The sequence below is a fragment of the Spea bombifrons genome, chromosome 13, assembly GCF_027358695.1.
Source record: "Spea bombifrons isolate aSpeBom1 chromosome 13, aSpeBom1.2.pri, whole genome shotgun sequence".
Lineage (NCBI taxonomy): Eukaryota > Metazoa > Chordata > Amphibia > Anura > Pelobatidae > Spea > Spea bombifrons.
In genome coordinates, this window is record NC_071099.1 from 1,359,616 (window position 1) to 1,615,000 (window position 255,385).

Sequence of the window (255,385 nt, forward strand, 5' to 3'; positions counted from 1 at the left end):
ATTCTATATACTGTATATACATACTTACATATACATAAGCACACACGTGTGTATATATGTGCTGCACGTTTTCAATACATAAAATACCCCGTTACACCTTCCTGCCCCTCCGCTAATGCCCATAGTCCAGAGCCACTAGAGGAGGGGGCAGGACCGAGCTCTCCATGGTGACCCAGTACCCAATAACCGCGCTGGAAGCTGTTTACGGGGGTGTGGCGTTTCCATGGTGTCCAGGGAAGCCTTTCAGAACCTCTGGTACTTAATGCCTGGCAGGAGAAGCAGGGGGCAGATAAAGAGAGGAGCTGGCAGGGCAATAACTCATCTTGGGCTCATTACAACCCCTGCTGCTGGTTCCAGAAGCTTCCTGGTCATCTTGCTGCGTCCTCATTCACCATTATCCAGGTAAAAAGGGGGTGATCTCAGAGACTCTGTGCCTACAGTATCTTGCCTGTCCCTGGCTTACCCTGGGGGGTATAATCCCCACCAGCAGCCCTGGCATGGTATCTGCACATTGATTATGCTGCATAACTCTGGGGCAGAGACTTGGTGTTGCAGGTTGGTCTTTAATCTTCTGCAGTCACGTGGTATTTAAATGTATTGCGCTGTAGGCACCGGTTCTGGGGGTGCAGCTTATTGTGCTTTCTGCCAATGGATCTCAAAAGACTGTGGCTGGTTTACAAATGGCTTAACGGGTCACCCAGGGCTTGGCACAGAACTCCAAGGATGGAGGGGTGTATGGGGGAGACATTGTGTGATGCATTTTAAACAGGACTGTCTTCAATAGCTATTTGATTTGCTCCCCTCCAGCAGCCCCCTGGTCCTTTCTTGGCATGCTTTTCAAAATATACCAGGCTTCCTTAAGTTTTTCAGATAAGTTTTGCTCCCCTTTCATGAAATATCTTCTGATTTCTTTAGCAGATGTGTGTCTGATTTGGGGGATCAGTCTGAAAGGTGATTGTATTCCACATATGGTGATAAAATGTCATTTGAAGCAAAATCCAGATCTTTCATGTATTTATATGAATGATTAATGGCTGTGGAGTATTCTTGTGTCTTGCGCTATGTATTGTTTAAAGGTTATATGCGATGAAATGAAATGTTTGGTCAATGATATTGATTATAGTAGATAAACTTGGCTTTTTAGGCTTAAGAGTGGTTCGGGGGACGTTTCTGGGGAGAAAAGTCACAATCAGGGGACTCTCCCTAGCATTTTGTGTTGATGAAAGTTCATTTAATAGTATTCCATAGAGTGTGTTTAGCTAATAAAATCACATCAATGATCAAACACAGAGTTTGATGTATTAAAGCAACTACAGAAAGTCTGCACCTTTGACCCCCAAATTTAATTATTTTCAGGACTTGGAAATAATTCCTTCATCTTATTTACTCTTGGCTTAGTATGGGTCTGTGGGAGGGAGCCCATCCAGCCAACCTTGACTTTACGCTTGTGAGCTACACTATGTAAAAGCAATAACTTTTTCTGGCCATCACAGATTGACTAGCTCTTGGAATGCCACCACCTACACTTAAACCTCCGCCTATCCATTCCGGTTTGGTTAAATCTACGGTATATTGGATATGTAAATATGGCTTATGATTTAAAGGAGGGGTATTTCAACCCCTCTTATATTTAATACAAATCATTTGATATTTAAAGCGGTATGTCCTACTTTTTATGCAATTCTGTCTTTCATAGTGAGCTCATCAAAGGTTGGTATGTGATTTGGGGGTTGTTGATTATAAAGTATACGTTTCTAGTATTAGTTGTGGTGGATAAAGATGTATCAATGGCTCAAAAAACATTCCGGTTATTTTTCAGAAGCAGTCTTGGGACCGCTGAGGCCTTCTGAATGTTTGACTTGCCTGCAGCAGCCCCGTCAGAAATGGCAGATAACTGGCACACCTTCCAGAATGAGGGGGACAGTGAACAGGACTCCAGTTCCGTCAACCTTGATGACAGCCTTACAAGCCTTCAATGGCTACAAGAGTTCTCCATCATCAATGCCAATGTTGGGAAGACAGCATCATCAGCTGGAGAACATCAGGGGCACAGGCACATGCCAGGCTCAGGCGCTCCTTGTTCTCCACTAGCTGCTGATCCTGCATGCCTGGGAATGCCTCACACCCCAGGAAAACCCACTTCCTCATCTACCTCAAGAGCGGCACACATGGGCCTCCAGCCCATGGAGGAGATTGACTACAAGACCAACCCTCATGTGAAGCCCCCCTACTCCTACGCAACTCTCATATGCATGGCCATGCAGGCAAGCAAGAAGACCAAGATCACACTGTCTGCCATCTACAAGTGGATAACAGACAATTTCTGCTACTTCCGGCATGCGGACCCCACTTGGCAGGTACTGATGTTGTTGATGTGGAGGGAGATGGGGCAAAGTCTTTTGGGGAAACTTAAAAAGGAAAGTTCTATGTGCCGTTTTCCTATAAATACTGCAATTTAGTCAACTTTAAAAAAGCAAGTTGCTGCCTTTTATATGACAGTTATCTGAACATCCATCATAGCACAGAAAACAGCCATCTTTAATGCACCATCTCTGTGTGCCTGTGAATCCACCAAAAAGTATTCCTACCTCGCTGTGTCCCAACCTCCTAAAATATCACTAAACACGACAGTAGCATTAAGCAATAAGGCACACAGTGGGTATGTCTCTACATTTCCTTCCGTCCCCTGTGTATAATTACTCTGTGATGCTGTGATTGTTGCGTTACTATATTGTACATCCTACATCCCACAGCACCAACAATTACTTTAACTCTTCCACCACTGTGCTATATCGGTGGTTATAACAGCCCTTCAAAAGTATTAAATGTGTCTTTTTCTCAGAGGGGAGCTACCATGCAATGGTTATGGTGTATTTTCTGAGGGCAGGGGTAGGTCGCTCTAGGGTCCTAAGCAAGGTCAGTAACTAGACTGCCATATATCAGGTTGTTTTTAGGCTGTGGGAGTCAGGTCCTTCTCCACCCCTTATCCTGTAGACTCTGTGTGGCCCTGACACCCCATTGTCTCCCAGTAATGGATGGGTAGTGGGAGGGTCCAGGCCATACTGGTTTATAGGGGAAATCTTGTACAGTCATGCTGTCGGGGGGGGGGGTGGATTCCTGGAAGGGGGATACTAGAAGCCCTCCCAGCTAGTTTAAAATGATAGCTTCTCCTTCTCTCCTTTGTGAGGTGTCACTGTTTCAGCCCAAAGACTAATTAATGAAACGCATGCCTATCTCTGTGTTTACCTATTATTTATCTGAAAAGAGCCTCTTTCAAATACAATTAAAACATTGCATGGGTCACACAGAGTCTACAGGATGCAAATATTAGTGTTCTATGTACCCCAAATTAAATATTTGAGTTAGAGAAGCATTGCATATGTTTAGAAGAGTCAGTTTAGGGGATCTATCTATCTATCTATCTATCTATCTATCTATCTATCTATCTATCTATCTATCTATCACAACTTAAAAGTATTTCAGCAAAGGACCAGGGTTTTCCAGCTATCGACCTTCCTGGAGGTACAGGATTAAATTCACCTCAAGACTCTTGATGGAGTTTAATTAAATGTCAGCCGTGGGGGGTGCCCCCACTACACATAGGATGGAAGCTGCTGAGGCAGGAATGATAAATATGTTTAACGGGCCAAGCAATAAGCTTTCTGAGTACCACAGCAGAAAGGGATGAATAGAGTGAAAGGTGATGTGTGTGGGTAGGGGGCTTTTAGCTAGAGCTTGCCCCCCCCTTCTTGTTAAATTTCATTAAACAGTAAAAAAGCGAATCGGGAATATCCGGGATCCCTGGGGATGAGGGAAAAAAATGTAGAGAATAGTAGAAGAAATACATTTTTAAAAGCCTCTGAGCAATTTACATAGAATTCCAGAACAATGTGTCGTTGGTCCTACTAGCTGCGGTGAAAACTTTTTAACGCAGAACGTATTGTTTCCTTTTCATTACCCTTAAGGTCTCCTCCTACCCCACTAAATGCAAACATTTCCCCATTATTCTCCTCCTCAATTCTGAAAGCCTAGTTGCCCTGTAAAGTCATCTGCCTTCTCTTCCAGCTGAGAAGATGTATGTGAGACTTACAGATACTGAACTGGATAATGGGTGCTTTAAAGATGGCCGAGTTTCATGGTTTTTGTTCATACTTTGAATAGAGGAGAGGATTGAGCCTACACTTAAGTTAGGAATACAGATCCTCTGGATGTTCTTCGATGTTCTATAATAACTCACTTATGTTGTTGTCACGTTTCTCTAGACACCTGTCCAGCCTTCTTAATGCTAGATTACACTGCTTCACAATATTATATTCTTGTTCTTTCCTTCAATTGGTTGACAATCCATATTAATTAGCCCTTCCTATGTTATATAAAAAAACACCTGAGCAAACTGATCCCTAGTTCTGTGTTGAAGCATAATATGTAACAAATTTGACAAATCTGTCCTATGTTTTTGTTCATGTTTATAATCATGCTCATCTTTTTCGTGTGTTTTCTTCTCGTCTTAGAATTCCATCAGGCACAATCTCTCCCTGAATAAGTGCTTCATTAAAGTTCCTCGTGAGAAGGACGAGCCAGGCAAGGGTGGTTTCTGGAAGATTGACCCACAGTATGCTGACCGGCTTATGAATGGTGCCATTAAGAAGCGTCGGCTGCCACCTGTGCAGATTCACCCAGCATTTGCAGGTGCCCAGGCAGCAGCCTCCGCTGAATGCAATGGGTCATCCCCGTGGATGGTAAGTGTCAACCCAGAGTCCCACCAGTTGCTGAAGGAGTTTGAAGAAGCTACAAACGAGCACAGCTGGAACTTACTGGGTGAGCAAATCTGGAACACTTCAGTAGATGCAAAAGGTCACAAGCGCAAGCAGCCGTTACCCAAACGTATGTTCAAGGTTCCACGTCTATCCAGTTCGCCCATGCTTGATGAGCAAGCCCAAGAAGAGCAAGCAGAACTGGGACCCCTAAAAGGTGACTTTGACTGGGAGGTCATCTTTGACTCTACTCTTAACAATGGCAACTTCTCTGCTTTCGAAGACCTAGAAGCCACCCCTCCCTTAAGTCCAGTGACCCGCTCTGTTGACCTAACTGTCCATGGCAAGCACATAGACTGCCCCCAGCAATGGTTCCCCATGGGGCAGGACCAAGCAGTGGTACAGAACAACATGGATTTTGATGAAACCTTCCTGGCAACTTCCTTCCTCCAGCACCCATGGGATGAGGGCAGGAATGATTACCTCACTAACTCTGCCAATCTGGAACACCTGTTTGATCTCAACGAAGCCTTTCCTCCAGAGCTGAACGACTGGTCTGCCATAGGATCTTATTTATAGTGGGGCCCATCAACATCTCAAAGACACTGGCAAACGTTATAGACATTTATATTGATAAACATTATAAATATGTAAATTAGAAGAATTTATAAATATACTTTTAATGAACTTTAACTAATTCGCAGAGCAGGTGGCCCCAATTCCGGTGTTTACAAAACTTGGGAACAAGACTGTCTCCTCCCAAGAGAAAAAGCCTGAAGGTTATGGGCCCAAACAACATCATGGACTCTGGGTGTAAGAACATCAACAAATACTGTTCTCTACACAAAAGAAGAGTACTTATGAAAACAAAATGTAAAAAAAAAAAGAAGAAGAAAAACTTTTGTACTTATTTTTCTAGAAATCACAGAAGAACTGCGGTTTTATCTTCAATCCCTGCAACTCTCTTCCAGTTTCTACACTGGCTTTTTAATTAAAGTCTTATTTGGAGGGACAGAATAATAGAACGTGAAATCAGAAACTAATCTGATTTATGAGCTGTTCTGGAATATGTGCAATGTGTCCCTCCTATACCACGCTATCTCGTCTCATACGTGCTGACCAAACATCCTATACTTACTTGACTAATGTTTAGTTTGTCAGAGAGACTGTCCCGGTAGTGAAGGAGTCGATCAAAAAACTCCTGTCTCTGATCGGTGGGAATATTTTTGCTTTTTTGAAATGACATTACTTTGGAGAAGAGGGGTAGATATACAATAATATTTTATTATAGCTAAATACTAAAAGTCACTTATTCTCTTTACATTTTATTTTGAAAGGGGGACTTACGCATTTATATATTTTCTTTACATTTAGAAACATAGAATTGGTCAGCCAATAGGAACCACTCAGCTACTCTAGTATTCACTAGTTTACTGCTAGCAGTTGTAAAATCCCATTTGGTTCTTGGCCTTGTTTTTTATGTTTAGTGGAGCCTTATCCCTATCTCATGCACGCTTAAATTGCCTCAATGTATTAGCCTCTACCACTTCTGCTGGAAGGCCATTCCACATATACACCACATAAACAAATACAGTTGACATTGCTTCTGTACCCTGTTTTTCCCACGTTTCTGTGTCCTTCCGGTCTGTGTGTCCAGGTTTTGCCGGATGTTTAATGGAGGCAGGACAAGAGATGTAAAAGGTATTAGTTGCAAAATCCTATATAATGTAAAGGATATGTGGTTTCTGTGAGACTTGTGATTTTTGGTTTCTTTATTCCATGTTAATCTGTACAATAGCTCTTTCTTGGCACTATAGAGCTAAACGGGCAACTGCTCCTCGATTTTTACCTTTGAGAAGGCAGTAAGTGTGTGTGCGTCTGAGTTTATGCGTTTGAATAGACGTGGAAGTAGCAAAACAATGACGATTTTATTACTTTTCTCTGCCTGGTTGAATGGCTAAAACATTCTTATGCAATTTCAAGCTGGGGTGGGAAATGGGCTTAAAGAGGGGGCTGTCCTGGAATAAATTTAAACAACAAAACGTTTGTGAGGATTTAGACGGTGCATTGAGCTTCTCTTGTGAAGGAAAAATAAATAAATCAAACTTTTTTTTGAAATGACGTGGAAATTGTGGTGTCTTTTATTATATCATATTCTGTGTTGTACTTTAATTCCGATGACCAGCAAGCAGAACACACAGGTGGCAGCTGATCTACAAGCAACCAATTCTCACATATCCTTACAAAGATTCTATCACATAAACTCACTATCACATTGTTCCGATAACGGCCCTTCAGAAAGCCATCAGTTAATTCCAGTGCCCTTATATTGCATTCTATACGTGAATTATTGGATCTAAAGTTCCAAATGATACCACTGATCAGAAGGTGTGCCGTCTGCTAACAACATCTTCAACTGAAGGTGCATCTCCACTTGAAACATTAATACTCCAACATCTGATTTATTTAGTTTACACATAAAAACAAAGGAACGTTAAGATTAATTAACATGGAACAATGTATTCTCCTCTCTTTATTCAAGCTGTTTTCGGCTCATATTTTAGAAAATCTTAATTACATTATTTCTGTGTGCCTCGACAAAAAAAAAATAGATAGATGGATATGATGAGAGTTTGGCTCCTGCTGATTCCACATTCACAGAGAAGCTTTACTTTTTAATACGTCCCCCGAGCTGGGCTTCATTGTGAGCTCAGTTCTGAAGCTGAACTTTGGGAGGGTGCCACACTCAACAGGAGCGAAAACCAGTAAACAAAACCTCAATTATGGCAATGAATGAAAACCAAATGGTGTGTACGGAAATCTCCTACCAACACAACAGTCTAGGTGCACAAACAAGCCAAGCGGAGCTTCTTCTGTATAAATCTTTTTGGCAAAGCTAACCAACGCGTCCAAAGCGGTGGCTTTCCACCTGCAGCAGAGGTATGCGGGAAGGCTGCCCATTCCGCTTATACACGTCATTACGCTGGCACTGTGCCCATAATGCACCTTTATGCACCCCCTCCAAGCAAAGTAACTAAGGGGGCAATAAATGCCCTTTAACCCTTAAGTCTTTTACTTTAATTCTACCATTCTCTCTGCTACCCTCTTCCTTAGATTTCTGTCCCTTCTCTTGCTCTCTGAAGTCTAGCTATTGTCTTTTCCACCATGTCCTGTTTATGGGGGATTTCCCAACAACAACCATCAATCACCCTTATAGTCTGTCGGGACATATAGATAAAGACACCAACGCTTATTTCCTTGAACATATTTCACCTCTGTGCTCCATAGAATCTATACGTATACATGGCTGTACTGAAATAAATGTGAATGATAAATAGGTAATATCTGTAGACAAACACATACGTAGCATATCCATTTCACAACATATACATGTTGGGGGGGGGGGGGGCATCATTACTATCTTTTATTTATATAGCTCCAACATTTTACGGAGCACTTCTTACAATGAAGATACATTTAAAGAATTGTATAGAAAAGTATATAAAATGGTTAATTTCACATCTAGCTCTATTGACTTGAAAGGATTTTAAAGTTAAATGAGGGTGGCTTTAAGTGGGGTGAGGGGTAGTTCATTGAGGCGGTTGCCAGAGAAATGTGGGAAATCAGGTTAAAACCAAAGTTTAAATCCCATAGCAAAGGGAATGTTACGGCTCTCTGTGTGACCTTGTGAGGCAGGGAACCAGAGGGGGGGGGATTTGGGGGTCAAGGGGTAAAGAGGACTGTGTGACTTTGATGGTGATAAAGTAAGGTCAGCGGCCATCAGAAAATAGATGAGGTGTCATAAAAATAAAATAGGGAAAAGAAGAAAAAAACAAAAAACAAGGAAACTCATTGGTTGGCATAAAAACACAATAGCAAAGTGATGAAAAAAATAAATATTACATGAATAATAATAAATAGTGAAGTAAAAAATGTTATAAGTATTTTGATCTCCTGGCTACTTTCTGGGTAATGGTGTCCTTCTTCCATAACAGGGGAAGCGGACGTCCCCAGCAGTGATAATTCAACTTAAGTAGGTCTTTTGAAATATCAATTCATACCGGGAAAAATATGTTTAAGTAAACAGTATTGGACTTGCTAATACATGTTTTGACAATTCGCCTTTTCAAAGTAAAAGAATAACAATATGTAGCTCCGTGATGCTTTTTTTTATTTACAGATGAAAGATACACTAGGATAGTGATAACCAGGAATAAATATAGTAGGATCATAAAATATTCTACCTTGCAGGTTCTAGTGACCTAATACTTAGGCGTTAAAACATTACTAGAATACAGTCCAAGGCATGAAGGCTGATGGTATGAAAACAGGTGAAGCATCTGACAAAGGTTATATTTTACAGAAATATGGCTTTAGTGTTTGGAGGCTGGTTGTGTAAGGAACAAGCACTAGTTTGTTGCAGAGAAGGACGTCACAGAATGGTAGAGGGATTATAGGGACCTGTAGCGTGTTGGGTGACCCAGCTAAATTGGCCTGTCCCCAGAGATGCAGATACTGTCTCATTTTTGGATATGGTCAAGGACCCGATGACTGAGGTTGGAGGCAGGATCTGGGTCTGACCTGTGCTAGTCCCTTCCCTTATCGAGTTGGACACATTGAGATCCATACTGGGCTTCCCAGTCTTAAGAAACAGTAACAAAAACTTGCTTAGCACTCGAGGCTAAGGACCCTACTGACAATATAAGTATGGCACCTGCAGATAAAAATGGTGGGAGAGTCCTCCTTTTAATTCCTCAAACTTCCCCATCCATGTGGCTTATACAAATCTCATAGCCCATATGGCTATTTCGTTAGCACATGCGGATGTGTCAGGGAGACTGAGACATCAATTCATTAAGCTACTGAGTTGATCCTGAGCAGGTTATTGTCGGCAAACTGCTGATTTTCATAGTGGATATTCAACACAGCAGGAGTTCTCCCATTGAACTTGGCAGGATCTCTAGTGAAGTCAGGGATAAAGCTCTGAAGAAGTACTGTTTGATGGCACTACGGAGCTTAGCTTTAAACCTGAGCTCCGGCACGGCTTTGAATTTTGAACTATTGATATTCAACTAGACAACCATTCAACGTGTTTGGCTCATTAGGGAGTGAAAAGATTGAAAGCAGATCTACAAAACGGCACTGTTGGAATGAATACAGCCATACAGTGGCACAGGCAAGCATACCCCCCATGAACATTATATGATGGCTGGGGCATGAGCTCCAGGACGCAGGCCTCTTCGTTGTGTATGTCCATGTGGACTTGAGCAGATATAGATTGTCTACTAGTGAGTCAACAACTGGGCATGCGCAGTAATAGAGGGAACCATCTATAATCCTGGAAGATTTGGGAAATTCAGAACATGGACACTTGTGGACTGTATGCTAGAGAGGACATGGTCAACCTACTAGGAACACTGGAGACCTGGAGGTCCACATATAGGCCAAAGACCTACACACCCAGGCTTGGTTACAATGAGTTATAGGGAGGCTATTTGTATGGAATTATGTGTTATTAAGAGCTGGTTCTATATGAACCAGCAGTATGTGTTTTGTAGAGTGCATTCTATGATGTAATAAGAAGCATTGTATAGAGGGGCCGTCTATATCAAGTGTGTTTGCCTGAAAAAGCAGACAGAGATACATTAACATTTATGAAGTCACAGGGACACCAGGGCTGTTTCCCCAGTGCAATAAAATCTTCTGCCACCTTTACTGCTGGACAGTCTGAGAAATTTCCCTGACATGAGGCAATAGATAAAAGCCAGGAGGGTAAATGATTAACAGCGTTCCAGTACGCCAATAAATGTGCCTTGGATCACGTCCACACCCCCCCACCGTCCAGTCTAATGTGTTTACACTGCATTATATTTGAGATCTGTGCAAAAAAGCCACAGACCTGCAGAGATTAATCCCTTCATTGCCAAAGGGATTCGGCAAAACAAAAGCAAATGGGTTAAAGCTTCATGCTAATTTGCTGCATGTGCCAGGATAGATTAATGTAATGTAATGGGACTGCACCTTCAGAGAATGGAAAGGGAGGGTGGGTGATTCCAAAAGTTTCTCTGTCCCTGCTTCTAGACCAGAGGAGGTATTTAAGGGGGAGAGACGCAGACAATGAAAGCTTCTCTTACACTTGTTAAAGTTGCAGCTTGCTGGAAATGAGAAGCTATTCAGACAGAACTTTGTGTACCAAGCGGGGGGGGGGGGACGGGCGATGGAAAAAAGGAGAAAGGGAGTTAAATGGCAGTGGGGGGGCAGAGGAGGCGAAAGTGAAAGGGAGAGAAAGAGAAGTAGAGAGAGAGGGAAAGTGGGACGGGGAGAGACATAGTAGGGGACAGATGAATAAAAAGAAGATGGGGGTGTTACATGACATCAAATCATGAAAAACATAATATATGATAAATGGAAAAGAAGAAAGGCTTACAAAAACAGAGAAAGACAAAAGAAGACAGTGGTGGCGAATTACATGTTAGAAACACATGTTATACTCAGACACCCTCACACAACCCAGTAATTTGGCGAGAAGGCACTTTGGGGCTACTGTTCCACACCCTCCATGGGCCCAGGGCTGAGTTACAACAGTGATCATCTATTAGTATGTGGTTTTACTGCAGAACATTCCCTGCACCGCTGCCGGCTTTAGCTTTATGAGGGTGTCCTGGCAGTAAATGGTCACTAAAGCCTAGCATTCCGTTACAGTCGTCTGACAGCCGTGCTGTCCTGGGTATGAAGGGTTAAAGCCGTGCAGTGCTGCTCCCTGGTCACACAAGCCGGCCCAGCTCTGCTTGCCTGAACATGCCTGTCGGTGAGGATATGCGGTGAGGCTCTGAAGATCTGGACCACAAGCTATTGTTCTGCAGCAAACACCCCAAATTAGCACCCTGGCTATGAGATTTGGGGGGTGGGTCACGTGTAGATCTCTCAGCCTGTTACAGTAACATCATTCACGATTACGTGTTCTTAAGTGACCTTCTTATGGAGTAGGCTGCGCTGCTTTACTGGGGTAACCCAACTCCAGAGTGTTTCTATATATTCTATATAATACCACGTCCTCCTGCCTCACAGGGGGTCGTCTGATTTCTAGTCGCAATACTTTTTCAGATTTCATGACATAAACGCTTCACGGAGTTACTGACTGATCCTGTATACAGTTGATTCAATAACCTGACCTCAGAACGCCTCGTTACCCCTGTAGTGTGTTACTGCAGTACACTTTTTGTAGGCCTTACTGCCCTCTCTTCTTTTAGTGATCGAAATCCTTAATAGATCTGTAATCACCAAAACACCCAGCATGTAAGCATTATCACCTCAATAACACTGGTCACCTATATGTTTGACCCAGAGCCCTATATGCTATATCCCTTACTGCCCCTATAATACATCAACCTACACCTTGGACACCTTGTTGCCGCTGGGATCTCTTACTGCAGAACCCTGTCTCCTGGATGTCTTAGTAGCCAAGAGTAATGTGGAGTAATGCTAACCGGCGCCATTTTTGAAGGGCCCCAGATTACTGACCCTCTGCACTGGCAGATCTCCCCAATCCTTCAGTGCCTCATCACTGGAATCCAGTCCCTACTCGGATCTCCCACCGGTGCATAGACGGGGGGGGGGTGCCTGCCTCACACAGGAATTGCCCCTGTATCTCTGGCCTTGCTTGCCTCAGCTCACAGCACACAATGCCATGCTTTTCACTTGCTAATTACGTTAAATATTTTAAATCAACAAGCAGAATAAACAGTTTGGCTAATCTTTCCCTGTTTGGGAATGCTAATCCACTGCTTTGTCTGTCATTGCCCTCTGTGCACAGATTCCCTCTTGCTCTCCCTCTCAAACAAGAATTTCCCTCCCTCTCCCTCTCTTTCCCTCTCTCCCTTTTCAATCCATTTATCCAACTCTGTCTCTCCTTGAGCTCATCCACAGACTTTTTCTTTCCAGAAAACTGACCGGGGCTGTCTGGATACAGTATATCAAAGGGCTTCGGATTCAGTAATTATAGATGTGAACAACCTAATCAGTAATTTCACCGGCCACACAACTGGCAAAATGCTAAACAAGTAGCCCAAACTGCTACACTACGGCCAGGAGCGGCTACTGTAACTAAACGTACTATTATATGCAATAATATGTGTGAATAAAGTTCATTTTTTAATTTGTACCACATATGAAAACAGAATAACTCGTCGGGTGGTTTTGTCGTCATTATAGCTAAAACCTAAATGAAACAGTAATTAAACAAATAAAATATAAATCTTTCAATTAATTAATATATATATATGTAAAAAGTATGTGAGAAATGATTACACACTATGCACCTTTATCTTTATTTTCCCATTGTGCAACCTATTTCAAAAATGCAACAAAATTATTTTAAAAAATGCAATTAATAATAATGATTTTTTATTATGTAATATAGTTCAATACTTAATTATAATTTAAATGATAGAAAACACAGAATTTTCTGACGGTGGATAAGGCTGTGGGCCCCATCTACCCACTCCTTTGCACGCTACCTCGAACCTTTCTTGGTTCTTAGCATTGTCTTATGTTCAGGGTGGTCCCATGGCTAACCCATGGCTTCTGGCACAGACTATAAAGTGCCAGATATACAGAAATATAAAATAACGATTTTTTCATATTCATTTTTTAAATGTTTCCTCTTCAGGATACAGATACAAAATTTCTATTTGAATTCCTTTGCTCTATGAGCATTTGCACCTCCCACTGGAAGACTAATCCCTATATCTACTACCCTGTAAAACAATGACTTTTTATCTTTGACTCATCTATGCATCCATGAAATATTTCTAACTTAATATAACTTTTTGAATATATTAATAATGTAACAAAACTTGTAACAACATGAAACACAACAGGGTTAAGTTACAGAAACACAGAGGCAGGAATAACACTTTTTTAAGTTTCAAAGGAGACATCAACCTATAGGTTGAACATATTAATTACAATTACTAATTTGTTTCCTTTTTCACAGGTTACATGTGATAATCCAGCGTATTCCAATATTCTACCTGAAAAGCTAGTTTTTTTTTCTTCCAATAGAGCTTCTGTCCTTCAAGCCGCTTACCTGTTATATCACCTTCTTACACCTTTTACTTTTTGCAGCCACTTTAATTGGTGCATCTTTGATCTAATCCCTTAATAGCACCTGGGAACATGTAGTCTCCTTTGAATCTCTATGTGGACCATACCATCTAGATTGTAAGCTCTTTTGAGCTGTTTCTGTAAGTCAAAGTGTTATGTTATATACTACTTGTATATGATGGCGCTATATTAAACAATAAATAATGATGACATCGGATATGAACAAGCACCAGTGATACAGTCAGAGCCACCGTGACCATGTTAGGCTCTGATTCGATTCCCAAAATCAGTACAGTAGTATTAAACGTGGTCCCCTGATGGAGTCCAGAACATTAAACTGCCCACATAGTCCGGGTACATAAGACGGTCTAACAGGTCTTCATGCCAAAGGTGTCATGGAAGTAGGGGACAACTTCTTCCAATGTCCTCTCTCTCTTACAAACATATGTTCTTCTCCACACAAATATACAAATGTTCCCCCAGGCCCCATGGCCTTATTTTTTGGGTTTCAAACACCTATGGAAATGGCAAAGTAAATGAACACGATTACTAAGCAATGCACTGATCCACGATGCTCAGTTAGTCAAAGCAATGGCTGCAGGTTCCTTTTCCAGGAAAAGCCATCGGCACTAAATATTACAAATTCCTAAATGTGGTGCACCAAGCCAACAGCCTACAAAAACGAGGATGCTTTCTGTCTCGTTTTGGGCACTATCTACTTTAGTGCAGAATCAACAATGTAATTATACTGAAAATGTTACATATATATAATTATCTGCTACCGAATGCCAGTGTAAATTGGCTTTATACCTGTAGGACTAGTTTGGGCAGTAGATATGTACCTTTAGGACAGGTTAGGTCAGGGAGCAGGAAAGTTCAGAGATGGTTGGCCCGAGGCCTGGACGAGATGCTCTTGTGTGGCTGTCCATTCCCAGCCCTTGGGGCAGAGAAGTGCGGTCAGACATGCAGCCTGGCACATCGCACACACAACGGCCATCGCTGTAATAGCTCGTATGTAAAGGGAACCCGGTCGGTCATGGCTACACCGAACACTAAGTGTACTGCATGATGTTTTATAGTAATATAACCCAGGACCCTCTGCACAGGTTACCAACTGCCCCGAATCTTTAAGGGTATGCTTTGACTCAATACTTCACGCCGGCTTTATACAGTGATTTCAGAGTCTTGGCCCATGCAGGCAGTCTTTTGGGACAGACGCATGATTACAAAGTTTGATTACTAAACTATAGTCTTTAATGTATTTGTAGTAAGATTAAACAAATCAGCTCATCAGCTTTACTATACATTATAAAGAGACAACTTATTCTACATAATGGGAGATGGCTTGGATTTCTTGCATTTTGCAGGGTCATCTCAGCCCTTCATGAAGAAGAAGTACGGTGGGATAGTCCATTCACGGTCCATTCCTTACAGACCTACGAATTACTGAAAAACCCTTAACCGTTACAGTATATGCAGAGGACTGCAGCTCCGTGTAGCACAACTAGGCGAGCTGATGCTCAAACCCAACGCCTGAGGAAGCAGAAACCTGAAGGCAACCAAAAAACACATTTTCCAGAGGAAAAGCACGCGAGGAGGTGCGCAGGTCTGGCTCGGTGAGCCAAGCCTAGCGTGGTCCTGCGCGGCTCACCCACCTCTACCATCTAGGCCTGCTTTAATAACTTGTAGCTCCCAATTTTATTGAGCCCCTCGGCGCCTGAGCCTGTCCTGATGATGAGCAGTCAGATATTACACTATATTAGATAGAAAGGCAGAACTATCTGAGGCTTTTCCAGTAGGTCACATCACATTGACTACAAAAAAGGTGACAAGGAAAGAGGGATCAGGAAACGTCGGGTACAATCTCAGTCCAGTCTGACAGGTCGCTGTGAGCTGCGTGCGCCGTGACATGACAATCCAACCTATTAATTACAGCCTTGCCGGGAGACGAGGGAGGTAAACACATATAAACAACCTTCGTAGCATCACAGGCCCTCTGTTATTTGGTGACATATTTTACTCTCTCAGCTGTGTCTGACCTGAAAGGAGCACAATGGGGACGGCAGGCCCGGACCTGCCTGTTACAGCCTGCGCGAAGGGGGGCTGGACGCTGGCCCGGGGAGGCGGCTCTGTGGCCCTTCAGGAATGCCGACTGGCAAGAGGCTAATGAAACGGGTGAGGGAGGGGGGTATCTGATCCTGCGTCATTACAAAGTACAGACAAGTGACATGCAGTGTGACTGTGCAAGCAAGTGGAAACTCCAATTGTGCTATCAGTAGACCAAGATTAACTCTATGTGGGGGACAGAATTTCGTCGTCATTGTCAACTGATTTATATAGCGCCATCATAGTCCGCGCTGCTGTACAATGGGATAGAATACTGTATATACCCTGCATTACTTTATAAAACTGGATTACTCTTTGTAAGGGATTGAAGTTGCCGGTAGGGATAAATATAAAATAGGGTTAGGTACCGGGCCTGACATATGAGGAGCCTGGCCCCTGGATTGACTCCCATTGTTAATATTATTACTATTACTCAATGATCAAATAATTAGCGACAGTAAAATTATAGACGCGTTTGACACACAGATGAAAGGGGTTTGATCCGGAAACTATAAGACTTGGTCCAATCCTTTACTGCTGGCCAATTCCAGAGCGAGTTTCATCCTGGGATCCATATCACACCTTAGACAGGCCAAGCACTTTCAATCAAGGTTATAGACGTTTTCCAGCCTGGTATATTTCTGATTGGTGGCAATTAGCCATAGTAAAAGGACCATCCAGGTGTACTAGTTGAGCGTTATTTAGTGAACCTGGGCCCGGTTTCATTGTATTTTGCAGTGATTTCGTGTATGTAATGTGAGTGATGAGGAGGCATGCCTGGGCAGCGGGACGCAGGACAAATACACATACACACGCGTGGTTACGCCTGCGACTATCCCTTGGCCCAGATCCACGGCAAACACTGCGGTGAGTGTAAGCTTGTACAGAGGTGTGGGGTGCTTGCCGGACGTCTTATCGCCTGCGTATTAACCTGCTCCCTGCCGATGCAGTTACAAGTTAACAATGTGCAACGCCGCTACATTTATAAAGGCAGTCCTCCTCAAATCAAGTGAGGCTGAAAAATGTACCTTAAATCTGTGTCTATAAGCTGTCTCGCGTTTGAGATGCAGTCCCTCCATGTGATTTTGGTTTCTCTGCACCATTTACCCCTAGTGTCCGTATCTCTTCATTGCCAGGAGACAGGGAGTAAGAGGCGCTATATACAGGCATACGACTGCTATGTATTACGATCCGTGACATCTATGGTACCGGAACCCTGAAAGGGGCAAAACCGCGTGTGGACAGCTACCATTATCCATGTTCTGTAGGCGCAGCGCCTATTTTTACATCTTTCTCTTTACTGGGCAGCTTTTTAAAGCAGGAATTTGTGTCATATAGTGAAATACCGCGTCATATGGCTGTAAACAACCAGCTGGCAAAATCTGCCATGTTTATTAAACGTCCGTGGACAATAAAATCAAAAGGGGCAACAGAACAAAAAGGCTGAACCGCTTGACCCGTTTCGCACATACTGTGCTTGGTTTGAAACTATATGGGATTGTAGCCTCTCCATTTGTATCTTTTTTCTATTGGAGGAACACAAGAACTCATTTGAGTTGTTTAACAGCAAGGGCCAAAATTCTACCTTCTCTCTTTCTTCACTTCCCATTCCCTGACCCGTCAGCCAAACATGTTTGTTTCCTTGCGTCTTATTACCCTTCGTTGAAAAGTCCAATTAAAGAACGTCATACTTATATCACATAGTCAAAAGGGGACACTGAAGCCGCATCAGCAGTATTATTATTATTATCTTTTATTTATATAGCGCCAACAATTTATGCAGCGCTTCATACAATACATATATTCAAGGGGTACGACAAGACGAGAATTGACAGACTGAGACAAACCGATACATTAGGTGAAGAGAGCTTACAATCTTACGGGTATGCTCCGTATATTTACAGTATACTCAGTATGTGAATATATATATAATATTTGTTCCTCTTTCTCTATCCCGCAACCCCAAAATATTGTTTTTTGCCCCCCCCTTCCCTGTACTGTCTCCTTTTTCACTTTATCTTTTATCCTTTGCCACTTGTCCTATTTATCCTACCTCACCTACTGCTAACAGATCCGTACTACCTTCTTTTCCACCACGTTGGCTGCACAACGACGGCTCTTTTAATCCTTGCTAACAATAAACAACATATTATTGTGTATTTGGATGCCAGTTCCTGGAACTTGTAGCGTTGTGCAAACCAAAGCAAACACACAGTGTTGTGACTGTGGGCAGGTTGTAGCATCCTATGGGTTAACGGCTGAAATGGCAAACATTAACCAATGGAATTTCTGAGCTGGGAAAGGTCAGAAGAATAATGATATGGAAGACTAGAGCCCGGGGAGAGAAGATATGTCTGAGGCCAGAAATATCCATAAACTTCCCTATTAAATTAGAGGCACAGTGCCTTCAAAAAAGCTCCATTGCATTGTGAACAATGAGACTGCACCTGGGGGGCTACAAAGATGGCAGAGATGGGATGATGGACAAAGTTCCAGTGGAGCAACTAAGCAAATGAAGCACCATTTGCACTTGAATGGGGTATAACTTTGTGACCTGGCATCCAAACAGCCAACAGCTTCTAGCAGCTTCGGCAAACAGAAAAACGTCTTGACATCAAAGCAAGTTTTACAAGCAGTCGGCGGCTAAACGTTAGCTTCTCCCATTTTCATGCTCAGTGTCCGTTCGGCCTACATTCGCCCATAAAGTCTCTAAATGTTTTTTTATTGTGAGGATGTGTTAGTGGAGGCATCATCCATTGTCCACGTTCAAGAAGGGCTTCTAAAGTGGCCATTTAAAGCTGGCTGTCTATGAATTTCCCAAGCCTGAAGACAATGTCGGAAGCCATATTTAAAATGTATACCTTAATTAATCTAAAGCAGATCCTACGTCGTATGGTTCAGTAGACTAAATGAACCTATGCAATGGTGTTTTCAATATATGTATATGCCTTGGAGCAGCCACATAAGCTTCACCATAATAAGCTTCTCCTCTGGTTGGACCAATAAATTAATAGACATAGAGTTTGATGGCAAATAAGAACCATTCGGCCCATCTAGTCTGCCCAAAAATGATTTAAGCTATCCCTATACCAGCGTAATACATATACTGTAGTTCCAAGCTTTAGTTTTTGAGCTGTCAGTGGCCATAAGCAACAGTAGGTCTTCAATGCAGCGGGGCCCTGTCATATGGGCGAAAACGGTGGTCTCATTATACCCTCAGACAAGCTGACAGCTTCTAGATTTCACTAGCCATGGGTATAGTTTTTCGCAGGGGATGCTAATCTGTATCTTGCCCCTAGGTGCTCAATCATTTGCATCATAAATATAAAGAATATACAAATATAGTTAAATAAAGTTTGCAGGGGGGATTCATCAGTTTCTGCTATCTTCTAGCCTATAAGATTGTTTGAGCAAGATCGACCTTACCTTCTTACTTCCGAATAGGATAGCGCTATATAAACCAATAAATAATAATTTACAGGGAAATAAATGCTCTCTTTATTACCAGGAACAATAAGGCAGCAAAGATATAAATGCATTTCATGTCGTTCATAAGCATCTCCAGCTGAAGGGGAAATCTGGTCACCCCAACCTACCACATTGTAAATAAAAATGCCCATTTAAATATGAACTTGTATGTAGTTTCTCTCGGCAGAGATCAAGTTAATCGGAGTGTGACCAGCGAAGCGTTAGGTCATTAGCAGCGTGAAGAGAAACTCACATAATCTCGGTAATATTTACACACATTGGGCAGATCTGCAATTCTAACCATGTAAATGGCCGTCCAAACACCTTTCTGAGACAATCCAATCAACATGTCGGATCAGAGCTTTACACCCCAGAAGCTGCAAAAGAGATGCGCTAAAGGCCTGTCAGAAAGCCTTTGTGCGGCGCTAATCGTGTGATGTTCACCTGCGGTGTGTGATGAAGTAATACCTTCACAGCCAGACGCTTCTTTTGTTGTGAGCTACTGTCTGTGATAATGTGCCCCCCCCCACAATGCGCTCCCTGTACAAACCTCCTGCACCACAGGGGTCTTCCATCAATGACCCCTGGGGTTCATTGCCACTCATTATTACCCTCTTAGTAACAGTCTAGCTATAGTGATAATCTGTTATAGCGTTTAGTGCCACCCTATAGACATTTTATCAAAGTTACAGAGGAACATGGAATCTGACGGCACATAAGAACCCTTCGGCCCCATCTAGCCTGCCCGTTTCTCCTGCTGTAAAGACTCAAACCTTAATCAGTCCTTGGCCTCGTCTTAAAATCAAGATACCTTTACGTCTATCCCATGTTTTCACCTCTATTACTCCAGAGGGGAGTCTGTTCCATTTATCTACCACCCTCTATGTAAATATTTTATGGGTTTCTAAGGGTTAAGGTCAGCCCCAAAATCTAAATGCCAAATTTCAAATGTTAAAATATTGTCTTGAATCTCACCCATTTAAGGTGCTTTTATAAGAGTAAACCCCGCATTTCTGCTATTTCATTCATTTAACTGTGGGTGATGGTATTTCCTGACAAGGAAGTGAAGGATGCCATAGTTTCCTTTCTGTAAATATTTAAACAGACACTGTTTGTTTTTGACCATCTCATCTTTTGTTTGTATAGGTCCACGCGAAACCAGGACTGCTTTGGAAAAACATCTAAGGGCCCAGAAACACCTAGTAAACCCCCCAGGAGCATCACTATGGTGCACCTCTACCTTTAGCTTGTCACCTCTCTGTCCATCCATGGTAAGAAAAGGACATCTAGAACCCATGAAGGTTGTGAACACGCTAGCCATCAAAAAAAGGAACCCTACCAAATTGTAAGGGCGCCACAGGTTAAACCATTCCAACGGAGCCATTTATACCCTGGGGCCTTTCGTGAAAGTCAGTTGCAATCTGCCTCGTATTGTTTGGTCAGTGTGGAGATCTTTGTAAACTGCATATTCAGCTTGTCTCACAAGCTCCCTGTGGTTCGTGGCCACTTTACTTGCCCCTTGATGTCATTTACCTCACACATTCCTGTAGACAAAGCCGCTTCCTTCTGACCTGACAGCTCTTTCTTAGAGTCTATAATTATAGAAACATATTGACTGACAGATAACAGATAGGTGCCTCTAATCCTACTGTACTCCACTCCATGTCATAAACATTTTACTATATGACATATAGCATGAGCAGTCCTAGAAGACACTGCTGTATATTACAGCGGATCTGCCATCAGAAGCCATCATGCCAAACGTTCATCGTTTTAGTGAAGAGTAGTTAATCCCAACCTTCTTCCCGAGGAACGAATTGCACTATAAGCTTGTATCAAATATATTTCCCTAGTGAAACATGCTATAGATGATATAGCACAAACTGATAAAATGATGAAAGATAGCCAAATAGAAAAATAAAACCTGGTGGATCTCCTGTGGATTTATTTAGAGTTGATCCACATGTCATAGTTAAACCTGCCTTTGTTGAACCAGAACAAATTATTTTTATATCAATTCAGGATCCCCCTTTTTCAAAAATGTTCTGCACTGTGTAATAAAGGCACGTGGGGATTATGTGTAACACATCGATCTATGTATGACTCTAATTAGTGCCTGGACGTCACGGTTTTCCCGTAAGCAGCGTATTTATTTTGTCAGTAGGGTACCGGGCATACAGTGCTAATTTTTTTACTTAAAGCAGGGGGGCAGGAAATGTGCATAAAGTTTGGCTCGGGGGTTCCTTAGTTTCTGTTTTCCCGGCGCTAGCTATAGCTGCGTGTCGCCTTTTCTAGGTGGACACTAAGGAGCGGAACCTGAGCTGATGTCAGATGAGCCAGCGCTGCAAATAAAGACCCATTTTCCAGCAATATGCGGCCTGCGGAAGGATGTCTGATGTCATTTACAAAAATTACACAATTACGTGTGATGCAAAAGGCTCACATGAACTATTTTGCCAAACAGCAGAGGATCATGGGTACTGACACAGAAATAAATGATAGCGTTACAAATTTTTCCGACCAAATATTACATATATTCCTAACAACCATATGACAATAAGGATATAAACATATGATGGGAGCCCCCTTTTGTACTGGTTTAAATGGGCAGGTGTGTGTCTGCTTCTTACTGTCTTTCCAATGTTGCTTGATGTCACCCTGAATATCTCCTTGTGTTTCTCTGTATAAATACCACTTTCACGTTCTTGAGGCTGGGAATCCCAGTATGGACTTGAGCTCAATGAGTGACCCAGGATATAAAGATGATGGTAGAGCTCACCCTTTAAAGAACATTGGTGGACCAGTAAGGAGCAGCCATATAAGCTTTCTAGTCCCTTGCGAGTCTACATCTTATCCAACAAATGTCTTCCACTGAAAGTTATTAAAAATATTTTTATATAGTTTTTAATGTTTTATACAGGAGAACAAAAAAACGTGACTTGTTATTCTCTGTTATTTTAATAGTGACTTCATCTCAGACTTCTACAGACCCAACGATCAACTGTCCTTAAAACATTTTTGTTAAACAATAGTTTCCTACCTAGTATAATAACTGTATGCAGTAAAAAGGGCTTTTGAAGTTCCCCTCCGGGGGAACAGACACCACCGGTTGAGCGACTTGTAATGGTTGTCGGGTAAATTGATGGGGTCATCTACCTGCGGAGAGGAAGGGAATGGCAGTTAAACGGTGGCTTTAATAACCTGGGCATAAACCTGCTGAATCAACCTAATCTAATCGTGAAAACTATTGATATAAAATACACAACAGCTACCGTTTACGTGAAATAGCTATTTGAATGCAATTTTATTCTTATGGAGATTAATGTTCCCAAACGAATCCAGAAGAACCCGTATTATGCCACGTTTTAAGTAGGTCCACCTGTATTTAGTCACTTTTGTTCCACTGAGGACATCCTATGTGGCCTTGAAGTGTGTCTGCACGGGATAATGAGGATTTAATGTGAAGGTGCCAAGAGAAAATTGACCCAGTGGCCTTTTACGAGGGAATAACTAGGATTTCAGTAGGTGCAGAAAGTTACCGTTCAAACACTGGGAAGGTGAAAGAGCCCACGCTGGGAGGTTACACTAACCCACATTAACAGGTAATGGATTTCTAACTGGAGTTTCATGTCACAGCAAGGTGTGAATCCCAAACCGGCAGAGAAAGCCTTGCCTGACACCTAATAGCTCAGCCCGGGGGCAAACAGACCCAAGGGCCAATATCCACCGCGTTACACACACGGGCGATGCACGTAACTCACACAGGATATTGCGAGGTTTATGCACGGCTATGAAATGTGACAACGAGAGAGAGATTTAACTCCAACACGGCCGCTCCTCCAAATCATACCGTATACGAACCATGACAAGATAGACTGCCGGGTACCATGGATGCAGAACAGCGCAGGGCACATCCGATATACTTTTATAAAGTCTGCGGGACCTCTGTGGTGTTCTGGTAGCAAACCTTCTCTAGTACCACCTCGCCTGCGCAGGGTTAGCTGATTAAAAGAAGTAAAAGCCTGATGAAGCATTCCCAGAGCTGGGCTGACTTGGTTGAGTCTGACACAATTAGCCTAGTCTTCTCGGCAGCTCCTCTGGCAGATTATCCCCACCGTCCTATTTTTTTAATTCCTGCTATAAATATTTGTAAGATCACAGTAATAATCGAGCGGTCTAATGTAGTAAGCTCGGGCTTCAGAGGTAAATATTTAGACGTCCCAGCATATGTCAACCCCTGAGCAAGGAGCCCCCACATGCATTAAACAATGAGTTCCTGGACAGCCTGGGATACTTCTATCACATCATTCATTTGTTGCAGGTACAGATTCTGATAAAGCTACAGGCAAAATATCATCAATGTCGCTTGTGTTCTGTTTTACTTATTAGACTTATGATGAGAAGCTGCTAGAGAATTGTCTGCTTGGGGGCTTCAGTGAACCGCAGTGCAGGTCATGGCATGGATTGCTATGTCAGTCTCAGTACACTGGCTGGAGAAAAATAGACGGCTCATTCATTCGCACTCGGGGTGACAACCGCTCCAAAAATACAAGCATTTATTCTGCTATATATGGTACAAAGTGACACACATACGCCACTAGTGTTTACACAAACATGAAATGTATCTGATAACGCTGGTAACACCATGACACAGGCCTTTTCTTCAACAAAGACCGTGTAATAACCCTCGTACTTCTTGCTTTACGGCACACGACTTATCACACACTTTATCAGAGCACCCGAGTCCTCTTTAAGGTCCACGCATTTCCATACATTGCCCCAGCAACGGTTATGTTACAGATGCTCAATAAGCATTTCAGGCTAGAGGCTGCAGTAAATCGAAGCCTCGCCGCTGTTCTCTCATAACAATGAAGCCCCTGAAAATCCCCTATTAATGTATGTAATACAATCTATGTGACAACACACACCACGACCAATACACGCAAAAATTACACACGCGAACACGGAGTGCCACCAATTGATTTTATTTGTAAAGGCTAAGATTAAGCATCTATTAAGTGGCTTGGTGTTCCTGCCTGATGGTATGAAGACAAACAAGACGCCACATTCTATTATTGGGGAGGAATTTTCTGTGTATTCATTCTCTTTACATTAAAGCATACTGACACTGCCAACACTATACATTCACAGCCTTATGTTCAGAGGGACGGCTGAAAAGGGGGCAAGGAAGCAGCTCTGCTCCCAACGTTACGTCCTTTACATTAATGGCAGTTACACCTCGCCGCCATCATTCCTGAGCGCATTTCATGAACTTTCTATGCAGTCCCGTTTGGTAAGCATGAATTAGGCAGGACTGGATAACATGCAGTGAGCATACTGTTAGCAATACGTTTGGGACCCTACATTACCAACCATTAGCTTGTGCTCCCCAGCCCTCTGTTACCCATAAAGCTCCATTATCATTATTGTCGGCATTACTGTATTTTCAAGGTGCACATTTTACAGTTTATTGCAAATATTGGCCCAAAAATGGTTTACAAACCATGACTGTTACTATAACTCCCTGTATATGGGTTTTATCTACACTACTAATACGTAATAACAAAATAAGTTTCTGTATCTTACGTACAGCTACGTCACATGGTACAGTCACATGACACCTAAAGGGTGATATGGGCTAAGAGTTGATAAAAAAAAATACACTTTTGTGCCTCATTACAATAAAATGTACTATTTCATTTAGATTTTTTTAACTGACGATAATTTGTAAATTACTGTATTTTCAGCAACATGGGACTCACTTTTTGGGGAGGAACTGTACTTAAAAGCATTTCTAATACCTTTTGTCAGGGCAATAATTTTAACATAACGAAGGTAACAGCACCTCCTGGTGGCCACGTAAGTGAAACACAAAGTAACACTAAAAACAGCAAATGCACGGAAGGAAACATCAGTATCCCCCTATATGTTTGTACAAGAACCCCCTCCCTCAGCTGTAGCATTGGGTTCCCTACCCTATACACATGCGCAGCTCATTTATTTCGATAAAGGTGCTTTCTGGCCGGTCACTGGGTGCTTCAAGTTATCAAAATTAGCTAAAAACACGGAAAGCGGAGGAGGCAATGCGCTGCAGATTCTTCATCACTGGGCTTCCAATATATATATAAATTAAATGTATTTATCTATGATTTTCCTCTATTTTTGGGGGTGGGTGCTTTATACTGTGATCACCAAGCAGGGTTCCATTGCTGATCGTAATTTGTGTGATCAGCCTGCAGGGGGAGCCATCAGAGACAGGAATTACTCAGTTATACATCCCGCATACTGCAGGGCAGCCCTTTGCAGGTGCTGGTCAGGAAGATGTCAAATGCCTGGGTCTAGGCCTGGGCCATTATGTGAACTTAGACCCTAGGCAGCTGCCAACTGTGCCTAACCGGTAATCAGGCACTGACTGAACTGTACAACACGTGCTATGTATCACGCGTATAATACAATGGTGGAGAGAACATCAGATAAAGGGGCACATTGTAAGTTTTAGTAAATGCGCAGCTTTTGCATTGGTCTTTTAGTTCACCGATCCCCATCTTCATTCAGGGTGTTTCGCTTAAGATCCACAGAGATGACCTCGTTACTAAGACCAAGTATTCACGTTCTCCTAACGCATTTCACATAATGCTTGGGTTAAGGGCACAGAAAAATGCTTGCCCGGCTGCCAGGACATCCAGCGGGGTATCTTGTTACATAGTGGCACTCTATGTATCTCTTGTCTACCCAGTTCGCTGGCACTCTCAGCAGAAACCTCAACAATAACAACTCAGGTGGCACATTCTGTGGCTGGAATATACGTCCAATTGTCTGGACTGTCATGGCTATTTCAGGACAGCTAGTAACTATGCAAACTGCATCCATGTAGTGGTGAAGAAGCTCTTCAGTTTGCAGGGCCCAGTCAGGCTAAGGGAACTCAGGGGGTGACACAAACATTTGACTCCGTGAACACCAATCCTTTTTTTTGGTTTTAACAACTTTTAGAAACGCACTATTACGAGTATTTACTTATATTGCAATACCGCCTACCCGACGTACCTAACGTTCACAGCGACACACCGTGTTTTATCACGCACCACCCCTTGGGAGGATTGTCTGGTGACCGTCACAGCCCACAGCGTTCTGTTTACCACCTCCAACATGGCGGCCAATGCAGACGCTAGGAAAGAACGCTCACAGGAAGCAGGGGGCGGGTCTCTGGGCGGAAGTGGGGCATATTGACATCTGATTTTTGGATTTGCCAGGAAGGGCGAGGAATAGATAGCCTCATTTCTTTCAAAAACAATTTTTAAGAACAATTCCGAGGATGATCCCAAATGAAGAGAGCGGGAGCAGAAAAAGGGCCATAGAGGAAAAGCTCAAACAGGTTATGTTATTTTAAATGTTGCTATTTACATACAAACACCCACAAGGATCACTGTGCATTTTTATTGTACCTTTATTTATTTTTTTTGCAGATTTTATGATTCACATATCTACAAAAACTATAGCCATACTATATTCATACACATACTTAATACCTTAATCAGAATGTACCAACCCATACGTCATCAATGACAATCCATTGGTCCTGGTGATGGGGATCACTATTTCCAAAGGTGTCAAAACAGGCAGTCCTGCGGGATCACTCTCTTTGGCTGCCTCCTGTAGTGCCCTTGGGGGGTCTTTTCTATTCATCTCACATTGGTGGGGTTGCAGATCGCTCCCAAGTTCTAAGAATTTATTGATAATGCCCCACTATGCTTTTATTTTTATATAAAGACAGAAAGATCAACCATACGAATAAGAAAAGTTAGTGTGAAAAATTTCACAATTACATCATTCTTATTTAAAAGAATAGTGTTAATAATAATAATAATAAGTGTTACCAGCTAAAAACAGTAGAAGATGAGGATCAGTAATTTTTGCTTAACAATGACATACCTTTTGGAGAGTTCTTGATTAAATTATTATTTTTATTTATTACGCTGCGTACAATTTAAATGGGACAGTTAACACGTAGATAACACATATACATTAATACATACAGATACATCAGGAGTTGAGAACCCTGCCTGTGAGCTGTCACATAGACTTATGGTGCTTTAATACAAAGTTTCTGTCAGGAATGGTGGGCTAATGAGGGCCCCCGCTCGTGAGCTTACAATCTAAGCGAGTAATATGGGTAATTTAGATAGATAGATATTTGGTGCATATACAGGAAAATTATGCATAATAATACTAAATATGAATTAGTAAACTTTCTTGCAGATCTGGCAAAGTCCAAATTAGGTTGAGTACATTTTTTGATTATCTGCAGGTGGTGGCTTGGGATATTTCAGGAAATCTTAAGATCTGTACATGTTCCAGTATGTAACGTATTGGTTGGGATCTTTAAAAATAGCATCTTGGTATCCCCTGGTACTTGGGAGTGGGGAGCTGTGGTCCGCCTGCCTGGCATTGTACTGGCCCAGGCCTGCTGCTAGGTGGGCAGGTGTGCTTCGTCACTTCCGGCAGGTTGAGGGTGACCTAGGGGAGCTGATGTTGGGGGGCCTCCACTGGACAGAGCCACCTGGCTTGCGGGAGCTGTAGAGGGTGATTTGAGTGTTGGAGGGGCCAGTTCATAGCTGACAACCATTGTTTCTCACTAGTAGAAGTTGCTACCCCGGGACGGCTGCCTCTGTGATTTCCCTTGTTACAGCCGAGATGGTGTTTTGAGTCTTTGGTAGAGGATGTGTTGAACCGATTCTGCAGGCACTATGTAGAGAATCTGGACAGCTCTCACCTGAAGCTGGGTATCTGGGGTGGTGCTGAAGCATTAAAGGACCTGGAGATTAAGGAAGACATGCTTAATGTGCCATTTAAAGTGAAAGCAGGGCATTTTGGAAAGCTAGTTCTTAAAATTCCTTGGAGGGATCTGTATACCCAGCCAGTGAAGTCTGTTCTTAATAACTTTTATTTACTCACCATCTGGGAGCCAAACAGAGACAACTCAACTCAAGTGCATCAAAGAGGCCAAGCAAAAGGACAGCTGATCAGAACAAGAGAAACAGGACTCGTTTTGTAGAACGATTAGTAACTCAGGTGATCTAGAACCTTCAGGTGACTCTTCCCAGCATTCACATTTGTCATGAAGATAATATCACAAATCGTGAAAACCCTGTGTTAGTTGGCGTATCACTTCACCGTTCAGACCTCTGATAAAAAATTGGAGTCCATGCTTGCGTTATTGGGTCATACAGGTTTTTACAAGCTTGAACAACTTGATAACTTGCTTGCTTGCTGGAATGTGAAACCAGAAATCTATTATTATAGAAGTTCCAATCCCGCTTTGGATATGCTGAAACATGGGGTTGCTGCTCATGACATCCTTCCATAGGGCTACAGTTTTGTATTCAGGCCAATTTTTAGAGGCACAAAACTATGCGTAAGACAGACTTGGATGCGAAGCAATTTAGAATTTTGCAAATAATTCTCAAAAGGCAAGAAATGCATTTGTAGAAACCACTGCGAACGCTGCTGGAAAAGCTTCTTCACAGGCCTGTATGAACTAGCCTAACACAACTACCTTAAGGGGACCTACCAAGACATTTTGGACAATGCTATGTTTCCGACTTTGTGGGAACAGTTTGGAGAAGGACCTTTTCTATACCAGCCCCGGCGCACAAAGCAAGGTCCATAAATACATGGTTGGATGAGTTTGGGTTGGATGAGTTTGGGGTGGAAGAACTTGACCGGCCACACAGAGCCCTGACCTCACTCCCATCAAACACTTTTGGGATGAACTGAGACGGAGATTACGAGCCGGGCCTTCTCATTCAACATCAGTGCCTGACCTCACAAACTCTCTACTGGATGAATGGGAAAAAATTTCCACAGAAACAACACAAAATCTTGTGGAAGGTATTATAGCTGCAAAGGAGGAACCAGATACTTATTAATGTGTCTGTATTCAGAATGTGATGCCATAAAAGTCCCTGTTGGTGTAATGGTCTGGTGTCCCAATACTTTTGTCCATATAGTGTAGGCTTCTTGGCATCTGCAGCTGTTTGAGAAAACACAATCTACCGAAACACTAGGCTCTCCCCGGTTCTCTTATTTAACTGTAATATTTCCCTTGTCGCAGGAAGAAGAAACTCTGACCTTCATCAAAGAGAGCCTGGATAAGAGTGATCAACTGACAAACAATATGGTAAGTGTCTAAGTAACATGGGTGGTCTCCAGGAGTACTTTAGCTGAATAGAAATCAAATTCAAAACATGTTAAACATAAATTGATAATGTGTACATTGTTACAGCATTCTGCCTATAGCTGCTAAAAATATGTTGCTATTTCATTTTAAAATCCAGCTATATTCACGTAGCTGTGCATATAAGATCAAGGGGGTTGTTTGTTTTGTTGTTGGTAGGCTCACAAAGTGAAATATTGTCCTCTAGTAGAACGTATGGCGAGACCCACCTTTCTTAGCGCATTGTATCTTTGGTTGCAGGTTTCCATACTGTCTTCTTTTGAGAGTAGACTAATGAAGCTGGAGAACTCCATCATCCCGGTGCACAAGCAGACAGAGACGTTGCAGCGTCTGCAGGAGAACGTGGAACGTACCCTTTCTTGTCTGGACCATGTCATCAGCTATTACCACGTGGCCACAGAGACCGAGAGAGTCATCAGAGAAGGGTAATAAGTGAAAATAGAACACTAATGTGTAGAGATTTTGCATTGTCAATGAGAATAGGGCTCTACACAGTTATATCATCTATTTAAATAAGGGCCTGTCTTTTTTTTTTTTAGTTTGTATATTAAGGGGTCAACAAACTAGCCTTTTTTGACACAAGGACACAAGAAACTTACCAGACCACCCTGCTAATAAAGGAGGTTAAATAATCACCAAAATTGCAACATTGATACTACGCGGTGCTAGTAACAGTTCAATTGTTAAAGCACTTTTCCTGAATCCTATGTTTCACATAGTACGCTAAATAAATCTATATCATGTTTAATTAAAATCCACATTTGGGCAAACCCCAATTTCTTGTATTCTATGCAAATCAACCTTTTGCATATCTGCCATTTCTTTTGAAGGTGTATTTACATAAAAATGGCACAAGCGTTAAAGAGGCTTTTTTAAGTTTCTGTGGCAACAACCCATCAGCGTGTACTTTTGCATCACAATTAAGTGTTTGAAAAGATGCAAAAATGTATATTATTCATTATTTCCCGGGAAAGGTTGGACAGTACTAGCAATCATGCTTCTTCAATTTAGGTTTTAAAATTGAGCAATGTATAGCGCCTTTAACTTCCTGTTCTCAGGATCTGCATGCTTATTTCTACCTTGTTGTTAAGTTGCTGGTTGTCGTTGATTGGCTGAAGCAGCAGCAGGGGCGTGTTAATGGACGAGTGATGGTGAGAGAGCAAACAAGGTGTAAGTGTGATGTGGTAGAGGGAAATGTAAAAGAGAGTGAGTATGTTTATATTTGTATAAGTATATGGTGTTAGAGTGTGTTAGTGTGCGGTGTTGGAATGGGTGTGTGAGTGTATGGTGTTAGCAAAGTGTAGCGATTATCATTCATTTGCAGAGAACCCAAAAGTCCATAAGTATGGATTTTCTATGGACATCTTGTAATGATCTATAGGGTGAAATTCAGATTAAGTTTTGGTTGTGAGCAGAGTTACCGGGAATTTGATATTCAATGTGAAAGGCTTTCAATATGTGAAGTTGTTTTTGAAGAATATTTGTTTATGTAAAATAAATTCTTAAGGATATCTGTTTATGTAAATGATATTGGTTACATTACTCTACACATACAATAATCACACTATTATCGCATCATGTTGTGCGTCACGGAGTGTCTCTCTCGGTGCCTGTTAAGAAAAGGTCAAAATGGTTCTTGGCAGGGGCTGCTGCCCCTATAGGCATTCTGCATCCCTTCAACCTCTCATTAGATACGAGCATGGGTTAGCAGGGGCATTTAGACCGAGATACACAGTTTGCATAAATATAACTGTGCGTTATTCCTTCCTTGCCCCACATTGGTAATGAGATACATTACATTGCATACGATGATGAATTTGTCTGAAATGCTAATAAGCTTCACTTTCTTTTCTATTATAAATATTTATGAACGGATAATGAGCTCGCTGAACCTCTACACAATGATACTAAATGGGTGATGATATAATATGGATACACATACCTAGTGTGTGCCCACTAATAAGGAACACATTGAGCGGTACCTACTGACAGCTCTGACATCTCTACTGTATTGCAACCTTTATGTGTGATTATTTTTTGTCTTTATTCCAATAGCAAATACAATGGATTTTATTTTATTTTTTTAAGTATAATTTTTTTTTTATTATTTAAATATGTAACAAAAAATATGTGAAAAAATTCTGAAGAATCAGTTTTTATTTTAATAGGGATTGTACTAGAACCATTTGGTTGCCACCCCCGAGGAGCCGCTGCAATAGAATCTTTGTGACAAACCATAAATAAGGTTGACCTTGGATGAAACAATGTATTATGTAAAGGCATTTTGTTATTACCTTTCTGGGGATACAAATGCACAGTCCAAAAAATACTAAGCATTTCTGATCGCCCCCTCTTTACTTACCCGCTTATATTAACTTTCTCCTGTGCTCCTTTACCATGCCGTTCTCTGAAAAGCCTGTCGATGACCGGTGAAGGGATGAAGCTCTGTCCGATCCTCCCTTAACAGTGAAGATCAAAGTGTTCAGTTTTGTTATTTATGTTATACATTTTCTATCTTGAAGTTCCCCCGTATCCTCACCCCGGCCTTACAAAGTGACTGAAATAATCAACAACGTAGCAGGAGGGATGATGTAATAAACATTTTGTCATGGAATACACATACGGTGAATTATTTGGTTTTCTTCGATTCATTAAATAGTGTTTTCTGTGTCTTGCAGGCCCTCTGGACGGCTGGAAGAATACCTGAATTGCATCGCTAAAATCCAGAAGGCTGTGGAGTATTTCCAAGATAACAATCCTGATAGCCCTGAACTGAACAGAGTGGTATGTGTCGCGGTACATCTTTCAAACCCCCCATTTAATATTTCCATATGCGAGTTAGGCCATTGGCTCTTGTCCACCCAAGTTCCAGTGGTGTCGGAAACTTTGCTCTCCAAGTTTGTTTGGTTAATGTGATTAGATGGGGAGAGAAATATCAACCACGTATACAATTTTATATACTTTGTTTCAAGCCACAACAGAATAATATATTGAACAATATATATATGAAAATATCATGGAAGCAACATATAGCTCCAGAAATGTCTGCTGTATGGTCATTAGTAATTTTTTTTGGAAGGGTGGTCCGGTTTGAGGTCTTTGCATACCTTGTGTTTGCAGAAATCGTTGTTTGAGAGGGGAAAGGAGTTGTTGGATGCGGAGTTCCGCAGCCTCCTGCAGAGACACAGTAAAGCCGTGCCGCCGATCCTTATCTTGGATTTGATTAGTGCCGAAGAGGAGATGGAGGGTCAGGAGGAACCGGTTCTGGAGCATTTGCCGGAGGGCAGTCTGCAGGATGTCATTCGTATCTCCCAGTGGCTAGTGGAATACGGGAGGAACCAAGGTACTGTGTTCCCAGCAGCCATTATTTTCATGTCTCCCAGCACTTCCATCTTTCACCTATCCTCCCCTACCTCCTTTTAGTCTCTCTTTGGAGTCCATGACCTTCTCCACCACCAGACCTCTATTTCTATCCACTTCAATAGCTTTACTTGTCCAATCCATTTCCAGATCATGAATCTTCTAACGGTGATGGTTTACGCATCTGTTATCTCCAGTCTTTTTCCCCTGTCCCTTCTTTTACCCACCTGTGTCGATCCTTTTTTTGTTTTACCCCCTCTAGATTTCATGAATGTGTACTACCAGATCCGCTCCAGCCAGCTGGATCGCTCAATCAAAGGTCTGAAGGAACACTTCCGAAAAAACAGTTCCACAAGTGTCCCTTACTCCCCTGCTGTGCAGAACAAGCGGAAAGACACGCCGACCAAGAAACCAGCCAAGAGACCAGGTCAGATCATATTAGACAATGCTGGGGAGGGGGGGCCTACATCAGCCGATCACAACACTTCATATACTGCAGTCGCTTATGTTCTAATAGCCCCCAAGACATTGGCTTCAGGCCGCCCCTATCTTAAAACCTGAAAACAGTGAGCTGATCCAGGTCCCTTGAGATAAGTGGCACTTCATTAGTTCAGGAACATCCTTTGACTCAGATTCTCAAAACAGAGAATAGTGATTAAGGTGACGAAAACATGTCTTATGTCAAATATATCAACTAGCTGTCCCTTCAATGACAATTACAGTGTCAGTAAAACACAACAACTTGGAATCTTCCCTAATGTTTTTGTACTTTTAACCTAGAAAGTCATATATCTAATTCCTAAAACATTGCGATGCTCAGTTCTAATACCTAGCTGACGCCCTTCCCATGGAGGCTTAAGGTAGAATTGGAGAAGAACGAATTCTTCTTCTTCTTCTTCTTTGTGAGAGATTGACAGAATTGTTTCCTCTTTTCCCATGGTTTATTTACAGTCTTCATACCAGGTAATGAATTGATTCCTTGCTGTGTGCAAAGCCAGCGTTAACTTAGAGCGAGCGTCCCACAATGTTTGTGCTGCCTCATTTAACACAGCAGAGCCTAGCATAAGCCAAGCTTCTTTGCTTTAATAATGTCCGTGCATTCTCTTACTCCATACCCTTTTTAAAATTCTCTGATACCACCAGGGTTATTTTATCTTCCACCTTCTTGTCTCTCCTGTGCGCCCTGCTCTCTCTTTTTAATACGTGTTCACATGATAATCCTTGTTTTGCCATCTGCAGCCGACTCAGAGATCATGCCTCTCCGTGTGTCCAAGGCTAGTGGATGGGAAGAAGCTTTTCTGATGTTCTGCCTTTAAATCTGCCGGCCAGGGCGTCTTCTGCCATTCTAAATGTCTACGTGGCATTCTTATCCATTCCCAGCATGCTGGTAACCCGCATAAAGATGTCCATTTAAGCTCCCCGTGCCGCAGCCATGTCTTGTAACCCAATGAATATTGTCCGTGAAGCTACTTTTTGTGGCTTTTTGTGATTTAGAGCTAATGCGAACGAGCTGTGGGTTCTCATAGGTCTAAAAGCTCATGAAATAATTCAAAGTTCCTTTCTGCGGATCCCAGCATGCTTGGGTCATTGCGGTGGTTGGGTCAACCCAGAGTTTTGCCCCCTTTTTTTCTGTTATAATGCTGGCGGTGCTTTTTCGGTGTCCGTGGGTCTTCCTGCACACTCTTCAAGTTCTTGTTTCCCCTCCTCTTCTCTTCTCTGCTTTTCCTCTTGGTGACAGGCACTATCCGCAAGGCTCAAAACCTCCTCAAACAATACTCTCAGCACGGGCTTGATGGGAAAAAGGGAGGCTCCGGTCTCGGAGTCCTGGAAGGTAATTGCCTATCTTTCACTCGGGTGATTTGGTGTTCAAAATAATCGTTGGCTTCTAAACCTCAGCCCGAGCACCTCGGATGGTGGTCTGGAATGGTTTAACACTGAATCATGCGGTGTAACGGTCAATGGCAGGCTACATCCTTCTATGAAATTAGAACACATCTGATTGCATACGCTTTAGCTCAGAAAACACTGAGAGAAGGGAAAGTGATGCAGGAATCCCAGGGCTGGTGGCCCAATGTGTAGAGAAGAACAATGGCTGGAGAGAGAGAGATATTCAGGTTACTGGATGATGATAAAGATTAGTGGAAATTTATCTACTAATGATAAAACTGAAAGAAAAACCTTAGTCTGAAACATTCTTTAAACGATTGGAAATGAAGGATGTGGCCTGTTGAATAGGGGAATCACATTGACTATAACTTGTTGACGGGGCATCTCCTGCCTGCGCTCTTAGCTGTGGCCCATTCCCACCCCTTTTGGACACTGGACGGACACTCTGAGTGATATTGGCCGCTTTGTGATGTGCCAGATAACACTCTCCGTGCCTCCTCTTCCGTAACGAGCAGGTTATGAACAAGAATCACGTGGCCGATACCACGGAGAGACCGTGGGAGAAAAACATGGGTCATCCATCGGTAAGTACTTGTTCTCTTGGGACGTAAGGTCTTCAGACAGTCATACAAAGTCTTTATCTAATGTATATTCTTTGTTGTCTTGCCGAGGGTTACAGAATATTAACTTCCCAAAGCTGTTTCATGATGGTCATCTCAACAGCAGCTTTGTTTGAACGCCCTTCTGCAGTGTATTCTTTGACCTTCTGTACTTTTACCTAGGAAAAGAAGACGTATTGGACCTCGAAACGGACACCTACATTTACTGTATCAGCGCCTTTGTGCGCCTTGCACAAAGCGAGTATCAGCTGCTTATGGATATTATTCCCGAGCATCATCAGAAGAAGACCTTTGATTCTCTCATCCAGGTGTGCCACCGTTTTGAAATGTGTTTCCAGGAATCCGTGGTTGATCAAATAAAACTTGTGAGCGAGTGAAGTTCTATACCTTCAATGTTGTGTTTTGTTTTTCTCCTCATCATTTTCAGGAGACCTTGGATAATCTCATTCTGGAGGGAGAGAACATTGTGATGGCAGCCAAGAAAGCCAACGCTAGGCACGATTTTACTTCTGTCCTTAGCATCTTCCCGATATTAAGACATCTCAAGCTCACCAAGCCTGAGTTTGACAAGGTGCTACAGGTAAGTGCTTTCGTGGGAAGGCGTTATTTCCATTTAGACACATGCTTGCTTACTTTCTCTTCTTACTTCCCAGGGTACAGCTGCAAGCACCAAAAACAAGCTGCCAAACCTCATCACTTCTATAGAGACAACGGGAGCCAAAGCACTGGAAGATTTTGCCGACAGTATTAAGGTAATGCCGCCATCTGTCCTGCTCTAACACCGCTGGAGTACATTGGACAATACGTTAACATCATTCATTCGCAATAATTTTTTTTTATTTGATCAACTGTTATACTATTTTACAGAATGACCCTGATAAGGAAAACAACATGTCCAAAGATGGAACGGTACACGAGCTCACCAGCAATGTGAGTACCACATACAGAGACACGTGTGTCCCCCTGTGCACATAGCATTCATTTGATGTAAACGTGTGAGGATCACGCTTGGTGGTACGCTGATGGCTGAGTCTGTAAGTGAATACATCCCTGCGTGTTATCTTCTTGCACAGGCCATATTGTTCCTGCAGCAGCTGCTTGAATTTCAAGAGACGGCGGGCGCCATGCTTGCTTCACAAGGTAATCTTTTCCCTCCTTCCCTACACTCACTACCCCCCATCTATTGAGGGCTCTCATTCATCGTGGAAAATGTACATTTTTGCACCTGTCTTTTTCTTTCTCATTTCAGACTTACTTACATCTTCATCTGTTACCCACTCCCTTCTTCCCACTGTTATTTTTTTAACCTCATCACTCATTTCTTGCAGATGATTTTACTTTTTGTTATTTTTATGTTATATTGTGTTGGGTACTAATAATTTGGAGATCAGATTTATTAATGTTATGAATAAGCACCCCCATGTCCCTTTTGCCTCTCAGTTTAGTCACTTTACTGCCCTTTTCCGGTTTCTGCTTTAGTTTACACTTTGCCTTGGTGTTTTACCCAGCCTCTTTCAAAATACCCCAGGTATAAACCAAAGACCCATCCTGCCATGCTGATTTTTTTGAATCCGTGCTGCTAGGGCAGATCCAAGAAGAGATTGAAGCGGCAGGCTTTTATTAATGATAATGTGTACAAATTGTGTTTTTCTGATATAATTCAACACAAATGTCACTGAATCCTTTAGGGACACTCAAAACATAAAGCTTTAAGCCCTTACCTCGTTACATTTCATGATTCAATATATTCACCGTATTCAATGGTTCTTCTATGTACGTAAAGTACATTCTTCCGTCTTAAATAGCGGGACGGCCTTGATCTATATCACTCATGCATGTTATGTCTCTTGTTCCCATTTCTATTTTCTCTTCTCTCTGACTTGACAAGAACAAAACTTTTCAGCCGCTTAGAACAAGATCCGATCCTTTCAAATCCTTGCAATTTCCTGATATGGATTATTCTAATTAATTAGGTTTCTGTAGAGCTGCTGACAATGTCCTCCTCAATGTTCTATTCAGGGTCCAGGTTTAATAATATGACCGATAATTAGCGAGCCCTGTGTTTACCATTTTCTGCATGCCCCTTATAATCCTCCCCTCTTGTTTTACTTTTGCCCCCCCCTCACTATACCCCTTTGCCCTCTGTTCCTTCTGCCCGTGTCCCACCTTCGTCCTCATGTTATCTGATTTCTGCTTAAACCTGTAATTTTCTGCTTTTATAACTTTTTGTCTTCTTTTCGGTGCACTAAACTGATTTCTATCCCCCCCTTCTTGTTCTTCTGGACCCCTACTGCTTCTCTTTCCTCTCTTCTTCCTCTATTCCTAATAGTTCTTGGGGACACTTACAATATTCCTATCGATCTTAGAGGTAAGCAGTGTATCATTCCAAAGGGTCCCGTGCGCACCGATTTCCCATTTAAATGTTTATTTCACTACAAGGTAGCTTGTGATTGTGCCCCCTACCTCTGTAACTGTTATACTATTTATGTTTGTGTGTTGGACGCGTGGACAATTTTACTTTACACATGCGATCATATCAGACAGAAACATGATTCACGCAAAGTGATTACAAATTTAATAGAAATAGGACTTGGTTCTCAATTTGGAGATTTACAAGTGAAGAACACGAAGACATTTAAATAGTTAAATGACCAAAGTTTGGGACAGATGACCTCATGGTCTGGTTGCAGGCTTGGTGGGGGGGGGTTAATTATAGAAGCCACGAAATATATGGAATTTAATATAAAAGCAGGATCCAGAAAAGCCTAGGAAGTGCAAATAAACTAAAGCTTATAGCTGTTTGTTATATTCATGTTCTACCATAGGGGGCAGTGTAATCCCATTTCTGATTTTGTGTTTAAAGTGCTTATATAAGGGTTATTAACGGAGTATCCTATCTGCGTTAACGATGGAAATAAGCAAACAAAGTTGTATATTTTAAGCAACCCTAATTTGTTTATATCTGGAGAGAAAAACAGAGTTATTGATCTGAATCGCACGTGCTTATTTTCGATGGATACTGATGAGAACCTGTTAGGCTGATCTATTTATGTACGCGTGCGGATGTCTTTTTACTTTTTTTTATTATTATTTATATGTCTGTTTTCTGCCCCAATCTTTTTGCTAATCATTAAACGTTATGTTATATATTATGTTTATATATTGAGATGGAAGCTCATGTGAATGAGATTTCCATGATAACATCCTTTTAACGCCGGTGTCTGCTTTCTTTCAGAGACTAGCTCTGCCGCAAGCAGTTACAGCTCAGAGTTCAGTCGCCGTTTGCTGAGCTCTTATATCTGTGAGTATAAATGCCCTGCCCTAACAGGACATTAGAACATTAGTTTTTTATTTTCTAATTTGTTTTTATTTTACTCCATATTATCGTTCTCCACCTTGTTTTCCTTTTATTTCGGTCTTGGTATCCCTTAATAGTGATCACTATCCAAGCTCCATTCTCCTCCCTACATTTGACCATCTCATCTTGCTTGTTCCCCTCTGTTTGTCTTCACCAGGCAAAGTTCTCGGGAACCTGCAACTAAAGCTACTGTCCAAGTCCAAGATGTATGAAGACCTGGCCCTTGGAGCCATTTTCCTTCACAATAACTACAATTATATTTTGAAGTCTCTTGAGAAGTAGGTGGACACATAGATTTCAAATAAATTAAGGAGGGGAACTAGAAATAAAGTTGAAAAATAGGTTGCTCTGTCATGGTTAACAATTGTCCTACTGCCATGGGTATGAGATCCTGGCTAGAATCTTGGAGGTAGACACAGCCCTTGGTGGATGGCTTTAGGTTTCTTCTGTTTTGCAGAATGCGTGTGTTTAAATTTCTTACCTTTTTTGAAAATGAAAGCTTAAAAGGCTTATAATACCGACAGAGTGTGAGGATCCATGTAATAAGTGGGATTAGTTGCCTTATCTTCTTGGTAAATATTCACAATTATGAGCATGGATTCTAGTGGCAGGTCTCTATCTGCTGCATGCTGCTTTCTTTACAAGCTTGGTTTGATCGGCCAGCTAAAATGATCACTTACGAGCTTACTCTTTGTGCCTGTCTTTTTCCTCAGGTCTGAGCTTATGCAGTTGGTTGCTGTGACTCAGAAAAATCCAGACAGCCTGTATCGTGACCACATCGAGCAGCAAATTCAGATCTACCAACGCAGGTAGACGTAGTAAATCCAATTTCAAAATCATCCCGTATTCATATACAAGTGTTTGTGTTGTCCAGATCAGCTACTGATGTCATCATTTGTACAGTAACTTAGCAACAATTCAGTGTTCAGAATTTCTTTTATTGTTTTGTTATGGAAAGGTAAAGGGGACGGAAATATATTTCTCCTTGGGCATACAGTATTGTAATTTTTGTTTTTCTCTTCTTTTGTTTGGTGTTTTTAAAAATGTATGGTTTGATGGGATAAATGAATTGTCTATGATTAAAGCTGTCCCAAATAGGTTATGGGCAAATGATGACCAAATGTCAAAATTCAAAGACAAAAGTGCACCACTCAAATGTGGTGTTTTAGCACCAAACAAGCCGACAAACCTATTCGTGGGTGATATCTCTGTACTCAGGAGATGTCGTTGAATGTATGGATCATGATGATTGGTTTTGTTTGGCAGCAACATACACCAGAAGCTGTAAATTCATACTCAAAACAAAAAAATACTACCACAAACTTTGACAATGGCAGGTAAAATAAAAAAAGAGTTTCAAATACTAGCATTTGAAATACCTTGTGGTGTCTAGTTTTCAAACATATGGTTTGATGGGGATAAATTGAACTGACTGGCTTCAAAGATGTCCCGAATAGGACACAAAAGGAGCGTGACTAGATTTGGAAAAAAAATAGTTTTCAAAGAGCAGTATGGTACTAGTGCTAATACATATATCATGTGTTGTTGTTCATCTGAGGTTGTATTTACCTAATTGTTAGACCAGCTAAGGAACAGATGATTGTTATGTCCTGAAATGTAAAACCACAAAATTCAAGGAAGGTATACTTTCTTTTTCACAAGACTGGATGTAAATTCCATAAATCCTTTTGCTATGCTGTATTTTGTAGACTATCTTCATCTAGTTATTTATAGAATCCTTTTTATGAAAAAAGTATCTCCTGTTTGTCTCTCTATAGCTGGATCAAGGTAACAGATTATGTATCTGACAAGAACATGCCTGTTTTCCAAGGAGCAAAGGTGACAAATATTTCCGTATGCGGCATAGTCTCAAATCTACATTGAGCACTTAAGTGTATTTATAAAATATATCTCTTTGCAGCTGAAGGACAAGGAACGGCAGATGATAAAAGAGCGTTTTAAGGTGAGAGGGAGGGAGGGATAGTTTGTGCTTATCATTTGGTTTGTGATCATTTAATGCAGATGCATCGACTACTGCTCAGTTATGAACTTCTCTATAGAGAAATTAGAAGGTACAAATACCAAAGTATAAAAAAGTATAATGCTCTACAGTGTATGCATGACATTTATTATTGTTTTATATAGAGCCATCATATTCCATAGCGCTGTACAATGGGTAGACAGGACATAACAAGTAGTATATAATGCTATATCAAGTGTAATATGGGATATCTGAGTATATGTGGATTTTCTGTATGAATAATAAGTTGATAAATAAAAACATTTAAAAAAAAAATAGTATATACCATAACAATTTGACTAACAGGAACAGGTGAGGATATCTTTCCAGGGAGTACAATTCCCATAATGCTTAACTAGCTATACACTGTACACAGCTTTTTTTCTGCGGGCTGGGATTCATGGGAGTTGTCGTTTTTCCAACTGATGCAGGAACGGTGGAACTGCATCAAAATAACATGTTTACATAACAAAGGAGGTGAAGAAATGTCTCCTTCCCACTGAGCGTGTAATTGGGAGTCTGTGTTCCTGTGCATCCAATTAAAGATAGTGACACGGTTCCTAACGTGATCACAGTAATAATCCGCTGTCTGGTGTCGTATAAATTAACATTGGGATTTTGTGTTACGTGCTGGTTACACTTTCGTATCTTTCTACTCTAGTAATATGAATGTTTTTAAGCCCTTTTGACTTGTAGAATTTTGTGATAATGAAGGCGTTCTCTCTGTACTCTCTGTTGAATTGATCCGCCTGGTTAGAAGCAAATAAATCTGTTGGATGTAAGTGAAAATGTGTCTTTATGTCATCACCAATGTGATGTCACTGGCATCTGACAGGGCTCTTTATTTTTTTTCTTCCAAAATATTTTATTGAGTTCATACGCAACCAAAATAAAATATTCTTATAAAGGATGCTTTGTTCGTAGTGGTTGCATAAAGCTCAATAACAGTACCAGAATCCAACAACAAATACAAAAAATGGGGGGGGGGGAATGTTGAAAACAATCAACGCAGGTTGCCCACTCCCTCCAGGTTTATGGAGTGGGACTTCAGTTTAGTGGAGCAAAACTAATTTATGAGCTGTGAGAATTTGATTGTCTTACAGTATTTTCTAAGGAGATGTTGGTCAAGCCAACTGAGCTCGGCTGTAGACCCAACAGAAGCCTTTGGGTTAAAATGAGCTCAAGAAACATGCTCTCCTCTCTGCTGGAACAGGGCTCTAGCGACTAGTGTTCAGTCTCTTCTGAATGCTCCACGTTATGATGCCTTCAAAAATAATAATAGATGTAGCATTGCATAAGCTTTCAGGACCTCAGAGGTTTCTTCTTCAAGTAGGATGCGATCCAATTGAAGAAGGGGCCTCTGAGGTCCTGAAGGACTATGGGACTACGTTGTTTTTCTTGGGCTATATGGGAATAAACAAAGAAGAGAAGGATAATTAGTATGTAATGTTAAATATAACCACGTTTGTTTCCCATGTGGCCGCAGGGATTTAATGATGGTCTGGAGGAAATCTGTAAGGTCCAAAAGTCCTGGGCGATACCGGACAAACGACAGCGAGAGAGAATACGTCACGCTCAGAAGAATATTGTACAAGATGCTTACGGAGCATTCTTACACAAGTGAGAATCCCAAGACTGTCTATTTGTCACTGTTTCTTTTCTCCTATCTTTTTCTTCCGTCTCGTAACACATTATGCTGCCCTGATTCCTGCTCTTTCTTCCTGTCTCGTTTTCGGAGCGGAGCCCAGGCCTTTGTCACTGATGACTTATACCCAGTCATCCCTGACCTTTTGTGTTACGGTTTATTACAGTGGATCCGTCCACTGTACAACACTCATCTCACCTTCTTCACCTTCCTGCGTCATGTGGTGCCAGAGGTCTTGGTGTCCCTTCTGGGCTGAGCCAATTTCTCCCAAAAATACCATAGAGAGGTCTACTAGAATAGCATAACGTCTAACGGAGCCTGGATGCTTATCTCTATGGTTTTTCTATCACCGACAGCAAGGGAAGCATGACCTCTGGCTCTACATGCCGCAAGTTAACCTCTGAAGTTATAGTAGAAAATGAACATAAAGTCATAACTATTTATTTATGCAGAAAATGTATATCTCTTACTACCGTAGACTTATATTGTTGTGCCCTTTCCCGTCTTGCAGGTATGGCACTGGTGTTAATTTCACAAAAAATCCAGATAAGTACATAAAATATTCAGTGGAACAGGTCGGTGACATGATCGAGAGGCTGTTTGATACATCTGCTTGAAGACCTGCTTTCCTTGTGACACCTGTATATATTTTATATAAATGATCATGTATATACATTAAGCGCATGACCCATTAAACGTTAGTCTCCTTTACCTCTCCTGGCCCATGTGTTCTGATTCTATAGGCACCTAAGCAGCCAATCACAGGCAGGAAAGCTCTTCTAGTGAAATGAATGTGAGCACTTGGGGGGCGCGTGGGGGAGGGGCGTTGATTCAGCTGCGGGATCGAGGGCGCCACTGGGGCCTCAATCAAAATTATCCTAAACACAGTCATGAATAAAGAATGGTACCAACACATCCTTCAAGAGCAACTTCTCCCAACCATACAAGAACAGTGCCTTTTCCAGCATGATGGAGCACCTTGCCGTAAGGCAAAATCGATAACTAAGTAGCTCAGGGAACAAAACATCGAAACTTTGGGTCCATGGTGAAATGTTTGAGGATCATAGTCTGGCAGCCTGCAGTGGATGAAGAATTCCCTTTTTCCAAACCTCTGTAAATTTGATCGTAGATCTTTCAAGTATAGATGCTGAGTTTCTCCTTACTGATGACCCTCCATATTCTGGTGGAATCAGGGGTATGGAGGATTTTCAACATTTAGAAATGTAAAACCTGGCTGCGGTCGAAACCTGGGTTACTAACTGAGAAGGTTAGGTATGGCGGCCCTAACCCTTTTATTAAATGGGTTCACAAAGTTTAAATTGAATAAATATTCAATTTCAAAGCTGTGTGTGAGGATGCACATGCGTGTGTGAGCATGAGTGTGTGTGTGACTATGCATGTGTGTGAGCATGCATGTGTATGGAGATGGAGTGTGTGTTAGTAAATATGAGTAAGTGTGTGTGTAATTTGTGTGTTTGAATATGTTGTATGTTGGGGGAGGGGGGCAAAGAAGGCACAGGCCAGCTGTTTAAGTTAGGGGACCTGGGGCAATTTTTCACACCAGCGGTAACCTTAAAGTTGACTTTCCTGAGGCAAAAAAGGGCTTTTTTAACAAAATATTTACAAAAAAACAAACTAAAAAACCCCACAAGGTATTATTTTATATTAAAGTAAAATTTTATATATGACAATACAACATCAGACTTAAGTTTTGTTTACTAGCAGAGTGTCTATTCCAAAGCCGAAGGTGGCCGTTCCTTATTAGTCACTGCTTGCTCTTTGCTGCTCCTTTAAATCTGGTGTTATTTCTCACAGTGAGACGTTGAACCACCTTAATTTTAGACCTGGGAACTCAATATTTCCAGCAGATTATTAACACATCTCGAGAGGCGAGCCGTGTGATGTTTGCCGCAGAACAGCAGTTTGCTCAGCCGATCTGTTAATAAGAAACCTCTTTGCGCTTTCGGTAACCTGGTGAGCATTTATTGGCCTGGTTCTACGGTTGTGCGGTTGTTATGGAGACGGTCTTTTTTCTTTTCTCTTTTTTTTTTTTTTTTTTAAACGGGACGTTCTTACAGAGGAGAGTAAAATAAAAGGTTTTAATAGGACAGCTGGACTATGGACAATAAAGCGGTAAACAGGACGTATGGCATGGGCACACCTTCAGCCTCATACAGGGCGCTCGACTGCGTCTAATTATCATAGACAACTCTACCTCATTAGACTCATGAGGTTTGTTATATTAATGATTAGGCAGTTACTCCTAGCATTATTCTAAGGAGTAGAGGCATATTGCAGTGGGACATCTATTGGCTAACTCCTATGATAACATGGCACTGACGGTGGGAATGCAGGGCAGTATTTTATGTTGTTGTTGGACAGTGGCATATATAGGAACGGTAAATTCATCCCTGAAGTAACTTGTGTGGGTACACTAAATTGAAGAGGAGAAAATTACAGCTAAACATGCAAAAGTGTTAAAACAGCCATGGTCACAAAGGATACAAATAAAAACAGACTGGTCCTTAAGGGGTTGATTGGGAAAGAAGTATATAGGAGAACAATTTTGGATTCAAGACCCCTTTCGTAATTTCTTCGCGTGGGCTTTCACGTAAGTACATTTGTTAGTGAGAATGTGATAAGAGGTACCGAGGGCCTGAGACCGCTCAGATATGTTTCTTTATAGTAAATATGGAAGAATGCCGGCAATTTTTCTTGGTCCCGTTATAACATATATAATTAAGTGTTCTGTTTTTTTTTTTTAATTAAAAGACTCATATAGGTTATAAATGAATCTTTCGGCCTTTCATTCCTTGTGATGCGCGTCGTTCCTTTCGATTCATGCTTTCCGAAACATCCTCAAACCGTAGGCAGCTGTAAGAAGACACTGTCATTCAGTCTCAGGCCCGGCATGCATCTAATGCATCTTATAATTAATGTATCAGCCTTCGCCGTATCCACTGCGACTCTAGGCTATTTTTATCAACTTATACATCTTCATTGGCTGTAGTTCAGGCCGAGAACATGGCCTATTGTTAATCATATGCCTATTTCTGAAATGCGCTTCCACTCTGTACTTGGCCGCCTGGATGTACGTCAAAGTATATATCATGTGTCAAAGCACAGCTGCCCTCCGTGATTTTGACGCGCCCCGTCATGTCCCTGAGCTCGTTCTGCACGCATCGTGCTGTCTTCTTTATTTTGCCGTATGTCCTTTCAGCCAGACGTATGTTGCTCCCAATAATAATGGCTCGTTATATTAATGTCTGCAATTTCCCTTATTGATTGGATCACTTTGCAGATTGTGCTGCGCTTCTGTTTTGTCATCATACCTGGGAACTTTCTAAATGAGCTGACCCTGAGGCTCTTGAAATATTAACCCTTGCATACTACACTTTCTCTGTAGTGACTCACCGAATGTGTTACCCAAATGGCTCTTGTACCGATCCTCATGGGGATCTCGACCTGTAGTTATTTAAAGATACACTTAGTTGAGTCAACGTTCAAGCAGGTACATCAAGCATAACATACTGGTGGCAAAAGTCTTGATATAATCACAGCCGTGCAGAATAAGGAGTCAGCTTCAGACTGTGTGACCCTGTGAACCTGCCCCTTCACCCCGAGACCCTGATGTTAGGGGCCAAAACCCTGAGACTCAAGAGTCAAACCATGAGAGTTCCAGGTATGCTAGACATTAATTGTATAAAAAACAAATGACTCCCTTGGCGCCTGCAAACTTCAGCAGTGCCGCGCATGCTTGGTTATCAAGGCTGCCCTTAACATAATAGCTCCCCAGGCAAGAAGCCCCTTGGTTGCCCCACAGGGACACATCATGTCTTTTTGATCCGGGTAGAATGCCAATGTAAGATGAGGGAGGTATGAGCTACTAAGTTTAAAAAAAGGCAATATTCTGAGTAGCCAACGATTTTGGGGCTGTATAAAACATATAAATGGTTATAGTAGCATTACATTTTATTACAGATAAGAGCAGTAGCTTACCTAAAGGGGGGCAGTCCGCCCCGGGTGCCACTCATCAGGGGGGTGCAGCAACGGCTGTCTAACGTGGGGCCGCAGCTTTCCGCCGTGGCGCCTGTACGCTGTGTGAAAAAACTCTTTTCCCGCCCAGGTTTCTGCTCCTCCTGGGCGGGGAAAGAGTTTCCTCATACAGTGCGCAGTGGACTTGCTTATACCGCGTAGGAGGATTCATGGCGTTCTTTTACATTGCACACATGACAGCCCACGTTTTAAGCTCCCCTCTCTTTTTCGACTAGCTGGCGATGGTGGGACTCATGGTGAGTCCACAGGGTCGGTTTAGGTACCAGGTGAGTCAGGCAGCTGCCTGCGGAACCTACATTGACGTTCTAAATGTATGATTAAAGATTATTTGGTCGAAGGGCAGGTCCCAGCTGGCCAACTCCAGAACGGATGCTGGTTTTGCAAACCTAATTCCCCCATCTTCTTTGTGTCTCTTTTTTATTACCGGTTAATTCTTCATGTAAATAATGAATACTCCTTGCAATTAATCTAAATACCCATTATTCACAAGAGAGAATATGCCTGTTCTATGTACGATTCTCTGAATGTGTATCCATATCACGTGGAAACACATTTTCTTCGAACATGAATCACGCCGAACATATTTATGCATCTAATCTCCCTTGGTGCAAATTGTTCCCCTTTGCAGATGAAATTGAAAATGCATTAAAGGTTTATTTCAGAGTTTTATATTGAATGTACCGAGGTATGTTAATTAACTGAAAGATCCACAGCTCTGAATGAGGTCTTAATCCTTGTTTGAGGATTTCCATTAGCGATCACCCCTCTCCACCTCTCACGTAATTATTCCCAAAAATGTGTTTGTAAGACGGCTGCGTACAGGAACTGTATGAGTTTAAGCTATATAGTTAGCTTTGTGTTGATGGGGATTGCTTTATCCCTGAACTCTGTTTTCAGTTTTATTAGGTACGGTACTCATTTCCTCCATGACCAAGGGCAGTTATATCACATAGGCAAGCTACCCTATTCCTGCGCTTACAGAGGAGGGTTGTTGACTTTTGGGCCTTGGGCTAGCCCAGTTAAGTGGCCTTCAAACATATTTTGTATGAGAGAAACCTGAGCCTTATTTTGTTACCCCAGAAATTCTTTGTAACAGCAATTTAAGTCCTGATGAGACTCAGTGATGGGGAATCTGTGACTATAGGCAGGGGAGGGCTGGCAATATTCGGCCACAGGCAAATGCCTGCCAAGAGGTCTAGTAATAGAGCAGAAAAGATAAACACACATACAAGAAACTAGATAACGGATCCAGTCAGTAAGTAAAGCCATCCTAAGGCCATTGTTAGCCTAGGCCCCTTGTGGCTGTATGTGGAATTGCAAGTAAAGCACATTGTGTATTCCCTGTGGCCCCTCTTCTGTGCCAGCCCTCCAGTCAATTAAGAGTATACTGGTTGTATTTCCATTACTATAATATTTCTTTAGAGAAAAAAATATTTTCTGTATATTGTTTCAAATGTTGCTATATGTTACTGCAGGCTAACATTAACCTGCCATTGAATGAGCTTGATTAATTGTTTCTGTAACTCACAATTGTCATGTAATGCACTAATGTTACATCCGGCTTACTCACTGTACAGTCAGGGGCGTAACTAGAAACCATGGGGCCCTTGTGCGAAAATTGCTCCGGGGCACCCCAACTTCAACAGCTTGTTTGTGCCATCATTGCCCCCAAACATTTTGTCTGTGCCATCTTTGACCTTTGGCCACCCTTCCAACATAAAACAAATGTAATCACACTTATACAAATTACAAACACTCATACTCACACATTCTATCTCATCCCGTTTACACATACATGCTCACAAACACCTACACATCCATGCTCACACACACAAAATTACACATGCATGATCACACACATCCATGCTCATATACATACATATATGTATGTATGTATGTATGTATGGATATGAGCATGGATGTGACATTGATGTGTGTGAGCATGCATGTGTACTTGTGTGTATATATACACCTAGACCGCTGGGACCCCCGTAGTTACACAAGTGTGTACGGTGCTGCAGAATATAATGGTTCTATATAAATAGATACATAATATTGTAGAATATTTTTAGGTGAAACCCTCTGCAGAGCTACTTGGTCTCCCCCCATATGGTGATGTGGCATGGCAGCCTGAGGGGCATGTAGGACACACTAGAACAAACGTAGAAATAAATTCTGAAGAAGCAAAGTGGGACGAAGACCACATTCTGCCCCCTCCTGTGAGATCATGCTGGTTTTATTCATATAAACAGCTCCGAGAGTCTTTGACAGTCTGGTCCATATAAAATATTACACTGTGTGAGTTGCTTAAGGTTCACGGAGACATGTTCTGTTCTGAAGTTCAGCTCTCCTATATCCATTATTCATCTCTTGGATTTCACTTGTCCAAACAACCCTTTTAATGGGATTAACATAGACAAGAGAGAATTATATTTTGAAAACCACTGATAAAACCAAATGCAATCAATCAAGCCTCACCTCTTGTCATAGTTACATTAAAATGTTATTAGGTGTGAAAGAACATATAGGTTCTTTTGGAATTGTGACCATTAAACATCTAGCTATCTCTGTGAGGTATATGAAGGGCTGTATAAACAAAGATTAGTTGAATCCTCTACATTCGTGATCTCGAGGCGCTTGATGGCCAAGATCCAGGATTCCTTTAATTGAATAGTAATCAAAGCATAATGCATCTGGCAACGTTCTAATTAATATCAAGAAACTGAAAACAAACCTTTTTTAAATGTCTCAATGACTGGCGATCATGAAAATTGATCCAAGATCCACTACAGCACGGGACTCTAACATTGGTTGCCCTATTTTCTATGGGTGTGCAAGCAGGTGGTCATCAGTGCAGGTAAGACCTTGCGTTCACAACATAGAAACCAAACCGGACACCCCTGAGAACCGAAAAAATGTAGGGAAATTAGGCATTTTAGCAAGTTTCGATCTAACTCCCCCTTCTTCCTGGAAAATGCGGGTAAAAGTGAAAAAAGAAGCCAGTAGTAATGATGGGGGTAGCAGAGAAGAAGGCTGTGGATTTCGACCCGAGATTGGCATTGGGCAATGCCAAAGATAAACACGCGGATAACCATAACCTAATTTGTTTTTTGTAATGAATTGACGCTTAAAATATTAACCTGTTATTGGCTAATGGTGATAGCAAAATGATTCTTGTAAACGAAACTCAGGAGGTATTGATAGTCTGGATTGCAATCTGTTCGCAAGCAGAAACTGAGAAAAGTGCCTGTTGGGACGCTCATATTTCATTAAATCAATGCAGAGTCAGCTCCAACCCGGTGGCCCTGAGAATCGGCCACTTTGAGATCCTACGTTTGGGCTAAAATCCGTAAGAGTCAGATGTGTTCATTACTGAGACGTGGCAATCAGTGATTCAAGGGCTTGGGTCCGGGCAGTTGGACAGCCAGCTGATGGCTTAATTCAAGCACCAAAAATACAAGGTAAAAAAAAGTGTAATTTGCAAAATGATAGCGGCCTTGGCACTTCGCTCCCAAAGTCTGTCTTCTCCTCAGGAACGAGAGTCATTGAGGTTGTTGTGACCCAAGCATTTTGTACCATGAATTCATATTCTAAGCACACCGCCTCGCGCATACATATCTCATCTTACTCATCAATGCATCAATTTGCAAGATTGTTCCTAATGGCATGAAATTGACATGAGGCTTCTCAGTACTGAGGAGTAAGTAGAGGCTGATGATTGTAAAAGCTAATAGTGTGTATGTGTAAAATAAAGCGAAGGCTGAAAAATATATATTTACATTTTTTTTACCCAATTTTCTTCCTCCACCACAAGTGTAGCACCCCACTACCCCAATTCAAAACGCCATTTTACCATTTTCTCCAATGAAAAAACGGAAAAAAACCCCCATCTCATCGCAACTTGCTGTTTAATGAAAAAGACGTGATGTGGTGGCGTAAAAGTGGCCAAAAAAAATAACGTAAACAATTCTCTGTTGGTCCTACCAATCTACCGAAAATAAAAAGAATAACAAAATAAATAAAAGAACAATGAGGTCTCATATAACACGTGTCAGCGTTTATGCTACACGTGAGAAGGGTCTTAGTATTAAGAAGTATCATTATGGGAGATAATATTTACATGCTGACCCCCTTTGAGACGCAAATATCCAACCATCTAGCGCACTAGCTCTAAACTTTTATAATGTTCTGGATCCTTTATTTTGAGGCTTTCATCCCCCCCATATTTATTTAACACCAGTCTTCCGATGTACACAGCTTTCAGAGGAATCAGTGCTTTGGCAAACGCGCATCTCATTCTCGTTGAACTGGTTTTACCAGATATGGGCTTAGAAACCGCTTTATGGGGGGCGAAGGAAGTGGAGAGTAGAGGAGTGAAAATAAATCTAATACACAGAGAAAGAGGGGAGAAGAGCTAGACGTCATCGAGAAAACTAGTGATGAAAGGCAGGTGTGAGGGGCTTAGGGAGTGAAGGAATGAAGTTAAGATTGCAGTATCTATCTATCTATCTATCTATCTATCTATCATCTATCTATCTATCTATCTATCTATCTATCTATCTCTCTATCTATCTATCTATCTATCTATCTATCTATCTATCTATCTATCTATCTATCTCTATTGTCTATCTATATATCTATCCATCCATCCATCCATCCATCTATCTCTATTATCTATCTATCTATCTATCTATCTATCTATCTATCTATCTATCTATCTATCTATCTATCTATCTATCTATCTATCTATCTATCTATCTATCTATCTATCTATCCCACTTGAATGGACTCCGAACCCCAGGCTGCACCAAATCTGTCACATGTATTATTGAACCTTCCATTTTTAGAGAATAAAAAAATTAAAAATATTCACCACGTGGCAGCTTGAAGAATGGAATCTTTTGTGTGTCGATTCAAAGTAAGGCTGATGAAAGACGAGTGCACTTATGGGCTCCCGGAATGAACCTTTGCTGAACCATGGGGGCTGAGAAGACGGTACATTTTTGCTCATAGCAGTAAAGTGTGGAGAAGGTCAGAGAGCTGGCGATGACAAGTCATAGCCGCTGGGTCAGTTCTGGTATCAGGGCTTACGTCCCAAATCTCAAATTGGGTAGACTCATGATGTCATTGTACAGCAATAGAGAATATGACGGCCCTATATAAAACAATAAATCATAATTATTCCAATAATAATAATGGTAACTGTGTCCACTGAACAGCCCATCTCCTCCTGATGGAGGACAATTCTGGCACTATGACTGCTCCCGATACGTAGATAGGTGCAAGGCTGTGCCCATATTTAATTAATTTGGGTGGAGAATGCATGCCCATGTGATGAAATAATGTCAGGTAAGCCATCGAAAGGCTATCAGTGAGGAAAGTGGCAGCTGAGGATGTTTGGCCCCTGGCCAACTGGCCCTTTGTGGTAAAGACGGCCTTGCATAGGTCTTTTACCTTAATTCTCTATAAACAGACAGCCATTTTTTTTACACATATGTGTAAACTAAAAGGGAGGAGAGAGCGGTGGGGAGTACACAAAGTTTTTTAATGTGCTCATTTATTTTACACTAAAGTTTTCTATCCTGTGATCAGCTCACAAGACCAGGGCCCTCTACTTCAGCATCATTATGTCTTAACGTGTTTTAATGTAACAGTCGTTAGCTGATGTTCTATAAAATGTAACATAATGACTATGGGCAGCTGGAAACCATGGGAGTTATGGTGGCCGGAGAGGTACCTGCCGGCCTTTCCTGAAGAGACAGCCAGGTATTTGGTAACAGCAGAGGGGGAACTGACACAACGAGAGCGCCGAGCACTTGGCACACAGCGAGAGGACTGCAGCGCTTGGCACCCGGACGATAACGTGTGCCGGAGATGGACACAGGAGATTTGGCTAATTGAAAGCACTTGTGGCTGAAGCATACGTGTGGCTCCCCCCGAGACACCCAGAGGCGGCAGAGCTTAGGGGCCCTTCAAGTAAATAGATATGAAACATGATGCGTGTGCTGTGACATGTGTTTACAGTAGATCCCCTGCGTGTTCCATCCTTTACATGATTTATATGCCATCTGCCGCTGGCAGTATAGATTGAAGAAGACGAGAGTTAAAACAAAATGAAAAAAGGATATTTTGAGCATAGTACGAGTGACACATTCATTGCAGGTAATAATATCAAGGCTACAGGGAATAGATGTAGGAATGAGTGAAAACTGCAGGAACACGGAAAGGGGAAAAAAGAAGTAAACAAAGATAAAATAAGAAACATGAGCTTTCATAAAATGAGTCGTAATGTTCTATGTTACTAACCTACAGGGGCTGGCTGTTTCTTTATGGAAAGCGTTGTGTGCTATAGAGTGGGGGGTAAACTGATATAGAATGGGGGGCACTTGGCTGTACTTGCTCTGAGGCTAAAAGGTGCCCCCCGTTTTGATCTAAAACATGCTGCGCCCATCCATTTGGTATAGGATTGGTACCTACGGGTGCTGCCTAGCTATGGGATGTCTGGAAATGGCAGCAGGGGCAATAGCTCTCTTAGCTATTCTGATTTCAAAATTATATTAGTTCACGGTTACTCTTTTTGGTGTATTTTAGTTACAAGGGTGTTTTACATAAGAAGAACGTTATGCAACATTTACACAAAGGCTGGATCATTTCCATGCTCCTTCGATGGATTTGTTATTCGGTTTATTTTAGCAAAATGCCTGTTAGTTTGCACTAGTGACATTGTGCATGGTGCATGTTCTGTATGTTCATGTTACTATTGATGATTGAATGAGTCTCATTCATCCACCTCAATAATAGGTTAATCAGCGCTGATCTAAACACTGTGCGGCTTTTCCTTTGGAGCAGCAGTAGCATCGCTATTAATGGTCACGGCACACAGAGAGTCCTGCGGAGTGTCAGCTGGATCCTCGGGCATAGGAGAAGGGACATTGATGGCAGGTTTATAAGGGGATTGTATTAAACAGCGCCCAATTCAATAAATACAGGGTTTATGGTCATAGGGATTTGCTCAGATTTGTGTGCAACAACCCCCAGGCAGCGCATATAAAATAAAGTGGGTGGCCATGCTGACAAGCAGCTTTCCCTGCACCCAGATCCAAATAAAAACACATATGATGTCAACGAGCAGACAGATTTATTGCTTTCCTAGTCTTACTAGGTACATCCTGTAACTTCATCACCCCTACAACAGACCACCTTGACATTTACAAAGCGGTTGAATGAATCCATTGCAACAACATGTTTGTTAACCTCTACTGCTCCGTAGAAGCAGACTTCTCATGATATCCCTCAAGTGTCTTTAGGAGAAACCGTCCCCCTTTTTGGTCCCAAAATCCACTGGGTCCATTATTCTGCCCTGATGTCTTTCCATTCTAGGAGCTTCAAATGTCTGCTGGTTTCAAGTGCATCACGGTGTTCTACAGCCTTAAAATTCACAAAAATTTAAACAGACCCTTTGCATTTTAATCCCTTTTATTTATTTTTTTTTACCTGTTAACATATTCATGGAGAACAAAGTCAAAAAAGATATTTCTTTGGGCCAACATAAAATAAACATGTAGTCACAAAGACTATCAGGACCTTAGAGATCTCTTCTTCATATGGAATCCATCAAGAGTTTTTAACACAAATGATGTTCTAGAGTACCGGTATACATTATGTATATTTATAAATTTATATTTGAAACCTGAAACATATATGATCCTACAAACATTTGTGGACGATTACGGATTATAGAAGGTGTGAATGTAAAGTAGGTGAGATTGCCTCATGTCCCTAATACTAGCTCTGGTACACCAAGTTAAAATAGCCTTTGTATATATATATATATATATATATATATATATATGATAGAAGAAAAGAACCAGTTATCTTTCTCTTTTGAATTACTTTTGACTTATTAAGGATATACTTATGCATTGATGCAGCTTTATGTTCATGTAAAAAGCTCATTGGGGACAATTTTGTATGGGTTTACCACACGGATCAGTGCAGGCATTATTTATTGCTGTGCTTCTTCTATCTCAATTTATGACTCCTCCCCCAGCTGCCTGTACTGAAAGCAGGCAGCATACTGGGGTATGCTTCCTGCACATGCTCAGTAGAACTCTAATTCAAGTCAATGGGTGTGGCAGCTGCCAATCACATCTACGCTATCTCAACACTGATGTTTTGCTAGTAAATATATCATTTGATGTGGCTTCAATGGCTTCAATAAGAGTGCTACTGAGCATGTGCAACACAGTTACATACTAAATCTTTTTTTGGGGGGGGGGCGACTTAAAAGCAGGGTTTCATTTTCTAACTACAATAACTAAAAGATGTAAAAGACAAAAGTAAAATACATTGTTCATGTACAATGGACTGCAACATGCATTCGACAATATTAAATTAGGGACTAGATTATCTGTCTTAGAAATGTTTAGAAGGAGGTGGCAAAACCAGCATAGACAATCAATTTCCCGTCCTGAAGTTAATCTTCTGATTACTTTATCAATGCTGTTTCAACAACAATTACAAATTATGACAAAGATAAGATGGCTGCTCCCATGGTAAGCATATATTTGGTTTTTATAAATCTATGTTGCTGATTGTGATCTATATATATATCATTATAAAGTCAAACTGTCCCAAATAAAACGCAAAAGAAATACAAAACGCAAGCTCATTTCAATGAAACATTTTATTGATTGTAAAGGCTTCATTGGCAACAGGCTCATAAATTCGTATTTAAAAAATATGCAAGTCAATGTAAAAGTTTTTTTTGTATCTGTAAGGGGTTTGCACATGTGTAAGGGTCACATAGGCCAGGCTAGTTTGCCGTCATGTCCACATCTATCTAAACCCTGTTCAATTTGTCCTGGATCCTATTCTTGCTACGTGCTGCCTAATGCTCTTTTCAAAGAGCGTGTGAGAAGATGCCCAACAGGCCTGGACCGCCATTCTGCCACATTTGGCAAATGTCTTGTCGGCCACCGGCCTACAGTGCCCCACGGTCACCGGACTGGCCGTTAAATACCTCCGGCTGCACACTGCGTGAACATAATAACGTAAGGTGAGAACTGTTGTATCCATCCACTTATGTCATTTTACGGCCAACGGCCTTAAAGTGCCAGGCCTGTCTTATTATCTCCAGTCTGACCCCGACATCCAATATAAAACAAAAATCAATGTTAATTTCAAAGAAAGGACTTGGGGTTTTGGGTTTTTCCTTCTTAAATGGCAGTAGTATTTAACCTTACATTTTCTAATATTTATTTGTAATCTTTACCAGTAACTTTATTATTTTCTGTGTATCATAGAGAGCTATCTGTGTGTCTAGATAAATGAAAAAGTGTGGCAGTTTATGGATGTATAGACCGGCTTATTATTTGCGTTACCTTTCCTACTTGTCTCCCCCTCTAACTTCTTTTTTCAGAGTAATAGTATATGTCGCTCCTTTTTTACAACAATGTATTGGGGTTTTCCCCAATTCTTTACTATTGTACTATTCTTTAACAATGTTCCAGTCATGGAAAACAGCAGTTTTTGTTAGTGTGTGTATATGCATGTATGTGTGTTAGATTAATTGGTGCTTTTACAGAAAAAAAACCCATCAATATATTAATGCAGTGATAGCGATTCAGTGACTGGTTACATGAACATGGATGAAAAGACCTGCTTTATTTTGGTAACTAGTGAAAGGATATATTGTGCGAGGCTATGTTGATCCTGATACTGTTCCTTTTAATATTCATCATACAAGTGTCACCATGTCAAGGCTTTCTGCATATGTAGATATAGTGATTGCTGGTGTTCCATTTCTAAATATTTAGAAATCTAAACCAAGGCATTGTCCGTACCAGAGCCTATGTCTCAAAACAACGTATTAGGAATGTTTGATTATTACAGCCTTGTAATTCTGCATACCTATCACTACTATGTGACATTGAACGTGATAAAAGACTGGGCTGCTTTATCCCCAATTCTCTCGGTCTCCTTCCAAGGACTGACAGGGTCATGGCAGCAAGCAGAACAATGCACGTGACCTTCACTGAGCTGGGTCACCTCTGTGCATGCTCCCTCCAGCGTGCTGACCCCAGCATGGGCAGCAGGAACCATGTGAACCTTGTTAGCCGGCCTTTGTCGAAATAGTAGACAGCGGAATATTTTGCGGAAACCCTTACGAAAGTGCTTGGAGACCAAAGCGTACACTACAGGATTGACGCAGGAGTTAGCATAGGATACCAGGTGGGAGAGAATGCGTAGGGCGTAAGTGAAGTTGTTGAGGGGGAAGTACCCAAACCAGACACAAAGTATGACTAAGTGGTGGGGCAGCCAGCACAAGCAGAACAAGACAGCCACAATGATGATCATACGGGTCACCCTCCTCTTGGCCCTCTTTGACTCTGACATGTCATCAATGGGGTTGACAGAAGTCCACAGGTAGCGGATTGTACGAGCGTAGGTAAGACCAAGGATAAGCACAGGGATGACGTAGCTGAAGATGAAGGTGCAAAGGTCCATGGTCTTACGACGGGAAATCTGCCATACTGGATGACAAACTGTTAGGTTAGCCAGCTGAAACTCCTGGTAGTAGCTGAGATAAGGGCCTGAAAATATCAACGATAAGGTCCAAATTAGCGTGATGGCCATTAATGCATTCTTTGGTGTTCGAAGCTCCCTGGAGCGAAGGGGGTAACGTATAGCCAGATACCTGAAAGAACATTTTACTGTTAAAGGTACAGTAAAGAATACATACAATTCTGAGCATGTTGTTCTCACTTAAAACTACTAGGATATCTAGTCTAGGGCATCTTAAAGCTTTGGGTTCAAACCCAAATGTGCCTGTCTATTTTGCTAGCACATAGATTGGTCAAAAGATAAAATTGGGCTTGCTTATGCGGGTTTGAGCTCAATGGCTGGCTCAGTCCAGTATGTCTAAGGAGAGGAGCATGAGCTGGAGCCAAGCCAGCTAAAATACCCCCTCCTGTCTAGCTTGGTATGGCTTGTCTGGGAGGAGAAGCACAAGCTGGAACAAAGCTGACTCAATTGCCCCCTCCTCCTTGCAAGCATCTAAGTGGATACTAGAAGACAATCTGTGAATATGGAGAAAAAGTCCAGCTTATTTCATGTCCAGTTTAAACAAGCTGTGCCAATTCCCTGGCATAACGATGGCTCGTGGCACACCATGGTACATTGTCCACTCCTAAAACACGGTGTATTTTGAAAAGCTTTTCTTGTAACTCTTGTATATATCAATATGGAAATCTAAATGTCTACTTTGCTTCTAAACAGATTGCTACATATCTAAACAGAACTAATGATGAATACGGAGTAACCATGCCCTTGGTTGCCATGGTGATTGCTCCATTTTAACCAATACGCACCAGAATTGCTTTTTACACATAATCCCAATGTTTCTTGTGAAAATACGGTAATTCACTAACAATTTGACTCCTTTTTCAGATAATAAATAATTAATTTAATACATTTAATAAATTTGTTAGAGAAAACCCAAGCAATAATCTTTTCAATGGGGACATTTTTTTTATTTTTTTTTTTAACTATTATTATGTTTTGATTTATAAATCGCCCTCATATTGGGTTGCAGTATATTCTCTGCGTTAAAAAGTAATTCTTCTGAAACTCATTTACCAAATGCAGATCTCATGTGGGAATAATTAAAGGTAATTAGAATTAGAAATAATTAAGTAGCAAAAATTTACAGGACAAAACTAACAGCTAAACCATATGTTCTTGCCAGTGTAACACAAAATCAAATCGTTAACCCTTTCAGAAGCAAAGAGATAAAATCTCCCTGTGGCATTGATAGTGTTAAGATGAGAAAACATACACATGTCATACTGCCATGTCTACCTAGATTTCTTTTCCAGTTTTCATTAAAATCCTACTAGTTTTAACATACTAAGCACATTAGATTTTCCCTCCATAAATAAACATAAAAAACATTATCATCAACCTGTCCAGTAAAACAGGTGAAATTATCTACCATTAAAGAAGTGACAATAACATTTGCGGTTATTTGATAACCTGCTCACTTTAATATTCTTAACCCTAATAAAATTATAAAATATGCCAAATATGATCTGGAAAGTACTTAAATATACAACAAATTCTGTCAAGACACTGAATTGACCCAAAACTATTAAAACTATTTTGTAAATTCAGTGGAATCCAGATATCTTGGATTTACAAGCAGAGGATTATTTGGGGGGATATGACTAAAAAAGGTAAAAACTCTTTATATGCAAAATATCACCATCTCGTTATGCTCTTTTCCTATAGTTCCAATCTTTTGGTAGTAAATTTAAGCAAATTGAAAATATTTTTTAGTATTTTTGAGACAACTGGTCTCATTTTTATATTATATTTTACACAACACAGTTGCAAATATGGTAAGTGTGCAAATTACACACTGTAAAAATAATTATATGCTTAAAATACCATTATGATCTCAGGGTTGTCTGTCCTGGGTGGCAGATTTGTTAAGATATATAAGTTGCAACATATGTACTTCTTACCTGTCCAAGGACACTGTGGTCAAGGTGAAGCTGGAGGCATACATAGTCAGGTATATGAAGAAATGCACAGCTTTGCACATAAAGGGGCCAAAGACCCAGCTGTCCAGGGTATAAATGGTGGCTTGGAAAGGCACACAAAAAATGATAAAGCACAGATCTGCAACTCCAAGATTAAGGATGAATAGGTTGGTGGTGTTATTAATCTTGCCATTTCTTAATAGTACAGCCAATACCAAGCTGTTGCCCACTGTCCCCACGAGAAAAATAAGGGAGTAGAGTACTGGGATAAGTATAGACTCAGGATGGTAGCTGTCTGAAGATGACATCTGGATGGAGATATTCATCTTCAGCCCTTGCCCTGTATCCACTCTTCAGTAAATTCTCACAGTGAAGCCTACTTTTACAGTAAGCAGCGTATTAGGATCTCATGTCTATTCTACCGAGCGTGAAGGAGAGCAATGATTTTCCTGGATTCCTAAAAAAATCGTACCATTCGCAGATGCCTTCCCCTTGACCAAGTCAACCTGCTACCCCAACAAGAAAATAATTCTTCTCAAAAGTTGATTGTTTCCCATCAGTAACAGATGAACAGCTCTTCCAGCTTAATCTTCTGCCAGGATAACAATATTCATGCAATAGATCTTGTTTGAAACCCAAATAACAGGTGCTACAAAGATGTCCAGGTGTTTTAAAACCCCGCTTGGAGTGAAATACAAGAATGGTCTACAATGTTCTCTCAACTCTTTGAGCAGGACAAGTTGGCTACAACCAAGTCTCTTCTGTGGTCAGAAAGGTCCTCCTGATCTCTCCTCGGTCTCCTCTTGATAATATCTTTTCTTTAGCGGGTCTCCAGGATGAATCTGTAAATACTGATATATTTGAAGTCATATCATGCTGAGTTTTAGTTTCAGTGCATCATCTACGTCTGAGTAGTCTTCTTGCACATGTCCTCTCCTTGTTAATGTCTGGCTGAAGCCTTTCACCACTACTGTAGTTTTACAAGGATACTCCAACTTACACACTCGCGGGATAATAAATGCAATTATTGCATTGATAGGATGAGAAACTTCCCCCTTCTCCGTGGAGCCTGGGTGATCTGTGTTACTAATACTTCTCTGAATAAATAGATCAGAAGCATCCCGTTTCCAGGGAGATAAAAGGTACAAAAAAATAGTGATGGTGTCCATAGTAACTAAACCCCCCTGATCTATTCATTGGGCAGACGTCAGATGCTTGGATGTCAGGGCTGAGGGACTGCTAAATTTAAAAATAAAAAAACTTAGTGAAGGGAAGAGCAGGAGACAGCCGGTAATGGTCTAAATTAGTGTTGGAAATAAGTTTTTAATGTTAATACCTTAGGAAAGCCTGGGAGTGGGTGCTAGACAATCAAGAAATATAATAGAATTTATGGATGTTCTTTGCGATAAAAAGACTGGAAGTTCTTTAGTAGTAGCAATACCAAATTAACCCTTTTTTGGTAGAAAGGCAAAAAAAATAATTACACTGCTGCCTTAATAATAAGAATGAACCCAATATTTTCATTGATATTTTTAAATGTTGTAGATATTGGCGCAGACACCACTGCTAACGTCAAAAGTCTTATACTGTATAACTGACTTTTTCATCAGATAAAGCTTTTGCCAAAGCAGAGACCAATATACCAATATAAACCACTACAAACTGTATAGGCTACTTCTACTATACTGTACAGATGTGATGTCACACATTACACGACAGAATCATGACATCATGTCATGCTTTGCTTGTGTGACACAGGCCCTGCCCATTATTCGACAAAATGGAGATACTGGTTCGGACAGCCACCCAGCAAGAATGTCCAAAGAGATCATGGCTGTTGGTAACTATTTCCTCCACCCCATTTTCCTAATATACTGCTCCTCTTTTCTTATAGCGCAGAGAGTCACAGTGATATACAGCAATAAAACGTACTCTAATGGGTATTTAAACCACGGCAACTTATTGTATATATTACCCTGTGTTAGTGAAATACTTTTGGTGAACTTGCTGACATTAACCGCTATGAGTAGGCCATGAACCCACCTAAAAATTCTAGATAATGACACATACCTAAAAAAAAATATATCCTTTTTTGGCCATTAAAATCATAATTTGTATATGTCCACGGTTTTCCAAATCTCACAAATCTCAGTTTTTTTATGTGTAGGTCAAACCATCTCAGATCACTTAATGCACTGATTCGTATAAATACAGAGAGGTTTATTTATCTAACGCTGGCAGAATGAGCTCATCTTGTCAGACTAAAAGATCAGTTTTTTTAATAACATCTAAGCGTTTTAACCCTTACATCCTTTCTATATATGGAAGCAAACCGTATACAACCATTTTTAGTCTGTATTGTTTACAGAAGGGGTTAAACATCTATTTATTGGATTGGGAAAAGTGGAGAAAGGTGGCAGCTGAGAGGGCATGGGGCATCATAGCTATTGTGTGTAGTATCATTTATGTAAAATGACAAATCCATTTCTAATATGATTCAGGTTCCATAATGAAACCCCCCGAGGCACAAAATGAAAATTAATTAAATAAGCCCGCCTGCCTTTTGTTATTAAGCTTTTCGATATGCCTTTGTAAGCTGCTTCTCATCATAGCTCCCAATCACTGATTTAGCTGTTTGTGGGTTATTGTTTTCTTTTTTAACCCCTTAAGGACAATGGGCGGCCCCTAAACCCATTGAAAACAATGCATTTTGAGCCCGTACATGTACAGGCTTTGTCATTAAGGGGTTAAAGTGGGGTTCAAATGCTTACGCATTAGTCAGTATGGCTACTTGTAATTGACATTACATATTTACATACAAATACATACAATACAGTGGAACAGCAATAAGGGCACAGCTGCACCCCTTGTGATCCTTATCCATGGTGGTCCACTGTGGACCCTTCACAAGCATTAATCACTTTCCTCCAGGGACCCTGCAATGATATCATAATCCTGTAGGTATTGAGGGTCCACACACTGGACTACCAACCAAGGACTGATGGCCCAAGAAAGCCCTACACTCCTCCAGTTGTACGTGCATTTAGTGGGGGAACAAGCTTTGGTGGAGGCCAACACTTTTTCTAGGCACAAGCCCCATTGCCAGTTGACAGTCAGATTGATAAAAGTCCATCGCCAAGATTATTAGGTTCATTCTAAATGATCAGAACAAGCTTTAATTTGGTTCTAAAAGTATGAGCTAAAGGGGTTTCTGGCAAATGGGGCAGAAATTATTACCACACAGAGTAAAGGGGCTAATAAACATGGCCCAGTTGCTTTATGGGCCATGTTTATTAGCCCCTTTACTCTGTGTGGTAATAATGATGGCCCCGGTCCACATGGACCTATAACCGCTAAGACTCCAGGTTGTAGAATATTTTCAGTCATGTTATAAATAGACACCTCTAAAATGATTTTGTAAGGTATCCAGAAGAAATCTTAAGCCTTTAGGGTACAAGAGGGTGGCACTAGGCATTGTCTTTTATCTGTTCTCTTATGTACGAGTGAACGTACAGGACTTAGTGTCTATATACCTGGCAGATGTCTTAATGGATGTGATATGACTTTGTAGGCTGGTTAAGCAGGGCACTTGTGGGCTGTGTTAAAACATTATGTTTCTGTCCTTTCTCTGCCAGCGTATAATCTCCCATGCAGAAAAACAAGTCTGTTATTTTACCCCGAATGACCTCTTTTTAGTCCACCTTTCCACCAAATATTCATGAATCCTTCATTAAGTATGAATTTGGAGTGGAGGAAGGCAGATTTTACCTACAAATACATTAATGTCCATACCTATATATCTATCTATGTGTTTCTATCCATATTACATATTTAGGGTATAGATGTGCAGCAATACACTATATATACATTGAGACATTTTAAGCAGGTTTTTTAATTAAAATAAAAAACATGTTTTTCTCAGAAAAAAACTGCATTAATTGCATTTTGTCTCGCTCTAATTAATAAAAGCATAATTTAACACTGTAGTATACATTTCAGCAAAGGACTTGTACCATGGGTGTGGAGTGGCGACTGTACTCCTTAACATGGGGGGCACTAGGGGAAGGAGTTGGTTTTGTGTTATATAGACCTTGAATAATTAACTTAAAAGGCATTGAGGTGGAGGCCTGAGCCCTTAGTTGAAGCTGGAACTTGATGGTGACTCTACTCTTTTGCCTCATTTCAGGCATAAGGAGAAACCACAGGGCCCTAGTGCGAAAATTGCCCCCGGGAACCCCAAGCAGTGCCATCTTTGTCCCTAAACAGCTTGGGAGTACCACATTTGCTCCTAAACAGCTTACCAACCCCCAAACAGCTATACTGTGCCATCTTTGTCCCCAAACAGCTGGTCTGTGCCATCATTGCCCCCAACAGCTTGTCTGTGTTATCATTGGACAAAAAACAAATTGCCTGTGCCATCATTGTCCCCAAACAGCTTGTATGTGTCTTGTTTGCTCCTTCCCTCCTCCAACATACACTCTGGCACACATTTACAAATTTAGACATGCTAACACACCTACACATACACCTATACTTACTAACACACATGTATGCACTCATTCGAACACACACTCCCTCTCATACAACTTATATATATATACATTCATGCTCACACACATCAACATGCTAACACACAAACAATTACACATCTATGCTAACACACACTCCATCTCACATCACATACACATACATGCTCACACACACTCACACATAGACATTTAACACACACTTATACATTCACATTCATGATCACATACACTTGTACATACACATTCATGCTCACATACATACAGACATACATACCCCCTACAGAACAGAACAGAGCTTTCAGAACAATGTTGTGCCATAGGGTAAATGACGTGCACAAATCAAACTCTACAGCCTTTCAAATCAGGATTACTAAAGTAATCCAAAGCATGGACATCAACCTCATATTTCACTTTGTCGGTGATTGTTACAAATGTCCTCCTAGAACGATATTTCCATTAAAATGCAAATTTCAGGTCAAGTTTTCTACTTGTCACATCCTTAGAGAATTGATATGTAGCACCATACTCAGGAAATGTATATGCCTGGATGATTCAAGTAGAAGGAAAGAAGTCTGTGGACTTTGGAGCACTGAACAAATTACAAAAAAGCTAAATATTGAGAATATATACTGCAAAGAAAGTCAGGAAGAATTCATGGTCTACATAGTTACATAGTTACATAGTTACTTGCCTTCTTTTGTATCAACAGCAACAACTTAACAGATATAGGAAAGGCTGAACTTGATGGACGCATGTCTTTTTTCAGCCTATGTAACTATGTAACTAATAATAGTGATGTCATTGGTGATGATGAGACCATGAGACAATAATTTTAGCTGTCAGGGACAATTTTCCCTGAATTGTCCCTGACATCCAAGTCATGTGCCCCGCCAGAAGGGCTTCCAAGTCGTGTGCCACGCCAGAAAGGCTTTCAAGTCATGTGCCCAGCCAGAAGGGCTTTCAAGTCATGTGCCCCGCCAGAAGGGCTTCCAAGTCATGTGCCCCGCCAGAAGGGCTTCCAAGTCGTGTGCCCCGCCAGAAGGGCTTCCAAGTCATGTGCCACGCCAGAAAGGCTTCCAAGTCATGTGCCCCGCCAGAAGGGCTTCCAAGTCGCGTGCCCCGCCAGAAGGGCTTCCAAGTTGTGTGCCCCGCCAGAAGGGCTTCCTACCGTCCGCCCTGCCGGTGGACTTCCAAGCCACGTGTCCTGCCTGAGGGCTTCCAAGCCACGTGCCAGTCCTTGCTACAGTTCCCTGTCCTTGCTTCGGCTTCCCTGTCTCGCTACCATCCAGTCCTGCTTTTCCATCTGTTGTGTGCCTTTATGTACCTACCTACCAAGATGCATCAAGGGGTACAGACAGACTCTCTAGTATCCCCTGCAACTAGGCTCCTACCAGACCTGCTTACCCGAGTCCTGACACAGTGGGACCCTGGGCAAACTTCTACCAAAGGACTCCCCCCTTAAGGTTTTGTCAACATAGATCTCACTTCTCTTTTCTTCTGGGGTAAGCTTGTTTCTAGAGGTCTGGGCCAAGGGAGAAGAAGAAGTCCCTATCTCCCTGCTCCTCTCGAGATCACCTTCAACCAGACTCAGTCACCCGATCTGACACCTGCTCCTACCAAGACAATTTTTTAAAGAGATATGTTTGCACATGGCTACATCTGCCAAAGTTTGAGAAATTAGTGAAATGAAACTTCTCCAGGAACAATTTGTTGCTTGGCAGTCAAATCTCAAAAAATCTGCCAAAGACCATATTGTGAAACAACTGATTATCTTGCCGGTGTGGAGTGTGGATCATGGTATGGCATGGGGTAGACTAGTGACCAGGTCCAGGTGGAAATTATGCATTCTGACCGCTTAGTGTATAGGTTACACAAGGCTTTAGGGGTCAACCTTCCTGTACAGAAATGGAATTGATTGTTTTCATAATGTTATTATTCCCTTTATACATTATATTATTTCTCTTAAAACATGTAGTGCTGGCATAAAATATACAATAAAATTTAAGCTTTAGAGCTGCAAGAAATTCACTTCTTTCTTCGAAAAGTGAAATATACCAAAAAGAAAACCCAAAACATCAGCCAAGAATGAAGACAGGCGGCATAGGATGCTAATTAGGTTATAGATAAAAGCCAAAAACAGGTGGAGATCTAACATGGTCAGTATAGTACAGCACTGTGCAAATGTTTTAGGCAGGTGTGATGGAGTACTGTAAAGAAGAATGCTTTCAAAAAAGACATGTTAAGAGTTTACTGTATTTCTATCATTTAACAAAATGCAAAGTGAGTGAACAAAAGAATAATCTAAAGCAAATCAATATTTGGTGCGGCCACCAATTCTTTTAGGTACTTGCACAAACTCAGGCATTTTGTAGGCATATAGTTAGGTGTATGATTAAACAATTATACCAAACAGGTGCTAATGATCATTGATTTAATATGTAGGTTGAAACACAATTATTAGCTAAAACAGAAATAGCTGTGTAGGAGGATTAAAACTTGTTGAGGAACAGCCAAACTCACTAACAAAGTGAGGCTGCTGAAGTTTAATGTCAAACAGCATGGCAAGACTGAGAACAGCAACAAGACACAAGGTAGTTATACTTCATCAGCAAGGTCTCTCTCAGGTAGAAATTTAAATGCAGTCAGGGGTTTCCAGATGTTCTGTCCAAGCTCTTTTGAAGAAGCACAAAGAAATGGGCAATGTTGAGGACCGTAGACACAGTGGTCGGCCAAGGAAACAGTGTAGCAGATAAAAGACACATCATGCTTATTCCCCTTCCCAATCGGAAGATGTCCAGAAGATGGACCCTGGTACATCCATCTACTGTCCGGGGAAGTTGTGTCAGACATGGTCTTCATGGAAGACTTGCGTCCAAAAAGCCATACATTCGATGTGGAAACAAGGCCAAGCAACTCAACTATTCACAAAAACACAGGGACTGGGGTGCAGAAAAATGGCAGCAGGTGCTCTGGACCAATGAGTCAAATTTTTAAATATTTGGCTGGATAGTGGTACAAGGTTTCTTTAAAGTTTGGGGCTACATTCCTGCAAATGGAATTGGGGATTTGGTCAGAATTAATGGTCTCCTCAATAATGAGAAGTACAGGCAGATACATATCCATCATGCAATACCATCAGGGAGGCATCAGAATGGCCCCATTTTTGCAGCATGACACCAAACATATAGCTAAAGCCATTAAGAACTATCTTCCGCTTAATAAAGAACAAGGAGTCCTGGAAGTGATGGTACGGCCACCACAGAGCCCTGATCTCAACATCATCAAGTCCATCATAGGATTACATGATTTGATTTAGATTTATCTTCCGTTCATATTAACAAGTCTAGTTTTAAATGCATTCTAACTTTACATTTTTTCACACCTCCCTAAAACCTTTGCACATTAATGTATACAGGGAATGATTAGCGACGTTTGCATGAAAAAAATTAAGTGAGAATAAGATTGGTTCTCAAGGGCTTTCCGAAGAGTTTTAATGCAATGCTTGATTTAAGAAGTTGCAAGGTGGGTCCCTTGTATGATGGCTTTTAATGTAAAGTTTATTAAATAAGGTACTTGCTTATTTTAAATAATGAATATATTATAGTATAAACATTTTCCCACCTCATAAAGATGTTGTACCACTGTCTCCTCATACCGATTCAAAATAGTTTAGAAAGGGCCCTGATGTCATTACATTACGTGACCTGATGTGTACTTGTGTGTGTGTGAGAGCATGGATGTGTAAGTAGGGTGAGATGTGAGAGTGTGTGTTAGTGAGTATGAGTGTGTGTAATTTGTGTAAGTGTGTTTACATATGTTATATGTTGGAAGCGGGGGCAAGGGTCAATGATGGCCGCGGAACAACTGTTGAAGTTGGGGGGCCCTGGGGCAATTTTCACACCAGGGCCCCATGGTTTCTAGTTACACAGTGTGTATCTTTTAATGTCTCTAGTCTGTAAATTGTTGAAGAATGTTACAGTTTGTTCAGTAAATTGGAGCCAACATCTTGTCAGGAGTTAAAGTCAAAAAGGTGACATTCATTTGCAATCTACCGACTTCTTCATTTGGCTAAAATAAAAAAAAAAGCAGAAGGAATAGTTTCATCTTCATGAAATGCATTCTTCTTCTTCTTTTTTTTTAAGAAAATTGCCTAGGCAAAGCATCAGCTTTTACATCCCTGGATGTAAGATGAAAAGAGATAACAATAGCAAATCAAGAGACAAATAATGATCATTGAGCTTGAAGAAGATGATAAAGTATTTCAAACGATGGTAATTCAACATAGAAATAGATAATGTCGCCTCTTTTCAGATACCATTTTCCTGCTAGATGCTCTCAATTACCCACATCATAATTAAATATAGTTAAAGAAAAGTTTTTTTAAAGGGTGTATTCACCAACCCTGGAGTAGCTTAGAATGTGCAGGAGAGTGAGATTCTCCTGCAAGAAGGATTGTGTGACACAGTTACATAGTTATTGAGGTTGAAATAGACTTCCAAGACCATCAAGTTCACCTTTTCAAGTGCATATATCTGTTAATCCAGGAAAAGGCAAAAAAAATCCTAAACAGGGTTTTATCCTAAGAAATTGGTAAAGAAAAAGGTGGCGCACATACGAAGTATGAGTCTCACAAAGCAGACAAAAGTATGCCATTTCAAGAACTAGATGGACTTCATAGCAAGGTATATGTTTTTGGCACGACGATTCACCAGTGAGGAAAAGTAACTTTAATATGTTTCATATAGTATTAAGTAGACTTGTGCATTCGTATTTGGGCAAACATGAAAACGAATACCGAACCTAGCGGCGGCAAAACGTAGACGAAGACACACAACACGAAGAATCTTCGTGTTCGTCTTCGTCTACTAATCTCCCTGGTCCCTTCCCTATCTAGCCTACCTTATGTACGCAGCATCGCTAGGGTTGACAGAAGAGGAAATACGTAGGTTCACCGTCAGGGGTTAAAGGGCCGTGCAAGCAACCAATAGGCTCACTCGCACGGCCCTTTAACTCCTTACAGTGCAGGTCTCCCTGCTCCAACAGTTAAAAGTCCGTACCAATGACCAATGAAGTCGCTTGTACCCACCTTTAACTGTTGGAGCAGGGAGACCAGTGGTCTCTGCAGGCCAAGTTGCTGCACCAGGATTTTAAAAGTCTGTACAAGCGACTCTATTGGTCGCCAGCAGGGGGCTCATTTGCCATCAACCAGTGAAGTACATTGGGGGTCCTGACACTTCCCACTTCCTGCCCATTTCCTCTTTAAGTTGGGGTGTTTATTTCTGGCAATGTCAGCAGGAACGCCCACTGATGTCAGCAGGAACACCCACCGACATCAGCGGAAGATTCTATCTTATACTATCGGCCAAGCGATGATGTTCTGTTCAGTGCACATGGATGCTGAGGAGTTCAGATTCTGTCTATTCTGTGTATTTTCTTTATTTCCACAAAAAGGCCCACGATCCTCAGCACCAGGCCCATATTGCTCGTAATCCGGGCCTGAGAGGATGTGAAATCTTTTTAGTGAGTTTCTAGAAAGGGCTCAGTTTTTTGTGCTTCGTTTTTGTTCTATGTTTTCTTAGAAGACAATAGCAGGTGTCCTGTGATGGTGGGGAAAAAAACAGCGGGCATTCGATGCACATGACTGCAATATAAACAAACTAGATAGGCCTCCCACAGTGGATGTGATTTATAAAGGTGTTGCTGATTCAAACAATGGGGGGGAGGAAAATATTTTTTAGTGACAGCACAGAATGGTTTGGGGACAAAATCTTCTAGTCGCAAAACAAAAAAAACATTGGTGAATATTTTCTCCAGATTTTCCATGACATTTTCAACTACCACATTAAAAGTAATAGTATTGCATCCTCTACATGTGCGTTTTAAGATTGGTAATTAATTACACTTATCATTTTTTGTGTTTTATGTACTTTCAGTATCTTTATAAACCCACTGATGTAACAAGTGGGTGACACAGACCCAAGTGCTACCACCTCCTCCAGCGGAGTGTGCCAACTATGTGCCAAAGAGTGTGCCAACTATGTGCCAACAAGTGTGGGAACTATGCTTTATTACACAGCCGCAGAAATGGCAACATTTCTCAATAAATGGGACATTTGACAGCTAGGGCATTAACAGGCTTTATTTTGGATGGGGTTACCACCTTCGGTTCTTGGCCATATTTTGTGCTTTACCTCCTGCTAATTATATACAGAAGTTTCTGGAAGTGACCCACATCATACAGACATGTTGACCCTCTTGCCAGGCTTCTTCGGGCTCTGTGTTGATTAGAAGAGAATACTATTATTTGCTGAAAAAACTGTTTAGAAAGACCTACTTCCTGAGGACAGAAGTACAACAAAAATGTAAAAACAAATGAATAAAAAGTGGGGGGAAAAAAGTCTAAAAAATTTCTCCAATGCAATTTGTACAACTCAAATTTCAAAAAATCCTTCAGTACCAATCACCGCTACCCCCCGTATAGTGTAAGGGGTAGTTTTTGCCTTTTGGTATTTGGGAGCAGAGCACCAGGTATAAATGTTTTCTTCTTCTCTCCTTCATCTAGCGTGCGTTACAGGAGTGCAATAATGTACCCAGCAGGATATTCTGGTATGCGTATAATATATATAAATCAAAACGTATAATTTATGCAGAATCCCTCCATGTGAAAAAGCACACATACCGAGTACATCCTCTCCCCATGTTAAAAGCAGCATCCCACACAGTCCTTTGATTATTAGATGCATAAAAAGCAGTACCCTAAAAAAATTAAAAAAGAAATGAATCATGCTGCATTGTCTGCAAATGAAGCTGAGCTGAAAGCTGCTCAAAAATAGGCACAAAAGAAGTAAATTATTCCTGCTTTGGTCATAAGTAAAATCATCGCATGATAAATAATGCCATAGCTATTATATTTGTTTATGTGTTTCAGAGTGTTATATAATGTTCCCTACATTAATATTGGCACGCTTGGTAGAGGATGGATATAAAAAAAAAATTACAACCGTAATATAGGTTTAGCCAAAAAAAAGTTACATTTTTCCGCCATATATAATCTCTCCAGATCCTTCAAATTTCAAGGCCGACACCGGTGGACTCTCCTCTTCAGCTCACCCCCATGTTTTCTATGGCGTTCAGGTCATGGGATTGCTTTTATGGTCAGTACCCCATTTTTGAGTTGATTTTGATGTATGTTTTGGATCATTGTTTTGAAATTCACGTGTGAACTCAGCATTGAAAGTATAGATCAAATAAACAGAATCAGACATACAAATCCTGTTTTTGAAGGTATACCATAATAATGTATGGAAACATAGCATAGCAGGTATAGATCAACAGGAAAGCACATGGAAACAGCAGTGCGGGCATTGATCAACTGAATAAGACATACAAACCCTGCATTTGCAGGTATACATAAATACATAAATAATGTATGGAAACATAGCATAGCAGATATAGCAGAATAACACAAAAACCCAGCTTAGCATGTAGAAATCAACTGCAATTCACAAAAAACCTCAGCATTAAAGGTATAGATAAAAAAAAATCACAGCTTGCACAACCCAAAAGCAAGCCCTGGCATCCACATTGCCCACATAGAACCTGACTATCACCCAAATTACACACATAGGACTTGCCATCTTTGTCCCCCAAACTGCCCAGAATGAGTCAACTTTGTCCCCAAACAGCCCAGTGTGAGCCATCTTTGTCCAATAAACACCCTGCCTGTGCCATCTTCGTCCCCAAGGCTCAAACACCCTGCTTGTGCCATCTTTGCCTTTCCACAATCAATTATAGATATATGATATACACAAACACTTATACAATCACTCACTAATTCACACTTTCATTCACACAAATTTATTCTTGCACTCATTCACACAAATCATTTACACATATTCATTAACACATTCTCACAAATCAGTCAAGCAATTCATCCACACATTAATTACCGTATTCGCTCGATTATAAGACAAGGTTTTTTCCAGAGCAAATGCTCTGAAAAATACCCCTCGTCTTATAATCGGGGTCATCTTATAATCATGACTATGAGACAAAGATCCAGATCCCCCCGCAGCGCAGCGGGGGTTGTCTGCGTCCATCGCAAGCCTGGGGCAGATGTGCATAACTGTTGGGGGGGGCAGGTTGGAAAATAAAAGGAAATAAAAACAAAATATTTTTCTCCATCATAGCTTTTATTTAAAAAAAAAATAGTTTACATAGTTTACATGAATTAACATTTACTGGTAAAACTTTTTTCCTAAAGGATCATCTTATATTCAGGCTTTTTGTTTTTTTTCCCTAAATTAATATTCAGATTTTGGGGGGTCATCTTATATGGGGGGCATGGAGGGGGCAGAGCATGATGTAGGGGAGTCATGCCCCCCTCTGCCAATGCCACTGGACACGATAGACACACATCCTCTTCCAGGTTCCTTCATATCATTTCCAGTTGGGTGGAACTTCTTAATTATTGTCCTGATGGTGGAAATTAGCATTTTCAATGCTTTAGCTATTTTCTTATAGTCACTTTTCATTTTGTGAAGCTCAACAATCTTTTGCCGCACATCGCAGCTAGATTCCTTGGTCTTATCCACTGTGCTGAATAACTGAGGGAACTTGGCCTATGTGTCACCTGATATTCATACCCCTGTGAAACAGGAAGTCATGAATGAACAATTTCCTGTTATAGTTACCCAGGGGTACTAAAAATGTAAACTATCACTGGGAATATACTTCAAATATACTTTTCTCATATGAATTTGTAGGGGTGCCGATAACTGCGCCACACATATATCTCACACTTTTTTTTTGATAAATCTGTGTTGAGTTTGCAATTGTTAGACAAATTTTCACAGCGTTCTTTGCTCATATTTACAAAGGCTGCCAAAATGAGTGGAGGGCACTGTATGTATATATATATGTATATATTAAACCCATCTTATATATATATGTAACAAAGGAATTTCCCTTAATTAGAATCCGCATAATTATCTCCCCCAACTTATTCTGCCCCATTACTGGGTTACTGATTGCTTTTGTTTGGTTTGGGCAGTCTTTGTTTATCCTACAGCCCTATGGGAAATTATGTATAAATCTCTCTGCAGTGTTACTTTACTGTGCATTAATGCCGAGCGAACTCCACCAGAACTCCCAATCATCATAAGATCTCGCTGAATTAATACAACTCCCGGTACTTTCAAGATGGAGAGCAGAGATAAGGCACTTGTAGCCAAGTGGCAATTAAATAAATATTTATGCAAATATAATATTCCACTTGACATTTATCCGTTCCAGACACATAATATATGCGCTCACATGCCGGCACTTTACATTTAACGGCACGGCCACATCTTAATTAGAAACGGACTCAATATTAAACCCCCGATGGAGATCTAGAATGGCAATTAGTTGCGGACTTGCGGTCCTCCAGTCCCCAGCCACGCCTCCCCGATATCCCAGCATGCGCCGCGCCGGCCGCTCTCTGCTGATTGCGGCTTGTTGTCGTTGGAGCCCAGAGTCCTTTGCTTTGGAAAGATGGCGGCGGAACGGCAGCAGGAAACCGGCCTGGACGAGAATAAGGAGAATGAACGGCCTGTACCGGGAGAGAGCTCGGCAGCAATGGGGGACAGCTTGGGGCTGGAGAGTATCCTGGTGATAGTGGAGTAACGGCTTAACATGCCTGGGTTCGCGGAGTCAGGGCGGGCTGTAGAGCTGACGTGTCAGTCAGGGTAATCATGGAGAGTGTGGGAATGAGATGGGGATTCGTGGAACGGGTCAGGGAACGGCTGCCTCATAAGGGCTGGAGCTCAGGCCTATAATGCATGTTTAATACGGAGGGAGCTGAGTTTAATACGGGGGTGGTCAGGCTTAGCGATCATGAGATGAATGGGGATCCGTCACATAAATGGTTAAAGATGTGGAGCAGAGTTTCAGAAGCTCTGGAACATGTCTCTATTGGGGGGCCTTGAGGAGACGGACCCCAAAGTCTCTGTATTAACCCTAAACTGGGGCCTGTTGGTACCTGGAGGGATATGCTGTAAGTATGAGTTATTGGAGCCCAGCTGGTTTAAGCATTTTAGGAGCAGGTCCTGTTAAGGGTTCCCTCGTACCACATATCTAAAATATAAGGAGAAAAAATATAAAAACAAAAAATATCTAGATATAAGAACAAAAATAGTGGCTGGCCATGAAGTTGTAAATGTAATTGCCCTGGTTGTCTTGGTCCTGGGGTAGATGAGAGAACTCCCTTGCTGCTACTTCTGCTTCCCTTCAGAGGTCGGTAGCATTTAGTAGCCATGGCTACCGTTAGTTCTAGTTAACCCAAACCTTCTGGCATATGGCGGAGAACATCTGGTACTAGCGTGACAACTTTAGGAGTAAAACTTTGGGAGCTTCCTGGTGGGGTCCAGAACATCTGGGCTGCTTGATCGTCATTTGGTTGTCTCACCTCTAGTGTAGTGTCTGCAGTTTTTTGCATTTAGATTAGGTTTCCTTTTTCTGGCTTTGATGTACCCTCAAATCCCCCCCCCCCCAAAAAAACATTCTTGTTCTTAGAATTTCTTCTACACAGTAGGTGCCCTTGAACAACGACCCAATTAATGTTTGGTAACAGAGGGACACATCCATCCTTTCTATAACACCCTGTAGAGTAGTTATTTTTAATACTGCTGGCTGAGTTAGGGATTTAAATGTACCTGCTGCTGCAAAAACTGCATGTCTTACATGTACGTCATAAAGCTTATCCTGGCACACCTTTTGAGAACGTACCTGTACATCTGTAGGGTAAGGGGTTAATGAGTCCTGATATATTTTGTCCACATGGCTGGTGGCCCAACTCTCAGTCCTGTTGCAGTGCAGTGTATTCTTGGTGAATTCTGTCACAAAGTATTATTTGATCAGACCGCGGTTTATTTTTCCAATTTCCTTAACTCGCTGTAAAGTCCTCCAGATCATTAAGGAGTCACAGCAACAACACGGGATGCGTCATGGAGACTTCCAGAGATATAGGTGAGGTATAACTATAGATCTGCAAAGCACTTTTTACAGGGGCGGTCATTTTTCTCGAGGGTTGGTGACGTTAACGGCTTAATTCAGTCCCCAGGTTTTTTTTAGCATAAGATGAAGTCTTCACTTAAAACATTTGCTCATTTAAGTCCAGATGAAACGCCATTGCTGGTATATATATCGCTAATCGTGCCTCCTGAATACATTGTATCCCATCCCATACCATCAGACACAGCGAAGGGAAGGAGCTAAACAGCCGTACGCGATATTTCTTATAGAAAGAATTTGAAGAGCAAAAGAAGGTCCTGGGTGCTTCGTGTTATTTTTATTTTTTGGTGTTTGTTAATCCTAATTTTGTTTTGTGACCCTAAATATTTTGTAGATTTGTTAGCAGGAACCTAGTATCCCCTTCTTTACGGCTGCGTTTCCCTTGTATAAATGAGACTGATATTGATTAAGAACAAAATAAATGCTGTATTTGGGTGCATTTTTTGCACGGTTGGTCGCATAATTTTTCCATTTATAGTATGAAAAAAGACCCTTTAAAATATCTTTTCCATGTGAAATTTGCTCCTGCTTTAGATGAGTTAGAGGTCGTATTGAGGCTTTTAGGGCTGATTTTAAATGCCGATTCTGTATTTTTTGTATGTGTAGGAAACATATTTCTTGGGTTACATTAAGACTCATTTGTGATGCATATCTCGTTTTATATTTTCAGGGGCTACTGTTCCCGCCGACTGAGACGTCTTCGGAAAACACTGAATTTTAAGATGGGAAATCGGCATAAATTTACAGGAAAGAAAATTACAATAGAGATGCTGTCTGACAACAGGTGAGTGGTTCTTCAGAAGGAAATGAATACTGTAGGGTATTTAAAGCATGCAGCGGATAAATGTAAACTTATACTGGATATATTGGGCATATGATTGCTAATTACTTGCTAATGTAACGTTCACAACTTCTGCATCTTGTTGTGGCTTCTAGGTATCTGCTGTTGGTCTTGATGGATGCTGAGAGGGCTTGGAGTTACGCCATGCAACTTAAAATGGAGGCTAACACGGAACCTCGCAAACGGTTTCACCTGCTCTCCCGCCTGCGGAAAGCTGTCAAGCATGCCGAGGACCTTGAGCGGCTGTGTGATAGCGATCGGGTGGATGCCAAGACTAAGCTGGAAGCTCAGGTGATGAGGTTATTTGGGTAAAAGCTGTTGAAGAATGGCAGTCATGCTATCAATCACCTATTTGTGACTTTGTCACGCTATGCAGAAGAAGCAAATTGATGTGATCACTCCTTTAACGTTTCCTTTTAATAAACATAAATTAAGCAAAATGTTTAATGTATCATTTATTAGACGAATGTATTATAGGCTGGTTTATGTGAATCACGCCTGTTTTCTTTATTGTATAGGCATACATGGCTTACCTCAACGGGATGCTGCACTTTGAACAGCAGCATTGGGAAGAGGCCATGAAAGCTTTCAACAAGTGCAAGTAAGTGTTGACATATATTGTTGATGGTGCAAGGACCTATTTATTCCTTATTCCCATAACCTCTTCCTTAATAAGTAATGCTGAATGTTGCCCTTCACTCAGGGGTATTCCTAAACCCACATAAGTCAGTCACATTAAATACACTGTGCTTCCATACTCATCTTAGGACCATTTATGAGAAGCTAGCAAGTGCCTTCACAGAGGAACAGGCCGTGCTCTACAACCAAAGAGTGGAAGAAATTTCTCCCAACATCCGTTACTGCGCTTACAACATTGGTAAGTATGTCAAAAACCCCTGCCAAAGCTTTATTTTTCTACATGTATTCTGTGTTTTAGGGGGAAAGTGTTTCACAGACACTGCATGCAAGTTGGAGTATCCGGCTGCAAAAACTTCACTAAGGTTTTAGCTGCATGGTAACTTTCTCGTTTTTAAACTATTTTTCCTGTTTTTTCCCGTCTTCAGGTGACAAGACAGCAATGAATGAGTTAATGCAAATGCGACTTCGCACTGGAGGTACAGAAGGGCTGCTGGCAGAGAAGCTGGAGGTAAATGGTGTCCCCACTTACCACGTTATCACAATCACTCTTTCTGTCTATAGCTGGGAGGGGGGGGATAACATTTAATACTGCAAACTAAACGGTATTTGGTTTTTAAGCAATTATGCTGATTAATGAGGCAGTGTTTATTATACCCCAAAATCGTATGTACTCATTTTTAGATTATTATAAAAAAAAAAAGTTTAATTCCTAAGTGGAAAAGTGACCTTTGTTGTCCTCGGGACTAAAGCCCTCCAATGCCACAGAATTCCAATGCGGGGACATTTTCACTTTAGTTTTCCTCCACCTATCTCTGTAGTATCACCCCTTGGGTACCTGCACCCCTAATCTTATATTCTATCTGTATCCTCAGGCTCTCATATCTCAGACCAGAGCAAAACAAGCAGCCACCATGAGTGAGGTGGAATGGCGAGGGCGTACTGTACCCATCAAAATTGACAAGGTGCGAATTTTCCTGCTGGGGCTACCGGACACTGAAGCTGCTATTGCTCAGGTAGGTAACTAAATGTAAGAAGCAGCTTGTTTAGCACACTTTCCTATGCTGCCACTTAGAGCAAGGGCACCTGCTGATCCCCTGGGGTATGGTTTGGTATGGTACCCCCCGCAGCTGCCTTTAATACCCATGACCAGCAACACTGTATCACTTAAACATTATAATATTTCCTTTTCATATATTTTTCCATTCTCAAATATTTACCTCCAGAACACATAATATGAAAAAAAACACTATCCAAAGGAGATTTTTACCCTCTCTAATATGACAAACCTCCAGTAAGCTGTGAGACTTTTCTTTTTTTTTTAAACTGCACTCTTATACAACATTAAATACCGTATTGGCTCGGATATAGGCCGCCCCCATATATAGGCCGCACCCTAAAAGTTTGGTGCTTTTTTAAAGAAAAAGTTTTTCTTTAAAAAAGCACCAAAAAACATGCTGCCACTCTGTCCCCCCCCCCCAGATATGCTGCCACTCTGTCCTCTCCCCCCCCGAGATATGCTGCCACTCTGTCCTCTCCCCCCCGAGATATGCTGCCACTCTGCCCCCCCCGAGATATGCTGCCACTCTGTCCTCTCCCCCCCGAGATATGCTGCCACTCTGCCCCCCCCGAGATATGCTGCCACTCTGTCCCCCCCCCGCGATATGCTGCCACTCTGTCCTCCCCCCCAACTTACCAGAGTAGACTCCCGGGTGTCTTACGGGGCTGGAGGGGGACATCTATGCACATCGTGTATACAACTCCCGGTGCCGGCACTCAGCGGAAGTACCGGCACCGGAAGTTGTATACGCGTATTGCGTAGGTGTCTTCCGCCGGCCCTGCAAGACACCCGGGAGTCTGCCCTGGTAAGTCGGGGGGGTTAAAATGAATTTTGCGGACGTTCACCGGCAACGGCGCATCGCCGCTGCCGGTGAACGTCCGTGCGATGCGCTTAAGACAACCTCCCGCGCCGGTACTCCCCCCGTGGGAAGTGCTGGCAGGGGAGGCTGTCTGAGTGTATCAGATAGTAGGATACAGGTCCCCTGCACCGCTGCGGGGGATCTGTATCCTAACCCCGCTGCCTGCCCGGCGCCCGGGACTCCATGTCCCGGGCATCGGGCGCTAGACCCCGAATATAGGCCGCACCCCCACTTTAAAGACTTAAAGTGGGGGGAAAAAAGTGCGGCCTATATTCGGGCCAATACGGTATTATACTTATGGTTTTTATTGTACAAATGGTTGTCTTCAAAACTAGAAGCTAACATGCATGTAAATGATGAGTGACCCTGGGATTGACAGAACCATACCTTTTGTTTCATGCTTCTAGTATCCATATTAGCAATTTCATAAACCATCCATTCCCATTATTCTAGATGTGACTTATTTCGTGAGCAAAAACTAAGCTTCCAGTCTTCACAAGGGTGTTGTTGGTGTTCCAATCGTGCTAAACTCTGTTAGTTTTTCTGTCTATTAGGCTGAAGATGAGGAGACCAAAGAACGGCTGTTTGAATCCTCGTTGAGTGAGTGCAGAGATGCCATCCAGGGTGTACGAGAGGAGCTAAAATCAGAACAGGTACCGCAAACATAACGATTATTTTTTCTTTAAAACCCCCCCACACTAAAATCTTGCAAAAATTATGTATTTTAACATACTGAGCATGTTTTTTCTGTGTGTGTATTTTCTCTTTTCAACCATTGTATTTATATGCAATTTTTGCCTTATCCAAGTAGCCAATAAGCTAAGTGTTGGACCCCAGGTTGGTATATTTGTAAATTAGTTTTTCTTTCTTTCCAGAGGCAGAGGGAAGCATCCATTGATGGAGAGGCAGGAAAAGTGTCCAACTTACAATACCTACATAGGTGTGTATGCTGCAGAGTCAAATCTGCTCAGACTTTTCTAGAACTGTCGTAGTTTCACCTGTGCTGCAGAATATGATGTATATAAAAAATACATTAGTTGTACAGATCAGAATCAGAGTATTTGCTGTTTATTCAGCATATATTAACATAACATAGCTGATTGTCATCATGCCCATTGTTGCATGTTTAATTTTTGCATGTTGCAACCTAAGAAGTGCTTCCCAGCCATATGGGGAATCTATGAACACACATAATAAAATGGATTACTTGATCAAGTGTATATATGCCCCATGATTCAGGGGTACTCTATAGGCGGTGGTGAGCAACATGTACAAATGAAGATGTGGTCAGGATTTTAATATTTGCGTTCAGGCAGTCCCTTTGTGTCTGCAATGTGGATAACTAATGTTCTGTATTCTTTCAGTTATCTGTCATACATCAAGCTGTCCACAGCAATCCGTCGCAATGAGAGCATGGCCAGCGCTCTTCAGAAGGCTTTGCTCAAGCAGCCACAAGCCGAGGAAGATGGCAAAAGGAATCCAAGGCCGCAGGATCTGATCCGACTGTATGATATCATCCTCCAGGTGCGAGAGACGTGTACTTCCCTATCTCTGTCTCAAAGGACAAAATAAACTCTCTAACTGCTCTAATTACATCAGCTGGATACGAAATATAAATACAGGATCTTTACTTTGCTGTTATTTTCCCCAGAGATTTATCTCATCATTAATAGTAAATAAAAATACAAACATAATGCAGCTCTGTTGCTTTTATAATCGTTTCACAACTACAGGCTCAACTGTTATATCCTTCCTTTTTACGCTTGAATCTTTCTTGTCTTTTGTATAATAGAATCTGGCAGAACTCACCCAGCTTCCTGGCCTAGAGGAAGATCAGAGTTTCCAGAAAGAGATCGAACTGAAGACGTTTGTGTACAAAGCATACAGGTAAGTCTGCAACCTTTCTCCGTTTGGGACGCCTGTCCAATGAGAGAATAACCAAGTCTGCTCAACGTTGTTTCTTGTTTGCAGGTGTTTCTTCATTGCCCAATCCTATGTCCTGGTAAAGAAGTGGAGCGAGGCGCTGGTCCTCTATGATCGGGTGCTGAAGTATGCAAAGGAAATTCAAACTAAAGCAGGAGCTGCTAAAAAGAGCCTAATGGTAATTTATTGCTACTTAATCTTTGTTGTGCCTCCCGTTTCTACCTCCGCAATCCTGTTCCTTTAGGTTAATATTTGGATTTTTATTACCACATTACTTTCTCTTACAGCTAACATTAATTTTGTATTAAATTGAGAAACTTTCTCCTGCTATGGCAACAATCATGGCATCTGATAAGTGCTTTCTGTCTTTATCCCACGTCATGGTAAAATTCGGCCCACAGAAAATGTGAACGGGGCTACATTGAGGTTACTTATTTTGGAGTATATATGTTAAACATAGATCTGTTAAAGTGTTTTTATATGCAGATGAGACAGCATCTTTAAAGAGTTTCTTGATATCACCACGGTCTCGGACTTTTGTGAGACCTGGCAAGCGAAGAAGACAGTTCTTCATTGGGTTTTGCCAGCGGTTAAAACTATGTATTTAAAATTTATAAGTAGGAACGTATCCTGTTTAAAAGATGCCCCTGTTAAGTTTCTTGCCATCCATTTCAGGAGTTGCCTGATGTGCAGGAACTGATAAAGCAGGTGAATTCTGAAAAGTACTCTCTGCAGGCAGCGGCCATCCTGGGTAAGTATAGATGGTGGATCCATCCACAGAAAGCATACTGTGCTGGGATATTACTTTACGCTTTGCAAACTTATTTTCATGTTTGTTTTATGGCTATTGTGCATTTGTTTTCCACTCTTCTTACCTTCTGTTCACCTGCTTCAATTTTGTTATCCTCTTGGGCTTTCTAAAGAACACTCCATGCTTGTTAATTGTCTTTCTCACATTTTTAGATTCCACTGATGTGCCGGAGGACATATCTCCTTCCCAGGTTAAAGATGGCAAGGTAAGGCATCTAAAAAAAAACTACCAAGAGTATTGTCCAATTTTTAGTTTGTCTTATTATGTTTTTAAATAAAATATTCGAGCCACCTTCCATTATAATGAAGCATAGTGCGTCTGTAAGACATCCTTCTCGGGCAGCGCGCATCGCAGGCACTAGCATCTTCATGTGCAGATGCCTTATGCTCCGGTCACCAGGTAGCCATTCATGATCAGAGGAGAAGTGTTTTTAAGTGGAAATGCGTGTTAGCGTAAACACATACAACTTTATCTGTGGTTCGGACTTTTTGTTGTTTTTACTTAAAACACATTATTTAAATGGTAGGGAGCTTGGGGTAGGTGATAGGGGTAGTCTGATTATATTAAGATAGTATGACAAGTTTCTTGTCATGTAATTCTGATTTCTCTTACCTCTTCACACAGCCGCTGTCAGACCGCCTGGATACTTTCTCTGTGGACCCCACTCTGGTCACCAAACATGCCAACCTGGTACGCTTCCCTCCCGACTTCCAGCCCATTCCCTGCAAACCTCTCTTCTTCGATCTGGCCCTTAACCACGTCGCCCTGCCATCCCTCGAGGACAAGTTAGAGCAGAAGGCCAAGAGCGGCTTGACTGGATACATCAAAGGCATCTTTGGCTTCCGCAGTTAACAAGCTCAATGAACATGGAGAAACGGGGAGTAATCCATTTTATGTTCCTCAGCGGCTCACACCCTCCACTCATTTTCCTTCAAGGGATGGGGGCGATTATCCAGGCTCTAGATATGAATCTCTTTTTTTATTTATAGTAACATTGCAATCCCTTTTTGGATACCAAGAATATGGCATGTTTGTTCAAAATGTGTACATGAAAAGTCTGGACTGCACAGAAAACATCAGTGCATGTTCTCAGCAGAAATTAAGTTTTATTTAATCTCCATAATGGGGAAAAAACCATATGTGGAGTATTTTACCCAATAGCTTTTTTTTTTTGCCCTTTGTATTGATTGCTGATCATTAATTTATGTAATGCTGGAATTAATTCTTGCAGTAGTTACATTCCCACCAGTCAATCTAAATGCCATGCTACATACTGTGATATTATTTTGTGGGAAAAGTATTTTTTTAAACTAAAAATGAGGGTCAATAAAATGGCTTACTTCCAGCATATGTGTGCATTTTCAGCATGTCCTCCCTATTTAGTGTTCATGGTACAAACTATATATTGATATACCTTTTTTCTTTTAACTGTTTTAAATCCAGGTTTAGATCATACAAGAGGGATGTATAGTAGACATATTGCAAAATGTCCCAATAAACACTAATGACATTCAGGCATTAGTGTCTTTTGTATGGACATGTCCCTATGCCTGTTTAGAGACCCATGATGCTCAGTAAATTATTTCTCTCATGGCATGATGGGAGTTGTAGTTAGCAGCAGCTGGGCTTGGGGTGTTGGGTATGCTTGTTGGTGCTTAGTAAAAAATGTAGGTTTCGGTCCCATACAGTGAATAGTCTTACTCTGTGTTACTTTAGCTAAGATGTTGTTCTATTGCATTTATGAGGACCCAGTTCTGTTGCCCTACTACCACAGGTTGAACAGGGGGAATGTTGTCGTGTTTGTAGTAGGGACTTTAGATTACAGCTATTTATATTGCGCCAGCAAATTCTTTAGTTCTGTTACAATAGAGCACATTGAAGATGTTGAACCCCATGACGACAATTGATGTGCCAGGCACGTCGTGGAAATTCATCCCCTTAACGACCACTGACATGCCTGGTACGTCATGATTATAAACAAGCGTAGAAAGCAACCTTTTCTTAAAAAAAATTTTTTAAATAGTAAAATTTTATACATTTTGAAAATAAGACCCCATGTCACCATGCTATCATAAGGAGAACCATCCAGTTTAAGATATGTCCAAAAAATGATCCTAAAATTGACGCTGTATCTTACCAAAATCTTGACATGTAAAGAGTTTAAATAACATCATATATGGTTTGATTTGTTAATCGGTTAATTAGCCGATCTCAAAGATGTTCCTGACGGCGTGGGCACAAACTGACCAGATGTCAAAAAAAAATGTGCACCTCCCAAATGTGTTTTTTTTTATCCTCAAAAACCTAACAAAGCCATGCATGGGTGGTATCACTCTACCTAGGGGATGTTGCTGAACACACTTTGAGGTGTTGTTTGGATGTGGTATATACCAGGAGCTACAATGTGTATGGGGGGGGGGTGCAAAAAAATGTACTACCACAAAGTTTGACAATAGTAGAATTAGTGGATGGAAAGAGTTAAAATACTAGCATTTGAAAAACCCTGGGGCATCTAGTTTTTAAACATATAAGGTTTGAGGGTAAAATGAACTGACCGGCTTTAAAGGTGTCCGGAATAGGATATGGGGGCAGTATGACCAGATTTGAAAAAAATGGTTATGAAATACCAAAATGCTACTTGTACTTATTGCTCTATAACTTGCAAAAAAAAACAAAAACACAACATTTGGGTACTTCTAAAGGGTTTTTCAAATAAAAGTCAGAAAAGGGCTTTTTTTTAAAAAAAAATTTCCACAGTTTTATTTTATATAGTAAATTAGAAAGGATCAAAATAATGGTATCTAAAGAGAGCCCTTCTTGTCCTGGGGGAAAAAAAGCGTGGGTACTGTAAAAGAGGAAAATTACAGCTAAACACAAACTGCAGAACTGTTAAAACAGCCATTTGTCACGAACACATGAAAGAAATACAACTTAGCAGTTAAATATATAGAACACTTCCTACGGCAACAGCCTATCAGTGTGTGTTTTTCTCACATGACAAGTGTTCCCTGAAAAATTATGAACGCGACATGATGAATTCATTCTAGAACGTGTCGTGGGTATTTGGTAATGCTATAAATGATCTTTGTAATCATGATGTGTCTGATGCTGTATTTGGTTGTAAAAGTGTTACATTTCGTGTAGAACGTGAAACTGCCTTTATATGTAAGGGATTTACGTCATGGAAGCGGAAATCTAAAGCTTGTCCAGCAATGTCATACCCTAAAGTTATATGCCTTCTCCTAACAAAGACGTGGCTGTACCAAACAAAAACAACTTATACGTGACATGGTTGTGCCTTTTTAACCCTTGATTGTGCTGAATTTGTCATCTACAATATTGTCCGTAATATTTTCCTCATTTTCCCCAATACAGTAATTACAGTTCTAATGCTCAGTTTATAATCCAAATGTAGTGTATTTTTAATGTACATAATATAGCCTTACGTGCATTTATAATAGTTTATGGAATTGTTTTGGATGTTGAACAGTACCAGGAATCTTGTTTCTTATAATGTGTTGAGCTACAGAAGTGAAACATTTTGTTACAGTAGGTGGAACTGCATCTTTAGATGTCACCCCATGCAGTAAACTGTTGGCTCTGCCAAGTGGTATGAAGTAGCTGCAGGCAAACTAGTCAAATATAAGAGATACCCCTCTTGTTTCTTGAGTGAACTTATCAGTTTGTCTCGCTGACGCCTATAAAAGAAATCCGGTCGCTTTTAAGTTCATTCTCTCCTCCGCTGGTTGCTGTTAGATGGTTGAGAGCCTTTTGTGTCAATGGAGGAGAAGGGAGAGAACATCAGGGCAGGAATCAACTTGGCTGTGCTAATTCTGCCACCTATTCCCATAGTCTTCGTTTAAAAAGTATTTCTAATTGGGAAACAAAGTGCACACCGTAGGCAGTCTTAATAAATACACTGAATTATGCTTGAATGTGGGGTGAGTACCCTTTTGTAAAGCGTCACTGAAATCCTGCCCTGCTGGGGGACGGTCAACAGATTTATGATGCAAGCATACGATAAACGTGATGTGTGTGGGTGTTTTGAGAGGGTTAACACGCATTGTTGTGTGTCCACCCCACCTTGGAGCGCCACCCGCAATGAGTAACAAGTAGTATCCCAACCTGCTCTGTTAGGTTTTTTCTTTGCAGAACCTGTCTGTCACACCCAGCGCTTCGGCATCTCGCCCATGGGGGGGGCCCCGGTTACTCTGTGTTGCTGGCTCCTCTGGCATTCAAGGGTCAAGGGGCCACTCCTGCACTTTAAATGGTTTAACTATTTAATGCGAGAGCAGGGCTAAAAGCAAGACTGTAACCAAAGATGAGAAGCCTTTACCACACTCCTCCTTTTCTCTTTCATTCAGTTTTTTTTTGAGCATTTAATGCTTTGGACTCGCTGTGCATTTTATTGGGTTTTAGTTGGATTTATAGCCACATTTTAATTTGGCAGACGCAGCCTCACCATTTTGCTGTTTCTACAGGTTATAAAGCACTTTGTGGCAGATTTCTCCTATTTCCAACAATGCACGGACCAAATATCAGGTCTGTTGATAGGGCGGCACAGAATCGTTCTATACGATGTGGTGCACATTATCTTTCAATCATGTATACAAAATGAACAGCCTCGTCCCAGGAGGCATTATTGCATCTGTAAGTATAAAGGCAGAAGTTCTGTGTGCCAATTAGTGGTGCAATCATCATCACAGAAATAGATGAGACACCTGGAGCTGGAACTTCTCCCGAAGGCTATTTTTTGTAGGTTTAATAAATGCGTTAAGTATCTACGGTTTATTTTAATTTCCTTTGTTGAGGACGGCGCCGTTGACACTGGAATGTCTTTTTCACGGTGTTGTTTTATGTGTTTAGTTTAAGTTGAGTCTTCAAGAACACTTGGATTCTAACAATTTTAAATTGCTTACATAGACCTACAGCACCTCTCGATCTATACATTCTTCAGCACGGGGTATAAATCAGAAATGTGTCTTCACAACTATAACAAAATGATAGCACAACTATCTGGGTCCCTTTAAAACATAAGAATTCACAGCCGACTGTATACAAAGGAGTTGTTGAGACAGGAGAATAACTTGGTGCGCCTAAATAAACACCAGCTACTCCAAAAAAAACTCAATTGCTTTCTTCTATGCCTTTATTATTTTTATCTGAAAGGCCCATCCCACATTGCACAAGACTCAAACACTTTAAGAGATTAACTATAAGCGCTGTATTAAAAAATGGTTGCATTGTTGTCATATCATAGAGGAGCCAGTAAATTCTACACACAAAGGCAGCATGGAATCTTCCCAATTGCAAAGAACTGGCAGAGCGACTACTATGATTTTTTTATAGTGGGGACGTCCTCTGTTGGGCCAGGTTATGACTCCTCTTGATAGATTCCCATATGAAATGTCCTTCAAACTATTGAGATGCTAAAACATTTATCTAAGGCACCTTGTGTTTGAACATGAGATTTTATGAAAACTTTTAAAGACTTCCAATTGGTCATTCCAATCACCGAAACAGACCGTGTTGAAGGACTATGGAAAGAATCTAGCCATGGCAGGAAAGCCATAGGACCATCTTCCCTGTTATTGTGGACTGAATTGAACACATAAAACTGATTTCCAGTGTCTAAAGTCTTTGGGGTTTATTTACTAAAGAGGGAGTTGTAAGGAGAGTTTGCAGGAGAGCTTCATATTTTTACACACTCTCACATTTGCACACACTAACACCCATATGCTAACACAAACACACTCGTGCTAACAAAAACACTTACACACTATTGTTTACAAGTACTCCCTCTCACACACACAAGTACACACACATTCATGCTCACACTTAAATAAACTTTTACCTGTACAGAATATATCTGCCCCTGTGGCTGCTGGCTGCTGGCTGGAGAACCTGACATAGTAACTCTGTGCTTTGCCTTCTCTTTACAAGAGGTGAGACAAGCACCTTCCACTCTTAAGGACTACAAAATGTGACTACAATACACGTTTTTGGTGGCTGATCACATCACAGGACAGGAAGTGAGAAGCTACCTCTGCCATTACTGATCATGCTTCAGTAATGGACATTGTCTGTGTCTGCAGGAAAGGGGTCCTATGGACCAAATGACCCCCAGATAACTCAGCACAACTTGGCTGGCTGACGTATGGCTAATGCATGTGGTGCTAAGTACACCATGCTGGGGCCTATGTCATGGTGTTCATACAGCCATCAAGATCTCAACAGTTGTGCACAGATTTTACAATATTTTATCCCTAAAATAAATTGTCATAATATTGAATGAAGGCAGTAGCCCAATAATCTCCACGCCTCTGTGTCCATGTACTAATTTTAATATAGTTTAACGGCCGTCTTAGCATTTAACGTCATGAATATGTAGTGTTGAGTGAAACCATGGAGCCTGCCAGGGGTGTAGCCTTTGGGTGTATGTACATTCCTGCTGAATGAACCTGCACTGAGTCACTTGGATTGTTTCCCTGCTTGTCACCTAGTGTGTGAATGCTCTTTGTGTGAATGAATGTGTACAGCATGTCGGCATGCTTCTTTACAGGTATGTGTAAACCAGACTGACAGGGGGGTGTAACAAGAGCCTCCAATTCTTTCCCAAGTGGCAATGGAAACTGGGCTACTGGTCAGTGTGGGCAACAACTCCCTTGTGCTTTCCTTGGTTGAACATTTTGCCTTTTCTTGTGCAACTTGTTTTGCTGTCAGTGTAATTAAGGGCTGGGCTAGGGATTAAAATTGGCCCTGGCACCTTAGGGCCAGCAGCCAATGCATGCTCCTGCCTACTGGATACGCGCGGCCACACTCGTGGTTTGTGGTCATGTGACTCCAGCTGGTGGCAGCACTCTGAAAAACCAGATCTACCAAATGCGTGGCGATGAATGCCAGTGAGCAGCTCCGTCAGGCACCGGTCCACTAGGCGTTTGCCCACTTTGCCCAATGACCAGTCCAGGTCTGGAGTAATTATTTTGAAGACATTTGGGCTATTTTACTTCAGAGAAGACAAGATGCGTCAAAACACACCTAACAATATTTCAAATGATTCTAGGTGTAGTTAGACTTAAGGCTAAGGGTGCAAACTTTTGCCAAGACATTTTATTTCATGTTGCGACCTATTGATATAACAATAATTAAGGTTGAAAAAAAAGTTCAACGCAGCTTTTGATCCAGTAGAAGGCAAAAAAAAATACATTGAAGTGATTTCCAATCATGCATCAAAAAGGGAAAAAAACTATTTAAAACTATTTATATTCCTGTATATTTTTTGTTGATAAAATAAAACTGTAGGTTGTGAATTCCCCATATTTATTGCTTGTACTGTTAAGCTATTTATGTAATTATAGACTATATTTATAATATTACCGTGTATTATTTATACAGCCTAACTTCTAAATGCTATTTGTAGGCATTATTGTCACTTTTGGGGTTCCGGAAAACTAACCAAATATTCTGAGCTCCTAAAAAGCTGAACATTGTGAGAGGAAAGAAAGGCAAAGAGAGACCTTAAAGATGGAGGTAATGGCAAAATACTGCGCACCCTCTTTATATATATATATATATATATATATATATATATATATATATATATATATATATGAAAAAAGGGCCAACGTTTTCGCCACAGACGGCCTTCTTCAGGGCAAAATTAACATCTGCTGTCCTCCTAATGTGCACCGACAGACTACCTTTGATTTCCCCCTGAAAGAGGGACACTTGGGAGGTATGATTCCATGTAGAGGAATCCACCGCTGTACTGTGCGGTAGGTAAATCATTAACAAAAACCAATCCTTTCAAACAAATCACATTAAAGCTCTACATACAGACAGGTAGAACTTCCTCTCTACCAACAAATACCAGTGACTCTCTTCCTGTCGCCAGCCTTTACTTTCCATTCCCTCCCCTCTACTGATTTCCAACCTCACCTCTCTCCTACCTGAGAATCCACACCCTTCTCCCTCCCCGCTACAGTGGTCTGGAGGCATACCAGCCATTCCTCCTAAAGTCTGCATTACCTGCGTGCTTTGTTTGTGGGCTTGTATGAGGGAGGCGGAGAGAGAGAGAGAAATGTTCAGGAACTGACCTGCAACCACTGGCTCAGGTAACAGCAGAGATGGTAATAACATGACATCAGTATGGGGGTTGGATCCCCAAATTACTCACAGAATGCACCCGGTGTTGCTAGTAAGGCAAACTTTTTCCTGCTGGACAATGATAAATCATTAGGAAGTCCATGTAACGTTCCCATCTGCATTGTTAATACTTTCATACCTGCCAACTTTCCCTAATACCAGTCCCTACTTATTATCTACTATGTGCTCTAACAATTCTTGATCTGGGGTATCAACATCCTATGTCGGGGCAATCTAAAAAAGGCAGTTGTTGCTGAACTTCAAAATGTCGTTGCCCAGCCTCTGTTGCCCTTAGCATTCTAAATTCAGTTTTTCTTGATATCCTATTGTATACCTACTAAGTTTAAAGGCAGTTTTAAGGTGTATTTGCGCGATGAGGCTATTCTGCCTCAAAGCGACATTAACATTTCGAGCAAAAACACATTTTACTAGGAAAACAGCAGATTCTTGTGTACACGGCGCTGTAAACTGTATACACAGTAATATAAATAATATTAATAGTACAAAGCACAACGTATTGTACAGAGAGCTGCTCGGGACATTAACTGACATAATGACATTTTATTTAAAGAAAGAATTAAATGTAAAATTCTGTAACCTTTGATCTGTTAAGAGTTACCCCCAGATCAGTTTGGCAAGTTACTCACTTGTCCAGCACCTGTACGAGCTACAGGATCTAGTACCTCATAGAACCTCAAAATGGACCTTCACTAGAGCTCGCAAGGTTCCTTCAGTGGGAATAACCAGGCGGCCCTGGCACTTTAAGGCCAGCAGCCACTTAATGATGTAAGCTTGTGGGTAAGAGAGGCTGCGGCCAGGCATAGCCAGCCAGTGGCTGCACACTACAGCGCAGCGTGCCAGATGGCCAGTCCGAGCCTGCAAGATACTACACAGGAGATACGCTTTAAGTGGCAAATAAGATCTGGCTCTTTTCCCACATCCAACACTTTACCAATATTATATGCTACACGCAAACGTGATGGCCTTAACATCTTCAAAACAGTGGTGTATTTATGGCGGTCATTGGCCTAGACCTGGCCCAGGGCAGCTGCCCCATGTGTCCCCTCTAAGCCATGAGTTCTTTAATCATTGCTGTTGAATATTTACAATGTTTTCTTACCTATGACCTCTATTTGAAATGCTGATCATGTTAAATAATCATATTGATAATTTATAAAGTATTGAACTAATGGAACAGAAGAAGCTCGGCTCCCTGGATGAGAAAACATAAGGAATTAGGGTGGCCAAGAAGAGGGCATTTTAGGATAACCAACATGGAAGAACACACAGTATCTGTCAGCACGGGTATACCAATAATATACCGTATGTGATATCGCATCAGTTGGGCTATAATTCCACCAGTTGACAGAGAGTTATAAGAGTTGTATTTGGACCACAGGTGGAGAGCTACTTGTTGGCTGCACCATCTCATCTGTTACTGCTGAATGCGTTGATCTCTTCTTGGATGAATGCATTGAGGGAAGTCTGAAATAATCTCGAGCGGTTTGGACATGCTTTAATGTACAGGTGTACGAAGCAAACAATCCTCCTATTATAAGCAGTGCAGCATGTTTCTCCCTTCGGGGGTTTATTCATATTCAAGCAGACAGTTCTGGCAAGCTTTATCCTGAGCGAATAATCATCTGATTCCCCTGAATTTTAGAGCACAATTAATTTACACTCCCATAGGTAGTTAATTATGAAGACTGTTTACATTTGTACAATTTGGGGGTGGGGCGGGTAAAGTCTCTTTCCGTGCATCCATGTCTCCTCCTAGTTTAGCTAGTTTTAACATCTGCAACCACCCTCTCTCTTCATTTAGGCGTAGCCAGGTGTGGCTGCTATGTGTCATGTCAATAAGAGAATGCCAATGAAAAATGATTCTGAATTTCCCAAATAATGGACCAGTCATTTACATTTTTACTTCACTTATTCCGGAAGGCAAATGGCTGAACTCTCAGCAGCTCTCAACTTATCTGATGATGTGAAAGAGCCCATCGAGTTTCTTGCCCAAGAAAACCAGTCCTAGACGATTAAGCAACCTTCTTATATAGTACTTAATAAAGTTACCCCATGGCAGAACACATGCTCTGTATCGCAAATATTGCCAGCAGAGGTTATACGTCAGTAATGGGCAACCAGTGCCCAAGGTCGGGTGCCACCAGCTTTTAGTTAATTCTATTTTGCATGGTTTGGCCAGAATGGTCATCAAGTGACCTCAAACAACTGTAGGTCCAAGTTACGGCTGTCCTGGCTGATCAGTATCCAAACGCAGATGGGTATCAGAGATCCACTGGTGTAACGGCGATTTACCACGCGAGCATCATGCGCTCATAGATGGACTCTATATTTCCTGAAATGTAATATATATTTTAACAGCGGTTTCAACGATTACATACTAGTTAAAAAAAAAAGAGTCAAAGAGGGACACAACCCTACTGTCCAAGTGAACCTCAAATCTCACCGTGTATACTAAATGCAGCTACAACGTTATTGCAGTGGATCTATGCCATGGGAATGGAATCTACTTAACCAAAATGGGTTTATTATTAACTGTCTGAATTGGCTGTTTATTTTCAGGTGTTTCCTAAAACCCAGGCAACCTTGGCCCGTGTCTGCATTAAGTAATAATTGACACAAACATTACTACAGGCCCCATAGGCAGTGGAATGTATATATATATATATATATATATATATATATATATATATATATATACATAAATGTATGCCATATGTAGCTACTTAGAGGAGTGCAGGGAATGCCAGGAGGTATAAATATATATATATATATATATGCATAGCTACACCATATCTAACTTCTTGGAGGAGTGCGAGGAATGTCAGGAGGCAGTATTTGTACTTTTTACCTTAACTTTCAGAAAACCAGCCAAAAAAATGCTCTTAAATTGCATTCTTGGGACAGTCTCTCTGGGTGGGGTCACAAAGTTAGTGTCTCTCCCTCTCTCGATCGAATCTAACTGGTTTTACAGGTTGCTTACACCTCTCTTCCCTTCATTCAGGTCTCATCGCCCAGGCTAGATCTCCTAGGAGGAGTAAGACGCCTCCTGCACCGATCTGTCCTACGACACTCCTGCTCTCCAGCTGGTGACTGTCATCTGTTCAGGTGCAGCGAACGTCAGGACCGAGCTTGGAATCTAAGCGAAGGGGATAGTAAAGTGGCAACGCATCACCATGTTTAAGGGACAGAGCAAATCTCCTACGAAGTCTCCTACAAAGTCTCCTGCGAAATACAGCAAGTGAGTGAAAGCCGCAGCGGGGGGCTGAGGCTTGGGTGGTGGTCTTTGCCTGTTTAAGCTAAAGTTGGAGCAAACCCTTGTAAAAATGTTTCTGCTACTTTATTACATTTTACCCTAAAAGCCTTAGTTTTACCTTGGTAACTCCAACCTTCCTTTTTAAAGTCTCTGACTTTTATGCTGTTCCTTCAGTCTCCGATCTATTTAGATATTTTTAATAAATGGCATAAAATATAATACTAGTTTCTATCGGATGCATTTTAAATCAATTTGTAATTAATTACAATGCCTCTAATCTATGAGTCCGGTAAGGTTATAAGGAATGTACTTATCTTTGCCTGGAAAAGACTTCACTCCTTAAATACCTCTGTATTGTATGTGACGTGTAATTTAATAATGATATGAAGAGTCAACGAATTTGAAATATTTTGCTGTCACAATTGCTGTCGATTGTCAAAATATGACACATCTGTGGTGTAATCATGTAACCAGTATTGTGTTTAGCACACATGGTCCTGGGCTCTGCTGGAGAAACCCAACAGACTCTAGAAGCAAAAGTCAAGTGTTTAGGTCCCACAAGTCCGTCCTACAGATCTTGATGGACACATGACAGCAGTCCGCTTCTTCCAATTCAGCCCCAAACAACCTAATTTGTTTTGGATTGCTTTATTTTGTTGCCCATAAGAATTTGCTTGTGGCAGCCAATCAGCACAAGCTCAGCCATGGGACCCCAAAGATGATAGTCCCGGGCAGCTGCCTTCTTCACTTTATAGTGATATAGTATAGTAGTGATATAGTATAGTAGGTTGAAAAAAGACTTCAGTCCATCAAGTGCAACCTTTCACACAAAACCCACTTCTAAAGTTGTAAAGTTGACCCAAAAGAAGGCATGAGAAAGACATTAAAATGTTTGACGCTTAGTGCAGGTTCTATAGGCAGGGAAAGGATTGAGGATATTTAGGATAATATTGGGGTGTTGTCTGTGATAAACTGAAAAGTTGACACCAGAGAGAACCTGATCAGCAAGCAGACAGCAGACAATAAATCAAAGTCAGTTTGTCCCACCCAAGCTGCCCTTTTCCACCACCTGTAAAACCTTGGACTATATTTGATCTCCACCTTCTTATGTATTATGAAGGATACATCTTACATACAGAGAACGAAGCTTTAAATTCCACTATTAGCTTTTAACGTCTCGGTTGGGGAGCTATTCCACGAATCCTCTCCTCTTCTGTTAGACATTCTTGCATTTTGCTATTAATTTGACTCAGCAAGTCATGCCCCATTTGCCAGCATTGGGCGTTCGGTGCTTGCTGGAACTCTAAGGTGTTTTAAATGGATTGACTTTGCAGTTACATACATAGTACATAGTTACATAGTACATAAGGTTAAAAAAAAGACCTAAGTCCATCAAGTTCAACCCTTCTACCTAACCTTCCTACTCTTGATCCAAAAGAAGGCAATAAAACCCTAATTATGCTACTTCGAATTCTGCCCTCAGGGGGGAAATTTCCTTCTTGACTCCAAAAGGCAATCAGATTTCTCCTTGGATCAAGAATCTCCAAATATTCTATTTATAGCCCTGTATGTCATGTCTTTCTAAAAAAAAAAAAAAAACCCAGACCCCTTTTGAAGGCATCTAATGTATTGGACAACACCACCACCCTTGGCAGTGAATTCCATACCTTTACAGTCCTTACTGTAAAGAATCCCTTCCTTTGTCGTCTATGAAACCTGCGCTCTTCCAGGCTCAAGGGTTGACCTCTTGTTCTTTGTACATTTCTGTTAATGAACAGGTCACTGAAGAGCTCTTTATATTGGCCCTGCATATATTTATCTAATGTTATCCTATCCCCTCTAAGACGCTGTATCTTCCAATCCCCTTATTAATTTTGTAGCCCTCCTTTGCACATTTTCTAGTTCCATAATGCCCTTTTTAAGGACAGGTGCCCACGACTGCCTCCACACTGTCTCCACACTGTCTCCACACTGTCTCCACTTAGGGCATTGGGAGGTTAATTAAGTTCTCCAAAAGCCATTCTCTTCTGAAAAGCTTTATGCGTTGTCTCTGTTCAAGTTTTATTGATAAAAGGGTGAGTTTTGGTTCTGAATGCAATAAAGTATTTTATAAGGGTGTGTTTCTGCAACAGAGAATTCACTCAGATGTAATGTCGCAATACAGAGGGTGATATAAATGGTCAGGCCAGAAGACGTTTGGGTCAATACCAGTATGTCTTAACGTGACAATCTTATTATTAAACTGTATATTGTAAATGTTAAAGGTCTTGTTATTTAGCGGGTTGGCCATTCACTGAGCCTCCACGGGTTCTTCGGGGTTGTTTTCTCAGTCCTTTATCTACCCGAAACATATCTATGCGTTCATTCTAATCTGTGTACATCTTATTGTGCACCTGACTCAAAATCTATTGTTTTTTTTCATTTTTAAATATTATTCATGGTAAATGTTGGATTATACATCTTAGACTTGTATCAAACAAAAGCCCTATCTATCTGTTCTTGAGTTGTATAATTTATGGGTACATGAAAAAAGAAAAAGGGCAAAAAGGGAACGCCTAAACAAAACCTACTTGTGTGTAGAGGAGGGGAGGTGTAGATTTCGGTTCCAGATAGGGACTGTTGCCTCTAAAACATGACAGTTGTGAGGTATGCATAGACAGTGATATTTTTGTTACCTAATCTCTGAGGTTAGAAAGAATGAGTGTGTTTTTGGAATCTGTCAAAGGCAATGGCATCAATGCTATGCAGCGAATGACAAGGTGTGGCCCCTGCATTCTGGAATGATGGTCATTTTCTTTATCACTAAACAGGGTGATTTGTGTGACTTTATCGTCCCGACCCTTTCTGTTATCACACCCTCGGAACTGTGTGATTCATCGAGCCGGCTCCAATAATTTGAGCTCCATCAGATTTCAGCCCTTACTCATTGAGTACCTAGAACTACTACACCGGCCCCACTCCAGTCTTGCCTCGAGTGAATATCCTCTTTTTTGGATATGTCGGTACTGGTCAGTTTCAGATACATTAGTCAGTATAACGATATTTTGTGTATTTGCCTCCATGAACTTACCTCCTGCTTAAACATGCATTTCCCCCATTGGCATCTTGCCCTCCCCGGTAACAAACACATCCACATACATACACTATCACACTCGCACATACTTTCACACTAACACACACACACTAGCACACACTCCCTCTAACACACACACAGATTCACCTCCCTCACTCCTTTACCCTCTTACGCATTTACGTTGCCCGTGGTCTTCTTTCTAGATGGTCACACACATTGCCAGTAGCCTGGCTTTAACCGCAGAGTCACCTAGCATCCCAGTACGTGACCCTGCCATATTTCTGCATCCGCAACTGGTTGGACTGGCCCTTTTTGAAGAATTTTGGATGGGCCTGGGGGGTCAATAGCTCCTTTTCCCTTTAAGGCCCACCTGCCCCTGCTTAGACAAAATTAGGTTTCACAACACGTCGGGGAAACATATTTTCTTTCACTTATTTTAAAAATGTGTGTAAAAATACCTCATGGCCAATGTATCATTATTACGCCACTTGATGTGTACTTAGTCTGTGTAGACAATATTATAAAAGAACATGCAAATGTTAATTTTACTATAATTGTTTTAGGGAAAGGCTTTTCCTGTTGTTTATATACACACTGCGATACACTCATACCCTCCCCAAATATTGTGAGCTTCTAGACAGAGGAGACCTCAGGGAAGGAGACAGAGATAAAGAGATGTGGGACCCAAGAGAGACTGGGCCTCCTAGAAAAGGACACTTGGGAGTTGTGGAACCATCAGTACTGACGGTCGAAGGAAGTAGGCCCAAAACGGCCATCTGGCACGCTGGTCAAGTTTGTTGGATGTCCACCTGCTGTGACCTCACACAGAAAGAACCCTATATCTTGTCTGATTCAGCTTTATCGCCTTGCATTGGTCTGAAAAAACCTGATTGGTGATAATGGAATAATTAAAAATCTCCCAGAAATAAGATAGGATTACGTGCTGAAGCGAAGCCTTGAATTGACCTTGCAGACTTTTCTCAATGTCTTGGCTCTATTTGCCTGTATTATAAGATAGATATTATCCAGTTATGCTGTTTTTTTTAATAGATAGGGACTATTTCACGTTACGGAGGCTGCAATATGTGTCAGAACTAGCCTGTCAAATAAATGAAAGCATTCTAAAGTACTTTGATGTCAACATTCTACTTTTTAACACAAATAGGAGTCACCTGCTTGTAACGCTGCAGCTGCAGCACTCTCCAAGAATACCCTCTAAGCGTTCCACGATTCAGCTACTTCTTTCAGCCAATCAGCATCGAGGAAACTGCACCTTCCGAAATCGACGGGAGGAAGAAATGCGCGTGCGCAGGGAAATCTCACACAAGCCTTCTGTGTTGGCTGGAGGCACCTCGTGTGTGCGAGGCCAAAACGCATGTCTTGTAAGGGAGAGGAGGGAAAACAGACAAAATATATAGACAGGACTCTGATTAATCCCGCCATGCAAAAACAAAAAATACTACTCAGTAACACTCAGCTATCACATGATTTTAAGCAAGTGTCGGGATGCCCCCAGGGGGAAATTGCCATTAGAGAACTGCCTTCTCCTACAGTTTAGGGCCTCTAGCTCTAGAGGCCTGCTGTTTCTGTTGCATAATCCGCCACTGGATGGATAGGGATACACAAACATACATACATACATGCATACTCTACATACATGCATACGCTACATACATACATACTTGCTGTACATACATATGCTACATACATACATACTCTACATGCATGCTTTACATACATACATACTGTACATACATACATACTCTACAAAAATACATACACTACATACATAAATACTGTACATACATACATACTCTACATACTGTACATACATAAATAGTCCAGATATTAGCGGATATCCCTCATTCTACCTCGCAGGTACATCTGGAACACCTGGCTGAGAAGAGACGCCGTGACGTGTCAGTTTTAAGTTTGATGTTGATTTTAATAAAGACTGCTGAGCTTTACCGTATTCCTTTTGTGCGATTCGATATGCAAAACTTTGCTTATTTCTCCCAATCGAGGGATCTCTCTCATCATCAAGGTGCTGATTGTTGTTGATTGGTTCAGGAAGCACAAGCTATAGGGCGTTTTAACTCGTTTAGGCAGCACTGGACATCTTAACCTCTAGTATTTCTAGGAAACATCATCATTTTGGTTTCTTGATCAGATGGCTAATATAATGTTTTTGTTTGGGTTGTAGGTCTGCTTTAAGTACTTCTAGCCAAGATATATATATATATATAATGGATATGTGTATTATCACTTACAATACAGTTTCCAGATTTGAACTATTTTCTTATCACCATAGTAACCAAAAGACTGTCCAGTCACCAGGAGGTTGCTATACTGGTTGCTATAGAGATAACATTGCTTTTCAAACTTTGCACCATAATCACTTTTAAGGCATAACTACCATATAAGACATATAAGACAAATAAGACATAGACTTCCAGGGACCTACTTCCAAAACAATTATTGATACAATAAACGTGTTATCGGTTGGCACAGTGAGAATCGGTTTAATATGAACCAATGAACGCTTCTCTGGCTCCTCTATCCCAACCCGACCCATGCCATGCCAGCCGCCTAATTCTCCATTCCCCTATTCGGGGGATGGAGAACTCTCCAAATATGAGAGCTGTATGCCACTTCCATACTGTCGTCTGCTCGCATACTAGTGAAGGTGACCTTCACATTTTTTCCCTCATTATTTTGCACCCATAAGGTGAAGCTTTTATGTCTATATAGTTATAACCCAGTAACATATCTGTGGCTAGCTTTAGCATATTGAGATATTTTATATTATAAAATAGTTCCATAATTCTATAGAAAGATGGTCTCTCCAGGTTAGTGGAACGTGACTTTGTTCTCACCAGCCGTTGATGGCATCCAGACGCTGCCAGTGGATTCACAATTTTAGTATATTGTGCACATATATATAAATATATATATATATATACATATAAATATATATATATATTTATATATACATACATGTATCTGATCCCTGAACCCCTCTACATGGATTACACATGTATGTGTACAGTTTAATTCTCATGCCATCACTATATTAACCAAACTTTTGTAATTTCTGACCCTTTTTTCCCTTTTTTTCACAGGGCGACTGCAAATGAACTGTCCCTGCTGATTTCGCGTATGCAGAAAAATGCTGACCAGGTTGAGAAGAATATAATTGAAACCCATCAGAAGCTGAAGCAGGTTGGTACCTCAACTAGACGTAATACTACTCAACATCACCGCGTTATTCCAGTGGTCATACCCCATTTCAGTTGACTTTCAATAGATTACATTTAACTAAATGGTTTAAGCCATGCCACATGATTTTCCCATTATTAAAATTATATATTATATTCCTGTGTTGCCTCATATTTCTGGATATTACTACAGCTAACGTATCGAGCTGTTAAGCATCCTCAGCAATCGCCTTGATGGGTATGGCTTGGCTGTGGACCTACCTGCTGGTGACTTTGAAGTGACTGTGATCTCTTATGTTACGAATTGCTCCCCTGACCTATTATTATTTTCGGTGGCAGGATGTAGGAAATTATGCCTTGAACAAAACCTTTCAGCACCAGAAGGAAAACGCGCAGAACCTGAAGGAGTCCGAGCTGCTGCTGAAGGACCTGTTTCTGGATGTGGACAAAGCAAAGAAATACGGACATCCTCAGGCTATCGAGATAGAGCAAGAGTGAGTCTGAAAGTAAAATCCACAAGCTAGTACATAGACTACTATCGAGCAAAGCAATGGGCTAGTGAGATGGACCAAGATGCTAATCAGGAAAGGTTGGGGTGTTGGTACCAACATGGTGGACGTTCACAACTCATAGCCGGGGTTCTAAAGGAGTAGGGAATGTGGGTTTTAACCTCTCTGTCTTTCTGCACAGCATCCGCCAACTGCATGAACGCCTCAGCCAAGAGTGTACAGAATATAGGGATGTGTACGAGAAAATGAACCTCACCCCTCCAGGACCCAAAGTCAACTGGCCTCAAATCCTGGACAGCAAAAAGGTAAATGCATTTTAATGGCTGAGACAATATCCAGGGCTACCAGACCCATGTAGTGAAAGAGCAATAATACCCTAGCAGCAGAAAAGTCTCAAAAGTTATCAGGACTTCTCTCTCTTTGATGTGGAAGATTTTTTTTCTGGAATACGAGGCAGGTAACACAAGTCTCTTCAGGTTTTGATCAACTAAAACCCCATAAGAAATCCATGCGGGATGGCTTTATTGCTAGCAAACTTCTCAAGGCATTCTACTAAAGCTGTGATCTCATTAGGACACCTCATTATTGAAGTTGTTTATTTTTATGTTATTTTTTATGTTTTTCTGTACCATAGAAGAATGGACAATTCTTAGACCAGGAATTGTTCTTCTAATGGATAGCTAAGCATATATATTTGTTGATATTTGTAATGAACCTCTCTGATCAGAAGGTGGTGGCTAGAAATCAAATATGCCATAATGTCATCATAATATTTTCCGTAGATTGTGTGTAATGAAGTCTGCCAAGGGAAAGGATTCCCTAAATAACTAGCTGAACCACTGAGTAACAGAGCCCCCAAAGATTTATTATTGTATTGCTGTAAGATTATACGTAAGGTTGGATAGGTAGTGGGGTCCGGTAAGCAGGAAAACACACGGCAAATGCAGAAATAGGAGCAGATCTACTAAGTGGAGCGTAGGTCAGTACACGAGCCGAGTTCAGGGTAACAGAGAGAAAGCAAAGTGTGTATAATAATAGCCAGGTTGGGACCCTGACAATTGCTCTCAAGATCTTCATTTAATGGCCTTTATAAAAAAAAGTGCAGAAAAAGTGACAGGCAGGTCAATAGCAGCAAGAAAGATTGATTCTACTACTTTAACATCAAACCGCTTTCCATTTCTCCCCAGAAAGAAATAAAGGACGGTGTGTATGGACCCAGCTTGCGAGATGTGGAGCATCAAATCGCTGCACATAATATTTTACAGCGTGAGATAGATGAATACGGTACAGAAATCCGCAACCTACCCGAGGTAACTAGATTCTTGGTTCCTGTTCATTCCCCTTTTAATACGCAATAATAATGTGTTTGCTTTGCAGCAGCTGCCTGGGGTTGTGCACTGCTGGAAAGTCTATAATCGACTAGTATTCTTAGAACCTTCTCTGTGGACGATTTCCTCAATATGCTGCTGAGCAATATATATATATAGCATGCTTTACATTTTGCTGCAAGAGATGATACTTATCTAAAAAGTAGGGAAAAAAATGGCCTTTTGAAAACATTATGATGGCAACCTCAAGCTGTAAAATAATTCATTCTTACCGAGAGATCACTAGAAGTTCTAATGGTAGATAACTTAGTCCTCTTATTCCTGTAGAGCTAACATCTCTAAGTACAGATTCCTGACTTATCCTAATCAACATATGGCTTCGTCACCATTAACCCCAATAATGTCTATACTTGTAGGACGGTGAGAGAGATGATCACGGTATCAGAATAGTACCTATTTAATGTTATGAAGATATCATTAGATAGTTTGTCCGTCTTGATGTTATGAGCCAGATTTTTGACCGGTGTTAATTAACAATTCCTTAAAAGAATGTAAATGTTTTTTCTTTGATCTAATACGCCATCATTTCCTCTCGTTTTTACATTCCCTGTTAACATAGGAGAATGCAAGTATTAAGAACCAGTATCGAGAACTGCAGGTGAGTTTAACACAAAGTGCTTGTAAGTCTATTGTGTTCTAGCCAAGGAATATTGGCTTTTTATGATAACATCTTATTTGCCTTTTCCATGGGTATAGGAAGACTCCACATGGAGGGGCCGGCATCTGGGCAGCCTCTATAATCACTTGAATGGCTGCACAAAAGAACTGGCCTACCTGAGCGACGAGCAGAACAAGATCCTGAAGCAGGATTGGAGTGACCAGATACCAGACGTGGTTGGGACCCGCAGGCAATATGAGGTAGGTAGCCTGAAGACACCCTGGCCGCTCTCAGTTATAATACGTCTAGCTTATTCTGATACATACTGAATCTACTGATGCACTATGGTTTATGGGCAGCTTCCCTGATACAATGCTGTCCTGTAGACCTTCTCAGTATAGTACCTACTACATAAAGTAGGCAGACCTCTCAAAGAAAGTTAAGGTGGACACTCAGCAAGCCCCATCATAAACTACACAACGGAGAATTTCTCTAACTTGAGTGTGTATTTAATGATTTGTGTGTAGTTGAGTGCATGTATTTTATGGGTCTATTTGGATGTTTGCATTGAATGAGATGTGGAGAGCAGCTGGCTTCCTTCCTTGGAACCAAGTACTGTTTTCATTCTATTTTATGATAAAAGAAAAGTTCTTTGTAATGATTATTTTCTGGTGGGCAGCTCTACTGGGGTAGTTACTACCAAGGCTGTCTATGTGGACCTTTTGGAGGCCCTATAATAACCCTGTGTTCTTTTTCAGCGTTTTAAGTCAGAAGACCTGTTGCCCCAGGAGGAGAAAGTGAATGATCTTCTAGATGACGGGGATAGATTGGTGGAACTAAAGCACCCAGCCTCCAACAGCATCCAGGTGAGGGCATTATGCCAGTTCACACTGTAAATGTAGCAGGTGATCGTGCCGGGCATCACAGCTCACAAATCTGCACCCCAAATAAACAATAAACCATCCAGCTTTCTGAGTCTGCTTTATGTGACCATATGGTATCCTCTACTAAGACCATGTGCTACTAATACCAACGCCGCTGCAATAACATGTCTTTGTTCGAAGATCTAATATATTTAATTAAACGCCTGTTACTCTCACTGTGACTGGCTTACATGGGCTACATGTTGCACGTTGTTCTTGTTAATAGCATTAATTAAATGGGTGATTTACATTTGCTAATAATATTGATTACTTGATGCTGCATATGACACGTGATAACATATCCTTGCTTGTTTTATAGGCTCACAATGATGCTCTAAAAGGAGAATGGCAGAATTTCTTAAACCTTTGCATCTGTCAGGAAACTCATCTAAAAAATGCAGAAGATTACAAAAAGGTAAAAACAAAAAAAAGGAATGTAAAAGAGACGTAGTGCTTGTACATGCTCAACAGCAAATGTGTTCCATACAGAGGTGCTGAGCATTGACCTAAACATATAACGAGTCTTTGTGTTAGTTAGTGCCTCAAATTTAGGTAACTTTGCACTTTTTATTAGCCCTATAAAAATACACAACATTTTAAGCCAAGACGTGGAGAGGAATGTTTGTTTAACAACTGTGTGTAGTGTTTGCATTGTAAATCAGTCTTTTATATGGTTGTCCAACCCTATGAAAAGAAATCATCTAGGGTAATTCTTCTTTACTGCCTGGGTAATAATCCAGGTGAGACGTAGCAGATGCGGTATACAAAAAGTCTAGAAGGTAGACACAACTATGACTTTTCTGTCCTCGTAACAGTTTCAGGAAGGTGCAGATTCTGTTTCCCAAACCTTCAAAAACTTCAACCAGAACCTCGACAGCAAATACAGCCAGACGAAATCCGTGAGTCCTGGGGCTCTCTCTGAGCTCCAGCTGCAGCTGGAGAAAGATGAGAAGCAGCTCATACAGGCCGAGAAGAACTTGGCGGATCTCACACAGAGGAGTTCGGATATTGTGCCTATCAAACAGCGGAGGATGAAGGCCAGAGAACCCGTAACTGTAGATACAATCTGCGACTGGGACTCAGGAGACGTAAGACCATTTTGTTGTGAGATAAGAAGCTAGGTTTATCTTCAGAGGCATCTGTTGAGGCATAGTTTGTCTAACCTGTATTGTTAACCAACCAACAATCCGTCCACACAGGTTCAGCTCAATAAGGGAGAGACCTACACGCTAAAGGACAACAGCAAGAGAGAGAGTTGGGTCGTGCAAAACTCAAAAGGAGAGGCTAAGGGTGCCCCAGCCACCTGTTTTGTGATCCCTCCTCCAGACTTGGAGTCTATTGAACGGGTGAAGAGGTGAGCTTAAGGATGGGTTCGTTTTCTTATTTAACTCATTTTATTTTGTGAAAATTAATTTCCTCACTTTTTCACCCATGTGAATTGGCTTTTTTCATGTTCAGGTTGGAGGGAGAGCTGAGTGATCTTAAGAAGAAAAAGGTATCGGTGCAAAATGCCCTGAAGTCCAGCAGCAGGGAATCCACCAAACCCATCCAGCTGGGTAAGTTGGGTAACCCTACTCTCTACATATTAACATCGGTCTTCATCGTAGGCAAGAGTAATAACAGCATAAATGAAATGAAATAAAGGATGAACAAAGGTGTACTTTAAAGTAAACCCTACTAGGATGTCTCTGAAACAACTGCTGAGCAGCTCTTTAGAACTGGAGATTCCATGCTTCTGAGAGAACACTTTACCCCACGTGCTCTTTGGTTGACACAGCATAGCATCATTTACAACACCAGCTGTGGGGTGTATTAAACACCGAATCATGTGCTTGATCCCAGCCGCTTTAATTTTAAAATGTTTCCTAACCTTTGGACAGCTCCAGTCGGCACTCCTCCTGTACCACCAGCCAGAACCTCCAGCGTACCCAGTGAGGACCCCAAGGGTGCACAGATTCTTAATAAACTGGACAAGATCTATGCAGACCTGCAAGACACCGAAAAAGAGGTGCTAGCAAGGGTGCGCTCTCCTGTCAGCCGGTCCTCACCTAGCCAGGACCTGACCGGGAGACTGAAGGAGCAAGAGGTGAGTAAACTAGATAAATAAGTGAGATTAGAAGAGGGAGCCAACAGCAGGCAAGGAAGGGTGTGGGCTAGGATAAACAATTGTGCAATAAAGTGGGAATAAAAGTGAAGAAATGTTAGGGTTACAGGTGCCGTTCTACTTATTCTGCTGCATTATCAAATGCAACATAAGATACATCATTCCTACTAGCATTGCTTAGGCAAGAAATAATGATTCACGTAAATCATTTATCATTTTTTGCCAGGTATAGATTGGTCATGTGACACAAAAGCAGGCACTGATAGGCCATGTTGCCATAGAAACTTCATTCTTAAAGGGTTCTCTGTTGATTTATATGAATAATCCTTCTGGGGGGGCAGATCTACTAAGGTTTATATAAATAGAAATATAGAGAGTGCAATTTTGCTTTGTTGAAGTGGACCTTTAAAGTGAAGCTAACGTTCAAATTGCTAGACTACATGTATGACCAACTTTGAAAAACAAAACTGTATCATTTAGCTGTTGATAGGTTTAAGGGCGTCCAAACCGGCTAAAGATAAGAAAATAAAGAGGTAGATGTGACACCACATCTTGGCCAAATCAATATAATATGGACAACTCAAATGATAATATAGTTGCAGAACTTGATTTTGTTTTTCAATTACACATAAAGACCTAGTTATTATTAATAATTCTCAGGGAACTGCTCGGCACCTGGATGGCATCGCGTCTGAGAAGGATGCTGCTCAAAGGGAATGTGAAAGCTTCCTGGCCAAGATGCCATCTGGACCCGTAGCCTCTCAACTGCCCAGCTCTCTTACCAAGACCAACAACAAATACAATGAAGTCAAGGCTCTGACATCACTCTATGGAGAAGAGTATGTAGCTTTTAAAGCCAAAAGGCCTGTGCAACTTGTTCTACAGTAACTACAGCCAGTATTTTGGTGATTGAGGGTGATGAATGATATGTACAAAAAAGCTTACAAGATACAATATGAGCCCCAACAGGCCAATAGACCTTGAACTCTTTAAAGAGGCTACAAACTCCCTTCTTTCAGAGATTGAGCATTGAGGATAGCAGGGGCCCACAACTTCAACAGCCTCTTTCATACTGGATCCTTACCAAGGCTCTCCCCACTTTTCTACTCTAGATTATAAGATAACTTGAGCAGGGCTCTCCTTTAGTTTCCACATTGTTATGGGATGCACAACTTGCTATCTCCTGTTTACTCATTGTACATCGATGTAGAATATGATAGCTTGTTATAAATTAATAAATAATATCAATAATGGGCAAATTCCCCCCAGTGACTGTCTAATAATGATTTCTTCCCCCCAGAGCTAAAGCATCACTAAACTTGGAAAATCAAATCAAGAAAACAGATGATATGATCAGTGGATTTGAGGGATGGTTGGCAAAGGATGGACTCGTTCCATACACCCCCAATGCCTTGCAGGAAAGAGTCAGTGAGATCCAGGTAAGACGTAGGAGTATGGTCATACGGCACAAAATAAATATGATGAAAGTAATTGGGTATTAGTAGTGTCCTGTGATTAACTATGAGTGCGATAAAGAAACCGAGCCAGCAGGTCATGTATTGCCTAACTCCTCTGAGCTTTGTTTCTGTTCCACATGTCTTGGTTTCACACCATTTATCCCTTCATCTCTTGTCTAGAAAATGAGGAAAGAACTTGTGGACAAACAGGACAATCTCCTGAAACTTAACAGGAGTTTGAAGGATACAGAGTTGGCGTGCAACGCCTTACAGAGCAATACCCAGGAACACAGCCCTGACCTTCCACGCCAGCGGGTCCAAGTTCAACGGCAAAATGACAGATACCACGCCATAGCTGACCAGCTGGATCAGAGGTGAGAAAACGCAGACGCGTCCAAAAAAATGAGGAGAGTTTCGGTGTTAGCTACCGAAACTCCATACTGAAACAAACGAACTATAAAACTACAAAAGTTCTTGCGAATATATAATATAAAGTAAATGATCAATACATATTTATACCTGCAATTCCAATTTTATATATATAATAAATATGCTATAAATATTAGATTGATAAAGCTTAGCAAATAAATACATCAAAGTAACCACTTAGAAACTACACAGACTGGGGCACTTAGATACAAAGCTGACAATTTCATTGTAGGTGTTATGTGATGTATTATGGGAACCATATTGTGCTAGTCTATATGGGGCTTTGTATCAATGTGATTTATGGATTTATTTCCTGGCAGAGAGAAGATGCTGAGAGATGCTAATTTGCCATACCAGCAATTTAAATCCACCAGTGAAGGTCTGGACCTCTGGCTAAACAACCTTCCACGGAATCAGGTGACCTCATCAGATGGACCCAGCCAGGTCAACTACAAGCTGCAATCCCAGAAGGTGAGGGAAAGGGAGATTTAATGACACTCTGGGCAACATCTTTTAAGGCAATTGCCAAATGGACGAAGGCTGATGGTTTTAATGGGGAATTTACAATTAATGTACGCGCATCACAGCTAGGTCGTTGGATCATATAAAAACAGAGCTTGATTTTCCCATGTGATAGTTGACTAAAGCAAAACGTTATTTGTGTTAAGGGCAGTGAAGACTTCAATGAATTCATTTCAAAGTGCAGTTGAGTTATTGTAATGCTGTCAAACGGACAAAAAAATACAATACAATACAACCTGCTCACCATGATATTCTCCCTTTACTGGTCCCGGACTGTTTTGAACCCATAGCGTTCCCATGAGACTTCTCCATAAACATACCTATTCCAAAATATTAAATACATAATACATTGGAGGCCTGGTCCTCAAAAGCCCAGGACTTCTAAAGGGAGAATTTTAGGGTAAGTGGGTAAATTGTATCCTTTTGACATTATGAACATTTTTTTGACAGAGCTCTCTGTATTTGTAGGGCCAGCACCCTAGACATCTAAGAGCACACATAGTATATGGAAACCAAAAACATAAAAATATATATATTTAGTGCATAGCCTTCAATGCAAGCGGGCTCTTAACTGATCTGGTCGAGTTGTTTCCTAACAGAGACTGGTGGATGAGATCCAAAGGAAGGAGCCAGAAAAAAACAACATGGTGAAGCTGTCACATGACCTTGTGAATACACTTGGGGTAGGTGCATTTATCAGCTTCTGTTCTTATCAGTCAAACCCCAGTAAAAAAAATATAACTAGACGCATCTTAGATTTCACTTCAGCTCAAGAACTGTGATCTACATAGAAAGTTGACCCTGCTGGTGATGCATGCCAGTGGTTATGTTCCCGTAAAGGTTTTGGCCAACTACAGTAGGCAGCGTGACCAATTTAAACTTTCACAGGAATGGTGTCCTTTACCACAGGCAGTTAATGACACATCTGGTGTGAACTAGGAATCTTTTGGGAATGTAGAAAATCTGTTGCTGACCTCCCTTGACTCCTAGTGATGCTTGGTACACACCAGCAGCTTGTTAAGAAACATCAAGAGATTATTTGTTTCTCCTGCTAGATATGGATTAATGACTTTAATTATTTTAATAGGAGTATGAGGCAGTTGCTGATCGTTACCGCTCTACTTTGGAAACCTCAATTGGTGCTACTGATCCTAAAATGCCACGGGTCTCCACATTACAAGAGGGCATTGAAAATAAGGTGAGGTCAATCACAAAAAGAACATGGTGGCTGAGGTTAAATGTATCATTAATGCATGCTGAGACTGCATCTTTACTTCACTAAATTATATGTACCCCCATTATCTGGTTTCTTTCAACAGGAAAAAGATCTGGTCAAGCGTTACACTGAGGCAGCGGTGGAGAGTAAGCAACAACTCAGCCAGATGGACTTTGCAAAGAGGGTACTAGACAAGGTAATATCTTTGAGTCCTGTGACTCAACTATCTATTTGGCCACTAACCATATATTTTACTAAGTTCTTGTGCATAACTGGTATTATGTTACTAATATGACTAAAGATCCTGTGGTGCCATACAAGTGGATTTTTCATTGGCATGATAGTGTCCCTTACAAAAAACTGTTCCTCTTTAACTTAGTTCGGTTTTAAGTTAAAATATAAGAACCGTGCAGTAACGACTTAGAATTGAGACTGTCGTACTTTTGTATCTATACCAACCAATGCATGTATATTTCGTTTTCAGTCAGATACTCAAGATGGCGTCCAACTAGCAGTGCAGAATAACTTGCGTTCAGAAAATGTACGGAGATCCATTCAAGAGGCGGAATCTCTCTCCAGGAATCTGGAAGATGAAAAAAGAAAGGTTGCTGAGGTACAGCAGGCACTGGAAGAGAACAGAAAGAGACTGCTCTTGCTGAAGACACAAAGACCCGTAGAACGGCTGGAGGAAAAAGAGGTGGTACAGTATTACAGAGAGCCCCGCTTGGAAAGTGAGCTGGCAACATTGAGAAGCCAAGTAGAGAATGCACATAAAGAAAGAGAGAAAACACAGTCAGAGATAGAAGTGGTGAGCAAGAAGTTGGTTACCTTGGAGAGCCAACGAAAAACCATCAAACCACAATTACTTACCAAAGAAGTCACAGAGATAGAGAGAGATCCCAATTTAGAATCGCAAGCCCAATCCCTAAGGAAAGAGATTAAGGAGTTGAAGGAGGAGAACAACTCCATTTCTGTAGAGCTAGAGTATCTGAGAAAAGAAGTGTTGGCTCTGGAGCAGAAGCAGCCAAACATTAAAGAAAAGGTTGTGCTGAAAGAAGTGGTGAAACTGGAGAGAGACCCAGACATGGTAAAAGCCACCAGAGCATTGCAAATGCAGATTGACGATGACACCTTCAGGAGAAAATCCCTTAAGGACAACATTTTGAAGCTGAGAAGCAAGACAGAGGACCTGGAAAAAATGATTGCAACAGTGGAACCCAAGGTCATTGTGAAGGAGGTAAAGAAAGTGGAGCAAGACCCAGAAATATTAAAGGAAGCTGCCAGGCTCAGAACACTAATAGAAGAAGAGAGGAATAAGACTTTGACGGTGACTCGTGAGTTGACAGAACTACAGTCAAAGTATGTGGTAGTAGAGAAGCAGAAACCCAAGATAGAAATCAAAGAACGAGTTAATGAAATATTTGTTGTGGAGCCGGAAACTGAGAAAGAGATTTCTCGTTTGAAGAGTTCGCTGAAGGAGATCAGTTCTCAAAGTTCTACTCAGGTAAAGCAGTTGGATACAATCCACAATGAACTGAGTGTTTTACGATCACAGAGACCTGTGGTAGAGTATAAAGAAATAGTCCAGGAGGTAGTGAAGTTGGAAAAGACACCGGAGGTAATGAAGGAAATTGAGAGGCTGAGAGGACAAGTCAAGGATCTGGAGTCAACCAGCAGTAGGTACTTGGAACAGAAGTCAAAACTATCTAAGGAAAGAGATGAATGGAAAATGGAGAGGTCAAAAGTAGAGACAAAAACAGTCAACAAGGAGGTGGTCAAGTATGAAAATGACCCTGTGTTGTTGAAAGAAGCAGAGCGTTTACGCCAGGAAGTACGTGAAGAGTCTCAAAAGAGGAGGGCAGTGGAAGATACAGTTTATGATTTGCAAAACAAATATATGTTGTTGGAAAGGAGGAAGCCAGAGGAAAGGGTGGTGGTGCAAGAAGTCGTCAACCTGCAGAAAGATCCCAAAATAGCAGAGGATCACTACAGACTCAGCAGAACCTTGGATGAAGAAGTCAGTAATAGACGTCGCCTTGAGCGTGATGTCCAGCAGTTACGCAATCTGGTGGAGGAAAATGAAAAACTACTGAACTTCCAAGAGGAAAGAGATAAAAAGCTGGCTGCAGAAAAGGAATTGCGCCAGATCACACTGAGGATCAAGGAAATTGAGGAAAGCCCTCCACCTGTACAGGAGAAGATTGTGATGGAGGAAGTGGTGAAAGTCGAAAAGGATCCCATGTTAGAGAAATCAGCCAACACACTGCGCATTGACCTTGATAAAGAAAGGAGCAACATTCTGAACATCGAAAGAGAATGTAAAAATCTTCAGGTAAAGGTAGATATTTTACAGAGAGAAAAATCAATAGAAAAAACAATCTACAAGGAGGTCATCCGTGTAGAGAAAGACAAGGTGCTGCAGAATGAGAGAGCCAGGCTGAGAGAACTTTATAATAAAGAGCGTAATGCAAGGCATAACAAGGAGGATGAGACCAGAAGACTGAAGGAGAGACTTGAGAGGGTGGATGCAACAAAGAGGACATGGTCAAAGGAAGAAGCAGAGCTTCAAAAAGCCAGAGCAAAAGCCCAAAAAGAGAAGTCAGAAATTGAAAGTAAGCTACTAGAACTTAAAAGACAGCAGCAGCAAAAAAGTGTGTTCCTAAGCAAGGAGTCAGAACTGCTCACACAGAAAGCAGAAAATGAACGTCAGAAGAAAATGCAGATGGGCCACGAGCTGTCCCTGTTGGAATCCAAAATTCTAAAAGAAAAGGACAGCATCTATGAGAAGGAAAGAACCATAAGAGAGCTACAGTCTCGTGTCAATCGTGAAGAACGCAATCAAGAAACACAGATGAGAGAAACCAATGTCTCCACGAAAATATCAATCCTAGACCCAGATACAGGCAAGGAAATGTCACCCTATGAAGCCTACAGGAGAGGCATTATAGACAGGGACCAATATATCCAGCTGCAAGAGCTAGAGTGTGACTGGGAAGAGATATCCACCATGGGGTCAAGTGGTGAAATCTCTGTCCTTTTGGATAAGAAGAGTGGTAAGCAGTATTCAATTGAAGACGCTTTGAGGACAAGAAAAATTACCAAAGAAGAACTGCAGATGTACAGGGATGGCAGACTACCAATTTCAGAGTTTGCCCTTCTGGTGGCTGGAGAAAATAAGCCACATTCAATGTCCATTGGTTCCATAATTGGTAATAGGTCCCCAGTGGTTTCCCCAACCAGCCACACGCAGACCCGCACATTCTTCACTCAAAGTGCCCCACCCAAGGTCTTCCACGATGACAGCTTTCCAATTTCTGGAGTCTATGACACAACTGTAGACAGCAAATGCACCATCAGAAGTGCTTTGGCAAGAAAAATGATAGATCCTGTAACAGGACAGAAACTGCTAGAGGCACAGGCTGCCACTGGTGGTATTATCGACATATTAAGCAAAGACCGCTTCTCAGTTCATAAAGCGATAGACCGTGGGATGATTGATGGAAGCAACACATCAAGCCTCCTCCAAGCTCAGAAAGCTTTCACAGGTATTGAGGACCCAGTAACTAAGAAGCGTCTGTCTGTGGGAGAGGCTGTGCAGAAAGGTCTAATGTCAATGGAAACAGCCTTGCCATATTTAGTAGTCCAACACCTTACAGGAGGTCTTATCGATACCAAGAAGACGGGGAGAATTCCGCTGTCCGAGGCTGTACAGCAAGGAATGGTAAGCAAAGACATCGCTGCTCAGATCCAGGATGAGACAAACTATGAGAAAAATCTAGTAGACCCAATCACTAAAGAAAAAGTGAATTACAAGGAGGCCATGGCTCGGTGTCGGCGAGACCCAGGAAGCGGACTCCTGTTATTCCAAGCAGCTTCAGAGGCCTACCAACCTACTCTCTATCGTCCTGTGAATACCATCCCATCCTTAACATCCTACAAATACTAAGGGCGGAGATCACTTCTTTTATTGTATGAATTTAATATAATGTAATGTTTACTGAGCTGTGTTCTAATATCCTACTTTATCATACTATTATGGATTCTTTATAATGAATCTACTGTATCTTTGGTGTCCACTGTTCTGTCAATAAACTAGTTTTCTTACTGTATTTAACAGTCAATTAACTGGAAACTTGTCTTGAGCTTTTTCATATGTTCCAAAGATGGTCTTTAATGTTCATCTCTTCATCAAATATACATTTTTTGTAGATTTCATATAAAAGAGCACTAGAGATCATTTCTTCTGCCACCCTGCTTGAATCCCACAGAATGACAAGCAGAAGGTCCAGGGTATGATTAAGGAAACTCTTAGTGGTCAACTTCTTTTAATGTTTCTAAAACAAAATTGCAGATCTACCAACTGGTTTTTATACACACCAATCCACCAGTACAATAATCTTTCGGATGCCTCAGATTCAATGACCAAAGCCATTACAATACCTTTTTACACTTGAATTATTATTTTGGTATCTGAAGGTTGCATCTCTTACAACGTAAAACCTTTATTATATGCCTCATAAACATGCTGACTCACTAAGAGGTGTCAAAAACTTATATACACTATTCTTTCTAGGACCATTTCCTCAATATCGATCTTCTGTTCTTTAATCAGAATATTAGAAAGTACATATGATACAACACAAGTATAACTCAGATATGTACATATATTTACATTATGAAGGCATGACATCATATATACAACATGAAACTCCAGCGAAGTGGTTTTTGGATAACAGATCGATGCTTATAAGCCGATATCAGCTGCTGACTCTCTGCCTTGGATGTATCTTCTCTGTTCTTCCACTGCTTGCTGTAGCAGGGAAAGGTCTGCACCCTCAACGCAGATCATAAGTCGGGGACATAGCACTGGTGCCGAATCTAGAAACGGAAAAAGTGTTACTGCAGGTGAAACCAGCACCTTATTTATGGATTCTAAAGAATTCCAGGAAACTCACCACCCTCCAGCTCACCCAGCACTAGGTAGTAAGACCCTAACTGGGCAGAGAATGGTTCCACAAAGCTTGTGCGCACCTGGAGCTGGTGCTGGACACACGCATGTTGTGCCGTGATTGTTGCCTCTGACCGAGCCAGATCATAAGCACTAAGTCTGGTTAAAGAGAAGAAATTTGGAGGGAAAAAAAACACAAAGCTGTGTTGAGATAACAATTGTGTGGCAAAAAAAGTATAACTTTTCTCTTCAGGGCATGAAATATCAATTAACACAAAATAATCTTTAAAAATACAATTACACAATGTAAGGGCCAGACATATCTGAGGAGCAAGACGGCCTTAGCCCACAACATAACATCTACCAACTATCCCCATGTGGAAACAACAATAAAACCCATACTATCTATAACCGTGTGCCTGATCCCCAATTTCCGCTATACATTTCTCTCGCCTCACTTGTTCGAATGACATAATGAAAAGTGACATATGAAACTATATAATGAGTGTTACACATTTTGGGTGTAAAACAAAACATATACACCGGGAAGAACATCTACAACTTTGCATTGAAGACACTTAAATGAAGTGCCAGCATTTTAGTAGCCAGGGATCCTGGAGCATGGCCATGTGCTTGTGGAACAATAATTAGGATCACGAATAACCAGGCAGAATCTGCCCAGCCTTATGAAAACGGTGCGTGAATAACATCCTATGGCACCCTGCATAAACCTACATAAAGACACGCCACATCAGGGGTATCACTAGAAATCACAGGGAACCCCAACTTCACAAGCAACATGTCCCACTGTGCCACATGTAAACCCAGTGCGTCTGTGCCACCTTTGCACTCAAACAGCTTGCCTGTGCCATCTATTCCCCCAAGCATGTCTGTGCCATCGCTGTCCCCTAAACAGCTTGCCTGTGCCACCTCTGCCCCAAACAGCCTACCTGTGCCACATTTCCCCCCTATCCCTACCCTGTTTACCTCTCCTTTTTCTCCTATTTCACTGCAGTTTTGCCTTACCTCTCTCCTACCTATTTTATAGACTTTCTCCTTATCTCATCTCTCCCTGTCCCACTCTTTTTTCTTCTCATCTTTCATTATCTAATACCTTTCTCTTCATCTTTTCTCTATCAATCTTCTTTCTCTTTATCTCTCCTTTTTATCCGATCTCTCCTCCTCCTTACATCTAAAGCTTCTCCCTATCTCTCCCCTTATTCTTTATTTACCTCCTTTCCCATTCCTCCTTTCTGATTATCTCCCCATTTTCTTACTACCTCTCCTCTTTCTCACTATCTATCTCTTACCTTTCTGAACTCCTGTGGTGGGAAAACTTTGTCTGTTCATACAGACCTGTCTCAGAGCTTTATCGCGTTGCATGTGGCTTCAGTTATGAGCGCCAAGGTATGAGCTCAGTTTTCAATTTGGGGTGTGAGATCTTTTCACATAACCTCGATTCCAAAATTAAACCAGATATTTCTATACTCAGATAATAATCAGTTATTGCGATCAGTGCATGTTTTTGCTGTACGGAAAGATCGATCAGCATTGAGACACCAACCTGCCAAACGTCCGCACCGTAGCTCCTATTGGCACCTTTCCTGAACCGATCTCCCACAGGAAGTGATATTGCGCAGCCGACGGAAGCATGCCTCGTGCGTCTGCAAAAGTATAATATATATATATAATTTTTAAATAAATTCGACCAACATAGTAAACCTCTCTGCAACTCTGTGCTGAGGAATTGGGTCTGGTTTCTTCTCTTGTAATCCTATAAAACCATTCTAAAGAAATAAAACATTTCATTAAACATATACACTATATACACACTATATGGGACACAGCATACCAAGACATTTTGGACAATGCTAGTCTTATATTCAGGCTCTGTTTCTAAATGAATATTCAAATTTGGGGGGTCGTCTTATAATAGAGTAAATACAGTATTCAGAATGTAATAAAAGTGGCTGTTGGTGTGACGGTCAGGTGTCCCAATACTTTTGTCCATATAGTGTATATGTGCACCACTGATCAACGTGTGACACGGGCAGCAGCAACACAGCTCACGCGCAGCCACTATTGCGACATTTTCACGCAGGTCCTCTAAGAATAAAGGGCATCGGTTTCTATCGTCGCTCGAGGCTGTGCAGGTTCCTTACCGTGTCAAACACACGTTAAGATCTCACATATATTCTAGGAATTACATGTGAATCTTTAGCTTCAGCTCAAACCCTGGGTAGGCTGTAACACTGTCACGACTGCGTTAAACAATCCATCACATGCAATTTAATCCATAGGATGGCCGTCCGGTCCTTTTACATTTTCATCAGTTTTGCTAAGAAAGACATCTCGCGATCTGATAACGATTGGTGAATTCCAATCATTTACCCACCACGGCCACTGAATAACGAGCCTCACCTCACACGCTCCAATTCGCAAGCCGCTCAATAATAGCACAAGGCATGCTGGGAGTTGTAGTACTGCGCTGTGACAGTAGGGAGGGCGGAATTGGTCACGTGATCAGAGGACGGAGGCTTGTACCGGTCATGTGACCAACAGGAGGCTGCGCTCTGCAGTTACTTGTCAAGGCGAAGGTCGGAGTTCGGCACTTGTACTTGTCAGAGCTGAGCCATGAATCCGGATCTGAGCAGGGAGCGGGCTACGGCCTCGTTCAACCCGGAGACTATCACCCATATCCTGGATGGAAGTCCCGAGAGGACCCGGAGGAGGAGAGAGATCGGTGAGTACCGGGGGGTGGGGGTTGTATAGTAATCAGGCTCGTGGGTATTAAAGAGACAGGGAAAGTGTGGTGGATGGGCCAGGATGTCTCTCCCTTCATATATACATTTACCTTTACATATACATTTATACATTATCCGTGTTCTGTATATAAAGATATATAAAGATATAAAGGGCTGTCTGTCCCATCGCTGCGGGGAGATCATTGCCCTGGATGTTAATCTCCAGATCTGTCTTTCCGTCCGTCTGTCCATCCATCTTATATGTGAGGAGGTTGCTAGGTAACGCCATTAGTGATGCTACTTTATGTTACTCGTCTGCTGCTGTACAGAACGCCTGGTGAATGATGACCCCAGTTTCCAACACGAGGACCCCAACTTCCTGTCTCGCAGCGAGCGCTACGAGGTGGCCATTAAGAAGAGCGCCGTGATGGTGCAGAAGATGCGGGAACACGGGATATCTGACCCGGAAGAAATCTACTGGTTCAAGAGGTACGCGGAAACCATGCGCAGTATTCAGTAAAATAAAAGGAAATCGTTCTTACCCATGTAAGTCTCGGACCTTGATCGGTCCTCGCTCTCGTCTCAGATTCATGATAGCCGGATTTATGTCTATCCCTCACTGTATTAGCCTCTACCACTTCTGCTGGGAGACTGTTCCATTTATCTACCACCGTCTCAGTAAAGTAAAACTTCCTAACATTACATCTGAGCCTCTGACCCTCTAGTTTTAGGTTATGGCCCCTTGTTTCTCCTCTGAATTAACCCCCTCCTGTACTTTGTTAAATGTATTTAAAGAGAGATTTAGTGATAGTATCAAACTACCGAGACGCAAGAAAACAGAGGAAATTTACCATGAAAATGTGTTTTTTATGAATGAACTGTAATAACCCCATTCCCTGCGTTACGCTTTGAGCCATACTTCAAGGACAGTATTTATCTCTCCTCCATGGCTTCATCTACCTGCACCCGGTTCTTCTATCTCTAGAAGATAAGCGTAGCGAGGCCGGCCACATCGTAGCATTTAATGTCACTACGTGAAGTCGGCACTAACCGTATATATAACATATGTTACATATAGCATGGCCAGCTCTCTTCCCCTGTATGTATAACATGCTGCGGATATAACGATGATGTCATTGTGCCGAGGGAACCAAGCAGCAGAAGTGATGTTTAGAAATCATCCCGCGTAGTCTAACATAAATAATGTGTATGGAATCCCTATAGTATATAAAACCTAATATATTTATTTTTTATTATACACATAAAACAAGAAAAACAGTTATCCACCAATAGATGTTTATTTGATATATATATATATACTGGTGTATGTATATGTGTGTGTATATTTTTTTTATATATATATATACACGGATAATTGTTTTTCTTTTTTTTATGGGTAAAATTTCGCAAATGCAGCATTAATATTCCATAGTTGACAGACCTCCATTAACGATATAAGGACTGATGGTGTTTAAGTAGAGGTTTCTCGCTGAAAACGTCCCGAAGCCGCGTTCTGCCCTCAGTCCAATCTGTGATGGAGATAAAGGAACATAAAATGATTTTATCGAGTGGTAACCCTGAGCCTGAAGTGCTCTTTGCTCCGGTTCTGGGTTAAGCGTCATTACATGCGCGACCTTTAGTGCCTAGTTCTGGACTTGAGCATCAAAGCATTCTGTTTATAGACTGAGATACCTATAGAGTTGTTGCCTATAAACTCTTTTGATCCCTATATAGTGCATTGGAGACTACGTCACCGGGACAGACGTCCTAACAGACTCACGGACGTATTCACTAAAGAGATGAGCTTTTCCACTAGCTGGTACGACTGTGCAGTATGTGGACTCCTCTTAGAAGAAGGTCTGAGCTGGCCCTATATAACGCATAGGTAACATAGGATATTAATGAAAGCCCTCCTTACTGATTTAGCTATGCATTGTCCAGGGCCAGCTCCGCTCTTTGAGTAGTTCTAGTGAATAGCGCTCCAGACTGAATCCAATAAAGGAAATATTAAAGTGGGCTTTAAATCTATACGTTAAGGTGACATTTCCCTTTTGGGGTTCCACGTAAGTCTCTCTTTACCGATGAATTGTGTTTCTTGGACGAAGCTGAACGCAAAGCCCCAGTTATTTTGCTCTCTCTGCCCAATATCGCATTACGCAATCTTTTGTGCACACGTTCCTTTCGCGTACTGATCCTTCGCTACGACTCGCCTGCACTCCTACCTTTGATCCGAACGCTCACAGAGTGCATTGTGGGAGATGCTATTACTGGTTATTCCTCCCCTCCCTTCTGTTATGTCACGTAGCTGTACCGTGTAGAATGTGCATACTAACAGCGACCTGTGTACACCCTCACCCCGAGCGCTCTGTCACCTAGATACCTTGGACTTTATCTTGTATCAGGAGTCCATCAGACTGTTTATGGCCATTTTAAAAGCCTGTATTTTTTTTTCACTTGTTATGCTATTAATTTTAGGGCGTGATGGTGATTTATGAGTTAATCGCTGAGCCGTACCTGCCTCTGGGGTATAATTAAAACTTTCAAGGATCTGTGCGCGATTCTGCTGTTACCCGATTCACTTTGGATTTTATCGTTCATGTCGTTTAAAGTAAAATTCTGCATTACACATATTATCTATTTATTATTATTAATAATAATAATAATTTTAAGAGCATCAAATCTTTGGCTTAGTCTGGTTATGGGGCATTTCTAATAAACAGAAATGTAGTAATTCCAAAAAGTCACATGGCCAACTGGACCCTGATTTTACTTTTTCTGCAAATTATAAATAAATTGCAAAGATTAAAGAGGCCGCTCAAGGAGGCCAAGTGGAACATGGACAATAATACGTTCAAAGAAATAATCATTTCGGTACGAGTTGAAAAGTGGATGAGTCTCCATAACAACCAATCAAATAGTCCTGCTGATTGGGCCAATCCAGTGGTTGCTATGGTGATAAGAGCACTTTTAAAACTAGGGATCAGGAACAGAGTAATTTTAGTTTGGAACACAAAGCGACCGGAGGGGTTTGATTCTTATTGGTTGTTAGTGATGTCAAAGAACTTCCCAGCCAATAGGATCGTCCTGGCGTCCTGTTTAAGAGCGAATCGGACAACACTTGAAAAATATTTATTTTAAGGACACTTCTGTTAACCTGCCTCTGCTGCTTTGAACATGTTTCAATAGCATGCCTCCAAATAGCATTCATTCTGGTTCATTCATTCACATAAAGGTTTGTGTTTAGCAAAGACTTTGAAAGGGAAGTAAATATTTATTTTTGTCTTCAGGTTAACCGTGTCTGGGAGAATCATAAATAGGAGTTCTTTTCCAGTTGTGAAAGGAAATGAGTGCGGTGGTAGAGTAGTGGAACGGCCTTCCATCAGAAGTGGTAGAGGCTAACACGGCGAGGGAATTTAAACGTGCATGGGATAGGCTTAAAGCGATCCTGAATCTACGACGAGACCAAGGACTGATTAAAGTCTCTCTATCGGGAAGAATGGGCAGACTAGACGGACTGGACGGGTCTGATCTGCTGACGCATGCTTTGTTTCTGTGTTTCCTAGCAAATTTAATGTAAAAGAAATTGTTGCTGATGCTGTCTGCCTCTTTTTTGCATCATTCATTATTCATCCATCATTCATCAGCATTTGTCCTGCTCTGTCTTTCTGTCCTTTTACCGGTCTTGCGGCCCCTGACTCCCTTTGTGTGTCTCTTTATAGAAACTGCCTTGGCTCTCAGACGGATCCCCTTGGCTTACACTACAGCATGTTCACAGACATGCTCAATAAACAGTGCAGTGACTCTCAGCGCCAGAAGTGGCTGCCACTTGCCAGGAATCTTCAAGCCATTGGCACATATGCCCAGACTGAAATGGGGCATGGTTAGTCTGAGTACGGGGAAGGCGGCAGTGTCAGGGAGACCTGCAGGGATAAATAGGACCCTTAGTACAGAGAGCGTACAAGCTGATCAGACCTCCATCTACACTCGCTTGACCCCAAAATGTGGTATTGCCCCCAAGTCTATACCCTATCACTAAGTATATCCTGATATAACATTTCTAACTACTCGCTAAGTTCTTGTGGCTCAAATTGTACCAAAGTTTGTAGCCATGCCTTAGGACCCACATTTGTGCACAAAATATGCTGTTGAACCCCCAAACCTCTTGTCCTCCTTTCTCTGTTTTCATGCCCACACTGTCTGCTATTTTTGCATGCTTTGGATGTTCGCTCCCTTTTTCTCTCCTTCTCTATATGTATTTTTTGCATAGAATATCCAGCTATATAGAAATTACGTTTTGCTTCTACCGGGATGAAGCCGATAGGGACTTCGGTAGAGAAGCTTGTATGGAGTATTCACTTATTCTATTATCATTCTGATTATAAAAGTGACGGCCGCCTTTCCTTTGCCGTGCAGATCCGCGTTGCACGGCTTCGAACGGCTACCTTTTTAGAACGTCGGCGTCGGGTCACTCTATATATGCGTGTGTAATCAAGCTATTTTTTTCACCACGTGGAATCACGCACACTCACTGTGTTTTATCTTTTGTCTCCTGTCTCTTCTGTTTGTGTGATCACTTTCTTTATCCTACACACACCATTTACTTCTTTAATAAAATTTCCGCCCTCTACCCACCCGCTTCTATTCTTTTAATATAATCATTGCCCCCTCTCTACCATTTTTCTTCTTCCACCCCCTAATTCCTCTGCAGCTTTGTGCATCGGGGCCGCCCCGAGCCCTTAGACTTGCACCTGGGCATGTTCTTGCCCACACTCCTGGGTCAGGCTACCCCCGAGCAGCAAGAACGCTTCTTCATGCCTGCCTGGAACTTGGAGATCATTGGGACATACGCACAGACTGAGATGGGACATGGTAACTGAAATATATTTGGCATGAGGGGATTCACCTTACATTGTCCTGCAGAACTCAGGCCTGAAGGATTTACTTTGTAATGTCCTTCAAAGTAGAACAAGGGATCTGTTGAGAATTAACATTGTATTGTTCTTCATAAATCCGTCTTGGGGGTTGGTCTTTATTGTTCTCCAGATCTAGTTTTCACTGTTAAGTCCTTTTCACATGTAATGTTCACTGTGGATCTCTGCAGGTCTCTCCTGTCTAAATAACATACACTGCCATAATTCACAGGGTGGTTGTGGAAGGAGGAGGGTTGTTCTATTTTTAGTGGTTTTTTCTGATACCATCTTCTTTTGTTTTATGCCAGGAACCCACTTGCGAGGTCTGGAGACAACTGCCACCTATGACCCTTCCACCCAGGAATTCATCCTCAACAGCCCCACAGTATCTTCCATCAAGTGGTGGCCTGGAGGCTGTAAGACAATTGGGGGGGTTGCAGATCTTGATTAAGAGTTCTGTGTACATTTTAAAGTTTGCATTGGTGTCTGGAAGTGATCTTTTTGGTCTTCACAAGGGACTGGATCACTAGTGTTAGCTTAGTAGGTGAAACACATCTTCCAGTAGAGTTGAGGACCATCTCACTTGATACACCGCTACGGTTTGCCTTGTGTTTTACCAGCTCGTTATGTTACAGCCTACATCTGTGATCTCTTACCTTCAAAAAAAAGTTGGAGTGTTAAACGAATTGCAGTCTGTACACAGAGATCAAATGTTCCCAATAAAGCTGTGGAACAAATGTGCACCAAAAAACCTTGCTATAGAAGCACGTCTGTAGAGAGGTGTTCATGAAAGATTTAAGCCATTGTCGTGGGTTTGGTTTTTTAAAGACCTTCAGGGGTTGCTTGGCAGTATTTGGTTATCTGTTACCTTATATCTTATTATAAGATACCCCCTTCTCTTTACTGTGTCCTCTTATCCATCATTTGTTGTCTTTCGCAGTGGGTAAGACATCAAATCATGCAGTGGTGCTGGCACAGCTCTACACCCAGGGGGAGTGCAAGGGCCTTCAAGCCTTTATAGTACCGATACGTCATATGGGCACCCATGAGCCTCTGCCAGGTAAGAGTTCATTCTTAGAATTATTCTGTTGGTATAGACATGTGCGTGGCGAGCAAAATCGATTTGGAGGAAGTTTTTGCTGCGTTCATTTTCAGGCACCGAATTTCGTTTCCTGTCCTTTTGTTTCCGACAAAACTCTAAGGTCTTTTTTTATTTGAAATTACATTTGGGGGGGTTCCTCAAAGGGGGCACCTTCTTTCATTAAAGAAATTAGGACGTTGAAGAGGTGCCGCAGCAGTAGTAATAGAGCACTGGGCCTGGTCAGGCAGACGCTGCCACATCATAGGCACATGGGGCAGGACTGGATTTCCGTTGGAGCAGGACTGGATTTCCCCCCCATATTTTATATTATAATGCCTGGTTTTGTCACCAATATTTATCAATGAAGACTAATAGATGATAAAAAATGTACCGGTCCACAAATTACAGGTTTGGCTGCTGGCATAAATGGCCGACTGTCTTCATCAACAGAGGAACAGAGGAAAAATATCTGCTGCAGCCCCTGTAATACCCTACAGCAGTCACTACAGCTTCTCCAATCCACCCCACGACAGTACATTTTCTGCACTAAAATAAACTATTCATTAACTTGCAGTATAGTATATGAGTAATGAGCATCAATCGCAGCGTCTTTTTTTGGCTACTTCCATTTTTTGGCTACTTCTACCTATCAGTTATTAATATGTACCCTCCCACACACAGCCCCTCCAACTTTACCTCATCAAGGAGCAACAGCTTGTAATGGCGCCAAAATGCCTTGTAATGGCAGTTACACGTGGCAACAAATCTAACAAATCAAATCACCCTCGTTTTTGTTGGTTGGTAGGAACGCACAAAACGTGCAATTTTTGTTAAAAAATAAAGTTTGTATGAAATGAATACTCGCTTTCCTTGTAGATAGTAATAGCAATGGCGTGTCACATATGAATAACTGGTGATCTAATTTACTTTACGTCACTCGTACGTTCACGTGGCTGCAGGTGTGGTGGTTGGAGACATTGGACCCAAGTTTGGTTTTGATGAGACAGACAACGGGTTCCTAAAGTTTGACAAAGTCCGGATCCCCCGGGAGAACATGCTGATGAAATATGCCCAGGTGAGGAGCAGAAAGTTATCTTCCAGAAGTTAACTCAACCGTTCTGTGACTTCTAAACAAGGTTCTAGACCATATAAACATAAAACGTCTTTTGTTTCGTTGGGGTGTTTATAGGATTGAAATTATTTTGGGGTTAATACATAAGAATGACAATATTCTGGTTAATGCTGCACAGGTGGAGCCAGATGGGACCTACGTGAAGCCAGTGAGTGACAAACTGACATACGGAACCATGGTATTTATACGCTCTATGATCGTCGGCGACTCTGCGAGGAGCCTCTCTCGCGCCTGCACCATTGCCGTCCGATACAGTGCCGTGAGGCATCAGTCTGAGATCAGAGCTGGGTGAGTGTCGGGGACCACAAGTGTAGTAAGTCTCGTCATAGGAAAATGCGATACTCTGATGGACCCCCCTTATGCATTTGCCCCCCTTTCTGCCCCCCAGCTCCTTAATGTTTTTAAAGCGACTTTTACTCTTTTAGAGAGCCGGAGCCCCAAATTCTGGACTTCCAGACCCAACAGTACAAACTATTCCCGCTACTAGCAACTGCATATGCGTTCCAATTTGTGGGGTCGTACATGAGCCAGACTTACCACAGGATCACCGGCGACATCCAGCAGGGCAACCTCAACGAACTGCCTGAGGTGAGGGCGCTGCTTTATCGATATATAACCCTTCGTCCAGAGGCATTCAATGGAACCGGAGGCCGCTCTCTGAAACGTGGCCGTTTGTGTCCCTTGGGAGCAGTCGGTCCCTCGTGGCCCTTTTCTCTTCTGTTTCCTATGAGCTTTGTGCAGGGCTTGGATTGATGCTTGGTGCAGGGCTTGAGTGATTGGTTTTCTGCCATCAGGGATAAGGGGTGCAGCCTGAGACCCCATATTGTTATGCCACTTCTCCAGTTGGTCAGCATAGTTGTTGGATGTTTCTGATTAGAAGTATTCATTTTGTTAGCTTTGGCGATAAAACGATTACTGTGACTCTCTACCTTCCTTCTATCGCTAACTTTTATTCCATCTCAGCTCCACGCGCTGTCTGCTGGCCTGAAAGCCTTTACAACATGGGCGGCCAATACCGGCATCGAGGAGTGCCGGATGGCATGCGGGGGCCACGGATACTCGCGCTGCAGTGGTATACCGGACATCTACGTGACATTCACCCCAGCCTGTACCTACGAAGGGGAGAACACCGTAATGATGCTTCAGACAGCCAGGTGAGGAAAGTGAGGATAGTTTGGTGAGGAAAGAAAGTAGGATTATTATTTAATACTTTCCGTGTCCGTACATTACTGTACAAGTAATTATATTATGTCAAAAAAATATCAGCATCCAAAATTTAAATATAGTTTATTGCAGGAAGTTTCAATATAGGGTTAAAAAGTGATGGCTGGACCTACTTAGAGCAAAACCAAGTTGGGGTATAAGTTCTACTGAACATAAATGGTCAGTTTTGATGAGGTGGTCCACCCACACTGGCATAGCAGATATATAGATCGGTTCTAGTGCTACTTGGCACTGGATACAGGAATTCATCTGTCCAACATTTATGAACCCAAAAGTAACAATAGAGCCCAGACCTTGCGTGCGCTGGCACCGTACTCTTCGGATCTACGCAGCAGCCTCCTCCTTTCTAGTAAAGCATGTCTCTGCTCCAATCTGCCGCATGTATTGAGACTTCTTTGTCGCGCAGGTTTCTAGTGAAGAGCTACACAGCTGCTGTTTCTGGGGAAAGGCTCAGTGGAATGGTCTCCTACCTGAACAACGTGTCTTCACAGCGCCTGCAGCCTCAGCCGCTCTCAGGCCGATCCGTAGTAACGGATATCAACGACTTGGACAGTCTGGTGGAGGCTTACAAGCAGCGGGCAGCATGGTGAGCAGTCTGCTTGGATTATCTGTGTTTGTTATTTTCTTTCAAAGTATATTCTTTATTTTCTAATGAATTCTCCACGACGCTCATCGTATATTTTGGGGGGGATTTTGCTCCCAATGATTTTCACAACTTGATACCCGGTTTCTTTGTGTCTCTCCATGCTCCAGGTCAGTGGCATCAGCATCCAGGAGTTTCGCTGCCGACATGAAGCGTGGAAAGCGCAAAGAAGATGCCTGGAACAAGAACTCTGTGGATTTGGTGCGGGCATCAGAGGTAAGATCAGCGTTAGACTGTGCCCGGGAGCTCCTGCCACAAAGATAAAAAACATTATGGACTTATTCCCAAACCTTCCACGAACACATAAGTACTTATTTATTAAATCGTTTTTCTCTCTCGCTTTCTTGCCCAGGCCCACTGTCATTACGTGGTGGTGAGACTCTTTACGTCCAAGCTTTCTGAGATCCTGGATGTGGCCGCCCATCGAATCCTGAGCTCTCTCTGCCTCCTCTACGCTCTGCATGGAATCAGTAGGAACGCAGGAGACTTCCTTCAGGTCTGTTTACAGGGAAATTATTTCTCGTAGATCATATATCGCTATAATTCCATGTGGAGCAGATCTAAAGTAGCCTTTAATCCTGCTTTCCTACTTTATATTATTAAATATGGAAAATACTGGTGTACTTTGGTGTAGGGGTAATATATATGACTAAAACCGTAAGGGGAAGCCATCTGGCAAGTGTAACTTTCATGAAGAAAATGAAGGTGGCTCGATATTTATTATTTTTATTGTTTTATATAGCGCCATCATATTCCATAGCGCTGTACAATAGCTAGACAGGACATAACAAGTAGTATATAACTTAACAATTTGACTTACAGAAACCGGTGAGGAGGGCCCTTCTCACTTGCAATGTTAAAAAGATTTGTAGTATGTTGGGGGGTTTTTTTGGGGGTCTGATGTCTCCTATCTTCCCCGTCAGGTTGGCCTTCTGAGTGCCTCGCAGATTGAACAAGTCCAGCAGAGGATTAAAGACCTGCTGGCCGTGATCCGTCCGAACGCAGTGGCTCTGGTGGATGCTTTTGATTACACAGACAGTCAGTTGGGCTCTGTCTTGGGGAGATACGATGGGAATGTCTATGACAACATGTTTGAGTGGGCCAAGAAGTCCCCCCTCAACAAGACCCAGGTGAGTCGATAGAACCGCTACCATACGATGAAACTTTCAAGATTATTAGGTCTCTGAGTTTTCTACCTAGTCTGCTGGAAGGCTAACCAACTTATCCACCATCCTCTCAATGGAGTAATACTTTCTTACATTACATCTTAGCCTGTGGCTTGCTATGCCTGACATCCCGTTTATTATAGCCTTAAATGACACATTTTTTGCTATTTTGGCACTATATTCCACAATAACCCCGTTGTTTGTCTCTCTTATTCAAAAGGTGCATGAATCATTCCACAAGTATCTGAAACCTCTCCAGTCGAAGCTGTGATCGATTCCAGCAAGCCACTGAACTAAACCAGCCTCATCGTTTTGTACAAATGATGTTCTGAAATGAAAGCTCTTAGCAATGAAATAGAATCCTTCAACTAATTACTGCAAAATTCCGTCAACAGACTCAGGCATTCTGTAAGATTCATCAATAGACTCTTAACGCTTTCTAATGCACTTCAAGCCTGGTACCAAATAATGAAATGTGTTCTTTTTGAACTCCGATATATCTAAAAAGCCATTTCTCCATTATCCTCTTGTCTGCTTTTCAGCCAGACCCTTTATCACGGTTCTCCGCCATGAAGAATGAGCAGATTAGCCACCTTGTGGGGCTTTTTATGTACTGTATGGAAGGGTTAATTTATCTTGCACAGTAAAAACCATCCAGAAGCTTTTTAAAAAGAAGAATTTTAAAATATTAGCCAGCACTTTTAAAGACAAACCCCTTTAATACTTTGATGGCCCTCAAAATGTTGCCCTCGTTGAACATGGATGTGCCTGATGTTCAGATCCACCCTGATTAATGAAAAAAAAATCTATTTTTGTTAAGATGCCTCGGTCTAGTAGTTCTGATATTTCTGTACTCTTCTTTAACCCCTTCATGACAGCCCGCACATGTACGGGCTAACAGTGCATTGTTTTTAAAGGGTTTAAGGACAACCCATTGTCCTTTTAGAGGTTAAAGCACTAAAAAAAGATGAGTGTAGGGTTAATGTGATATAATAAATAATCCTAGCATCACCGACTGGGAATACAAGGTGATAATTAGAGTTGAATTTGTTTAGTAATCTTGTAATGATGTGTGTATATCTCTCAATACACCTGAATGATTTCTTATTCTGTCTCCAGCTTTTTTATTTGTTGAATACAAGAACAATGCTTGGCCAGTATGGAAAAAAATGATGATATAATAAATTGGGGATTATGTATTAAAAGTGTGATATTTAAAAGGTAACACCATAGCAACCACTGTACTGGTCAAATCGGCAGAAGGTTTTCATTGGTTGCTATGGTGATAAGAGCCCTTTTCCAAAGTATAAGGACGAACGCATAAAACGCACAAGGTTCCTCGTAATTTAGCTCACGGGTACCAGGGCTGGACTGGTGATGATAAGGTGGTCCTGGCACTTTAAGGTCAGTGGCCGCCCGGGGATGTGTGTGTGTGCGACCGGCAGCAGGACATGCCGTTGTTTTTGGGTCATGTAGCGTGCGGCTGGGCCTATTCTGCAGTCGGCCACACGCTGCAGCACCTGCTCTGGTCAGCAGATCGGGTGAGTAAGTGTGCCAGTGGCCCACCGAACATTTGCCCAGTATGACAGATGGCCAGTCCAGGCCTGACAGGTTCCATGGGAGAACACAAACATTCTTCATGTTATCATGGACTTAGTCCATATTCATCTAGTATATCAGATACTGAGACTTGGGCGCTGGTGGAAAGTTATTTTTCGACAACCTTTTTCCATCTTCTCTTCAGATTAAATTGGTTCAACATTTTAGCTTTCAGAAATCCCATTCGGCCGTCCAGGTTGCCATGGTAACAAGGAATAAACGCGTGGAATAAGAATAGGGAGATTTCCGGTCCTGTGCGGGACATGATAACCCTTAACTGACCTTTTTGTGTTTTTCTACTGGTGTCCACTCCAGAATTGGTTATTGTCCAACAAAATAGCACTTTTGCATGGAACTTTTTAATAGAAACCATTACTAGCCCGCCACGTCTTAATTGCCGAAGGCAACAAGAACGTATTTAGAGCTGCGAGTTCCTGACTCTGGAAAGTATTCCTCCATTACCGATAACAAATGAATACGAGCTGTACCAAAGACAAACGTAATCATACCTCAACGAGGCCAGATCAATTCTCATCGCTGCTAACTGCGGCTTCCTCGCTTCTGACCATAGGTCTGTCTTCATCAATGTCTTAAGTTGCTGAAAGTTTCAACTCCATGTTTTAACTATGCATTATGCGGGGCCAACTCCCTTCACCTGCAGACTCTTGGGGAAGCCACATCGTGGTTTGTTTCTATTTGAGGAATATCCCATAGAGGTTAGAGATTTTCACTAGCCCACTTTAAAACATTTAAAATATTTAGTAGCCTCGCTGATATATTTGTGTCTATATTAATGGCTGTACTATCGGCGAGAGTAAATGTGAAAGATCTTGAGTTCTTCACGGACAGCATTAGATGAAATCCCGAGATACGAGGAGGAAGAAGCACATTGCTCTCCATGGATGACATGTCTTCTGCGTAGAGTCCCAGTCCATGGAGGGCACCACTGATAAAGCCAGGTGCGAAGGATGCTCTGTGGTCTGCTAGGAACCACCTGATCACGTGTAGGGGACCAAGTCCCACTACGTGCCCTGACGCATATGAGACAATATATTCAATGGAATACGTGGACCTCTTGAACAAACCAAGAAAAACAAAGAAATGCCACAGAAGATCGATAAAGGAGCCAACAGGAGTGTATATTCTGCTTAAAGCCCGGTGGCTATCTGTGTAACTACAGGAAAAACACACAAGGGCACTTCAGGCAGCAGTTCCAATTCTTCAAATCAGAGAATTGCAGCTAACGGAGCCGGTCTCGCATTTTCATTCCCTGCTGCCGCCCGTCACATCTCAGGTTCTGGCGAGCGAGGAATGGTCAGAGAGAAGTCCATCTGTGTGACAATGTGATGGGAATCCGTTCAATGTGGCTGCAGATCTGACGGATGTTCTCATAGTGTATTTTCTTCAGTAATGGGGTACGTGGGGATTACATGGAATCTGTTTTAGAACTCTAATGAATATATTAAACAGCCCCGAATCTAAACATATGTCATCATTCAGGGTGGGATGCTGGGGGCCGGAAACCATCAAAAAATAGCTCCTATATATAGAAACATAGAAAGTGATGGCAGATAAGAACCACTTCTACTGGAAGGCTATTCCAGGCATCCACTACCCTTTCAGTAAAGTAATATTTGTCAGGCGGTATATATATATATATATATATATATATATATATATATATATATATATATATATATATATATATATATATTAAGGTCCTTTAACTGTTCCTGGTTTTATTCCTAATCCATGCACCAGGTTAGTAGCCCTTCTCTGAACTTTCTAATATAACTATAATTAAGGCAGTTTGTTTCCGAAGTTTTCCGTAGAAGCCCGAGCCAGTATTATCGCTCTCATGAGATATCTGACTGCATGTTCTTATTCCTCCCCGTATCTAGATATCTGCAGTGCCTGCTGCCTCCTGGCAGTACAGAGCGCTGAGTGCCGCTCAGTGTTAGAATGCGGCAGCAATAAAGTTGCACTCATTGTAACCCATACACCGCAGCCTGTATACTTCCCGAGCGTGTGTGGGCGCTTGGAACTCTGGGTAAACGCGTAGGTCCTTGACGTCACGGAGCAGCGACAGCCAACATGGCGGCGCCCTTGGTGAGAGCTGCGAGGAGACCGGTAACGGGGCGCTTCCTGAGTACCACCGGTAAAAATTAAGGGGAGATGCTATAAAATAAATGAGTGTATAGACGTGAAATAACACGTAAGGAAACCATTAGCCTGGATGTAATGGGCAGGAGGGTGACCAAGGAGGAAGTATGGGGGCTGGTTATTAATACCCCTCTCAGTCATGTCATGTGGGGCATTATGAATAGTGTTACATGAGACTGCTGTGAAAAAACGGGGGGGAGCATCACGAGAAATACGAGAGATAGCAAATCCTGCACATAATGAAGGAAATGGCATATAAAGGGTTACATTAAGTATTTGGATAGAAGATATTAGAGCATAAAATGCAGCTTCATTAATGTCATATTCCGGTGTCCCAGACAGCCCCGGGACGCACGCCAAGTATTCTGTAAGTGCTTTAATATGCATTCATTTAGCCTTTAAAGTGTGTGTAGTTTTGCTTGAAGCAGGGACCGATTTTATTGGGAGCGCCTCACTGATTGGCTGCTTGAAGCAGCCAATCAGCATCAGGACGGCTCTCCCAATTTAATAAGTGGGATCACTTTCTCCCCGACGCTGGAGCGGACTGGCGGTGAGTATAATCACGTGTCAGGAGAGGCGGTCGGCTGAACGCATGTCCTTCGCTGCATTTGGTTGAGGGATGGAGATTCTGCCGATTCTTTAATTGACATCATAAAAAATTATCATGTCAGTTTAAATTGCTGCAGTGCCCCTTTAATTAATTGGGACGTTGAGGTTTATTTACGATTGATGAATCGGGGTGTTTGGTACAAGCTGATCATTTTCTCTTCATTCTCAGCTGCGCTATGGAGACGAGCGGCACCCCTGGGCCCTCTCCCAAACCAGCAGTTTGAAGGTCAGGATGTGGAGTCCTTGGAGAAATATAGAAGCTTTACTCGATATTACAAGGCTGCTGAGGCGGAGAGCAAGAAGCCATGCTGGTGGAAGACGTACAGAAAATACCAGCAGGGAGTATCAGGTAGAATTGGTGGTAGTGGAGGGGTGTGTGTGTATATATGTATGTAAAGACAACTGAAGACTAAAAGTGTCCTGAAAATGAAGTGTGTTTAAGGTGCCGCTTCTACGTTTATAATTCTGCATTTTACATGGCCTTTTGACTTTATTAGACATACTGATTTTTTTTAATTCAACCGCATCCCATCAGAGATGGAATCAGATCAGCTTCGCATTTATTTTATTGGGTTGTCTTCACATTACATTATATTTATTTATAAAGCACCGGCCGATTCCGCAGCGCTTCACAAAGAAGCCGCATTTGAGGAACTGGTGCGTGTTTGGTTTGCACTTAACCAAAATATTAATTTGTTGTTTCCAGATGAAGTTGAAGAGGTCGTGGACATTGGATTCCCCGTCTCCACACCTTCTCTTGCTAAAAGGGCAATGGCCAGAAAACAAGAGCTGAAGGCGAACCGGAAGAATCCAGAGATGGAGAGAGCGGCACGCCACCGCACATGTATGTAGCTTCAAAATTGAATTTGACAGCAGATACAAACCATTCAGTTCCCAGTCTTATCCTAGTTTCAGGCTAGCCATATGGCTATACCATGCATATTTAAATTCCCTCGCTCTACCACTTCTGCTGGGAGGATGCACCGCTTATCTACCACCCCTCAGTAAAGAAAAAAGAGAAAAATCTCCCTCTTGCTAAATCACTAGGCCAGAATAATGGTCCGAAATACATGTTAGAAACATAACTTATGTGTGAGGTACGGAGCCATTCTCAACATCTATATGACTGTCCCTACGCATGAAGGCATTTCTCACATATTAAGTTAGCGATTGTTGCTATTTTGTTTTCCACGTCTCAGCTACGTAATATCTTCAAAACAAAATATTGACAATTACCATGAAAAACAACAAGCACAAGTTATGGGTATTTTTGATATGTTAATAGCTATGGAGGTGCAAGTTCCCTGGAAACGCTGTATGTGGCGTGTGTTTAGACTTCTTCCGGTATTATTCTCATTCTACAGTCTTTGTAGTGTTGCTGCTCTGGGATGTATTTTGTTAATAAAAAGAAACGGGCTGAGAGGCGAAACTATGGATTATTATTTTTACATACATCACCGATTCATTGTGTGGACTGTTTGGCATCGTATTTGTTTTTGTTCAGCAAAATGTCATATTGTGGTCTGGCCCAGGGCCGGCCCTATAATGGGGCAGACTGGGGCAATTGCCGCCCCAAGCACTTTTTTTTTGTTTTTTGAAGCGGAGGAGAGAGAGAGAGAGGGGCACCGAGTGGTTTTCGCTTACCCGCTCGGCGCCCCTCTCTCTCCTCTGCGGTGAGTCTCCCTGTTCGGTCCCGGTGCCGGCTTGTAATGCAGAGCGCCGGAAGTGACGTCAATTTCCGGCGCTCAGCATTACAAGCCGGCACCGTGGCAGAGCAGGGAGACTCGCCGCAGGACTGTTTAAAGGTAAGTACCGGGGGGGGGGTTATGGCGTTGGCGTTTTAAACTTCGCCCCCCCCCGGCGTCGGCGGGGGGGGGCGGCGTTTTAAACTTCGCCCCAGGCGGCGTTAAGTCTTCGGCCGGCCCTGGTCTGGCCTAACACAGATTGGTGTATAAATATGGCATGATTATCCACTATGTTAATCAGAACAATGTTAAAGTATTCCTAGGATATGTAACCCATCTATTTAATGGTAAAGCCAGAGCCACAGGATTTATTTTCCTACCGAGGTTAGTGTCACGTAAGTAAACAGAATGGTAAACTTAATAATGTAGACATTTCTGGTCTTTACAGTTTAATTTTGAATTCCTGTTTTATAGCATTGACATGGTAGCTGGTTAAACCATAAGGCTCAGCGTGCACGATGGCTCACATTGTTGGCTTATGCACTTGGCTTTGATAAGTGATTGAAATGATGAACTTCCGAGCAGTTTTTACTTTTACTTAGTTAAGTCCCCAGTCCTCAGTCCTCAGTATATGACAATACTTTGCTCTTATTTTCCTATAGTGCATATTCCGCTGGATGACGTCCGAGCAGAGTGGGAAAGGACCAGCGGCCCCTTTCATGTGCAGAGAGTGGCTAATCACTACGGAGTGTACAAAGACCTTTTTGGAGAAGCAACCTTTGTTCCTTGCGTCAAAATTAAGATCCATTACAACACGGGAGAAGAGTTGGCGATGCCCGTTTACCATGGAAATGTGGTGACTCCTTCAGAGGTTGGTATCGGCCCGTTTGGTGCAGCTAATTACAAAACCAGCCCCTTTCCAAAGTATCAAATATAATGGGATTGTTTGCTAACCTTTCTCCTCGCTCCACCATTTTTTTGGTAAATCAAAAGTTATATTTTTGGGTTTCTTTATGTAATCTAGCCAGATTCAGTTCCCATTTAATATGTTCAGTGTGGCAATCTGTTTTGTCCATGACTATAAAAGTAATGTTGAATCTAAATCCCTGCTTCGCTTTCAGGCTGCTGAACGCCCCGAGGTGACATTTGATGCTGAAGAAGGCTCACTGTGGACACTTCTGCTCACCAACCCAGGTCAGTTCAGGCCTGTCTTTGTAGTGGGATAAGTCCTTAGGGTAATAATGCTGTAGGTCAGTCCCTAATTGTGTGCATGGGTTGTATGAACGGTTACACGACTATGTTACTGTTTGTCCCTTGCATTTCATTCTGTGTGTAAAGTGAGCTTGTGTTGCTATTGTGTTCTGCAGATGGCCACCTGAGGGATGCAGACTCTGAATATGTCCATTGGCTGATGTGAGTGTTCTTTATCACCTCAAGAGAATACATTAACCATGTTTAACCTTTTTATTTTTCCGTGTTTATGTGCTCACTTGTCTTTTTTTGCATTTTTCTACTTTGCAGTGGAAATATTCCTGGGAACAATGTCCTTTCTGGAGATGAAATCTGCCATTACTTCCCCCCATTCCCATCTAAGGGCACTGGCTTCCACAGACACATCTTCATTCTCTTTAAGCAGGAGGGGCACATCGATTACAAAGAGGAACAGAGACCAAACCCATGGTAAGCTTTTTTTTTTTTTTCTTTCTTTCCTTCTTTCACACTCTCTCTCTCCCTCTCCCTCTCTCTTATTCTTTCTCTCTTCATTGTTCATGGACAGAATTACAAATAGAGGTGGTCTTACTATATTTAGTCTGCTAAGATTTCTATATTTCTTCCACAGTCACAGCCTAAAGCTAAGAAGTTTTAAGACATTAGATTTCTACAGGAAGTACGAGGACAAGCTGACTCCAGCTGGCCTGGCCTTCTTCCAGTGTAAATGGGAGGAAAGTGTTACCCAGGTTTACCACAATATGCTGAGTAAGTTTTTAAAGTGTAATAAGTGCCATAACAAAATACAGTTTCAATGTTTAATATTGTGCAGCACAAAACCTCTTACTTTTGACAAATAATTTTCTCATTATTGCTATTGTTTTATGTTGCACCATCATATTTCATAGCGCTGTACAATGGCTAGACAGGACTCAAGTAGTATATAACATAACATTCTGACTTACAGAAACAGCTGAGGAGGGTCCCGCTCAAATGAGCTTACAATCTATTATCACAAAATTGTTATCTTTCACAAACAAATGGCAATTTTACTTGCATAGTTAATTTTGTCTGCTCTCCTTTAATGTCTTTTTATAGTAACAGTGTATATGTATTATATATTCTTACAACACTTGTCATAACTCAAAATGTTTAAAGTATATATGAGTATGAGTTCTGCGGTGTTTGGAAGACGATTTGAGTGCTCGCTAGTTCTTTGCATCTCAGTAAACCGTTCTATTTTATGCAATGTATTTTTGTGTGAAGCCATTTACCTTTTATTCACTTTGCTTTCCTCTTCCAGACATGAGGGAACCGATTTTTGAATTTCAGCGTCCTCCTGTTTATCACCCTCCACAAGTCAAGTATCCTCACGGGAAACCCATCCGGTACCTGGACCGATACCGAGACTCAGATGAGATGACATATGGGATTTACTGAGACGGGACCTCCAAGGCGGGCAGCCATTACTGTGCCTTGGATCTGTCTTGCTTACGTTTCTGACGATGTTTTTGTATAGATAAATTTGTTCCCCAAGACCATCAAAATATGTTGCATTTCTCATTCCATTTGCCGTGAAGCATGTGTTGAACATTTCCGTTCTCCTGGTATACCGACACATGCAGCGATACTATCGCACAGAGCTTTTCATTCAAAGTATGTTAAACCGCAGTAGTATCCCGTTTTTTGCTGTGAAATTGGGGAAATCAAAATTAACTCTGGAGATGATGTCACAATCTAAAGAATATCTACTGATCGTTCCGGCGGACTTCTGGGTTGGCGGCTTAGTATTGGTTTTGTACTTTTATTTACAATTAAAAAGTATCTTGTATAGTTACTTCAGATACATAGAACTTTGTGTTTTACTTCTAAAGTAAGTAATAATGGTACTTATGGTAGGAACAGCAGCCATGATCTCCACAAATCTGATACCACAACGGTTAACATTTGTTTTGGATCCCCTGTTGGAATAAAATGTGGTAATTACAAAGTCCTGTGCTGTTAGTGTGTTTTGAGGGTTGAGAGTCTTGGTTCTAGCACCTTGACTTCAATATACAGGATGAAGATCCAACTCCAGTGAGACTTCTCGTGGAAGAAGATCTTAGCTGTCCTATATAATGCATATTTAAATCCAATCAGATTCATGTCTCACCTGTTCAATAATGCATTAGGCAGGGCCACCGCTGCAGGGGGGCCCTTAACCAGTTACCAGTATTACCCCAGTGCCCCACCTGATATTGATCCACCCTTTTATGGGGTGGGGGGGCAGAATGTGAGGGAGTACCACATAAATTTAAAGGAACCTCTCGACTGTCATTCATTAAAGTGCATATGATGACCTGCTATAATCGATGGAATCATGAATTCAGAAAATCCTGAAAGAGAATGTCCAGCCATCAGTTTGTGACCTAAACCTCAATCACAATTGGGTTATGCAGCAGGACCATGACCCGAAGCACATGAGTATGTCCGATGGCTCCAAAGAAGCAAGAAAAGGTTTTGGAGCGGCCAAGTCAAGGTCCTGACTTAAAACCCAATGAAATGCTGGAGTACGCAGTTCATCCTAGAAAACCCTCTAATGTAGCTGAGAAGAGTCGGCCAAAATCCCTCCAGTGACGTTAAAGACTCAATGCCGGCTATCGCAACAGTTTGATTGCAGCCGCTGCCGCCAATCAGTTATTACATTTAATCAGCAATTTTTCGCATCGGTGATATAGGTTTTGATTAACTCTCTACCTTAAATAAATGATCATTTAAAAGCAGCGTTTTGTGTTTATTCACGTGGTCTTATTACATTAGTTGGTAATCTGAAACACTTGAATGTGACAAATAAGCAAAAATAGAAGAAATCGGGAAGGACCAAATACGTCACAGAATTGTGTGTAACTTGTAACCGGCCAATTTACACTATGGACCCCTAGTCCTAGCCGACACAGCCCTAGAGGTATCTATTTCAAGAGGCTGGCATATACTGTAATGGGATGATGTGCAGCACAAGGAAGAGATCCTCCTCCGTCCAGAGGGACAGCTGTGGGCCGCTGTTCTAGATCATTCCTGAACATTATGTCAATTTAATACATTTTTGCCAAATACTTATCTTGTAATGCTTGATATACTGCAGGGGTTACTGAAACCTTCCTAGGTATGTTAAAGACCTTAAATAAAACCGTGGTGGCAGCGAGAGTTTTAGGGCAACGCGCTTCTCCTGTTCACTGCAGGGGGAGAGATCTTTCTGAGGGGTACATGGTGTTAACCCTTTAGCACACAAAGTCCTGTCACCAGCCTAAAGAGTCTGCATGGGTCCCTCTAAAATATACCTGTCCATACCATTCCAACTGCTAATGTATTGAATGAGGGTGATGGGAGTTGTACTTGTTGTAATGGTTGTTTGGCACGCAAGCACTCCTATTAAGCTCATCCAGACGGTAGCAGTCAGCGTTCAGATTGTTTGCAGCTATGCAGCACAGTCCTACTAAACGGAGCAACCTCCCATCAGAGGTGGTAGAGGGAATTTAAACATGCACGGGTCAGGCATATGGGTCCCGAATCTTAAGACGAGACCAACGACTGATTAAGGTCTTTACAGCGTGAAAAACAGGCAGACTGGACGTGCTGAATGGGTCTGATCTGCCGGCAGCTTCTATGTTTCTATTTTTACTAAAACAAATCCGGATCGTTTCCTGGTGTTTGTGTTTTTTTCTTTACCCAGCACCAGCCCTTTACTGAGTTTCCTTTCCTCCCTTTGGCCCTCCCTTTGGCTCAGACTCTCGGCTATACTTCCTCCTTCTCTTTCACATGGCCCTCCCCAGGCCCATCCTCTCCTCTACTAGAGTCCTTCCCTCTCATCTGTCAGTCCCTGGGACTTTAGTTTCGATTCATCGCCGCGATGTCTTCCTTAGCAGCTTCTCATGTATGAGACTCAGCCTTCATTACTTCCCTATTGCCTTTTCCTAGCAGCGGAGGAACAAATGGATTCTCCATCCCGTCCAGGGTTCCTGACAGTGACCTCAAACCACTAGATACTCCTTGAGTCTCGGCTGGATCCTGGACAGGCGCCCCTGTAACCCGCTCCTAGCTACCTCTGATTGTTCCTTCAGCCTTCCATCTCTACCTCAAAATGTCAGAATCCGAAATCATTCCAGAATCTATCCGGGACAAGCTAAATTGTAGCATCTGCCTGGAGATATTCCGTGTTCCACTGACGCTCCCGTGTGGGCATAACTTCTGCCAACCTTGCATCCATGGGCACTGGGATCGTGAAGCAGCATCAATGGTGGCCATTACCTGCCCCGTGTGTCGGGAACCTTTCAAGGAGCGTCCAGAGCCCATGAAGAACGTCACCATCAACGCGCTGGTGGACCAGTTGAAAGACGAAGAAAAGAAAAGACAGAAAGGATCTCCCATGAGATTGGAAACCAAAGCCGGAGTGTTGGAGGCCACCTGTCCTCGGCATCACAGAGTCTTAAACCTCTTCTGCTGCACTGAGAAGAAATGCGTCTGCGTTGAATGCTCCGTGACAGGGTGTCGGGGACACCAACTAGAACTTACCGAGAACGAAAGGAGGAGAGAAGAAGTAAGATGTACCCGTGTGTATCATAAAATATCACCTACTGCTAAGGGAACTGTTGCATTCATAGCTTTTATAAAAAAAAACTAACTTTTGTTGTTCAATAATTAGAATTGTTTTGGAAATATCTGGTTTCAAAATGAAATATTTGGCTATATTCTGTAACAAAGGCTTGCAAAATCCTGTTGCTGAATTGCCGGTCGGCCCGGGTAAATGCCCAATGGACTGGTGCCCGATGGTGCCTCTTACACACCTTCAGTGCCGCTGTGACCCCGTGTGGCCGCTGGCCGGGCCCAGTCAGGTGCCACACGTGTGCCAATTTATTGGCTACTGAGCCTTGGACGGTTGTTTTTGAAGGTCCATATTGTTTTATGATGTTCGTCTTTTTATGTCACAGTACAGTGCTACAGAATATGACGGCGCTATATCAATCAATACCTAATATAACGGGCTGTCTTTTTTGTGTCACGTGTTAACCCCTTAAGGACAATGAGCGGTCCCTAAAGCCATTGAAAACAATGCATTTTGACATTTTGTCATTAAGGGGTTAAGGATACTCCCCGATGTCACCTGTATTCAAGCAGGCATTTCGGTTGTGAGATACCATTGAGAACAGCACCAGTTGGGATACCTAGATATTTCCTGCCCTGATATTGGTGTAAAAAGAGACTTTTGGGGCAAATTCTTAGCCCTCCATACCTGTAGGACCTCCACTTTGTTTCGCAGGGAGTATAATAAGAGTCGCGTGGCTATTGAGTGAATTTTCTTTTGCCCTTCACAGGCGAGACTGTCTGCCGTTCTGCATAATAATAGCTGTAACAGGGAACAGACCGGAGCCGAGATAATGAAGCTGGATCATCTCATACAGAACATAAAGGTACAGAACGTGACGACGTTACTCGCTGTCACTGCCGAGATGACGCATTTGGCCCATCTAGCCCATTTTTAATGCTGTAGAAACTCCGACCTTAATCATTCCTTGATGTTTAAATTCCCTCGCTGTATTAGCCTCCGCCACTTCTGTTGGGAGGCTGTTCCGTTTATCTACCACCCTCTCGGTAAAGTAAGACTTTCTTACGTTAAGCTGGTGGGCTGAAAATGCAAACTCCCACTTTGGTGAATAGACCCCTCTGAGTTGGCCTGAGAGCTAACAGTTCTTTGTGGAGCGCTTTGGGTATTAAGTATATTCCTGGCTAAATTTAACGTGATCACTGGTCACTGATTAGCGGACGTTCTTCGTTGTCATTTTTTAACGTTTTGTTTTTATGCTTTTAAAGGAGCTTTCATGTTAGCAAAGCAAACTTTGCTGCTCATTCATATACCTGTTAGCCGCTTCTCGACCTCAGTAATTGTTATTGTCATTTTAAATTGTCTTATATATTTTCACTGGCCCCTATTGTAACAGCGCTACAGAATCTGCTGGCGCTATATAAATAAATGTCATGTCACCTGCACACCTGTGTACAAGTATTGGAAGCGCTCGTTCATGCTTTTATTTTGCATTCGCCCCTAGCGGCTAAGTTCAGGATTGAACATGGTTGCTACAGAATATCAATATGTCTTCTAAACGATGGTGGAAGGTTACGCGGCGGGCCTGGACTGGCCATCTGCGGTGGCCGCAGATCAGATGCTCCAGGATGCGGCCGGTGGCTAGAAATCCCTGGCCGCAATCCACGTGAGCGCCTACGTCATTTGCTTAAACAGACGGCCATCTTTGCTGGGATCTTAGAAAATAGGCATTTTTCGGTCTTTTTTTTAATTCTCCGGCCTTCTTGCTCTTCCGCAGGAATCTTGTAATAAAAGGGTGTCGGGCATCTCGAATCAGTTTGAGCGGCTGGCTACCGCGCTGGATGAATGTCGCACCTTGGCTATAGAGTCCATCAGGAAAGAGGAAAGGGCAGCTGTCGAGCAGGCGGTGAGAAACCGGGATCATTTACAGAGGCATATGGAAGCGCTTCACAAGCAGAAGAAGGAGGCAGAGGAGCTGCTCCTAAGCACTGATGACATCACATTTCTGCAGGTCGGTGATGCTATAACAATAGAGAGAGCGTTACATGCAAAGACAAACCCCTATAGCGGCATGTAAGGATGACTTCTCTGGAGGACATGGCAATTCTCTGGTTACCAGGGGCCACTGACTGTGTGTTAAGTAGGGACAAGGCTTTTATGGATGATAACTGTTTGGCTCGGATCTATACCGGCCGTATCAATACAGAATTTTGGGGACAAATGTAAACTTTAGGGACAAACTTTTTTTTTCTAGGAGCCAGAAAGAATGTGTCCGTAGCGATCAATAGAACTTGCTTCTTGGCTTCTGGGTTCTTTCTTCCCTGTTTCTGTTTATGTTGAGGACCTCTTCGGTTCTTCCTTTGGACACACAGTCTGGTTCTGTGATAGAGATAACGCTGTGGTTCACGTCTCAACATATCTGTGTTCCAGGGCCTTCCTCTTCTCGTCCCTCCTGGTTCCATCCCATTGTTGGCCAGTGTCCCTTCGTGTGGCACATCGCAAGTGGATGCCGTGACCACAATCCTACCTGAGGTGTTCCGGCTACTGAAGACAGAACTGCCTAATGCCCTCTACCCAGCGATGCCAGAGGCTACCGATGAAGGTCAGTTTCCATAATGTGCAACACTTACTGGAATCATTACTGGTGATAATATTCAGAGGCTGTTACATTCTGTTATTCTGTGCTTTAGACCCCAAAGGTTCACCCTCTCCTGAAAGACCACGGGCAAAGCAGCGAGGACATGCACTTATCATGAGTGAGCACAGGAAACGTCTTCATAAAGGTAAGGCTTTTGCCGCTTGGACCTAGAGCTATGTAACTCCTCAAAACATGTCTTCTTTTATAAATCTGGAATGTATTATATTCATCATAACATACATAAGCTCATGACATCTATTTGAGCATAGAAGAACCCAACAGGTAGATCTTTAGTTGAGACTGAACCACAACCTCCAAGATTTCATGTCTCATACACATGGAAACCATACTTCAGCATGAGCCAGAAAGCTAACGGCAAAACATTCTCTAGGTGGATCTGCCTTATAGGACCACGAGTGAAGAGTGATGAACCACAGTCGTGAAGACCACAAACAAGGCTGAGAAGAATTGACGATTAGTAATAGAAGTCGCTGTGTATTAATGATACTGGTACTGCCCCAAACAGACGCTTCCATCAGGAATTTCAGCATTTCCTCTCTCTTGCAGATTATCGTAACCTGAGTTTTGATGCGAAGAGCTCCAACAAATACATCCAGCTTTCACGGCAGAATTATAAAGCTTCTCATAAAGCCTGTCTCACCGGGAAGCCTGTCTCCGATCTGACGGAAAGATTCCAGAACTGGCAGGTGATGTGTACTGAGGGATTCTCTGAAGGACACCATTACTGGGAGGTGGAGATCTCGGACTTCTTTGTGCAGTTGGGTGTAACGTACAGCCACCTGGCGCGTTCCAAAGGAGAAGAGCATAAAATTGGGCGCAACCCCTTCTCCTGGTGCCTACAGGTACAAAGGGCCAACCACTCAGCCTGGCACAACAACCAAGAGCAACGACTTCAGCCACCAAACTACCTCACAATTGGGATTAGCTTGGACTGCACAGCCGGCAAACTTTCGTTCTACGGGGTCAAAGATGGCCGTCTTGATCTCATCCATTCTTTCACCTGTATCTTTACGGATACTCTGTACCCAATCTTCTGGATTGGCGAGGGAGCGAGTGTTTTATTGCGCCAGACCCAAGATAATTCCGACGTGGTACAAAGAGTGTTGGATATGAGTATATCACCTGGTCAAGTTTAATGTGAAAGGGCAAAGGCATTTGATCATATAGTCGCATCCCCAGTAGATTACAGAGAAGCTGTCACATAATTCCACATTTTTACATTACGGTGCATTTTTTTATATTAAAATGTAAACATTAACCCACGTAAAGACATAACGAGGTAGAAGGAGAAGACAGTTCTTTTGGGCTTATGAGATATTATGTTGCATTTTACATTTCAAGACAATAAATAATGTAATAATGTCTACAAATAGGAAAAAGCAATAGAAATGTATTAGAAACCCACTTTATGCATGTATCTTTAGAACAACCATCTTATCCGTACTTAAAAGTTATTCCTCCCCTTTCTAAGAGGTTAATTTCCATTGGTAAAAGCTGATCGGTCAGATAAAATTGTAGGGGCAGTTTAAGGCGAGGGGGTGACTTCAGGACCCGAAGAATATTAAATAATATGGAAAATATTTTTTATTAGTAGTAAAAATATTACACAATATCATAAAATATGAGCTCTTTGGGCAAAAATAGTAGATGCCGAAACCTAAAGGTATATTGTCCCATTCCAGATGGGGTCTCTTCCTCATCCTCGCTTACCGACGTTCTCTCCAGCTTTATCTCTTCTTGTTTTCAGAACCAATTAAGATCAAATAAATGCCTATTAAAATAAATAATGCTATAAACGGTTTTTATTGAATGTCTATGTATTGTTGATGAATTCTTTTTGTATGTGAGTTTACTAAACAAATATATATATATAAATATATCTAAAAGACACAACCTATATGACTTTCCTAAAATCTGCATAAGTGGCACTTTCTCTTTAATAAAAATAGCAACTGAATCGGATTAGCAAAGGTTAAAGATGGCACAGACAAGTTGTTTGGGGCAGTGATGGCACAGAGTAGCTGTTTAAATTGGGGGGTCCCGTGGTTTCTAGTTACGCCCCTGTGTCCATTTTAAAGAGGGCCCCTTGGGAGCTACGACATGGGGTTAAATTACATAATATACCAAATCCACACGTGACCTCTGCCCTTCTTGTTATTGATCATTTATCAGCCAATCGTTAAGCCTGTAGCTTCATTACGTCACTGCACCTGCAGTCCTGTTAGATGCGTACCCATGTGGGCGTGTCCAAACTGGTTCCCTGTGACAGTCCTGCCAGGCGCCCGGATTGGCTGTTGCTAGGCTGCGTGGGCGTGGTTACTTGTCACCGCAACATGGCGCTGAACAGGAACCATACGGATGGCGGAGGTGTCGTAATTAATAACAGCGAAAGGTGAGCGATTGGCCGGCAATACATAGAAATAAACCCCGTAGCGCGTTATTACAATCACCGCTTTACCATGACGGGCGGTGGACTGTCCGCGCTTATACCAGCTAACGCTGCATTCAAGGCGGGTGTGTGGGTGTGTTTATCCCTAGTAGGGACACGCCTACCTGTCAACAAATGTCCCTTTAAAATGTAATACGTGAGAGTAACAGCTGCAGGCAACGGAGATTTCCACCAATTACAGTGTTACTCACAATAATGGGCATATCAGCGGTCATAGATTGCGAGCTGTAAGGTCCAGAGCCAACAACACCTTTTGACACTGTGATATGTCACCTAATTGTGCAACAGCAAGAATCTGTTAGTGTTATGCAGGGACATACTGCTGGCCCCTACATTGCAGATCCTATGGGGCCCTTGAAGCATTATTGTTGCTCAGATGGATCAGCCTACCAGCAGAGGTGGTGGAGGTTAATTCAAACATGCATAGGACAAGACCAAAAAACTGATTAAGGTCCAGGGATCAGTAAAAATGTGGCTTATCTGCCGTCATATTCTATGTGGCGCCTGTTATTTATTGATCGATGTGTATAGCGCCGTCATCTGCTGCTGGAGGATCTGTAATCATTAATTACTATGCCTGTGTAATCTTATTAATGACTCAGATCCACAATAGGAAGGAAGGAGAGGCAGGCCCCTCGGCACCTTCCATGGGGGGGCCCTAAAGTAAAAATAATAATGCTACAAAAATAGCTCTTGTCTGTACTGGCGGTTCGGTGCTCGGCGCCCCCACACTTGCTGAAAAATCAGAGAATGAATACTTTCTCGTGTGGCTCCTAGGGACTGACATGCCTCAGGGTGGGGCAAGATCCATATGTCACACGACTCAGTCTTGTTGGTTCCTATTATAAAATGACATCATAGCTCCTTAACCTGGTGTAGGAATGCAAGGCTGTCACAAAGGATAAAATGAGAGATCTGCTAAGGGTTCACATAGAGTGCATTTAAGGTGCTTAGTCAGGGCCGGCCGAAGACTTAATGCCGCCTGGGGGGGGACGCGGGGGGGGCGGCATTTTAAACTTCGCTGACGCCATTATTCCCCCCCCCCCGGTACTTACCTTTAAAGAGTCCTGCCGGCGAGTCTCCCTGCTCTGCCACGGTGCCGGTTTGTAATGCTGAGCGCACTCTCTCTCTCTCCTCCGCTTCAAAACAAACAACCAAAAAAAACGCTTGGGGCGGCAAAGTGCCGCCCCTTCTAAAGTGCCGCCTGGGGCAATTGCCCCAGTCGGCTCCATTGTAGGGCCGGCCCTGTGCTTAGTGGAACCCTTCCTGATGTCATACTCACCGCGGTCAGCTACACATTGATGATGACATCACTTATGACCCCTGCTCTCCAAAACAGACACGTCCTTCCAAGGCGATTTACACGTTGGAATGTTTTGTAATCACATTGGAAGTGTTCCCGGTTCATTGTCACTCATGTCCGTCTTTTTTCTTCCAGCGTCCTAATGTCTTATGATCATGTGGAGTTATCGTTCAGCGACATGGAGGACACACCAGATGCTTTCAGAGGGACCAAGAAGGGCCAAGTCATCCTCACCCCATATAGAGTAAGCAAACACGCATGTGTTGTGTGTTAAAGGACATCTACACCAGCCGAGCAAGGTCTGTGACATCTTCAAAGCTGTCCCTTGACTGCCCCTGATGTAGACATACAGAACAGGGATGTCCAACCTGCAGCCCTCCAGCTCCTGCAGGACTACATCTCCCATACTCCTCTGCCAGCCCCTTAGCTGAAATAGCATTATGGGAGATGTAGTCCTGCAGCAGCTGGAGGGCTGCAGGTTGGACATCCCTGGTATAGATCATTAGCTCTCCCTGAAAGGGAAGATCCTTGATGATCGGTCACTGATCAGAGAGCTGGACTCCTCGCCCTCCTCGTTCCTGTCTTAAAGAACAAAGAGCTTTTCTGACCAGACGCCATTAAAGCATGTAGTGCCAGGCCGGGCCAGATCTCATCTTACTCTCGGGTTTGGTCTCTGGACCAGCGTTTAAGTGACATATCGATAAAATGTGGGCCTATGATGTGCATTATCAGAGTAACAGTTCTGGGGTGACAACTAAAGTAAACACGGCAAGATGCTCCTATTGTTCAGGAGGACTTCTTCTGGGTACCTTTAAAGTTGGACATCAGCCAACCCCCCCCCCACTGCCCCAATATTTAAAAATAGCTTTCTGCAGCTGCTCCCCAATAAAATGATTGGTGGTGAAGCAGCCGGGGTGATTTCCCAGAGTTGTGTTTGGTCATCAGCAGTACTTTTTGTTTGATCCACAGGTGATTTTTGTGTCCAAAGGGAGAGATGCTCTGCAGTCCTTCATGATGCCTTTCTATCTGATGAAGGGCGTTGAAATCAAGCAGCCTGTTTTCGGAGCAAACTTTATCAAGGGTGCCATCAAGGCAGAGGCTGGAGGTAAGTGGCGTGTGAAGCTAGAGCAAGTTGTTGTCCATCATCAGTTGGGGCAAACAGGAAGGAAGGGGTGAGAGGGGCAGCAGGAACGGGGTGTTAAAAATGTATCTCTTGTGACTGCGGCCGTATATTGACCTGCTAAAATGGAAATTACTGTATGACATCACCCATGTCCCGACCTGTACATTCGATGAGATGCTCTATGGCTGTCACCGTGGAGGGCTATCTCATTCAGTAGCCCTTGTGTGCTGAGTAGACACTGCTTGCTCATCATTGTCGGTAAGCAATGTGCACGTAACACAAGCAGAGCTGCAGAGCCGTTTCCAGCGGTTCAGAGAATGATGTCCATTCACCTGTTAGATGACCCCCTGCGTGCTCTAAGCCATTTATATATATATAATAATCTGGAACCGCACACACGTGTTTACGGGAAGCCATCGTAGCCTTAATATGCTGAGCTTACGGCGGATCCTGTTCTGGCTCTGGAGTCTGCTGTAGCAGCATTTTCTTTCTCCATCCAGCTGACATTTATCATGCAGTTTTTATGCCAAGAAACCACTTAAAAAGGGGGTCGTCAGCATCCCTGATCCTTCATTTTACATTTCACTTTATTTATTCCGCTTGTCTAACGGCTTCTGCTACCAAATGAACTTAGAACCTTAAATCGCCCGAGCCCTTTGGGGATTAGCGTATAATAATACTCTACGTAATCACTATAAACCCTGAAAGTGATGTTTATTCACCTTCTATCCTATTCTTCCTCAACCTAATAATAGATTGTAAGCTCCTACGAACAGGGCCACCTTCTCCTCTGTATCACTATGCCTTTAAAGCTATGGAATCTATAAATAAACAGACTTCCCAAAACCAGTAAGCTTTACCCGCAAGAAGAGTTGGGTTGGCCCTGTATAATGCATAGTTAATGCATAGACCTATTGGACCACCGTGCCACAGCAGCTCACCCTTTTGTTGCCCTTAATGCATCTCAGCGTTTATGAATTTAAACCTCCTTCTTCTGCCCCTCTATGTTTCTGAAGGTGACGGCACGTTAACCTGGTGCCCGTATGTTCTTCTTCTATAGGTGGCTGGGAAGGATCCGGGACATTTAAACTCTGCTTTCCTTCTGGAGGCGCAATAGAATTCGGCCAGCACATGTTACACGTAGCCTCCCAAGGTGAGTATTGGTTTGGAGGATATTTGGTTAAAAAAAAAAAAAACAACTAAAAAAGGGACTATTTTAACTCAGAAGACCTGAGATACAAAGCTCTCCCCGTTCGCCTCGTATAGAAAGGCTGCTGTCAAATTTAACAAAATTGGAGCTTGCAAATTGTGCTTTTTTAGTCTGCAAACATCAGACGGGGCGCATTTATTGTACTGAGCTAGAAAATGCTCTATTTGGTCCCGTGAAGATTTTCTCTATCGCTTCATATTAATGTATCTCTATTATTCTGCTGCTTAGCATCAAGAGGAGGACCTCCTAGTTCTGGGTATCCGTATATGCCCAACGGCGGCTATACTTTCCCACCTCCTGCAGCAAATGGCATCTACCCCCCTCCTCCTGCTGGGTATCCGTACCCCCCACCTCCAACTGGTACGTAGCGGGGGTTCTTTCATCATATGGGTGTTTTGAAGGCATTCTAATGCAATAGGTGCAGTTGATGACCTAATTTAGTTCTGGTGATATCATCATAAAGGGGCATATGCCGCATTAACCAGAGATATATATATACAGTGTCAATTCATACAAGCCTCGTTAGGTTCCCTGTCTCTCTGATGTCATCGCTTCTGTTATTTACCCCTGCAGAGTTTTATCCAGGACCTTCAGGTCAGGATGGTTCTCTGACTTATATGCATCCTCCACCTCCTCCTTACCCAGGACCCATGGAGTCTCCCTTAGCCTCTGCTCCTGACCTCCACTCCACTTCTGCAGGTGAGTATCGGCCGACTGAGTTATCGCTCTGATCTTAGATGAGTATCGCCTGTTTTAGAGAACCTGACATCTCAGTTTTATCAGCTCTCGATGTTTGAGTCGTTGAAGACGCATGTTCTGGCAGTTGGTAAGATGAGTAGGTTGGACCAGGGATGGATTCATGTCTGGCAAAGGTCACAATAGAATCCCCATTATCGGTTCAGTGACCTATATTACTACTACTACAAGGACTTCTATTTTTAATAACCGGATCCTTTATACCAGATAGAAAGATCAGTTATTTTAGAGCTGTTTAAAATGTTACATTTTACCCTTTCCTAGATCCTAAATCATCTTTTATGGACCTTTCCAGTCTCTTTTGGAAGAATTCTGTGTTTAGAGAGGTGCATCTTCCACAGAAGTTTGTAACCTGCCTCTAAGTTCTCTAATCATGTCACGTGTTAAAGTAGCAGCTCTAAATAACAAAGGTTTTAAAGGCATCCCGAGTCATTAAAGCTCTTTCCTCTTCTGTCTGTCTCCTTTGTAGCCGAAGCTAAAGCTGCAGAGGCCGCCGCCAGTGCCTACAACAGCCAGGCCAACCCTCCGCATGTCTACATGTCTACCGTAAGTGATCGGCGGAAACATTCTTCTCATCTGTCGGGAACTTGTATTCCCCCCCCAGTGTCAGCTTTCTTCTCTCTCTTTTTTTTTTAAGGATTTCCCCCCACCCCCTCCCTACTATCCACCAGAAGACAAGAAAAAACAGTAAAAAGGTTACATTTTGGAGACCACTGAGGAGGCTCCTGTTGATACCTTGCTGCTTGCAGGCTAGAACCCCAACACATGGAGGATCAGGACACCAAAAGAAGGCTATGTGTTCGTTTTGACCTTGGTTGCTGCCTTTGTTGTTAACCATTCTGATTCGCTTGCCACCCCATCTGGCGGAATAAAACATGTTAGACGTGTCTCTTTGACGTGGTCATGATCTTGTAGCTAGATCTCCATTAACGTGACATGTCTGCCAGCATCTTCTAGTGGCCATACAGCTCTAATCCTACCCCCCTCCAATGATGCCATGGACTGTACTGTATTGTGGTATAGAAAGCATGCAATTATTCCAATCTCCACGTGTTTTCATTGCTAAATATATAGGAGAATAATTTAAAATATAATTTATTTTCAGGGAGTTTATCTAGTTTTAGGAATGCAATCTGCATATCACATTAAAATATAAATTAAATATTAGATTTATTTTGTCTTTTATTGAGATTCGGATAGAGAATGATTGACGTGTGCATGTTTTGTATTTAGGCTGGACGCGGGTAATATGGATATGCCCACCCTGATCGCAAAGAGCTAATATTATCTACTTTATCCCAAATCTTAACCTTTTTGACCCAGAGTATCAATCTTACTTTTTTAACCAATTTGAAATAAAAATGACATTTTATCCAAGGAAATAGGGTTTTAGTAAATCCTTTTGCTGCCTTGATTCTATGAATAGTAGGTGTTGGAATAAATGGTCTTGTTTTGGGGACATTTAACAGTAATGGATGCATAATGTGACTTTGTTCTCTTTTTTTAATATTTCATTAGAGTTAATCTTTCCCAAATCCTATATTTTACAATGTAGTGCCTTAAATCATCCTACACAATGATTAGAACCCCACCTTATGCATAAACCATGAGAACGGCAGTCATAATTCCTGTTCTTGACTTATTTCTCTCCTTTAAGGTATTTCTTTGCTTATGTGAAGTTGCTGATTGTTACTGATTGGTTGAGACAGCCTTTATCAATCTGGGGAAGGAGAAGGGAGATAACTTGATACTTTTTAACGTAAACACTATTTTTAGGTCGTTTTCATATATGAATCCAGTATTACTTAAAGCTCTGATGATGACAGTCCCCCTTTAACGATCTTTTCCCCAAAATCTCTCAAAATGGTTATTTATCTCCCATTTTGCCTTGCGATAATGTATTCTATTAATTAAAAGAATATGTTTAAAAAAAAAAAAAGAAAAAAAAGAATATATTTAATATCTTTATTTAAATGCTGAGGTTTAGTGAATGACCTCATTCATGATGTGACTTATAACTGTAGCACATAGTGCAAGTCAAGCTCTGTATGGGTCTGGTGCATGTTTCCATTGTTTTTACCAGCCATCCACAGTAGTTAAAACTTGCTTTTTTTTGTTTGTATATGCAACGAGGTAACTTTGACTCAAAAGTCGTTGGTTCTCAATGTATTTTAGTTGATTACCATTTACTACCGGACATGTTGCAAAAAAATCTTAATCATATATATATATATATACTGTATATTTTTCTTTTTTTTTCTTTGCTTGTTTGACGTAAAACAAGCAATCGCTTGCACATATGTGCAAACACAAGCATTAGGTTCACAATTTGCTCTCCCACGGCTTTCTCCTATAGCTGTAGGGTTCGGGCTCTTCCTCCATCGTGTTAACCAACCATCAGGGTAGAAAGGACACTAGGACAGAGTGCGCGGAGATGGAGGACACTGTCAGGTCAATCATAAGGAACAGCCCTGCGGAAAGGACCCTTTAGTGTGATGGTCTTGGGTCACTTTGGTTACAACGCGGACACGTCGAACATGTTTTTATTGGTTAACAATTGAAGCACCAAAGTATTGAGATAAATCCAGTTCCCTTACCCACAACTCCCATATGGTAAATCTTAGCTTATTGATACAGTGCATGTAAAATAGAGAGCGATTGAAATTTGTAGCAGTGCTTAGTAAACATGGCCCTATTTGTGTTTCTGCGTGTTAAAGAGCAAAGTCCGTTTAAAGTTATGAGCTGCGGTAGAAACGTGCTGTGCTGGACATTACTATCAGGTACGATCTTCCTCTTATTTCTTGTCTGCCGGGGGATCGTGGATTCGGCAGAAGTCTCTGAAACGATCTGGGGAAGAGTTGGTGGGATATGATGGCCGGGGCACGTGATTAGGATTCCAATCCAGTTCAGGTAGAGACGGTTATCAGATCTAAGACTGCTTTTTAAGATAGCATAGTTGGTATTTTTGGCAAGAAACCGGCATCAATTGGTGTTTCTTATAGATCCATATTTTTCACCGATGACCCCCTTGATGTCGATTTGGGGTCCATGTACTGAACCGACATCCAGCATTGGAGCGAGAGGTATGTTAAAAAGTTTGGTTCTGCTCATATAAAAACATTAATTCTTTAGTACGTTCACTGAATAAATCTTAGCAGATCTGTCATTTTTTCCCCCTAAATAAAAACAGCACATTAAGTTTTTCAGTCACTATGGCAACGACTGATCAGTGTCTGCTTTTTTGTCACATGATGTGTTTCCAGCAAAAAAACACATGAATTAAGCTTTTTTTTTTTTATATGATGAAAGAATTGTTTCAGCGATTAGGCATTTGCTGTACTAAAAATTATTTTTTTTGAAATGGTCCATTTAATTACAAGTTTCTGAGAATTTGGAACAGCACCTCTGCCGGCAGAACCGTTCGGTCTATCTAGTCTGCCTGTTTTTTTCCATTTTAAGATTTTTAATCAGTCCTCGGTCTCGTCTTATATTCAGGATAGCTTTATGTCTATCCTACGCATTCCCAAAATTTCTTTTACTGTATTAGCCTCTGTCACCTATGATGGGAGGCTGTTCCATTTATCTACCACTCTCATTTGAAACAAACTTCTCATTTGAAATAAACTTCCCTCCGGTACTTTGCTAAATCCTTTTAATTATTTAAATGTTTCTATCACATCCCCTATCTCTTCTTTCCTCCAAACCGTACATATTGAGATCCAATTTCCCTATGGTTAAGACTTCTATCTACAGTTACTATTTAACCCCGAACCCTCCGGAATACGTTAGAAAGTGGCTGCGTCACCAAAACGACTTTTAACCAACGGAGTATGGCTGCCCTTACACATCGCATGGCTGCCTTCACAGACACTATAACATGTTTCCTAGTGTGTACGTTTTCCTTGTTTTGCACCCAAGTGGATCCAAATCCTCTAAACATTTGCCCCCCCTGCAGCTCCAGTCCCTTGCCCGAGATGTGTTCGGCCTACAGCCAGCTCCAGAGATCACGATAACCCCCAGTAGGGTGACCAGTTCCGCCATGTTTTCCAGGATGTGGAATGTATGTGGGATGTATAGACTTATGGAAAGGAACCAATTAGTTACGCCTTCCCCAGTATGTAAAAATTCTGTGTGTCCTGGAAAACATGGCTGATGTGGTCAACCTAACCCCCAATAACAAAACCCCCAACTCGCTCGTTTGGTGCCCCCGTTACTTTCAAAAGGAGCGCTTTCCTGTACTGTGATTGGCTGAAACTGGTGAGAATTAGAATTTTTAATGCTTGTGGTGTGGTAATTTGGGTTAAATGGAACAACCTCCTAGCAAAAGTGTCAGAGGCGAATAGAGTGAATACAGGGTATTTAAACCGTTTCATCTGTCATTGAATTGTTTCCATGTTTTAAATATTTATAACAAAATACTTCCATCGAACTTTTTTTGGATCAGAGGACACGGATCCAAAGAAACCCTGTTTTGTGTTTTACTTCATTGAGAGCTACTTTATTTCACGACTTATCTTCGTACTAAGCCCTGAGGTTACTCCACTACACCCCTGGCAGCCATGTAGTCCCACAAAGGTCTCCCACAAAGTGTCTGCAGGACAGCAGAACGGGGTAGCGGGTCCACACAATGACCTAAATTAACTCCGGACTCAGTTTATCGTTGCTCTTTGGGTGATGTTACACTCCTGTATCGTTCCTGCATTGCTTTGATCGTTTAATCTGTTCTTGACCCGGCTTGACCTGACTCTGTCTCCAGCTTTGCGATTTGGCTTCGCAAAAGAGATATTTTGGTTCTGACCCGGCTACGTTGATCGGTTGGGGAACCCTGGCATATATATATATATATATATATATATATATATATATATATATATATATATATATATATATATATATATAGTGTTAATAGTTAAAAAGCACACAGAAATCTTTTAATTATATGGTACACACAAAATGTAATGACACTAACTATGGTACATTCCATTAATGACGTTCAAAGTAAAGAACCCCAAGTTATTTTGTAATTGTTTGCGTTTAAAGTTTAGACTAATAGTAGCCAAAGACTTTAGTGCGTCTAGAACAAGATGTTTGGTATTTAAGATAAAAAAGTACAGGCATGAGATGAATAGATAATTTTATCTACTCCCTGTCAGTCCCCGTCTTGTGCTTAATTTAAGATAAACACCGGCTTAAAACAGCGCTAAAAAGTTTGGAAACATTCATCGAGCAGCCAGTTTGAGATCTGTTTTCTGAATTCCAGAATCATATCTACTGGAACGCGTATAGGTAGTACAGTTGATTTTTTTCCCCTTTTGCCATAAAAACAACTGTATTCATCTTATCAGTCTCTTTTATATGGCCTTCAAATATCAGTTGTCTAACAAATACCTCCCCACTGCCCGATTTTTGCAGGGCAGTCCCTATCTTGAACACAGTCCTGCTTTTGTTGTGGGGATCATGGGCTGGTTGAGAAGATCCTCTCCATCAACAGAAGTTTGACTCCATGGGCCAGTCTGTGCAGCCCGGGCACTTTCATCTGGTGCTCGCCCAATGCTGACATAATGTGCCTCTGGGCATTTCTAGTCGGGGGCCATACCCTACAGCACCCGGTCGGCTAAACCTACCGGGGCGACAACTTGCACAGGACAAGAGGGGCAGCTGCCCAAGGAGCCCCTTGCTGTCAATGCCCTGCATCTTTGTGCTCTTCTCTACTTACTTGTGCTTCCCAAGGTTCCCCTCCTGACCTCCAGTGCGATCTCACCGTGGGCACGGCCTCTGCCCCAGTTCTACCTACCAGGGCACAATTTGCATGGGCAAGAGGGGCAGCTGCCCCAGGCGCCCACAATTGGCAATGCCCCTGTGCCTCTTTTTGCCCCTCTCTGCTTCCTTGTGCTTCCCACCGCCAATGTCGAGGCCTCCTACATGACATCATTTGCATCTTACCTTGTTTACCCAATGTACAGCACTGCGTATGATGGCGCTACACATAACAATAAAGAATAATGATTAACTCGGATGATACTAACTCTGAAATGATATTAATACTAACCCAAAATGATGGGCGATGAACCTCTGCTTGAAGGAGCTGTACATTTGGGGACGAGCCTCCCTCATGCACCCTCTGTCAATCATGCTTTCACTTCCTTAAAGTGATAAATTTGTGGTTTCCTCTCTGAAACTGTAAAAGGACCTGAGATAATACACAGTGTTGACTTAGAAGACTCTGGTGCAGTGAGCAGTCCGTGCTGTGCAATAAGGGAGCAGTCCGTGCCATGACTCCTGTGCCTGGGAAGCCGTGAGTAGTTTTGCTCTGAGAACCGGTACTATGTAACGTAGGTACATGGGGCATCTCCCCAGCAGAAGCGGTTACGGTTCATACAGTGAGGGGATTTAAACATGCATGGGATAGGTGTAAAGATATTCTGAATGTAAGCTGAGACCAAGGACTGAGTAAGGTTTGAGTCTCTACCTCACTGAACATGGGCAGACGAGATGGGTCTGATCTGCCATGAAATTACTTAGGGTTATTCGGGGAGCTGTTGGTGCTGTTGGCACTGTTGGCGCTGTTGGCACTTTGGCGTTGTTGGTGGTATAAGATTCATCTTGTGTGTAAGCATCCTGTGTGATCAATCTGTTTTCAGCGACAGCGTGTGTACTCGGTGAGTATGGGATATGAGTGAGGATCTGCCAGTGTCTGTGCCGCTGAATTCTGCTCCATAAGTGAGGGACTCTGAGCATCATGGACCTCAACGACAAAGTGGGTGACCGGCCCCCGCCTGGAGATACAGAACAAGAGGTATAATATTTTCTCTTTACACTTACATGTTATATCATCTCACTCCCCGCTGCAACCACTTCTGCCCTCCTACACCCCCCTGCTGCAGATACCAGGGGTGGAAAGGGTTGCCCCAGTTCATCTACCTGTTTACCCCTTTAACTGGGTGGCAGATCTGCAATTTGGAGGTGGCAGTTATGTGACAGCAGCGTATATAAATTAAAGCTATACGTTGTGTGTTGTGGTACTACCTGGAAATCTGAAATGCTGTTTCTCTCCTACTCTCTCTAATCATCCTCTCTGTTCTTCCTCTTTCTCTCCCGCTCCGTTACTTCACTCCAGTCTGTAACTCTTCCTCCTCTTTCTTAAATGTCCTCTTTCTAGCTGCTTTCTTCTTCACTCCAGCCACATCTCTCATTTCATCACCATATTTCTCTTTTTGTGATCTTTATTCGCTAAACTGCGAGTTTATGGCCGCCTTGCAATGTTGTCAAGTATTTGATGTCCGTGAGTCATGCTCTGCCATCTCACCCCATCTCTTGTTGATCGTCTCTGCCTACTAATTTTCTCTTTCATCCTTGACTGCACTCTCTCTTATCTCTGATCTCAGCGCTCTCTCTCTTTCTCACAGATCTCAGATCTTATCATCCCATCTTCTTCTAATACCTCTTCTTTCTCTACAGATGGAGTCATTAGGCCCACATCGTATCACCCGTCGAGAGGTAGGAATGACAAAAGCTTTCTATTGCCATTTGACAGAAAACTAGTGAAACTTCAATGTAGGATAAGGAATATTTTACGTATGAATTAAATCATTCCATTTAAGAAAGGTTTCTCTCGCTGCAGTGAAATACTGGCTGAGCACACCTTGGTTGGTCTCCCAACATCTATTCAATTTCCCAGGTTATGGAAACTTTATGAGAGATTGATGGGTCATCATAGAAAAATACGTAGTCACATAAGCTGGGGACCTCAGAGGTCTTTTCTTCCATCTAAAGATGGTTCTCTTATGATATTCTACTTGTCTTCTGCATTGGCCCAATAAAAGGACTCAACTTGAACTAACGGCTATACCTCTTCTTGGACCAATATAGTAATATCCATCTTCCTTGTCAGTGTTATGTATAAAAGCTCAATAACCCAGCTGCGTTAAATTCTGCCAACTGCCCCAATCTGGTTGGCACAGTCCCATCACAGGCACCTAAGTCCTACTGGTCAGCTATAGGGTTCCTTTTACTGCAGTCTAGTGGCTGACTATGCACTGAGAGGGCAAATGGGCCAGACGGAGGTGAGTCCAAGGGTGAGCTGTGGGGTCATGGCATTATGTTATCTCTCCCAGCTTATTTTACTGTTAGAAATGACCCTATGATCCCTTTGTTTTTCAGGCGAGATATGGAAAGAGAGGAACTGGAAGAACCCCTCAGTCCAAAACCATTAAACAGACCACTTCCGAACCCAAACCTGTCTCCCCATCTGTACAGGTAAGGCAAATCCAGATGCAGGAGACGTGAAAACAAACCGTAGCTTTTATTATTCATTATTCTTTGGTTTGTATTATTCCCTCAGCATAATCTACTGTATGGAGAAGCTCTGTATACTGTCCTACATAGAATGGGATGTGCGGAACCAGAGTATATATTCGACACTGGCCAATTATATGACTATTTACAGAAGGTAAGAGAACCCGATCATTTTTATAACAGTTTTACAGAAATTCTGGTATATAAGGCCTTTCTGTAGTCCCTTTTACTAAGTTCTACAGATGGTTAGACTCCATTGTTGGAATTCTGAGGGCCAAATAGGTTCAAGGTTTAGCTGGGCGAGAGGATGTGGGCTGGAGCCCTAAGCAGATCTGGTCCAACGGTAAGGGTGCAGCAGGCACCACCTAGTTTAGTGGTTTACATGGACCGATCATATGACGCTGACAATATATAGCCACAAATTCAAAATACTTATGAAGACACCATTAGGTACAGATTACTAATATTTAAGGACAATCATTTTGCTTTTTTCTAGGCTTTCAGCATGGAACCTGAAGAACATGAAGCCATTCTACAGCATATTGAAGGACTGCCGGTAATAACCACTAATTTAAGCCAGACGAGGTTAGATAACTAATGTCATATGTATGATGTGAAAGACATCTGATATATTGCCTGTGCCACATGCTACACAAGGAGGCAGCAGGAGATTAAAGAGATTTATGCATGGCTGAGAAAGCGGTGTAGGAAAGAGAGATTTGGGTTTTTAGATAACTGGGCAGACCTAAAGTCCCAGGGGCTTAACTAGAAAACACTCGAAAACAAATTACACACACTTACTCACACTCACTAACACACAATTCTACCTCATCCCACTTACACATCCATGCTTACACACAATTACACATCCTTGCCCACACAAGTACACATCCCCGTCACACACACAACTATACATCCATGCTCACACAACACACACAAGTACACACCCATGCTCTCACACACAAGTAAACATCCACACACACAAGTGCACATTCATGCTCACACACACAAGTACACATGCAAGCTCACACACACACAATTACACATCCATGCTAACATACATAAACACATATATATACATCCCACCTCCCTCCTATGACCCTGATACGTTCCTGTCACCCCTTTCCGGTGCGGTCCAGTGCAAGGAGACACAAACAAAGGGTCGCTGCTCACACTTCTGCTCAGCCCAATTTTGTATCTCCTTATGACTACGACAAACCCTGTGGACAGCTAGCCCTGGCTTCCTGACTGAGTCTTCTCTAAATAACGAACAAGTGGGGCAGATCTCTAGTGCACCCACCCTGGGAAGTGCCAAGATATGAATGCAAGTGCAGAAATTCCAAAGGGTGAGGGATTTCCTTCCCTCTCTTAATACACACTTATGATGAGTCTGGCTTAGATTTGGGACGCCATGCTCAACCCTTACTACTTAGCGGTATCATCGCCTCTAGTTCCTAGATCAGGCCAGGAAAATATATGTAATCTTTACCAACCAGCAGATAAACCCTCGCCAGCGAGGGGAAATATACTCTCACTCATTTGCTTTATTTTCCTATTCATCACAAGTGAGTGGGCTAGTGGAAATTTCCAGACCTGCCAATGGGTTATATTTGTCTCAAAGTATGCATATAATAAATCACCAGAGTGAACAAAAATATAAAAAAAAATTATGTTAATGTACATTTTAAATATAAAGAAGATAAGAGTTGATGTTTACTTAAAACAAACTTTTATTTTCGATATACCCAGTACAGAAAAAAAAAAACGATGGCTTTAGTATATGTCATTGTATCCACAAAGGATAGGATGGGAACCGTTGTTACAAGGCATGTCCTGTGTAATTGGGGTTTTCAGAAATCAAAACTGTTATTTGGAATTTTTCATAAATTGCACCCATTTAGTGTATGTAAATAAAAATACTTCAAAAACGCATGTACCCACTAACCTTAAACTAAACCCACTCCAGAATAATAATGGAAAAAAAAAACAAACACTGCCTTAAAGTACATTTGTTCTGACCACAGAATATTAGTATGATCAGATCTATTAATATACTGTGATCGGAACTCAGGACAGAATTGGACAGATTATGACCCTCATATCATTAAGTCTATTATCATGCGTTTCCTGGCTTGTGATCAGGGCAAGACAGGGAAAAAGGGAGATTGAACATGCGATCAGTATGATTAAAATAGATCTCCGTGATCTTTTGACTATTGCTTCCCTGCACAGCGACACACATGTAACTGTGCTGCTTCTTCATTGCATGATGTTCTGTGACATCACGGTGGAATGGATGTGACCCGGACATTGCGTAGTCTTTGGCAATCATTAAATATTTGGAGCGATTAATGCTGTGTGAAAAAAATAAGGACAATAAGAAAAAGAAACTTCTATTCCTTTGAAACCTTATTTACAGAGTAAGGAATGCAACACAAACACACAAACGTAGCCAGTTACACAAACGCTATCGATGGCTGTATATAAAAACATCATCAAAGGTGCATTTTAAGACCATGTTGTCCCGAAACCACAGAATGGCAGTTTCTGTTTGATATAAAATAACACATTATTTCGATTTGCTGTACAGGATATGCATTTTCAGTGCTTTTGATACTTCTATAATCCACCCCATTGCTGCAAGCCTCACTTCCTCTACTGTAACCACGGCCCTCCTCTATGAAAACAGAGCGTCTATGTCAATAATTCCTTGTGAAACCGACGATTACTGGTGTTGTAACCCATGTCCTGGGCCAGGCGTCTCAGGAGGCCTCACGTTAGGTTGTGGATATCTGGAAGGAATTGGGTTGAAAGGGGACATCTGGGTGACCAGATGTCCCCTTTTCAGGTGGCTGTTCTCTGGATAAGCATTCGGTCCCCATACCAAATGTCCCTCTTTTGAAGGCACAGTCCCTCTTTGGGACCCAAATCCAATCTGTCTCTCTTTGCCCTCCTAATGTTTCTGTCTTTAAGGAGCTCACAATGTCTGCTGGGTATGAGGGTATAACAGTCTTCTAGAGCCCCAAAGGTCTTCTAAGTGCCTTACTCTGTGACAAAAACGGCCATTAACAGGTTAAAGACACACAGTCTTCATGAAGCTCTTTACAAACTCAGCATTTTATGTTTTCTTTACAGCCACCAATCTTCTGTGTAAAAGTCACCGTCAAAGAAGCCAAAGGCATTCTGGGAAAGGATGTTAGTGGTAGGTAACTTTATTACCCCCAAGGAAATAAATAAAGGGAGTTAACAAGCGCTATATTCTAGTGAAAATATATAAAAAAAGCACTTCTGTGAATTTTTAAGTGCCGCAGATTCACAAGAGGCAGAAAAAGTGACCCCGCACACAAATGTGTACTTAATTTATGCATCTTCCAAAAAAAACCTTAAACCCTCCAGAAAAAAATATAAGTGTGCAATCATTTTTCGGGAACTTTATTGTCTTTTCCAAGCTTTTCAATAACAATTTAACCGGGGGGGGTAGTTTGTGACCTGCAATATTTTCTTGTTGCTCCTCTCTTTGCTCAGGTTTCAGCGACCCCTATTGTATGCTGGGGATTGAGAATCGTGCCAACCATCGGTCCAGGGACAACAGTCCTAGCCATGAAAAGAAGCAAAGGCAGAAAGCAGTCGTGCGCAACTTGATTCCAGAAGATCAAACACACAAGACCCAGGTCAAAGTCCAGACCTTAAGCCCTGTGTGGAATGAGACTTTCATACTGTACGTACCACCACCCTCCACCACTACGTTGGTCAACTGGCCTTTCGACCCTAAATGCGGTGTTTGACCTGGGAGATTTGTTAATTTGTATTTTTTTTAAAAGGTACTCTAATTTTGTTTGTTTTTTAGTTTATATTACCATTGTTTGTCTTTCAGGGAAATTGAGAACCTAGAAAAAGCATGGTTTCATATGGATATGTGGTGAGTGGGATTGTGATTCAAGTGGTTTAATGAAACATAATTACTGCCTTGATGTTGTCTGTTGTCTTCAGTTGTCCATGTCTATTTCTTTGAAACAAGGCTGTCTTTGGAAATTCTGGTGCCCAGAAAGCCTGAGCCCCCATGCCCCTTCCATTAGCCTGTTTACTTTGCATTTTGTTAAATAAATTAGATTTTATTCAATTAAACCTCACCCTTCGCTGTGGCTACCCCTTCCATTTGTATCTGATGTCTTTCTCTTTGTATTTTTTTTTAATGCTCTATACAATACCAATAACAAACCAAGTACGGGCTTTTCTGTGCACGCTAAAATCATTTCTCTTTCCCAAGGGATTCGGATGATGTAGAATCAGTCAGAGCTAAGCTGGGGGAGATCACAGACCTGCACGGGCTGAGGAGGTGAGGATCCCACAATGAGTATGGCAAAGTCTTCATCTCAAAGGCCTCCTCTCTGTATAACCCTCTCTAACCTATATTGATGATGATGACAGGACCAAACCTTTAAAAGAAAATGCCCACATATATTTTTTTTTAAAAGTTTGTTTTGTAGCATCTCAACTTCTTACATTTAATCAATTCTATAAATAATATAACAGATTTTAAAATGGAAATCAAGGAATGGTACCTGTGTAACTCCATCCTAATATGATGACACCTCCAGCTTTTTTTTAGTCTAAACTACCGAATACTCCCTCTCTTTCTTTTTCTAAGAAATGGATCACTACCAATTTTCCACTGCATGTTTCCTTGCTTTCCATGGCTACTTTTTTTTACTTTTTTCAGGATATTTAAGGATGCCCGGAAGGACAAAGGGCAAGATGACTTTTTGGGCAATGTAGTTCTACGACTGGGGGTAAGCATGTGTTGGCCAAGGGATCCTTGGTGGTAGGAAAGGGAATGAATGGGGAGATCTCGTATATGATACATGACTGGTTTTCTTTTGATGATGTTCTAACGATTACATTCTGTCTAGAACCTGAGGTGTAAGGAGGATTGTTGGTACAATCTGGAACCTCGGACAGAGACCTACCCAGAGAGAGGGCAGTGTCACCTGCAATTCCTTCTCACGCACAAGAAGGTCAGATAGATTTCAAGTATAAGTGATTTGATTGTTTACTAAACGTAAGTGCACCTGAGTTTGCAGTCAAGACAATTTTGCGTAATGGCACAGAATGTCCAACTCACATATTCAGGAATGCCGAGACAAGTGCACACTTAATAGCAACTCATAATGTGCTGCAGTCAACTTCAAAATTCAAGTCTATCCTCGGTTATGTGGAAGACCAATGTTTGCTTACCCGGTAGCGAGGCATTTTTTGGTTAATACAGTTTGGGGATGGAACTAGTATAAAGTTACTTTGACATAAAACAAGACCAAGAACCAAGAATAGGTAGGCTTGACCCAATGACAGCTGTCATATTTAGTATTTTTGTGTTTATATAGAGACTTGTGGAGCAACTATGTGTGCTGACCTATGCTGTTTTTCCTCTAGAGAGGGACAATGCTGAGTAAAACACCAAGTTACATTGTTCACCGTCAATTGCTCCAGCAGTTTATACGTCATGAGATCAAATGCCACCAGGTACGTAGCATGAAAACCTCTGTGACCGAGTGTTCCTTGCAAATGACAGAATTACATGGGCATGGTTAGGAGGCCCTACATCGCTCACACTGGAGACATCAGCTGGCGTAACCACACATGGAATCTCCGTCTCTCCGTGGAGATACTTTGTAATATACAGTATATGACCGGATTGCCTCTTTGTCAAGACGGTCAAGAGAATGAGCAGGGGCTCCTCGAGTAGGTTAATTGTCCTACAAACACCATAATACAGGCCATGGAGTAGGAAGCCATATCCCTGATTTTTTTGGAGGCTCTATTTTTTCTGTTACCTGTTAGACTCATTTTAAGGGGGTGTTCCACATATAAGAGCAATAATTGCACTTTCTAGTATGTTTTGCTTACAAACCAGAACATTTTATTATTTCCTCTGATGTTTTAATCACATAAAAACAACACACAAACATGTAAGAAACTTTTTCCTGTTTTTGTGTCACACGATATCACAGGATATGAACAAGGCAAGCTTTTACATAATTTAAAGGAAAGGGTTTGGGCATTTAACAGTATTGGGGCAGCATTTGTCAAATTGAGCAGAGCAGGTAGAACAGCACCTTAGATGCCATGTTACCCTATGACATTTTTTATATACCCAGAATAGAAATATATTTTAGATGTTTCTGCCAAGGCACGACAAGTCCATCTGAAGGCACTTCTTTCCCCTTAGGCCGCTGGCACCATGTGGGATGGGGAGATCAGTCCTCATGGCTGTACTATCTTGTACCTGCACGCTACTCAGAAGGACCTATCTGAATTCCACCAGGGCCTTGCGTGAGTGTTGGGTAGCCGGAGACTGTTTGCTGTTCCCAGTCTTCATTCATCTCCTATTTATCTTTGGCCTGTGATACACTGTGATACAATATATTGCATTGTGGTTGATCAAGGAAAATGTATACGTTCAATTACTCCATTTAAACACATTTATAGCATTTGTGTTCTATGAATGGCCGTGTTGTACTGACTACATATTAATTCCATCGATACCCTTATGTTTGTTGTCCATCAGTAAGACACCATTAATATTTCAAGCGATGGGAGTGAAGAGTGAGAGTGCGTGATCACCGTATTGTGATATTGTGTATGATCAGATTATTTCTTTTTTGTTTCTTTTTGGCTGCTTTGGCCCCTGTTCTTCTCTAACCTCCTCCGTTATGCCCCCTTGTCACCCTTTTCCTTGCGTTCCCTCAGGCAGTGGCTGGCATATAGTAAGCTGTACCAGAGCCTGGAGTTCAGCAGCAGCTGCTTGCTTCATCACATTACGAGTATTGAGTACCTCTGGGTTCAAGGACGGCTGCAGGAGGAGCAGGTACTACCTCTGTGCAGGACGTGAATTACATATGAATTACATAAATATTATTATATCTGTAGAAAATACAGTCAATTAATATTTTTTGTTGACCCACGTAATTCACTTTCCCTTTAATATCTGCCCTTTTTAATTAGGTTTCATATAGTATTTCAGCCATTTGATGGAATTTTTTCTCCTGCGTTATGATGTCATGGTAAAAATAAACAACATTTGTAAATATTTTAATGCCTGTAGATTAATGTAGAAAAACGACCTACTTACTACATGTGTACTGGGCCTGCTTCATGTCATTGTATCTTGTGTCCACTACAGAAAACTGAGCTGGCAGAGTCTTTTGAGTCCCTCCTTCAATATGGCGTGTCCGTACTACGGAAATATCGCATTATGTTCCCTCTGTCAGCCTCACGGTCTGTAGAACATTTACAGGGTCTACTACGGTGAGTGACCACTCCAGCAGCGCCTATTGCCGTCTTGGGTTCTTGACATAATCAATAGTGGTTGCTCACTATTTGTTTTGATGCTAGAAAACTAAATGATGCCATCCATAATAATTCCCGAAGGTCCATGTGCCTAAAACATCAATTTGCCCATTTGCAAGATATTTGAATTGGAAGAAGGAAGCCATGGGATATTTTTTAACTCTGGGGTTCTAGCTAAAGCATCATGAATTGGTCCATTTGGCTTAACCAAGCCACATGTAGGCTATGTAAACCCATGATGTGTTAATCTTATAGACATTATGCATGTACCTTAGGAGGACTTCCATGACAACTGCTCAACGTTCATACCTTTGCCTCAGGGTTGTTCTTAAATATATAGATAAAACCCAGTGTCTCTGTGGTCTACTGTCCAACCATTTTCCACTTTACACTTCTTGTCCATACAGGGTACTAATTCAAATGTGTAAGACCAAGGCTTTCCGAGAGATGTGTTCTTTGGCGCCAAGTCTACAGGAAAGAGTATCTGATGCTATCAAGGTAACCTGGTAAACGCTACACCCTTGCCAATGGACTACTCCTCAGATCACTATATTATATCCATTATCCCCGTACAGGCTGGAACCCATGAATGGTTTGATATGAAGCGTCAGCATCTTCAGCCAATGATTCAGGTTGGTGTGAAAGAAAGAAGCAATAGCTCATCATAATAAAGATACTTCTTCTACACTGTAAACCGATCGCTATGAGGGAAGAAATGTTTGCCTTTTATCCCATTTCCATTTAATTTAATAAGCCGTATTCATTTTCTCAGTCACTGCTTCTGTTTTTCTCTGCAGAGCCAGGAGGACAACCTTAAGTCTTTGCTGAGTCTGGTAACCGATATCATCAGCGATCTGCAGAGCTGCCACAAGACCTGGAACAAGTGTTTCCTAAAGTAAGATCTATGCAGTGAGGTATTTACGGCCTATAAAAGAATGAGGAGCAACATAAAAATTAGAAAATACACTTTCATTAAAACGATATCAATTAGTGCTCGGCTTCTGAGTCTCCAGGGGAGAAGATACTGCTAGATAGGGTGCACGACCTTATTTTTTTTGTTGGAAAACCACATTTTTAGTGGAGGCATTTCTTTCAGCATTGGGGGTTTGTTGTAAAGCAGTATATAGGTCATTCTTTCTGTTAACCTCTTGGCACTGGTCTACTGTATTCTCAGCACCGTTAAACTGGATATCTTCAGCCTTACGTTCCTGGAACTGGAGGAATTGGTAAGTAGGTGTAAATAAATGTAACCTTTTGCGGAGCTCTATAGTTTAGCTGGTGTTGTTATACTTCACAGATGTCTGCACCCGTCTCTACCTGTCTGTATTTGCCATTTCTCACTCTTATTTTGTTCAGGTTTCCCAGCATTTGCTCAGCCAGCTCCCTTCACCAAACCATAGTTCTCAACCACCACTCTCTGAGCTCCTGTACCAGCTCTACATCACCTTACGAGAGCTCCATAAGCTTCACATCTACCTACCCAAGAGGTAAACATGGACCATCACATGGGTTGATGTCACCTATACTAAGTTACTTTATTCAATGATATTGTGTATTATTACAGAAGACAATATCCCTTGTGTTGAGATTATGACTGCTCTCATAGTTAAAGACATTTTTTCTTACAGGGATGTCCCACTTCCATTGTCTGGATTCCATCGCTGGTTTGTAAACTCATTACCCAACTGGCTGCTGAAAGCTTACACCACTGCTCAAGAGAGGGTGCAAAGAGCTGTACAAATTGACCAGGTGAGTGGGACCTGGGAGGGGATACTCTATGTTTCATAGCTATGCGTGGTTGTTCAGAAATGATTTTGAGAGAATTAAATACAGCCTTATGGTATGTTAGAGCTTCAAGCTTAGTGGCAATGTCATAGCCTGAAAGAATCTGCGATGATGCCATGAAGGTGCTCTTCCAGATATGATTACCAACACTCCTAACTTCCAAAGTCACGTAGACAATATATTTTCAAGCATGGCCCACAACATATTAGGTTGTTTAAGGTTAATACATACAGTAACATGGGCATCTATGAGTCTGTCCTCCATGATACTGTTGCACTGTGATGGAAATTGAGTGGAACTGAGAGTCTGTCTATTCCATTTGGCTCTCAAATGACCCAAGCACAACGTCCTCACTAGCATATCACTATGTGAATGTTTGTGTTTCCACAGCTAGTACCATTGTCAGAATTACAGAAACATAGTGCTTCCACTGTGGATCTCTCCACATGCTTCACACAGATCGGCCGCACGTGGCAGCAGCTCGACTGGCCGGATCCTGAAGAGGCTTTCATGATTATGGTAAAATTCACAGAGGTGAGGAGGAAAAAAAAAAGTAAACAATCTATTAAAGATTGTTAATGCTACATAAGTGTTTGTAGAAGTAGTCTATGAATTTTCTGTTGAAGGGGTGCCACATCATTGGTGAGTCTGAAATAAGTTTTCATGTCTTTAGGCAACCCTTGTACCCTGGCTGATTACCTTCTATGGTTCCTCATGGGGTCTTGTTTAAGGATGGCTTACACATTCATCCTCACATTCATGGATCACCTATTTTTTTGTATCCTCTCTCTCTCTCTCCAGGACATGTGCCGCATTGCCCTCTCTTACTGCACGATGATTAAAAAAAGAGCAGAAGAGATATCAGAAAGAGGAGATGCTGGGCAAGCTGCAAACAAGGTGACCATTTTCCACTTGATTGTCTTGGTGGTTTATATTATCTGTGGTTAGGAAAGTAACCTGATCGTTCCCATTCGTGCCCTCAGCTGTGCCTGGTTGTGAATAACATTGAACAGCTGCACTTAGTGGTGCAGTCCTTGCCTGTGAACTTGGACTGGGAAGGCCTGCAGCGTAAAACACGTGAAGTTATCAGCACAGACCAATTCAAGCACACGCTGTATGGCCAGCTGGAGATCGCTGTACGCTCCCTGGACCACGAGATCAGAAGTGTTGTGCAGGCACTTGCTCAGAAAGTAAGGGTCTCCTCCTTGTTCCTCTCAACATTTCCTCCATCACTTTCTCTTCCCCACTCTTATTTACTGTTCTGTCTGTGATGTCTGACTGTACTTCCCATCACCCTCACTTTTTCATCATTCTGCTCCCTTCCGTCTAATCATTCCTCCTACTGCTGTATTTCTCCTTCTCACTCCCACATTTTCTGTCTATTTATCACATAGTTGGTAGCTGGAATTGCCAAACACCTTCACTCTCTTGCTGCTGCCAGTGACTCCAAAGATCTCAGTGATGTAAGTATGTTTAAATGCCCCTCATACCACCTCTGTTACCCCAGTTTATTCCTGCACCCCAAAAGCTACCATGCCTTTTCCTTGCCTGCTTGTTGCCCTCATTGATAATGTGTTATCTCCCATGCCAGCTCTGGCTTCTGCTCTACTAACCTGATGGCCACGTGCCCTCCTTCTGTCCATTACAGTGCGTTATACCCCTGATGAGATTCCTGGAGTCGGAATTGCAGTACATGAATCAGAACTTAGTGCACGAAAACTTCAACTGGTAAGGTATTCACTTTGCATTGTATTCTCATTTCCCATACACAATGAATTCTTTGCTGTTTCTATTCTATCATCCCATAAAACTATTAACCACATATCACAATTTCTTCATTTCACACAAATTTGGCAAATTCATTCATATTTCTACACTCTTTACTCACACACACAGACACTCACTCTTTACTCTTTGCCCCTTCTCACCTCCCATGTATTTTTCCTTCCCAGTCTCCTATCCCTGCTTTGGTCACACATTCTGACTGTGATCTCGAGTCTCTCCAGACATATCAGTTCCTCCCCACGATATTACAAGAGGCTGCATGTGGCACTTAAGGTGAGCTTCTCCGTTACAAGACGCAGAGGAGTCTCTGGGGTCTGTTCACAAAGATGTGAGTTGTGTTGAGTTCATGCTTGTTTGGAACAGCTCAAGTGAGATGGCTGTAAATCAGCAACTCTCGACAGAGTTGATTCTATTGCCAACCTGCGCCATTTAAAATATACTTCATAGCAATTGAACGAAACTCTATAACAACTTGAACAAGCTCGATAAGAGACTCTGTCTATCTCCAACCTGACAGCAGTTACTTTTGTAACCCAACTGAGACTCAGTTTGCTTTTCTTTTTTGATTTCACTATACTTGCGATTATCATGTAATTTTTCATGATATTGACACACATGAATATTTAACCACTGATGTCATATAACTGTATGCTTTATGGCATATTTAAAAACAACATGTCTGACAATAAAGGACGTAGTCATACTGAGTGTCTTGTTCTTCCAGAACCTGGAGTTATGTTTCCATGCAGAAGGCTGTGGCTTGCAGACAGAAGACCTTCATACGCCCATTTTCACTGTAAGTGTGGAGACAAAGCTAAAAGCATACAACCAAACAAATTGGGATATAACAGAAAAATTCAAACAACATAACCAAATTAACATACATGAGAAAATCATATTTTATTGGAGGTCATGCTAGGGTGAGATGTCATAACCTTAAACTAGGTTGTAAGAGTGCAAAGTGCGTCTTTGAGAGCTCTTCATCACTAGCTGTCCTAACTTCCTAACATAAATGGAATTTGGAGCAATGTTAGAAAGCTAATGGAGATAATTATCACTTGTATTAGGGTTGGGATCCCCAAAATATTTGCACTCATGGCCCCTAAAAACCCAGAGCTCCCCCTAGGCTTTGGTTGTTCTGATAACGGGCATCTCTCATTGTCATCTTGTGATAGACTGAATACAGGCAGTATGGAGAATTAATGATATTGAATGTTTTTCGTGTTCCCGGCAGAACCTGGAGAAAGAACTGGAGCTTTGTTCTTCCTCCACTCAAAAAGTCATTGAGTGTTATTACCAACAAAGGATCCAGGAGCAGGTAACCTGCCAATTAACAGAAAGTGTGTGGAATAGTAACATAAAAATAGAAAGTGTGTGGATCACCGACGTAACTAGTAAATCCAGCGCATGGACAGGATTTCCTCCCAGAAGGACACACCAATTCTAAAGACTTATCAGCCTTTGGAAATTGTCCGTCCACCTGCCAGGAGTCTCAGCCATCACAAGTAACTCATGTTCAAGACACCGAGACGCTGCTCGGGCGGTGGACAGACTTTCTAACAGGCTGATTGCATCACTAGACGTCCAGGAACAACCAAAAACATGAAAATGTGACTAGTATTAGGAATGGAGGATAGACACAGGGTTCCATCTTATTTGTGTTAATATTTGTGGCATTTAAAGTGCTTGTGAGTAGATGTTATCCTGTCTTAGTATTACTTGGTCAGCAAATTTGTGTTATTCTTGTGTATATATTGTTTCGCAGATAATCTTCATGGATATCAACAGTCTGTAGAATTTATACTTAAGACGGTCTACAGGAAACATGATCCACATAACTCTACGGACGAGTTATGATAGTAAATAAAGCCATGATGACGCAATAAACTATATTTTTTAATAACTGTACTCGTAGCTGGAAACCACGTCTGAGAAGTATGGAGCGGTGACAGTGAAAGCCAGCTACCTCCCGTCAGACCAGAAACTGCGCGTTGAGATCCTCAATGCTGTGAATCTCCTTCCTCGGAATTCAAACGGTAAGATGACCGCACGGGCATGGAATAAAGTTCAGACCTAAGTAAAAAAAAATGATTTACCTATTGTTGGATAATTAACATGTAACTGCCTTATTATGACTGTGCCAACTGACATGGCAATACTGAAGACGTACAGAGATAGGATAGGAGAAAGGATTCAATTGTGACAGACGGTAGGAGTTATAAATCTCTGGAGCTGTTTATACACTCAGCCTGTATCTCTCTAACTTACTTAATGTACCTCTTTGTTTCCAAAAGTAGCCCATCATGAAACAGATGAGATTTACTGTCTAATTATCATCTTTCTGGAACTATCCTCTATGTACATTAAATCCTTGACAAGCGTGGATGAAATTGCCTTTGTTATCGGTTGTACAAACTTACGCCTGTATTTCTATAGTTATTATTAACTATAATCCACGCACAGACTTCCAGCTCTCGGTAAAGTGCAAATCCAACAATGCTCAGCTGTTCACGTGCTCAGCTGTGCCATCATAGGATTTGGAGATCGTCAACGGCTGGAGAGCTGCACTTAGCTAATCTTTACTGCTTTTCCGCACAGGGGGCAGTGACCCGTTCGTGCAGCTGAGCCTGGAACCCAAGCACGTTTTCCCGGCTGTGGAGCAACGTTCTACCCAAATACAGAAGAACGAGCAGAACCCATTGTATGATGAAACGTTTGACTTGTGAGTTCCATTCATATTCCTATGTGTTATGAAGCGAGGCTGAGTTTAGATTGTGTGATAAAGGCTGAGTAAATAAATCAGTTTTTGAAAATAAATATTTATATATATACGTTTAAGTTTATTGTTTTTTAATATGCATATATCCATCTTAGGAATTGTTTTATCGGATCATGTACTTTTAGAGTTATGTAATAACATAAATCGAAAATACGCATATATATATATATATATATATATATATGGTTTAAATTGGTTTAATGCAATACAACAATGGTCCAATAAGAAGTATTGTGCCATATTTTGGAAGGCTTATTATGGCACCAATTAGCTAAATGTGAGGCATTCGATCTTCGCATTAGAACTGTGTCCCCGTGCTGCTCACTTTAATTACGTCCCTTCCCCTGATCTGCTGTAATATGTGATATGGAAAGCATTTTATATGTAAACTCACTTGTTGTCCTCAGTCTGGTGACCTCTGGACAATGTGAGGAGCCTGGAGCTTGCCTTCTACTCGCCGTCTTCGATTATGACACCTTCCTGTCAAATAGTTTGGAGGGAGAAGCATTCCTGGCTCTGGCAGATCTTCCTGGATTACAGAGAACAGAACTGGAAGGCAGCGACGTCATGGTCAACATACCCCAGCGGCGGCTGCCCCTTACTCATCCAAAACCTGGCGGTAGGTCTAAATCCTGGAAGTATACTGGGTAGTAGTCATAAAGGTAGAAACATGGTACGTCATGAACTTTAAACTCTACAAGACTAAAAGCCAGAAGCCTAATAGTTTTTTGCTTCACAAATATCTATTATTTACAGATTAAACGACAAAAGAAAGATGCGCCGTTGCTGCTTACTTTATTTTATTTATGGCTATATGTCCCATATCATATTAAATTTGTGTAACTGGACTAGCTTTGGTTGAGAAGGTCTGTAAGGTTTGTCACATAACAAAAGCAGAAGGAATATACATTTTTGGTAACCTTCCAATATGTATGTATGAATCTGAACAAGTTTGGGTCAGCATAGGAGTTCTGCAAATATATGGGGCCTTTGAGCAGTTTCGGACACTAAATTTCTTCTAGGGTGAGACAATGAAGGGTGAGCTTCATCATTCAAGCTGTTGGCTTCACGTTCAGCCACCAGAAGGTGCCAGACGTTCCTTTCCCCAGTTATAAAGCATTGCTTACCAATCACATGCTAGATGTGCCAGCTTCTGCCACATGTCTCAGCTTCCCTGAGATAAATCTTTAGTCTAAATATATAAAAAATTACACTGACAAAAGCACACGTTATTGGTAGTTTTAATCAATACATTTTAAAAGGTGCGACAACAAAAGCTGGTATATATTTGTTTCACAGTGCGGGATATAGACAACATGATTAACACTCATAGGGTTCTGTAAAAAACTTAAAAAGCTAGTTTGAGAAGTAAAATAGTAACAATATGTTTCATCTTCATACAAATATTAGTCCCACGTAACAGGACTACTATCACATGTATCTACCCACATTCTAGATACTGTTTTGTCACACATCTCAATACTTTGCAGCAGATAGAATCCTTGATCTTCTGGAGTCTCGTCGATCCGACAAGGAAGCTGCCATGTTTGTCAAGTTACGTAAGCAGAGGGTCAGGCAGTGTATGAAATGTGAGAAATGACCCAGAGACGGCGCCATAGATGAAATATACTGAGAAATATCCTGAGATGTGATATTCCTGCACAGCTTCAGGAAGAGCGGTTACCTTTGTGCTAGGACCGGGACATACAGCAACGGCTTTGCCATGTTTTTGGTCTACGCTGCCTGCAGTTGTGTAAATTACCAAACAATTGTTGGATCTCATGTTTTATAATAGATGTTATATAATACATGTATGCAATAAATAAATTCAGCCCTTCATTGACAGGTTTGTTCAACTGATGGTACGCAAGCCATATATTACCTTGAGGGCTTTTTAGGCAGCCCCACCACTTATTTTGCAACATATAAATGTTTAAGCTCTTATGGCACTTGGTATTTAACATGTGGTAGTTTGACATATATTAATGCCATAATCTAATTTATAAAAAAGTTTCATTTCTCATTCATGTGTAAACTTTAGCATCTCATCAAATTTAGATTAGGAAATCTGAACCTATAGTATGACCCTGGAATCATTAGGACAGGACACAGGCACCTAAAAAACAGTTAGAGAGGCTACTGTCATATGGCACTTAAATGTTATTAACAACTTAATATGTTTAAGATGAGATCAACATTGAAGTAGAGGTCAGAAGTTTGCCGAAAGCTGTCTGTGAAAATGTTTGCTCCGGTTGAAGTGTTGGGTTGTCTGTCCATCTCCAATGGACACAATGGAGTTCCAGCTGATGAAGAAGATAGGGTAAACTGGCTGGATAAAAGATGCACGGAAACGGTGCAGCAGAGGCATTTCATCGGACACTTCATGAAAGGACAAACTCCCCGCATCCCAGTCCAAGAAAATCCCAAGCCTCTCCTGCTGGCCTATAGCAACCAGGACTTTCTGACCATCATGCCAAGCACAGCATCGGGTGCTACTCCACTCAAGGCACCAGGAATGAGAGTTGCGACCAGCCAGGCAATGGCTCTGGTGACCTTTACGGGAGATGCCACGATAGGAGACACCCAAACTCACACGGTTGCCAGACAGATGGACCTCCCAGTAATGTCGACCTTGGCCTAAAGCTTCCCGGCCCATCACTTGGGTGTAGTGATCGAAGCGTCCAGGGTGTTCTGGATAGGCTTGAGGCTGCAGCTTGCACAGAACTCTACGGTCTCCCTGCATCAGGTACAGATTATGATGAGCAGTATCTGGGTCCAAGCTAATGTTCCGTAAATCTGGAAGTATAAGCATGTATCGCCAGTCAGTGCAAAAGACATGCGGGTACAAGAGAAGGTTTAACATAAATGGAAAAAAGAGAAACAAAGTATATCAAATAACATTCTTACACTGAAGAAATTCGACCCGTACCCTTGGCATAAGCGGAGACAAAGGGTTCCCACTGAGTTCTGAAGACATAGGTAGACAGCCGGTCCGTGTACGCCATACTGAGGAATAAAGTTGCTGATGTCAGGAGAAAATGTTATTTTTTCATGCCCACACTTTACTTGCTTTACCTGGAATCTGTTCTACATTTCTCCATACATAATGTCCATAACAGAAAAGTAATGACTTCTCCCTAACATCCCATACAACCCATTTTCTTTAGATCACACTGGCCTGTCCTTTCCATTTGAAACCAAATCCATACTCACTTCAAGCTTTTCCCTTCACTATAGTCCCTTCACCTACATGCCATCTCACCTGCAGTTCTGTCCACAGTACAGACATGTACCGAGGTGCACCACTAACCCTACCGATTATTACCTCTAGTAGAGCATCTAGTGATGACTCGGGAAACCTCATACTAATATCGCTTCATGATTATTGCCTTAGTAGCCCTCCTCTATCATTTTCCCCGACCAATCTTACCTTTTTGCACCATTCTTCCCATGTGGTCTGCACAAAGGTCCAGCAAACTCTCTTTAAATTTGGAGACAGCCGCTGAAAGCCCAGACCAAACTGGCTCCACCTCATCCGACACATGCAGCTCCTAAAACAAGATCCAAGACTTTTTATGCTGTTTTGCAACCAGTAGATAGCTTGAGTTTGTTCACCAGTATTTCCTGCATTAATGGTCATCCTCTCCAATGATGTCGGTGTGTTGTGTCTTTGTTCCCATTATACCTCACTCAAAATATCCATAATTGTACCTTTTTATGACCCTGGGTGGACTCCTAAAATGTCTAAAGGGTAAAATCCAGCCGTAATTTGTCAGGGTGTGAAAACACAACTGTGTTAAAAATTATACCCACCAAGGGTGTGAATAGTTCTCGTTCCCCATCTGGTACTACCTGGGCAGACTGAATTGCATCCATGATTTGTCCTTCTTCCAGTCCATAACTTTGTGCTCTTTCCCCGCTGTCTGACTGCTCCATCAACTGCAGGAGCCGAAAACCAGAGGCCTGCAGAATCCGTACCATGTCCGAGAATAATTGTGTCACTGCTCCGCGTTCTCTGAGCAAGGAGACCTGCGGGTGCAGCGATGTCACAAATAGAACATATAATGTTCACATAACCAAATACCATGAATAAAAACCAAATCGGCTTATATAGGCTATTCTGTTCCCAGAACGTATGATAGTTACATTGGTAAACAATATATACATGTATGTGTGTACACAGCGAACATGACTTGTCTGTCTCTTATGTACACGCGTCTATATAATTGATCTATGTAATGGAATACAATAGACACACATGCATATATGTTTGTTGCGCAATACTTGCTGATCATGTTCATCTGTTTTGCAATAACATGTTCCATTTTAATATAAAACTTTTACAAGTGATGTAAGACAGACAAAGCGAGTTTGTTAGCAGTTGCTCGACAGGGAGCAAACAATGTACCGGTTACAGTACCGGTTACTGGTTACTCACACTGGGATTGGCGCAGTCAGGCGCTCCAGGGCTGGCCGATGGGGTGACCCTTCTGTTATCTGTTGTGGGTTCTTCCTCAAGTTTCTGATGGCCACACGCCGTGTGTGGTCCGGCTTGACGGATTTTGGCAGTGACCTTCTCACTGTGTCTCTGCATATTGGAGAAATGATCTACCATCTGGGACAGTATGCTGTTCTTGCAGAGTCGTGGCTGGGAATCTGAACTGAAGGTGCTGCGGCATTGAGGGCAGGAGATAGATGCGTCCTGCAGCGACCAGCATTGGGTGATGCAGCTCATGCAGAAAGTGTGCCCGCAGGGGATGGTGACAGGTTCGTGGAATACGTCCAGGCACACAGGGCAGCGCAGGTACTCGGAGCACAAGAGAGCGGCAGTGGCCATGTCTTTCTGTGCTAGGATACAAACACTGACTAGGAAGTTCCAGAACAATGGCAGGATATAACACCCCTCATCCTGCATGCACCATACTAATCATCATCTTCCAGCCTCCTACAAAACAACCAGAGGCTGGAATCTGGACAGAGAATAAGAACTATGTGGTTACGTCAAGAACTACTAATCACCTGCTTAGAACAGTTTCTAATAAATATACTTAAAAACTCACACTTAGCACCTTGGCTGACTGGCAAAGCACTGGCAGAACCTGTCCCGTACAATCCCTACCAGTGGGTGGTTTTTAAAGTGGGGACTTGTAAGATGCGACCGGGGATGTTGTACTTCTTTAACATAGGGGCCCTGAAGAAACATGGGATAGGCCTTTTTAACGTGGACAGTACCTTAAGGGGTTAACAGGATGGGCTGTGGCGGGCTTGAGACCACAGCCCTAAACTGATACGCTCTCCAGTCGCAGTCCAGTTGACTGATTCTCCATATATAAAATAGAGGACCTAGAGTTTGTACACAATTTAACCCATTCTTATATATGCCTACCCTGTGATATGTCCCATACATTGACCTACATTGGCCGTGTATGCAATCTACATATATGGACAACCACTCATTTTGCATAAAAAGAGGTTGTGAGCTTTTAAGAATTTTACTATTTTATTGGGAATTCATGGAGAATAATGTGGGATTAGGTTTTTGTGTGGTCTTTTTCTACTATTACATCATGAGATGGGATGCATGTTTTTTCTAAATGATGTATCTATGAATCGCTAAATGTGAAAAAATATATGTTTCCCTAAATGAAGTGTACGCTGTCTATAGGATTGTGATCTAAGGATAACTAGATGACCCAGCCTTCCATGGGGGAAAATGTATCTGACCCTCATCACTGTATTTTTTTAGCCCTGTTCTGTATGGGACTGTAGACCATCTAGCAGTCTGTCATGCCCATGACTCAAATGGGCCACAGCTTGGTTTGATGCAGGGGATGGGCAAACTGTGCGTAAAAGGACACTAGTGTCTGTGGCAAGGTTCGTGAAGGTTCATGGAACATCATTAAATTCTCCACCGCAGACCACAGTAAATGCCCACCATGAGCAATGTTGGTGCCTACGCCTGGTTTCATGCAGAACACAGATGCCAGGGGACAAGGTGTGTCCAACAATGTGAACATACACAGACTATCTGTCTCTGCCAATTTACATTGCAACATGCTTCAGATTTTTATGAAATAATAAGTCCATCAGGGCCTTGGAATCTGATAAAACTACCGTATTACTCTGCTCACACGGAAAATGTCCTATTTCAGGCTTAAGACCATGGATGGTCTCAATGTTCTTGATTTACAGTCCCTTTGGTTGGGTCACCAACGTTACCTCTTAGACAACCCACTTCTTAAATATACTGTAGGTAGGACCCACAATATTTCTCTAGCAATTTTTGGCCTTGAGACATCAAAACTTGGACAGAATGTAGGGAAATATGGTAAATGAAGGGTGGACTGTGGAGGAAAGTCTGGATCTGGGGTAGTATGAGTAACATGACCAGCCTTATGTGTAAAGAACATTAATGTTTCCTTTAAATACCTATCAAATATGACAGGTGTTGAAGATTCCATTCTGTTGGTTGTTATGTTGACAAGTCCACCTTTCAAAGTTTGCGTCACAGTCCCTTATAAACCTCCAAGGCGATTATTAGCGGCATACAAGATCAGACTCCTGCCAATTCAAATCACATTGTTTACTACATAGATTTCCTCTGGCACAATAACACTAAAGTGAATTATGTACATAAATCAAATTTATGCAAAAGCCTTTAACAAGACGGAGGCAATTACTTTGAAATGAGTCCCCTGGAAAAAATAATTCAAGAAATAAAACCCATTCTGTACAATCTGCTTCCTTCACCCCCCCCCCTTTCCCTTTGTCTTTGTTTTGTACTCTTGGTTATGTTCTGTATTGTTGCTTTTCTTTCTAGTGCCCTATTATTAAAGCGACAGCTGATTCCATTCGTTTTCTGTCTTGACAGAGAATTTGGGTGAGTTTATAGATACTGGTGTGTATGTTACTCTCTACATTTAATATATTAAATATAAAATCCGTAGTTTCCTACGTTATTTTGATAACATGGGTGAAAAACACAAATATCCCCACCAAAGCATACATCCTAATACTTCTAATGTCCAAAGACCGGGAGTAGGGGTTTGCTGAAGGGTGGAAGTTGGAGATGTACTAAGAATGTTTAGGTGACATCATGTACTACAGAGAACTATTAATGGAACTGAGTCATCTAAAAGTAGACCAAAACATTTTGTTTTCACGAACAAAGCCAAACAACATTTCCTGCACTCTAAACTTAATTTAGAAGTTCTTCGGCAAGAAAGACCAAGTTAGCCCTGGACAAGGCATGATTAATACAATGAGACAGTATATCTATATGATCTAACAACATCTCACCAGCAACCCAGAGATTATACTGATGATGGTCGGTTCTAGTATTACTTTCTGGTATTAGAGTACTGTTTCATCATTTCACCTGGTGGCTTTCCGGTACTCCTCCTGGTGTAATCTATAGCTGCCCTGTAGCTGCACTGTACCGGAATATGTATTCAGTAACCTGAATACTTAGAAGCCGAACAGGATTTTAAATTAAGCCCAAGGGATGGTAACACCTAGTCCTTTGTTTCAGCGATGTTTAGGTGTGATAGATTACAACATCTTTTAAAATGCAGGAACCGCATGAGCACTGCCATTCCATCTTCTCAGTCTCCTGAATAAACACGCTAACATGGCTAAGTTAAAGAAAGTTTGCTCTCTTAACCTATAGGTCTTCCTAAATATAACGCATAAATACTACAGACAGAGATCATGTGCAAGCATTAGTCCCTGTGAGTAGAAATGCCCATTATTTCCTAATAATCTGGGGGACTCCTAGTCCGTACATGTCTGTGAAGTAAACATGGCTGCTTACTGGTTAGAAAATTGTTCAATTTGCGCCATTGGTTCCGATATTGTTTGGCGTTTCCCGCCATGTGAGGTGCGGTCAGGAATTTGGAACATTCCAGTGCTTGGATAAGGGTGACTTGGATTCCTGTTACAGTTTGACCCCCCCGGCTGTCTGTGACCCGGTTACCTGTCTGGATTTGGACTGCTTGCTGGTTAAGGTAATAGTTTTCTTTATGTGATTCATAATTGCTATTGTTTGGCATTTTATGCCATGTGAGGGATGGATCTGTTGGGTGCGTTCAGGAAATTGGCATCTGGCTGTGCTTAGATTACTTCTACAGTCTGACCGCAAGCTGTGCCGGCAACCTTGATCCCTGTTGGATTTTGTCTGCCTGCGTTTATGCCTACCTATCCTACCCTCCTAAATTTGCCTCTAAAGACACTTACATGGCGGGGCAATGGCCTGGGGTTGTTTTGTGTAGTTGTGAACTGGACCAATGTGAGAAGAAGAGAGATCTGAATCAGGGACACAATGCTACAAGGCCACACAAGGGCACTTTGTTTCAGCAGTGTGGTTGGAGGTATATCTGGTGGGGTATATCTTTAGGGAGACATATTATATGTTTTATGATAGCAAAACCTTTAGAGGCTAAATGGAGACTCTGCCAGTTTTAATGAAGAAGACCCAACGTCCTTCCTGCGTCCTTAGGCATGTACCTTATTAACAGAAGCATAATGGTCTCTACCTTCTTCCTTGTCAAAGCAATCCTACTGGAAACAGGGGTGACGAATCAATCCAAAAGTAACATGGTTTCTCTGTTGGTACCATTCCCAATTGGAGATGTCCTCAAATTGCTATAACACCCAACAAAGAAGGACACAGCCATTCCTCTCAAGTGAACCACTGTGTTTTCGCAACTTCCTGGCAATATATTCCCTGGCTGATTTTAATTCAAATATTTAAGTATTTCAACACCATAGTGACATTGAGAAAGAGATAGCTGTACAATGAGTTATATTGTTAAGCAATTTAAATATCACATTCAAATGGTTTCATCTGCCTGATCCAGATACCAGTTTTAATAGACCAGCTGCAACTCTCATATGGTTATTTAAATTTTCTTACAGCGCTACTAAGAAGGTCACTGTTTCATGGTTGAACATGACTAAAAATCCAGTCCAAAATTTGAGATTCTCAGGAACGTAAACAGCAGAGCTGGGACTTAAATGCTACAAGTGGTGGGTTGCATGGTAGGACTTTCCTGCAGAGGGGCTTCAAACACTGAGCCATCTACATCTACTGCTGGGCCTGGAGACATAACTGGCCAGCAGTAAACGTCTTCTAGAAGCTCAAGGAGTAGAACATTGATCACACTGCTCAGCCACACTCCACCATCCCTCTGAGCTGAAGTTCTCTACACAGGTTAGATGTGGTTCATCTGGAGAGCACCTCTCCCTGCCATTCTGGGCTAAATCTCAGATACAACCTTTATAAATGGACCACGTTGATGCTCTACAGAATATAGTAAACAGTTATGGCAAATCAATGTGTGCCCATGAAAGAACCGACAACTTCTGACAAACAATTAGGTTTGTCAGAACAATCTACTCGTGCACAGTTGTTTTTCGCCCTGTGGAGCTTTCTGTAATTTAATGACGTTGACCACAGCTTGGTCAGCTGATCACAGTGTCGTTATTATGTCACGATGCAAGTACTAATGATGCTACATTGAGTAGGTTCTTTTGGGGTTTATTTTTGTTGCGACTCTTTACCTAGGACCACTACTTTCTTAGTTGGCCTTGAGACCTCACATAGTCCATGACCCTCAACTAGTCCATGACTGCACAACTAGTGTGTCACTGTCACTGAAGGCAGGACAGTTTATTAGGATAAAGTATGAGTAACTACGTGTTGGGAAAGGTGCATTGGTCAATATTGTCAACCTATTGGCCAATAGTTACATGTGGTAGAAGAAACAATAACCACTTGCCACACCTTCTCATTTGATGAGACCACATGCATGTCACTGTGCCAAATGGCTGGATAGTATTTAAGTAGGAAACGGAGACATTTCTACGCTCCAACAATTCTTCGATACACAAAGTCAAGTCAGAAACAGCTCAGTGCAGAAACATGAAGACAGCGTACTGTACGGCCTTCCTGTTGATGTTCTCGCTATGTGTGGAGATGGGGAGAGCACAGACCACAGGTAAATGACAACTCGATAAAAAGAAATCAGGAGACAAAACAAGAAAGAGAGGCAAGCAAGGTGAAATAGTTCATAAATATTCCTAGCTGGTTAGAAGCTCACACTGCGGGGTAATATGGATGCTGTGTGTATTGGGAAAGGGGTCCACTGTTAGATACACAGGTCCTTGGTTCTCTTGTTGGGAAATTAAATGCAAAATTTAAGTGGAAGGTAGTCACAACTATTTGGTTTGGGATATAGACACAGGTTTAGGATGAGAGCCCATGATTACAGATTGTATAGTTGACTGTTAGGAGCTCACCATCCTTTTGTATAGGGGATATAGTGGCAGGTTATGTAGGGGGGAAAGCAAGTCCACTATGTGTTGCATCAAAAAATTCCTTGTGCTTTTGTGAATAGAGGATACCAAGCTCATTTTTGGAGCACTAGATACCTGAGGGATTTAAAAGAAGAACTAGAATAACTGGAATTCCGTAGTGTTAGCAAACGCTTGGGTATTACACAACTGCTCTTTGTGTTGGAAACAAGGAAGTTGGCGCTGTGGTTTATCTATGTTAATAGTATTCACGATATGTGTGGACACATATTTGTTTTAAATTGATGTGATGTAACACATCATGAATTTGTGTCAGACCTCAATACACCAAAGGGGTCTGAAAGTAGCTGTTTGTACTCTGGCATCCTGAGCTTTTTTGCATCTGCATGGACATTTCCTTCCTGATCCACAGAAGATCCGACTGCCTGATAAAGCATTGCTGACTCCATACAGCATAATGGTGTTGTTACAAGTTCCACCATCTCCTTCTGATCTCCCAACAGAGATACTTAAGAGAAAGGAGAGAACTGGACATGACAATGATGTCATTAGGTTGATGTATTTTTGTATGCATTCATTTGAAATGGAGAAAGTGCGCACGTCATTTTCTGCACAGCTCGCTTGTGGTGGGTAATTGGACAATGTAAAGGAGAAAAGGGAGTAAAAAGACAAGGAGAAAATGGAAGGGGTGAGAGAATCCTAGACAGGAAGGAGACCACATTTTAGACCAAATAAAGGCTGTTCTAAACAAAACCTTTTTTTTAATGTGCAGTGAAGCCGGGTGTTTGTCCTCCGGAACGATATGTAGAAAGTACCATCGCTGACACCGATAAATGGTGTGACACAGACAGCGAGTGTCCTGATGATAAGAAGTGCTGCCCACACAGCAAAGGAACTGTCTGCAAGACCCCTGCTGCAGGTAACCTTCCTTTAACCCACCAATGTCCACCTGTACTAGATTGTCACAACTTCTATACCTTCTATATCTATGCTATAGAACTCAGTTATTCCCTAAATCTGTACTGTTGTTAATCTGGTGGTCCATGAGACAAATGTCACCATCAGTGTTCTTTATACTTTATACGCCACCTCTTGCTTCTCTTCCAAGGAGATCTTCACTCCATGGTCCCCATAGGCCAGTAAGTGGAAACCCAGTCTTTGAACGCAACATACACTTAAATAACAGCACAACTTTTCTATTATTGGCTACCCATAGTCAAAGGCTTTTTGCTAAGTAAAGGCATGGATTCATTACCAACCCCTAGATAGCCCCCCCCCATATTCTTCACAAATATTTCCAAGCATGTTTACTCTTCATATTGTTGTACAGAGAGACCCGGAACTTGTCCACCCCAACTAAGACATGAGAGACGTTGTAATGACAACTGTACGTCTGACAGTGAGTGCGCTCCTGGACTGAAATGCTGTCTTATGGGATGTGGACTTACATGCGTGCCACCACCAGGAGGTAAGTGCATATGTTTCAGATGATTTGTTGCTTGTATACACATCATTGTGACTTTTGGAGGCAGGCAGTGGTCTGGGCCAGGCCTACAAAACTACCCAAGAATAATCGTTGCTACAAATCAACTACCTTGGATTAAACTACTTAGTACTGTTCATTCTCCACACTGTATAGGGGCAAACATTCTGAAGGTGTGATGATTTTTGTTCTACCTACTATAAAAGTTTTTACTTCATCCTTAATCTTTTATGTTCAGGAGTCAGTATAGAGTTAAATACCTATCCCAGAAAGACAGACTCTGAGCTAGCCATATGGATGTTAAACAAGATTACAAAGGCATCTGAAATGCTGATACGGTTTTAAATTGTGGATTTTATGTTTTCTTTACTGTAATGCTCCCTTTTTGTTGATTATCCAGAAGACCTTTGTTGCAGTTAATAATTATTGTTATAACATATATATATATGTCAAATATTATGACTAATCACATCTGTGTGTTCATAAATTTAAATGTACATGTCATGACAAGGTGACGTGTAAAAATATCTATACAGGTTGTCTTTGCTTTGTAAGATTTTCAGTTTGTATCAAGGGGATCTGGACACATATTTATAGCCTGCCTGGAGGTTTACTTCGATCTTATTTGACAATTGAAAATACCGTGTATTGTGGAACAATACAAAGTAATATCTTTGACAGACTGTTCCCCTTTCTCGCATAGTAGAGTCTATATTATTAACCAATATTTATACATGTGAAGAAGCATTGTTTACTGAAAATATAACTGACTTATGTCTTCTATCAGTTCCAAAAACAATTGATATAATTAGTGCTTGCCGGGGTTACTGATGCTCTGTGCATCATTTACATTTCATATTTACTGCAGTGGGCGTTATAATATTCTTATAATGTACAGAAGATGGTACAAGATTCTCTATTGGTTGTGTTGTGTATTACAGTCCCTGATGGCTTTTGTCCAGCTGCTATGCCCGGTATCCCCATCTGTATTGTTCCCTGTGAGAACTGTCCAGCGGGTCAGAAATGCTGTCCACGAGAATGCCGAGACATGTGTGTCCCCACCGTGCCGGGTGAGTGACAGCTTTAATATGATTAGTATGAAGAATATGAACAATAATGCAGGCTGGATGTGAAATGTGTAGTAAACACAGCCATACGTGTGTATCGGCAGTTGTAATAGAGGAATTTTATACTACTGTCTACCTCTTTTTTTTTTTTCTAAAGAAAAACCCAGAACCTGTCCTGCACCACCTTCCGTGTGCATCCGTGAAAGTCATGACATATGTGATGGAGATAAGACGTGTCCTGGTGAACAGAAGTGTTGTCAATATAAATGTGGGCAGGCATGTGTGCCACCAGTTTAAGGTACGTCATCATGTATATAGGCTTCCTTAAAATCAGCCAAAGATTTCTTCAAAAAAAACCTCTGTTTCAAATATTGTGGTCCAATATGACAGTAGAATCACAGCCTGCTTTCCCTCTCATCCATGCCAGATTATTTTTGCCTCGTTACATTGCAACCCTTCTTGTATTTACATGTCTTCGCCATCCATTATATCTACTAGCCCTAGCTCCATTTTACCACTTCCCTTCCTTTAGACCAGGGGTGTCCAACCTGCGGCCCTCTTGCTGCTGCAGGACTACATCTCCCATAATGCTCAGGACCTTGAAGAGGAGTATGGGAGATTTAGTCCTGCAGCAGCTGGAGGGCCGCAGGTTGGACACCCCTGATTTAAACTCTTCTTGCTTTTTTTTTTTAATAATTGTTAATTTTAATTAATAATAGTTATTAATATAATGATGGGAAGGGTTCAGTCAACATTAGGTTACCTAAAATACAAAATGTGAATGTGGTTACTGGACACAATGCCAATATTATCCAATAATTGTAACAACACTAACTGTTTGTGTTACTCCGTGACCATCAGTTGTCTTCTTTTTCCACCCACAGGTGCGTTATTTTCATCCAGTATGGACACAAAGAAAACATCATAGTCACAATCGTCTGAGTAATAGTGAGCAGTTTATTTGGGAGCAAATGTTCCGGAATGAAATATATATGATTATGCTTTATAGCCTTCAGCAAATGATAATAAATTGAACACAGAAGCATGCTTTATTTTGTCATTGAGTTAATAATCTCCGTGTCATACCACTTCACACATTCTACTTATTAGCATATTGAATATTAGAATATTCAAATAATTATTGGATTTATTATTCTTTGGCGTTTGGACATCCTTTTTGCCAGCATCCTATTAATTCATGTTGAGTGCTAGTTTTTTTTATTGTTCCTTTAATAACATACAAATTCATGGAGCCACAAAGTGGGAGTTCTATCTGACCAGGTAGAAGCTGCTGTGATACCTGGTAAGCAGGCAACGGGCAGGCGATCCAAGCAAACAATTATGTTCTCTTACTGAAACTGGAGGGAAGTAATGGATGAGCATAATGATTTTTTAATTACTACTCTGTTTAGCCTTTTCACTCATTTGTAGCTGAGGTAGGTTTAAAATAAAGTCATTGAATGCCAAGTCCCCATCAATCATTTAAGAGAGGGATGACGTGACATGTCTGGTCCTTAGACTCATGACTAGAGCCTTAATTTTGTACGGCATAGCAAGTAACCGTAACATCCTTCTAGATAGTACTGACAGTGTGGCTGGTAGGATGACCACTTTAGCTATGTATACAATTTAAATGTTGCATATAAAAGTGCCCCAGCAGTAAGGGGCTAATTAAACCCTTGTTTGAGTTTATACACCTCACATCCCATCAGGCTTCAGCCTTTGCTGTGTTGTATGTTGCTGCGGTGTTTTGTATCTGGATTGACTTTGCTCTTGCTCCAGTTTTTCATGCTCCCCTTCCTTGGCTGTCCCTCCTGGGTCACCGAGCTGCTCTGTTTCATACGTGCTGGTCACCACATGTGAAGTGTGTACGTATATTATCAATTTATAGGTTGGGAACAGGACCCCCCTACAATCCCAATTCACCGGGAGGCAGAAATAACATACCCAACAACTGTCCCATTTTCCACTAGACAGTGCCTGCTCCCTGCTGCTCTCCACACCACCAACAAAGATGTCACTTTTTGATTCCTGAAATGTTGGGGAGTATGTAAAAATGTACAATTTAACCATATTCAACAACCAAATGCAAATATGCATGTAGTTTGGGGATGATGGCCTCAAAGTACAATAGCCCCAAGGAATGGTCCAAAATTTCTTAAACAAGACCAGTGCAGAGGTTGAAGTGCAGTGACTATAAATAAAGGTTCTGGGTAAGAGTGTGAGGTATGATAGAGTGAAGGATGATAAATTTAGGTGTAAGGCGAAGTTACAAGCGACGTAGCGTGAAGTGTGATAGCGTTAGTATGTTTTAGTGTGTGTATTAGAGTGAGAGTGTAAAAGTGAAAATTAGTGTGAAAGTGTGTGCACTAGTGTGTCAGAGGATGTGGGGCAAGTGGACAGGCTTCACTTGTCTCCTGGGCCAGAAGGTGCTAGCCCTCACCTGGTGGTAAATTTGTTTAGAGTTCCATGGCTGTGGTGGAAAGCGTGTCTGGTGGAGCACAATAGCAGGGACAACCTCATTAACCCCTTAAGGACAATGGGAGGTCCCTAAACCCATTGAAAACAATGCATTTTGAGCCCGTACATGTACGGGCTTTGTCGTTAAGGGGTTAAGGATTAATGCAAGGGTCATGGATGTTTATCTAGGTTTGTGGTGGAGATAAGACAAGATTTCACATGCTACCAAACTATAATTATGATAATAGCTGAGAGGGTGCCAACCACACAGGCGTGTCCATGAATAATACATCTAAATATTGTGTGAATGCTGGATTTCACCAAGAACAAATGGAAAAACTCCAAACCACCATGCCATTCCATACAGCAAAAAACAGACGGATGGGAAAAGAACCTCCTCTTCTCCCAGGTAAGGAAGGGATTAAAAAAAAGGAAGAAGGAAGCGCTAAACCAGGATTATAATCCCCTTTAACAAATTTTGACAAGTATTTGAGACTTTAACAAGTACCGTATTAGTAGCTCCCCAAACAGGAAAAAAGGTCAGATAAGACAGGCTGGCACAGGATGGCACTCATGCTCCGTCCCCTATGTAATTTTAAACATTGTGATTTATGATGCATATCCATCTGCAATGACAAATTCATATAAGTGACAAATAACAAATTCATATATGCTGGACAATGGGGCGAGTTCAAACAGGGGGATTCTATCTAGAAATGGCTTAAGCGTTTTCAGGTAGAAAGTAGCAGTTTGGAGCAGCCCTGGAAGACTCCATATATATCACCGAGATATGTTTTAAGACGCAAACCCGACTTGGTCTTTGGTCTCATCTCACGTTTAGGAAAGCCTGGTGATGTCTAGGCCATGTAGGGTTAACGTCTGTTACTGTATTCATCTCTACCATTTCTGCTGTAAAAAGGTCCAGCACCCTGTTTGTGAAGAAATAGTTTCTCACATCTAAGTCTCTAACCAATACAGAACAGTGCAGTTTATGTACAAAAGGGTATTTCAGTTCCAGCCCATATCAAGGGGATCTGGACACATTTTTATGGCTAGTTTAGCTTAGCTGCACCTAGTTGATTAATTACTTTGAGCTCAGTTGCCTGTCCATAGGTTTGCATTGGACAAGCAGTCATTTTAAAATGAAGACAGCATTTGCTATGTGGAAATTCTGTGTTGCGTTCACTAAACATGTACACGAGATTTGGTGGTTGTATTTTAGCATTCATTCATGCATTCTTTTATTTTCATTAGTCTGTAATCTGTAAATTTGTGAAGAATATACAACAATTAAACCCCAGCCCTCTTCACTAAAGAATAGAATTAGCACAAGTGCTATTAATTTATCGGTACATCTGTTACAAACAACAAGCTCCTGACACACCTCTCCATTTGGTGTGACACTCCTTGAGGTGCCAGATCTCCTTGAACGTCCCCGTGTACCAATCCTGGATATTATTTAGCTAGGTGGAGATCACATTCTGTCCTCCCAACCTTGCTTGGATAAATAGAGTCCTGTCGCAAGTCAGAAGCAGATCCGAGTATCAACATGAAGACAACAAACTGCATGGCCTTCCTACTGCTGTTCTCCCTGTGTGCGGAGATACAGGCTCAAGGTAAATGACCACTGGATAAAACATATATCAGGACATTTAAAACATGAAAGAAAGAGCAAGTCAGGCGAAATAACACACAAATATTCCTAGTTGAGCAGAAGATCAAACAGAGGGTTAAATAAGACTACTATGATGAACCATGAATTGAATATTGTGTATGACGAAAAGGCAATATGATTCTAGCAGCAGAAATAAGGCTTTTTGGTTGCCTTGATGAGGAACTAGGGACAGATGCACTGGAAAGCAAGGTCACTTAGTTTGAGGTACAGAAACCATTTGGCATTTTTCCAATCTTCTTTTTTTTTGGGTGGAAACAGCGTTACATCGTCAAAGATTCAAGCCAGCTATTCTAGTAGAACAACTTTCTGTGTTAACGCTTTATTACTCACAAATACTGCTGTCCGAGTTGTAACTAGCAGCTCGCCTGGGGCTCAAACCTCGGATCTAGTTTAGGACTTGTAGAAAAATAAGTATTCAGGCTTCACACTCCAGGAATAAATATAAAGTGCTTATTGCGTAATCAAGTAACAAAATTGCTTTAAATACGGTCCGTAAAGATTGTTTAAATATCACACACTGAAATGGCTAATGGGATAAAGGGCATTATTCTATTGGACTTTGTACAGTAAAATTTAAGAAATAAGTGAAAAAGGGCAAGGTGACCTCGTTTTTTTTCCCAGCTGGGTTATTTTGATCTTGGACACATTCTATTTTTCGATGCATTTGCTCTGACAATCAGTTGTGGGAAAACAATGCTATCAAGGACTTTACACGAAGTACCTGCAGCTGCAAGAAGACCAACATATGTCCGGTGTGGGGTATGGAACGATAGATCAAATATGACAGAGAGTAGGTGAGAAGGGAAAAGAAACTGAAAAAAAGGACATCATCTGGATAAATGAGAACTCAATGTAAGGAGTCAGGTGATATTTTGTCTTAAAAGATTCATGTACAAATAGAGAGAAATGTAGCAAGGGGTTTGGGGAACGTCCATGTGAGAAAAGAAGATCGACAGAGCTACAGAAGGAATAAGTGAATTTCAGAATGTCAGCTATACAGAGAATAGAGAGGAAGGGTAGAAATAGTGAACAGAGACTGTCCTTAACATTATGATCTCTTTTTCTAAATGTGCAGGGAAGCCAGGTGTTTGTCCTCATCCAGGATATGTAGCAAGTTCCCTGGCTGATTATGATAAATGGTGTGACACAGACAGCGACTGTCTTGGTAATAAGAAGTGCTGCCCATACAGCAAAGGACGTGTTTGCAAGACCCCTGCTGCAGGTAACCATAATTAACTCGCCAGTATCTCATGTAACTGATTCTGCTATTCATATACTCATGCAGTTTCTACAGTTCTTTAGGTATTCCTTACTCTTCTGATTTAAGTGGTCAACCATGAGCCGAACATCATGTCCCTCTGTCATTGTCGTACTTACTAAGATCTAGCCCATAAACCTTTATAAAAAGTTTAAAAGGTCTGATACCAACAAAGACAGCCAAGATACTCAAGATACTCAAAAAATCAATTTATTACCAACCTTACCCCACCTCTAAAAATCCATTCTTCACAAACATTTCCCACGTATGCCAAAATGCAGCAAGTGTAATCTTGATATTGTTATCCAGACAGACCCGGAATTTGTCCAAGAATGTGGAGAACTGAACAATGTAATGACTACTGTACCGCTGACAGTGAGTGCGCTCCCGGAATGAAATGCTGTTTTATGGGATGTGGTTTAACGTGTGTGCCACCACAAGGAGGTAAGTGTGTGTACACCCTAACCACGCAATGTAGTCAAATAGTCAAGAACCATGGATCTCATTAAGCAAGGTAGCTAGCAAGACCAGAAAGAGGTGTTTGACCACATTGAGAAGGACACATGCATAAAGGTGGATTCTGCAGACTGCATTTCAAGGCTTACCACTCAACATTGTAAAGGGGTGTCCCTGGTTTCAATGGAGGTGATTAATACATGGTTTGTGATTTAATGACTTGTCTATAAGCAAATCCTCAAACATGGAAACTAGACATTCACTGCTCAAAAATATGTCGCAATTATGTTCTCATAGCGCCACCTTTTAGAATCTCCTCCACTTGTGTTCTTTTCTGTCTCCCTCCTGCTGACCGGATAACAGACTTTGTCATTTTTAGTACATTTTGGGTGAGCTGAGGTGTAATGAAACATTTCTATTACAGTCGCTGACGGCTTTTGTCCAGCTGCTAAGCCCAATATCCCCATTTGTTTTGTTCCCTGCAAGAACTGCCCCGCGGGCCAGAAATGCTGCCCGCGGAATTGCCGAGACGAGTGTGTACCTGCCCTGCCCGGTAAGCAAAAGGATAAAATGTAGTATATGGGAATAATATCTTTGTTTAAATGTAGCTATATGTGGGGATATCAACAGGGTTTATGGAGGAATATATAATATACTAAAGTCTACCTCTCTTTTTGAAAAGAAAAACCTAAATCATGTCCTCCACCCAATATTGTATGCATCCGTGGAAGTCACCGAGTGTGTGACAATGATAAGTCCTGTTCGGGTGACGAGAAATGTTGTTCGTATAACTGTGGAAGGGCATGTTTGCCATCAATTTAAGGTATGTTCTTATAAATATAAAATGTGCAAAAACATTATAAACCATACAATAACTTTTTGGATACCAAACTTCATACTTTGTAGGTTACATATCTCACAACTTCTGTTGGAAATATTGCAGAGGAATACAACATGGGCCCGCCTTCCCTCTAATCGTCACGTTCTACCCAGCCTGTGGAGCTGCATATCTCAATCTTGCTATAGTTTCTCTGTTTTGCTTCAATCCGTTCCTGGATTTCCGTATGCTCTGCTCTGATCTGCCATTCCTTGCTTCTAGTTCTGCTCTTTGCTTCAGCTCTGTTTCCTTTATAAGTTGTGCCCCACCCAGGTGTTCTGTTTGTCTCAGTCTGCAGTCTGCAGGTATGTATCTCTGATATGTGTTTGGATTTCATGTTTGGTTTGTTTAGTACCTCTGTATGTTGGGTTTAGCGTTAGGACCCACCGTCATTGGAGTACTTTGGTGTAGTGGTGGGCTAAGCATACTATGGCCATAAGATGTGACGGAATCTCCGATAGTTATTGAATAGTCCTAGGCTAGTTCCTGTATTTATGTGTGTCAGTCTGTGATGTAACCTGTGGGGTATCCTCACCCGTCCTGTCCTGTCGTGTATCCCCGGTAGAGCGGTATCCTGTCCTGTTCATGTATGCTCTTGAGTATTCCTTTTCTTGTTCCATGTAGTGCCCTGTATCATGTATATCTTGTCTGTTATGATTTTTGCCTGGTCTCCCTATCCCTTGCTCGCTATGTTTCAGCTATTACTATGCTTAGCTTCCACACTCCCAGCCTGCAGCGTCCCACACGAGTCTAGTGTCCCACCTCTAACCCAATTCCTCCTTATCTGGTCTATACCAGTTTCTTCTTTCACCCATCTATACCTCAGTCACATCAATGTCTTCCACCAGCTCTTCCTCTATGCCTCCTCATTACCTCCAGCTTTCACATTTACCAATTTTTCTTCAGCATTTCCCTCTCCTACACGCCTTTGTATTTGTCTCCCTTCTCTCGTGTGTTTTAGAAGCTCAAAACATTTAGTGAAGAAGAGTGGGCTACAGTGTCCTACATCAGTATAGTAATGTCTTGTAAAACACCGTCACCACCACCTTAAAACAAAAGTGCCCTTCTTTGCCCATTTGAAATGTTGGACGTTATGGAATGTGAATAGAAAAATGAATATATAAATAAAAAGTTATTGCTGATGATGGGAGGGTTTTAGCTAACATCGGGTGACCTTCTCACTCTCTAGTACACCGGTTCTAGACTATTTTTATTACTTATGGAAATTAGTTCAACACACTGACTGTTTGTGTGATGCTCAGTAACTACCAGTTTATTCTCGTTTCACCCACAGATGCGGTCACATAGTCCAGTATGACTACAATCATAACCATTGCGGTCACAGTTGCCCGAGTCCTACTGGGCAAGCTATTTGGGAGCTGGGAAGAATCGTGTTGGAATTAAACATATATGATTACGCTTTGCAGTCTTTAGAAGAACATATTCAGAAATGATAATAAAATCTACATAAAACACATAATTTATGTTTTATTGGTTTATTTGTCTCCATGTCATATGACATCAATGTTGCAAATGACCAAAGGCTAGGAGGCGGGGCTTAACTGAGATTTGTTAAGTCATTCTATGACCTATGAATATTGTTTTTTCATAGTTTAACATATAAACACATTTTCTGCTATTTATTCATTATCCATTTTAGGGCTGTAGAATCAGCAAACATTCTGAGCTCCTAATAAAGAGGAGTATCAGAGAAGGAAAGAGGGACACTTGGGATGTACATGTAGTCCACATCATGGGAACAACATTTAGTTAATATTGTGAACGGCTACTTGACATTGTTATATCTTTGTGTCATAATTGATGGCCCTGGTATGTAGAATGCGTTTTTGTAGCATCTTTTTTTTTTTTTATGGATCATATATACAGAGAGCAGTTGTTTATGTTGTAAATGACTATTGCAGCTGGAATATGGAATACAGACAGGGCTGGCCTTAGGGGTGTTAAATAAAGGTTTTTTAACTTTATTTAACATCCTCTGTGTTAAAGTTAAAACAAAAAATCCCCATAACTCCCATCGCTTCTGTGCTCCAATGACACGTTGTGTCCGCTAATTGGAAAATTAGGGGATCTGTTGATACCAAGCCAAGGTCAGGTAGACCAAGAAAGATTTCAGCCACAACTGCCAGAAGAATTGTTCGGTATACAAAGAAAAACCCACAGGTAACGCCAGGAGAAATACAGGCTGCTTTGGAAGAAGACCGTGTGGTTGTTTCAAGGAGCACAATCCGACGATACAAAATTGAGCTGCGTGGTCGAGTTCTCAGAAAGAAGCCTTTACTACACCAATGCCACAATAAAAACCTGGTTACAATGTGCCGGACGACACCTTGACACAGCTCACATGAGTGATGAGAGCAGAGCTTTATCACAACCATAAGCACTATGTATGGAGAGGGACCAAGAAGGCCTCTAGCGCAAAGAATACCATTCCCACTGTGAAGCATGGTGGTGGCTCAATGATGTTTTGTTGCGTGAGCTCTAAAGGCTCAGGGAATCCTGGAAAAATTGATGGCAAGACGAATGCTGCTTATTATCCGAAAATACTAGCAGACAATTCTTCCACATGGGAAGCTCTTGGACTTTCCAGCATGGCAATGGCCTTAAGTACAGGGCTAAGTTCAATCTACAGACAAAGTAAAGGTTCTGGAGTGAGCACCACAGTTTCCTGTACCTTAATATCATCGAGCCACTCTGGGGAGATCTCAAACATGTGGTTCATGCCAAATGGGCAGCTGTACCAGAATTTGGGGCAGGGGCGTACCTAGAGTATTTGGCACCCCCCCACACACACACTTTAAAACTGCATAGCTTCTATTATTAGGCAAACATTGAGGGGTATACAACATAACTGTTATTGAGCTGCAACTAACGATTATTTTCATAATCTATCTAAAATAAATGTAATTTTTTAATTTATTTAAAATAATTTAATAAACAAACAGGATGTTAAAAACAAACAGCAGAATAAAAAACTTTGAGAAAAATGCATTTCTTTTCTTTTTTTCCCAAACTGCCCCCCCCCAGGTATGCACATTTGAGTCCAGGCTTGCCACATACTCCCACAAATGCCACTCTGCCCACTCCACATATGCCTTATACCCCCTGATATGACTTATACCCCCACATATGCTGCAGGGGATCTGGATCTTAGTGTTATTATCACTAAAAAAAAAAACCTCATATTATAATCGATAAAATCGTTGGCAACAATTTTCATCGATTATTATCGATTTTATCAATTAGTTGTTGCAGCCATAAACTGTTATAATTATATACTAAAGCAGACATTGACGGGGGTACGGCATAACACCTATCACTATACACTGAGGCAGACATTGACGGTGGTACAGCATAACTGCTATCATTATATACTGAGGCAAATATTGACAGTGGTACACCATAACTGCTATCATTATATACTGAGGCAAGCATTGTTTCAGGCTGTGGAGTTCCCCCCTTACTGTAATCCATTCCTGGATTTCCATATGCTCTGTTCTGTGCTTCTGATTCCTTGATTCCAGTTCTGCTCTTTGCTTCAGCTCTGTTTCCTTTATAAGGTGTGCCCCACCCATGTGCTCTGTTTGTCTCAGTAAGCAGTCTAAGGGTATGTCCTTCTTGGTCTTGTGTGTAGATTCAGTTTATTAATCAGTAAGCAGGTCTTAGCGTTAGGACCCACCGAATATTGAAGTACTTTGGCGTAGTCTTGGGCTAAGCATTCTATGGCCATATGATGTGATGGAATCTCCAATTGTTATCACATAGTCCTAGGCTAGTTCCTGTTTTCATGTTTGTCTGTTGAACCTTTGCCCTCTTTTCCCTGAATCATCTGAGGATTTTGGTTCCTCTCTCCTCTCCCCATGTCCCAGTTAAGATGTCCTATCCTTGCTTAAAGGCGAAGCATTTCCCAGCTTCTCACTCCATCCCTTGTGTTCCTTGTTCCCGCTCCTTTGTGGCTATACTCCCAGCCCGCAACATCCTGCACATGATTCTAGTGCTATGTCTCATGCCTGCTCCAGGGTGCCTGAAGAAAATCTCTAAGTTTTGCTTTGTTCTGGAAAACATCCGCTGTTATGTCAGGGCCCTGGTATGTGGCCGCACAACCCTAGATGCCCACCCGGGAGAGTGCAGTCGCCCTGCACCAGGCCCTGTCCCCTACTGCACAATAACACCTGAACACCATCTTTGGGCGCTCTGGGTTATTACAGTCTTCTGTATAGACCCAGTCCCTGACACATTGACGATGGCATAGTGTGACGGCTCAGGGTTATTGTTTGTGATGCCTGCATTTCCCAGTATGTATTGTAATAATCGTGTGTGCTTTTGTTCCCCCTCACATGTTACCCTTTCCATGTGCCACATGTCCTGCCCTCGGACTTTAACCCCTTCTATCCCGGAAACCATCAACCCCACTGGAGCGTTGTTTTGTGGAGTTGACCCCCGGCTAGTGAGGTGAGGTCCGGGGAGGGAGCCACCTGTAGATTTCTGGCCGACGGGACTTACAGGATAGCGGGGATTAGCCGGCGCGGTTACGGAAGCAACCCCTTCTGTCTGCAACGCGGGTTCTGTCTGGCGGTGAGGGGGGTTAATCTCTGGTATCCCGGGGGCCATGGGAAGACGGAAGCAATGATTGGTGGGTGTAGCCAGTTGCAGTACAGGTCGTTCCCATCACATATAGCATAACTCTTATTAACTGTTATTATTGATGGTGGTATAGGATTACTGTTAACATTATATACTGAGGCAGACATTGACAGTGGTACAGGATAACTGTTATTATTATATACTGAGGCATGCACTGACAGTGGTACAGCATAACACCTATCACTATATACCAAGGCAAACATTGACAGGGTTACAGCATAACACTTATCACTTTATACATGCATTTAGGTACTGTACAACAAGGTGCACGGTGTTGTTGTGGAAGGGGTATACATTCCCCCTCGATTTTGCAGGGTTTTGTATGACATATAGGGCAGGCTGGTGCTCCACCCCACAGTTTACATGCACCTGGAGTGACACAGGATCCAGGCCAGGAGTTTAAGCTGACTCCAATGCACTGGTCAGCTGCAAGTAATTGGCTGCACTGACTGCAAGATAACCTGACCTGTTGGAGAGAGGGAGAGAGAGAGTTTGTTTGGAAGCAGCAGGGCTTGCTATGCACAAAAGAGACCATCAAAAAGGTTGGTGAGATTACGGTTTGTTTAGTTTTAGACCCTGAGTAGTAAGGGAGTTATATGTTAGTATGCGCTCAGACGAGCTAGGCTTTTGTTTATAAGGAAATTGTGTATCTGTATAATCCTGTTAAAATCTGAATACATGGATTACAATTAAATGGTGGTTGATTACCTCACCGAGTCTGTGGCTTTAATACCCTAGAGGACCGTGCTGTTTGGTGCCCTGTGTGGGTGCAGGATCACAGTACATACCTTGTGTTAGAATCATGTTTACTTCAAAGTGTGTAACTGGATTATACTATATCCGTCAAATACACATTACCGGCTTTATAGCTAACAATGCGTATCACGACAGCAGTGAATATATATAAATAAATTGCGTAAATCAATAGGACACAATACCGTGCCTCATAGCCATGCCATCACAAAAATATCCATAAGAAATGTGCGGTATCATGTATCTTTATCTGAAATCTTATTGGATAACAAAAATATCTTATTTATCAAGCACCAAATACAGTTCACATAAAGACAGCTTTAGTATCATTAGTCAATGATTTAAACGGAATGTACAAGACTATAAATTTGGTTCTGTTGATGTATAGTAGCTGATAAGGTCTTCAGACTGGCCCAGTAGGAATGAATGAAATGCTCCACTACCTCCAGTGGTAGAGCCAATGTTGAAGATGACCAACGTCTTTGGGGGGGTGAATCGGTTTGTCTTGTGCCTGAGGTCTGCAAGCTCTGCTGGGGTTTGCCCCAGGCACAGCAAATCTTGGTGACTCTTCTGGATAGATGCATTGCATTGTTCATCAACATATGTCGACAATGAGATACAAAGGCGTTCTCTGCAGATCATCTGTTAGAGGAACATATACCAAGGTGTGCTGTAAAGTTTCATTTCAACACATATATACATCGTCACACACAGGTATTGGTTAACTTAACAAGACAAATGTATATGGACATGACCCAGAATTGTGTTTATACATGTCTATATTGACATGGGAGTTTTTTTGTGTTTATGGGTGGAGGAATTATGCAAGTTTTTGGCTTACAAAAAGTGAAATGAAATAACTAATCTAAATCTTAATTGGCCTGAAATTCAGTGACTTGTCTAGCTTCAACCTTTCAGATGTAGAAACTAAACCAGGGGTAGGCAATCTTCGGCTCTCCAGATGTTGTGAACTACATTTCCCTTGATGCTTTGCCAGCATTATGACTAAGAGCATTATGGGAGATGTAGTCCACAAGATCAGGAGAGCCGAAGATTGCCTACCCCTGAACTAGACTGCTAAAAAATGCTGCTGTTAAAGCCAATGGAAACAGCTGCACTTAAACGATTTAATGGCTTCCATTGCAAAATAGTGTGTGCTAATATGACATTTTAGGCAAATTTTCTAGATAACCGAAAACCTCAACGCATCTAGAAATTTGTAGAAAGGTTTGACCTCAATTAACTCGCTGTTACAGTCTAATACTAACACTCAGCTCATTCACAGAGGAGTCTTAATACAATTTAACACACATACACAATTAAATCATCTTTGCCCGATGAGATATAATGATTGCTGGAATCTCTGTGCAATACAGAAGTGTGTGTGTGTGTGTGTGTGTGTGTGTATATATATATATATATATATATATATATATATATATATATATTATACAGTATGATGTGATTTAAATAAATTGTTTTGCAGTGATCTTCTTAAACAAGCAGTATGTGGATATTCTGTGTTAGTTCACAAAACATTTACACAAGGTTTGAGTTGAATTACTAGTATTTTAGCATTTATTCATTTTTTTTACTTTTTTTTTTATTATTAGTCTGGATTTTAGGTAGTTCAATTAATCAATTCTCACTCTAGATTGTAAACTTGTTTGGGCCATCCCCACCTGTTGTTTCTGTAAGTTCAATTCTTCTATACTACTTGTTATGTCCTGTCTACCCATTGTACAGCGCTACAGAATATGATGGCGCCATATAAAACAGCAAGTAATAATAATAGGCCTACACTGAGTCTGTATATGTGCAAAATAATACTTTTATTGAGCTTGGTGACACATAATATCCCCCAAACCCTCTCCACTGAAGGAAAGAAGTTGCACAAGCGCTATTAGTCAATAGTTGCATCTGTTATAAGGATACAATACGCGTCACACTTATCCATTAGCTGTGACGCTCTGATCACTTCTGCATGTCAATCACGGACAGGTATTCAAGTAGGAGTAGGTTAGGGTTTGCGTTCTTCAAACTTTACCTGGATACATTTCTGTCCTGAGTCAGAAACAGATCATCGTATCAGCATGAAGACAACAAATTGTATCACCATCCTGCTCATGATACCCCCTGTGTTTGGAGATGGGGAGAGCACAGGGTCAAGGTAATTGACAACTGGCTAAATACCGGTAATATCAGGGGCAACACATTACTGTGAGTGGCCATTAATTTTTTTGCATATGGGGGAAAAAGTAATGTGAGTCTTAATGGTAGAAACAGGGGTTTTCGGTTGTCTTGTTGGAGAAGTATAGGGTCATTGTAAATAGGAATTCTAGTTTGAGGTACAGAAACCGTTTCAAGAAAGTAGTCCAAAACTCTCAAGGCTTCTGTGTTGGAGAAACAGTGGCACCTTTGGATTATCCGCCAATGGGGCTAAGGGGCCAAGCTTGTCTACGATGTGAATACTATTGAACTTTCAAAGGAGAATAACTGGAATTCAAAGATATAGCCTGAGGTGTTATAGTAATATTGACTGCTTGAAATAAGCAACCTGGCTCTGTATTTTTGAGAAGCTGCAAAATGTTTGATGGGGTCCATCTCACAGGCAACATATGCAGGTGAATAATTATGGAAAGTGACGCATAATACATCTCTTGTATATTTGTTTCACATATATATTATAATGGTATAAAATACATATTGCTATAAACTAATCGGGTGGGATGTGTTGGCTGAAATTAAAGCTCTAGAATGCCTGTCTGCCGGTTAAAGAGGGCCAGAATGCCCACATGCATTAGATGAGGCTTGCATTAGAAAGTATTTCTCAAAATAAATTAATACTTAACAATGAAAATGTTCTAAAAGAAATATGTCAGAGTATATGTACTGTGTCAGAACCCAAGAAGAAGTGCCACAGCAACACCAACCTTTGGGGGCTATCCGTGATATCTCTGTGTTTGCGAAACGGTTATTCTATGTTGGGCATAAAACGTGTTACAAATGGACTTTTTCAAAGTTGATTCTAGAAAAGACCTCTTAATGGCAAGTAGTAAGTGGCTGGCTTGGTGCTAGAGAATACTTTAGCATTGCCGTCATTTTATGATTGTAGACTAGAACGAACAATGCTCCTCTTTTGGTGTATGCGAGAGGAGGACAATAGTGAGATGATGTTCCCTGTGACATTATTTGTGAAAACACGCACTACATACATTCAATATAACTATACTAATTTACTTTTCACACAGGTTTAGCAATCTATTATTCTGTCAGGTCTTTTGTGATGGAGATGCCCAGTGGCTCGTGTTGCCCTTTATTACCATGATGCCTTCTCCAATAACCAAGGTCCAGCCATTTCCTACCTGAAAAAATCCAAACTCCAGGGAGAACCACATTTTCTGGTAGGTGGACCTGCAAACCACTCACAATAGCTAATTTTGATTGGCATCCATTGTTACAGTAATTTCTGTTGCACAACAATGTAAGAAAAACAATACACGTATAAGACTGAGATGGTTAAGGAGATAAATGTATTTTATTTTGACCTTGGACACACTCTGTTTTGGAAGTGATACAATGATACATGAGATACTTTACATGATGTGGCTGCAGTTCCAAGACCAACACATACTGTATTTCATGTGGATTAAATATATCCGCTATCCTCCTGCTAGTTATCTTGTCCTATACAGTTCATATCCTGAATGAGTATGGAAAGAGAGAAAGCAAAAATGACATGGAATAATAAGGGAGAAAAACATTTAAAAAAAAAAAAAAAGAAAACATCTGGGGAAATGAGAACTTAGCGTAAGGAGTGAAGTGATAATACCGTATGTAAAAAGGAGTAGTGGATGTGTTTTCCTTGATGAATTATGTCCTATTCTTGAAAGAAGAAAGCGAGCCAAGTACGGATCATTTTCTCCACAACTTGTAATTGGATCATGTAGAAGTGGGGAAAAAAGGAGTAGAGAGACAAAGAAGAAATAAGTAGAGTCAAAATTAAACCTTTATTGGTTGCCAGATTTGATCGGAGTGTAAGCTTTCAAAGACATATAAGACATATAAGATGTCTTGAAAGCTTGCAGTCTGTCAGGATTCTATCCTGACTGCAGGATAGTTAAAGTTGTACCCTTTGTTTGCTATAATGAATGTGCTGTGTATTTCTGTTCAGCTGTGTATTTCTGTTCAGCTGTGTTTTGTTATGCTATTACCCTGCCTCTCTCACCTGAAGTCTAGACCACTCACACCTGACCTAATGAACAGGCTTTATATCCCTGCCTCCCAGTGGTGAGTTCATGAAGTTCTCTGGAGCCACAGTTCATGCCAGACTCTGGATCTATCTATTGGATTTGCCTGCCTGCCTGCCTGCCTGCCTGTCTGTCTGTTACCTCTTTGACCTGGACTGCCTACTGGATATCCCATTTTTGCTTGTTACCTGTCCCAGACCCTTTTGGATACTTACCTGGACTTTTCTACCTTCATACCCCCCCCAGAAGTCTGTATTCATGAAATGCCTCCTACTCTGCTGCTTATGGTGAGATGTCTGCTTTGCTTTGTGTAATATACCTATAGCCTAACATTCCGCTTGTGTCATTTGTGAAGTGTGTTTCTATCACTGCGTTCTTACACTCCTGCGCTCTGGACTCCAACATCCAGTTAAGGGCAGTCTGAGTATACTCACCCAATAAAAGTATCATCTTTACTCCACTTTACTACCACATTACCACTCTTTTCTCATACAAATAAAGTGAAAGACTACAATAGGTTGAATGAAGATCACCGTGAAAAAAGGGGAGATGTAAAAGGAAAGAGAGAATTTCAGAAATAGGCTGTACAGAGATTCAACAGGAAGGGTAGAAAAAGTGAACAGAAAACCGACTCCAATTTGTTAGTCTTTTTTCTTACTCTACAGAGAAGCCAGACGTTTGTCCTCCACCATGTTATGTAGAGAGCTCCATAGCCGACAACGATAAATGGTGTGACACAGACAGCGACTGCCCTGGTGATAAAAAATGCTGTCCATACAGCAAAGGAACTGTTTGCAAGACCCCTGCTGCAGGTAACTTTTTTTTTTAACCCACCAGTATCTCATGCATCCTATAATTATGCAATTTTATAGTTCACTAAGTATTCCTTACACTGTTGGTTCAACTTGTTGTTTATGAGTCAAATGTGACCATCTGTGTTATTAAAACCACATACCGCGTCCCCTCTTGATTTTTACCATTGAGGAGAAATACGGTTACATCATGCCATTATATACATTGTCTCATGTATCTGTTCAGTCACTTCTCTTTCAATGAAATCTTCGCTCCACGGTCTGACACAAATCTGGGGCTATGAAGGGGTTAGTGTGTTAATATGTACTATTTCTCTGCATATTTGAACTGGGTATTCATTTCCTTAAAACTTGCCTACACCTTCCTAGACCTGTTTTATAGTTTAAGTGTACTTAACAGACACTACTGAGTGCAGATATTTCCATTGGGTTCCGTAGCAGCTTTTTTTAGCGGTAGTTGTCTAGTTTCTACGTTTTAGGATTTTATTAAAGACGAGTCATTGAATCACAAAACTTATTAGCTAGTCACCTTGGGTGTCTGGAGGGAAGGTGGCAGAATACACAAGAATAAACAAAAACTGGAGACGCAGATTGGGTGAGTATCGTTTGTTGTTGTCCAGCGGCCCGCTGGGCATTTGCCCAATGTGCCAGATGGCCAGTCCGTACCTGTCCCTCTCTATATAATATCTCCTAACAGTCCCATTTTTAAGGACAACAGTAAGCTTGTAAGCCGTGGTGGTGATTTACCAGTTGGGGAGAACAGAGGATCTCCCTAGACTGGCCCACTGAGCTGTAGAATCAACCAAGGTCCTTTAATATATGGATAACATACTGCCACCTTCAATAAGTTACAAAGAGACTGCAAATGCCTCTAACCCCAGCCCTGTCTCGATCAGATGTATAGAAGGTTGGAAGGTGAGATATATGATAGAAGTGTGGTCCTAGACTATCCAGGAGCATAGAGCTCTGTCCACTGCCAGGTACCAGGGATACTTTGGTTGATTTCATAGACGCCACCTTTCAAGATCTCCTTCACTTGTGTTCTTTTCTGTCTCCCTCCTGCTGATAACAGATGTTATGATTTTTTTTAATAAAATGTGGGTGAGCTGAGGTGTAATGAAACATTTTTATTACAGTCCCTGACGGCTTTTGTCCAGCTGCTAAGCCCGATATCCCCATTTGTTTTGTTTCCTGCAAGAACTGCCCCGAGGGGGAGAAATGCTGCCCGCAGAATTGCCGAGACGAGTGTGTAACTGCCCTGCGCTGGTAAGCGAAGGATAAAATGCAGTTTGTATAATGAGGAGCGATAATATGACCTGGGAATAATATCTTTGTGTAAATACAGGTATATGTAGGGGTATCAATAGGGGTTTATGGAGGAATATATAATATACTAAAGTCTACCTCTCTTTTTGAAAAGAAAAACCTAAATCATGTCCTCCACCCAATATTGTATGCATCGGTGGAAGTCACCGAGTGTGTGACAATGATAAGTCCTGTCAGGATGAAGAGAAATGTTGTTCATATAACTGTGGACAGGCATGTTTGCCACCAATTTAAGGTATGTTCTTATAAATATAGCCTTCCTTTATCAGATTCATCTTTCATCGTTCAGCGTATTTTCACCTTTTTTATCCCTCAATTTCATCTACTAACATGCCACCTTTTTAACTCTTACCTTAAAATCAATAAATAATTGGCACTAATGTATGCGGCTTAATTATTACACGACACCAAATCTGAGATCTTATGATCTCGTTAACAGTGTATCCACCCTTGGGTGAAAAATCCCAATTCACTCTTAAAATACTTTATAAAATATAGCAACATACAGTTAAAAGTACCAACTCCCTAAATAACAATGTTATACTTCATACATATTCTTAATAAATTCCCTCCGACATCTGTTCAAGGATTTCTACCTTTACTTTCATGTTTTTGTCCCACTTCTCAGTTCCTGATTTAGCAACGTAGATTTATATCAGGTTCTTATCTTTACCCAGTCTATTATAGTTATTGCCTTCTTTTTCCCTGCCTGAATCGTGTCTGTCTTCATCTTACTCTCCAGACCACCCACCAATTAGTATTTCCATCCCCATAAACTCCAGCGTTTTCCATCACCTCCCTCGATGTACTCCACCACTTTGGAGGACCTTGTCATGCATTGTGTCTGATGGTTCTTTCTACCATTGGGCCTAACACAGAAAGAATGTAAAAGTTCTTTCTGTGTGAGGCCATATATTGGACATCACAATTCCATGCTTCCCACGTGGACCTCTTTATGAGGGACATACTCCATTTTGAAACCAAAGCCCTCTGTCCCCTGATGGCCCTTTCATGTGCAAAGCATATCACAAGCGTATCGCAGTTCCTATGTTGCCACAGTGGATTGTATCCACCGCCTCATTTAATAATCAGTTCCAGAATAGTATTTGATTTACAAATGGAAATTAGTTCAACGTGGTGTTTGTGTGATAGTCCGTGACCATCAGGTTTCTTCTCTTTTCCATCCACAGGTGCATTCTTGTCAACCAGTATGGGCACAAAGAGAACACTATAGTCACTATTTGCCAGAGTACTACTCAGCAGGCTATGTGGGAGCTGGGAACAAATTTGTTATTTGTAATTAAAGATTTATGATTATGCTTTGCAGTCTTTAGATGGTCGTATTCAGAAAAAGATAATAAACTTAGCACAGGCCATGCTTTGTTTTATTGGTTTCGATCATTATTTGTCTCATATGACATCAAACCTCCAAATATTTCAAATGGCCAAAAGAGGTGTGATTAGAGGCATGGCTATGGAGCGGAGATCATTTATGGACGTATAGATATAGGCTTTTCAGTGACTTAGGTTTAGAAAAAAGTTTAATTTTTAAACGCATTTTCTGCTGCTTGATTTATACATTTTTTCGATTTTTGGGGCTCATACGCAACATTCTGAGCTCCTAGAAAACAGGGACATCGAGGGACGGGGCCCAACATGCTTGTCAATAAAAGAGGGACACTTGAGAGGTATGCCATAAAGGAACAAGCAGGTGTACATCATTTAGTTATTGGTTCTTATAGGATGTGCAGTTACCCGAGATTGGTATGTTCATCATGATCTGTGAAATAGTTCCCAAAATGCCTTTGTGTTTTGTTTGCCTCTTCTGATTTAAGCTTTTCTTGTAGAAGGACCTGCATATCGCTTGGTAGCTGTAAATGTCGTAAATAACGCAGGAGAGGTCCAGTTTTGGGACATCTGTACGGCTGTACTGGAGAGATCGGTCCTGCGACGTGGCAGGTGTTCTTCACAGTCCCTTTCCATGTGGACCATACTCTCTTGTTTAACCCCCAAGAGAGGGGTTAAATATTCAGTGTGCCCACATGGAAAAGAGTCACGGAACAAAATCAATATAGTCAACTTCTAGGATGACCACGCAAGCCCCATTTCACATTAAATGTAAAGTGATATCTGGCTGTATATGTGAGGTATAACTGAATACAGAGGTGATTCCAACCCAGGCTGGTCTAAATTGTTGAAACAGGACTGGTCTGATTTAGGAAGGCCTGCTATGGAAGGTCAATGGGGTTTCGTAATGTAGTGTTGCATGAAAACTTGCATCGAGCCGGGTGCATAAAGGAGTGTGAGTGCATAGATTTCTGGGGGCTAGTTAAGTACGGTAATAACATCCGAAATGCTTGGGTATTAGGGATTTTTTAAGTTGTAGGAGAGTAACATGGCTGACTTACCAAAATACCGTTGATTGGGCCTACTTCACAAACACATTTCAAAAAGAGATGCAGGACATTCACATGTATTTGTTTTAAATATACATTATAGTGATTTAACATTAAGTTGTGTCAGAGCTCTGTAGACCACTTGGGACTTGGCAAAGGGGACCAGAATTCCTATATGTTCCAGAATGAAAGAGTGCTGGTACACTGACAGTCTTACTTCTGTGTTTGGAAAACTGGTAAATGATCTGGTAAAATTCTAAGGTAATTTTAATTACATCTGCTCCTTTGTGTTGGAGGACAACGAGGAAGCCTATGATCTGCGGGGTGAGTTATTTTAATTTTTATATTGGAAGTTAAGATGGTTTTATGTTTGGAGAATGGGGCTGTCATTGGTGTGCGTGAAGAGGAAAAGCAACCTCCAGTCCACTGAATGCTTTATTGTTCAACGGGAAGATATGATATGGCCAAAGACTAACCTAGGAGAGTTTAACATTTACACTTCCAGATATTACTGTACATTATAAAAGATCAACCCCAGGGTGAGTCTGCTACAAGAAGAACTAAGTTGGTTCTACATCGTGCACAGAAATATCAAGGAGTTGATAACAATGACTTTTGACAATGATGGTACAAACCGTTACAACATAAGGTTGAATACTAAAGCCTGCCTATAAGGAGGTCAAAATATTAGAGTACAGCTATAGCCCTGCATACTTTCAGTAGAACCATACTTGTCTACCAATGACACTCACATGGACCAGTTACTTTTTGGCCAGGTTCCTATACGTTTATGGCTCTGACACTTTGGAAAAAGATGAGTATGTGGTCAATAAGAAAAATGCACTGTTGGGAGAATTTGAGGCCTAATATTTAAGAACATTTATCTGAATGAAGACTTAACATAAAGTCCCAACAGCAGGAGGAGAATGGGAAACATGGGGTGCCTGTTAACATCTTGCTGACGTCACTCACAATATCTCTCAATAATCTAAAGATTCTAAAGAGCGTTGATTGTCACCACACGCAAATTCAAAGTATTATTTGTTTAGCTCTTGAAATTGTATGTATTTTAACGCACATCTCTTATTTGTGCAAGCCAGAGATCTGATAAAAAAACAAAAGTTGGGGTAATTCGGATTTATTTAAGCTCATTCGTTTTATATGGATTTTCTATTTCAACTTTATGAATAGTAGAAGCATTATTAAACACTCATCCGCATCTACCAGAAAAGCCAGAAGGCTTGTTTTTCCCCCAGAAATCTCATGGTGCTGCCGCAACCACAAGGGATTCTGGGTAGGCAAATGCAAATAAGGTCCACAATGATCACCTTTTGCCTCTATATCCACTTTATAAATGGACTGAACCATGCTTCTTCTACCCCTTAATTTTAGGTAGAAGGGTTTTCCATCACCTTTACCCTCCATAGCTTTTGTTATTGATATCTCTTGTGCTGCTCCAAACCTCAAATAGTAAGCCAGTATCACAACCTCATGATGACAAGTCCCATTAAGGACGAAACAGCTGTCCATGAGTGGTGATCTGTCTACTGCACCTCTTAACCCGGGTTCTGTCTAAAGGCTGTCTTGCACAGTGGGTGTTTACCTTAAAGGGACCCATGTATACAGTGGATATAGAGGCAAAAGGTGATCATTGTTGACCTTATTTGCATTCGCCTACCCAGAATTCCCTGTGGTTGTTCCCAGCTGTCTTCTCCCAGCCAACATACTCGCCGCCCAACCTGGAGTCTCCCCGCCCTCCCCAGTGACTGATGCGAGTGGAGAGGCGGGGCTAATACATTTCTGCTTCCCAGTCCCTCCCTGCAGTCACACTGATGGTTGGCCCCGCCCCTTTCCTTATAGCATCCACACTGCTTAGAAACTCCTCTAACAGTAAGTATAAAATTAATATTTGGGCTGCTGAAAGTTAAGGGAGGTGGGGGTTAATTTAGGGGCAGTTATGGTTAATGGGGTCTTTAGGGTTAATTTAGGGGCAGTTATGGTGTGTGGCCGCACAACCCTAGGTGCTCAACATCCTGGAGAGTGCAGTCGGCCTGAAACGGGCCTTGTCCAACTCCGCCATGCCCCCCAACTGTCCCTATTTAGGTGGGAAAGTCCCGATTTTGGGTCTCTGTCGCGCCTTGTGGGAAGGGTGAGGCGAGATCCGTACTCACCTCAGGTGCAGCTGCGGGTGTGTGTGTGTCTGCATAGCCTGTGTAAGGGCAGTGTGTGTGTGTGTGTGTGTGTGTAAGGGCAGTGTATATGTGTGTGTGTAAGGGCAGTGTATGTGTATATGTGTGTGTAATTCAATGTGTTGGTTATTTTTAATATGCATGTGCTGACAAAAACGAAGTGTGTTTTAAGTGGTGATGTGAGCGTGACATTGTAAAGTGCAATTGCTTGTATCAGTGACCCTCTTTCACATTATGAAATGTTGGGAGGTATGAAAGTTTGTATGGTGCAATCATCATTGATGGGTCTTCTCACTGTAAGGGGGTTCAGACTGGTGGCAACGTAAAGGTGATGAGTATGAGCAATTAGGAAAGGCTCCAAACACTTTTTTTTTTCTCCACACATGTGCCTGCATGCAATACCAAACATTTGCTACTAGGTGTCAGCAGAGGACCTCCACCAGTAGTCGGATCAAGATTCCTGAACATCATCCATCTGATGCAGTGAGGAAGGAGATGCTTGCCAGCCTAGGACCCGATAAGCTGCAGAGATCAGACAGTTGGGTAAGTACTCATCTTAACAAAAGGTATAAGAAAACACCATCTTTGCATTGTATATACGGTAGCAGGCTACACATTCCATTGTAAATGTTAAAAGGACATCTGCATCCAGGGCTAGGAAAATTGTCCCGTGGCCCCCCAACTTCACCAAGCCACGTTTTCACCTTTGCCCTAAACAGCTTATCAGTGCCATTCTAACCCCCAAACAGCCTGTTTGTACCATCTTTGCCCCAGCTTGTCAGTGCCCCCAAACAGCTTATCTGTGCCACCTTTGCCCCCAAACAAGTTGTCTGTGCCTTCTTTGCCCTGCCCCCAACATACACTCTTATACAAATTACACACACTTACTCATACTCCCTAACACACACGCACATTCATTCTAACACACTCCATCTCACCCCAGTTACACATCCATGCTCACACACACAACGACACATCCATGCTCACACACACAACTACACATCCATGCTCACACATACTCATACACACACAATTACACAGCCATGCTCACATGCACATATATATAATATATGTACATACCGCCGCCCCCACTTACCTCTCACCTCTCCAGCAGCCTCGGTTTCACTATGACTCTGATACATTCCTGTCTCCCCTTGCCGTTCACAATAGTTTAGAAAGGGCCCATGTGACCTGGACCGGTGCAGTGCATATTTATCTGCCCTTTCCAGCTACACAGGAGACTGCAGACACGGGGACATCTGGATACTACCGCAGGCTTCCCCTAATACAAACGTCCCTGCTTTGATATGAGGAGGGAAGCCAAAAGCATGCATATTGAAAAACAGCGAGGCATAGGTTTATAGGGCAAACTATAATTACTGTATTTATTAAATAGTATGTACTATAAAATGCATATAAAAGGGAATAGGAGTTGCAGAAAAGGTGTAGTGGTTACATTATGTTTCCAATCGGTGGCCCGCAAAAGCCCCCCTGGGCCCACCCCTCCATTAGGGACAGCCCCTACTATGTGTATAACATATATGGGAAAAAAATTTTTTTATCTTAAATACCGTATTTGCTCGATTATAAGACGACCCCCCAAAATCTGAATATTAATTTAGGAAAAAAAGAAAAAGCCTGATTATAAGACGACCCTATAGGAAAAAAGTTTTACTAGTAAATAAATAATAATTCATGTAAACTATTTGTTTTTAATTTCAACCTGCCCTCCAGTTATGCACATCTGCCTCCCAGGCATGCCTTATACCCTCCTATATGCCACTCTGTCCCATGAAATGCCTTTTCACCCCCTATATGCCACTCTGGCATATAGGGGGTTAAAAGGCATATCATGGGACAGAGTGGCATATAGGGGGACACTTACATACCCAGACACTAATATACCCACCCAGACACTTACCTACCCACCCAGACACTTCCCTACCCACCTAGACACTTACTGAGACACTTACACTTACCCACTTACCTACCCACCCAGACACTTACACTTACCTACCCACTCAGACACTTACCTACCCACCCAGACACTTACCTACCCACTCAGACACTTCACTCACCGCGATGCCTCAGCAGGCGCTTGCTGCAGCTCCCACGGGATTACAGCATGACGCTATGTGACCCTGCTAGGCCCCACCTCCTCCAGAAAATTGAAGAGGTCTGCTTTGGGACAGCGCAGTACCGCCGGGTTCCGGTCCTGCTTCTGGAGGAATCTCCCCAACCGGCTCTTCTTCCCCGCAGTGGGCGGGCTATCCCGGGAGCAGGAAGGTATGCGCTTATGCAACCTCGGCTGCTGCTGGCACTTTCACCGGTGCTCGGTGATAGACGCCGGCAGCAGCTGAGGTTACCATACAGGAGGATCCAGGTCCCCTGCAGCGATGCGGGGGATCTGGATCTTAGTCTAATAGTCAGACCTCATTTGAGGTCTGATTAGAAGACGACCCCGATTACAAGACGAGGGGTATTTTTCAGAGCATTTGCTCTGAAAAAAACCTCGTCTTATAATCGAGCAAATACGGTAATTAATTCACTCAGCATGCATATTATATTCTTGCAACGCTACACGTGTTGATTACAGGGCGAGGTCCATAGATTATATGATATGAATTGAAGGACCTGACAAAAGTTATAATCTAAACTTGCCTGGCTGGTCCAGTTACAAAATATGATCCTTATTAAATAACCATTAATTAGAGGCTGAAAGAAAACTTCCTGTTATGGTTTTCTGCTTCTGTTATTTGATAAGTTTATGCAAAGTTATTGTCGTCACAGTGTGCACAGTTCACTATTAAACTCATGAAGCTTCACACACCTTACTAAGAGTTATTATACTGCAAATGGTAACGTGCGATGAGAGATACTGCCCAATGTTTCAGCCGTCAGGAGATGTGTCTCAGCCCCCAGCATTGAAATGGTTAAAGTGACCCAGTCGGGTCCTGCTTACACCTTTTGACTTTGTTACGGTACAGAAAGAGCAACCTTTGCGCCCTAACGACATTTCATGCAGTAAATGATTTAAAAAGGTCACAGGTTGACAGTTCGTTTCTATTTTTATGATTATTTTATTATTTTTGGTACCAACAATTGCACATGCTACATACATCTTTGGTAAGGCTTCATGACATGAAGCGTGTTGATTAGAGTTTGTTATATGACGAGGGTGGTACAAATTATTATATAAAGGCAGAGCGAGATTGAGGGTATCCGTCTGGGGATGTAGACCGCAGGACCTGATCTGCCAATGGAAGTATTTGGTCCCTCTGGCCACCACGCAAAATAAATATTCAATGGAACATAATCCGGGAAGACTCCTTAAATCACTTATTCCTCCTAGTAATGAAATCAAAGGTGGCTTCCCATAAGTTGTGGAATTTGGGGCAAAGTCTCCACGTAATAAACAGTGAACCTGTGTCCGAGTAACCTCTCCAACATGAGTGTGTTGTGGAGCCAAGCACCACCTAATCAGAAACGTGTAGAATGTTCATGTAAAGATTTATTGGCTTGGATATTGGTTGTTCCCACTCTTCTTTAGTGATGGACTGAAAGCCCCCCCATCTTAGCATGTATAGGTATTTTACAGGGATACTTTAGGTCAGGAATCTTACTAAGATTCAGGGGTGCTGCTGAAATGGCCAACATGTACACAAAACAAAGCAAGAGATCAGCGCACACCCAGCAAAAACTATGGAAAGCACCTATCTGAGCATAAATGTTTGGGATTCCGTCGCACTTTATGGCCAAATATTGCCTCACCGCCACTACGTCAAAGTACCCCAAGTTTAGAGAGTCCTGTCTGATTTATCATGGCTATATTCCTTACCAAGCAGCTGAATCAATGGGACGGCGCTGCATTTAAGCCACCAAGACTTTCAAGAAATGTAAAGCCACCATTAATGAGGCACCTGTGCGGCAGGTTAGATAAATGATTAGAATGTTGTCAACAAAGAAGACAAATGTTTGCTTCCTTCACCTTTGAAGCTCTTAAAAGCTACTGTGTTCTCAAGAGCCAAAATGTAGGCTAAATAAATACTGATTAAGCCTTGGACAGGAACCTTAAGTATGTGAGCCGAAGGTACTCGAGAACTATGCCTGTGAATTCTTAGCTCACCTTGGGAGGATAAATGAGAAATATTTTGTTTTTCTTCTCTAGGGTGTAGTATTTTTGGCCAGCTTGGTATAAGCCTTGTGTGCTTGGGAAAAGGAAATTGGTTTAAGCATCCTCTAGGCTAATTTATTTCGCAACTGCAGTTGCTTGAGTTCCTGTTTGTCATTAGTTGTGTAGTTTTATTTTGCAGTCTAAGCGCTTTTAATTTGTGGAGAAAGTTTACGAGTAGTAGGTCGTAATAAAGCTCCTAAGTATAGCCTTGCCTGCCAGAAGCTTTGAGAAGACATCCAAGTCCACTCTCCAGCAACTTGCTTAAGTTTCTTTCTGAGAGACTTTCCCTTTTCTGGTGGTGATTTTGGATTAAAATCTCAAAACTCCATCTGTCTTCTGTAGAACTGGTTTCATGGCCTCATCTGTACTGGATGCCATTTTGTCCGACCACCAGTGTCATGTCAATGAATCTTGATAGATTAACAGGCAATTAAGCTAATTGAGATGTAGTTTTTGCATGGCATGATGATATCTCCTTTGACATTTTTAGGTTTGGGAGGGCCTTGAAACATATTTATTATAATATTTTGGGCAATGTCTCTCAGGATAGATATAAACTTTACATCTAGGAACCCATGTTGCATAGATGTGACTGATTCAAGTAAATTCTCAAGTTGTTTCTGCGTGACATGTCTTCCAAGTCTTCAAATTTCATCTGAGAGCTTGTCAAGAGTGTTGACTAACCCATTATGGGCATCCACAAACCCATCACGCTTATTTTCCACTCTGCTGGTTCGGTCACACATTTTTGGAGATTCTTACTTTGTTCAGATGCAAGAGACTTAAAATCAAACTTAAATTGGTCTCAAAGATCTCAACTCCTGCTTCTGCTGTTTAATGTAACCTACAGATGCAAGGTCATTTGAGGTCCCCCTTCACCCCTCCATTTGCAATCAACAAAGCCAGGTCTTCTTCTGTGTGCCCTCATGCTGGTAAATCCTTGGTCTTCTTTTCTGTGCCAAAAATATACATTCATCTTGCTGCTGGTTAACTTTGGCATTGGGAAGCCATCTCAAAATCGCTGTTATTGGGGACGTGAACAGTCTTCCCTGTCTTAGTCAAAACCCCCACACACTCTATTGCCATCACGAAGACACACCATTCAATCCTTTGGCTCCTGGCAGCCCCATTGGTTGTGCAATTTGTGATGAAGTAATATGATGTATGGGCTTACTCACAGTTTGCAATGCTGACTCACCAACATTTAAACAATTAAAGTAGGAGGAAATACAGCATCCTTATCTCATCTTAGAGATTTAGCTATAGCATAACAAAGGGATGCACATTTTATTTATGAAATGTATAATATAGATCTATATTAATATAATATTAGTGAAGGAGTGTATAGTACAGCACCTCCTAGCTGTACCAGGAGATCAAGGCGAAGAAAACATCCTGAAGTCAGTAAGTCAAAAGAGTAACTCCAAGTTCCCACTCAGATTAGTAAATCCCTACTGATGTTGAGATTTTTATGAAGGGCTCTTCCTAGTAAGTTTTACAGAGCATAGCTGCTAATGTGCTGGTTATCAAGGTTGGTTTTCTAGATATACTACACTAATTAACAAGTGCTAATTACCAACTATAATACTACCTCTTTACAGATTAATTTCTGGGTATAAAACCCAGTATTACAAGTAACTAAATATTATGCATGGATTGCCAACTCTGACTACATCTGGTAATAGGTATGTAAAATGATCACGTTTAACAATAGTGTGAAAATAATCCCCGCTTACCTGAAAGTGTGTAACTGGATTATATCGGTCCAATAATCTTATCACGACCATAACTTTAATTACACATCTACCATATAATCACTCGCTCATTGCCAACTCCAATCCTATATAATTAGTTACTAGTTAACCAAATCTGGAATACCAGACACTATATGACCTACTGTGAACGTTTCCTTTCTAATTACCAAACCCAAACCATTCTAATTACGATCTCACATATTCCCCACTTCTTAGAGGATTTAAAATCCTCGGTCTCTCTTTCCTGCCCTGACGTCCCTCCTAGGAATCTAGAATGGTCAGTCCTGGCACACTAGGCAGGTTCCTGGTTGTCCACTGCCTGGCATAGCTCCATACTCACCCGACCTGCAGCTCCAAGTGCCAGGGCCATCTCATTATCCCCAGTCCGGTCCTAGTTAATGAAATGCACGTCCTCAGTAATGCTAGAAAATAATTGTAGTTACATTACACATAATATCTTGTTTGAAGTCACTTTAAAGGTATTGGTAGGTCACAAACACGTGAATAACTCACCAGTAACACAATTACTACCATCCCTGTGATGTGCCCGCTGCCTGGTATCTAAACAATGGACACGCGTTTTGTTTTATGACATTCTCAGAACTCTGGGGTGGGGTGTGTGGGAAATGAGGTCAAGCACTCTTGTCACAATTCAAAGAAGAATTCATCATCTGTCAGATGCAAGATTCTCTAGAAAGGGCTGAGCTGGCCCTTTATATTGCATAATTAAATGGGTGAGGACATTTTAGAGAAGTGTCACTTAACTATACATTACACAGGGCCAGCAGAAGAGTTGGAGCTTCATAATGTACAGTAAAGTCAAAGAGCCGAAGCATAACTCACCCTTTGGTCATTAAACTCCATTGTGTTAAGTACATCTCTATAAAACAGCTTTGTGTTAAGTTAAAAACACAACGTGTCCATTAAGGCTGGCAACCTAAGATGTCTAGTAGGAGGCATCTGATCTGGCTACATGAACTGGGTGCTGGTGGGTTCATTGATGAACCTAGATGTAAGTAGGGAGTGCTTGTATACTCATTTGCTCGTGGTAGTTACTACCGCTGCTACTTTGGGTGAGCTGGTAAAGATTACAACCTGGAACAGGAGTAAGGAGAGCACTAGTAAGAAATGGGCTCTTAAGATCTTCTCACACTCCAATGGTATTTTCCGAGTAGTTTAATATGTCGATTGAAAAAAACACAAATATCAGTTGCAAAATTGCTATTTTACACTTTTTACCTATATACCGGTGTGTGTGTGTGTGTGTGTATGTATATATATATATATATATATATATATATATATATATATATATATATGTATATATATGTATGTGTAAGTGAATGAATGAAATAATGCTTAGTTAATGAATAACTGTTGTTTATGAACAATAATGAATTAATATAAACTCCTGCCACACATCTCAACACGATGTGACTACACATTCGTCATTGTTTCAGATCTCCTGAATGTTCCTGTGTGCCAACAATGGATAACGCTTAAGTAGGAGGAGGTGACATTTCTTCTTTCCTGGATGCATAAAACCCTGTTCCAAATCAGAGGCAGCTCAGTGCAGCAACATGAAGACAGCACACTTTATCTCGCTCCTACTGTCGCTCTCCCTGTGTGTGGAAAGGGGAAAAGCACAGACTACAGGTAAATAATAACACAGAGAAATGAGTCAGGAGTTGGCAAAATGGAAATGTGGCTAAAAGATGTGAGTCAGGAGAAAGAGCTTAGAAATAGGAGGTTACATTTGTCTATTAGGCAACGTGATTGTAGTGGTAGAAGTAGGTTGTTGGTTCTGTTGTTGGGAAATCATGAGTTGGGTTTTAAGTGGAAGGCCATCAGGACCATTTGGTTTGGGCTACAGAAATGCATTTGGGAAACTGGAATGCTATATGGTGTGTTTATATATGTGCATACACGGTATCTATAGATATATAAATACATAGATAGATATACTGTGCTATTGTTATAGAAATTGTAAGTAGCCCTTGTTGCGTTGGAACACGAGCCTACGCTTTGGATACATTGTTTTGTTGTATTATTAGAACCTCCAATTATTGGAACAATAATGTTCTTTATTTGGAGAACTACATCGTCTTTAATGTGTATGTGCAAACAGGGAAAAGAAAAAATGTCGGTGTGCTAAGCTAGTCACAGGCTCAAATAATACAAATGTGTAATACGAGGCCTACCAAACAGGTGTAAGCATGCTGCAAAAACAGTGTATTGGCTGTACAATGTATATGTATGTGTATGTGACAAGGAAAAAAGTGATCCCCAGGCCACAAGATCCTTTATTGTTGGGAGGGTGTGATAGATGGCTGAACAAAGATATGTTAAACTTTAACCTAATGTCAAGCACTTGAATCCCCTGATATAACTATGCATTATAAGAGTGAGCGTCTTCTGCATGTTCTACATGATGTCTCATTGTATCAGGTAGTTGAGATATGCAGCTCTCCTGTAAGCTCCTGGCAGGGTTAGACACCAGCATATTTCCAGGCAGATAGCTCACTGCATACACCAGTGATTTCCACAAACTTTGTGATGGACACTTTGTAACAAAAACAGTAGGGAAAGTACAAGTTGTCTTTGAGGGTTTAAAGTCCTGTTGCTTTTAAAGATCAGCAGATATGTAGAAAAAACTTTCATTAAGAACATTGAATTCGTTATACAAGAGGTGGAACTCCTGGCAAAGGATCAGTGCGTATATGAGAAAAGGAAAGATGTCTACGTACCATGGCCATATGGCCACAGCTTAGGCACTGCTGATGGTGCTAATGGGAATTCCAAATTCAATTGTCTAGAATACCGGTAATTAGAGGGCAAAGATAATGAGCGTTTGGGAGCCTATAAGACTGGGTGAGTCTTCTTTTGTGGTCAACTGGCTTGTAACAAACTAACATCCTTATTTCTGAACAGCTAACACAACTTGTCCTGAAGTGGAGGATGGAGCCTTAGGAAAATGTGGCCCGTCGTGTGTAGATGACGCAGAATGCAAGCCTGGCCAAAAGTGTTGCCCGGACACCTGTGGACAACTTTCCTGTAAAATTATAGGTATGGCATGGGTTATGTGGTGGTGGCTCCTGGGTTATTACTCACGTTGGTTCTTGTCTTTAAAACTACCCTCTTCTCTTACCCTCAGGAAGATAGCAGAATGCGATCACCTGGAGAATAGGTGCGTGGGAGAGAAATCTCTAAATCTGACTTGTTTATAAAAATAACTCTAAATGCCGTTTTATAAAGCGTAAACCTTCATTATGCTTGTTGGAGATTATTTCATAACAAGGAGAGAGACAGAGAGAGACAGAACCCCTGTGTTTTACTTTCACAATAATGGCTTAAAGAATTACAGCTTTGACTTGAGAGGACCCCCACCACCATCGTCTTTTTTTTGTTTGGGGTGAGGGAATATTTATTTTATCACCAGCTAGTTCCATCACTCTTTTCCAGCAGTCTCACTGCCACACGCCTAGCCCAAATTCACTGCTTGCTTTATCTTTTTAAATGTATTCCTCCAATACGATTTTTTTTTCCTTTCCTTTAAAATATATTTTATTTCCATCCATTATTTCTCATTTCATCTTTTTTCTATTTATGATGTTTTAGCTTGTATATTTTATTTTATAGGGTGGTGAATGGGGGATAGTCAAGAGGTTTGTTTTTCATATATTTTAAGAATCTGATCTCCTTGGATATGGTGTACAATTGGTTGTATTCCTATGTATCTAGACCGTATCTTCCCATTGGTCTCCCCTGCTTTGATTTCTGTACCCCTTGGTATTTCATATACACTGAAAATGCAATAATTGTTACATTAAAAAAATGTATTCCTGGCCCTGTTCCATCTTTGTTCTTGTTTATACTATGCTTGATGTTTTTAAGGTTCTGCTGTTCAGTCCCCATGCCCATCCCCATCCCATCCCCATCCCATCCTCCATGATTGTCCACATTTAGACTCATGATGTGGTGCTTCCCGTATTGGTTTGGTGTCCTGCAGTATCGACTGCTTTGTCACATTATACGTTCATTACTGCATTCATTTTGTCTTCAATACTTCTGCTGGATGAGGCCTGGTACTCACACCACGATCAGACTTGGGGAATCTGCAGGTGTTATTTAAACTAATTTAACGAAAATATGGTCAGTGGCCAATAAGTGAGGCCACCAATAATACTTTATTGATGTTCTTTGTTGGGCAAAGCGAACTGAAAAAACAAACTGCACGGACACGAGCCTTTTCACTGATCAAGCCGGTTGATGCCCTTATAGTTGGATGTCTGATGAGAGATGTAATTATTTGAACTTCAGAAGGGAACTTAAAATTAAATCGACAGACAATCCAAGCAGCTTTGTTCTTGAGGTGCTTGTGCCTCTGAGTAAATACACAGAGTAACATTTCATGTTTTCCTTTTTATTGCCAATGTTTGCCATGAGTGCTTTCTGGGCATCTTACAAGGTTATAATTTTCATAATCTGTAAATCATACTTTCCTGGTTCCTGCATGTCTGCTGTGAAACCCTATCAAAAATACATTTTTTATTTAGTGCTTCCAGCTATCTGGCTCTGACAAAATTTGTAAACCTCTCACAAGTTCAGTGTCGACATTCACAGTAGGGACCAGACTCTTCCTCTGGGAAATATAGCATTCATTATTGGACCCCTGGCCAACAAGGTTAAAGGGGATGTAAGTCTATACCTTTAATCAGGGACAAGGCAATATCTGTCTTCTAGCTCTAGAACCGAGTGGGCGAGTGTCCATGATACAGAGCAGCAGATGTTTGGTGCTGTGCGAAACTTAGCAGGTTCAAGGAGGCAGATTTTCCTTAAGGGGAGACCTGTACCTTCTCTTTAATCCTCCCGTTTAATGGTGGAGAGAGAGGTCTCACGCTCTGTAAGTTGCTCGTATTTTACCCTCTCAGGATGTCAGAGATTCTTCCTCAAAGTGAGGTCCATGCCTGAATCCCACACCATTCTTTTACTTTCTACTACAACAGTCATGTCTCTTCCTCTTCTTCATCATCACGTCCCATCAACAGCAGCTCCGTATCTGTGCTTAGCCCAACTCGATGTGGCTTGTGGTTGTCTACTGCTGGAGGAAGCCAAGGAACAAAATAAATAGGCTGAAAAATACCAACTCATGGCAAGAAGTCAGAAACTTTATCATGTTCTATAGTTTCTATATATATATGTTAAGGATATGTATAGGAAACATTTTTACCAGTAATTATTAATTCATATGTAATAAAAAGTATGATTGAGAAAAATTCATTTTTTTGTTTTTATTTCCTTTGCCAACCTGTTACAGACATCTGCCCCCAGATATGCCTTATACACCTCTATATGCCACTCCATATGCCACTCTTACCCTCCCCCGACTTACCGATGCTTCCCTAGACCTGTCCCCCGTGCTTCAGGTTCCTTGGTGTGTAGTGGGGGCAGCCAGTGGAGGTCTGTGCGATGCTTCTATGAATGAGCACTGGAAGATCATGTGATGCCAGCGCTCCGTCACAGAAGCTCCGGGAGCAGGGGAGGTTGTCTCGCATCGCAAAGATCTCCACCAGTTGCCAGAGAGAAGGATCCAGGTCCCCTGCAGCACTGCGGAGGAACTGGATCTTACTTAGTCTTGTAGTCAGACCTCTATGTGAGGTCTGATTATAAGACGATGGTTATTTTTCAGAGCGTTTGCTCTGAAAAAACCTTGTCTTAGAATAGAGCAAATGTGGTATATATATTAATATATTATATTAATATATATATTATATATAAAATAATCTTTCTTTAGGTGGAAGGTATTCTATGTTACTGCAAGGACTGATGGTTTGAAAAACTTTACATTTACAGTAAGGAACAAACATCATGGAATACCCTTACCACAAATGAATTATCTGATTTATCTTAAAATGAACATTAGGGGAAGATTCCATTTGCATCCTGGAATAATATTTTTTTTCTTTCTTTGAAAAAAAGCTGGAAAGAACTTTTCTATTATTTATTTATTTATATTTTGTTTTCTATTATGTATAAAGCACATAAAGTTTACCTCCAAATATAAAGCAACAAAAAGAGAACAAAAGACCTCTTGGTAAATGCTACATACGCTGGGTATAAAAAGCATACCAACATGCGCTGTTGGTCCTACATGAGCTGTCCAGTACTGCAACAATACGAATTTCCACTTCTTTTTTTGTTTTGCCTTATTTTGCATGAATGAGGAATGCAAAAGAAATTGATCGGTATTTTCAACCACCATCACTGTGTTATGTGTTTGAGCCCCTGCCCATATGCGCACACTTGCTAAAATGCTTGGTATATATTTATATAGATATATATTACCTCTGGCATGACTTGTCTTTAGAGCAATATGAAGACCAATACCCAAAACGCAGACTGCAAAGCCCAACCAATTCAGAAGACTCATCTCATCGCCCAGTAACTGTGTCGCCAACAGCAAAATACAGAGCTCCTGTACATATAGAAAAGTGAAGATTTTTTCATTGTTTGTATACGTGCTTAATGAATAAGACAATTCCGCCCCATCGCCTGGGAGAGATGTACACCTGATATTTACTTAACTTTATAAACAGGTGGTAGGATCACAGGATCCCAGCAGAGTTTACTAATAAAAATTTTACTTTATTAAATTCACTTTCAACAAGGAATTCCGGCAGAATATATATTTCCACGTAAAAGTACCTTCTGGGAAGTCGGTAGTTGAATATATTACCTTAAATATGCCCGCGATGGAAAGGGTAAGACTTGATGTCCTGGACACTAAGAGGAACTCTGAGTATCCCAGTCCAAATGCAAGCAATCCCCCGGCACAGAGAGCACTCAGAAGAACCAGCAGTCGATTAACATCGTGGTAACGAAACAGCTGCTCTGATGTCGACACATGAAGACCTGGTGGGACAGCGGATGTATAAAAGCCAATCACATCTCAGACGTTTCTAATGTTTGTGATCAATTACAACTGAGCTGTTGATATGTTGAACAGTGGCTACATCTGATTATAGCTTAGTTGACAAGAAGATCCATTACTGGCCTCTTATTCAACTATCACCACCTACCATGACTTGATTATTGATCCATAAAACAGCTCAGCCGCAACTACAACCAAACCAAGGACACATTTGAAATAACTCCCAACAAAACAACTTATTAGGGTTTTTACCTTCAATGCCAACGAATAGAGGGAAAAGGCTGAGGAACATGACCGGCTGCAAGTGGTACATCGTATCTATTGGGTTCTGCAAACCTAGACGATGGATCAAAAAAAAGGCTGGTTGGTGTGGACGTAGCTGAGCATATTTCTACAAACATCATCTCTCCCAGCTTTGTCACCCTGTGTCTGCTGAAAAGCTTCATATCTTCTATCGTAAGAAGTATTCTTTGGCATACTCACCAAGCTCTGCCTTCTGCATGATGATCTGGGTGAGGGTCCACCTGACACCACCAAGGCAAGAAGCAGCTAGAACTAGTAAGAAACCCCTGGTGTCAAACTGCGTTGACTTGAACGTGAACATGAAGAGTCCTCCTGATATCAGCAGGACCACTAGGATTAGTCCGGGTCTCTGTGGAAGACCAAGCAACATGAGGAACTCAGCCGTGTCATCTTCAAATAAGTACAACGTTTACAGCTAATTAATACATAAAAAAACATCTCTATACCACAAACAAATGCGATACATACTAAGGGAAGTTTACAAACTGTATCATCTTAGCAGAAGGTATGAACATAGTCCTAAAATAGTGGAAAAAAGCCTCGGCTAGTTTGAGGAAATGTAGAAATCATACTAGCAACAATGTAAATAGGAGCCTTATTGTTGTTGGGTATTGTCTGGTATGTTGATATATCAAGTGCCTGCAAAAAATGTCACACTAGTATGAACAGTTGTAATTATTAGACACCAATAGATATTCTTTATAAGAATATAAAAACTGTGAACTTGTTTGGGTCTATTAGATTGATACGAGATCGCCATATCAGCCTAGCATGAAGGAAACTCAAAGTCATCAAACCTACACGTTTAGGCGTCATTGGTTTTGAAATAATTCCAAGTAATTCTCTGATTCCCTGGGGTGGAGGACAGCATTTAAAACTAAAATACTCCTGGGTCAAAGAGCTTGGCAAATGTTAGGGGGGAGCTCAACCAGAATTTTCCTAATGCCCCAGAATGCAATCCCAGTACGACTGACGGCAGGAGGCAGTGGATCGGTGGCAGGAACAGGTCATGCAACACAAAAGAACCACGCATGGTCAGGTGGCCATAATCTATTTCAGGAAGCCAAAATAAGAGCCAAGGTATAGATTCCTATTCTACTGATATGAAAGAGGAAGAAACATTATGAGCTGGCTCTAAAATTATAGACGCAATGGCTACCTGGCTCCCAGAATACATCCAGGTCTGTCACCGACAATATGAGATCCCCCTTACCTCCTCTGTATATGGAACAAGGAAGCATTGGCAAAGCAACCCATAATGTAATAGCATTAGGGGTATATTTGTGTACATTTAAGTAAAATTAGACAATATTATTCTACTACCTAATTAAAGTCTATTGTTTATGTACAAATCATTAAACTTTTTCACATAAAGCCCCAATTTATGCGGGGGTCAGCAAATATATTCATTAATCCTTGAATGAGGAGAAACGTGTGCTATTTGCATTAGGGGTGGATAATAGACTTTTAATCAGAGTAAGTACATTTCAGGACAGCGGTAAACAAGGAAGTAGAATGTATCTGCGGGGAAAAATTAGAAACATTTACTGGAAAGGCGGATATATCTTGCGCCACAACCTACAGCAGCCCTTATGCTAAAGCAGAGACTGAACACGATGGCAATGATTGCGTACAACACTGTACTCAAATCATTTGTGCAATTCTGCATTAGGAATAGCTTATATTTAAAGGGACGGTCACACTGGGCCTATGTCCAGCCATCACGTCCACGGTAAGTGACATCTTATGTATGTTTATCTTAATTAAAGCTCATAACTATATAAACTCATTAATCCGCAATGAATATTTCATGAAATCCAGGCGCGCTGAATACAGCGAATACATTAGAACTTGATTAAAAAGTGCAGTTGTGTTGCCTAGAGGCACAGATTCTAGGTCACAAAGTAGAAAGAAGCGAATAAATCGTAGTTGATGAATCCCCCATTAACTTTTCATATGATTTAAAGCCACATCTCGCCTCGCATGTGGTTTAAACTTACTATACTACCTTTCTTGCTCTTACAACTCACCGGTTCCTCCAGCTTAAACAACAGGGAGAAGAACAGGATGAAGAGGACAGCTGAAGACTTTGTCATGGTGTACCTGGAACAAAAGACGCGAAGATGCATTTTGGTATTGGTCAGACGCTGTCCATGATAAAGTTCCAGCAAAAGAACTCAGAAGTAAGCCTACTAGCCCCAGTTGCCCTCTCGCTCTACTCACAGAGACACAGTGATGTACAAGAAGCTCCAGTTGGAAAGTCCAATGTCCAGGGCTGTGGCCAAAGCTGAAAAACACACAAGATAAGCGGATGCCATGGGGCTATCATTTTACCCCATAACCCCCAAACAATCTTACTCCATCCCAGCATTTATTAATCTCTTATTAATAACCTTGCCTGGGAGTCATCAAGCAATACATCGACAAAGCAATACTTCAACTGTTATACATGTTGAAAACAAGAACGTCTCTAGATAACTCATAGAATACAATGGCTTCCATGGGAATTAATTCTATGCCTCTACCTTGTCAATGTCTACTTTTGGAAAGCAACCTAAGCTCATTTTGGAACAAGACGTATTGAGGGCCTCTGAAATGTAGAACTTTTATGTAAACCATACAAAAAAGGTTTCTTTAAGGAATGAAATCTCAAAAAGCAGAGTTATAGTCATTATAAACGCCAGCTTGGTCCTCCTAAAGGTCGGCATTGGCTTGTTGTCCTCACAGCATATTATAAGAACCGCTATGCATGTCTGACGGCCACCAAGTCGATCATTTGCAACACTTAAAAATAATGATGCCGGAACCTGTAATTTTGTGAAGTTATGTGAAATTCACTCTAGAAATTATAGTTCAAAACCATGACGGGTCAAACAGGGACAGTCACGTCCAATTTATCTTTCTAGGAAAGCAGTACTTCTTTAAACCAAACACTGATTTCCCTGGCAGCTTATTCCAGATTTCTGCCAGCTGGCTATGTGGGGTCCACCAGGACGCAGAACTTGAATTCAATGGCTCTGAACACATTCTCCCTTATTGGCTGGAACCAGAATCCCCAATGTATCGGGTCTGGTGTCCTCTGTGCCTTTGGTTACCCTACATTCTTAAATCCGTCTGTGCGGTCATCTGCTGGACACGAGCTGCAAGAACCTAGCCAGGCAATGGAAGACCGTAGCGCGTGGCCACTAAAAGTGACCGATTTGTACTCCTGGTCCATTCCTGCCATGCATTGCCAAGACAGGCTAAGGTGCCATCAAAATAAAGGGGACAAGAGTTTAGAGCCCTGCAGAGATGTTTCAGACCGGAAGACTCTCTAATCTGAAGAAGGCTGGCATCTAATTCCACGTGGCTGGTGGCATGTTTCATTTTCTAGCATGTTGATTATACTGATGTACACTGGGTATGAGAGTTTTTTAGATATATATGTTATATGGCCCTTCCTCTAATGCTATTCTCCAGGGTTACCAATATGTATATTGGCACATGACATGTAAACAAAGGGATTCGGGTAATCAAATAGGGTATTGTTCTCCTAAAGCTTTTCTCAATTAAGTTCGCTGTTAACACATTTATCCAAAACAGTAACCCAACAGAAATGGCATGGAGACGAAATACCTGTGGGGGCCACTTTTTTGAGGTAGTCGGACCATGTCAGGGTGACCCTTGCGCGGCCGCTGTAACACGCCATCAGTTCCCTGCTGAGGGCCGACAACAGGAAGATCATCAGGAGATGGACGAGAGTCATGAACAGAGGGAGATGGAATCTCTAAACGGGAAACAACGATCAGAGTTACAGGCAAAAGTGTGTATAAGTATGTTACTATATGTGTGCAAGTATGTTACTGTATGTTTGTATGTTAATCTGTGTGTGGGTAAGTATGTTACTGTATGTATGTATGTATGTTACTGTATGTATGTAAGTATGTTACTGTGTGTGGGTAAGTATGTTACTGTGTGTGGGTAAGTATGTTACTGTATGTATGTAAGTATTGTAACAAGGTGCGGGGTGTTGTTGTGGAAGGGGTATACATTCCTCCTCGATTTGGCAGGGTTTTGTATGACATATAGGGCAGGCTGGTGCTCCACCCCGCAGTTTACATGCACCTGGAGTGACACAGGATCCAGGCCAGGAGTTTAAGCTGACTCCAATGCACTGGTCAGCTGCAAGTAATTAGCTGCACTGACTGCAAGATAACCTGACCTGTTGGACAGAGAGAGAGGAGAGAGAGTTTGTTTGGATGCAGCAGGGCTTGCTATGCACAAAAAAGACCATCAAAAAGGTTGGTGGGATTACGTTTTGTTTAGTTTTAGACCCTGAGTAGTGAGGGAGTTATATGTTAGTATGCGCTCAGACGAGCTAGGCTTTTGTTTGTAGGGAATTTGTGTACTATGAAATTCTGTATATATCTGCATACGTGGACTACAAATAAATGGTGGTTGATTACCTAACTGAGATGTGGCTTTAATACCCTAGAGGACCGTGCTGTTTGGTACCCTGTGTGGGTGCAGGATCACAGTATGTTACTGTATTTGTGTAAGTATGTTACTGTAGTGTATGCTAGTATGCATGTGTGTGAAAATATGTTAATGTATCTGTGTGTAGTTACATATGTTAGTTTGTATGTATTTTACTGTGTGTGCATGTTAGTGTAAGTATGCTCACACACACCTACATTTGTCAGCTCAGGAGGGGGCAGGCAGCTCCCTCAAGGTCCTCACGCACTACGTCTCAGGAAATGACGCCATATCCTGGCGCTCAGACTCAGCATGTTGGGCCTGAAGAAGCACCAGTGTATCTACTACTACTGCGGGGTCAAGTAATGCACGTCATGTGACACCGCTGGGTGCTTCCTGGCAGCCAAGGGGGCTCCCTCTTATCTCTGGTTAGAGAACAGGTAGGCCGCGCCTGGTACCAGTACCTGGCCTATCGCAATGGTGGCCCTGCACATCTTCTCACAAGACCCAGAGCAGGAGGGAACCTGCTGACATTGGTTAGCACTGGATTGGTGAGAGGAAAGGGGACTTCCCTTGGCCTACTCTGGTTTAAAGACAACGAGCCAAAGAATAGTTTTTATCTAGAGATAAAAGACAATATTTACACCGAAAGCGGGTTATTGGCTGGACTGCGCATTTTGAACGGGCTTTCTATACAGTCCAAGGTGGGCCATTATTGTAATGGGCCGCTCCCTAGGCTTAAGTTGCAGCACTGCAGCATACGTTTTTCCTATGTGTCAGGTTAAAATCCATATGCTATTTTTTTACATTTATCAGACTTACACCAAATCCATGAAGTCTGCCATTAAAAAAAAAAAGGTGTCCTTCAACATAAAGTACAGCACTGTATGTAGTAATGTAGGTTGGTGCTGACAATCTTATTTTGTCCCAATAAACTTCCTTTATCTGCAGACCTGGAAGGTGCCATTTTTGTCTGTCCTGGCTCAATTACCACACCGAGCTGATGCTTTATGGCAATGCTAATGAAGTCCCTTCCTCTACAGATATCATTAGCCAAGGTACCTGGCAGGCTGGTTAAGATGGAGACATTCTTTAGATTCTGACAAACAGTTTGATAAGTTGTCAAGGTGTTTGTCTAGTGAAACATTATATTATCCAAACATCAAAACGTTACAATTCCAGCCGCTGCTCACACCTTGAGAAGCCATTTGTTGTAGAAAGTGATCCCGATAGAGAAGCTGTAGTAGAAGGCGACCAGTCCCACGGTGAGAAGAATCTTCCATAAGACGGCACAGTAGTGGAACCCCATCACCAAATCACGCCAACCTCCTACGGCGTTCCAGATCTGACAGCTGGCGGGAGGCTCGGCAGGAATCCCATGCGGCTACTGTATCAATAAAAACATAACGAGACAGCCGTGACTGATCTAACAGAGCCATGCCACGCTATGACTTACACAACTAACCTAACTGGGCTGTATCATTCATCATGTCATCATTCGCTGTGTAATGACATCATTTATGTACATACATAATAAAATGATACATAACAGCGGGCACTCATTAATCTTTCTGTATTATCCAATCAGCTCACTGGGCTGGAACGGAATGTTGACTTAATTCGATTTTATGAATGTATGATGTGGGAAGTTTATTTGCCACACATAGTATGGCCACACTGCACCCGTGATTCCGCACTATGAATGCTTTGTGACACAACAGAGCACTTTTCTGCTCAGATTGCTAGCTCTTCAGTCCAGTTCCTACTACTTCTTTTTATTAAAGTTTGCGCAGCAGGCGGAGTGATACGCTTCTTACTTATTGTAACGTACTAGTTTGGGTCCCGTCGCTGTCTGGCGGCTGCTCATCGCACGGGAGGGCGCATTAAACTCGCCCACTCGACCTCCTGGTCCCTCTTCTTAAACAAGACGTGGCTCTGGCAGCTATGCATGATGGGACTTTACGCGTAAAACGTCCTGTGCAATGCGCCTTCTTGGTTGTGGCAGCGCGGCAGAACGTCCGGCTTGCCGCCATCTTGGTAGGGACGTTTCGAGCGCGCCGAACTCCCCGGGAACGCCGCCACCTGAGCCATTGTAAAGTTGTGAAGCTCATTTATACCTGTGTAATATTTATATTCCAACGTCATCATACAGCCCTTTGAATATGACGTGGGTGAAGAACACGTTGTGGCCCTCGGCGGATCCTTGAAGTTACTTCTGTAGGCAATGAATGAATGCTACACTTCATTAACTATTGACGGTTTCAGCATATACGGGGTTAATTATAGTAAATGTTTCTGAGTACCTTTCATAACATACATGAAAAGCAAACTGTATTTACAAATCAGGCATAAGTTACATCATTAAACTATAGCTCCCCAGTGTCCCACTTTAAGAGGGACAGTCATCTCTGTGGAAGCAAAATCCCTTTTTCCTCCCCTGATGTCCCTGTTTTCTAGGCGCGTAGAGTGTTTGCTGGGTATGAGGGTATCGAAGGGTCCCTGCGTCAGATGCACCAAAATCCAACCAAGTTCTCCATCATCTAGCCTTGTATCGCGTAACTTTGCCTAAGCGCATTATTTATTGTTTTATATAGCGCCATCATATTCTGCAGCGCTGTACATTGGGTAACCAAGACACGAGACGTACATAACAGTTACACTTATAGAAACAATAGGCGAAGAGGGCCCTGATCAAACCATCTAGAGGCATATGAAACTACCTGTTGCCAGCGATGAAGGAGTTAACTCTAGCGGCAAGACTGTGGTTGGCAACGAAAAGGGCCATCTGCATCGTCCCCCCCATTTAAAAAAGGGCCACCAAAATCCCACCCGGCCACCTTAGGTGTTGTAAAGCAGGCGCAGTCCCAGCTTGTATTGATTTATTGTGTTTAAAATCTAGACCCTGCCCTTCTCCTGTCACTGGTATGGCCCCCGGCGAACACCCTGGTAAAGATATTACAGGGAGATGTTTTATTTGGAAGCAGCTTACTGTTATGTTAATGACGCTCTCTGCTTCACATTGTTTTGCAGGGGCATATCGACCAAACAGTGGGTTTCTTAGTGACCGTGATCGATGCCAGCCCACCCACCCACCAAGGCAATTGTCCCCGTAGGAAGAATGAACTTGGCCCTGCATCCTGCATATTCAATATGGGTGAGTAAACCATCTTCACCCGTTCATTTCACAGGGTCAATATGAAGGATTAACCCCAAAATGGCCTGTCACACCAACTTGTGTAGTGCATACATGGACTTGCTACCTGGTAGAGATGGTATGGCCAATTTCAGTATGAGAGGGGTTAATTTGATTGTACAGGCATGTGGTGCCAAAACGTCTTGTAAGGTAAATTTGTCCTTTGAAGCTCGGACTCCAACCAAGGCCCTCTGCAAGGTGTGAAATCCTACAGCGGAGCTGCCGCTTTGTCTAGGTACAAATATAGACGACCGTATCCCTGTATCCCCTCATAGATACCGGATTCTTTGATATGCTAAGTGACCACTAGCAGTCAGGAAAACCATTTCATATCCAGGTCATATCCAACACATATCAATAATAACTCATATATACATTATCATACCTCCTTGTGTGCATACCTAGAACGGGGAAAGCGCACCCTACAAAAGAGTACAAACATGGCGGCGCCACTTGACCAGTTTGGAAGGAATTGTGAAGTCTATGATGTTTAGTCATAAGTAGCAAGTGTGCAGTGGCGCTGCCAGAGGGGGCCATGCCCCCCCCTCCCTACATTATGCTGTGCCCCCCCAATTGAAACGCTATACCATTGACCCGGCCCATCGCCGGGAAACCGGGACATTTACCAGTGTGCCGGCACACTAATTGCCCATCACTGACTGAGGCTCTTCGTCCCGCCCCTTTGAAGGGGGTGGGCTCTTACGGAACAGTTGCTTGTCACTGCCTGACAGGGAGAAGAGCACGAGGGAGAAGAGCAGCGGTGTTACAGTGGAAGAATGAAGGCCAGCAAAAAAAATATTTTAAATAAATAGTGGAGGTGACAGAAGGTGGGACATTAACAAGGGGGGCTGCCTTGGCAAAATTAAATAATACACAAAGATGGTGGCTGGGGACATACCGTATTGACTCGGATATAGGCCGCACCCGAATATAGGCCGCACCCTAAAAGTTAGGTGTTTTTTTAACGAAAAAATTTTCTTACTAGAAAAAAAACCACTTACATATGCAGCCACTCTGCCCCCGCGAGATATGCTGCTACTCTGCCTTTCCCAGACATGCTGCCACTCTGCCCCCCCTGAGATATGCTGCCACTCTGCCCCCCCTGAGATATGCTGCCACTCTGCCCCCCCGAGATATGCTGCCACTCTATCCCCCCCTGAGATTTGCACTCTGTCCCTGAGATTGCCCCCCCCCGAGATATGCTGCCACTCTACCCCCAAGAAGTCCCCCCCCCCCTAGACTTACCGGTGCAGACTCCCGAGGGTCTTGCAGGGCCGGCGGGGGACAGCTATTCAACTTCCAGTGCTGGCACTTCCGCCGTAAGAAGTGCCGGCAAGGAAGATTGTTAGCGTACATCGGGCAGACGTTCACCGGCTGCGGCTATGCAAGCGTTAACAACCTCCGCTGCCGGCACGTCAGCACGATGTGCTTTAACAATCTCCCTTGCCGGGACTCCCCCCGTGGGAAGTGCTGGCAGGGGAGGCTGTCTGAGCGTATCGGAGAGCACCGCTGCGGGGGATCTGTATCTTAACCCTGCTGCCTGCCTGGCGCCTGGGACTGCACGTCCCGGGCGTCGGGCGCTAGACACCGAATATAGGCCGCACCCCCACTTTAAAGACTTAAAGTGGTGGAAAAAAGTGCGGCCTATATTCGAGCCAATACGGTAATTACACATCAGGGTGGTTAGAAGGATGTCACATATATCAATACACAAACGGGGGGTGTTAATACACATGGGTATGGGGGCCGTTATATTAACCAGTACAAGGGGTTGGTGCATCAATACACAAGGGAGGGGGGCTGGCTGGGGGCATCAAATAAATCAATACATAAGGGAGGGGGGCTGGCTGGGGGCATCAAATAAATCAATACACAAGGGAGGGGGGCTGGCTGGGGGCATCAACTAAATCAATACACACTATTCCCCTTTGGTTTCACAGGCCTTCACAGACCAAGTGCTATTCAGCTTAGTTATATGCAGCTGTATGCATTGTGTTATCTGTGATGAGGTGTTCATTTGGTGACGCAGTGCTAAGATGGTTGTCTTGCATTAATGGCTTAAAGTTTTGTTGAAGTTTCATATTCCGTTTTCAAGAATATTGTTAAGAATAATGCTATCACTGTTTTGTTGCGTTGGACTTTTTCATCTAAAAATGTTTGCAGTAGCAAATGTTTGATTCCATTATGTATAATCTCCTTAATTTATTTGGGACTTTTAACTTTTTTGATTTCTGGGATTTTAATAATGTGATAAAAAAAGAATGATTTATAGTTGTTTGGATGTCAAATAGTGTGTCAAATTCTCTTGATCTATATCTGCTATGTTTCATACATTATTTATGTATACTTGCAAATACATTTTTTTTTAGTCTCATTCAGTTGCATGTGCTGTTTCCATGTGTTGTTTATTTGATCTATACCTGAACTACAGGGTGTAAGTAAAAGAGCGGTATGGTTTAGTGAATGAGGGGACAAAGGGACTCTGGGGATGATTACAGGGGAGATGACTTCTCAATGTCACGGTGCAGTCAGAAGGAGGGAAGGCTGCACTGACTCTCACAGTCTTCCCCTGATCTGCAGTCAGTGTGGCAAATATATTGGCAGCAGGGTCTAATATTAATATATATCTGAAGCCGAGACTAATAATATATACTGGCAGCAGGGTCTAATATTAATATATATCAGCAGCAGGAGCTAACATTAATATATATCGGAAGTAGGGGCTAATATTTTTATATATATATATATATATATATATATATATTGGCAGCAGGAGCTAATATTAACATATATTGGCAGCTGGGGCTAATATTAATATTTATTGGCAGCAGGGTCTAGTATTTATATTCATATTGGCAGCAGGGTCTAATATTTATATATATATCGGCAGGGGCTAATATTAATATATATTGGCTGCAGGGCCTATTATCAATAAATATTGGCTGCAGGGACTAATAATATATATCAGCAGTAGGGGCTAATATTAATACAGGGCTCGACAAATCCCAGGCGCCAGGTCGCCATGGCGACAGAGTATTTTGTCCTGGCGCCTAGGTTTTGTCAGCCTCTTACATCCAGAAAAAATTGTGGATGTAAGAGGCTGAGTCACCACACGAGGGCGCTGCTGCTGCTGTCTGCCCAGTGAGTGAGCCTGTAGGCTGAAAACGCGGTTGCTGCAAAACCAGCAATCGGGTTTTCAGCTGCCACAGGCAGCTTCAGGGAAGGGGGCTGTGTGTTGATTGGGTCCCCACACAAGTGTGGGGACCTGACACAACACCCCCCTGATGCCTGATCGCTCCATGAGAGCGACAGTGCAGCGTTAACCCCTTCAATGCCACGATCGCGGCATTTAGGGGTTAATTCCCGTTTTGTACGGGGCTCTGCTGCTGGTGGTCCAGGCAGACCAGCAACAGCAAAAACGAGCCCCCACAAGCCCTTTGATGATTCCTGTAGGCATGGAAGCCTACAGCAGGCATCAGAGACTCCCCCCTGCAATGGCTGGTCTATAGACCAGCAATTGAGTCCCAGCTGCCAGAGGCAGCTTCAGGGACAGGGGAGAGACTTCTTCGGTCTCCACATGAGTGTGGAGGCCAGCCCCAACACCCCCCTGCTGCCTGATCGCTCCCTGAGAGCGACAGTGCAGCGTTAATCCCTTCAATGCCACAAGAGTGTATGACACATTCGTGGCATTGCAGGGGTTAACATTTGTCCCCACAAGCTTGTGGGGACTAAATATCATTCAATGCTGTGCTCCAATGGAACATCAGCATCGAAAGAGTTAAAAATAAATAAATTAAAAAAAACAGCACTTGACCTGGAAGTCCAGGGTGCTTCCAGGTCAAATGCTGTGAGTTTAGTAAGTGGGTTGATGATGATCAGATCACTCCTGACCAACTGTTAGTTAAAAAAAAATCTTGGCTCCTAACATTTTTAGCTGGCACCTAGATTCACAACAAATTTGTCAAGCCCTGTATTAATATATGTTGGCAGCAGGGTATAATTTTTATGTATATCGGCAGCAGGGTATAATATAAGTATGTATCTGCAGCAGGGGTTAATATTAATATATATCCGCAGCAGGGGTTAATATTAATATATATCGGAAGCAGGGTGTAATATTTCTATATATCTGCAGGAGGGTCTAATATTTATATATAATGTCAGCAGGGGCTAATATTAAAGAATGAGAAATAACTGCCAGTTTAGCTGTTATTTTGAAATCATATTTCAATCACGGTCTTTACTTCATAAGTGCATATTATGTAGTTAAAAATGCACGTCTAACGTGTGTATGTATATATATATATATATATATATATATATATATATATATGTACATATATATATAGATATATATATATATATATAGTGTATATGTACCTTTTATAATTGGCCCCCCTACTTTGGTCCCTGGCCCCCCATGTGCCCCCCCTAAATATGAAAGCTGGAGACGCCACTGCAAGTGTGACATATCTATGGACTTCACAATTTACAGGAAATTCCTAAATGCATGAATTATGGCTGTGGCAAGCACAGGAGGGACGGTAAAATGAAAATAAGTTATTTGGACTGATATGTTTCCACCACACGAGGGGGAGGTCACTTATGGTACACCTTCCCTCCGCTTATACCACCTCTGGGCCGGCTTGGAAACTCGAGACAAACTGGGAAAGAGTATAAAGTTAATGAAAGAAGATTGGTCAGTGTGCTTACTAGGGGCCAAGATCTATTTTTGAGTAAGTCGGAGCCCTACGGACAGAAAAACTGTTACTTTACCATTCTAGTGAGTAGTTAGGTTTTCTGTAATTTTCTCCTTTTTATTTTATCTGTTGGTGTAAATAATCTGTTTATCATCTTTTTTTTGTATGCACTGTGATTTTTTTTGTTCATAATAAATATTCCTTTATTAAGTTCTGCCTTTGTCTGGTATAGACCAGTTTATTGGTAATCTAAAGTCACATAATTATTGTGTTAAAATATACTGTGTGGCTTTTTATAGTCTAATTCGCTTGGGGGACCAAGGCACCCCATTTAAAAATTGTCTTGGTGGTGGCAGCAGCGTTATTTTGATATTTGTTATATCATTATAGTTAATTGCAGGTGATATTAAGGGTGGATATTTGTATTTTTATCACTATTTCCGGTCTAGGGCAGACAGATAGTGAATTTTAACCCTTTTACCACCAGAACCAAGTCATGCGCATGCTTGGAGTAGAGTGCGTTGGTGACAAATTGGTGGCATAGCGGTGGGATAGTTAAAAAGATTTTCCATCTTTTTCTGTACCAGATTTCAGTGTTGCTGGATTTGCTAGTTAATCCAGACACTAAAAAGAAATTGTTTCTCAATTTCCAAAGGCTGAACTCAGTGCATACTTAGTATACTTACACCTCAACAGCCCCCCCCCTCTTTGTTTTCTTTTCTTTTGCTATCATTTGTTTGGGCCGGTGTGATAAATGGAATACCAAACACAATCCAAGAGTTCTCTTGAACAACTTATTCAAGCGCTTGTGGACTATGATATGCAACAAGCAGCGCAAAGTGATGCTGCCAACACTTCTGAGGGAGGCATGGTCACACGGGAGATACCTGCAGCTGATGTCGGTGACGTGCCAAGATCTGGAGATCCCTTGGACTCTTATCTACAAACTGTTTTCAAATACGTGGACTCAGCAGATGCAAACCTCACACTGCAGCTTATCCTTAAATATCAAGAGAGGGAAGTTGCAGAGCGCCAGGCCGAGAGAGAGAGGGAAGCTGCAGAGCGCCAGGCCGAGAGAGAGAGAGGGAAGCTGCAGAGCGCCAGGCCGAGAGGGAAGCTGCAGAGCGCCAGGCCGAGAGAGACTGCAGAGCGCCAGGCGGCAAGAGAGCATGAACTAAAACTGGCAGAGTTGGAGAGGTTAAGTGCCTCACCTATCAGTGTGGTTTCAAGAGACTATTCTGCAACCAAACCACGTGCAGAGAATTTTCCCACTTTGGACAAAGATGGGGATCTGGATGTTTTTCTGCGCAGTTTTGAAAAGGTTTGCAGGCAGTACCAATTACCAAAGGACCAGTGGGCAAAGTACCTCATCCCTGGTCTCAGAGGTCCTGCGCTGGAAGCATTTGCAGAGCTACCAGAAGAATCTGACCAGGACTATGAGGCAATTAAGGCTGCACTGCAGAGACGGTACAACCTTACCCCTGAGGTGTACCGAAAGAAATTCCGGCCTATGCAGAAGCGTTCCACCGAGAGCTACGCTGCAGTTGTGGGACACCTGACGACGGCGTTCCGCCAGTGGATTAGAGGGCTGGAGATTAAAACCTTAGAAAGCTTGGAAGAGCTGAGCATCAAGGAACAGTTTTTGCAGCTGTGCCCAGCCAATGTACAAGAAAGGCTGCTGGACCGGGAGCCCAAAACAGCATTGGAAGCGGGTGAGCTGGCGGATTTCCACACCGCCAACCGAGCACAATCGGACCGGAGCAGAGGTTTTGCTACGGAAGCATCCAGCTGGAGGACCACTACACCATGGCTTCCCACCACCCAGTCAACTGTACCATCTTCTGCGTCAGTTTCTACCTCAGGGAGAGGGGGGAGCTAGTGCCATTTCTACGTATGGGGATAGCCGCAGGTGTTTTATTTGTAACAAAGTGGGGCACATTAGCGCTACTTGCCCGGAGAAAAGAAAGCCTACACCATCCACAGGAGCGGGTCACCCCTCAGAATCACCATCTTCGGTGTTGTTCGTCTCCAGCGCTGAGAACATCCCCAATGTGAATATGCAACCTGTCACTGTGGGAAACAAGGTAACTGTGGGGCTCAGAGACATGGGGGCAGAAGTGGCTCTTGTGTGTCTGTGAGCTCTGAGGACTTTATTCCTGGCAAGACTTTAACAGTGCGGGGAATTGGGGGAATACGTCATGCAGTGCCAATGGTACGAGTATTTTTGGATTGGGGAGCAGAGAAGGGTGTAAGAGATGTGGGGGTATCAGATAACATTCCTACTAATGTGTTACTGGGTACTGATTTGGGTAGGCTGTTGTCAAAATATATGCCGGAGGATGATACTTTTGATTTATCCAGGTCTTTTAGGGGCCCTACCATAGAAAGGGCAGTGTATAAAAATTATCAGGGCAGCCTCATGGGGAGAGTGAGCAGAAAGGTTGTGCATGTCTGCCTGTGCTAGAACCCAGAATGTCTGAGGTGCCGTGTAAGAAAGAATGTGGAGGTTTTGCATCACCGGGAGGGAGGGCAGAGCGAATCTGTGCCAGAACCAGGGGTGTCTGAGGTACCGTGTAAGAATGTGGAGGTTTTGCATCACTGGGAGGGAGGGCAGAGTGAATCTGTGCCAGAACCAGGGGTGTCTGAGGTGTTTTGTGAAAGTGTGAGAAGACCACCCGACTGTGAGGAAGGGTAGAGAACGAGTGAATGTCCGTCTGTGCCAGATCCCAGAATGTTTGAGGTGCCGTTTGAGAATTTGAAGGCTTTGCATCACTGGGAGGGAGGGCAGAGTGACTCTGTGCCAGAACCAGGGATGTCTGAGGTGCTGTGTGAAAATGTGAGGGGGCCACCCTGTGAAGAAGGGCAGAGGGTGAGTGTGTGTTCCTCTGTGTCAGGATTAGCTGGTTCCCAAGGTACTGTATGTATGCCTTCTTGAAGTGGAACAGGTGGAGTGATAGATGTTTCACCCATAGCTGTAGAAACCTGGCAGCAGAATAGGGGACAAAGAGAGGGCTTTTGTGCACCTGTGCCCGTATTCTGTGGGACTACGAACTCAGGACACAAGGGAGAGGGTGAAACTGGTGACCATTCTGTTATCCCTTACGTAGGGCCTACATGGTTCGGGAAGCCAGGGCGGGACACCCTAGCTACCCATCAAGTAGATTTCTTGGGGCTTTTAGCTATATCGAGCTGCATGGAGAACCAATCTGTTACTAAGGGGGTGGCTTATGCCCCTGGGTACCCTGAGATCATGGCCTTATCATGTAGCAGTGCAGACAACGTAGCCGATGCTTTGAAAAGTACCTTCTGCAGGGTGGGTTTTCCCAAAGAAATACTTTATCTTAGCCGGAAACTGTTACCCAGGGAATGAGTAGGTAGGTGCAGAGATAAGCTTGTGGCTTAATCTCTGGGCCACCATCTTATTTGGGGGAGGTGTCACACCAATTTACATGGACTTGCTACCTGGTAGAGATGGTATGGCCAATTTCAGTATGAGAGGGGTTTGAATTTGATTGTACAGGCATGTGGTGCCAAAAGGTCTTGTAAGATAAATTTGTCCTTTGAAGCTCAGACTCCAACCAGGGCCTTCTGCAAGGTGTGAAATCCTACAGCGGAGCTGCCGCTTTGTCTAGGTTCAAAGTCTAGGTGTGTGGCTTTTTATAGTGTAATTCGCTTGGGGGACCAAGGCACCCCATTTATAAATTGTCTTGGTGGTGGCAGCAGCGTTATTTTGATAATTGTTATATCATTATAGTTAATTGCAGGTGGTATTAAGGGTGGATATTTGTATTTTTATCACTATTTCCAGTCTAGGGCAGAAAGATAGATAGTGAATTTTAACCCTTTTACACCACCAGAACCAAGTCACGCGCACGCTTGGAGTAGAGTGCGTTTGGGACATGGCTGTTTCCAGGAGCTGCTGTGATGTCAGTAATAATATTTAGCTTTTGGAAGGGCAGGAAAGATAGCCCAGCTTCTCTTCTATTGATAACGGGACGAGATTCGCCGATCACAGGAGCCTTTTAACAATCTCAGCCCGACCAACTTTTTTCTTAGAAACCAACAGAATTGAACATTTTCCTGCCTTCTCCTTTCATTCCCAGATTCCCACAAGTATCTGAACTCATAATCTGTGACATACATATGACATATATTATATCATATATATTATAAACGCCGTGGGCATGGCAGAGAGGGGGAACGGCTCATGCACAGAATACTCTTAAAGCTGCAGGCATAAAAACTTCACATGAAATATTTATTTATTAGTAATATTACACATTCTGGATGGCAGAACTACAGGACTATTTACATGTGCGGGTCGCGCGGCTCGTACCTGGAGGAGAAAGTCCCTACATACGCAGAACAGCTGCCATTAACCCTCTTCATGCAGGGCAGAGTATAAACGGTTCGTAGAGAATTATTTTCCTGTATCTGAATGTCACAACAAGGCCTGATTGTGCTCTATGCTAGGAACTATGCAATTACGGCCACCGCCGGGGCCGGCCAGAAGCGGCTACTCGCTGCGCTCTAAAGTGGCCGAACAAACTTTAAGGCAAAGGCTGAATTACATCGGTCCAAACTCTTGTGTCAGGTTTTTTTTTTTACCCCACTCAATACTGGTCTGACTTTTAATGTTTCCGGGGCAGATGAGTACAAATGACAGGAGACGATTGTAAACGAGAGCGTCGCACATGCACGTTAATAAACTCTCTGCTACTGTGCTCCGGATTATCAGAGAACTACTACAGAGACCTAGCTAGCAGGAGCTCCGCTGGAGACAGAGCGAACGGATGGTGGGTGGTTTACGGTTCTTGGTGACAGCCCCCTGCTTCAGAGGCAGACCGCGGCCTGTAATACAGCTGGTTAATGCGAGGCCCTTCCCTTGGTTAGCGGGTGTGCGCGTTCTCCATCGAGTTCACGGGCTCAGCTGTAGTGGTAGACAAAGTCGTAGCTGCTGGGCTCTTTCGGGATGGGAGGAGGCACCTCGGGGATCTGGATGTTCTCCAGGTCCAGCAAACGCAGCTTCATCTCCATGCTGAGCAAGGTGTCCATATCGCTGCGGGTCAGCTCGCTGTTCATCTCCCTTCCGAGGAGAGCGTTGACTCCATCAATCCAGATACAGTACTAATACGGAAACAATAAATGATAATTGAGACACGAGAGGACTATTTGAGATGACCTCAGGGAAAGGATGAGGCAAGTACTGGTCTAACAGCAAGCTCTCTGGCTTGGCATCCCAACACGCAATCTTCATTTTGGTCTGCCTAAACCATTTGTATTTTTCCAAAGAAATTACCTCGTATTTATTAGGGGCGATGAAGTTCAACGTCTCATCCGGATCATAAAGTATCGAAAAGGCCAATTCCAACACCTCCTGCAAAACATTGAAAGAAGGGAGTCATACATGCGTACAGACGGCGGATACATGATGACATCTCACAAACGGATCTACCGGCACCTTGTTCTGTTTCAGTGCACTTTTCTCCTTCATGTGCGGACAATCCTTCCCTGTGAGAACTGCCTTAATATCAGCAACCGGGACTGGAGAGAGAGCAGAAGGCAAGTCACTTAATCATTAATGATGATCATACAAATGGGAGGCGAGGGAGAAATGTCACCGCGCACAATAATGGGTTAATTCTCCAGGCTCGTTCTTACTCTTCTCCTGCAGGGACTCGTACGGCACCTCTCCTTGTGCATTTTCTTCCAGGTCGCCATAGTGTAGGACTTTGTGATTCAGAGCCAAGCGGCAGAACCAGAACCTCTCTGGAACGAACCCAAAAACAAAGAGTCGTCAAAAGCACCGGTTAGCACGGCGGGAAACAATCTCCTGTACTAAAATGAAATGATTGCACAGATATTTACCCATCCCACCTCCAGCCCAGCATGGATCTGTATCCACTTCTCTTATGAATCACAGACATGACCAGAACTGACTGTTCATGACCTTACCAGCGCTAGTATAAGCTTTACTATGACTGCATAACTGCCCCCCCACCACCACCACTGGTGAGATTGCCCTATTTGTGTTATTTGACCGCGTTGGATGCGTTACATTTTTAATTATTTGCCGCCAGGGACTGGTTGGCCCAGATCTGTTTGGAGGGTGGTAATGTGCTACTCATTAACCGTTAAACACATCATCCTCCACTGAATTTTTGTCTACGTGGATCGCTTGTTGTAGGAAGTTATCAAGACTACACAATTTCTTGTTTTCTTTTTGTATTTTTTCTTCTGTGTGTGTGTGTGTGTGTGGCGCCACACCATGGATGTTTTGAGGCTCTTCTGAACGTTTATGAATTATGTCCAATTCTGTGATTTTCTGATTTTTGCTACAGTTGCCACCTTGTCTCCTGCGATTGCCAATCTTGCGGAAGCTGCTTCCCTCGCATAAGCGGTTGAGACGTTGCTGCTTGATCAATTCCAAAATTTCGGGTTGAATTTTCTCTCGTAGTTCACTGAGGATTAAAGAGAAAGTGTGAAGAAGACCAATGAGATGAGACAAAGTACACATTGGAAGTAAGTATGGATACCATTTGAAAGATTTGATGGCCCATATGGAAATCCTACTAGTGTGTTCATTAGTCAAGCGAAAAACAAAGCATAAAATCTATGGTTTATTTACCACTTGGGGCAATAGTTTGTTGAATCGCCTGATACTTTATCGTTGTAAGAATTTAGGCAGACACGACAAACAGCATGGAAGGCAGTAGAGAAGTACAAAGACGGCAGGATACTTACACAATAGGGGGAGACTGGAAGTCATCCTGGCTGAGGCGTTCAGATTGACGTAGCCGTAAAATCTCAGTGTAGCTCAAGCTGCGCAGTTTGTTCTTCAATTGCTCCAGAGAGTTGGGTTTAGAGGGTAGAGCTCGGGTTATCTGCTCCCGGACCACCTGCATCACCTGAGTCAAAAAAAAGGTGACCAATCGGTCCTGGGAACTGCTGCCGTCACAACTTTTACAGATTAACTAAAAACTGTAATTCTTTAGGGGATATTTAGTTCAACTGTTCGCTTTGTAGAAGCCGAGATCAGTGGTTGTATGTGGCAGAGCCAGCATTAACAAATCCCCCCCCTTTCCCTAAACCACCCCTATAAAGGTTGTCTGAACCAATCAACAACAATGAGCAACGTAAGGCAAAAGGACAGAGATATGAGAGAATTAATCAATAACATCCTTAGAAAAGAAAGTTACTATGTATTTTGAACTGGTATAAACATGTTAGGTTTTAATACACATAATGTATTTATTGTATTGCGCAGTGTATGCAGGCCCATAATGAACACAGAAATTAATCCTACAAGAAGGAGAAGAACTTGGTACTCTAAGGCAGTGCAATTGACATGTAACGTGCGCGTGGAGCACCGACCTTGTTGAAATCCTCAGCAGTGGCTCGCATTTCTTTCCAGGTTTTGTTAAGCAGCTGAATGCAGATACAGAAAAACTCCTCAAATGACCTCTCGTGCGTGAAGAACATCGGGTGGTAATCATTCCGACCTTCGTTAGCTGCATGACAAGCGGGTCCAGAGTCAACACACAACGCAAGAAGAGAAGGTAGGCTGCTTGAAATATTTTGCAAGGTTTCGAAAGGTTTTTTTTTACTCACGCAGTTCCCCAACTTGCAGGATCTCGCATAGCATTTTGGTCAGTTCGATGGCGCTGCGCCCAAACGGACACTCATGCTTATCCTCCCTACTGCTATTCTCCAGCACAATCTGAACGGAGAGAGAAACACAGTGATCATCATTATATATATATTATATATATATATGATACACACACTCAGAAACCCTAAAGTTTTTTTTAAAGAGAACTCTGTAGCGCCTATATATAGATTTCAAGATGGTAGCTGCTGCCATGCCATGAAACTACATCTAAACACAACGCCACCGTTCTCTCAAAGAATGTCTGGGATACTTGACCCCGCACTTGTATTTAAATCCACCAGATATCAGTATAAATACAGGCTTAGATTTTATTTTGGTCAGCATGGGATTGTGAACTGTAAAGGTTATGCATTTTTCATTATAAAAAGTTAGGTGGTCTACATGTAACGCCACTAGAAGAACAATTCATTTTATCAGTTTTCTGTAGAAAACGCTAATTGTAAGTCAAGAGGCATGAGGGTTAAGCAACCTAGACATCAAGGCCAATATATAAAAATATATTACAATATGTAGTAACAAAAATGTAAGGCAAATATATAAATGAGGCAGAGGAAAAGATTAAGGAGAGGAGGGGGGAGAACATGAAAACATAATAGGGCATTATCTTACCCGTACGTAAGTGTCCTGGTGGAATTTTGCCAAATACAGCATGTTGTCCAATGCTAGCATACCTGGGGGAGTCTGCGTGAAATCCAGAGCCGGGTTCACATGATTCTAACAAAAAGAGACGTGTAAATAGCTGTGCAAATATTTCTGCCTCCATGCAAAGTGTTTCCATGAGAAAGTGAGGGAGATCTAAGGGCAGTTAATGGAGCAATAATAATAATAATAATAATAATAAGACTTTATACACGTGAACTGGGGAGATGCATTCAGCCAAAAGCATCTCCTGGAGGGCATTTAGCTAGGGGGTGGGAAAGGGACTAAAGCTGTTTGGGGGATTCTTACATATGAGTTGTGTTGCACAATTTCCATCTATGTATTATCTCATTTACTTTTTGTCAGTTTATATTTTTAACAGTTGATTTAATGTAACTTACTGTGAAACCCAGCATCTTGTAGTCCTTGCTGTACATAGCTTTGCGTTTCTCAGTACCCCCAGACACCCCACCAGTGTCAGACTCTGCATCAAATGCGATTCTCCTTAGCTCAAAAATGATGTCTCGCTGAGCCTGAGGAGACAAGAAGAGAATGAGCAGGGAAAACAGGCCAATCTGGACAGCTTTACAGAGTGACGAGTATGACAATTCTAAAATGTAATCTAAGGAAGAATACAACATGCAGGATGGAGCGAGGTGGGACACAATAAGAAGTCCTTAAAGACCCTTGCACGGACACCAATGTAATGTTAGTTGGAATTGGTCACAGATTTTAATAACCTATAAGGGGGACTCGGGGTCAATAGGGGTAAAGTGACATTTTGGAAGCAATTGTGAAGTTCCTTTGTCACCTGGTCATTAGGATCCATTTTGGTCATCATCCTTTCCTCAAGGAGGTTAAACGTCAAGACCTGCAGCACATACAGCTGATGTGCCATTTCCGTCTTGATTGGCCGATTTCCTCTGATAATGTGCTAGAAAAAGCAAGGCGAGTGTGAGCCAGTAAAGCAATACTTAAGAGATCAAGACAGGGATGTTAAATGAAATAGGTCCAATATAACCTTATTCAAATTATACTCAACATATAAGCACAACGCTACACGCTTGCTATACTTACATTCAGTATGATAGAACGCAGATGCTTCTGCACAAATGCATTTGCCATTTCCTATTACCGTAAGAAAAGAAAACAAATCACGGGTTACGTACGTAGAAACATAGAACAGAAGAAAGCGAACATGGAGTACACATGTAAAAGATGGATTCAAAAAGAAATGAGAGAGGGAAGCAAGTTTATAACAGGACAATGGAAAACGGTGGTACTCACGCTAACAGGAACATCCATGATATTCTGTGGTTTCTCCTGAGTGCACAATGCACGCAAACAGAAGCAGAGAAGCAAGTTAAAAGCAGACAACCCAGCAGCAGGTAAGGGGTTAAAATGAACAAGAGGACAGCAGGACAAAGCAAGGTGAAGCGTGTGGTACAAGTGGTAAAGCGGAGCAGGGATGTGTGACACACCTGTCTCTTGTCCTCTGGAGCCTTCAAAAATAGGGCATTGATGAGCGCAATCGCGTACGTCTGGATCTCCTGGTTACATCTTGGAGAAGAATAGAAGGAAACCATGACCAACGATACCAGTGAGCATAACAGAGTGAATGCCATGAGAACGGGAGGGAGCAGACTTACACCTGCAGGTGACAGATGAGTTGCCCCACGGTGATTTCCTCTGCAATCTTGTGGTACAACGCCTGACTATTTAACACCATACTCTCTAGGATAGCTAGAGACCTCTGAAGGATTGAAACATCCACAGAAGGCTGAGAGACATATCCTGCAATCTAAGGAGCAATATTGAGATATTGAGCGAGTTAGAATGCCATCTTATGAAGGAAACAAGAAAAAAAGACTGTTGGAAATCTAAAAAGGCAAACTAGTGGAGCTCAGACCGGCACATAAGACAAGGAGTGTCTGACCTGTTTTATAAAGGTGAGGGACACCAAATCCCAGGAGACAATTCCGTGATCCATCAACTCCAAGAAAGCAGTGAGCGTGAAGGCCAACATCTCACTATAACTGTGACACAGAGAGGGTGATCAAACAGAGAAAGCAAGGAAGGAGCGGGGAACTATATGAGAACATGGTGTCAAAGAGGTGAGAGATGAAACAGGAGAAGAAAAATGAACAAGAACAGAGAAACGGGGAAGGAGAGGGCACAGGAGACATTGGCCACTAGTTTACTTCATAACCACCCGTCTCACAGTACAGGAGTTAACAAGGAGCGGGCAGAAGAGTATTAGTAAATAAGTAGATGAGAAGGGAAAAGGAAGGGAGATGATAAGGGCAGAGAGAGATAAACGTGAAAAGGATGTTTATGTAGGCCAATAGAAGCATATAGAAAATAGAGAAGGAGTTTGTGGAAGGTAATACTGACTGTGAAAGGAGCTTGGTGCCACTCTCCACCATTTGAGTCAGTACTGTCACTCCCTCCATGTTGATGAATTCAGTGGCAAATGTAGTGTCTGCAGAGAGCTTGGCCAGTTCCTTCATGGCATCTAGCCTGGAATCCATACTGGAACACTGGATCCTCTCAAGAAGCTGCCGCGCTGCACGGGACTAAGTGGAGAATCAACAGAGGAAGAATTCAGAGGAGTGAGATAATATCACGGAAAACTAAGCTTAGAAACACTACAAATAATATTTTCATGGCAGGACCTTCTTCTTGATGTGGAAGTAAAGAATATAACTAAAATCAAGTCTCATGTGAATTTTAAGAGAGAAAAAAAGAGTATTATAGAAACCCTGAGACTCACTGGTGACACCGCCAGGCGCAGAATAGTTCCATTCTTGATGTCGCCTCGAGTCTGAAATATCAGATATCCAGTTGGGAGAATTGCACCAAGTATACAGACGCATGTAAAGATGGTAACAATGCAACGTACCACTGCTGAACAAACACTTACCTGTTCTGTAATATATAGCTGGGGGCCATCAGCATAACGGAACGAATAATACTCGGGGTTAGGCAAGGACCACCTAAAAGTAAATTATTCATTAATGCTATAAAAAGAGTTACGTACATGCGTATGCTGCTTCTCGGACCTGCCTCCCACCCCAACTCAACGCATTGTAGGTCGTTCACTAACAACCAAGCTGGTTAAAGATAGCGTGATACCAATTCATAAGGTATCCTCTCGTGGTATTCATCAAAGAGAAACGAGGGGCAAATCAATAGACTAATTCCACACATAGAGAGACAAAATATCTGTTGATTCTATTTTTTATTTGTTTTGTAAATATTTTTTCATTCCAAAAGCAGGCAGGCCCTACCAAGCAATCAGCTATAATGAATTCCCATAAGGTCTTAGAGTCATAACCATTCCTTGGCGTTTAGTTTCACAGTCAAAACCCCACCCAAGTGCTCTTTTCATAAATGTAAGCCCACCACAAAAGGTTCCTTACCCGTCACACACCTCCTTGATGATTGATGCCAGAGGCCGCTTCTGTTAACCCAAAAAACATACAGTTTGGGGGAAAAAAAAAAAAAAAGCTCAGTTCCAGATAGAGTATTTTATTGAGTTGCATTTGAACATAACTGCAAAAGGGTTTTCTAATGATCAATAAGCCTTTTAAACTTAAACTTGGATCAGCGAACACAACGTGCCATTGGAACACAGGAGGGATGGTTGCAGGTTAAGGGCCTCTGTACACCTATGAAGATATTCCATTAAAATTATTAGCAATGTCTATTTTTTTGATGCATTTCATGATATTTTAATGGACAAAATTAGTGTTTCTTTCAAAAACAAGGACATTTCTAAGTGACCCCAAACTTTTGAACAGTAGTGTATGTCATCACATGGCATGGTTGGCACGCTATGGTTTAAAAGGGCAGTAATGCCTAGATTTGTTTTTCAGAGGTCCGTGAGGCACACCAGGGTTTAGGTCAGTGGCGGCACTGCTTGGTGTACTGCACACGCGGTACAGGCATTGCGGGTTCCGTGTTACATGCTCCCGTCGTGGTGTCCACTAGCAGAGTAGCTTGAACCATGTTGGCATCCATAAAGCACTATGGCCATCATTAACAGAAAGGTTAAGCCGGGACTTCAAACCATGCCTTCAAACCAGCAATCTTTTGCCTGCAGTAATGTTCCTTACCTGGTCGATTTCAATCAGCTGGGCATTGGCTCCCGGCCACTCGATCGCTACTTTTACAATGTCCAGCGGAGGAGGCATTTCCTGGCGGCTTCTGTGCCCGGCGGGCCTGCTGGATCACTTACGTGGCTCTGTAAGCGGAAAGAAACATCACGGTGATTGAAACTGCCTGAGGCAGCACGGAACGCACACCAAGACACATGCACAGCAGCTAACTGGAGAGGAAGAACATCTAGATGATGCACATAGTTAGCAGAGACAAAATTCCCAGAACAACTGAGTCTATTCACTAAAGCAGAACCTTGACTGAGTTTTCAACTCCCTGATATCACTACGCTTCAACCCAGCGAGCTTCTCAACCCCCTGATACCACTACGCTTCAACCCAGCGAGATTCTCAGCCCCCTGATATCACTACGCTTCACCCCAGCGAGCTTCTCTGCCCCCTGATATCACTACGCTTCACCCCAGCGAGCTTCAACTCCCTGATATCACTACGCTTCACCCCAGCGAGCTTCTCAACCTCCTAATATCACTACCCTTCACCCCAGCAAGCTTCTCCTGCAGGAAGGCCTGAGTTTGCCCTGAATAATGCATAGTTAAAGATGTCTCCCTCATTAACTATGAATGCAGGAACAGCTGGGGTTTGCACGGCGACACCAGGGAGTGGGAATGCTGGACCGTCGTGCAGTCTCCCTCTTTAGGGGACAGAGATATCGTTAACATGGTAATGCATGAAAAGAACACAACAAACAAGAGGCAAAGACAAAGACTCGGACAAGACAACGACATCTAAGATACATGTTCAGCACTTGGACCTCTGTAACTCTGATACAAAACACTAAAAACCATGACACCAAAGTCTAGACTGCATATATTCATCTTTACTGCCCCGTTTGGAGAGGAATGGACTGGATCATTATGACATTATTAACACTCCGAGCCTATGGGCAAATGCGTGCCTCCACCAATAAGCGTGTATGCTTGTGCGACATGTCCATTTGTGAAGGACAGATCTTCTTTTATGCTGTATTTTTCCATAGTAGATGCCTTATCGCTACAGGAATCTATCAATTTCTGTCACTACCCGTAACCCAAAGACACATTCCTTCTCCGTATCATATATACTATGTCGTGACAAACAACACGCATGTACAAAATGATATATAGAGACTTTGTATCATACAACTTTGTATGTGTTACACGTGTCGGAAAGGCCATGAGATCTATTGGTAGGTTTTGTACTGAATATGGCGGCTATAGAGCAGTAAACAGAGGTCTTCTTGCCCAAGGCAGGGTCGGAGGTCGCCATAGCTTCTGGCAGTAGAAGGGGACAGAAGGGACGGTCTCCGCGTAAGTCAATCGTGGCTCTCATGTTGTGGAGCCTGGGGCATCTACCCATCTTACCCCCTTAAAGCCCCGCAAATAAGTAAAATGCTGTCCTGCATGGTTATTCCGGGGGGCTTTCATTTATTTCACCAGGTGGGTTCAGAAGTAAAATCCCGAGCACGTAGTTAGCGATTGATATAAAAAAGCATTAAAATGTAAAAGCCTAGGAATCTAGGTCTCCTTGGATTGGTCCAGCTCTGAACCGAAACATTTTCCTTTTTATAGAAAACCGCTATTTATTCCAATTCTATATTTATTCAAATTCTGCTATACAGGAAACGGAGTTGAGGTTTACTTCCTAAACAGCAAAATGAAAGTAAATGGCCTTCGACAAATGAAAAGGGACAGTTTGGTGTCCCTGACACCCTCATTAAATAGGAACGCATATTAAATGACTCTGTGAATACTTTAATGTTTAACGTTCTTCCAAAATGAAAACTGAATAAAGCTATTAGTCTGAAGTGTCCCTTTAACTAATATATATATATAGCCATTGTCACAAAGGAATCCCATCGCTTGGAGAATCACCGCAAGTCTTTGGCAAGTTCTGGCGAGTTTCTAAATTTGAGGAAAACTCACAGCAAACTTAGGAGCCCTGGGGTTTCTTTTTAGTGCGAAAACAATAGCGCTGAGGGAACTTCAATAATAAGAATCAGGCCCTTTATTATGCAGTGATTTTACAATGTCTCTTTCTGATGCAGTGATATTATAACGTCACTTTATGATGTCATGATATTAATGTTAGTTTATGATGCAATGATAATATAAGGTCACTTAATGATGCAGTGATATTATGTCACTTTATGATGTCATGATATTAATATTAGTTTACGATGCAGTGACAGTATAATGTCTCTTTATGATGCAGTGATATTATTTCACTTTATGATCTCATGATATGAATGTTAGTTAATGATGCAGTGATAATATAATGTCACTTAACGATGCAGTGATATTATTTCACTTTATGTCATGATATTAATATTAGTTTATGATGCAGTGATAGTATAATGTCTCTTTCTGATTCTGATTGTTATTATAATGTTAGTTTATAATGCAGTGATATTATGTCACTTTATGATGTCATATTAATGTTAGTTTATGATCCAGTGATATTATAATGTTAGTTTATGATGCAGTGATATTATAATGTCACTTTATGATGTCATGAAATTAATGTTCGTTTATGATGTCATGATATTATAATGTCACCTTATGTCGTGATATTACAGTGTCACTTTATGATGACGTGATATTATGTCTCTAAAATTGTTGCCACACACTGGCAAATAAAAATATATGGAACTTCACTAGGGCAAAAAATAAAGCGACTATAGAAATATTAGATTTGTGTCCCAGATTAAGTGTAAAAAGTAATCTTCTAACAGACTTTATGGCCCCTTTTGGATTTCTGTGCTTCAATAACTTTGTAATTATTTGTATTACTGTACTGCCCTGATCTATCCGTGATGTATGTTAGTTCTGTGTCAGACTGCCCTTCCTCTACATACAGCTGACGTGAGCTCTGTCCCAGCGCCCGAGAGGGAAGTGAAAATATGAAGTGGGACGGGGTGATGAAGCAGGGTGGGCACAGATTTCCATGCAAGATCCAAGCGGAGCCTTACAGCTGATTGGTTAAACCTCCACCCTTTGGGGAGAGCTGCGCACCCCGCACACATCTGGAAGGAGGGCCGGGAGAATAACGTTAAAAAGCCAGGACAATGCGCATCGCTCGCTATGAAACGGAAAGTGCATGCAACGCCAGGACTTTGTAGAATTCTGTATAATTATTAATTGGTTCAATAAAACGTAACATTAGTGTGAAATTAATAGATCATTAATTATGCAAATATGTGATATACACACACACATTATATATATATATATATATGTATGTATGTATGTACTCCATTAGGGGGACACTGTAACATGTTACAGAGCCACTGACATAACACAGTGCATGTAACTTAATACATACATTTTATTCTATGCACCTGTATGTAATAATGACTTCATTGAGTATTATAACCTAGAGCATGTTATCTCCTCCTCCTCCTACACTATATGTGTGTGAATATACATATACATACGTCTAGTCACACAGAACTACCCCCTCCCCAACCCCTGTCCCTTTATTATATCTCCTGGCCTTAATGCCTGCTCACTAACCTCTGGAACCCCCTATACGGCCTCTTCACCGGTCCCTGCCCTTGTGCAATCTTCTCCCCACCGGTCCCGTTTCTTCGGGCCTTTCTCACCTCTTCCCGGCTCCGCCGCTCCCTTCAGTCCGTTGCCTTGGTAACGCCCTGAGGGGGAGGGGTCTCAAACTGCCCGGTCGTTCATTGACGAGAGTAAGTCTGCCACTCAAACCTCCAGCAATGAGCGCTGGAAGCGAATAGAAGGCGTGATTTAGCTAGATGGAATCCTCTGATTGGCTAGCGCTAGTGTCACACAGTATAGGGCATCGTTTCACAGCCTGAGGGTCTTGAAGTCACAGAGCCGCTTCCTGCGGGTCTCCACAATGGAATGCAGCAGGGCCGGTAGCCGAGAGAGAGAGATAATGGCGCTCTCTGCCACAATCCCATTACACAAAGCCACCCCGGGGTAATTGCTGTACCGGTGGTGGAGGCCCCCGCAGCGTGTCCATTCATGCCTGCATGTGTTAACTAACTCAGGGGCCAGTTTGTAGGCACAGCTCGCCACACCATAATATGATCACGCATAGTGTAATGCAGGGCTGAGATGCTAAAGGCCAAAGCCTGGCTCGCATTTCTCCCTTGCTTGCATTTTTGTTTTTCTGTTTTTGTTGTATTTACACCGTGACAGGATCCTTCATGTGCTCTTGTAAGGGTGTTCCACGCGAGTGAAAGTGTGTGGCACAATCTGCCTTGTTTGGGCCATTATATTAGGTCTTGCCCTGCTCATTGAAACCCGCCTGATCCCTACAGAACTTGCATCTCACAAACATAGAATACATTTAAAAGCAGAAGCCTTTATACGGCACATTCTCAATAGCGGGGCAGGGTGCCAGGCTCCTACCCCCATGGTGCCCGGCTCCTGCCCTCTCCCCCGCAGGGCCTGGCTGCTGCCAGGCCAAGGCCTACTTTGTAAACGGAGTTAAAGCTTTGGCACGTGCCTCTGTCTTGGCAGAGCGCCCATCTTTTCATGTTGTCCCCAGGGATTAATCAGAGTCACGTAATATTTTAGGTGTTAGGAAACTGTTCACTGTTGGCCTTTCTACTTGTGTAGGCCACTGTCTAACACACAATCACATTAGGGACGTGAGAGGAATAGCCTCAGGGGACTCAGGTTCTCTTGGGCACTCTACCAAATGTGGGCCTGGTGGCAGGGAGACTGGTTTCCACTGTTCATGGACCAAAAACCTTGGCTGCCAACACGCTGCCGCAGTGGGCAGCTCTTGTCGTCACGACCAGCATTTCCTTTCCTAAGACGGAGTGACTCAAAAAGTCTGTTTTTAAATACCAAGCGTGAGTCTGAGAGGAAACGTGACACGTTCAGACGTGACTCATGTATTGTGATGGAAAGGTAGAACTTTACAGGAAGGTTGCATCGTCTCAGCACCATGGGAGATAAGTAAGGCATGGAGGTGCAGAATACAACGTGTGTCCATCACCAAACATGAAGATGATGAGACACGCCAAGCTCGGCCAGAGAAGCTTGCGATACCATTTAGCGGTCCAACCGACATAGTAGGATATGGCGCCACATAAGCTTTAAGACCCCAGAGGTCCGTTCCAGGCATGGACTGGCCACCTAGCCTGCTGGCCAACATCAACATATAGTCACCCGCAGTGTGTGGTCAGCGGCTGGATATGCCAGGCCATACAGCAGGCAGACATATCCAGCTGTCGGTCACATCAGGTGGGCACCAGACTCAAAGTGCCAGCACCAGCTGACCGTTGCCAGCCTGGTTCCGGGTTCCTTCACATATTTATGCAATTGGATTTTATCCATAAAAAACGACAGATGCACTTTATGACCTCTGCACAAGTAGGAACGTAAAAGGGCAAGAACGATGTCACTTTATACAAAAACATTTCTTTCATATGATTGGCACTGATGACTGAGAATGAGTTAAGCCACTAATTCAAATATCGATTAGTGATCAAAAGGGTGGCCCTCCATTCCTTTCTATATTAATTATTAGTCAAGTTTGTCCCTAGAGCAGGTAGTTGGTAATTGTTCTTGGCGCCCTGCAGAGGGCGCTCTCTTCAAAGTGAGCTACAGTCCGATTGTCTCGCCCTGCAGCGCATACTATGGTGATTACTTCCGGTACAGACCAGTTCTTCCGGTATAAAGGCCGCCGCTGGAGTGAGAAATTCCAGGGCGCAATTTTTTGTTTCCTCGATCGGCTGTGTATCTGCAGCATCCGCGGCGCAGCCATGGTAAGTGTGGGCGTACTGCACGGGGGGCTTTAGGACGGACTGCTGGGTGATGCGATTTTTCGGTGAAATGGTCCCCTGCATTTTAGGCGGGCTCGGTTTGCGTTACAGATCGGCGTAGCACTCAGTTTCAGTGTCCCCGCTTGACTTTGTCTCTACGTTAGTGCAAAAATGCGTATTTCTATAGGTTAAGTGTGGAGCTTAATCCTCCGTTTTCCAAGCTCTGCACTAATGATTAATGTATGTTGTTTGCGGCTTTACTGTGCGGGGTTTTAGCGTTTTTTTTTAAAGTTCTGCCTGCGGCCGGGCTCTCCGCTTCCCGGGCTCTGCCATGCTTATTTTGCGGAAACATTCGGTCTGGCGGCAGATAAGGCCCTTTCGGCCCGTCCAATATCCTTCTTTTGTCTTCATATGAAGACTCGGGCCTTGGTCCGGTCTTGTGTTTATGATGGCTTTATGCCTATCCCATGTAGGCTTCGCAGCTACCACTTGTTGGGAAGCTGTTCCATTTATCAATCGCCCTCGGTAAACTTTGTTTTTTTGGGGTTCTAGCCCACTCGAAGTGTTGGTTGCAGGTCTGTGAATGTATGTAAGCCTTAAACTGCTTTGCCCCCCCCCTTCCTAAATATCTGTTAGATATCTGAGTGGAACTTGTTCTGGTCAAGATGTCTTATAAAGTTTCTAAAGAATATTTTAAGTGTTGCCTGATGCCCTCTTGGCTGTGTGAGGGTTAATTGGCTTGTACTGGCCCACGGTATAAGGCTTTCCTCAATGTACTCTTAACGCTTTGATCTGAATTAAAACTTTTGTCTTCCTTGCAGACGGTGGGAAAGAGCAGCAAGATGCTGCAGCACATCGACTATAGGATGCGCTGTATCCTGCAAGATGGCCGCATCTTTATTGGAACGTTTAAGGCCTTCGACAAACACATGAACCTCATCCTTTGTGACTGTGACGAATTCAGAAAGATCAAGTAAGTATTTGTTACATGGAAATGCTGTCTAATAAAACATTGCTTCCTCAGGCATGTGATATGGCCACTTGTTTGGTGTAGCTTAGTACTAAAAACTAGAGGAGTGTCGGGCTTCATGGAGAGCTTGTGGTGTTGTCTCCCTAGTGGTGCATTAGATACACATTTGGTGATGGAAACTAAGTTTTCTAAAATGTAGGATAAAACTGTTTTCCTTTCCTATTAAGAGGTAAACATTCTCATGGAGGTCTTCTGTATTTTTGTTTCCTCTATAGGCCCAAGAACTCCAAGCAGCCAGAGCGGGAGGAGAAGCGAGTGTTGGGACTTGTTCTACTGCGTGGGGAGAACCTGGTATCCATGACTGTTGAAGGTCCACCACCCAAAGATGTAAGTTGATGAATGCCATTGAGCTTTGTGAAGACTACTTGCTTTATAGTACATTGCCCTTAACCCATTACTCCAAGTACTCCCATGTGACCTTCTTTTGGTTGTAATGAAGCATGTGGAACGTCAATTTGTTTAACAGTGGGGCCATTTTAACACTCTTTCACTCAATTGTGTTGAAACCATAAGAATTCCTTGTTAGTGCATTTATATCCCTCCCTGTTAGGCAGCTCTGCTTTGAAAAGTAGCTGAAGGCCTGTTAGTGTAAGTCCTAGCAGATACAGCCATGGGTTGGCTGTTTCAAAAGGATAGACTTGTAAATACAGTACATTTATTTATACATGGTTGTCCTATTGCTAAATGAAAAGATCTCAACTTGATGCTTGGAGGACTTGGCATGGAAGTTTAACTTTTTATTCTTCTCCAGACTGGCATTGCAAGGGTCCCATTGGCAGGAGCTGCAGGAGGACCTGGTGTGGGCAGGGCAGCTGGTAGAGGTGTTCCAGCTGGGACTCCTATGCCTCAAGCACCTGCTGGCTTGGCTGGACCTGTACGTGGTGTGGGAGGACCTTCTCAGCAGGTAAAATCTACAAAACCATTTGCGGTTGAGTGTTATGGAGAATGAGCCAGCTATGGAGCTGTTCTGCTTGTGTGTGAAAGTGGTGTGTAAGGTTTCTTGATCTAGGTTTTGCATGGTATCTTGCTGGTCTGGTGTGGCAGATTATTTTGTGCCTGTGCCTGTGCTCTGACTTGGAGTTACAAATTCTCTACCTCTTCCCAGGTGATGACTCCTCAGAGCCGTGGAAATGTTGCGGTGGCTGCAGCTGCTGCCACAGCCAGTATTGCTGGGGCACCTACGCAATACTCTGCAGGAGGCCGAGGTGGACCTCCACCCCCCATGGGCAGGGGAGCACCCCCACCAGGTAAGAATAAAGTGGTAATCTTGTGGTGTAATAGGCCAGTGATGACAATATGCTGTTTCTGATTTGCACTGATGAGTGTAAAAGCAGGATTACCCTGAGGCCTATGCTGCTGCTATTAAAAGTACTGCTGCTAAGTAATTAAAATTTCATAATTTCCTTTTTTCATCAAGGTATGATGGGACCACCACCAGGCATGAGGCCACCTATGGGTCCACCAATGGGTATGCCTCCAGGTAGAGGAGGACCAATGGGAATGCCACCTCCTGGTATGAGGCCACCTCCCCCTGGAATGAGAGGTGAGTAGCTCTTGGCTAACATGATGGATGAGTAGTTGTCTGCTAGCTTGGTTAGACATTGCCCAGTGTTGAATGTTGTTGAATGTGAAAGATGATAAATCTATTAGGCTAATTTAAAATAATAGGGATCTTGCTGAAAACAAGACATAGATTTACTCTGATGTTCCATTACATTGTGCCAGTGGGTTCTGTGGTGCTCTTATGTTATGAGGAGGTAAAACTAAGGCTCAATGACAAACTGTCTGCTTTTGCAATATTAGTTGTCTGTTTGATGGTGTGGAGGTAGCATGCAGACTGTCAGATTCCATAGGAGCATTGTAACAATTATAATAAAAATAAAAGCTCCAGTTATGGGTGTTAAAGTGACCTGATCTGACTAACCAGCTTTTGGCCAGTAGAATTTGCATCCTTGCAGGAAGGACAGACTGGCTTATTTAGGTGCAAATGTAGCCCTGAGGCCCGCATAAAAGCAACTGTAAATGGTGCATTACATTGTCTGTATAGTTTGTTTGTAAATGTGTGATGGTGTTAGTATTGTCTTTTAATTTGTGTATCCATAGGATTGTAAATTGTATGTATTGTCTTTTTGATGAGTTAATCCATATGATTGTAAATTGTATGTTGTGTGATGGTATTGTCTTTTGATTTTGTGGTTAAGTATGAGTGTAAGTGGAATGTACCTTGATCCCACCTTATAGGAACTCCCTGTATGTCACTAGCTGTGTCTCTTTGCAGTCACAAAATCATTACCAGTGTAACCATGTGTTAACCTTCATGGGCATCATTGCAGCATAAAACCCTCCATCATTGTAGTATTTTCTTGTGATTATTTGAGCTGTGTGGGTTAAAGTTGTCAAATCCCTGGAAGGTGTGTCTGCACCTGGAATCTCCTTTTCCCCCAAGTATATCACATTTCTGACAGATGGATGAGTTGATGAAGTTGGGGTGATTTGCAGGGTTTGTTTAGGATGCTGGTTGAGTGTTGGGGTAAATGTTGTATGATTTCCAAATCTTGTGTTTCAGAGCTTTTGCAATTCTCTATGTACATGGTGAATTAGAAATCTGTAAGCTCCTGTGCTAGTTGCTGAATGTTGTTGAAATGTTTCTCTGCTTATTTACAGGTCCACCACCACCAGGCATGAGGCCAGCAAGACCCTAAAGTGATTCTGAGCTTTATCTCTATCCCACATCTCCACTCATCATCCAACAGTTGTGGTTTGTTGTAATGTACTTTGTATTTAGTTTGTAAAGTTTTTAATAAATGGTTAAAACTGAGTTGTTGTAGTGTTTTTCTTTGCAGATGGCTGAGAGAGTCTAGAGTCTAGAGTCTAGAGTCTAGAGTCTAGAGTCTAGAGTCTAGAGTCTAGAGTCTAGAGTCTAGAGTCTAGAGTCTAGAGTCTAGAGTCTAGAGTCTAGAGTCTAGAGTCTAGAGTCTAGAGTCTAGAGTCTAGAGTCTAGAGTCTAGAGTCTAGAGTCTAGAGTCTAGAGTCTAGAGTCTAGAGTCTAGAGTCTAGAGTCTAGAGTCTAGAGTCTAGAGTCTAGAGTCTAGAGTCTAGAGTCTAGAGTCTAGAGTCTAGAGTCTAGAGTCTAGAGTCTAGAGTCTAGAGTCTAGAGTCTAGAGTCTAGAGTCTAGAGTCTAGAGTCTAGAGTCTAGAGTCTAGAGTCTAGAGTCTAGAGTCTAGAGTCTAGAGTCTAGAGTCTAGAGTCTAGAGTCTAGAGTCTAGAGTCTAGAGTCTAGAGTCTAGAGTCTAGAGTCTAGAGTCTAGAGTCTAGAGTCTAGAGTCTAGAGTCTAGAGTCTAGAGTCTAGAGTCTAGAGTCTAGAGTCTAGAGTCTAGAGTCTAGAGTCTAGAGTCTAGAGTCTAGAGTCTAGAGTCTAGAGTCTAGAGTCTAGAGTCTAGAGTCTAGAGTCTAGAGTCTAGAGTCTAGAGTCTAGAGTCTAGAGTCTAGAGTCTAGAGTCTAGAGTCTAGAGTCTAGAGTCTAGAGTCTAGAGTCTAGAGTCTAGAGTCTAGAGTCTAGAGTCTAGAGTCTAGAGTCTAGAGTCTAGAGTCTAGAGTCTAGAGTCTAGAGTCTAGAGTCTAGAGTCTAGAGTCTAGAGTCTAGAGTCTAGAGTCTAGAGTCTAGAGTCTAGAGTCTAGAGTCTAGAGTCTAGAGTCTAGAGTCTAGAGTCTAGAGTCTAGAGTCTAGAGTCTAGAGTCTAGAGTCTAGAGTCTAGAGTCTAGAGTCTAGAGTCTAGAGTCTAGAGTCTAGAGTCTAGAGTCTAGAGTCTAGAGTCTAGAGTCTAGAGTCTAGAGTCTAGAGTCTAGAGTCTAGAGTCTAGAGTCTAGAGTCTAGAGTCTAGAGTCTAGAGTCTAGAGTCTAGAGTCTAGAGTCTAGAGTCTAGAGTCTAGAGTCTAGAGTCTAGAGTCTAGAGTCTAGAGTCTAGAGTCTAGAGTCTAGAGTCTAGAGTCTAGAGTCTAGAGTCTAGAGTCTAGAGTCTAGAGTCTAGAGTCTAGAGTCTAGAGTCTAGAGTCTAGAGTCTAGAGTCTAGAGTCTAGAGTCTAGAGTCTAGAGTCTAGAGTCTAGAGTCTAGAGTCTAGAGTCTAGAGTCTAGAGTCTAGAGTCTAGAGTCTAGAGTCTAGAGTCTAGAGTCTAGAGTCTAGAGTCTAGAGTCTAGAGTCTAGAGTCTAGAGTCTAGAGTCTAGAGTCTAGAGTCTAGAGTCTAGAGTCTAGAGTCTAGAGTCTAGAGTCTAGAGTCTAGAGTCTAGAGTCTAGAGTCTAGAGTCTAGAGTCTAGAGTCTAGAGTCTAGAGTCTAGAGTCTAGAGTCTAGAGTCTAGAGTCTAGAGTCTAGAGTCTAGAGTCTAGAGTCTAGAGTCTAGAGTCTAGAGTCTAGAGTCTAGAGTCTAGAGTCTAGAGTCTAGAGTCTAGAGTCTAGAGTCTAGAGTCTAGAGTCTAGAGTCTAGAGTCTAGAGTCTAGAGTCTAGAGTCTAGAGTCTAGAGTCTAGAGTCTAGAGTCTAGAGTCTAGAGTCTAGAGTCTAGAGTCTAGAGTCTAGAGTCTAGAGTCTAGAGTCTAGAGTCTAGAGTCTATTCACATTGTGTATGGGGTGCTGCTAGTGATCTACCTGGAACAACAAAACTGAGCCCCCCACAAGCCCTTTGATTCCTGTAGGCATGGAAGCCTACAGCATTCCTCAGAGACTCCCCCTGCAATGGTTCTTTGGCCTACACATGAGTGTGGAGACCAGCCCCTGATTGCTCCCTGAGAGTGACAGTGCAGCATTAACCCCTTCAATGCCACAATTGTGTATGACACTTGTGGCATTGCAGGGATTAACATTTGTTCCCGCAAGCTTGTGTGGACTAAATATCAGTCAATGCTGTGCTCCAATGGAACACCAGCATTAAAAAAAATAAATTAATAAACAGCAATGACCTGAAAGTCCTGGGTGCTTCCAGGTCAAAAGCTGTAAGTTTAGTAAGTGGGCTGATTATGAAAAGATCACTCCTGGCCAATTTAGTTAAAAAAATCCTGGCTCCTAGCTTTTTTACCTGGCACCTGGATTCACAACAAATTTGTCAAGCCCTGGTCTAGTGTCTATCCTGATTTCGCCCCAGATACCTGAAGTAACAAAAATGTTTCTTTATTGGTTGATATTTCAAAGGATCATTCTGAAAAATAGCACATAAATGTCAATCAATCATCAGACACATAGAAGATCAACAGTATGTTATTCTGGTTTCTGTGCTGCCAATAGTTGTAAATGCAGGTCATGGAGCTCTCCTCTGGCTTGGCTTAGCATTCTCTTGTTTCTGTGAACTCACTCACTCACTCACTCACTTCCTCCGATACCTGTTAAAATAAAATAAAACAATAGAAAGTTGTTTTGTTGCTCTTGCCAATATGTATTGTTGCCTCTGCCTTTCTCTTACTGAAGGTCTTTTTAAGAATATTGGTGTGGTGAGGCTGCTTCAACTTATCCCATTAGGAATCCTACCTCAAATCTACTTGTAGTGGAAGTTTCTTACTGACAAAAGCTGGGTGTGTTGTTTGTTATGTGTATATTCTGCTTGAGAAAACCCCTGATACAGACCGTGATTTGGACTTGAAGTTGCTGCCTTTCCTCCTCTGAATTCCCAATCTCTTCTTGTCCTCAAATGAAGGTCTGAAACAAATAGAACACATTTTTAAAACAGATACATGCATCATGTAATCCAGGCCAAC

The 255,385-nt window shown here is 42.0% G+C and overlaps 17 protein-coding genes and 1 long non-coding RNA gene across 31 annotated transcripts in view; 12 read left to right on the plus strand and 6 right to left on the minus strand.

The window, feature by feature from the left end:
* Window positions 1–303: 303 nt before the first annotated feature.
* FOXJ1 (forkhead box J1) lies at window positions 304–5,626 on the plus strand. Its single transcript, XM_053453874.1, has 3 exons — window positions 304–402; window positions 1,820–2,357; window positions 4,512–5,626. Exons 2-3 carry the CDS (start codon window positions 1,851–1,853, stop codon window positions 5,331–5,333), a joined length of 1,329 nt encoding a protein of 442 aa, XP_053309849.1. The 5' UTR covers window positions 304–402; window positions 1,820–1,850; the 3' UTR covers window positions 5,334–5,626.
* A 21,009-nt stretch (window positions 5,627–26,635) lies between these two features.
* EXOC7 (exocyst complex component 7) lies at window positions 26,636–43,268 on the plus strand. 6 transcript variants are annotated; one of them, XM_053453329.1, is made up of 21 exons: window positions 26,636–26,805; window positions 29,545–29,610; window positions 29,908–30,092; window positions 32,346–32,451; window positions 32,788–33,010; window positions 33,290–33,454; window positions 34,766–34,858; window positions 35,430–35,498; window positions 35,697–35,842; window positions 35,962–36,114; window positions 36,188–36,286; window positions 36,402–36,464; window positions 36,608–36,674; window positions 37,864–37,902; window positions 38,770–38,835; window positions 39,050–39,170; window positions 39,606–39,701; window positions 40,671–40,731; window positions 40,814–40,855; window positions 42,399–42,532; window positions 43,069–43,268. In XM_053453329.1, the coding sequence occupies exons 1-21, from the start codon at window positions 26,746–26,748 to the stop codon at window positions 43,172–43,174; spliced, it is 2,160 nt and encodes a 719-aa protein (XP_053309304.1). In that variant the 5' UTR covers window positions 26,636–26,745; the 3' UTR covers window positions 43,175–43,268. The 6 variants fall into 6 exon arrangements, with proteins under 6 accessions (XP_053309304.1, XP_053309301.1, XP_053309303.1 ...); XM_053453326.1 differs by lacking the exons at window positions 34,766–34,858; window positions 37,864–37,902 and adding an exon at window positions 33,979–33,990; XM_053453328.1 differs by lacking the exon at window positions 37,864–37,902.
* Window positions 43,269–56,237: 12,969 nt separating this feature from the next.
* Window positions 56,238–59,484, minus strand: GALR2 (galanin receptor 2). Its single transcript, XM_053453952.1, has 2 exons — window positions 59,141–59,484; window positions 56,238–57,312 (listed from the first exon to the last, which is right to left on the minus strand). The coding sequence occupies exons 1-2, from the start codon at window positions 59,482–59,484 to the stop codon at window positions 56,535–56,537; spliced, it is 1,122 nt and encodes a 373-aa protein (XP_053309927.1). The 3' UTR covers window positions 56,238–56,534.
* A 13,699-nt stretch (window positions 59,485–73,183) lies between these two features.
* Window positions 73,184–82,214, plus strand: SRP68 (signal recognition particle 68). Its single transcript, XM_053453408.1, has 16 exons — window positions 73,184–73,330; window positions 74,628–74,694; window positions 75,410–75,523; window positions 75,676–75,871; window positions 76,099–76,181; window positions 76,348–76,457; window positions 76,645–76,727; window positions 77,092–77,232; window positions 78,690–78,788; window positions 79,011–79,075; window positions 79,500–79,659; window positions 79,928–80,022; window positions 80,107–80,236; window positions 80,734–80,809; window positions 81,022–81,074; window positions 81,494–82,214. The coding sequence occupies exons 1-16, from the start codon at window positions 73,222–73,224 to the stop codon at window positions 81,719–81,721; spliced, it is 1,809 nt and encodes a 602-aa protein (XP_053309383.1). The 5' UTR covers window positions 73,184–73,221; the 3' UTR covers window positions 81,722–82,214.
* A 9,822-nt stretch (window positions 82,215–92,036) lies between these two features.
* EVPL (envoplakin) lies at window positions 92,037–111,857 on the plus strand. Its single transcript, XM_053452897.1, has 21 exons — window positions 92,037–92,273; window positions 98,484–98,583; window positions 98,919–99,073; window positions 99,270–99,393; window positions 100,276–100,398; window positions 101,036–101,074; window positions 101,173–101,334; window positions 101,833–101,940; window positions 102,317–102,412; window positions 102,813–103,085; window positions 103,197–103,351; window positions 103,456–103,553; window positions 103,878–104,083; window positions 104,762–104,940; window positions 105,402–105,540; window positions 105,739–105,932; window positions 106,308–106,458; window positions 107,109–107,192; window positions 107,597–107,707; window positions 107,829–107,921; window positions 108,210–111,857. The coding sequence occupies exons 1-21, from the start codon at window positions 92,209–92,211 to the stop codon at window positions 111,669–111,671; spliced, it is 6,117 nt and encodes a 2,038-aa protein (XP_053308872.1). The 5' UTR covers window positions 92,037–92,208; the 3' UTR covers window positions 111,672–111,857.
* A 176-nt stretch (window positions 111,858–112,033) lies between these two features.
* On the minus strand, window positions 112,034–115,117 carry TEN1 (TEN1 subunit of CST complex). The gene is made up of 4 exons (XM_053452898.1): window positions 115,095–115,117; window positions 114,238–114,337; window positions 112,681–112,832; window positions 112,034–112,603 (listed from the first exon to the last, which is right to left on the minus strand). The coding sequence occupies exons 2-4, from the start codon at window positions 114,324–114,326 to the stop codon at window positions 112,470–112,472; spliced, it is 375 nt and encodes a 124-aa protein (XP_053308873.1). The 5' UTR covers window positions 114,327–114,337; window positions 115,095–115,117; the 3' UTR covers window positions 112,034–112,469.
* A 121-nt stretch (window positions 115,118–115,238) lies between these two features.
* ACOX1 (acyl-CoA oxidase 1) lies at window positions 115,239–126,680 on the plus strand. 2 transcript variants are annotated; one of them, XM_053453486.1, is made up of 14 exons: window positions 115,239–115,416; window positions 115,747–115,906; window positions 119,137–119,297; window positions 120,636–120,743; window positions 121,268–121,387; window positions 122,368–122,483; window positions 122,659–122,828; window positions 122,966–123,128; window positions 123,504–123,694; window positions 124,171–124,350; window positions 124,518–124,623; window positions 124,760–124,903; window positions 125,331–125,537; window positions 125,794–126,680. In XM_053453486.1, the coding sequence occupies exons 1-14, from the start codon at window positions 115,308–115,310 to the stop codon at window positions 125,842–125,844; spliced, it is 1,986 nt and encodes a 661-aa protein (XP_053309461.1). In that variant the 5' UTR covers window positions 115,239–115,307; the 3' UTR covers window positions 125,845–126,680. The 2 variants fall into 2 exon arrangements, with proteins under 2 accessions (XP_053309461.1, XP_053309460.1); XM_053453485.1 differs by lacking the exon at window positions 119,137–119,297 and adding an exon at window positions 120,126–120,286.
* Window positions 126,681–129,227: 2,547 nt separating this feature from the next.
* On the plus strand, window positions 129,228–134,691 carry MRPL38 (mitochondrial ribosomal protein L38). Its single transcript, XM_053453600.1, has 9 exons — window positions 129,228–129,330; window positions 130,114–130,293; window positions 130,651–130,788; window positions 132,292–132,500; window positions 132,751–132,823; window positions 132,997–133,042; window positions 133,151–133,309; window positions 133,470–133,606; window positions 134,142–134,691. The coding sequence occupies exons 1-9, from the start codon at window positions 129,267–129,269 to the stop codon at window positions 134,276–134,278; spliced, it is 1,143 nt and encodes a 380-aa protein (XP_053309575.1). The 5' UTR covers window positions 129,228–129,266; the 3' UTR covers window positions 134,279–134,691.
* A 2,009-nt stretch (window positions 134,692–136,700) lies between these two features.
* On the plus strand, window positions 136,701–141,286 carry TRIM65 (tripartite motif containing 65). Its single transcript, XM_053453145.1, has 6 exons — window positions 136,701–137,411; window positions 138,187–138,282; window positions 139,192–139,425; window positions 139,845–140,016; window positions 140,105–140,197; window positions 140,620–141,286. Exons 1-6 carry the CDS (start codon window positions 136,956–136,958, stop codon window positions 141,207–141,209), a joined length of 1,641 nt encoding a protein of 546 aa, XP_053309120.1. The 5' UTR covers window positions 136,701–136,955; the 3' UTR covers window positions 141,210–141,286.
* Window positions 141,287–142,370: 1,084 nt separating this feature from the next.
* On the plus strand, window positions 142,371–148,076 carry WBP2 (WW domain binding protein 2). Its single transcript, XM_053453098.1, has 8 exons — window positions 142,371–142,465; window positions 143,961–144,069; window positions 144,795–144,930; window positions 146,009–146,101; window positions 146,387–146,518; window positions 146,732–146,857; window positions 147,384–147,460; window positions 147,552–148,076. Exons 1-8 carry the CDS (start codon window positions 142,407–142,409, stop codon window positions 147,603–147,605), a joined length of 786 nt encoding a protein of 261 aa, XP_053309073.1. The 5' UTR covers window positions 142,371–142,406; the 3' UTR covers window positions 147,606–148,076.
* A 1,660-nt stretch (window positions 148,077–149,736) lies between these two features.
* On the plus strand, window positions 149,737–170,744 carry UNC13D (unc-13 homolog D). Of its 3 annotated transcripts, none has more exons than XM_053453807.1 (34): window positions 149,737–149,824; window positions 153,556–153,710; window positions 154,373–154,411; window positions 155,075–155,170; window positions 155,256–155,363; window positions 155,706–155,765; window positions 158,345–158,411; window positions 158,735–158,927; window positions 159,084–159,128; window positions 159,477–159,545; window positions 159,930–159,999; window positions 160,120–160,224; window positions 160,640–160,729; window positions 161,436–161,539; window positions 161,957–162,074; window positions 162,390–162,514; window positions 162,964–163,054; window positions 163,132–163,188; window positions 163,354–163,451; window positions 163,731–163,782; window positions 163,913–164,043; window positions 164,185–164,305; window positions 164,732–164,875; window positions 165,143–165,238; window positions 165,325–165,531; window positions 165,736–165,804; window positions 165,990–166,069; window positions 166,294–166,399; window positions 166,851–166,922; window positions 167,361–167,444; window positions 168,042–168,162; window positions 168,725–168,848; window positions 169,313–169,524; window positions 170,396–170,744. In XM_053453807.1, the coding sequence occupies exons 2-34, from the start codon at window positions 153,654–153,656 to the stop codon at window positions 170,503–170,505; spliced, it is 3,321 nt and encodes a 1,106-aa protein (XP_053309782.1). In that variant the 5' UTR covers window positions 149,737–149,824; window positions 153,556–153,653; the 3' UTR covers window positions 170,506–170,744. The 3 variants fall into 3 exon arrangements, with proteins under 3 accessions (XP_053309782.1, XP_053309781.1, XP_053309783.1); XM_053453806.1 differs by lacking the exon at window positions 149,737–149,824 and adding an exon at window positions 153,132–153,209; XM_053453808.1 differs by lacking the exon at window positions 149,737–149,824 and adding an exon at window positions 153,132–153,209 and having other exon boundaries at window positions 170,399–170,744.
* Window positions 170,745–171,070: 326 nt separating this feature from the next.
* Window positions 171,071–173,745, minus strand: TRIM47 (tripartite motif containing 47). The gene is made up of 5 exons (XM_053453739.1): window positions 173,344–173,745; window positions 172,758–172,934; window positions 172,336–172,456; window positions 171,813–171,911; window positions 171,071–171,701 (listed from the first exon to the last, which is right to left on the minus strand). The coding sequence occupies exons 1-5, from the start codon at window positions 173,740–173,742 to the stop codon at window positions 171,115–171,117; spliced, it is 1,383 nt and encodes a 460-aa protein (XP_053309714.1). The 5' UTR covers window positions 173,743–173,745; the 3' UTR covers window positions 171,071–171,114.
* A 5,082-nt stretch (window positions 173,746–178,827) lies between these two features.
* On the plus strand, window positions 178,828–182,816 carry LOC128471754 (antileukoproteinase-like). The gene is made up of 6 exons (XM_053453733.1): window positions 178,828–178,903; window positions 179,992–180,138; window positions 180,550–180,687; window positions 181,644–181,772; window positions 181,927–182,067; window positions 182,654–182,816. The coding sequence occupies exons 1-5, from the start codon at window positions 178,828–178,830 to the stop codon at window positions 182,064–182,066; spliced, it is 630 nt and encodes a 209-aa protein (XP_053309708.1). The 3' UTR covers window position 182,067; window positions 182,654–182,816.
* Window positions 182,817–205,302: 22,486 nt separating this feature from the next.
* On the plus strand, window positions 205,303–214,078 carry LOC128471991 (uncharacterized). The gene is made up of 4 exons (XR_008346139.1): window positions 205,303–205,426; window positions 212,272–212,467; window positions 213,743–213,877; window positions 213,966–214,078. It is a non-coding gene; the product is annotated as an uncharacterized LOC128471991 (long non-coding RNA).
* Window positions 214,079–215,793: 1,715 nt separating this feature from the next.
* Window positions 215,794–224,440, minus strand: SLC35C2 (solute carrier family 35 member C2). 4 transcript variants are annotated; one of them, XM_053453393.1, is made up of 10 exons: window positions 224,332–224,440; window positions 223,696–223,887; window positions 221,661–221,811; window positions 220,269–220,332; window positions 220,076–220,148; window positions 218,226–218,394; window positions 217,995–218,078; window positions 217,548–217,723; window positions 217,157–217,286; window positions 215,794–215,912 (listed from the first exon to the last, which is right to left on the minus strand). In XM_053453393.1, exons 2-10 carry the CDS (start codon window positions 223,807–223,809, stop codon window positions 215,818–215,820), a joined length of 1,056 nt encoding a protein of 351 aa, XP_053309368.1. In that variant the 5' UTR covers window positions 223,810–223,887; window positions 224,332–224,440; the 3' UTR covers window positions 215,794–215,817. The 4 variants fall into 4 exon arrangements, with proteins under 4 accessions (XP_053309368.1, XP_053309369.1, XP_053309370.1 ...); XM_053453394.1 differs by having other exon boundaries at window positions 224,318–224,424; XM_053453395.1 differs by lacking the exon at window positions 224,332–224,440 and adding an exon at window positions 224,031–224,239 and having other exon boundaries at window positions 215,794–215,909.
* A 10,197-nt stretch (window positions 224,441–234,637) lies between these two features.
* ELMO2 (engulfment and cell motility 2) lies at window positions 234,638–246,511 on the minus strand. Of its 3 annotated transcripts, none has more exons than XM_053453104.1 (22): window positions 246,466–246,511; window positions 242,823–242,950; window positions 242,127–242,167; window positions 241,628–241,700; window positions 241,478–241,528; window positions 241,099–241,280; window positions 240,641–240,740; window positions 240,354–240,505; window positions 240,186–240,264; window positions 239,992–240,027; window positions 239,782–239,832; window positions 239,516–239,638; window positions 239,106–239,237; window positions 238,675–238,779; window positions 238,005–238,113; window positions 237,768–237,904; window positions 237,138–237,301; window positions 236,742–236,854; window positions 236,055–236,162; window positions 235,855–235,937; window positions 235,693–235,770; window positions 234,638–235,520 (listed from the first exon to the last, which is right to left on the minus strand). In XM_053453104.1, the coding sequence occupies exons 2-22, from the start codon at window positions 242,898–242,900 to the stop codon at window positions 235,320–235,322; spliced, it is 2,196 nt and encodes a 731-aa protein (XP_053309079.1). In that variant the 5' UTR covers window positions 242,901–242,950; window positions 246,466–246,511; the 3' UTR covers window positions 234,638–235,319. The 3 variants fall into 3 exon arrangements, with proteins under 3 accessions (XP_053309079.1, XP_053309078.1, XP_053309080.1); XM_053453103.1 differs by having other exon boundaries at window positions 246,377–246,502; XM_053453105.1 differs by lacking the exon at window positions 239,992–240,027 and having other exon boundaries at window positions 246,377–246,502.
* Window positions 246,512–248,482: 1,971 nt separating this feature from the next.
* Window positions 248,483–252,458, plus strand: SNRPB (small nuclear ribonucleoprotein polypeptides B and B1). Its single transcript, XM_053453106.1, has 7 exons — window positions 248,483–248,613; window positions 249,432–249,583; window positions 249,856–249,967; window positions 250,392–250,544; window positions 250,746–250,887; window positions 251,058–251,183; window positions 252,305–252,458. Exons 1-7 carry the CDS (start codon window positions 248,485–248,487, stop codon window positions 252,340–252,342), a joined length of 852 nt encoding a protein of 283 aa, XP_053309081.1. The 5' UTR covers window positions 248,483–248,484; the 3' UTR covers window positions 252,343–252,458.
* Window positions 252,459–254,788: 2,330 nt separating this feature from the next.
* Window positions 254,789–255,385, minus strand: part of DDX27 (DEAD-box helicase 27) — an 11,929-nt gene continuing 11,332 nt past the window's right edge. Inside the window, exons 20-21 of the mRNA XM_053453500.1 lie at window positions 255,255–255,326; window positions 254,789–255,013 (exon numbers count right to left, since the gene is read on the minus strand). Coding sequence (XP_053309475.1) covers window positions 254,998–255,013; window positions 255,255–255,326 — 88 coding nt within the window. The 3' untranslated portion in view covers window positions 254,789–254,997. The remainder of the gene's footprint in view (window positions 255,014–255,254; window positions 255,327–255,385) is intronic.

Excerpts from the sequence above, each read along its gene's own strand:
- FOXJ1 (XM_053453874.1), top strand. The coding sequence starts at position 1,851 with ATGTTTGACTTGCCTGCAGCAGCCCCGTCAGAAATGGCAGATAACTGG. Across the intron at positions 2,358-4,511 it reads ATGCGGACCCCACTTGGCAG|AATTCCATCAGGCACAATCT; the intron begins GTACTGATGTTG and ends TTCTCGTCTTAG.
- EXOC7 (XM_053453329.1), top strand. The coding sequence starts at position 26,746 with ATGATCCCAAATGAAGAGAGCGGGAGCAGAAAAAGGGCCATAGAGGAA. Across the intron at positions 39,171-39,605 it reads ATTTTGAAGTCTCTTGAGAA|GTCTGAGCTTATGCAGTTGG; the intron begins GTAGGTGGACAC and ends CTTTTTCCTCAG. Across the intron at positions 40,856-42,398 it reads TGATAAAAGAGCGTTTTAAG|GGATTTAATGATGGTCTGGA; the intron begins GTGAGAGGGAGG and ends ATGTGGCCGCAG.
- GALR2 (XM_053453952.1), bottom strand. The coding sequence starts at position 59,484 with ATGAATATCTCCATCCAGATGTCATCTTCAGACAGCTACCATCCTGAG. Across the intron at positions 57,313-59,140 it reads ACCACAGTGTCCTTGGACAG|GTATCTGGCTATACGTTACC; the intron begins GTAAGAAGTACA and ends ATGTTCTTTCAG.
- SRP68 (XM_053453408.1), top strand. The coding sequence starts at position 73,222 with ATGGCGGCGGAACGGCAGCAGGAAACCGGCCTGGACGAGAATAAGGAG. Across the intron at positions 78,789-79,010 it reads AGGAGCTAAAATCAGAACAG|AGGCAGAGGGAAGCATCCAT; the intron begins GTACCGCAAACA and ends CTTTCTTTCCAG. Across the intron at positions 79,660-79,927 it reads TGTATGATATCATCCTCCAG|AATCTGGCAGAACTCACCCA; the intron begins GTGCGAGAGACG and ends TTTGTATAATAG.
- EVPL (XM_053452897.1), top strand. The coding sequence starts at position 92,209 with ATGTTTAAGGGACAGAGCAAATCTCCTACGAAGTCTCCTACAAAGTCT. Across the intron at positions 98,584-98,918 it reads CCCATCAGAAGCTGAAGCAG|GATGTAGGAAATTATGCCTT; the intron begins GTTGGTACCTCA and ends TTTCGGTGGCAG. Across the intron at positions 104,084-104,761 it reads GGAGACTGAAGGAGCAAGAG|GGAACTGCTCGGCACCTGGA; the intron begins GTGAGTAAACTA and ends AATAATTCTCAG.
- TEN1 (XM_053452898.1), bottom strand. The coding sequence starts at position 114,326 with ATGCTTCCGTCGGCTGCGCAATATCACTTCCTGTGGGAGATCGGTTCA. Across the intron at positions 112,833-114,237 it reads ACGGTGCGGACGTTTGGCAG|ACTTAGTGCTTATGATCTGG; the intron begins GTTGGTGTCTCA and ends CTCTTTAACCAG. Across the intron at positions 112,604-112,680 it reads GCTGGGTGAGCTGGAGGGTG|ATTCGGCACCAGTGCTATGT; the intron begins GTGAGTTTCCTG and ends TTCCGTTTCTAG.
- ACOX1 (XM_053453486.1), top strand. The coding sequence starts at position 115,308 with ATGAATCCGGATCTGAGCAGGGAGCGGGCTACGGCCTCGTTCAACCCG. Across the intron at positions 115,907-119,136 it reads GAAATCTACTGGTTCAAGAG|AAACTGCCTTGGCTCTCAGA; the intron begins GTACGCGGAAAC and ends GTCTCTTTATAG. Across the intron at positions 122,484-122,658 it reads TGCTGATGAAATATGCCCAG|GTGGAGCCAGATGGGACCTA; the intron begins GTGAGGAGCAGA and ends AATGCTGCACAG.
- MRPL38 (XM_053453600.1), top strand. The coding sequence starts at position 129,267 with ATGGCGGCGCCCTTGGTGAGAGCTGCGAGGAGACCGGTAACGGGGCGC. Across the intron at positions 129,331-130,113 it reads GCGCTTCCTGAGTACCACCG|CTGCGCTATGGAGACGAGCG; the intron begins GTAAAAATTAAG and ends CTTCATTCTCAG. Across the intron at positions 133,310-133,469 it reads GAACAGAGACCAAACCCATG|TCACAGCCTAAAGCTAAGAA; the intron begins GTAAGCTTTTTT and ends TTTCTTCCACAG.
- TRIM65 (XM_053453145.1), top strand. The coding sequence starts at position 136,956 with ATGTCAGAATCCGAAATCATTCCAGAATCTATCCGGGACAAGCTAAAT. Across the intron at positions 137,412-138,186 it reads ACGAAAGGAGGAGAGAAGAA|GCGAGACTGTCTGCCGTTCT; the intron begins GTAAGATGTACC and ends TGCCCTTCACAG. Across the intron at positions 139,426-139,844 it reads ATGACATCACATTTCTGCAG|GGCCTTCCTCTTCTCGTCCC; the intron begins GTCGGTGATGCT and ends TCTGTGTTCCAG.
- WBP2 (XM_053453098.1), top strand. The coding sequence starts at position 142,407 with ATGGCGCTGAACAGGAACCATACGGATGGCGGAGGTGTCGTAATTAAT. Across the intron at positions 144,070-144,794 it reads TCATCCTCACCCCATATAGA|GTGATTTTTGTGTCCAAAGG; the intron begins GTAAGCAAACAC and ends TTTGATCCACAG. Across the intron at positions 144,931-146,008 it reads CATCAAGGCAGAGGCTGGAG|GTGGCTGGGAAGGATCCGGG; the intron begins GTAAGTGGCGTG and ends CTTCTTCTATAG.
- UNC13D (XM_053453807.1), top strand. The coding sequence starts at position 153,654 with ATGGACCTCAACGACAAAGTGGGTGACCGGCCCCCGCCTGGAGATACA. Across the intron at positions 159,546-159,929 it reads GACCTGCACGGGCTGAGGAG|GATATTTAAGGATGCCCGGA; the intron begins GTGAGGATCCCA and ends TACTTTTTTCAG. Across the intron at positions 165,532-165,735 it reads TGCAGGCACTTGCTCAGAAA|TTGGTAGCTGGAATTGCCAA; the intron begins GTAAGGGTCTCC and ends TTTATCACATAG.
- TRIM47 (XM_053453739.1), bottom strand. The coding sequence starts at position 173,742 with ATGGCCACTGCCGCTCTCTTGTGCTCCGAGTACCTGCGCTGCCCTGTG. Across the intron at positions 171,912-172,335 it reads GGGAAGAATGGTGCAAAAAG|TATGGCGTACACGGACCGGC; the intron begins GTAAGATTGGTC and ends TTTATTCCTCAG. Across the intron at positions 171,702-171,812 it reads ACGGGTCGAATTTCTTCAGT|ATTTACGGAACATTAGCTTG; the intron begins GTAAGAATGTTA and ends TTATACTTCCAG.
- LOC128471754 (XM_053453733.1), top strand. The coding sequence starts at position 178,828 with ATGAAGACAGCGTACTGTACGGCCTTCCTGTTGATGTTCTCGCTATGT. Across the intron at positions 178,904-179,991 it reads GGGGAGAGCACAGACCACAG|TGAAGCCGGGTGTTTGTCCT; the intron begins GTAAATGACAAC and ends TTTAATGTGCAG. Across the intron at positions 180,139-180,549 it reads CTGCAAGACCCCTGCTGCAG|AGAGACCCGGAACTTGTCCA; the intron begins GTAACCTTCCTT and ends ATTGTTGTACAG.
- SLC35C2 (XM_053453393.1), bottom strand. The coding sequence starts at position 223,809 with ATGGGGTTCCACTACTGTGCCGTCTTATGGAAGATTCTTCTCACCGTG. Across the intron at positions 221,812-223,695 it reads ACAACAAATGGCTTCTCAAG|AGATTCCATCTCCCTCTGTT; the intron begins GTGTGAGCAGCG and ends TTTCCCGTTTAG. Across the intron at positions 215,913-217,156 it reads AAAGACAAGTCATGCCAGAG|CAGTAGACAACCACAAGCCA; the intron begins GTAATATATATC and ends GGCTTCCTCCAG.
- ELMO2 (XM_053453104.1), bottom strand. The coding sequence starts at position 242,900 with ATGCCTCCTCCGCTGGACATTGTAAAAGTAGCGATCGAGTGGCCGGGA. Across the intron at positions 240,265-240,353 it reads CTCATCTGTCACCTGCAGGT|ATGTAACCAGGAGATCCAGA; the intron begins GTAAGTCTGCTC and ends TTCTTCTCCAAG. Across the intron at positions 239,639-239,781 it reads TGCGTTCTATCATACTGAAT|CACATTATCAGAGGAAATCG; the intron begins GTAAGTATAGCA and ends TGCTTTTTCTAG.
- SNRPB (XM_053453106.1), top strand. The coding sequence starts at position 248,485 with ATGGTGATTACTTCCGGTACAGACCAGTTCTTCCGGTATAAAGGCCGC. Across the intron at positions 248,614-249,431 it reads GCATCCGCGGCGCAGCCATG|ACGGTGGGAAAGAGCAGCAA; the intron begins GTAAGTGTGGGC and ends TCTTCCTTGCAG. Across the intron at positions 250,545-250,745 it reads TGGGAGGACCTTCTCAGCAG|GTGATGACTCCTCAGAGCCG; the intron begins GTAAAATCTACA and ends ACCTCTTCCCAG.